General features: G+C 43.7%; 2 protein-coding genes and 1 long non-coding RNA gene across 8 annotated transcripts; 1 reads left to right on the top strand and 2 right to left on the bottom strand.

The window, feature by feature from the left end:
* Positions 1-11,120: 11,120 nt before the first annotated feature.
* On the bottom strand, positions 11,121-81,480 carry PROSER1 (proline and serine rich 1). 5 transcript variants are annotated; one of them, XM_056561975.1, is made up of 16 exons: positions 81,325-81,480; positions 79,779-79,877; positions 75,988-76,186; positions 72,347-72,412; positions 71,179-71,247; positions 68,494-68,588; positions 47,813-47,906; positions 46,478-46,588; positions 44,021-44,101; positions 43,539-43,617; positions 28,027-28,170; positions 27,038-27,127; positions 26,909-26,953; positions 18,679-20,302; positions 13,253-13,379; positions 11,121-11,918 (listed from the first exon to the last, which is right to left on the bottom strand). In XM_056561975.1, the coding sequence occupies exons 3-16, from the start codon at positions 76,030-76,032 to the stop codon at positions 11,799-11,801; spliced, it is 2,790 nt and encodes a 929-aa protein (XP_056417950.1). In that variant the 5' UTR covers positions 76,033-76,186; positions 79,779-79,877; positions 81,325-81,480; the 3' UTR covers positions 11,121-11,798. The 5 variants fall into 5 exon arrangements, with proteins under 5 accessions (XP_056417950.1, XP_056417951.1, XP_056417949.1 ...); XM_056561976.1 differs by having other exon boundaries at positions 81,406-81,465; XM_056561974.1 differs by lacking the exon at positions 81,325-81,480 and adding an exon at positions 80,983-81,120.
* Positions 81,371-126,862, top strand: NHLRC3 (NHL repeat containing 3). Of its 2 annotated transcripts, none has more exons than XM_056561980.1 (8): positions 81,371-81,504; positions 85,086-85,309; positions 91,612-91,764; positions 94,326-94,479; positions 99,524-99,724; positions 118,441-118,532; positions 123,306-123,418; positions 124,059-126,862. In XM_056561980.1, exons 2-8 carry the CDS (start codon positions 85,223-85,225, stop codon positions 124,282-124,284), a joined length of 1,026 nt encoding a protein of 341 aa, XP_056417955.1. In that variant the 5' UTR covers positions 81,371-81,504; positions 85,086-85,222; the 3' UTR covers positions 124,285-126,862. The 2 variants fall into 2 exon arrangements, with proteins under 2 accessions (XP_056417955.1, XP_056417954.1); XM_056561979.1 differs by having other exon boundaries at positions 81,456-81,587.
* A 29,508-nt stretch (positions 126,863-156,370) lies between these two features.
* LOC130358568 (uncharacterized) lies at positions 156,371-167,511 on the bottom strand. The gene is made up of 3 exons (XR_008889570.1): positions 167,377-167,511; positions 157,827-158,003; positions 156,371-157,151 (listed from the first exon to the last, which is right to left on the bottom strand). It is a non-coding gene; the product is annotated as an uncharacterized LOC130358568 (long non-coding RNA).
* Between the last annotated feature and the right edge of the window lie 107,134 nt (positions 167,512-274,645).

The following is a 274,645-nucleotide window of genomic DNA, read 5'->3' on the forward strand; positions in this document are numbered from 1 at the left end:
TTCAATGAAGTTCGGCGCTGGTCCGGCTGGGGTACAGGAGCGCACGGTTTTCCCATCCCCCTAACCAGATCTGGCAGCCGTACGATCCGACCGCAGTGTTAATGCAGCCTTACTGGCATTTCCCTAGACAGAGAGGATGAGAAGGGGGAACAGACTGCATTCAAAGAGTGTGACGGGACATCACAGCTACAAGGGAGACAGCTCAGCTGATCTGGAAAGATCTGTGCAGTATGGCTAATAACAATATATTAGTTTAATTGCTTTATTATACTTTTTGACCGTTGCTTGTCAGGTTTTTTTCTCCTTCCTTTACATTTCAAGTGACAGGTACACTTGGAGGCATTCGAGCTCAAAACATGGACACATCCTTTAACCTCTTCAGGACACAGGGCATATGGATACGCCCTGCATTCCGAGTCCTTAAGGACCAAGGGCGTATCCATACGCCCGTGGGAAATCCGGTCCCCACCGCTAGCCGGTTGGGGACCGGAGCTGGATGCCTGCTGAAATCATTCAGCAGGCACCCTGGCACATCGCCCAGGGGGGGTCCTGAGACCCCCCCCCATGTCGGCGATCGGAGAAAATCGCATGTAAATTCAGACATGCGATTTTCTCCAATTCCGGGCTGATCGGGTCTCTGGTGACCCGATCACCCGGAAAATAGGGCTGATCGGAGCTGTCAGCAACAGCCCCGATCAGCCTAAAGGATAGGAGTGAGGTCGCAAAACTGCGATCTCCTCCTATCCCCTGCCATTACTCAGAACGGAGTTCTGACCAATGGCAGCGCAGGACAGGGGGTTGACATGGCAACCCCCTGTTCTGCCCGCCCCTGGATGTCGAGGGGCTCTGGGAAGAAGATGGAGGCCGTACCTGCAGGAGAAGATGCCTGGGGACCTGGGATCTTCGCTGAAGCCTGCTGGATCTTTGCTCAGGTAGGGAATCAACAGTGGGGGGGGGAATTGAAAGTGAAAGTAAATCGATCTTTACTGTGGCAACCACTAGGGGGGCCAAACTGCAACTCAGAGCATGCCCAGACAGCCAAAGGCTGTCTGGGCATGCTGGGAGTTGTAGTTTTGCAACATCTGGAGGGTCACAGTTTGGAGACCACTGTTACAGTGGTGCCCAAACAGTAGCCCTCCAGATGTTGCCAAACTACAACTCTCAGCATGTCTCGACTGCCCAGGCATGCTGGGAGTTGTAGTTCTGTAACATCTGTCCCTTCAGATTTAGCAATTTTTATGACATTTTTGAAAATTGCTGCTCTACTTTGAAGCCCTCTAATTTTTTCAAAAAGCAAAAGTATGTCCATTTTATGATGCCAACATAAAGTGGGCATATTGTGTTTGTGAAGAAAAATTAAATTTATTTGGAATATCCATTTTCCTTACAATTAGAGAGCTTCAAAGTTAGAAAAATGCAAAATGTTCAAAATTTTCATGAAATTTGGGGATTTTTCACCAAAAAAGGATGCAAGTAACGCCGAAAATTTACCACAAAAATAAAGTAGAATATGTCACGAAAAAACAATCTCAGAATCAGAATATTCGGTAAAAGCGTTTTCGCGTTATTAATTCGTAAAGTGACGGTGGTCAGAATTGCGAAAAAGGGCTCAGTCCTTAAGGTGAAAAAGGGCTGCGTCCTTAAGGGGTTAAGAAAACACCTTATTAGTTATAGGTTGATCTAACAAGATAATGGATGTGTGTGAAAAACTTCTCGGCATGTATAACTTTGACTTCAGCTGTAAAAAATGGAATCATAATAACCAAACGTTCCTATACTTTAAAAGAGTTGTATGTACCGTACTTACATGCAGCTGCTGCTTGAGGTCCTAGCTCTAAGAAGGTGTGAGTGTCCTTCCTTCCTTCTACTTCTTTTCCATCATGTGTACACACCCTCACATGTTGTATGCTGTCACCAACACACATTTGCTTCCGAGCACTGAGAAAAGGGAATTTATTTCTATAGAGACCGGTCTCCATAGTGTCGTACACCAACCTCACAGTGTAGCAACAGGAACATTATTAATCTTACATTCCATTGTCAGGCACAGAAATGAGGTCAATGTCGGTATTGTTAGAAAAAGTCACGGATGTATAATGTACAATTGAGAACAAAACTAGAAATTCCGGTTTTTGCATATATTTCATATGTACACAGGGTAAGAGTATTTGTTGACGGCACCTGGACAACGTAAGCCCCTTCCATTCCAGGGTCAAGCAGCAGTGATTGGGGCTTCTGTTAAAGGGGTTATCCAGGATGGATTTCTTCAGGTTGTGTGTGATATTGTAGCTCAGTTCCATTGATATAAAAGGAGAACTCCAGGATGGAAAAATTGTCCTCCATTCTGCCGGCAGTAAAAAAATAAAGAGGTACATACCTTCCTTTGCTCCCCCGGTGCCTCTGGTAACCCACTCCGGTCTCCGCCGCGATACTCTTCCTGGTTGCCGGTTGTCGGTGAGTCATACTGCACTCAATCACCAGCCGCAGCAAAGTCCCGACTCGGCCGGCGATAGGCTGAGCAGGTATGTATCTCTTTATTTTTTTTTACTGCCATCAGTATGGAGGACAATTTTTCCATCCCGGAGTACTCCTTTAATGGAGCCAAGTTGTAATACCACATGCAACCTGAAAACAGGTGTGGTACTGTTTTTCTAAGCCTAATAACCCCTTTAAATGTTTTTTTTCTCAGTATGTTTAGACTATGGCGGTGAACTACATTACCCCAAACCGCTCCGGCTGAAATGTATCATAAATACCGTATATTGCTAACACTATGCATTGGATATGCTGATAGGGAAAAAAATTAACATCAATATCTATAGATTAGTAAACTTTGGAAAATGGAAACCGAATATTGTTTTTTTTTTTTGCTTCCGGCAACAAACACAAACACTTCTTGTCCTAGAACCTTTATCTGAGATCTGCTGTTTGCGCTCTTTGGTCTTGTTGACTATGTTAGAGGTCATTTTATATCTATAAACTTAACATTGCGAGTCCTTTCATGAATAACCTGTTTACAAATAATATTAAAGGGGTAACTATCCCAAATGGCCATATCATACCCACAGTATAGTGGATAACAAGGTGATTTTTGGGGTCCGATCACTGGGGCACGTTCAGAAGCTAGAGACAGTATGGAGTATTGGCCGCACACACAGCACACTCCACTCAATCTAAAATGCATTTTTTTTCTTTGTCCCCATTATTGGAGGTGTTCCCAGCAGTTGGACCCCCATTGATCAGCATTTTTCCCCCATAATCCTATGGATAGAGGATAACTAATTGAGATGGAAATAGTGATTTAAAGGGGTACTCCGGCGCTAAGACATCTTATCCCCTATCCAAAGCATAGGGGATAAGATGCCGGGGACCCCCGTGATCTTGCACGCAGCACCCTGGTTACAATCAGTCCCCGGAGCATGTCGCTCTGGGTCTGATTACTGGCTGGAGCACTGTGACGTCATAGCCCCGTGTGTCATTACGCTCCGCCCCCTCAATGCAAGCCTATGGGAGGGGGCGTGACATCACATGGGGGCAGGGCTGTGACGTCACAATGCTCCGGCCCCCGTGATCGCCGGTAATCAGACCCAGAGCGAACATACTCCGGGTGCTGCGTGCAAGATCACGGGGACCCCCGTGCACATCTTCCAAACCACATGACTACAACTTCCAGTATGTCCTTACTGTTAGGGCATGCTGGGAGTTATAGTTGTGCGGCACGGGAGATGCGGACGGGTGACAATAAGTGTATTAAAACCTATTTTTTTTCTAGTTTCAGATCCGTGTATCCTGTGGACTACTTCGGATTCGGTGGACTGCGTCGATGACCAGCGTTTTTTCTTCTTTCTGTTTAATGTTAATAAAATGGTTAACGAGGGCTTGTGGGGGAGAGTTATAAAAATTTTTTAAAACGTGTTGATTTTTTAAAATTTACTTTACAGGCTTAGTAGTGGAAGCGGTCTTATAGACTGAGTCCATTACTAAACCGGGCTTAACGGTAGCCTCAAAAACAGCGCTAACCCCCAATTATTACCCCGGTACCCACCACCACAGGGGTGCCGGGAAGAGCCGATACCAACAGGCCCAAAGCGTCAAAAATGGTGCTCCTGGGCCTAACAATGGTCCTCGTCCACCCTGGTAACGTCAGGTTGTTGCTGCTTGGTAGGTATTTGGATGAAAAAAAAAATAAATAGGGGGAACTCTATGAGTGTTTTTTTTTTATATTTAATTATTTATGAAAAAAAAAAAGCATAAGGTTCCCCTTATTTTTATTCTCAGCCAATTACCAACCAAGCAGCAACAACCTGACATTACCAGGGTGGGCAAGGACCATTGTTACTGGCCCTCCCCAGCCTGAATAACAACAGCCTGTTACCACCTAGGCCCAGGAGCGCCATATTTGAGGCTCTGGGCCTGTTGGTACCGGCTCCTCCAGGTGCCCCTGTGGCAGTGGGTACCGGGGTAATAATTAGCGGTTAGCGCTAGCTGTTTTTGTGGCTAGCGCTAAGCCCGGCTTAGTAGTGGACCCAGTCTATAAGACGGCTTCCACTACTAAGCCTGTGAAAAAATCCCTCAAAAGCACATTTTATTAACATTAAAAATAAATAAAACGCTGGTCACTGTACTCCTCCGAATCTAAAGTAATCCACAGGATACACGGATCGGAAATGAGAAGTAAAAAAATGCCTACAGAACTAGCTTACCAAGGAAACGATGATAAATGCCCCTGAATATGTCTACTGTGTACAGCTAGAGTATCCAATGTGTAGACCAACCACGTACTCATTGTCCAACAGAATGAATTTAACCCATCTGTCCCTTTGTTCCCCTGGAGATGAATGATGCCAGTAACTCACAGTCTGACTTCCCTTACTGAAGTAACATGCCGGGTAAGCTGTTTAAATATTATAAGTCTACTACTATGAGAGGAACGATCCGGCACTTGCAGGACAAGGGTCAGGTATTATGAAGAGGAGAGGTGGCGATGAGATCCCGAAGGGACGTGGATATAGTCGGTGCTAGTCTAGTAAAGATACAGATACATGAAGCAAGACAAAGCGAAGACTGCACTCACCATCCAACGTGTCTTTATCCAATCATGTGTAGGCGTTCGGCAGAGGAGGCAGGGGCACAGCGTGCCCCTGCCTCCTCCGCCGAACGCCTACACATGATTGAATAAAGACACGTTGGATGGTGAGTGCAGTCTTCGCTTTGTCTTGCTTCATGTTTAAATATTATAAGACAACCTCTTCCCATATGCCCTATTAAGACATATGGACGTACAGTATAATACATGGTCACATGATGTATGGCTGATCAATGGGAAACATAGCCCTCTCCTGAATGTCCTTCCCAAACCGCCAAGTCTAAACATTTGGGCAGCTTTTAATGTAGCCATCACCGATTTATACTTGTCTACACTTTTTCCAACATCTGATAAGGAAGAAGCCATAAGAATACACAGGGCACGGGATACATGTTTAAAAAGGTTTTCTATTTATTATCCTTGACATGTTAGAAGAACGGTATTATTTATTTTACACAAATCATTTAAAAATAGTTCATTGGCTTCATGATTTCAGACAATTCCCATGCACATTATTACGACTGGTAGATGGTGGTCATCGCGTACAGTATTTACCCATCTGTATGCAGGTATGTACCATAATAACAGCTTGTCCAATGCTTATTCCCGGAACAGAAGATACAGGGAAATCGGGATATCCAGGATTTATTTGGTTACTTCACAGGTCGAAAACATTTAATAAAGTCTTCTCAAGGACAGATCAACATCATCTATATGAATTCATTATATGTACATTCCAACAAGCCCTGATTTACAAAAAGTTTGCCCAAGAATTTTTTTAAATTTTTTTTTAAGTTCATTTCTGTAGAATTGTGCCTCTGTCTTTACGATTCTAACACTAAATTCATATGAAAACCGTATTTTGTATAACCTGATTTTTTTATCCACACAGTAACCTCTATTGAAAGGATTGGAAAACCTTAAATTTGGAATTTAAACAACCGAGGCTATGTTCACAGTTAGTTTTTTTTAAGTGCGTTTTGAGACATAAAACTACAGGTATGTGTCTATTTTATTTTTATTTTTTTTGCTTGGTTTGTGCATGTTTTGGTGAGTTTATTTGTTACATGTTACAAGCAAACACCAGTTTTGCCTAAAACATACACAAACTAATTGAGGAGGTGATCAGCACTACAATTCCTAGAATGCATTGCATCCCCTAAGCTCTTCATCACAAGCCCTCTAACCCTGCCTACTCCCCTCCTAAAGCACCCTTGCCTTCCCTGTCCAGTGCTGTTGCAGAACATTCCAGTACACTTCAGAGTACTGCTCTGCTGTCAGTAAACCGGCAGCATCTGTAGTATTACGTCCCTGACTGCTCCTCTGTCTGTGGCATTGTTTAGCACAAGGTAGGTTATTCTTCCCTAAATGTCCCAATAAAGATATATAAGTATATGACAGGGAGACTATGATGTAGGCTGCAGGGGTTGGTTGATGTGTTGTATTGGGAGAGAGGGAGGAACCAGGAACTGCCACACTGACAATGAAAGGACTACACAACTTCCAGTCAGAGGTATTTCAAGCAAACTCACACTGAAGCCAGGAAAAGTTGTATTAACACTATATTAGTAAGTTATAGGTATTGGGGTGATAGTTGTTTAAATACAGTTTTATTCTGGTATTAGAAAATTGTAAGTCTATGGGGGAGATTTATCAAAACCTGTGTAGAGGAAAAGTTGACCATTTGACCATAGCAACCAATCAGATCGCTTCTTTCATTTTTCACAAGTCTTCCTAAAAATAAAAACAGCAAGCTGATTGGTTGCTATGGGCAACTGGGCAAGTTTTCCTCTGCACAGGTTTTGATAAATCTCCCCCTTTGTGTCCATATATTTCCTAAAACCATTACCTCATTGTAGACTAATGGCTATACAACTACATATACTGCATATCTTAAAGGGGTATTCCGGGCAAAAACATTTTATCTGATCACAAGGGGCCCGCCACTGGGACCCCCCGCGATCTCCCTGCAGCACCCGCATTCTACGCGGGAGCAGAGTCTCCAGTTTCGGAAACCTTTGGGCCGTCACGCCCCCTCCTATAGACATGAATGGAGGGGGCGTGGCAAGACGTTACGTCCCCAGTCCTGGAGGTTTCCGAAACTGGAGACACAGCTCCCACATAGAATGCGGGTGCTGCAGGGAGATCACGGGGATCCCAGCGGCGCCCCCCCCCCCCCCTGATCAGACGTCTTATCCCCTATCTTACCCCTTATCCTTTAAGTACAGGGGGCCATATGCATGGACTTTGTGGCACTCATGTTTCCCTATAGTAATCTGGCACAATGTCATAATGTTTAGTATATACTGTGTCTCTGTAAACTGCACCATGACCTACTGTCTTCCCCTACTGTACAACAAATATAATACTGTATCTTCCATTGTGAAACTCGCGCAAACCAGATTGCAGAATTACACTGGATATTGTAAAAAATGACATGCACTAAAAATGAATAGAAGCAATAGAAGCAAGCATGTCCATGTTTACCCCTTTAGATCAGTGTTTTCCAAACAGGGTGCCTCCAGCTGTTGCAAAACTACAACTTCCAGCATGCCCGGACAGCCGAAGGCTGTCCGGGCATGCTGGAAGTTGTAGTTTTGCAACAGCTGGAGGCACCCTGGTTGGAAAACACTGCTTTAGATATAAAGTAATGCTAAGGTTAAAAGGTATGCACAACACCGGTCACATTCATATGATAGAAGGTAATAGCTAGCAATGCTGTATATGTCCAAGTCTTGATATCAGTGTGGTTTGTGGGTAGTCAGAATTTGGCACACCACACTTCTTACTTGTACCGTGACCGGAACTATGAATTTTCAAGTGTAAATAAAAGGGATTAAAAATTATATGACAAAGACCACCACCCAAATGGATGACAAAAAACACAATACTATGTACAAAAGGAAAGATGATACTTCCGTACACATAGATGGAAGTCCTTATTGCTGTTCCTAATGATAGTAAAAATGTTAATTTCATTAGAAATGTACATGGAAACCAAACTCATAAGTCACCTACCAAGTATACAAAAAAAAACAAACCCCAAGATATGGGAGCTATAAACGAACCAGGTACAATGATGAAGAAAATCATAATAGGAAGGCTCTAAATATATGGAGACCGAGCATGACAATAATTCACCTATACCCTGTTTCCCAACCATGGTGCCTCCACCTGTTGCAAGACTACAACACCCAACATATCGGTTGTTGTAGTTTTGCAACAGCTGGAGGCACCACAGTTGGGAAACACTCCCTAGGTGATAGAGAAAGTAAAACAAAAAGTTAATAGCACTCTAGGGGGAAGATTTATCAAAATATTAGTAGAGGAAAAGTGGTGCAGTTGCTCATAGCAACCAATCATATTGCTTTTTTCATTTTTCACAGGCCTCTTTAAAAATGAAATAAGCGATCTGCTTGGTTGCTATGGGCAACTGCACCCCTGTTCCTCTACTAAGGTTTTGATAAATCTCCCCCTAGGTCTCAAAAAAAGATGGCAAAAAGATTTATCAATACCTAAAGGTGAAGATAAAATATCTGTATGTAACTAGGCATTAAACAGTGCCCTTGTATATGCCAAGTATACATATGTATAACAGAATATAGTTATCTGTGCAAGTAAAAAGCCACTGCATGGCTCCAAAGCCACAGCGCTACCTGGATATGTTCCCTGTAAATGATCCCACCTGATATGCATGGCTGCTGTGGCCTCTGTTGTCTTCTCTGGCTGCTTGATATTCTTTGCCATGCTTCCCTCCTCTTCAGCATGAATACTAGATTTCCCGGCAGCCATTGCTGCTCTCCTTTCACTGCTGTCCAGCCCCTCTCTGAGAGCAGCTCCCACCCCTCTGCTCTGTGAGAAGAGACCTACAGGGTGTGATTGGCTGAGGCCTGTACACACCTTCCAGCTCAGCACTAAAGTGAGCATGACTCATCAGTGCACTGAAGAAACCACATGGTCTGTATCTCTCAGGAGGGTGGCGGCTGCTTTCAGAGAGTGACTTGGACAGAGACACAGTGAATGGCTGGATGACGGCTTTTCCTCACTCCTTTTATGTAAGTGACAACCAAAAGAGGGGAAACGGCTCTATATAGTTAATGATATTTAGACAATTAAATGAGTTCCCCAGAGTAGCCCTTTACAAATCTGTTTAACTTTCTGGCACCAGTTGATTTAAAAAAAAAAAAGAAAAGTTTTCCACCGGAGTACTCCTTTAAAGAATAAGTATCATTAAGAAAAACGTATCCCCTATCCGAAGGATAGGGGACAAGTTTTAGATTGGAGGGGTCTGTGCGCTGGTGAACAGGAGCGCGTCATGACCTCCGCCCGAAGCGGAGGCTGCCAAGCCCCCTCCATAAAGCTCTATATAAAGCACCCCTATGGAGGGGTGCTTTGACCCCCCCAATCTAAAACTTATCCCCTATCCAGAGATTTTCTTCATGATACTTATCCTTTAAGTCATAGGGGTGGTCTCTGGTGGCTCCTTCCTGAACTGGCACTTCTGATTGACATGTCTCTTCCTATATGCAAAAGGGAGAGACTTAGGTCTTCAAAGACCAGTAGTGCACGGAGGAGCCCCCAGAGACCACCCTAATGACCTGGAGCCCTGATCCCACCTGGTGTTATAACTAAGATTCCTACATCATTGTAACAAGGGAGCATGGAAATGATGACCGCTTCCCTTTACCTGTAAATCCCACCAATTATGCCCCATGATTGATAGGTTGTAATATACGGCCTGTAAGATGGCTTCACATACTAATAGTCAACTTCCCTCCTCTGACCAGGTCTTCTTGGTGTAAACAGGATGATGAAGAAGTGTCAGCACAACTGCAGCAGGGGTGGTGCCAAAAACACAAGTCCCAGTACTCACCACGTAGAATGCAATAACTTGTAGTGTTTATTTACATCAGGTTAGGACAGTGTTTCCCAACCAGGGTGCCTCCAGCAGTTGCAAAACTACAACTCCCAGCATGACCGGACAGCCAACGGCTGTCCGGGCATGCTGGGAGTTGTAGTTTTGCAACTGCTGGAGGTACCCTGGTTGGGAAACACTGGGTTAGGATATAGGTACAGTCGGACGCGTTTCGGCACAACAAGCCTGCTTCAGCTGTCTGCCTGCTGAGGAAGGCCTGTTGTGCCAAAACACGTCCTGTCTGTACCTATATCCTAACCTAGTGTGAACAAAACAATACAAAGTTATTGCATCCTACATGGTGAGTCCTGGGACTTTCTTATTCTTGGTGTAGCTAGACCATGTGACTCCATGACTTTTATTTGCTGGAGTCTATGAGTGTGTAAAAGCCTTGTTTTTACTGCAACTTGATAAGAGGGATCATGGAGGTAAAGCCAACATCTATGAAAAGTTGTATGCATGTCGTGTGTCAGACTATTTCAAACTGGCCATAGATGAGAGAGGGTTGCCTGTAGGAGGTCAGTGGTGACTGGCCGGCTACAAGCCCTATCCCCCGATATCTGCCCCAGGACAAGAGTCAAACATGTGGGCTCCCATTTGTCCATATCTGGTGCCCTCTTATTCCTGTTCCTATAAATGCAATTAAATGACAGTTTACAGGGGTACTCCGGGGGAAAACTTTATTTTATTTTTTTTAAATCAACTGGTGCCAGAAAGTTAAACAGATTTGAAAATTACTTATTTTGGAAAAAAATCTTAATCCTTCCAGTACTTATTAGCTGCTGAATACTACAGAGGAAATTCTTTTCTTTTTGGAACACATTGCTCTCTGCTGACATCACGAGCACAGTGCTCTCTGCTGACATCATGACCACAGTGCTCTCTGCTGACATCACTGTCCATTTTAGGAACTGTCCAGAGTAGGAGAAAATCCCCATAGCAAACATATGCTGCTCTGGACAGTTCCAAAAACGGACAGAGAGGTCAGCAGAGAGCACTGTGCTCGTGATGTCAGCAGAAAGCTCTGTGTTCCAAAAAGAAAATAATTTCCTCTGTAGTATTCAGCAGCTAATAAGTACTGGAAGGATTAAAAAAATGTAATAGAAGTAATTTACAAATCTGTTTAACTTTCTGGCACCAGTTGATAAAAAAAAAAAAAAAAAAGTTTTCCACAGGAGTACCCCTTAAAGCAACCCAATGTTGTTTACCTGGTGCACCTGGGATGATTGACAGGTATCTCATGTCTATGGCCAGCTTTAGTGTTATCCAGAAATAAAGACGTTAGCCATAGTGACATAATCTTAGCCTTCTGATGTCTCCTGGCTGTGGACCATTTTCTCACTATCCAAGGCCAGACTGGTAATATGGTGCAAATGTCCCACAGTCCTATGAGGATATCTGTAAACTGATCCCCTAAATCACAATGAACACTAAAATATATACAGATCGGCTTTAAAAACTAGGACTAAAACCTGTAACAATTCTGTGAATTTTTTTTTTTTTTACATTATTATGCGGTAAATTACATGCCCTATTAAAACTCACCAAAAAGGTGTGAGGTATACTACATTTCATGAGCTAAAAGAATATTAAAAAAAAATTACTAAAAAGACATAAAAATAATTTAGACCCATAGGCTAGTATTGTCATGATACTGGTGTCAGTTCATGCCTACCCGTTACGATAAAAACCTTCAGACGCTAGTCTTGTTTAAAAGCTAAGCATAAATCCAGAACCTAAAAGACGGCAACATAGAAGAACCTCGCTGAAGTGTTGTGGGCTAGAAGAGTTTCTCCATTATTGCCAGCCGCGCTGGGGCAATCCTGGTTGAAGCGGAAAGGGCGTACCGGGTCCTGTGGGAAAACCGGCAAAGGCATCTGCCTGCGCGGAGAATCCTTCCAGGGACGCTGAATGTGCCTGATACAAAAGAGAGTTAAAAGGGTTAAAAATGCACTCAACGACATAGCGACTATTCATCGGCAGCAAATGATCCCTGATGGGAAGAATGACACAATATGTAGGTGCAAAAGGCCTAAGTGGCGGACAAAGAGCGGCCAGTCCTAGAAATCTAATACAGGAGATAGTTGGCAAACAAATACTAAAAAAAAGACAAAATACAGTAAGTTATGATTTTTGCAGATTGCGATATAGCAATACGCCCCCCCCCCGGGAAAACTTACTATTATTTGCTCGGGTCAGGTCCCGCGTGTGGCTGCAGGCGGGGCCGGCCAGAGCAGGTAAAAACAAATTCAAATACTAAAAGTCAGTGTTTCCCAGCCAGGGTGCCTCCTGCTGTTGCAAAACTACAACTCCCAGCATGCCCGGACAGCCAAAGGCTGTCCGGGCATGCTGGGAGTTGCAGTTTTGCAACAGCTGGAGGCACCCTGGTAGAGAAACACTGTGCTAAGAGGCGCAGGGAGAAACATAAAAAAAACCTTATGCTCACCTACTCCCGGTCCCTGCAGATGCCGCTCGTCTAAGTGCGGTCCGGTGTCTCCTCTCTTCTCCGTACAAGCAGAAGGACCTTTCCCTTTTTCAGCCAATCACTGGCCGCAGCGGTGTCACGTGTCAAGCCAGTGATTGGCTGATGGGGGAAAGGTCTTTTTCAACTGCAAACAAACTATGTTTGTTACATGGGGGGGGGGGGGGGGTTGGAGAAAGTGAAGGGCAGGGGTGAGATGTAACCATGGGGGGGGGGGGGTAGAATGTGGCAGGGGGGGATGTGACATACTGGGGGGTGGGGGAGTGACATGGAGGAGAATGTGATGGGGGGTGCGAGAATAAGGGGTGGGGGGAGAATCTGACTTGGGGGGGCTGGGTAAAAATTAAATGGGGGAGATGTGAAATGGGTGGTGGACATGAAATGGGAGGAGAAATGTGAAATGAGGGAGATTGGACATGAAATAGGAGGGATTTCACCATTTGTTTATTATATCGCATCACATATCGAAATCACAATATTTAGGCCCATAATCGCAATTGCGCAGTTTTCCCATATCGTGCAGCCCTAACATTATATATACATATACACACACACACACATACTTCATACCCAAAAAGCTACACAAATAGTGATACTCGGAATAGCTATTTGCATATTATGTAAAGGTTTTACACTGTTAAATATTATTTGCTTTAGGTTTTATGTCCTTTGTCTCACTGGGTATTCGAGACCAGAGCAGTTTTATCTGGGTACCAGAACTACATGAATATCCCCATTGAGCCTTTAAGGAATATACTCAGGTTCTTGCCTGTAATAGAGCCGATTGTGTCGCGGCGGCTGCTGCTGCGCTCTGCTGGAGCCCTTGCAATGACTGAGAAGGATTCTGTGGGAATCCAGGAAGACCAGAGAGAGAAAGAAGAGGAAAAGCTGAAGGCCTGTGGGAAAAGAACAAACACATTCGTTACAAGTTACCAAACAAAAACTATGAAACAGTTCGATTGGGAAGGGAAACAAGAGGCTAAAAAACACTTATAGAGGCAAAGTGTATGCCAAAAACCAACATGTCCAACCTGCCATCGGGGTAACGTCAGGAGACCTCCTTCCCCTTAAATGGGTACTCTCATTAAAACAAATTTTTGCTGTTGCACTCCTTATGGTAAATAAAACATACTTTATTTTTTATTTTTTTATTAAATTTCTATGTTTTATTTGTGCTTAAAAAAGCTCAAGAGCACATTTCCCCCCATCTCATACACAGACTTAGGACCGAGGTCCAAACACAGAAAGTGCAGCCTGGAGTGCTGAGGGGGGGGGGGGGATGTCCAACCAACAGCATATGGCAGTTAATTGTGAGAGAAGCTATGATTGGATGAGGCTGGACACACACCCCTCAGCACTCCAGGCTGCACTTCCTGTGTGTGGGCTTTGGTCCTAAGTCTGTGCATAAGATGGGGGAAAATGTGCTCTTGAGCTTTTTTTAAGCACAAATAAAACCTAGAAAACTTCATTTTTTTTAAACAAAGTATATTAGAAATATTTTTTTTTTACCATAAGGAGTGCAATAGCAAAAAATGTATTTTAATGAGAGTTACCATTTAAATAATAGGGTAGTCACAAATGTGTATTGGAAACATTTTTAAGTGTAAATCTTGCTGTTGCGGCAGTAGTGACCAATATGTGTTGCACCAATGTATAAAATGACATGGCGGTGACCGTAGAATGGAGAATAACAGTTACTTTCTGTCTTACTACATGGCAATATTGCATATTTCCACAGTTCTGAGTTTTATCAGTTTATGACAGTGTTTCCCATCCAGGGGGCCTCCAGTTTTTGCAAAACTACAACTCCCAGCATGCCTGGACAGCTTTTGACTGTCCAGGCATGCTGAGAGTAGTAATTTTGCAACAGCTGGATGCCCCCTGGTTGGGAAACACTGGTTAGGAAAGCATTAAGAAAAATAACATAAGTACAGTACAAAATTTCAGTTTGGAAATTGCCGAGTGGAATCTGCCTGCAGCAGCCTCCCATTGGTTACACTGTGCAGTTCAAACTACACAAAATATGCGGTGGAACTGGATTCCAAAAAAAAAAAAAAGAATGAACAGAATTCTGTGCAGAACTGCATTGCTGTCAATAGAAATGGCACAGGCCCATGGGATCAAAGCCTCCAACTGATATAGGTGCAGTCGGCTGCACTCGTAATGTCTGCCGGGAAAATTCCAGCTACATATTCTTAGTGTGAACAAACTCTTAAACCACTTAACCTCTCGTGGACCACTACCCTAAAGGCAAAGGTGAAAAAGGTAAGTATGTTTGTTATGACAGGATTTTGCCATGTTATTTTTATATACAAATATTCATTTCATGTGTACAATGCAGAATCTGGTTGGATGACATGTTATGGGAATCTGCACTGAACTAAATTAATAATAGGAAACTTAAAGCTGAAAATGTTAGCCTCCTAAGAATAGTCTGAGTGTTATGGTGGAGGAGGATGAGGAAAAGGCCAATCTGCTAAATGGTGGAGGAGGATGAGGAAAAGGCCAATCTGCTAAATCCAATGTCAGAGGGTATGGGAAGGGATAATGTAAATTTTCCAGCAAATCTCAGTGGTTTATCCAAACAAGAAGTACGGTGCCGGCTTAGTAACCTTAACATCTTAGGGACTCAGCCCATTTTTACCTTAAAGGACTTAATTCTGACCACTGTAACTTTATGCGTTAATAACTCTGGGATGCTTTTACCCTTTATTCTGCATTTAACATAGTGGCAGATTTTTGTCGTTACTTGCATCCTTTCTTGGTGAAAAATCCCCAAATTTTAAGAAAATTTAGAAAATGTTTCTAACTTTGAAACTCTCTGCTTGTAAGGAAAATGGACATTCCAAATAAATTATATATTGATTCACATGGGGTAATAGGAGAAAATGGACCCCAAAATTTGTGGATGTAAAGTGCTCTGTTGGCACATAAGTTTCAGAACAGAAGGAGCGCCATTGGGCTTTTGGGGAGAGAATTTTGCTGAAATAGTTTTTGGGGGGGCATGTCTCATTTAGGAAGTCCTCATGGTGCCAGAAGTGCAAAAAAACCAAAAAACACATGGCATACTATTTGGGAAACTACACCGCTCAAGGAACGTAACGAGGGGTACAGTGAGCCCTAACACCCCACAGGTGATTGACAAATCTTCGCTAATATTGGACGTGAAAATGCTGGTATTTCCCCAAATGTTTCATTTTCACAAGGGGTAATAGGAGGAAAAAGTCCCCAAAATTTGTAACACCATTTCTTTTGAGTAAGGAAATACCCCATATGTGGATGTAAAGAGCTCTGCGGGCAAACTACAATGCTCAGAATAGAAGAAGCGCCATTGGGCTTTTGGAGAGAGAATTTGGTTTGAATTGAAGTTGGGGGCCACGTGCGTTTACAAAGCGCTCCTTCTCTTCTGAGCCATGTAGTGCACCGCAGAGCGCTTAACATCCACATATGGGGTATTTCCTTACACAGAAGAAACGGTGTTACCAATTTTGGGGGTCTTTTCCTCCTATTACCCCTTATGAAAATGAAAAATTTGGGGCAACACCAGCATTTTTGTGAAAAAAATAAAAAATTTCATTTTCACATCCAACTTTAATGAAAATTCGTCACTTATACCCCTTGTTACATTCCTTGAGGGTTGTAGTTTCCAAAATGGGGTCACATGTGGGTGTTTTCTTTTTGCGTTTGTCAGAACCGCTGTAACTATCAGCCACCCCTGTGCAAATCACCAATTTAGGCCTCAAATGTACATGGTGCGCTCTCATTCCTGAGCCTGGTTGTGCGTCCGCAGAGCATTTTACGCCCACATATGGGGTATTTCCGTACTCAGGAGAAATTGCTCCTTGTCTTTTTTCCTTTTACCTCTTGTGAAAATGAAAAGTATGGGACAACACCAGCATGTTAGTTTAAAAATGTTTATTTTTTTTACACTAACATACCGGTGTATACCTCAACTTTTCCATTTCATAAGGGGTATAAGGAAAAAAAGTCCCCCAAAATTTGTAACGCAATTTCTCCCGAGTACGGAAATACCCCATATATGGGGCACTAAACTGTTGACTTGAAACATGACAGGGCTCCAAAGTAAGAGAGCGCGATCCGCATTTGGGGCATAAATGAGATATTTGCATGGGGGCGGAGCCGAATGCAGGCATTACACTTGCCTCCTCCACCAAAATACCCTACGGCAGTGTTGCCCAAACAGGGTGCCTCCAGCTGTGGCAAACCTGTCCGGCAATGCTGGGAGTTGCTGTTTTGCAACAGTTGGAGGCTACATTTTGGAAACACTGCCATACAAGACATTTTTTATTTTTTTGTGTAGTGTAGTGTTTTTAGGGTACATTGACATAGGCGGGTTCACAGCGAGTTTCCTGCTGGGAGTTTGAGCTGCGATGGAAATTTGCCTTAGCTTAAACTTGCAGGGGAAAACTTACTATAAACCCGCCAGTGTGAATGTACCCTGTTGCAAATCTACAGCTCGCAGCATGGACTGACAGACCGTGCATGCTGCAAGTTTTAGTTTTGCCACAGCTGGAAGCACGCTGGTGAGGAAAAACCAAGTTAGGTAACAGACAAACTCAGTACTTCCCCACCAGTGTGCCTCTAGCTGTTGCAAAACACTGAGTTAGGTTCTGTTACCTAACTCTGTGTTTCCTCACTAGTGTGCCTCCAGCTGTTGCAAAACGACATTTCCCAGCATGCACTGACAGAACGTGCATGCTGGGAGTTGTAGTTATGCAACGGATGGAGGCACACGACTACAACTCCCTGCGTGCCAAGACAGCAGTTTGCTGTTCGTACATGCTGGGAGTTATAGTTATGCAACATCTGGGGGGCCACAGTTTAGAGACTACTGCACAGTGATCTCCAAACTGTGGCTCTCCAGATGTTGCAAAACTACAAATCCCAGCATGCCCAGACAGTAAATGGCTGTGTGGGCATGCTGGGAGTCGTAGTTTTGCAAGATCTGAAGGGCCACAGTTTAGAGATTCTAGAGGGCGATGTCACGGGATGCCTGCTGAATGGTATGTCCTTAAGGACCAGGGATGCAGGGCGTACCTGTACGCCCTGCGTCCCAAAGAGGTTAAGACACATAAATCACCGGGCCCAGAAGGCAACCATCCCAGGGTTTTGCAGGAATTAAGTACCTTTATTCCTTATATTTAAAGATTCTATAATGACAGGAAGTGTTCCACAGGACTGGCACTTGGCTAATGTGGTACCAATATATAAAAAGGGGTCAAAAAGAGATCCCGGGAACTATAGGCCTGTAAGTTTAATATCTGTGGTGGGTAAGAATTTTGAGGGTTTTCTGAGAGATGCTATTCTGTAATATCTTAATGAAAATAACCTTCTAACACAGCACCAACATGGGTTTATGCGGGATCGGTCAGAGGCGGGCGACAAAGATTATTAAAGGTATGGGGGGATTATAGGCCCAAGACAGGTTATCAGGTTTGGGGTTATTTAGTTTAGAGAAAAGACGTCTTAGGGGGATCTGATTACAATGTACAAATATATGAATGGACAGTAAAGAGATCTTTCTAGTGATCTTTTTATACCTAGGCCTGTAGCCATGACAAGGGGGCATCCTACGTCTAGAGCAGTGGTATTCAACCTACGGACCTCCAGATGTTGCAAAACTACAACTCCCAGCATGCCCGGACAGCCAACGGCTGTCCGGGCATGCTGGGAGTTGTAGTTTTGCAACATCTGGAGGTCCGCAGGTTGAAGACAACTGGTCTAGAGGAAAGAAGGTTTCACCATCATAACAGACAGAGATTCTTTACTGTAAGAGCAGTGAGACTACGGAACTCTCTGCCACATGATTGTAGTGATGTCTAACTCGATAAACAAGTTCAAGGGGGCCTGGATATTTTTTGGGGAAAATATAATATTACAGGTTATGGATACTAGATTTATAGGGATAGAACGTTGATCCAGGGATTTATTCTGATCACCATATTGGGGTTGGGAAGGAATTTTTCCTCTGTCATGGGGCAATTGTCATCAGCCTCATGGGGGTTTTTGCCTTCCTTTGGCTCAACACAGTAGGGTTCTAGCTTAGACTCGATGGACTTGTCTTTTTTTCAACATTACAAACTATGTAACTATGTATGCATTTTAGTATTGACATGAATCAAGTGAAACAAAGAATAAGAGGAAACAATCTGATAACATGGCAGTATTACTCACCCGGCTTGTGCCACAAGAGCAGAATTGAAGTTGGAACTAAAAGCAGAGGCGAATCCTGGTAGAACAGAGGCTGGAGATGGAGCAGAGGCAGCTGCGGGCACTGAAGGAACTCCTGACAATGAACATGGAGGCTGCAGTCCAGGGAAGGATGGAAGAGCAGATATGGAGGAGTTGACTGATGGTGTACTAGAAACTGGAAATCCAGGAAAAGATGGATTGGATGAGACCAAGGATGGTTGTGGCACAGGAAACAGTGAAGGGACTGCAGTGGATAGGTTCAATGGAAACTGCGAAACCGCCGCTGCAGCGGATGCTGAGAGGCCGGGGAACACAGCCGATGTTAAAGGTGGAGTTGCACTAGCAATTGCGCCGGCAGACGTTAGCATTGGAACAGATGGAGTAAGAACTGGGCTACCTGCAAATGGAGATCCATTGGATAATGATGGGAAACCTGGAAATACTGCAGAAGTGCCCAAAGCTAATGAAGACAGGTTGGGGCTGCCTAAATTTCCATTGATTGAGGAAAGCGCTGACAATCCTGGGTTCATTGAATTGGACAAGCCTGGGAAACCATGGCCTAGAACTGGGGGTAACCCTAGAGAACCAAGAGAAGGTGTTGCTGAACGTGATGGACCCTTGAACGCAGAAGGTGATGGACTAGCTGGTTCAGTTTTAGTCATGATATTGGTTGCGGATGGTGAAGATGAAAGATTTTGTTCTGACATTGAGCTGGGTGCATTCTGGGCTTGTGGAACTATGGATGAACAACTAAGAGGAGACGGAGTGGCCAACATAGGTTGTCCTGGTATTGATGCAGAAGTAGAAGTAGGATTTGAAAGTGAAGAGGAGCCTGAAAATATGGACATTCCTGGAGTGGCGGTTCTCTGAGGTGTTGGGGTCGAACATGGAGGAGTAAAAGACTTGTTCACTGCGGAGACCGAATCTGTATTTGGAAGACTTGAAAATGGCAACAGTCCTGGTGCAGGCAGCGAAGGCGAATTCATCAACCCTGCTGGATCATTTGAAGCTAAAAATCCCTTTAAAACAGACAGCAAAGGATTGCCTAATTGTCCAGCAACTCCAGCAATATCAGACAGAGTTGGGCTAGCCATGCCCGGAAAAGCAGGATTTAGCGGCAATGGGAGACCAGCGAATATAGATGGCATCATAGCATTGCTTACAGTGGTTGTAGAAGACGTAGCAGAAAATGGAAGTCCTGCAAGTGGAAAGGATGACATTGTATCACTGGGCCCAGGATTAGCACAGGATGTGGAGGAAGTCGATTGGGTTGGAATGGCAGTAGGAAGACTGGGGAATAGTGAGGGACTTGATGTTGTAGGAGAGCTTACTGTTTGCCCAGGGGCACTAGAGGACATCTGAGCACTTTTAATCACTGTCGGTGTGGGTGTAGATGGTTTAGGAGATGGCATTGAAGGAGCTTGCACTGGAAATGCTGCTAGAGGAGAAGACATGTTCATTCCCGGAAGTGGAGTTGTAGGAGTGGACGGAGGGTTTAATGCTTTAGCGGGAGAAGCAGAAGGGGCCGGTGTTGCAGCAGGTGTTGGGGGAGCAGAGGAATTGCTTCCATGTGGAGAAGCAAGAGGGTTCGCTGGAGCAGCAGCAGCTACAAAAAGATAAAAAAAATTATTTTAGTTAAAAAAAAAATAAAAAAAGACAAATAGTCTTCCATGCAAAATGCAAATACAACACAACCCTAGCAAAACAGTGTCACGAATGACCACCAAGGGTCCCATTGGGGATTGTATGCGAACCAGTCGATCAGTTGAGTTAAAAAGGCCAGTCTCCTCATTCTCAGGCATGAATGTGATGGCCAAATTAGACTTTTGGCCCCATATGCCTAAAATTATTGTATATAAACACACACACACACACACACACCGCATTTACCACACAGTTTTTTTTATCTAAAATATGGAGCTAAATCTCTACCTGTGTGTTATACAGCGATTTTTGTTGACATAACACAATCTGGTCATGTATGCTGGTCCGCGAGGAGTACTGGTAGTCCTCATTTTAACCCCTTGGGGACTCAGGGTTTTTCTGTTTTTGCACTTTCGTTTTTTCCTCATCACCTTTTAAAAATCATAACCCTTTCAATTTTCCACCTACAAACCCAAATGATGGCTTATTTTTTGCGCCACCAACTCTACTTTGTAATTATATCAGTCATTTTACCCAAAAATCTACGCCAAAACAAAAAAAATAAAAAAAATCATTGTGCAGCGATTTTTTGGGTAAAAATGACACCTTATCTTTATTCTGTAGGTCCATTCGATTAAAATGATACCCTACTTATATAGGTTTGATTTTGTTTTACTTCTGAAAAAATCATAACTACCGTATATACTTGAGTATAAGCCGACCCGAGTATAAGCCGAGACCCCTAATTTCAACCCAAAATCCCAGGAAAAGTTATTGACTCGAGTATAAGCCTAGGGTGGGAAATACATCATCCCCCCCTGTCATCATCCAGACCCGTCATTAACATCATCATCACCGCCTGTCATCATCCCCTTGTCATCATCCCACACATCCCCCCCTTCATCATCCCCTTGTCATCATCCTCACCCCCCTTCATCATCCCCTTGTCATCATCCCCACCCCCCTTCATCATCCCCTTGTAATCATCCCACACACCCCCCTTCATCATCCCACACACCCCCCTTCATCATCCCCTTGTCATCATCCCCACCCCACCCCCCCCTTCATCATCCTCTTGTCATCATCCCACACCCCCCTTCATCATCCTCTTCTCATCATCCGCCCTCAGTGGTCTTCAACCTGCGGACCTCCAGAGGTTTCAAAACTACAACTCCCAGCAAGCCCGGGCAGCCATCGGCTGTCCGGGCTTGCTGGGAGTTGTAGTTTTGAAACCTCCGGAGGTCCGCAGGTTGAAGACCACTGCGGCCTTCAACATCATCCAGCCCCCTCTCACCCCCCTTTAGTTCTGTACAGTACTCACCTCCGCTCGCCGCTGGTCCGGTGCTGCAGGACTGTCCGGTGGGGAGGTCGTCCGGTGGGATAGTGGTTCCGGGCTGCTATCTTCACCGGGGGCGCCTCTTCTCCGCGCTTCGGGCCCAGAATAGAGGCATTGCCTTGACAATGACGCAGAAGTACGTTGGCAATGAACGTACTTCTGCGTCGTTGTCAAGGCAACGTGACTATTCTGGGGCCGGGCCCGAAGCGCTTAGAAGAGGCCTCCCCGGTGAAGATAGCAGCCCGGAACCACTATCCCACCGGACCACCTCCTCACCGGACAGTCCTGCAGGACCGGACCAGCGCCTAGCGGAGGTGAGTACTGTACAGAACTAAAGGGGGGTGAGAGGGGGCTGGATGATGTCGAAGGCCGCGGTGGTCTTCAACCTGCGGACCTCCGGAAGTTTCAAAACTACAACTCCCAGCAAGCCCGGACAGCTGATGGCTGCCCGGGCTTGCTGGGAGTTGTAGTTTTGAAACCTCTGGAGGTCCGCAGGTTGAAGACCACTGCGGGTGGGGGAGTTCACTCGAGTATAAGCCGAGGGGGGTGTTTTCAGCACGAAAAATCGTGCTGAAAAACTCGGCTTATACTCGAGTATATACGGTACATGCAGGAAAATTTATACGTTTAAAATTTGAGGGCACATTTTTTGCGCCGTGATCTGAAGTTTTTATCGGTAACCTTTTTGTTTTGATCGGACTTTTTGATTGCTTTTTATTAAATTTTTCATGGCATAAAAAAGTGACCAAGAATATATTTTGGATTTTGGAATTATTTTCGGCGTACGCCATTGACCGTGCCGTTTAATTAACAATATATTTTCTAGTTTGGACATTTACGCACATGGCGATACAACATATGTTTATATTTATTTTTATTTACATGTTTTTTTTTGTTTTAATGGGAAAAGGGAGTGATTTGAACTTTTATTAGGGAAGGGGTCAAATCACATTTATTAACTCTTTTTTACACCTTTTTTTTTTTTTTTTGCAATGTTATAGCCCCCATAGGAGACTATAACATGTAGTACATTGATTTCCAGCACTGTTTAATGCAAAGCCATAGCATAGCACTGATCAGTGTTATCGGCGGTTGATTGCTCAAGTCTGGATCTCAGGCTTGGAGCAATCAATCGACGATTGGACATGCCGGAGGCAGGTACCAGACCCTCCACCCGCGTCCCAGCTGATCGGGATATGCTTTTTTCTACAGTTTAGATGCGGCTATCAACTTTGAACGCTGCGTCTAAAGGGTTAATAGGGAGCATCACCACGATCAGTGACGCGCCATATTAGCCCCGTGTACTGGCAACCGTTAGACGCTGGGACCGACCAGATATGATGCGGGGTCACCACGTTATATCGCAGGAGCGGGACTCAGGACTTACAGGTATGCCCTGAGTCCCCGAGAGGTTAAAGAGAATGTGTCACCATTTTATTTTCACAACACGTACACAACTGCTATATAGCAGGCACAAGGGCATAGGAAAGTTAAGACTGAGAGTGTCTCATAGAAAAGCATTGACTGCACATGTGCAAAGTACCGGCTGGTGAAATGAAAGGGGAAGCCAGAGCCATTTTCTTGAAGTCCCTGAGGAACAATGACCTATCAATGGAGCAGAGAGGTGGATGGGGGAGGGGCAGCACACAGTCACACACATTACACAGTCCTGCCCTGGTCTCCTCTCAGATCACTCTGCAGACATCAGACAGAGATTATACAAAATTTAGAGCTGCAGTCCCTTCCGTCCTCCTTCACCCTTCTCACCTCTGTGACCTGCCTATCAGTCCTGACGCTCAATGTGTAGACCTCTTCACTGATTGCCACACACAGCATTCCAAGGCTCCTGATCTGCTTAGTACTGAAACATGTCTGGCCATTAAGGAGCCTGGGAAAGCTGTGTGTGGCAGTCAGACCCTATAATGACTCAAGGCCCTGTAATGATAACAGAGTCTGACTGTCACGCACAGCTTTTCCAAGCTCCTGAATGGCCAGAAATGTGTCAGTACTAAGCAGATCACATGCCATTCAGGAGCCACTGAAAGCTGTGTGAGACAGTCAGGCTCCATTATCATTACAGGGCATAACTGTAACACACAGCTTTACCGGGTTCCTTAATTATTATAAACGTTTCAGTACAAAGCATATCACGTGCCCTTCAGTTGCCTGGGAAAGCAGTGTGTGAGAGCTACGTTCAGTACAAAGTCTGCATGTGTCTCTGTACTGAGCGTGCGTGTGTCACTGACCATGTCTGTCCCTTAATGGGTCACTGCAGACTGACAGCAGGGGGAGATGTTTACACTAGACTGTGAACCATAGAATAGATGTCATCCGCAGCAGATTCTTTCTATATATACATAATATATAATTATACCATTAATCTGTAGCAGCTGTACTTTACCACTGTTAAGTCACCAACAAGATGGCACGGCAAAGTGGAATTTCTCCCCCTTCTCTTGCACAGACACAAGAGGAAGGAAGGTGTGAGGTCACCAGCAGGGAGAGGGGTGGGTCAAATTTGAAGCAGCCAAGTTTAAAGTTACTTTTTCTTCACATTCTCATTTTAGCTCCCTCTACTTGTCAACAGTGCGATATAGGAAAACTTTAATAATTACTTTTCATAAATATTTAACCCCTTAAGGACTCAGCGATTTTCCGTTTTTGCATTTTCGTTTTTCCCTCCTTACCTTTAAAAAATCATGCACCTAAAAATCCATATGCTGGCTTATTTTTTGCGCCACCAATTCTACTTTGTAATTACATCAGTAATTTTACCCAAAAATCTATGGCGAAACGGAAAAAAAAAATCATTGTGAGACAAAATTGAAAAAGAACGCCATTTTGTAATTTTGGGGGCTTCCGTTTCTACGTTGTACATTTTTCAGTAAAAATGACACCTTCTCTTTATTCTGTAGGTCCAAATGATACCCTACTTATATAGGTTTGATTTTGTCGCACTTCTGGAAAAAATCATAACTACATGCAGGAAAATTTATATGTTTAAAATTGTCCTCTTCTGACCCCTATAACTTTTTTATTTTTCAGCGTATGGGGCGGTATGAGGGCTCATTTTTTGCGCCATGATCTGAAGTAGCGGTACCATTTTTACATTGATCGGACGTTTTGATCGCTTTTTATTCATTTTTTCATGATATAAAAAGTGACCAAAAATGCACTATTTTGGACTTTGAAATTTTTTTGCGCGCATGCCATTGACCGAGCGGTTTAATTAACAATATATTTTTATAATTCGGAAATTTCCGCACGCAGCGATACCACATGTTTATTTTCACTGTTTTTATTTTGTTTTTTTTTTATGGGAAAAGGGGGGTGATTCAAACTTTTAATAGGGAAGGGGTTAAAAGGAACCAACCCGTCACTAAGTTTTACCCTATACAACGAGTGGCAACGCATAATAGAGGTTAATATCATGTGTCCTACCATGCCTGGATGTCTGCTGGTACGTCTCTAAATGTGGAGAAAACTTTTATAACTGTCACACGCAGTATGTAAATGAGGCTCAGTGGGGCGTGCGGCTGCTAAAGTAGTCATGGATACCGGAGCAGTAATCACGCCTATATAGGCTCAAATAATACCTATCTAGGTATGATTCAGCAGCTCAGTCAGGGTCTGATGTCATTTCTCAGAGGTAGGCTGTCAATCATGTCTAAATAGGAGTGATTAGAGCCTGAATGAGCGTGAGTACAGCGTGGGGAGCCGTGACTTCTTCAGCAGGCCGCATGCCTGGTGACTACTTCAGCATGCCTGGTGACTACTTGAGCATGCCTGGTGACTACTTAAGCCTCATTTACATACTGCGTGTGACAGTTATCAAAGTTGTTTTTGCCACATTTACAGACGTGCCAGCAGACATCCAAACATGGTAGTACACATGATATTAACCTCTATTACGTGTTGCCACTCGTTATATATGGTAAAACTTAATGACGGATTCCCTTTAAATGATCTTTATTCACTTTTTTTTTTTCACTTTTTTGCAGTGTTATAGCTCCCATAGGGGGCTATAACACTGCACACACTGATCTTGTACATCTCAGGCACTGAGCAGTCATTCGGCGATCAGACAGCGAGGAGGCAGGTAGGGACCCTCCTGCTGTACTGTAAGCTGTTCGGGATGCTGCAATTTCACCGCGGCTATCCCGAACAGCTCCCTGAGCTAACCGACATGCTTTCACTTTAGACGCGGCGTTCAACTTTGAACGCCGCGTCTAAAGGGTAATAGCACGCGGCAGCGCGATCAATGCCGCGCGCTATTAGCCACGGGTCCCGGCCGACAACGGATAGGGGATAAGATGTCTAGGGGCGGAGTACCCCTTTAAGGACTCAAGTTCCTTACATGACAGTGCGCTCAGTCTATCACCGGCCGAGGAAGGAAATTGCTGCGGCCGGCGATACGCTGACTGCACTGTGACGTTTCGAGCCTGAGAAGCACGGAGCCGAGCAGCAGTGGAGGAACGATACCGGAGCGGAGCAATGGGGGAACAAAGGATGGTGAATTACAGTTTATTTTCTTTTTGCAGCCTGGGCACAGGGGGACATAATCTCTGATAATCCTTTAACCTTTCTCATAGCTAAGATGTTCCATGCCCCTTGCTAGTTTAGCTGCGCGTCTCTGCACCCTTTCCAGACCCATAACATCCCTTTTATGAACCGGTGCCCAAACAGCATATTCAAGGTGAGGCCGTACCAACACTTTGTAAAATGCTAGTTTTATGTCCCTGTCATGCGAGTCCATGCCTCCTTTGATACATGATAATATCCTGCTGCCTTAGAAGCAGCTGCCTGACATTGCATGCTGTTTGGTAGTCTATGATCTACAAGTACACCCAGATCCTTCTCTACCAGTGACTCTCCCAGTATTACTACACCAATTATATATGATGCATGGAGTTTTTTTTTTTACCCAGATGTAGAACTTTACATTTATCCATGATGGGTCCATGTGTTTTTCTTAGGCAAGATTATTATTTAATCTGCGTTATATTTGTGTAAAGTTGAAATAGGTCCCTCTCTTGCAGCGCCAGGAAATTGATCTCTAATTTTTATTTATTATAATCCCCTTCACTTTCTTCTCTTTGGTTCAAGAATTTCAATAAGAAAAAATTCCATAAAACTTGTCAACCCTGAAATAAAGGAAGCATCATAACCAGCCAAGCATTTATCACTTGCCCTGAAGATCACCATACTTGCCCTGAAGATCACCATACTTGCCTTGACTGGGTGTAGATTTTCCTTGAGCAGCAGGATCTTCAATTCCTAGTTAAAAAAAATAAAGCATATTTGGTTTCATATGTTCCACAAGTAAGTGATAGGGTGATACATATATGCTGCAGATCTTACCTAAGGCTAGTGCGGGTGGATTAGTAGAATAAGCAGGAGGTAAACTTCCAGGAGGTAAGTTTGGAATGAGACTACCATTGACGTATGCACCTGAAGAGTTAAAAGCAGACAAAAATACATTAAAAAGCAACCAAGTGTTTTTCTCCAATATATGCGACGCCGGGTTTATGCTGTCAGATGCGCCCCCAATCACATGGCATGCAGATTCGGGTGCTCTCCGGATCCATGCAAAGGTACTTTGTTAAGGCTGCAATAGGTAACTGTGCTGTGATCATAGAGAATATACCCCTGACAAAGATAAGAATGGAGTAATCCTTCCAAACACTTATATATGTGATGATGGTGGCAATAATGGAGATCCAATAAGACGCATTTTCTTGATGAAGGTCAAATTATTTTTGAAAAAGAAGAAGTGAGAAAAAAAATTAGAAAAAGAAAGAAAAAAAAATACAAAACTATTATAACGAAAATGAGCCTCACGTGGGCGAAGACCGTCGAGTATGATTTTGCTTTGTGTCACATTGTAAAACATGTAATGTATGCCAATAAATAAAACCTAACATTTACTTGTCTCTAATATCACAATGGAGCTGATCAGGTATATGATGTGACTGGTGAACTGAATGCCCATAAGAGAAAACATCAGTAGTCAGGAACTACCATACAGTCACAATAGACCTTCATATTGTAGAACTGTTCAAAATGTTACCACTGCAATGTATCTAAAACAATGAAACAAGGCTACCAAACACCTATAGTAGCACTAATGAAAACAAGTGAAACAATAAAAACTAGAGCAAAAAATAAATAAATGAATTAAAAATCAATCAATCCTGGCTCGCCAATCTGTTAAGTAAACCCCTAGACCCTTCAAAAATAAAAAAATAATTCTACCTTCCTTGTACATGAAGTGATGCACGTGACGCAAGTCAGCATGTGGCGCTGCGCAAAAAATGATCATTTGCAGAAAACAGAATAAAGTTAGTTACTGTTATTCTCGTTTGTCTTAGACCAATCGCGACAACTGGTACTAAGGCTTGTTGACCCTCCCCCTTCAGATAAAGTTTGACCTTCTCCAGAGGTATTTAAGTTTGACTGCTCCTTCTTTACCGCCACTGTCTTCCCATAGCAATCTAAAAAATAGAAAAGCATGAAAAACAAAACAGAGCCCTGATAAAATGTACAATGCTCTGCATTCCATACAGTAAAACTGTACTTCTTTATTTACAATTTTGTTCCATACAGCTTTGCATCAAGTTGCTCACAATGGACTGATGGAGAATTGCCTTCCCCCTGCCTCGTTGCCCTGGCATGAGACATAGAAGGAGCATGCAGAGGGAGGTCGCTACAATGTCTAAAACATGCAGTTTAGGTTTTATTGTGAGGCGCAAAAAAAAAAAATGCTAATATAATGACTGAGAAGTTAAAGGGAATCGTGATCACTTATGTCGATCAACCTTGTGCCATCATGGTGGTACCCGGTGGCTTCTCCTGACTCCACCAGCCATTGATGGATCTCTTCTTGTTGGGTAAAGGGAGATCTATCAACAGGGACTGGAGGACAAAGAGAAGCCACCAGGGACTACACTGATGGAAGTTATGCAAACGTAGAAAAGAAAAAAACAAAACAGGAGAGGACAGTGCCTCGCGTAATTCCGAGGGACTATTCCCAAAAGCTAACCCCGGTTGTCAGTTGCACTCACCTAGGGGTAAGTCTTTATCAAAGCATATCACCCCTCCATATGGGGTCAGATGAAGGATCTCTGGCTGCAGCCTGCAGGATCTGGCCGAATACTCCGTGTGAGGTCGGCACGGTTCAGAGTAGAGGGTGCAGAAGAAAATTGTGATCTGCGGTGGCGCTGCCTTTTAGAGATCAAATAGGCTCCAATCGGGTAAAATACAATCACATTTATTTGGTGAATAAATATGAGATGACATGCAAGAAGCGTTTCGGGGCAAGTTCCCCCTTTTTCAATTGCAGAGATAATGTCTAAACACATACATTAAAATGTTATTTAAATAGAAAAAAAAAAAAAAGGAATTTGGTGGGGGGGGGGGGGGGGATTTCCTGGAAGACGGCATGACATAGGTGCCGCTCCTCTCCACTCTTGATGCATCTCCTCTCCCTCCCCTCCCTACTGCCGTAACAATGCCCTGTGCCGTGGTGAAACTGCCCCATCCCGGGGTCTAATCCTTTTGATGATGCTGCTGCTTAACCTGGGTCTACTGCTCGCTTCCTAGCCGCTGGATTTCACTTGGTGATTTTGCAGGCCGCGTTCGAGGGTTGGAGATCGGGCTGCTTGTGTTGGGGCGGCCCCCCCCTCTTTGTCTGTCTGATAATGGTACGTGCCGGAGAGGTTTCAGTTTGGCCAATGGAGCCGGGGGGCGGGACGCGCTCGTCCATGTGACCGGCATCCGGCCGTGTCTGCCTGTACTGCTGGGGACACACCACGGGAGTTCTGAGAAGACGGGTGAACCGACCCCGTAACATTCCTGCAATCCTCTGCTCCAAGATCAATGTGCCGGGGGACGCTAGATGTGTAGAGACGTCTGGAGAGAGCCCCAGCTGGATTTGGGGTTCTTGTCCGCCCTCGAGTGGAGAAGTCCCGGTGCTGCACGTGTCTTGTGAATGGGTGAGGTGAGGAACATCCTGAATTATATTAACCCTGTGTAGTACCGGGTCCCCTGTTCTCCTTTGGAAGAATACGGACTATATGGATTATACCAGTCTAATCTCACTGGGAATTAAGTTACTTATTTGTGGTGCCCTAGGGGGACTCTATAAAGGCGTACTTTATGTATTGATTTAGGTTACACTGTTATTTCTTACAGGTCCTATCTACCTGCTGTAATGCGTGCCAGCACTCTGTGGCAGAAATAAAATCGGGCACTGACTGTTTGCATTTAAATAGGACCGGCCCGGACATTTATCAATTTAAGGTGCCCATCTTATGTAGTTTGAGCTATTTGTAATGAATACAAATGTGCTATGAGAGAGGAAGGTACACTGTGGACAACAAACTAAAATTCTCTCTTTTACGTCTCTAAAAGGATATGTTGCCATAAATCTGTCTCATTCTGACTATACTTGAGCTACCAGGGGTACTGTGTAGTGAGTGTATAGACGGTACACCTGTATTAATGCCGCCCAAAGCAATAGTTCGAAAATCAGGGGGTGGAGCTAATCCAGGAGGATCACTCCTGACTGTATCCCCTACCTTGGCTCGCATTGATAAAATGTGGAAGTCGCCGGTAACCACCACTAGACGGCAAGCCCAGAAACAGCATCTGACGGTTAACAGCAACACATCTGGATCAAGATTAGCTGTACTAGAGAATGAGGAGGAGAGGGAGGAGGGGTCCACCCCACAGGTACTGAATGATATCCTTGCAACAGTCCAAAAAAGTAACCAAGTAATTAAAGATTTGCAAACCCAAATTGGGTCACTGTCACCTGATGTCTCCCTTATACGAGATGACTTTAGGAAAATGAAAGAAAGTTACCAGTATTGAATCCGGACTTCCCGGAATAATTCACTGTCTGAAAAACCTCCAAACTACAGTTACTACACAGGGATCCCAAATTAACTCTATAAAACAAAAAAAAAAAAACTTATCGACATAGAAGACCAGTCACGAAGATCAAATATTCGTATGATAGGTCTCCCGGAAGGGACTGAACAGGATGATGTACTGAACATTTGTTACAGATGGATCTTGGACACGTATGATGAACAGGAAAGGAGTGAGGTCTGGTGGAGAATTTACCAGATCATGTAGTTTGGAGGGCGAGGGGTGGGAACCTGGAGAGTTTTTTTTTTCCCCCCATAGGCTATGATTGATATCTATATATGGAACGTCAGGGGTCTGGGAGACAATGGTAAAAAGAGTTGCAGTATTTAATCAGATAGACATCTCCCCGTTATAGTCTGCCTCCTCGAAACGCATCTCACTGAAGACACCGTATATGTGGTAAGGAAAAAATGGGCTGCTCAGTCTTACCATTCAGTATATTCCTCTTATTCCTCAGGAGTATCGGTATTCATACACAAAAATTTCCCCTTTATGTAAAGAGAGAAACTATTCGATCAGAGGGGGAGAGATGTATACCTATATGGGAATATAGAGGGGAAAGATCTAGTGTTGGCCTTTATACACTGCTCAAAAAAATAAAGGGAACACTAAGATAACACATCATAGATCTGAATGAACTAATCGTATGAAATACTTTCGTCTTTACATAGTTGAATGTGCTGACAGCAAAATCACACAAAAATTATCAATGGAAATCCAATGTATCCTCTCATGGAGGTCTGGATATGGAGTCACACTCAAAATCAAAGTGGAAAACCACACTACAGGCTGATCCAACTTTGATGTAATGTCCTTAAAACAAGTCAAAATGAGGCTCAGTAGTGTGTGTGGTCTCTACATGCCCGTATGACCTCCCTACAATGCCTGGGCATGCTCCTGATGAGGTGGTGGATGGTCTTCTGAGTGATGTCCTCCCAGAGCTGGACTAAAGCATCCGCCAACTCCTGGACAGTCTGTGGTGCAACGTGACATTGGTGGATGGAGCAAAACATGATGTCCCAGATGTGCTCAATCGGATTCAGGTCTGGGGAATGGGCGGCCAGTCGATAGAATCAATGTCTTCCTCTTGCAGGAACTGCTGACACACTCCATCCACATGAGGTCTAGCAGTGTCTTGCCTTAGGAGGAACCCAGGGCCAACCGAACCAGCATATGGTCTCACAAGGAGTCTGAGGATCTCATACCGGTACCTAATGGCAGTCAGGCTACCTCTGGCAAGCCCATGGAGGGCTGTGCGGCCCCCCAAAGAAATGCCACACCATTCCTGACCCACCGGCAAACCGGTCATGCTGCAGGATGTTGCAGCCAGCAGAACGTTCTCCATGGCGTCTCCAGACTCTGTCACATGTGCTCAGTGTGAACCTGCTTTCATCTGTTAAGAGCACATGGCGCCAGTGGCGAATTTGCCAATCTTTGTGTTCTCTGGCAAATGCCAAACGTCCTGCACGGTGTTGGGCTGTAAGCACAACCCCCACCTGTGGACGTCGGGCCCTCATACCACCCTCATGGAGTCTGTTTCTGATTGTTTGAGTGGATATGTGCACATTTGTGGCCTGCTTGAGGTAATTTTGCAGGGCTCACAGCAAACCTTGCCACAGCTCGCATTGATGTGCCATCCTGGTCAAGCTGTACTACCTGAGCCACTTGTGTGGGTTTTAGACTCCGTTTCATGCTACCACTAGAGTGAAACCACCGCCAGTATTCAAAAGTGACCAAAACATCAGCCAGGAAGCATAGGAACTGAGAAGTGGTCTATGGTCACCACCTGCAGAACCACTCCTTTATTGGGGGTGTCTTGCTAATTGCCTATAATTTCCACCTTTTGTCTGTTCCATTTGTACAACAGCATGTGAAATTGATTGTCAATCAGTGTTGCTTCCTGAGTGGACAGTGTGATTTCACAGAAGTGTGATGGACTTGGAATTACATTGTGTTGTTTAAGTGTTCCCTTTATTTTTTTGAGCAGTGTATATAACCCCCTCCTTTTAACTTTGAGATTTTGACTTCCCTCTGCAAATGTCATGTTAGTTGTTTCTGGTGATTTCAATAATGTTATTAATCCTCTGCTAGATAGATCTAACCCGCCTGTAAATTCTATAAGGGATACTGAACTGTCCAAATTTGTCCAGGAGTTGATTGGATAGATATATGGAGATATCTGTATGATCAGAAAATAACAAACATTCTCCTGCTACAGTGCCTCTTATAGGGTGGCATCAAGTTTTGTCATTTATTAAGGATATGATATATGAATCTCGGTCAGTGTCGGATCATACCCCCTCTAGATTGAGAGTTAATTTTGGGAAATCAAATATTATACCTCGGCCGATGAGGGTTAATCCTTATTGGTTTTGAGTATTATTTTAGGGAGGAAATACTTCCTTTCTGGCAAAAACAATAGGGGCTCTATAAATATCCATATGGTCTGGAAAGCCCTAAAAGCCTTTATGAGGGGTATTATAGATAAGGAGATAAGGGAGGGGGGGGGAGGGAAGGCTATTTAGAGAATCGGAGGAAAAATAAATGTCAAGCCAGGAACAATTACCTATGACAATATGAAAACATTGCAGGATGAACTAGCCATCTTTCTCACTGAGAAGGCTCAAAAGTCAATGTTTTTTTTATGGCCAGAGAAACTACATGGATTCAGGCAAAACTTCTAAATTTCTGGCCAACATTCTTAAAGGGGAGGAGTGTAGGCGGAACATTCTGGGTATCAGAAGGAGTGGTAAATATTACACTGATCCACAGAAATTGAGGCACAATTTGTTGAATTTTTTCAGGGTATATATAAAACCCAGGGTAATAGAGCTATAGGTAAAATGGCCGAATTCTTGACCCCTCAGAATTTAACGAAACAAAATTAAATTCAAAAACAGAAGTTTGATGAATCAATCTCGCTTGAGGATGTGAAGTGGGTCATTGATAATACTGTTAATAATTCTACTCCGGGGCTGGATGGGCCCCTGTTTGAATTTTATAGAAGGTTCAGCAATGTCTTGACTCCCATGTTATGGGAGGTGTTTACTGAATCGGTTCGGACGGGATCCCTTCTGCCCTCTATGATGGAGGCCCATGTGGTTCTAATTAAGAAAAAGGATAAAGATGTCCCTTGTATTGAGTCCTATAGGCCAATATCCCTTATGAATAGTGATGTAAAGCTCTTCATCAGGATTTTGGCGAGGAGACTAAAAGGGGTTATCGGAGATTTGATATTGGGGGATCAAACGGGATTTATTCCTGGAAGATCACTTTTGGATAATATAAGTCGCACCTTTGCTAATATTCAGGTCGGGGCTGGGGGTCCATTCCATCCTGTCTTTAGACGCCACTAAGGCGTTTGACAGGGTGGAATGGAACTTCCTTTGGGAGACCCTTGCGGCCATTGGTTTCGGGTCCAACTTTCTTTCTTTTGTTAAACTATTATATAACAGCCCCTATGCCAGGATTAGAGTTGGGGGCCGAATTTCAGGATCTTTTGAGATGACTAGGAGGACCCATCAGGGGTGCCCCCTATCACCCCTCCTTTTCACGCAATATCTTGAACCACTGGCTGTTCTGATTAGATCTGGGCAGGAATTTAATGGGTTGGTCACCGTGGGGACGCAGATCGTACTGCATTATATGCAGATGATATATTGTTGTTTTTGAAAGACTCGGAGGATAATATACCAAAAGTAGTCAACGAAATTGGAAATTTAGGGCTAATGTCTGGTCTCGAAATATACTGGGCAAAAATCTTCATTAATGCCTCTGGGCTCCCAGGGGAATCAAACCCAAGTACTTGTAGATACAATACAGGACGATAAGTCCTTTACATACCTGGGGATAAATATTTCAAAAGACCCTAAGGATTTTGAGAAATTTAACTTAATTAAAGGAGTAGTCCAGTGGTGAACGACATGCCCCGAAAGCCCGCGGGAAGGGGGCATGTCGACCTCCGCACGAAGCGGCGGCAGACACGCCCCCTCAATACAACTCTATGGCAGAGCCGAAGCGCTGCCTTCGGCAATCTCCGGCTCTGCCATAGAGATGTATTGAGGGGGCGTGTCGCCCGCCACTTCGTGCGGAGGTCGACCCCCGCTATCTGGCCGGAGAGCCTGGCCCCCGTACAGAGAGATCGCAGGGGGCCCCAGCGGTCGGACCCCCCGCGATCTCAAACTTATCCCCTATCCTTAGGATAGGGGATACGTTTTTCACCACTGGACTACCCCTTTAAGAAAATAAATAGTAAATGTGAGATTTGGAGTAAACTACCATTGTCTAGAATGGATAGAATTTCTGTAATTAAAATAATAATATTGCCACAAGTATTATTTGTTAAAAATTCCTCTCCTATCTGGATAAAGTTTGGATGGTTTAATAAAATAGAAAGGCTTTTAAGTAGATTTATTTGGGGTCGCCAATAGGTTAGGTTAAAATATTAGTTTTTTCACTAGATGAAAAGGATGGGGGTTTGTCACTCCCTGACTTCAAGCTATATTTTTTGGCACGGCAGATTGAATTGATGAGGCAGGGTAAAGATTCCCACATAATTATGCACTCAAGGCCACCATCAGGGGGTTACAACCAGTACCCCAGTAAGGGGCCCAGACCCCAGGGTGCCTGAATGAGCCCAAACTTTTTCTTGTGTGCAAACTAGTGAGTGACTTACTAACCGCTGGGGGTGGGGTGGGGGGTGTCACTGACTGACTGACTGACTGACTGTACAGGCAGTGAGTAAGTCACCGCAGAGAGGGGACCCACCGCTATCATCAAGTTCTCCTGGGGGAAGGCCAACTAGGGGGAAGGGGGCCCAGGCCTTCACCTGTGTAAGGGGCCCCAAAATCTCTGATGGAAGCCCTGTATCCACTGTTTGAATATCGCACCAGGGGAGGGTTTCAAATTAAAAAAAAAATTTAAAAAAATTATATATCGGGTCAGTTCGAAAAAATTAAAAAAGAATGCACATTGTTTCACATATTTTAAATTACTTCATAAAACATGGGATATGGTTAAATCTATTTGTGGAAGTAAAAATAGTCTTCCCTTCACTCCTATGTGGTGTAATATTAGTCTGGGGGAATTCTTTACAATACAAAATAGTTTTTGGAAGGAACGGGGTGTGGAGAATATCTCACAATTAAACCAGAGGAATTTTGGTCTCACCAACTCCCAGTAATTTGTACATTCAATTAAAATGAGCAGATATATAATTATTAATAAACCAGTAGGTAAAAAAAAAAATCGGTAGTTTTCACTGAGGGATCAAAATGGCAAAAATAGAAAAGAGGTTTCTAGGCAGAAGTGGGAAAGGGATCTGGGTCACATTCCCCTGGAAGATTGGGACCATATGATGATGAATATTAAGAGAGTATTGTTTAATTCCAACATGAGACAAACTCAATTTAATATCATCCACAAACTTTACTATTCCCCTATGCAACTTGAGAAGATAGGTTATAGGGATCATGTTGTATGCCCACGGTGCCTTTGTGAGATGGCAGACTTAAAGGGGTTCTCCACCATAAGGTGATTTTTGTACATACCTGTCAGACAGTAATGGACATGTTTAGGAAAGATCTGCGCTTGTCTTGGGGCTAAATGGCTATGTTGTGAGATTACCATAACACTGTGGCTAGCTGTTTATGAACTGGTAGTTCCTGTTTGACTTTTCTTTTTTTGACAAATCCTACAATTCCATTTTCCTCCCTCCCACACAACAGCCACCCCACCCATTGAAACATAAATGAGCTGCATCCATTCAAAGACCTGTGGTTTTCAATCAGGGCGCCTGCAGCTGTTGCAGATTGATCTCTCTCCCACCAAGCGATCCCTCCACCCATTGAAGTAGACAGGCTCCCTGTCATCAGCTGACTAGTGAGTCAGGTCTCGGCCACATTGCAACCTGGGAAAAATCCGAGACAACAGTCATTTTGTATGCTCGTAAAAATAAATATTGGAGCGAAAATCACAGAAGAATTGTGAGAAACCCATCACACACAGGTACAGACACTATATTATGAACTATACTAACTGTACAGCCCCTGTAGCATAGTCAAATAAAAAAAATTCCTGGAATACCCCGTTAAAACATATGATATGGTAATGTCAGGTAATAGGTAAATTTGGGGATTTTTTTTTTTTTTTGTATTTACAGAATCTTGAGTACCTTCCCACTTCCTTCCAACTCTCCTTTCAGCAAGTGGTACTAGGTGGTAAGATCAATGACGTAAATGGACCGGCGTTACTCAAGTTTTTTTTTTATCTCAGCTAAAAGGGTCATCCTTAGAGTTTGGAGTATATTTGAGCTCATAGTGCAAATAAAAGGGAGAAATCCATGAAGAAATTTTGGGAAATATGGGGGATGTGGTAGTAGACAAGGGAAGGAATGAGAAAAGAAAGGAAAGGTAAAAGGAAATGTATTAATTTATTATTATTTTTTTTTCTCTTCTCTCTCCAGGGGGGTTCTCTCTTTTATAGAAAATTGTTGATATTGTCCTAGATAAATGGAGAATAGTAAATTGGATGTTTATTCTCTGGAGTAATTTTGATATTCATATTTCTGTATGTTCAATTTTTTTAAATGAAAATGTATTAGAAAAAAAAATGCAAAAAAAAGGGCACTAAAACCTCGGGTCAAGGGTCAGCCCGAAGGGTGGGGGGGTTGGGCGTGACAAGGAGGTTATTAGTATGAGTTATTAGTACTAGTTACTCAGTAAAAACATATCTGATTCTCAATATACATAGTAGACATACATAATATTAAAACAACACATAAACTGTTTCATAGTTCAGGATATATAGGTAAACAGTGGTTTTAAACTGTAGATGTAGTGTGTTATGATCGTTACTAGAGCGCCACCGCAGATCACAATTTTCTTCTGCACCCTCTACTCTGATGGAAGTGATGACAGGTTCCCATGAGCTATAATATGCATCCCTAATAAGATCAAGTACTTTTCTTACAATCTGAGCTTGGTTGGTCCTTCCACAAAGACAGTTCCCTTGGTTTTCCACCTTTGTGCCGATGATGGTACCATCTTCCCCACATAGAAACCTGCAGTGATAATTTGTCCCTCTTCCAAATGCTGATGGCATGGCAGCCATCACAAAGTAATGTACTTTGCCTCACCCTCTGAATAACTAAATATTCACCTTCTAGATATTACATAATTCTTTAGAGTGGGCAGCAAGTCATGACACCACTATGTGCAGGTCTCCTATCTGGTCGAGCCAGATGAACCCCTGCATTATGGGATGCAAAGAACAGATTTAGAAGTTTGGGGAAATCAAGTCGAAAATTTTTGGTCAGCAGTCTTTGTCCATTTTATTCTACTTGTCCAAACTTGAATGAAGACAAGAGAAAAAGTCCAGTGGTCCAGAAATCCAGTTTTTTTTTTTTGCATTATTTAGAATTAATTAAAAGCAGGGAATACACACATCTCAATCAAGAAGGATATAGCTTGACGCATTTGGGGTGTTTCCACCTTAAAGGAGATGTCCGGCGCAGACTTTTTCTATTCTGTCCTGCCCGTGCTGCAATAAAAGACAAAACAAACTTTCACTTACCTCCATATGTTCTCCCGGAGCTCCGCAACAGCTGATCGGTTGGACGACCGATCAGCTGTTGCAGAACTCCGGGAGAACACATTGAGTTAAGTGAAAGTTTGTTTTGTCTCTTTTTGCAGCCCAGGCAGGACGGAATAGAAAAAGTCTGCGCCGGACATCTCCTTTAAAGGGGTACTACACTGGGCAGTGTACCGGCAGCATTCGGAACATTTAGTTCCGAACACTGTGTGGGTCAGCCAGGCCCCCTAGTGCCGTCAGACCACGTTCCCTCAATGCAAGTCTATGGGAGGTGCGTGGCGTCCGCCACACCCCCGCCCATAGACTTGCATTAAGGGGGCGCGGCACGAGGAGTCCTGGCCGGCCCCGCAGAGCTCGCACACTGTTTGGAACTAAATGTTCTGAATGCAGCCAGAACACTGCCCAGTGGAGTACCCCTTTAACTGCATCCTATATGCACAGGGTATGCCAGAAATGTTTCAGATGCATAGCCTACTGTGGGGTCTCCATGGTACTTAGGAAAATAGTTTAAGTATAGATAATCTCACAGAAATAGGTGGAGGGCCATACATATACACAGCCACATTTCCATTTGTTCCCTGTCTAAAGACACAGGTGTCGGTGTCCATGTATAGAGCCAAGGTCCCATCGCAAATCTTGTGATTTCAATGTTTCCTTATGGGGTGAAATCAAACGTGATTTTACTGCCCCAAGCTTTCTAAGAATATCATTATACAGTGAATAGGAAGTTCCATACACATGCTAACTGATAGTGCATCCTGGATCATATTATGATGTCGACAACATCTCTGCTAGCCTACAATCCTAATCCTCAGCAAGATTGCAAACGGTTTGCACAGATACTGTTTAATCCAACGTTGGACAAATTCAAGTTACCAAAACAAAGGCCCAACTTTCTGGGTTGTTTTCTGTTAAGGTTTATAGGAAGTTCTAATCATTGTCATATTGACCCATATAGAGACAACTATGCAGGTTTCAAAAAACGAATTCCACTAAAGCTGTAATCCAGTGGTTAAAAACATAATAAACTACCTAAAATAAAATAAAATCTAGAAGAAAAGACTGAATAGGGCCTGTCAAATTATTGGTGTGTGGTCCAAACTGAACAGCTGCTCTACAATAGGCCTCACTTAGGGGTACATAGGGGCATACAGGCAGGACAGGTGACAGCTATAGGGCCCTTGGAGTGTCGGGGCCAAGCACTAGTTAGCCCTGATTCCTTTGCTTCCAGGTAGTGAGAACATGTGCAGGATCGTTCTCTCCAGAAGCACACCATTGGTAGCAGGCAACAGGATAGAATTTGGGCTCATTTTAATCTTTACGATGGGATACCCCCTTATCTAAATACTAAGCCAATACTTATTACACCAAGAAATGTCTCAAACTATAGTACTAACCTTTTAAAACCAAGACATATCTACCCATGGAGAAGGTCAATATTTAACTAGTAAAAAAAAAAAGCATAGCACACACATAGCACCTTCAAATTACAACTATTTTACTATTACCTAGATAGTATATTTACCCTCCTAGTAAAGATGGTGACTGCTGCCTAACAGATGTTGGGGTTCTTACATCTCCACTTCTTCTCCTGACAATAACCTGTCTAGCTCAACCACAGAAATAACAAGGCACTGCATCCCTTAAGCTTTGCAAAATAATCTCATACAGCCTTATACTTATACTGCCTTAAAACCATGTACAATGCATCAAAAAGTCTTCAGACCCTTTCACTTTTTCCACATTTCTCTTAATCATCTTTGAGATATTTCTACACCACAAGTAAATTGTGGTAAATTCAGTTAATTGGACATGATTTGAAAAAAACAAGCCATGAGGAGAGAAAGAACTGCCTGTAGAGCTCAGAGACAGAATTGTGTGGAGCTACAGATCGGGAGAAAGACACGAGAAAAATTCTGCTGCACTGAAAGCTCCCAAGAGCACAGTGGCCTCCATAATTCTTAAATGGAAGAAGTTTTGGAAGAACCAGGACCCTTCCTATAGTTGGCCACCTCACCACACTAAGTAAACAGGGGAGAAGGACCTTGGTAAGAGAGGTGACCAAGAACCCAATGGTTACTCTAGATGAGCTCCAAAGATACTGGGGGAGATTTATCAAAACCTGTCCAGAGGAAAAGTTGCTGAGTTGCCCATAGCAACCAATCAGATCGCTTCTTTCATTTTTGAAAAGCTCTGTGAAAAATGAAATAAGAAATCTGATTGGTTGCTATGGGCAACTGGACAACTTTTCCTCTACACTTGTTGTGATAAATCTCCCCCACTGTGTGCAGATGGGGGAAACTTTAGAAGGTCGACCATCACTGCAGCCTCCACAATCTGGGCTTAATGGCAGAGTGGCCAGAAAGAAGCCTCCTCAGTAAAAGACACATGAAAGCCACTTGGAATTTATGCACCAAAAGGACTCTAATACTGTGAGAAACAAGATTATGTGGTCTGATGAAACCAAGATTGTTTTTGGCCTTAAAAGGGGTACGCCGCCCCTAGACATGTTATCCCCTATCCAAAGATCACAGGGGTCCCGCCGCTGGGACCCCTGCAATCTCTGTGCAGCACCCGGCATTAGTTTAGAACGCTGGGTGTGGGAGTAGTGACATCACAGCCATGCCCCCTCGTGACATCACGCCACACCCCCTCAATGCAAGTCTATGGGAGGGGGAGTGGTGACCGAGATATTCTTAATGAAAATCTGATCCAGAGCGCTCTGGACCTCAGACTGGCCAGTGATTCACCTTCCAACAAGACAATGACCCTAAGCACACAGCCAATGTCACAGGATTGGCCTAGAGACATCTCTGTGAATGTCTATGATTTATGAGGATCTGCAGAGAAGAATGACAGAAAATCCTGAAATCCAGGTGTACAAACCTTGTGACCTCCTCTCCATTAAGAATGGAGGCTGTAATCTCCACCAAAGCGGCCGTAAAAAGTACGAATACTTATATCACTGCAAGACTTTAGTTTTTCCTTTTCAATAAATTAGCCAAATATGTTCCCATTCTGTTTTCACTTTGTTATTATGGGGTTTTGAGTGCAGACATGTGGAAAAACTAGATTTTTTTTTTCTTTTAGCACAAGGCCTTTACATAACAAAATGTAAAAAAAAAAATGTAAAGGGTCTGAAAACTTTCCAAAAGCATTGCAAATAATACAACAGAAAAAGAACACATGGTAAAAGGCCCCCCCCCCCCCCCACACACACACACACTGGCACTATTTACCCAGGATTCATGGATATATCCACTTGGAGAACACTGCATTGTATGAGCTCTGTTTGCATGATACATGATATAGTTGAAGACCAATATGAGATAAAAAATAAATAAATGATAACTACTCAATATTGAATGGAAATTTTAAAGGGGGTTTGCATCGGACGGCCTGTTCACCCACATTAAACCCAATACAAGGGGTTATAGTGCGGGTAAGCTGGATTACAACGCGGTATTACTTACCCGGATGCAAAATACTTATTGTATTAGCCAGGATTGCTCATCTGGAAATGGCCAGCTTTGCGTAATGAAGGCAGGACTCTGTATACCCAGCGCCCCTGCCTCCCTCTCCTCTGCAGCGATAGGCCCGTCCACCTTGAGCTCATATGGACGAAGGGGTCCCATAAATATTCAATAAGGTGAACCCGCTTTCAGTTTCCCTTTCAGTCCAACTATAGACTTTTGTCGATAGTATAGAAACGATTGTCCAGTTGCCGCTCCAGTACTGGGAGTCTACAATTACTAAAATTGTATTTTAAAGATAACCCTTTGGGTTACTGGAGTGGCAGCTGGACAATTGTTTATTTTGGGGTCTCCAAGGGTCCTGTGCAAACCACCAGACGGCAGAGGAGAGTTTGGGTGCATGTGAGATAGCGCTACACACCCTCTTCTTTTGTTTTTTAGACTCTTTTCCCCTCTCTGTTCTGCATTACAGATTTAAATATTCAGGTAGACAGACAGACTGGTTACTAAGGACAAGCTTCCTGACAGCAAGACTGGAAACACAGGGTTGTTAGACAGTGTATCCCTAGCAACCGGGATGTAAGACATCACTACGGAAAAGGTAAAATGAACAAAAAAGAGCTTCACTACTGACAAGGTAGAAGGAAAACGAGAATAGGTAGCAAAAGCAGAAGAATGTTTATATGTCAAAATGCCAACGAAATACATGAAAAAGCAGCAAGATGGAAAGTTTTGCAAAGAAAAGCAAGAATAATCTTTAGGTACTTCTCCAGCACTGGGCTACAAGCCCCCCAAAGAATAGGGTCGTGAATGCTGGCTTTAAAAAGGAGCATTGCTCCCCTGTCACTCAGTGCAGATTCTGCTTAAATTTAACATGTGGAAAAGAAATAAGAGCTCGCGGAATAAGGCTGGGTCCCTGCTGCACCTGGCTCACGCCCCCTCCCATAGACTTGCATTGAGGGGGCATGGCTGCGACATCGTAAGTGGGGTGTGGCCGTGACATCACAAGCCTCCGTCCACATCGCCAGTCATCCGTCACGGAGCGAAGTTCGCACCGTGCACTGAATGTCTGGGGTGCCGCAGTCGTGATTGCGGGGGTTCCCAGTGGGGGGACCCCTGCGATCATCAGACATCTTATCCCCTATCCTTTGGATGGGGAGGAGTACCCCTTTAAACCCAGCCTTCGGGTAAAGCTACAAATGGAAGTTAAATTTCAGGCAAAGAATATAAGTGAATATCCATGTAAGAAAGAAATTCCATCTTTCACACCTAACAGGTCATACTTACCTGAGGACTACAGAGCCTGGAACACTTAGCTGAGAACATAAGGATTGGGGGGGACATTGTGACAACTCCCCACTTGTCATAACTACTACAGAAACCTGACTGGTGAGTGGCTATATACCTGCGGTTCTTGCTCTAGCAGACCCAGCCTGTCCATGAATTGTCTCAACACTAAGACCCCGACCGATCAAAAAACCTTTGACATGTCTCCAGGACGTCAAAATCTACAAAAGCTGACGTCAAAGTGACCGTGCCTATTTAGGTTACAAAATGACAGAAGTAAGGAGAGTATACAGCAAGAGGTGCAATGGATGCACGAGCGGAGCAGACGCTGGATGATGGAAAAAGTGACAAGAGGAGAAGAGGAAGGCAATGAGTCAAAGGCCTAAGCAACAAGCTTAGAGATATTGTTATTGATCAGGATAGGTAACAGATTGCAATCATTAACAGATCAATAGAGGTGAATGCTGTAGACACAGTATTACTGCCAGCAGAGTAATAGTCATTGCACCCAGATTCATTTTTAGCACTCCGGTCTGAATTTTATACAGAACTATAGAAAACAGCTGTCCTTCTCTTACTTGGTGCGATAGTTGGGTGAGGACGACACGGTGGAATTGGGTATGGTACTGGTCTGTGAGGATTATATGTAGAGGGTGGCTGTGGGGAAAGAAAAAAAACAACAACATCAAAAAAAGTTTGTGGCATAAGACTTGAAAAATATAGTTATCTGTAAGGGTGGGTTCACACCATGTTTTAGCTATACGAGGACCGGATCCGGCTGGGGAAGTGAAAACCGGGCGCTCTCGTATCCCAGCCCCCTTCTCATTCATTTGAATGAGCCGACCGGAGTCAAACAGTGATTCTGGTCGGCTCATTTTTGCCCCTATCCGGTTTTCCGACCGGACTGAAAACCATGGTAGGCTGTCAAGGAGAAGGGGTCCGGGAGCACCCAGTTTTCACTCCCCTAAGCCGGATCCGGTCTCCGTATAGAGGTGGTATGCAAAACGTGGTGTGAATGAACCCTAACACAGATCGAAAAGGAACGTGTCCTAATACATACCGGCTTACATGGCCCAAGAATTCTGGCAGCAATGCCCTTGCCCTCATTCGTCTCTTCTCCTTCTTTCTTTATTGGGGTTCCCTTAAAAAAAAATAATGTTTTAAACATTAATCATTAAGTTTTTGTTTCAAATTTTGTTGGCAATGATGACCAAAGGGTACTCCAGCATTTGAACACTTATCCCCTAACCAAAGGCTAGAAGATGAGTGTCTGATCACAAGAAAGGGGGGAGTGAGGCGTGGCTGGCTGGTGATCTCCACTATGGCGCCCTAATGTCCCTGTACACGGAGCGGTGATGTTCATAGACACTAGCACGGATAATGGACGTGGCATGACTATCCTGTTTTGGCGTACAATTGTGCTGGTCCACAAATACTGGATCGCCCTGTGGTAAATGCAATCTGGAAATTGTACCCAGCTGTTTGTCGTTGTGTAAAAGGTATATAGTAAATATCAGTATTTTTTATATTAAAATGCGTACCACATGGTCTCCAGGGGGTGTTATGCTGCAGTGGATGGGTGGATAGGATTATTTTAGTGAATCCCACCCACTATGCTATCCACCCACCACAGCATAGGCATGCTCCCTAGAGACCACAGGGGATATTCATTAATGCAGTGTTTCCCAAGCAGGGTTCCTCCAGCTGTGGCAAAACTACAACTCCCAGCATGCCCGGACAGCCTTTGGCTGTCCGGGCATGCTGGAAGTTGTAGTTTAGCCACAGCTGGAGGCACCCTGCTTGGGAAACACTGCATTAAGACCTGTGCTGAGGAAAAGTTGACCTGTTGCCCATAGCGACCAATCAGATGGCTTCTTTTATTTTTCAGAGGCCTTTTCAAAAATGAAAGAAGCGATCTGATTGGTTGCTACGGGCAACTGGTTGACTTTTCCACTGCACAGGTTTTGATGAATCTCCCTTCATGTGACTTATGCCATAATGGGGGAGATTTATCACAACCTGTCCAGAGGAAAAATTGACCAGTTGCCCATAGCAATCAGATTGCTTCATTTTTTAAAAGCCCTTAAAAAATGAAAGAAGCGATGTGATTGGTTGCTATGGGCAACTCAGCAGCTTTTCCTCTGGACAGGATTTGATAAATCTCCCCCGTTGTCTTCTGGCTGTAAATCTTAAACACTACACTAAAAGCATGATGTGGTATACCACAAAGGTGTGAAATGGGAAAGGTGGTTTATAACTTGGAAACAAATTGTAGAAAATTAAATGGGCACTGTCATGAAAACAAAAAATTGATATGTTGTAGTGCTTAAGTAGAGTACTACAGAGTTGCGGGCTGCACGGCGGGGAGCGGTATGTGCTCCGGTGTTCACCTATGCAGTATGCCTCCAGTTGTTTCCCCACTACAACTCCCAGCATGCCCTGACAGCAAATAGATGTCAGGACAAGCTGGGAGTTGCAGTGGGGAAACAGCTGGAGGCACCCTGTATAGGTGAACTAAGGGCGGAAGTTTCGGCCCCAGCAGGCATCAGTGACGTGGTGCCTGCTGGGGAAGTCTGCCTGGTAGTGAGCACACTGCCAGGCAGACAAAAAAGCATTTTTAATATGTAAAAAAAAAAAAAAAATTAAAGGCAGGGAGGGGGTTAGGGATAGATGGGTAATAGGCAGGGACAAAAAAAAAAAAAAAAAAGTGATGTGGGAGCTACCCTTTAAATGTTGTGTTAGACCATGTGGCTACATTAGTGGGAAATGCAGTAATGTGAAGTGGATATGGCAACATGGTGTCACTTAGAAATTCCTCCAGCCGCAGGGCATAAAGGGCTTTCATTAGCAATTCTGACCTGAAATAACTTTCTTTGTTGTTATAGGGAACAAACTTAAAGGGGTTATCCAGGAAAAATATGAGATATATATATATATATATATATATCTTAACTGGTGCCAGAAAGTTAACAGATTTGTAAATTACTTCTATTTAAAAAATCTTAATCCTTTCAGTACTTATGAGCTGCTGAAGTTGAGTTGTTCTTTATCCTGGAATACCACTTTAACATCTTCTGTATCACTTGATGGCTTTGAGCTGAATATTGGCAACCTATAAGGCCATGTTCTCAAACCAAACCAAACCAAACAAACAAAAAAAAAAAGAAAACACTGGGGGAGATTTATCAAAACCAGTTCAGAGAAAAAGTTGCCGAGTTGCCCATAGCAACCAATCAGATCGCTTCTTTCATTTTTGAAAAGGCATCTGATTGGTTGCTATGGGCAACTCAGCAACTTTTCCTCTGAACAGGTTTTGATAAATCTCCCGCTTTGTAATTAGTATCGTATTTTGTATTTCCAATACTTTTTCGGTTGCTATGGCAGTAGAAAAGGACGTAAATAGAATACATTATTTTTTTTAACGGTTCGTGAACAAGGCCTTAGAAATAAAGAGTTGTTGCTATAGTTGGAATTTCAGGGACAGTTCCACAGAAATATGTAGTCATAGTATACTTACAGGAAATATTCCATGACTGCGACTTGGTCTCCCCTTAGGGTAGGGATTTCCAGGGATCATCCCGCATGAAGAAATCATAGCATTGGGGGCTTTGCAGCCTCTCTTTGTAGCCTAAATGAAAAAAGCAGAACTAGTTAAGAGAAAAGGTGGAAAATCTGATGTTCACATATTGCATGAGACACCCATTAATCAGTGTTTCCTAGTGTGGCCACCAAGCTGTTCCAAAACTACAACTCCCAGCATTCCCAGACAACCCTTTTTCCCTACAGCACCCCCTAGAGCAGGGGTTCTCAACCAGGGGTACGCGTATCCCTAGGGGTATGCCAATGGTTATGCGGGGGCACAACAATTCACTGACAAATACTGGCCGTGCATTGGCCAGTATTCATCAGCGCAGAGCGAGGATTGGACGCCGCAGACGCCACGGCAGCTCACTATATTGTACCGCGGCCGGAGCTACGACCACTTGAGCTGCAGTGGCTGCCTGGCCTGACGTGTGACGTCCCTGACCTTGCGCGGAGGTGCCGGCACAGCGCAGAAGGACATCACCCGTCAGTGTGGCCCTTCGACTCCCGCCGAACGGGAGTCGTAACACCGCAGTATGGGAGGGTGTTATTGTATGTAAATCATATATTGGCACAAGGGGATTAAGTATTGCATTAGAAAGGTAAGCACACCATACTTTTATGACTTATTTTGTCCTCGGGGGCACCCACGGACATACTTTCACCCTTTGGGGGTAAAAAAGGTTGAGAACCACTGCCCTAGAGACAAAAATGCATTGTATTCCAGGATTTGCTTGTGAGGTGAGACTGGAGAATTTACAAAGGATTATGAGATGTCTTTCATGATTGCAAAATAACCTATTCCACCCTCCATTCTCCAATGTTTCAGTATTTTTTACAAGGCTTTCCGATCTCTATACATGCATGTATGTCAAATGTTGGGACGGGGCTAAAAGGGTAATCCAGTTATTTAAAATCTATAGCCTATCCTTAGAACAGGTCCCCAACATGGACACTGTCACATAATGGCTGTGCACAGTATTCTAGCAGTTTTCCCCCATTCCCAAGTTATACAGTGAATCTCTTTAATTACATTGTATAACGTACATCTTAAGCTGCAGAGCTCCCTCTACTGGTGGCTGCCAGAAGCTAGAATGTAAACTCTGTGGTCAGTTCACAGTAAGCGCTCTCTTTACATGTAATAATTTTGGATTTTATTTTGCAACCAAAAAGGTATTTAGCTCCTATTTTTAAGGCTCAGAAGTCAAATGTGCTAAAGTGATTTCATTTTTTTATTTTATTTTTGCCTGGAGCCCTGTGTCACACATACCTGTTCCAGGATTCGTCTGCAGCGTTTCTTTTCGGATAAGTTTATTTTAAACAGTTCTTCAATTGGCTTATAATTTGATGCATCTTGAATATTCCTGCAAAGAAAAAAAAAAAGTATAATATATATATATATATATATATATATATATATATATATATGTATATCCAATGATTCCACAGCACACCAAAACAATTATTTCAAAAGTAAACAGTGATTTTATTCCATATCCAGTGTTACAAATACGCTACGTTTCAGCAGCTTCTCGCCGCCATTTTCAAGCTGAAAAGTAGTAGTTCTGCTCTTCTGGAATATTATATATATGTGTATATATTGTATTCCCCAACCTCCTCCAGTTAAAAAAAAAAAAACTACAATCTCCAGCATACCCTGATAGCTGAAGGCTGTCAGGACATGCTGGGAGTTGTAGTTTTGCTACACCTGGAGAGCTAATGATCAGGTAACACTCTCCATACACAAGCCACTGTGCTGACTCTTTGCAGTCCGTCGGTGGTCTTTGGTTGCTGTATTATTTGCATGTTTATTAATCACTTTACAGTAGAAAAAGGGTGTAATCTGCCTCTTTGTATTAGTTTTTCCCAACCAGGGTGCCTACAGCTGTTGAAAAACTACAACTCCCAGCATGCCCGGACAGCCAAAGGCTGTCCGGGCATACTGGGAGTTGTAGTTTTGCAACAGCCGTAGGCACCCTGGTTGGGAAACACTGTTGTAAGTAATGCTCACCTAAGGAAATACAGTATTCCAGGCCTCTTAGTTACCTTCTAAACCACATGCGGTATTGCCTGTATCAGTGTTGTGTAGAGATGAGCGAACTTACAGTAAACTCAATTCGTCACGAACTTCTCGGCTCGGCAGTTGATGGCTTTTCCTGCATAAATTAGTTCAGCTTTCAGGTGCTCCCGTGGGCTGGAAAAGGTGGATACAGTCCTAGGAGACTCTTTCCTAGGACTGTATCCACCTTTTCCAGCCCACCGAAGCACCTGAAAGCTGAACTAATTTATGCAGGAAAAGTCATCAACTGCCGAGCCGAGAAGTTCGTGACGAATCGAATTTACTGTAAGTTCGCTCATCTCTAGTGTTGTGTCTACTGTATATGAAGTGTAAAACACCACAGGATTCCGGAATGAATGTAAAATAATCTGAATAAGCAGAGATCCCACAGCGGCAGAGAGATGACGTCAGGAGAAACCGATACTGTCTCTAGAGAAGAAGTCACAGGAGCCCAGAAATCTCACATGATCACTTATCACTTGTGCATGTAGAGAAGTCAGGAAGAAAGCCAAAATTACTGCTTTTATACAAAATGCCCTACTAGAACTTTCAGAGCCAGTTAGGACTGATATACACTGTCTACTGTTCTTGATCTTTTAAGTCCACATGATACTAACATTTTCTGCTATGAGCAAGTGCCGGATTATCAAGTTTTGTGGGCTATAACATTCCGTATTAAAAGAAGAAACCAAGCACACAGCCATGTATTTTGTAAATAAATTATATACCGTATTTATCGGGGTATAACACGCACCGGCCTATAACACGCACCCTCATTTTACCAAGGATATTTGGGTAAAAAAAGGTGCGTGTGTGTGCGCGCATGTGTATACCCCGATACGCTGTTTCTGACCCCGCAGAAGCCCCCAGGAAAGGCAGAGGGCGAGAGGCCGTCGCTGCCCGCTTCTCTCCCCCTGCCTTTCCATTGCTATGCGCTGCGAGACGCAATGACGTCACTCGTCATTGCGTCGCACAGCGCATACAATGACGCAGGAGACGCACACCGGAGGCCAGAAGCAGCGCAGACCCGACCCCGGCAATAGGTATTATTATACAACTGGGGATGGGGGAGGCAACGGGGCAGTGGCGCCGGCAATGGGTGCCGCTGCCCCTTCTCTCCCCCTGGCTATCGGCGCTGCTGCCCCATTGCCAGCGCCGCTTCTCTCCCCCTGGCTATCGGCGCCGGCAATGGGGCAGTGGCACCGATAGCCAGGGGGAGAGAAGGGGCAGCGGCGCCGATAGAAGGGGGGGAGAAGCGGCGGCAGCAGGGCTCTAGACCCCAGGACAGGCAGGGGCAGAGAAGCCGGCAGCGGTGGCGGTCTCTCGACCTGCAAAGCCGCTGCAGTTCATTGATTTAAAGTGCCCACTTTAAATCATTGAATTGCAGCGGCTTATCAGCGTATAACACGCAGGTAGACTTTGGGCTAAAAAATTTTGCCTAAAAAGTGCGTGTTATATGCCGATAAATACAGTAATATATATATATATATATATATATATATATATACACACACACACACACACACACACAGATAGATATCATGGGACGTTCCCTTTTAAAGAAATTTGGATGTTCATATATTTTTATGTGGTGTGTGATACTATACAAGGAAACTAAAAGATGTGAGAGCCAAGCTTGGTAGCCGAAAGAAAATCAGGTAGAACTACTTAGGTTGTGTGTTTTTCCAACCAGGATTTGACGAAAACCCTCAAAACCTTGTCAGGTAGAAACATAGAAACATAGAATGTGTCGGCAGATAAGAACCATTTGGCCCATCTAGTCTGCCCAATAATCTGAATCCTATCAATAGTCCCTGGCCCTATCTTATGAAGGATATCCTTATACCTATCTCTATCTGATATGAGGGATAGCCTTATGCCTATCTCTATCTTATATGGATAGCCTTATACCTATCTCTATCTTATATGAAGGATAGCCTTATACCTATCTCTATCTTATATGAAGGATATCCTTATACCTATCTCTATCTGATATGAAGGATAGCCTTATACCTATCTCTATCTTATATGAAGGATAGCCTTATACCTGTCTCTATCTTATATGAAGGATATCCTTATACCTATCTCTATCTTATATGAAGGATAGCCTTATACCTATCTCTATCTTATATGAAGGATATCCTTATACCTATCTCTATCTGATATGAAGGATAGCCTTATACCTATCTCTATCTGATATGAAGGATAGCCTTATGCTTATCCCATGCATGTTTAAACTCCTTCACTGTATTTGCAGCGACCACTTCTGCAGGAAGGCTATTCCATGCATCCACTACTCTCTCAGTAAAGTAATACTTCCTGATATTACTGCATAAACCTTTCCCCTCTAATTTAAAACTATGTCCTCTTGTTGTAGTTTTTCTTCTTTTAAATATGCTCTCCTCCTTTATCCTGTTGATTCCCTTTATGTATTTAAAAGTCTCTATCATATCCCCTCTGTCTCTTCTTTCTTCCAAGCTATACATGTTAAGGTCCTTTAACCTTTCCTGGTAAGTTTTATCCTGCAATCCATGTACTAGTTTAGTATCTTCTTTGAACTCTCTCTAGAGTATCTATATCCTTCTGGAGATACGGCCTCCAGCACTGCGCACAATACTCCAAGTGAGGTCTCACCAGTGTTCTGTACAGCGGCATGAGCACTTCTCTCTTTCTACTGCTTATACCTCTCCCTATACATCCAAGCATTCTGCTAGCGTTTCCTGCTGCTCTATTACATTGTCTTCCTACCTTTAAGTCTTCTGAAATAATTACTCCTAAATCCCTCTCCTCAGATACTGAGGTCAGGGCTGTGTCAAATAATCTATAAAGGTATTCCAAAAAACACTTACAGTAGATATGTCAAAAGGGTCAACCAGTTAAGATACTTTACAAAACACTTAACACATCTAAGTCACCATCTATACCAGTGCTTTCCAACCAGGGTGCCTCCAGCTGTTGTAGAACTACAACTCCCAGCATGCCCGGACAGCCTTTGGCTGTCCGGGCATGCTGGGAGTTGTAGTTTTGCAACAGGTGGAGGCATCATCCTTGGAAAACACTGATCCATACTAAATTATTCGTTTTTTTTTTAATTAATCCTAAATAGAGCTGGGATTTCCAGGGAATAACCGCAGTAATGAACATGGAAATATAAAGGTTACTTTTCCTTGCAGACCAACGTATATTGTATAGAAAGTGTTTTAATCCTACAAAGCCAACGCCAAAAATAGCTCTATGCTACCTACATAAATACACACTCCTACAGAAACATGGTAGACTAAAATCACGTAAACACACATATTCTTTATTGAAAATCACCCATGAAGACCGACGATGAATAAAATCACATAAAAGCACAGAACAAACACAGCAAGAAAAATCCCCACAGTTAAGTGGCAAAATACTCTTGGATGGGGAAAGGAAAATTTTGCCCTGTGTACATTCTGTATGACCCACAGGTATTGGTGTGCAACTCTGGAGGGACTTTTTTATGCTTCAATATGGGGTGGGATCCTTTTATTTCTAGTGTTAGGCTGGGTTCACACTACGTTTTTGCCATACTGTTTTCAATCCGTTTTTCTAAAGAAAACCGTATGGCAAAAAAACGGATGGAACAGTATGGAAAAAAGTAAACCGTATGCGTTTTTAAACAGTATACTGTTTTTAAAAGTGCATACAGTTCCGTCAGTTTTTATTTTAAAAAAACCCATACGTTTTTGAAAATTTTGTCCATTTTTAATGGGAGGGGTCTTGGGTGGGGACTTTAGGATGCAAATGCGCATGTGCAAAGTAAAAACGTATGCGTTTTTCCCGTATGGAACCGTATACATGTGCGTTTCCAATTGACGTCCATGTTTAAAAAAAACGTATGCGGTTGCAGTACGTTTTTTAAACCGGAGTCAAAACCGTGGTTGACCACAATTTTGTCTCCGGTTTAAAAACCGTACTGCAACCGCATACGTTTTTTTTTAACATGGACGTCAATGGGAAACGCACATGTATACGGTTCCATACGGGAAAAACGTATACGTTTTTACTTTGCACATGCGCATTTGAATCCTAAAGTCCCCACCCAAGACCCCTCCCATTAAAAATGGACAAAATTTTCTAAAACGTATGGGTTTTTTTAAAATAAAAACTGACGGAACTGTATGCACTTTTAAAAACAGTATACTGTTTAAAACCGCATACGGTTTACTTTTTTCCATACTGTTCCATCCGTTTTTTTTCCATACTGTTTTCTTTAGAAAAACGGATTGAAAACAGTATGGCAAAAACGTAGTGTGAACCCAGCCTTATACAACCACATATGCATGTATAGTTTGGATGCATTCCCATTTGGGAGTTTATAGGGTAAGTGCAATATATCAGGTGGTACGACAATTACATTGTGTTGTTAGGTTTACCTTAGCACTATAGCACCTTTAATATTGCGGAGATTTTTGCACTTTACAGATATCCCTTGACATTTTTATTGAGGTTTTACTAGATATATTTCCTTTGCCACTTACCTATGGGGATTTTTCTTGCTGTGTTTGTTCTGTGGTTTTATGTGATTTTATTCATGGTCTGTCTTTATGTGTGATTTTCGATAAAGAATGTGTGTGTTTATATGATTTATAAAATTGTATAAGATTGTATAGAAAGTGGTATGCACAAAATAATCTAAAGATGTGCATCGCAGAAAGCTGGAATGTGTAGTAATAATGACTTCTCTGCTTGTGGTTATCGTTACATCAGAGGCTGATAGTCATACGGGAGCACATACAGCGATCTCTATGGACCAAGTGTGAAAACAACAGAACACCTAGTGGCCTCTGTTTGTTGTCGCTGTCCCTTTGATAATAGTCATCTGACTTTTAAAGATGCAGGAATGTTCAGATTATTCTTATAATAATCCCTTTGGTGACAGGGTTTGTCCCTCATCCGTCATTACTATCGCCAAGAGTATTATATGGATGAGTTAATTCAAGTGTGAATAATAAAAAGATCACCGAGGCAGTGGTCAAATACTATACTGGATGGGATATCAGACCAACATGGCAAAAGAACACTGATGGTATATACTAGGGGTAAATCAATGTTGCAGGTCCTACATCTGCCACACCTAGACCTGTAGAGTAGTATAGAGAATGTGTCCTGTGTGGTGTAGTATAGAGGATCTGTCCTGTGTGGTGTAGTATAGAGGATCTGTCCTGTGTGGTGTAGTATAGAGGATCTCTCCTGTGTGGTGTAGTATAGAGGATCTGTCCTGTGTGGTGTAGTATAGATGATCTGTCCTGTGTGGTGTAGTATAGAGGATGTGTCCTGTGTGGTGTAGTATAGAGAATCTCTCCTGTGTGGTGTAGTATAGAGGATGTGTCCTGTGTGGTGTAGTATAGAGGATCTCTCCTGTGTGGTGTAGTATAGAGGATGTGTCCTGTGTGGTGTAGTATAGAGGATCTGTCCTGTGTGGTGTAGTATAGAGGATCTGTCCTGTGTGGTGTAGTATAGAGGATCTGTCCTGTGTGGTGTAGTATAGAGGATCTCTCCTGTGTGGTGTAGTATAGAGGATCTGTCCTGTGTGGTGTAGTATAGATGATCTGTCCTGTGTGGTGTAGTATAGAGGATGTGTCCTGTGTGGTGTAGTATAGAGAATCTCTCCTGTGTGGTGTAGTATAGAGGATGTGTCCTGTGTGGTGTAGTATAGAGGATCTCTCCTGTGTGGTGTAGTATAGAGGATGTGTCCTGTGTGGTGTAGTATAGAGGATCTGTCCTGTGTGGTGTAGTATAGAGGATGTGTCCTGTGTGGTGTAGTATAGAGAATCTCTCCTGTGTGGTGTAGTATAGAGGATGTGTCCTGTGTGGTGTAGTATAGAGGATCTCTCCTGTGTGGTGTAGTATAGAGGATGTGTCCTGTGTGGTGTAGTATAGAGGATCTGTCCTGTGTGGTGTAGTATAGAGGATCTGTCCTGTGTGGTGTAGTATAGAGGATCTGTCCTGTGTGGTGTAGTATAGAGGATCTCTCCTGTGTGGTGCAGTATAGAGGATCTCTCCTGTGTGGTGCAGTATAGAGGATCTGTCCTGTGTGGTGTAGTATAGAGGATCTCTCCTGTGTGGTGTAGTATAGGGGATCTCTCCTGTGTGGTGTAGTATAGAGGATCTCTCCTGTGTGGTGTAGTATAGAGGATCTCTCCTGTGTGGTGTAGTATAGAGGATGTGTACTGTGTGGTGTAGTATAGAGGATGTGTCCTGTGTGGTGTAGTATAGAGGATGTGTCCTGTGTGGTGTAGTATAGAGGATGTGTCCTGTGTGGTGTAGTATAGAGGATGTGTCCTGTGTGGTGTAGTATAGAGAATCTCTCCTGTGTGGTGTAGTATAGAGGATCTGTCCTGTGTGGTGTAGTATAGAGAATCTCTCCTGTGTGGTGTAGTATAGAGGATCTGTCCTGTGTGGTGTAGTATAGAGGATCTCTCCTGTCTGGTGTAGTATAGAGGATGTGTCCTGTGTGGTGTAGTATAGAGGATCTCTCCTGTGTGGTGTAGTATAGAGGATCTCTCCTGTGTGGTGTAGTATAGAGGATGTGTCCTGTGTGGTGTAGTATAGAGGATCTGTCCTGTGTGGTGTAGTATAGAGGATCTCTCCTGTGTGGTGTAGTATAGAGGATCTGTCCTGTGTGGTGTAGTATAGAGGATGTGTCCTGTGTGGTGTAGTATAGAGGATCTGTCCTGTGTGGTGTAGTATAGAGGATGTGTCCTGTGTGGTGTAGTATAGAGGATCTGTCCTGTGTGGTGTAGTATAGAGGATCTGTCCTGTGTGGTGTAGTATAGAGGATGTGTCCTGTGTGGTGTAGTATAGAGGGATCTCTCCTGTGTGGTGTAGTATAGAGGATCTGTCCTGTGTGGTGTAGTATAGAGGATCTGTCCTGTGTGGTGTAGTATAGAGGATGTGTCCTGTGTGGTGTAGTATAGAGGATCTGTCCTGTGTGGTGTAGTATAGAGGATCTCTCCTGTGTGGTGTAGTATAGAGGATGTGTCCTGTGTGGTGTAGTATAGAGGATCTGTCCTGTGTGGTGTAGTATAGAGGATCTCTCCTGTGTGGTGTAGTATAGAGGATGTGTCCTGTGTGGTGTAGTATAGAGGATCTCTCCTGTCTGGTGTAGTATAGAGGATGTGTCCCGTGTGGTGTAGTATAGAGGATGTGTCCCGTGTGGTGTAGTATAGAGGATGTGTCCCGTGTGGTGTAGTATAGAGGATGTGTCCCGTGTGGTGTAGTATAGAGGATGTGTCCCGTGTGGTGTAGTATAGAGGATGTGTCCTGTGTGGTGTAGTATAGAGGATGTGTCCTGTGTGGTGTAGTATAGAGGATGTGTCCTGTGTGGTGTAGTATAGAGGTTGTGTCCTGTGTGGTGTAGTATAGAGGATCTGTCCTGTGTGGTGTAGTATAGAGAATGTGTCCTGTGTGGTGTAGTATAGAGGATCTCTCCTGTGTGGTGTAGTATAGAGGATCTGTCCTGTGTGGTGTAGTATAGAGGATGTGTCCTGTGTGGTGCAGTATAGAGGATCTCTCCTGTGTGGTGCAGTATAGAGGATGTGTCCTGTGTGGTGTAGTATAGAGGGTCTCTCCTGTGTGGTGTAGTATAGAGGGTCTCTCCTGTGTGGTGTAGTATAGAGGGTCTCTCCTGTGTGGTGTAGTATAGAGGATCTCTCCTGTGTGGTGTAGTATAGAGGATCTCTCCTGTGTGGTGTAGTATAGAGGATCTCTCCTGTGTGGTGTAGTATAGAGGATCTCTCCTGTGTGGTGTAGTATAGAGGATCTCTCCTGTGTGGTGTAGTATAGAGGATGTGTCCTGTGTGGTGTAGTATAGAGGGTCTCTCCTGTGTGGTGTAGTATAGAGGATCTGTCCTGTGTGGTGTAGTATAGAGGATCTGTCCTGTGTGGTGTAGTATAGAGGATCTGTCCTGTGTGGTGTAGTATAGAGGATCTGTCCTGTGTGGTGTAGTATAGAGGATCTGTCCTGTGTGGTGTAGTATAGAGGATCTCTCCTGTGTGGTGTAGTATAGAGGATGTGTCCTGTGTGGTGTAGTATAGAGGATGTGTCCTGTGTGGTGTAGTATAGAGGATGTGTCCTGTGTGGTGTAGTATAGAGGATGTGTCCTGTGTGGTGTAGTATAGAGGATGTGTCCTGTGTGGTGTAGTATAGAGGATCTCTCCTGTGTGGTGTAGTATAGAGGATCTGTCCCGTGTGGTGTAGTATAAAGGATCTGTCCCGTGTGGTGTAGTATAGAGGATCTGTCCCGTGTGGTGTAGTATAGAGGATCTCTCCTGTGTGGTGTAGTATAGAGGATCTGTCCTGTGTGGTGTAGTATAGAGGATCTCTCCTGTGTGGTGTAGTATAGAGGGATCTCTCCTGTGTGGTGTAGTATAGAGGATGTGTCCTGTGTGGTGTAGTATAGAGGATCTCTCCTGTGTGGTGTAGTATAGAGGATCTCTCCTGTGTGGTGTAGTATAGAGGACGTGTCCTGTGTGGTGTAGTATAGAGGATCTCTCCTGTGTGGTGTAGTATAGAGGATCTGTCCTGTGTGGTGTAGTATAGAGGATGTGTCCTGTGTGGTGTAGTATAGAGGACGTGTCCTGTGTGGTGTAGTATAGAGGGATCTCTCCTGTGTGGTGTAGTATAGAGGATCTCTCCTGTGTGGTGTAGTATAGAGGATCTGTCCTGTGTGGTGTAGTATAGAGGATCTGTCCTGTGTGGTGTAGTATAGAGGATCTGTCCTGTGTGGTGTAGTATAGAGGATGTGTCCTGTGTAGTGTAGTATAGAGGATCTCTCCTGTGTGGTGTAGTATAGAGGATCTCTCCTGTGTGGTATAGTATAGAGGATCTGTCCTGTGTGGTGTAGTATAGAGGATCTGTCCTGTGTGGTGTAGTATAGAGGATCTGTCCTGTGTGGTGTAGTATAGAGGATCTCTCCTGTGTGGTGTAGTATAGAGGATCTCTCCTGTGTGGTGTAGTATAGAGGATCTCTCCTGTGTGGTGTAGTATAGAGGATCTCTCCTGTGTGGTGTAGTATAGAGGATGTGTCCTGTGTAGTGTAGTATAGAGGATCTCTCCTGTGTGGTGTAGTATAGAGGATCTGTCCTGTGTGGTGTAGTATAGAGGATCTCTCCTGTGTGGTGTAGTATAGAGGATCTGTCCTGTGTGGTGTAGTATAGAGGATCTGTCCTGTGTGGTGTAGTATAGAGGATGTGTCCCGTGTGGTGTAGTATAGAGGATCTGTCCCGTGTGGTGTAGTATAGAGGATCTCTCCTGTGTGGTGTAGTATAGAGGATCTGTCCTGTGTGGTGTAGTATAGAGGATCTGTCCTGTGTGGTGTAGTATAGAGGATCTGTCCTGTGTGGTGTAGTATAGAGGATCTCTCCTGTGTGGTGTAGTATAGAGGATGTGTCCTGTGTGGTGTAGTATAGAGGATCTCTCCCATGTGGTGTAGTATAGAGGATCTGTCCTGTGTGGTGTAGTATAGAGGATGTGTCCTGTGTGGTGTAGTATAGAGGATCTCTCCTGTGTGGTGTAGTATAGAGGATCTCTCCTGTGTGGTGTAGTATAGAGGATGTGTCCTGTGTGGTGTAGTATAGAGGATGTGTCCTGTGTGGTGTAGTATAGAGGATCTCTCCTGTGTGGTGTAGTATAGAGGATCTCTCCTGTGTGGTGTAGTATAGAGGATGTGTCCTGTGTGGTGTAGTATAGAGGATCTGTCCTGTGTGGTGTAGTATAGAGGATCTCTCCTGTGTGGTGTAGTATAGAGGATGTGTCCTGTGTGGTGTAGTATAGAGGATCTCTCCTGTCTGGTGTAGTATAGAGGATGTGTCCCGTGTGGTGTAGTATAGAGGATGTGTCCCGTGTGGTGTAGTATAGAGGATGTGTCCCGTGTGGTGTAGTATAGAGGATGTGTCCCGTGTGGTGTAGTATAGAGGATGTGTCCCGTGTGGTGTAGTATAGAGGATGTGTCCTGTGTGGTGTAGTATAGAGGATGTGTCCTGTGTGGTGTAGTATAGAGGATGTGTCCTGTGTGGTGTAGTATAGAGGTTGTGTCCTGTGTGGTGTAGTATAGAGGATCTGTCCTGTGTGGTGTAGTATAGAGAATGTGTCCTGTGTGGTGTAGTATAGAGGATCTCTCCTGTGTGGTGTAGTATAGAGGATCTGTCCTGTGTGGTGTAGTATAGAGGATGTGTCCTGTGTGGTGCAGTATAGAGGATCTCTCCTGTGTGGTGCAGTATAGAGGATGTGTCCTGTGTGGTGTAGTATAGAGGGTCTCTCCTGTGTGGTGTAGTATAGAGGGTCTCTCCTGTGTGGTGTAGTATAGAGGGTCTCTCCTGTGTGGTGTAGTATAGAGGATCTCTCCTGTGTGGTGTAGTATAGAGGATCTCTCCTGTGTGGTGTAGTATAGAGGATCTCTCCTGTGTGGTGTAGTATAGAGGATCTCTCCTGTGTGGTGTAGTATAGAGGATCTCTCCTGTGTGGTGTAGTATAGAGGATGTGTCCTGTGTGGTGTAGTATAGAGGGTCTCTCCTGTGTGGTGTAGTATAGAGGATCTGTCCTGTGTGGTGTAGTATAGAGGATCTGTCCTGTGTGGTGTAGTATAGAGGATCTCTCCTGTGTGGTGTAGTATAGAGGATGTGTCCCGTGTGGTGTAGTATAGAGGATCTCTCCCATGTGGTGTAGTATAGAGGATCTGTCCTGTGTGGTGTAGTATAGAGGATGTGTCCTGTGTGGTGTAGTATAGAGGATCTCTCCTGTGTGGTGTAGTATAGAGGATCTGTCCTGTGTGGTGTAGTATAGAGGATGTGTCCTGTGTGGTGTAGTATAGAGGATCTCTCCTGTGTGGTGTAGTATAGAGGATCTCTCCTGTGTGGTGTAGTATAGAGGATCTCTCCTGTGTGGTGTAGTATAGAGGATCTCTCCTGTGTGGTGTAGTATAGAGGATGTGTCCCGTGTGGTGTAGTATAGAGGATCTCTCCCATGTGGTGTAGTATAGAGGATCTGTCCTGTGTGGTGTAGTATAGAGGATGTGTCCTGTGTGGTGTAGTATAGAGGATCTCTCCTGTGTGGTGTAGTATAGAGGATCTGTCCTGTGTGGTGTAGTATAGAGGATGTGTCCTGTGTGGTGTAGTATAGAGGATCTGTCCTGTGTGGTGTAGTATAGAGGATCTGTCCTGTGTGGTGTAGTATAGAGGATCTCTCCTGTGTGGTGTAGTATAGAGGATGTGTCCCGTGTGGTGTAGTATAGAGGATCTCTCCCGTGTGGTGTAGTATAGAGGATCTGTCCTGTGTGGTGTAGTATAAAGGATCTGTCCTGTGTGGTGTAGTATAGAGGATCTGTCCTGTGTGGTGTAGTATAGAGGATGTGTCCTGTGTGGTGTAGTATAAAGGATCTGTCCTGTGTGGTGTAGTATAGAGGATCTGTCCTGTGTGGTGTAGTATAGAGGATCTGTCCTGTGTGGTGTAGTATAGAGGATGTCTCCTGTGTGGTGTAGTATAGAGGATCTCTCCTGTGTGGTGTAGTATAGAGGATCTCTCCTGTGTGGTGTAGTATAGAGGATCTCTCCTGTGTGGTGTAGTATAGAGGATCTCTCCTGTGTGGTGTAGTATAGAGGATCTCTCCTGTGTGGTGTAGTATAGAGGATCTCTCCTGTGTGGTGTAGTATAGAGGATGTGTCCCGTGTGGTGTAGTATAGAGGATCTCTCCCATGTGGTGTAGTATAGAGGATGTGTCCTGTGTGGTGTAGTATAGAGGATCTCTCCTGTGTGGTGTAGTATAGAGGATCTCTCCTGTGTGGTGTAGTATAGAGGATCTCTCCTGTGTGGTGTAGTATAGAGGATCTCTCCTGTGTGGTGTAGTATAGAGGATCTCTCCTGTGTGGTGTAGTATAGAGGATGTGTCCCGTGTGGTGTAGTATAGAGGATCTCTCCCGTGTGGTGTAGTATAGAGGATCTGTCCTGTGTGGTGTAGTATAAAGGATCTGTCCTGTGTGGTGTAGTATAGAGGATCTGTCCTGTGTGGTGTAGTATAGAGGATGTGTCCTGTGTAGTGTAGTATAAAGGATCTGTCCTGTGTGGTGTAGTATAGAGGATCTCTCCTGTGTGGTGTAGTATAGAGGATCTCTCCTGTGTGGTGTAGTATAGAGGATCTCTCCTGTGTGGTTTATAGATTATCTGTCCTGTGTGGTGTAGTATAGAGGATCTCTCCTGTGTGGTGTAGTATAGAGGATCTCTCCTGTGTGGTGTAGTATAGAGGATCTGTCCTGTGTGGTGTAGTATAGAGGATCTGTCCTGTGGGGTGTAGTATAGAGGATCTCTCCTGTGTGGTGTAGTATAGAGGATCTCTCCTGTGTGGTGTAGTATAGAGGATCTGTCCTGTGTGGTGTAGTATAGAGGATCTGTCCTGTGTGGTGTAGTATAGAGGATGTGTCCTGTGTGGTGTAGTATAGAGGATCTCTCCTGTGTGGTGCAGTATAGAGGATCTCTCCTGTGTGGTGTAGTATAGAGGACGTGTCCTGTGTGGTGTAGTATAGAGGGATCTCTCCTGTGTGGTGTAGTATAGAGGATGTGTCCTGTGTGGTGTAGTATAGAGGATCTCTCCTGTGTGGTGTAGTATAGAGGATCTCTCCTGTGTGGTGTAGTATGGAGGATGTGTCCCGTGTGGTGTAGTATAGAGGATCTGTCCTTTGTGGTGTAGTATAGAGGATCTGTCCTGTGTGGTGTAGTATAAAGGATCTGTCCTGTGTGGTGTAGTATAGAGGATGTGTCCTGTGTGGTGTAGTATAAAGGATCTGTCCTGTGTGGTGTAGTATAGAGGATCTGTCCTGTGTGGTGTAGTATAGAGGATGTGTCCTGTGTGGTGTAGTATAAAGGATCTGTCCTGTGTGGTGTAGTATAGAGGATCTCTCCTGTGTGGTGTAGTATAGAGGATGTGTCCTGTGTGGTGTAGTATAGAGGATGTGTCCTGTGTGGTGTAGTATAGAGGATGTGTCCTGTGTGGTGTAGTATAGAGGATCTGTCCTGTGTGGTGTAGTATAGAGGATGTGTCCTGTGTGGTGTAGTATAGAGGATCTCTCCTGTGTGGTGTAGTATGGAGGATGTGTCCCGTGTGGTGTAGTATAGAGGATCTGTCCTGTGTGGTGTAGTATAAAGGATCTGTCCTGTGTGGTGTAGTATAGAGGATCTCTCCTGTGTGGTGTAGTATAGAGGATGTGTCCTGTGTGGTGTAGTATAGAGGATGTGTCCTGTGTGGTGTAGTATAGAGGATCTGTCCTGTGTGGTGTAGTATAGAGGATCTGTCCTGTGTGGTGTAGTATAGATGATCTGTCCTGTGTGGTGTAGTATAGAGGATCTGTCCTGTGTGGTGTAGTATAGAGGATCTGTCCTGTGTGGTGTAGTATAGAGGATGTGTCCTGTGTGGTGTAGTATAGAGGATCTGTCCTGTGTGGTGTAGTATAGAGGATCTGTCCTGTGTGGTGTAGTATAGAGGATCTGTCCTGTGTGGTGTAGTATAGAGGATCTGTCCTGTGTGGTGTAGTATAGAGGATCTGTCCTGTGTGGTGTAGTATAGAGGATCTGTCCTGTGTGGTGTAGTATAGAGGATCTCTCCTGTGTGGTGTAGTATAGAGGATGTGTCCTGTGTGGTGTAGTATAGAGGATCTCTCCTGTGTGGTGTAGTATAGAGGATCTCTCCTGTGTGGTGTAGTATAGAGGATGTGTCCTGTGTGGTGTAGTATAGAGGATCTGTCCTGTGTGGTGTAGTATAGAGGATGTGTCCTGTGTGGTGTAGTATAGAGGATCTGTCCTGTGTGGTGTAGTATAGAGGATCTGTCCTGTGTGGTGTAGTATAGAGGATGTGTCCTGTGTGGTGTAGTATAGAGGGATCTCTCCTGTGTGGTGTAGTATAGAGGATCTGTCCTGTGTGGTGTAGTATAGAGGATCTGTCCTGTGTGGTGTAGTATAGAGGATCTGTCCTGTGTGGTGTAGTATAGAGGATCTCTCCTGTGTGGTGTAGTATAGAGGATGTGTCCTGTGTGGTGTAGTATAGAGGATCTCTCCTGTGTGGTGTAGTATAGAGGATCTGTCCTGTGTGGTGTAGTATAGAGGATCTGTCCTGTGTGGTGTAGTATAGAGGATCTGTCCTGTGTGGTGTAGTATAGAGGATCTGTCCTGTGTGGTGTAGTATAGAGGATGTGTCCTGTGTGGTGTAGTATAGAGGATGTGTCCTGTGTGGTGTAGTATAGAGGATCTGTCCTGTGTGGTGTAGTATAGAGGATCTGTCCTGTGTGGTGTAGTATAGAGGATCTGTCCTGTGTGGTGTAGTATAGAGGATCTGTCCTGTGTGGTGTAGTATAGAGGATCTGTCCTGTGTGGTGTAGTATAGAGGATCTGTCCTGTGTGGTGTAGTATAGAGGATCTCTCCTGTGTGGTGTAGTATAGAGGATGTGTCCTGTGTGGTGTAGTATAGAGGATCTCTCCTGTGTGGTGTAGTATAGAGGATCTGTCCTGTGTGGTGTAGTATAGAGGATGTGTCCTGTGTGGTGTAGTATAGAGGATGTGTCCTGTGTGGTGTAGTATAGAGGATCTGTCCTGTGTGGTGTAGTATAGAGGATCTGTCCTGTGTGGTGTAGTATAGAGGATCTGTCCTGTGTGGTGTAGTATAGAGGATCTGTCCTGTGTGGTGTAGTATAGAGGATCTGTCCTGTGTGGTGTAGTATAGAGGATCTGTCCTGTGTGGTGTAGTATAGAGGATCTGTCCTGTGTGGTGTAGTATAGAGGATCTGTCCTGTGTGGTGTAGTATAGAGGATCTCTCCTGTGTGGTTTATAGATTATCTGTCCTGTGTGGTGTAGTATAGAGGATCTGTCCTGTGTGGTGTAGTATAGAGGATCTGTCCTGTGTGGTGTAGTATAGAGGATCTGTCCTGTGTGGTGTAGTATAGAGGATCTGTCCTGTGTGGTGTAGTATAGAGGATCTGTCCTGTGTGGTGTAGTATAGAGGATCTGTCCTGTGTGGTGTAGTATAGAGGATGTGTCCTGTGTGGTGTAGTATAGAGGATCTGTCCTGTGTGGTGTAGTATAGAGGATCTGTCCTGTGTGGTGTAGTATAGAGGATCTGTCCTGTGTGGTGTAGTATAGAGGATCTGTCCTGTGTGGTGTAGTATAGAGGATCTGTCCTGTGTGGTGTAGTATAGAGGATCTGTCCTGTGTGGTGTAGTATAGAGGATCTGTCCTGTGTGGTGTAGTATAGAGGATCTCTCCTGTGTGGTGTAGTATAGAGGATGTGTCCTGTGTGGTGTAGTATAGAGGATCTCTCCTGTGTGGTGTAGTATAGAGGATCTGTCCTGTGTGGTGTAGTATAGAGGATGTGTCCTGTGTGGTGTAGTATAGAGGATCTGTCCTGTGTGGTGTAGTATAGAGGATCTGTCCTGTGTGGTGTAGTATAGAGGATCTGTCCTGTGTGGTGTAGTATAGAGGATCTGTCCTGTGTGGTGTAGTATAGAGGATGTGTCCTGTGTGGTGTAGTATAGAGGGATCTCTCCTGTGTGGTGTAGTATAGAGGATCTGTCCTGTGTGGTGTAGTATAGAGGATCTGTCCTGTGTGGTGTAGTATAGAGGATCTCTCCTGTGTGGTGTAGTATAGAGGATCTCTCCTGTGTGGTGTAGTATAGAGGATGTGTCCTGTGTGGTGTAGTATAGAGGATCTCTCCTGTGTGGTGTAGTATAGAGGATCTGTCCTGTGTGGTGTAGTATAGAGGATCTGTCCTGTGTGGTGTAGTATAGAGGATCTGTCCTGTGTGGTGTAGTATAGAGGATCTGTCCTGTGTGGTGTAGTATAGAGGATGTGTCCTGTGTGGTGTAGTATAGAGGATCTGTCCTGTGTGGTGTAGTATAGAGGATGTGTCCTGTGTGGTGTAGTATAGAGGATCTGTCCTGTGTGGTGTAGTATAGAGGATCTGTCCTGTGTGGTGTAGTATAGAGGATCTGTCCTGTGTGGTGTAGTATAGAGGATCTGTCCTGTGTGGTGTAGTATAGAGGATCTGTCCTGTGTGGTGTAGTATAGAGGATCTGTCCTGTGTGGTGTAGTATAGAGGATCTCTCCTGTGTGGTGTAGTATAGAGGATGTGTCCTGTGTGGTGTAGTATAGAGGATCTCTCCTGTGTGGTGTAGTATAGAGGATCTGTCCTGTGTGGTGTAGTATAGAGGATGTGTCCTGTGTGGTGTAGTATAGAGGATCTGTCCTGTGTGGTGTAGTATAGAGGATGTGTCCTGTGTGGTGTAGTATAGAGGATCTGTCCTGTGTGGTGTAGTATAGAGGATCTGTCCTGTGTGGTGTAGTATAGAGGATCTGTCCTGTGTGGTGTAGTATAGAGGATCTGTCCTGTGTGGTGTAGTATAGAGGATCTGTCCTGTGTGGTGTAGTATAGAGGATCTGTCCTGTGTGGTGTAGTATAGAGGATGTGTCCTGTGTGGTGTAGTATAGAGGATCTCTCCTGTGTGGTGTAGTATAGAGGATCTGTCCTGTGTGGTGTAGTATAGAGGATGTGTCCTGTGTGGTGTAGTATAGAGGATCTGTCCTGTGTGGTGTAGTATAGAGGATGTGTCCTGTGTGGTGTAGTATAGAGGATGTGTCCTGTGTGGTGTAGTATAGAGGATCTGTCCTGTGTGGTGTAGTATAGAGGATCTGTCCTGTGTGGTGTAGTATAGAGGATCTGTCCTGTGTGGTGTAGTATAGAGGATCTGTCCTGTGTGGTGTAGTATAGAGGATCTCTCCTGTGTGGTGTAGTATAGAGGATGTGTCCTGTGTGGTGTAGTATAGAGGATCTGTCCTGTGTGGTGTAGTATAGAGGATCTGTCCTGTGTGGTGTAGTATAGAGGATCTGTCCTGTGTGGTGTAGTATAGAGGATCTGTCCTGTGTGGTGTAGTATAGAGGATCTGTCCTGTGTGGTGTAGTATAGAGGATCTGTCCTGTGTGGTGTAGTATAGAGGATCTCTCCTGTGTGGTTTATAGATTATCTGTCCTGTGTGGTGTAGTATAGAGGATCTGTCCTGTGTGGTGTAGTATAGAGGATCTGTCCTGTGTGGTGTAGTATAGAGGATCTGTCCTGTGTGGTGTAGTATAGAGGATCTGTCCTGTGTGGTGTAGTATAGAGGATCTGTCCTGTGTGGTGTAGTATAGAGGATCTGTCCTGTGTGGTGTAGTATAGAGGATGTGTCCTGTGTGGTGTAGTATAGAGGATCTGTCCTGTGTGGTGTAGTATAGAGGATCTGTCCTGTGTGGTGTAGTATAGAGGATCTGTCCTGTGTGGTGTAGTATAGAGGATCTGTCCTGTGTGGTGTAGTATAGAGGATCTGTCCTGTGTGGTGTAGTATAGAGGATCTGTCCTGTGTGGTGTAGTATAGAGGATCTCTCCTGTGTGGTGTAGTATAGAGGATGTGTCCTGTGTGGTGTAGTATAGAGGATCTCTCCTGTGTGGTGTAGTATAGAGGATCTGTCCTGTGTGGTGTAGTATAGAGGATGTGTCCTGTGTGGTGTAGTATAGAGGATCTGTCCTGTGTGGTGTAGTATAGAGGATCTGTCCTGTGTGGTGTAGTATAGAGGATCTCTCCTGTGTGGTGTAGTATAGAGGATCTGTCCTGTGTGGTGTAGTATAGAGGATCTGTCCTGTGTGGTGTAGTATAGAGGATGTGTCCTGTGTGGTGTAGTATAGAGGATCTGTCCTGTGTGGTGTAGTATAGAGGATCTGTCCTGTGTGGTGTAGTATAGAGGATGTGTCCTGTGTGGTGTAGTATAGAGGGATCTCTCCTGTGTGGTGTAGTATAGAGGATCTGTCCTGTGTGGTGTAGTATAGAGGATCTGTCCTGTGTGGTGTAGTATAGAGGATCTGTCCTGTGTGGTGTAGTATAGAGGATCTGTCCTGTGTGGTGTAGTATAGAGGATCTGTCCTGTGTGGTGTAGTATAGAGGATCTGTCCTGTGTGGTGTAGTATAGAGGATCTCTCCTGTGTGGTGTAGTATAGAGGATGTGTCCTGTGTGGTGTAGTATAGAGGATCTCTCCTGTGTGGTGTAGTATAGAGGATCTGTCCTGTGTGGTGTAGTATAGAGGATCTGTCCTGTGTGGTGTAGTATAGAGGATCTGTCCTGTGTGGTGTAGTATAGAGGATCTGTCCTGTGTGGTGTAGTATAGAGGATCTGTCCTGTGTGGTGTAGTATAGAGGATCTGTCCTGTGTGGTGTAGTATAGAGGATCTGTCCTGTGTGGTGTAGTATAGAGGATCTGTCCTGTGTGGTGTAGTATAGAGGATCTGTCCTGTGTGGTGTAGTATAGAGGATCTGTCCTGTGTGGTGTAGTATAGAGGATCTGTCCTGTGTGGTGTAGTATAGAGGATCTGTCCTGTGTGGTGTAGTATAGAGGATCTGTCCTGTGTGGTGTAGTATAGAGGATCTCTCCTGTGTGGTGTAGTATAGAGGATGTGTCCTGTGTGGTGTAGTATAGAGGATCTCTCCTGTGTGGTGTAGTATAGAGGATCTGTCCTGTGTGGTGTAGTATAGAGGATGTGTCCTGTGTGGTGTAGTATAGAGGATCTGTCCTGTGTGGTGTAGTATAGAGGATGTGTCCTGTGTGGTGTAGTATAGAGGATCTGTCCTGTGTGGTGTAGTATAGAGGATCTGTCCTGTGTGGTGTAGTATAGAGGATCTGTCCTGTGTGGTGTAGTATAGAGGATCTGTCCTGTGTGGTGTAGTATAGAGGATCTGTCCTGTGTGGTGTAGTATAGAGGATCTCTCCTGTGTGGTGTAGTATAGAGGATGTGTCCTGTGTGGTGTAGTATAGAGGATCTCTCCTGTGTGGTGTAGTATAGAGGATCTGTCCTGTGTGGTGTAGTATAGAGGATGTGTCCTGTGTGGTGTAGTATAGAGGATCTGTCCTGTGTGGTGTAGTATAGAGGATCTGTCCTGTGTGGTGTAGTATAGAGGATCTGTCCTGTGTGGTGTAGTATAGAGGATCTGTCCTGTGTGGTGTAGTATAGAGGATCTGTCCTGTGTGGTGTAGTATAGAGGATCTCTCCTGTGTGGTGTAGTATAGAGGATGTGTCCTGTGTGGTGTAGTATAGAGGATCTGTCCTGTGTGGTGTAGTATAGAGGATCTGTCCTGTGTGGTGTAGTATAGAGGATCTGTCCTGTGTGGTGTAGTATAGAGGATCTGTCCTGTGTGGTGTAGTATAGAGGATCTGTCCTGTGTGGTGTAGTATAGAGGATCTGTCCTGTGTGGTGTAGTATAGAGGATCTGTCCTGTGTGGTGTAGTATAGAGGATGTGTCCTGTGTGGTGTAGTATAGAGGATCTGTCCTGTGTGGTGTAGTATAGAGGATCTGTCCTGTGTGGTGTAGTATAGAGGATCTGTCCTGTGTGGTGTAGTATAGAGGATGTGTCCTGTGTGGTGTAGTATAGAGGATGTGTCCTGTGTGGTGTAGTATAGAGGATCTGTCCTGTGTGGTGTAGTATAAAGGATCTGTCCTGTGTGGTGTAGTATGGAGGGATCTCTCCCATGTGGTGTAGTATAGAGGATCTGTCCTGTGTGGTGTAGTATAGAGGATGTGTCCTGTGTGGTGTAGTATAAAGGATCTCTCCTGTGTGGTGTAGTATAGAGGATCTGTCCTGTGTGGTGTAGTATAGAGGATCTGTCCTGTGTGGTGTAGTATAGAGGATGTGTCCTGTGTGGTGTAGTATAGAGGATCTGTCCTGTGTGGTGTAGTATGGAGGGATCTCTCCCGTGTGGTGTAGTATAGAGGATCTGTCCTGTGTGGTGTAGTATAGAGGATCTCTCCCATGTGGTGTAGTACAGAGGTTGTGTCCTGACTATATGGGATGATTACTTACACCGCCAGCAGCTCCAGGGCGCTCAGTCTGTCTTTGCTGAAGGTGAAGCACTTCAGTATATTCACTACCTTTGTAGCGGGGATGGCGACCATTTTCTGGCAAGGAAACAAACAATATTAGAATTCCTCTTCCCATCATTGAATTTTTGTAAAATAGTTTGGTTGTTTTAAAACAGCGTTTCCCAACCAGCGTGTCTCCAGCTGTTGCTAAACTACAGCCTGTGGCTGTCTGGGCATGCTGGGAGTTGTAGTTTTGCAACAGCTGGGGGCACCCTGGTTGGGAAACACTGCAGTAGGGTCTGCAGATAGGTCCCCGAGTCAGATGGGTCCCAGACCCCCTTCGAGGATCAACATTTTATCCCCTATCCAGTGGATAGGGCAGTGTTTCCCAACCAGGGTGCCTCCAGCTGTTGCAAAACTAACTCCCAACATGCCCGGACAGCCTTTGGTTGGGAACTTGGCGCTCTTTGCAGGAGATAGCCTTTAACCCCTTAAGGACACGCCGTAAATTCCCGCACGGTGCCATACATATACATTGTGGCTATGAAGCGAGCGCAGGAGCTGCGTTCACTTAATGCACGGCGGGTCCTGGCGGCTGTCAGCAGCAAAGGTGAAAAACTTTTATTTTTTTTAAGCTAAAAGATGGTGGCGCAAAAAATGAGCCCTCACACATCCCCATATATGGAAAAATTAGGAGGTTAGAGGTGGTCAAAATAGGGCAGTTTAAAAGTACTGATTTTGTAAAAAAAATAAAAATAAATTAAAAAAAAATTGTAAAAGAGGTACAATAATAGAACAGTATGTCATCATGGGTATCATTTTAATCGTATTGGCCAACAAAATAAAGAAAACATGTCATTTGTACCGTAAAGTGTACAGCATAAAAACGAAAATTTCCGTACACAAAAAAATTATTTTGGGGCTTACCATACATTTTAGGTTAAAAATTAGTGATGTCATTACAAAGTACAAAGGGTCGCGGAAAAAAATATAAAAATAAAAACAAGCCTCATATTGGTCTGTGGATGGAAATATAAAAAAAAGAGTTATGGATTTTAGAAGGCGAGGAGGAAATAACGAAAACGCAAAACGCTGTGTCCTTAAAGGGGTACTCCACTGGAAAACATTTTTTATTTTTAAATCAACTGGTGCCAGAAAGTTAAAGTGGTACTCCGCCCCCAGACATCTTATCCCCTATCCAAAGGATAGGGGATAAGATGTCAGATGGCCGCGGTCCCGCTGCTGGGGACCCCGGGGATCGCTGCTGCAGCACCCCGCTATCATTACTGTGCAGAGCGAGTTCACTCTGTGCGTAATGAAGGGCGATACAGGGGCCGGAGCATCGTTATGTCATGGCTCCGCCCCTCCTGACATCACGGCCCGCCCCTGTCAATACAAGCCTATGGGAGGGGGCATGGCAGTCGTCACACCCCCTGCCATAGACTTGCATTAAGGGGACGGGCCGTGATGTCATGAGGGGCGGAGCCATGACGTCACGCTGCTCCGGCCCCTGTATCGCCCGTCATTACGCACAGAGCGAACTCGCTCTGTGCAGTAATGATAGCGGGGTGCTGCAGCAGCGATCCCCGGGGTCCCCAGCAGCGGGACCGCGGCGATCTAACATCTGATCCCCTATCCTTTGGATAGGGGATAAGATGCCAGGGGTGGAGTACCCCTTTAAACAGATTTGTAATGTACTCCTATTTAAAAATCTTAATCCATTCAGTACTTATCAGTTGCTATATGCTCCACAGGAAGTTCTTTTCCTTTTTGAATTTCCTTTCTGTCTGACACCTCTGTCCATGTCAGGAACTGTTCAGAGCAGGAGCAAATCCCCATAGTAAACCTCTCCTGCTCTGGACAGTTCATAACATGGAGAGAGAGGTGTCAGCAGAGAGCACTGTGGTCAGACAGAAAGGAAATTCAAAATGAAAAAAGAACTTCCTGTGGAGCATACAGCTGCTGCTAAGTACTGGAAGGGTTAAGATTTTTAAATAGAAGTCGTTTACAAATCTGTTTAAACTTTCTGGCACCAGTTGATTTAAATTTTTTTTATATATATATGTTTTCCAGTGGAGTACTCCTTTAAGGTCAAAATGGGCTGTGTCAGTCAGACTGATTGAGCGCTGAGCCAGGAGAGAAGTGTGCTGCTGCCATGGGCTTCCCCCAGCTGTATCTAATGATCCGTGGGGGTCTCAGCACTGACATAACGACTGATCAACACTTTTGACATGTCCCTGCAACACATCAAAAGTTTTTTATAATGATTAGAGATGAGCGAACTTACAGTAAATTCGATTCGTCACGAACTTCTCGGCTCGGCAGTTGATGGCTTTATCCTGCATAAATTAGTTCAGCTTTCCGGTGCTCCGGTGGGCTGGAAAAGGTGGATACAGTCCTAGGAGACTCTTTCCTAGGACTGTATCCACCTTTTCCAGCCCACCGGAGTACCGGAAAGCTGAACTAATTTATGCAGGAAAAGACATCAACTGCCGAGCCGAGAAGTTTGTGACGAATAGAATTTACTGTAAGTTCGCTCATCTCTAATAATGATAGTAACGCTTGCAATCATTTTAGGTTTCTTGACAGGTAAATTATTGACTTTTATATTGATTTTACACAGTTTATTTGCAAAATATATGAATTGATGTATATAATAGAATTCGCATGCACTGTATATACTTACATTCTGCATCGCCTTCACTGCCTTCAGCTGAGGAACTGACCACGAGAAGTATCTTAGTAATTCAACTACCTACAAGAGGGAGACTCGGTTACACATTACCCTGAAAAGCAGTAACTCTAATATACAGTACATCACATAACACACAGAGAAAATAGTGGTCTCGGCACCGGCCACCTGCTGCTGTTCAGAACAAGGCACTTTCCCGAAGGTCTAGCGAAGTGGTCTTCAACCTGCGGACCTCAAGATGTTGCAAAACTACAACTCCCAGCATGCCCGGACAGCCGTTGGCTGTCCGGGCATGCTGGGAGTTGTAGTTTTGCAACATCTGGAGGTCCGCAGGTTGAAGACCACTGGTCTAGCGTATTCCCTAGAAGTCACACCGGCAGAGACCACCGCCACCCGCTTCTCTCCCCCTGCCTGTCCTGGGGTCCTCCTGAGCCCAACCACCACCGCCTCTGTCCCCCGCCTATCCTCTGGCCAGAGACCGCCGCCACCCGCTTCTCTTCCCCCTGCCTGTCCTGGGGTCCTCCTGAGCCCAACCACCACCGCCTCTGCCCCCTCCCCCCCTGCCTATCCTCTGGCCAGAGACCGCCGCCACCCGCTTCTCTCCCCCTGCCTGTCCTGAGTCCAACTACCGCCGCTGTCCCATTGCCTCTCCCATCCCCGGTTTTATAATTACCTGTTCCCGGGGTCCACGCTACTTCTGGCTCCGGCGGAGTCCTGAGCTGTCACTGTGCGCACTTACGGTGATGTTGCGTTGAGGACGTTACTCGTCATTGCGCAGTGCACAGCAATAGCGCAGGACGCAGCAGGAGCCAGAAGTAGCGCAGACCCTGGGAACAGGTAATTATAAAACTGGGGATGGGGGAGGCAACGGGGCAGCAGCGGCGGCAGTTTCTGGCCGGTGGTGGGGGGGGGGGGGGGGGGGGGGGTGGGGGTGGTTAGGGGCATTATCGGCAAGGTAATTGTCGATACAGATAACGTCCAAAATCGTGAATATCGGCCGATAATATCGGCCAAACCTATAATCGGTCGATCCCTAACTACAACTCTCAATATTTGCAAGAAGCAGCCATTCCCTCAGTAGTGCTCAATCTAACAAACCTTTTTTTTTATATAAAAATCCACATATTTAATGAGGTGTTCCTTTAAGAGGATGTTACCGCACCTGTTCACATGAAAAATATCCATGTACGTGTTCCAAGGCCTTGACTTTATAATCCGTAACAACAGCCTGGGGACAGGAAAGAAAACAAAGAGACTGTTAGAAGAGATCTGGACAATGAAGGAGATTTATCAAAATCTGTCCAGAGGAAGAGTTGCTGAGTTGCCCATAGCAACCAATCAGATCACTTCTTTCATTTCTCAGAGGCCTTGTTAAAAATGAAAGAAGTGATCTGATTGGTTGCTATGGTTAACTTAGCAACTTTTCCTCTGGACAGGTTTTGATAAATCTCCCCCAATATCCTGTCATACCCGATGGATTCAATAACACATCGTACAGTTAAAGTGTCCCTGTCACTTATAAAATACAATAAATAAATAATCCTAGAGCAGTGTTTCCCAACCAGTGTGCCTCCGGGGTGAAGGGCACAGCCAAACTGTGTTTAATGATCTGTGGAAGGCTCAGCACTGAGACCCTGACCTATCAAAACTTTTGAAATGTCTTAAGGACATGTCAATATTTTTTAAGTATCAGTGCCCGTTTAACCCCTTAAAGGGGTACTCCGCTGCTCAGCTTTTGGAACAGCCGTCACTCCCCCTCCCATAGACTTGCATTGAGGGGGCAAGACATGACGTCAGGAGGGGGCGGGGCTATGATATCAAAAGCTTCCGGCGCCGGCTCCAGCGTTCGGAACAGTTTGTTCCCAACACTGAGCAGCGGAGTACCCCTTTAAGGACCACAGGTTTTCTTCATTTTTGCACTTTCGTTTTTTACTCCTCAACTTCTAAAAATCATAACGCTTCCAATTTACCACCTACAGACCCATTTCAGGGCTTGATTTTTGCGCCACCAATTTTACTTTGTAATTACATCAATCATTTTACTACAATCTACGGCGAAAGCAGAAAAAAAAAATACTTGTGGGGGAAAAAAAATAAAAAATAATGGCATTTTGTAACTTTTGGGGGTTTCCGATTCTACACAGAGCACTTTTTGGTAAAAAATGACACCTTATCTTTATTCTGTAGGTCCATACAGTTGAAAGGATACCCAATTTATATAGGTTTTATTTCGTTTTACTTCTGTTAAATTATAATATTATGCATGAAAATTTGTAGGTTTAAAAATGTCCTCTTCTGACCACTATAACTTTTTCCCCCTATATTTTCCATATACAGGGATGTATGAGGGCTCATTTTTTGCGCCGTTATCTGAAGTTTTTATCAGTACCATTTGTTTTTATATGTTATTTTAGGGTACCAAAAATATGTGATTCTGGACTTTTTTTGGTATTTTTTGTATATATGCAATTGACCGTGCGGTTTAATTAACATTATATACATTTGCACATGCAGCGATACTACATGTTTATTTTGTTAATTATTTTTTTTTTTTTTTTACACACTTTATTAGTCCCTTTAGGAGGAATCATTAGATTCCTCATACAGATCAATGTAGTTCCATAAAACCACATTTATATGTGTGCTCTGTGCTCTATTGATAAAGTCTGGTCCAGCCAGGCTCTATCAATGCGGGAGCCACAGAAGGAGAGGTAAGCGGGAGCCACAGAAGGAGAGGTAAGCGGGAGCCACAGAAGGAGAGGTAAGCCCTCCTGCTACCTCAGCAGTGGATCGTGCCCCCCCCCCCACACACACACACACACACAATGGCGCTGCAGGGGGGCGATACACCCCACTAGATTACCAGGGACTGTTTAAATGTCCCTTTAGATGCCGCTGCCTGCTATTAATGGCAGCCTTAGGTACAGGAATCAGCTGAGGGCCACCCCGGTATGGCGCGGACTCGAGTCAGGAGCCTGTGCCATACACTGTTAACAGCACAGCACATGTATACAGGTCCTTGGTCGTTAACATGTCATCTAAGACTGGTTACAAAAAAAATATAGCCATAAACAAACTTATATACATGAGCATGCATGTATCGGCAAAAAGGAAGTGAGCTGCTGACAGGTGGATTTTCTTCATTGAAAATTCTGCATTCGTGGGAGTCAGGAGGCCACCATACACATTAGACTATGTTCACACAACCCTTGTGCTCCGATGGGGTCCGTTGAGAGTTGATCAGAGAAAAAAAATAAAAAATAGGACATGCACTAATTTTACCTATGTTCAACTCTTGTTCTTCCAACAGACTGAGCGGAAGAGCTCGCCGGCAGTGTGAACAAATACTAAGGTGGTCGGCTGGCCCCATTGAAATTGGGGGGTTTGGCCAACATTGTTTAAAGGGGTATTCCAAGGAAAATTTTTTATTTTTTTTTAATATATATTATATATCTCAACTGGCTTCATAAAGTTAACAGGTTTGTAAATTACTTCAATTAAAAAAATCTTAATCCTTCCGTAGTTATCAGCTGTTAGGAGTTGTTTTCTGTCTGACAACAGGGCTTCTCTGCTTGTCCCAGGAACTGTCCGAAGCATTAGAGGTTTGCTAAGGGGATTTGCTCCTCCTCTGGACAGTTCCTGAGACAGACAGAGGTGTCAGCAGAGAGCACTGTAGTCAGACAGATAACAACTACTCAACTTCAGCATCAACATTTTTAAATAGAAGTAATTTACAAATCTGTTTAACTTTCTGGAGCCAGTTGATATTAAAAAACATTGTTTTTTTTCTGGAATACCCCTTTAATGTTTATGGCCGCTTGACCTTTGCGCATAATTAAATGGTGATCAGGATCTAAAGATTATCCAAGACGTATAAAGTTAAGCGCCTATTGTCTGTCACAGACTGCAGGGTGCTTGCATGATAGCAGAGCAAAGCAAAATGACAGACGCCTCACAAGACTGATGTGAGAAGACTTTTTACATATTGTCAAGTGGGCAAACATCTCCACACCCCCAACTTTAATCTCACAATAGGTCAATGATCCCTGGTGTCTACCCAAGTAAGGCCGGGTTCACACCACGTTTTTGCAATACAGTTCCCGTATACATTTTCAATTTGAAAACCGTACGGAACCATATTGAAAACCGTATGCATTGACTCTCCACCAAAAGCCGTATGCCAGAAGATGCATCCGGTTGTGTCCGTTTTTTGCATCCTGTACGGTCTTGTCAGTTTTTTTCCTGTTCCCAAAACCGCAGCCTACCACAGTTTTTGGTCCGGGTGAAAAACCGTATTGAAAACATATACTTTTTTATTTTTACTTGGGAGACAATGGGAACCGTACAGTGAAACTTTATTCATAATGGTGTGAAAAGTTAAAAGCGTATACTTTTTTTTTCTTAAAAAACCGATGCAACCGGACATCATTTTTCAATTAAAAATTTGTACACACGTTTTGATACAGTTTCGTCAGGTTTTAAGAGATTCATATTTTTTTTTTTTTTAAATTAAAAACCTGATCCGGGCACTGTATTGCAAAAACATGGTGTGGACCCAGCCTGAATCTATCATGGTGATGATCCTGACTAGACTGGTTCATGTATCGCAGGGACAACCATTATAAGTAAAATGAGAAGCCAGGGGCAGCTCCTGTCTGCTAGGACATCATCACTGGGGCGCGTGAAGTTACCTAACTGCATCCTTCAATGTCTCCAGAGCTGCACGCGCACAGCACATTATAACACTGAAGCACAATATGGAGGATTTATAATACAGTGCCACCTGATCAACAATTACTATACCTTCCTAACTTCATCAAGCACCATCTCGAATGACTTCTTATCCATGGTTGTGCTTTATTCCTTCCAACAGGTTACAGTGCAAAAATCTAAAAGTTGAGTGTGTTTTATTCTTCTTGGGTTCCTGGGCTTCCAGGTATTACAGATCACACCTCAGTGTTAGAAGTGTGGGGAGCCCATGATCGCTGCGAGATGTCTTCACCTGCAAGAAGCGGGTTTAGAAAATGGTTCAATACAATGAAGAAGCCAAACAAATAATACAAATAAAAAGGAATATATTAGAAGACAGAGGAAAATACATTGATATGTCTGTGCGATCAGGTCAGCGGCTCACACCATCACCGGGAAGAGAAGACGACGCCATATAAATCCTTACCACTCTGATCACGAGAGAAGCCGACAGAATCCTAAGGACATGTTCACATGACGGATTGCTAAATTGCAGAATCCACAGCAGAAATTTCTGCCGCAGAATTTGCATCTTTTATGACGCAGAATTGGACCAGGACAAGCGACTTGTATAAATAAAAGGCAAAGAAATATCCAGCGCGGCAGCTCGAATTAGGGATCAACCGATTATCGGTTTGGCCGATATTATCGGCCGATATTCACAATTTTGGACATTATCGGTATCGGCAATTACCTTGTCCCGCCCAGAGACCACCACCGCCCCTTTGCCTCCCCCATCCCCAGTTTTATAATCACCTGTTCCCGGGGCTCGGGGTCCGCGCTACTTCTGGCTCCTGCGGCGTGCTGCCCAATGACGAGTGATGTCCGCAGCGCGACGTCATCGTCAGAGCGCACAGTGACAGCTCAAAACGTCTCCGGAGCCAGAAGTAGCACGGACCCCGGGAACAGGTAATTATAAAACCGGGGATGGGGGAGGCAATGGGGCAGAGGCGGTGGTGGTTGGACTAGGGAGGACCCCAGGACAGGCAGGGGGAGAGAAGCGGGTGGCGTCGGCGGTCTCTGGCCCCGCAAAAGCCGCTGCAGTTCATTGATTTAAAACGCCCGCTTTATATCATTGATCTGCAGCGGCTTCTGCGGGGCCGGGTGGGAGGGGGGAGAATAGCCAATAACTTATACCGGAATATCGGTATAAGTTATCGGCTATCGGCCTGAAAGGACACAGATTATCGGCATTAAAAAAAATAAAAAAAATTAAAAAAAATAAAAAATACGATATTGGTCGATCCCTAGAATGCAGGAGTATTTATTTCAGTTCAGCAACACACATGGACCAGGACAGCAGTGACGCGTTTCGATCGTCTAAGAGATCGAAACGCGTCACTGCTGTCCTGATCCAGGTGCGTCGCTGCACTGAAATAAATACTCCTGCATTCGAGCTACCGCGCTGGATATTTCTTCACCTTTTATCTTATCTTCAGCACTGTCCTAGCACAGGCACAGGCAACCTTCGGCACTGCTGATGTTTTGGACTACATTTCCCATCATGCTTTTGCAGCATTTTGGCTGTAAGAGCATCGTGGGAGATGTAGTCCAAAACTTATGAAGTGCTGAAGGTTGCCTATGCCTGTCCTAGCTGATCCGTGACGCGGAAAGCGTATCAAGGGGGTGAACTGGATTAACTTGGTGGTTGTTTGACTTGTATAAATGTATTACATTTTAAATGGCAAGAATCACTCTTTGTCTACTGATTGCTTTAGGCTGGAACAGGATTATTATTCTCAAATATACGTATATTTTTTTAATGTAAAAATCTTACCTTTCTTCCTGTAAACTTTTTGAGTCCCAACCTAACAATGCTATTTACTAATGGGGTTTTTCTAACCTCAAGTGATGAAATATTGCTAGAAAATGTGACTATGCCAGTGTTTCCCCAACCAGTGTGCCTCCAGCTGTGGCAAAACTACAACTCCCAGCATGCCCGGACAGCCAAAGGCTGTCCGGGCATGCTGGGAGTTGTAGTTTTGCTACAGCTGGAGGCACACTGGTTGGGGAAACACTGGACTATGAATATGTTACTACGATCAGAAGGGATCAGATCACTGGAATCCCCAACGATGGCAACAACGAAAAAGGCTGCAGCACTCAACACCGTGGCCCCTCAACAACTGTGTCAAAACTCCCGCTGGGCCTGGCAATTGCAACGCAGCTCCTTTCAAGTGTATTGGACTGGCTGCAGTTTTCTTGTACAGCCGAGTGGTTGGGAGCAAAACAGTGAAGGGGGAACAGTGTTGAATCAATGCTTCAGCTCCTTCTTTCTCAATACTCATGAGGGTTTAAATGGGCGCTGTCAGAATCAAACACTTTGTATATATTGTACATCTTGGCAAAACATTAACCTTTCTAATATACTTCATAAAAAAAATGTAATCTCCTTTTTATAGAAATCATAACTTGTAAAATGACCACTAGGGGTCCCCATACCATCCAGAACATAATCCTGTCCGGCTGCAGCATCATCTTTGTCCCAGCTGAAGAACAGGCCGGGACAGAGTCGAGTAAGTGAGGGGGAACCCAATGAAGGACAGTAATGGTGTAATGTTGGGCAGCAAAAGAATACAAAGGATGTATACCAGTCCTCTAGGGATAGCAGAAAAGAAGTCAAGAGGAAATTGGGAAAGGAAAAAAAGACAAAAAAGGGGAAGGAAAGTAGTAGAAGGAGGAGGACAAAGAGAGAAGGGAAAAAAATGATGTAAAGGATATGATGAAGAAAATATAAGTGTTAAAAGAAAATTAATAAAATATAAAGAAATAACAAAAATGTGTAAATGTTGGATGTCAGTCTATGCGCACAGCAACCCACCCACACATAGACCAAATGGACATACGCGTGGACCAGCAGGTATGCGCACAGAGCGACCATCTGCAGATGAAATGTATAAAATAATAAATGATACCAGGACCGTACCAGCACAGACCCCTACAGTCACGGAGCATACCACTCTGAGGGAGACTTACTGCTTTCACCACCGTAACATCTGGAAACAAGGTATCAAAACTTTTCTATACTATTAATCCCACAGTGCACTGTAGGACATTTTCACCAGCGGTACCTTTCTTTGATAAATTCGTGAAAAGTTGGCAGCCACTTCTCTTAATTGAACTGCATTGAACTTTGTTGAAATTGGAGCCGGCAACTACATCTCTTGCCACTATTGATACAATTGAACTCTGTTGCTACTGACCTCTGAAACAGATCTTAGTGCTTATTTATTTTTTGACAGCTTAATTTTTATTATTATTATGATGGATTAAATATCTCTTAATTATATCAGCCATTTTTTAATCATTTTTCTTGGTATACCTGGAGCAAGGGCCCTGCCCGGGTATACTTTACTATTGTCTAATAAATGTCATTTATATTTTTACTGTTCATTCTCAGGTTTTTTATATATATCATTTATTACTTTATACATTTCATCTGCAGATGGTCGCTCTGTGCGCATACCTGCTGGTCCACGCGTATGTCCATTTGGTCTATGTGTGGGTGGGTTGCTGTGCGCATAGACTGACATATCCAACATTTACACATTTTTGTTATTTCTTTATATTTTATTAATTTTCTATTAACACATATTTTCTTCATCATATCCTTTACATCATTTCTTTCCCTTCTCTCTTTGTCCTCCTCCTTCTACTACTTTCCTTCCCCTTTTTTCCTTTCCCATTATCCTCTTGCCTTCTTTTCTGCTATCCCTAGAGGACTGGTATACATCCTTTGTCTTCTTTTGCTGCCCAATTGTCGAAGTCTTATGGGATTTAGATTTCCCAGTTAACCTTGGGATTGAGCGGCACTACTCTTCTATTTCTCAATGGTGGAATGTTACCTGTCAGAGTCATCGGTCAACAGCTGAGCGAATGGAGAGAACTCTTCATGAATGCCTGCCTTGTGTCCTAATGGCCGACTTCATACTCCACACCAGATCCTATATAATGATAAATACGAACATGGGAATGGGTGCATTTATATGAACCGATGCCAGAAAGTTAAACAGTCACCAGGGCCAGATCATCATTGGCGCTCATGGAGCACCTGCTCCGAGCCCGCATGGGCCCCCCGTCACACTCGGGACATCCCTGTGTCCCGAAAAATCTTTTCAGGACACAAGGATGTCCCAGCGGTTACCTCTCTGCAGCGGCCTCCGCGTTAACTTTAAAAACGCCGGGAGTTTGCGCACGCAGGGACGTCACTGACATTCCGTGCGTGCGCCCATAGAAGAAATGAGGAACGGAGCAGCGAAGAGGACGTGCGCGCATGGTAAGTGACAAGTGGCACGTCATCTTCAGTGTTGGTAAGTGACAAGTGGCACGTCATCTTCAGTGTTCCGACCACAGCTCCCGGGACCTACTGCTATGGCCTATAGGCCATAGCAGTAAATCGTGACCCCGGTCCCCGGGCCGGAGGAGTGGTGGTCGGAACACTGAAGTGGGGCAGTAAACAGGCATACAGCCTCCAGTCATACACTGTATATGGCTGAAGGCTGTATGTCTGTAGGGGAACCATACTGCACCTAATGTGGGGGAACTGTACTGCACCTAATGTGGGGGAACCATACTGCACCTAATGTGGGGGAACCATACTGCACCTAATGTGGGGGAACCATACTGCACCTAATGTGGGGGAACCATACTGCACCTAATGTGGGGGAACTGTACTGCACCTAATGTGGGGGAACTGTACTGCCAACCTAATGTGGGGGAACTGTACTGCCAACCTAATGTGGGGGAACTGTCCGGGGGGGGGGGGGGGGGTTGCAACATAATAAAGTGCTCTATCTTCCATGAAGCCTTAATCTGGCCCTGACAGTCACAGTCACAATTTGGGGGAACAGGGCACGAATAGCGAGCCTGGTGCTGGTGGTGAGTCTAACATCACCATTGCATTCAGATCAGCACAATGATCACGTGCATTTCTTGCTGTCAGTGAATGGAAACCTGCTGACACCCAGTGTATGAAGTGATCACAATTGTATCCAGTCTATGGCTGCTGCAGGACCAGATCGTGCAGGGTCAATGGCCACTACTACCTACCGCCTGTGTACTGAATGCAGGTCGGGCATCTCCGGAGATCTCGGTAATGCGGACAAGTCTATAGCCCGACATGGGCCGCGTCATCCGATCCGTATGCGATCAGTGCACGATGTTATGTCTATTCTGATCGCCGCGATCGTACAATGGGATCACAAGCAGCAGGATATACAGAACACAGCTTCCGGAACACACAGACAACACAAAGGGGGCCCGCCAGGGGGGGCTGTGAGACACGAACACTACGATTCCCCCACGTCCAACGGGCGGAGGTTTATCATGTTATCTATAAAGTGAACGGTGACCGGTAATACCGTAGGAAGAACAGAAACGGATCTGAATCACGCTGCAGGGAGTTCATAGAAACCACGTTATTGTCGTAAGTAGCGACAACCCTCAGGGACCCCCCAGTGCAGGCAGCACTACCGTCGCAATGTGATGACGTTAATGGAGAGCTGAAGTCACATGACAGCAGAGGAAGCGGGGCTGCTGATTAACCCGTGCAATCCCGGACAGATGCGTAAGGTGAGCCATACTGAAGGCAGCTCCCGAGTGTTACCATAGTCACGTGGTGTGTGTCAGGACGAGCAGCTGTTGTAGAACTACAGGTACCAGGAAGCCTCTGACTGATGTGGGTGTGATGTTCTGCATGTGTCCATATTGGCAGATATAGGAAGGTGAATGTGTCTGTATTTTTCAGCAGTGACCTGCTTTATGGCAATATGGACATCCATATGCTGCAAAACACAACTCCCAGCATGCCCGGACAGCCAACGGCTGTCCGGGCATGCTGGGAGTTGTAGTTTTGCAACATCTGGAAATCCTAAAAAATCCAAATTTTTTTGCACGTATTCCGGCGTATTGTATAGATTGACAGCATTTGATGTAGTCATGCCAAAAAAATACACCACATTTCTAAATGGGCACTGTCAGAAACCCTTTATATGTTGTACGTCTTGGCAAAAACATTAACCTTTCTAATATACGTTATAAATAAATGCGATCTCCCTTATTATAGAAATCGTGCCCAATAAAAAAATAAATAAATAAAACAAAGCCCACTAGGGGTCCCCGTACCATCCAGAACATAATCCTGTCCGACTGCAGCATCATCTTTGTCCCAGCTGAAGCGCAGGCTGAGACAAGATACAGAAGGTGAGTACGGGCCTAGCACTCCTCTGTGCTCACTCCTGTCCTATCAGACTGCAGCGTGAAAACAGATTGGAGGGGATTGGATGAAGAGACACAGCACAGCAGTCTCAGGGAGGAAATAAATGCATGGTGAGTGAGGGTGGGCTCAATGCTTGCCTCAGACACGCCCCTTCTGAGCAGTGGATGTCAGAATGAGTGAGCAGCAGAAGAGAGGGATTTCTGAGCCTAATACGGAAGCTAGACACATGTAAAGCATCTGCATGACCTTGTGAGTAACATATATAAGCCTTATTTTTTTTTTCTGTGATAAGACCTGCATCGATTTAATTTATAAGAAGCCCATAGCTGGGGCCAGCATCCAGACTGCCTGACGTTTTTCATATATTCCCCCAAAAGTGTTGCTTAAGTGGCAGCTCGATAGCTGAAAACTTTTTGTAGCGCTACAAAATGTCGCAGTGTAGTCCTGGCCTTTAGTATAGTTCAGGATATGGACCAAATGTTTTTGGATCTGTCAGACTATACCAGTGTTTCCTAACCAGGGTGCCTCCAGCTGTTGCAAAACTACAACTCCCAGCATGTCTGGACAGCCAGCGGCTGTCCGGGCATGCTGGGACTTGTAGTTTTGCAACAGCTGGAGGCACTCTGGTGGGAAAACACTGGACTATACACTATCATCTGGAAGTATGTCCAGTCCAGCTTTTCTGACTTTATATAGGTGGCCGTGTTTACTATACTTGACCTCATGCATCTCAATGGTCTTAAAGGGGTATTCCAGGAAAAAACTTTTTTTTTATATATCAGCTGGCTCCAGAAAGTTAAACAGATTTGTAAATTACTTCTATTAAAAAAATCTTAATCCTTTCAGTACTTATGAGCTTCTGAAGTTAAGGTTGTTCTTTTCTGTTTAAATCCTCTCTGATGACACGTGTCTCGGGAAACGCCCGGTTTAGAAGCAAATCCCCATAGCAAACCTCTTCTACTCTGTGCAGTTCCCGAGACAGGTGTCATCAGAGAGCACTTAGACAGAAAAGAACAACCTTAACTTCAGAAGCTCATAAGTACTGAAAGGATTAAGAATTTTTAATAGAAGTAATTTACAAATCTGTTTAACTTTCTGGAGCCAGTTGATATATAAAAAAAAGTTTTTTTTTCCTGGAATACCCCTTTAACGACGCAGGACGTATATTTACGTCCTGCGCCGGCTCCCGCGATATGAAGCGGGATTGCGCCGCGATCCCGCATCATATCGCGTCGGTCCCGGCGCTCATCAACGGCGGTGACCCGCGGCTAATACCACACATCGCCGATCGCGGCGATGTGCGGTATTAACCCTTTAGAAGCGGCGGTCAAAGCTGACCGCCGCTGTGAAAGTGAAAGTGACCCGGCTGCTCAGTCGGGCTGTTCGGGACCGCCGCGGTGAAATCGCGGCGTCCCGAACAGCTGATCGGACACCCGGGAGGGCCCTTACCTGCCTCCTTGGTGTCCGATCGGCGAATGACTGCTCCGTGCCTGAGATCCAGGCAGGAGCAGTCAAGCGCCGATAACACTGATCACAGGTGTGTTAATACACGCCTGTGATCTGTGTAAAAGATCAGTGTGTGCAGTGTTATAGGTCCCTATGGGAGCTATAACACTGCAAAAAAAATGTAAAAAAAAAGTGTTAATAAAGGTCATTTAACCCCTTCCCTAATAAAAGTTTGAATCACCCCCCTTTTCCCATAAAAAAAATAAAACAGTGTAAATAAAAATAAACATATGTGGTATCGTCGCGTGCGTAAATGTCCGAACTATAAAAATATATCATTAATTAAACCGCACGGTCAATGGCGTACGCGCAAAAAAATTACAAAGTCAAAAAAGCGTATTTTGGTCACTTTTTATACCATTAAAAAATGAATAAAAAGTGATCAAAAAGTCTGATCAAAACAAAAATCATACCGATAAAAACTTCAGATCACGGCGCAAAAAATGAGCCCTCATACCGCCCTGTACATGGAAAAATAAAAAAGTTATAGGGGTCAGAAGATGACATTTTTAAACGTATAAATTTTCCTGCATGTAGTTATGATTTTTTCCAGAAGTGCGACAAAATCAAACCTATATAAGTAGGGTATCATTTTAACCGTATGGACCTACAGAATAATGATAAGGTGTCATTTTTACTGAAATATGCACTGCGTAGAAACGGAAGCCCCCAAAAGTTACAAAATGGCATTTTTTCTTCGATTTTGTCGCACAATGATTTTTTTTCCGTTTCGCCGTGGATTTTTGGGTAAAATGACTAATGTCACTGCAAAGTAGAATTGGTGACGCAAAAATTAAGCCATAATATGGATTTTTAGGTGGAAAATTGAAAGGGTTATGATTTTTAAAAGGTAAGGAGGAAAAAAGTCCTTAAGGGGTTAATGTCCAGTGCTGAATTCTGATTGAATTCTGATTTAAATGGGCACTGCCACTTTAAAAAAAAAAAACTTTTGACATGTTGTGGAGATGTATCAGAAATTTTGATTGATTGGGGTTTGTCTGTTCAAACAGCGACCGATCGCTAAATAGAGCCAGTAGAAGACCGTACTAATCGCGTTCTCACCCGGCTCCGTGTCACATGACTAAGACAAGCTTACAATGTAAGTCTATGGGATTGTTTCAGTAGCTCAGCAGTCAGGGTCTCAACACTAAGAACCTGACCCAACAAAAGTTTTGACATGTCTCTAGGACAGTGTTTCCCAATGAGTGTGCCTCCAGCTGTTGCAAAACTACAACACCCAGCATGTCCAGACAGCCGTTGGCAGTTTGGGCATGTTGGGATTTGTAGTTTTGCAACAGCTGGAGGCAGACTGGTTGGGAAACACTGTTCTAGGACAGGTACACTTTAACAAGCCTGCGTTACTTGTTGATCATCAATGTGTGATATGCCTGGCTTGAAATGTAAATGTATTTTCTCTATTTGTTCACAGGAGGAATCATTTGGTTTGTAGATGACAGTATAATTCCGTCCGGCATCATGTATGGGAGGAGCGTCTGATGTGATCACCCGGGCTCTGCAGTGAGGAAGTGTCCGTGTCATGTCACTATAGTCACACGACTCAGAACCATGAAGTTGAAATCCAGCATCTGCCTATCTGCCACCCTGGTGAGCCTGGCACTGTATGCCTTACTGCGCTCTGATGGGAAACATCAGGTGAGTTACTCGGATACATGGATCTCATTGTAGATGCTGCCTACTGGGGTCTAATGAGAACACTAAAGGGGTCCTATAGAAATAGGCAGAGGGTGCACCTCTCTAAATCCTGCCTGGGGGCCTTATAGAATTGCGCCCACAGTCGATGCAGAGAGGCAGAATTGGGGCAGGGGGCATGTAGACAAAGTTGCACCCATCTCAAGTGTTGCTGATGTTATTCACATTTATTTATTTACTTATTTTTTGAGATTTTCCACATTACAGTCACACTCTCACCCCAGACTAAAATGGCTGATAACATGAAGCAGTAAATCATAGTTAAATGCATATGGCCCAGCAGTCGGACCCCCCGCGATTTGTAACTTATCCCCTATCCTTTGGATAGGGGATACGTTATATTTCACTGCACTACTCCACTTAAAAAGTGTTTCTTTTTTTGTTTTTTAAATATGCCCAGGCTGCCTGCTTAAACAAAAAAAAAACTGTACTTACTTTTTCTTGCTCCACTGCAGTCTCCATTATTCCAGTGCCTGATGTCTGTCTCACTGAGTTTCATGCTGCTGTGGTCAACACATCACATTGCTGCTCGACCAATCACTGTCTAAAGCGTAACACCGCTGCGGCCAGTGATTGGCTGGGTGACAGTGTCTCATGCCAATCGCAGCACCTGGTCTCCGCTAACTTTAACTACCTGGTACTGGGGTTGTAGTGAGACATTGCCACCCAGCCAATCACTGGCCGCAGCGGTGTTACGCCTTAGACAGTGATTGGCTGATCAGCAATGTTACATATTGACCACAGCACCAGAAAGGACAAGGCGCTGGACAGTAGACGCTGCGATAACTGTGGGGTAGGGGGAAGGTAAGTACATTTTATTATTTTTTGTTTTAAGCAGGAAGCCTCTGGGCATATTTAACAAAAAAATCACATGAAATTGTTGACCTCCAAACACTCAATGGCAGATGTTGGAGGAGAGAATGGTCAGGCGTGTTGTGGTGGATCTTTGGTGCCTGCCAGCTGCCACTACACCACTCACCGATCAGAATGCATGCACACTTCCCCGGGTCAAGCATGCACGTGTATAGGGGGATTGGAAAATATGGCTATTGGCTAAATAATGTTTGGCTTACTACCTAAAATGTGTGACCAGCTTCTGGTGTAGTGTGTACTGTCTAGTCTAGTATTTTACTGCAGCAGCAAGGTATGCAGCGGAATGAGAACTTGTCTATTTATGGCAAAGTTATATATGAGCAGCCGGACTGGTTACCTATTTTATTTGGAGGGGAACTTGCTGACTCTTTTCCTTCACAGGATATCAGGGGATAGAAGGGTCATGCATGCTGAATTTCACTACTTCTGAAGAGAAAGATGCTGCAACCATTGAAAACACATGCATTGAAAACACATGCACACTTGGCGGAAATGAACGGGCACGTGTATAGGGATGAAGAAGAGGTGTTCAGTCAACAACTATTTATGGTGTTCGGCAACTTTAAAGGGGTTGTCCTGGCCTCTTTAAGGGGGTATTCCGGGATTTTTTTTATTTGACTATTCTACAGGGGCTGTAAAGTTAGTGTAGTTCATAATATAGTGTCTGTACCTTTGTGTGACGGTTGGTCTCGTATTCTCATGTGATCTTTCCTCCGGATGATCATTTTTAACAGTATACAAAATGACTCCTGTCTCAGTGTCTCGGCCGCACTGCATCCTGGGAATACCATTTCCTAGGCAGGTGATGACAGGGAGCCTGTTCTGCTTCAATGGGTGGAGTGACCACAGGGAATTTGCAACAGCTGGAGGCACCCTGGTTAGAAAGCACTGGTCTTTTGCATGGAATTCAGCTTGTGGTTTAATGGGTGGGGTGGCTTATGTGTGGGAAGGAGAAAAGTGAAATTATTGGATTTTTAGTAAAAGAGAAAACTCCAACAGGAAATACCCAGTTTACAAAAAGAAAGTTACAGTGTTCTGGTAATCTCACAACATAGCCATTTAACCCAAAGACAAGCGCAGATCCTTCCTAAGCATGTCCATTACTGTCTGCCAGGTACATACTAAAATCACTTTATGGTGGAGAACCCCTTTAATGTTATGACCATTCTCACCCTCTGGCCCTTCACTTTTGTCGTCAACATGTCAACATGGCAGTCAGATCACATATCCCAGCGATACAGCCCGCCCCTATCAAGTGTTTGGAATAAAATTGAAAGTGGAGGGCCAGGGAGTAGGAATTGTCATTACATTCAGAGCCCTGGGCAAATGTCTGCTATCAGCTGTTGTAGACCGGGCTACATGAGGATCGAGGGTTTTTTATGGTGCTTTTCTACCTCTACAGCTACAAAACCACAATACGGAAACTGATATTTGCTGTTCGGGCTGTGTGCACCATGTATATACATGATACTGAGTTATGACTGTGAAATGTTTATTATTCATTAACAATAGCAAACATTACTCTGGGTATAATTAATTATCCGTATTGAGCAACAACTAGGATAGTCTCCGGCAGAGCTGGTTTCTCAGGTGTACATCATGCTAAGGGCGAAATGGTAACATTGAGGGTGTAATGTCATGTACAGTATCCTGGACATATTTTATGCTGCAGATTTCATTGTAAACTAAATGACTGAACACGGCTGTAAATCCTGTGCATCTAATATGCACAGGATACTGTACGTATGAATGCACCCTTAAAGGGGTACAACATTTTTTTTTTTTTTTTTTTTTTTTTTTTAAATCAGCTGGTGCCAGAAAGTAAAACATATTTGTAAATTACTTATATAAAAAAAATCTTTATCCTTTCATTCCAGTACTTATTAGCAGCTGTATGCTACAGAGGAAATTCTTTTCTTTTTGAATTTCTTTTTTGTCTTGTCCACAGTGCTCTCTGCTGACACCTAATGCCCGCATCAGGAACCGTCCAGAGCAGGAGAAAATCCTCATAGCAAACCTATGCTGCTCTGGACAGTTCCTGACACGGACAGATGTGTCAGCAGAGAGCACTGTGGACAACATAAAAAAGAAACTCAAAAGAATTTCCTCTGCAGCATACAGCTGCTAATAAGTACTGGAAGGATAAAGATTTTTTAATAGAAGTAATTTACAAATATGTTTTTTACTTTCTGGCGCCAGTTGATTTAAAAAAAAAAAAAAAAAAAAAAAAAAGGTTTCCACCGGAGTACCCCTTTAATGTGGATTATCCCTACTGATCAGAGTGCCCCTCTGGGACCACTAGAAATTATCTGTGATCTTACATAACTGGTGCTAAACTGTCTTAAAGGAGTACTCCGCTGGAAAACATTTTTGTTTTAATTAACTGGTGCCAGAAAGTTAAACAGATTTGTAAATTACTATTAAAAACTCTTAATCTTTCCAGTACTGATCAGATGCTCCACAACAAGTTCTTTTCTTTTTGAATTTCTTTCCAGTCTGACCACAGTGCTCTCTGCTGACACCTCTGTCTGTCTCAGGAACTGTCTGGAGCAGGAGAGGTTTGTTATGGGGATTTGCTTCTACTCTGGACAGTTCCTGACATGGACAAAGGGGGCAGCAGAGAGCACTGTGGCCAGACAGAAAGGAAATTAAAAAAGAAAAGAACTTCCTGTGGATCATACAGCAGCTGATAAGTACTGGAAGGATTAAGAGTTTTTAATAGAAGTAATTTACAAGACTGTTTAACTTTCTGGCACCAGTTGATTTAAAAAAAAATGTTTTCCAGTGGAGTACCCCTTAAAACAAAAAGTAGCATTTCTGACATTTTTTACTAGAAAAAAAACTTTAAAGGGGTATTCTGGTGCTCCAAAATGTTCAGAACGCTCAGAGCCGGAGCCTGTGATCGTGTCTTCACGTCACACGCCCTTTGTAATGTTATGCCACGCCTCCTCCATTCATGTCTATGGGAGGGGGTATGCCTGCCGACACGCCCCCTCCCATAGACATGAATGGAGATGGCGTGATGTCACGACCACTGCCGCAGGAACTCTGCATTTGTTTAGAATGCCAGGTGCTGCGGGAGATCAGGGGATAGGATGTCTAGCAGCGGAGTACCCCTTTAAGGATACATTCACACATGCAGATTTTCTGATGCAGATTTTGCTACGCTTGGGGATGGCGGCATACTGGTTCCTTATGGCATCCTGCCGCACTTTTGCCCACAGATGTTGTGGAGATCATGTACCAGTACTGGTAGGTTGCTGAAGCTGGTGTCCCTCTGGTTCCATAAATGCACAATTGGAGATAAATCAGGTGACCTGGCAGACCAAGGAAGTGTTACAATCTGGTGGAGACATTCCTGGGAAACCCTCGCCATGAGTCCAGATTTCTCATTTACAAGACCACTGCAACCGAAGAGGACAGCTGCTGGATATCAATAGCAGGACATGTATTGGGTGCTGGAAATGGTCCAGTATAGACAGCGGTGTGTAATATGGGGCCACCTGTATCTGGATGATGGATAAGGAACCACTGGTGATCTTTCTGGGACATCCCGAGTATGTCCACCATGTTTGCATGCCATCACATAACCACTGCTCCTAACAGCTTGGTGAGAACAGCCGAGATGGTGCGCAATTTGTCTTTGAGTGTCTTGTAGAGGCATATCTAGCAGTCAACGATCCCTCATCAAGAAGTACACTACCAAAAAGTTACCTCTGAGAGTTTTTTTTTTATAGGGCAGCAGGGGAAGAAGCTCTTTTTCGCCCACTTGTGACAAGACCCAGTGTCTACTCCGACCTCACCTGTAATCCTTTACATAACTGTTTGCTTAGTTTTGCAACAATCCGACATGGAAGCATTATATTTTTATTTGTGAGTATACGTTATGGTACCCCGCCTTCAGAACTCTGTATAAGAGGGGAGCTGTGCATTTGCCTACTATGTCCTTACAGATGTGCTCTTGCCTATATAAGATCGAACACAAAACGGATTGAAAACATATTCAGTGTTATCAGCCATTCTCCATTGCTTGCTTCCTTCCATTGCCCAGTTGTGTAGTATTGTAATGAAGCCATATATATATATATATATATATAATGTGTGTGTAGATATTAAACAGATAGCACTCACCAATCTTCATAGGCATATATATATCTTTATTTCTTCATATCATGAGACCAAAATAAGGTGCAGTATACAGCTTGAAAAAGCTGTATCCTGCACCTTATTTTGGTCTCACGATATGAAGAAATAAAGATATATATATGCCTATGAAGATTGATGAGTACTATCTGTTTATTATCTACATATATTAATTTGTGTGGAAGCGATTTGTGCAATATTGGAGTTAGTACCACCTACCTTTCATCTCAGGCCCTCCAGCTGGATTTCTTATCCTTCAAGCATAGTGGAAGCCATGTTAGACTAATTCAGTGCAGTGCAAGACGGACTTTACCTTTTAATTGCATATACCATATTTTTCGCCCTATAGGACGCACCGGCGTATAAGACGCACCCAATTTATAGGTGCAAAAGCAAAAAAAAATAACGAATTTTAACCTAATAGTGGTCTTCAATCTGCGGACCTCCAGATGTTGCAAAACTACAACTCCCAGCATGCCCGTACAGCCAACGGCTGTCCGGGCATGCTGGGAGTTGTAGTTTTGCAACATCTGGAGGTCCGCAGATTGAAGACCACTGCATAGGAGGTAATACTCACGTGTCCCCGCCGCTCCGGACCCGTCACCGCTGCCCTGGATATCGCTCCATCCCTGTCGCCGTGTCCCCGTCGCTCCGGAACGTCTCTGCTGCCGGCCGGGTATCCTCGCTTTCCGTCGCCATCACGTCGTTACGCACGCCGTCGCACGCACGCGACAACGTGATGATGAGGAAGGAGAGCGCCGGCCATACAGGGGATCCCTGAACGGAGAAGACACCGAGGAGGCAGGTAAGGTCCCTCCCGGTGTCCTGTAAGCACTAACCCGGCTATTCAATCGGGCTGTTCGGTCCCGAACAGCCTGACGGAACATCCGGGTTAGTGTCACTTTCCCTTCAGACGTGGCGGTCAGCTTTGATCGCCGCGTCTAAAGGGTTAATACAGGGCATCACCGCGATTGGTGATGTCCTGTATTAGCCGCGGGTCCCGGCCGTTGATGGCCGCAGGGACTGCCGCGATAGGGGTGTATTCGCCGTATAAGACGCACCGACTTTTTCCCCCCAGTTTTGGGGAAGAAAAAGTGCGTCTTATACGGCGAAAAATACGGTATATATATATATATAATGTGTGTGTGTGTGTGTGTGCATACGTCTTGTCCTGCATATGATACTTGTCCTTAAAAGTATATGAACGTACCAGTATTTTACTTTTCTAGGTCCGAGTTAAATCAGTCTTTGACTTTCTAAGACCGGCGTCACAACAACTCTACAAACTGGATGCAGGCTGGCCGAGAAACCCAGAACATATTACCGGCGTGCCCTTCGATGTCACGGTGGATCATCTGAACTCATTGGTTTATGTAGCGCAGGTATTCCTTATGTTCTGTTATTCATTGCATTTTTATTCAATCTGTCTGTCATATGTTCTTTACTACAATAGGGTTTATTGGCTGTCCGGGCATGCTGGGAGTTGTACTTTTGCAACAACTGGAGTCACTCTGCAGGGGTGTGGAAATAAAAAATACTTGTCCAAGGGACTAAAACGGAGCACAATCTAATTGTCCCTCATGACCATCCACTGGTCCTGGTACATAAAAATAATTTCAACCAAATGAGTCTGTAAATAATGTCTGTATTAATAGACACTTAATAGGCAGAGTCACCCCATTAGGTGGATAGGGCCCCTGATAAGTTAGGCGGCCCAATTAATTAGGTAGTGCCCATTCAGGAAGGTATGTCCCTTTATCAGGTAGGTAGGCAGGTAGGGCTCCCCTAGTAAGTAAATAATGCCCCATATAGAAGTGTGTTTGTTATCTGCTAGTACTCCCTGGATTACTCGAGGGGGGTTGTATCTCTCTCAGTTGTATGATGGGCCGGTGTTGAAGTCCTTTGCTCAGCTACAGGAGGAATTTAATTTACCTCATTCTTATTTCTACCGCTATCTACAGCTGCGACATGCCCTCGCAACGCAGTCTGGGTCGGGGGGCTGCGATATTGGCTCATCGGCTGTTGTACAAAATCTGTTTACTGAACCTTCTACCAAGGGTGTGATTTCCGTATTATATAGGGGACTCCTCTCCTTCTACCATGAAGCCTATCCGCTGACAGTTAAAGTGGGAGACTGAGGTGGGTCCCATATCTGATGAGCAATGGGCACAAATTGTTTCTATGACCCCACGGCTGGCCGTTTCTGAGGCCCATAGGGTGTCCCACATTTTTCTATTACATAGAGTGTATCGCACTCCTGCATTCCTTCATAAAATTGGACTGCGGCCGGACTCCTGTTGTCCTCGTTGTTCCATGCCGGATGCTCATCTGATTCATATGTTTTGGGATTGTGCACATCTCACTCTATTCTGGTGGGAGGTGGGGCAGCTGATTAGACGGGTGTATGGTTGCCCATTTACTTTATCTATTCTAACGTGTCTCTTGGGACTACAGGACGGGTTGGAAGAGGATAGTGGCTTGTATGTCGGCATTAATAGGATCCTTTATCAAGCTCGTAAACTGATAGCTCAGTATTGGCTGAGACCCTTACCGCCCACTATAGTAGAACTGATTGCTGAGCTGAATCACATCATTAGACTGGAGAAGGGAGTGTATACAAAAAGAAAAGCATTACATAAATCCGAATCCATCTGGGGCCCCTGGCTGGATAGCCCCGGGGTACCGTCCCCATACTTATGTAGATCTTATATGGAAGTGCTTCTGGGGGGTGATGGGGGCCCTGTCCATTAATAATGTCTGTGTCTTTTTGGCCAGCTCTCCTTATCTCTTTGGCTAATGTACTATATGTGCAGGTCTGTTTGTGTCCTCCGAGTCTGTCTCCTTATGTAACCACTTTGTTCATGTCTCTGTGCCTGTTGTACGCCATAAGTTATATTTCTACTGTATGATGTGTCTTATCCTCTCTCCGGACCACCATGTGCTCCCTATTTATGGCTACTGAAGAGAGGACACTGGGTTGGGGGGGGGGGGGGAATTTCTTTATTTTTGGGTGGTTGGGTGGAGGGGGGGGGGGTTAGGGGACTGTTGGATTGTTTTCTATGTCTGTATTATAAAAACTTGTTCAATAAAAATTTTCTGATTTAAATAAAAGAAAAAATGCCCCAGATATATATGCCCCCCCCCCCCAGTTATATATGCCCCCCCCCCCCCAGAGCCCCAGATAGATGTCCCCCATCAGGTAGGGCTCCCCAGTAGGTGGTCAGGCCCCCAGATAGATGTGACCCCCATCAGGTAGGGCTCCTCAGTAGGTACACAGTCCCCCATATAGTTATAACCCCCATCAAGTAGGGCTCCCCAGTAGGTACACAGGCCCCCAATAGATATGACCCCCATCAGGTAGGGCTCCTCAGTAGGTACACAGTCCCCCAGATAGATATGACCCCCATCAGGTAGGGCTCCCCAGTAGGTACAGTCCCCCAATTGTTATGACCCCAATCAAGTAGGGCTCCCCAGTAGGTAGATAGGCCCCAGATAGATATAACCCCATCAGGTAGGACTCCTATTAAATAATTGTACCCCCTAATTAGATAGGTTAGCCCCTGGAGGTAGGCAGGTCCTCCCTTATGTAGTAAGTAGCCAAGGGACGTCAGCGTCCCAGTGTCCTGCTCGGCACGTGCAATGACCTCACTCATCGCGCACCCCCCCTCCAGGAAGGCTCGCTATAGGCTGCAGCATACAACTGCGTTAGGCGAAACAGGGCTAAATGCAAGAATCACCTGCCCGGCCCCCGGAACTGCATGTCCCAGGCGTGGGGCGATACAATTCCCACATCCCTGCCCTCTGGTTGGGAAACCCTGTCCTATGTATATGTTTATTATGATAATTGTGAGCCCCAATAAGGCTCTAGGACGTATGACGCCTTTGTAAACTGAACCTAATTGTTTTGTTACCCATAATAAAATAATGATTTGTGTTTCCCTAGAGAGGAGATAATGTGTCCAAGGTGCTGGTGTTCACAGAGGAAGGATACTTCAAAACAGCCTGGAAGACCAACACACTGGAGATGCCTCATGGGATATTTGCAGTAATCGATGAAGAACAAGTGAAGGCCATTTGGATCACGGATGTGGGGCAAGGTAACTGCAGCGGACATGTAGGATGTCACATTCACTATACACAGGCTGCCAGTTACATGATAGCGTGTAGTGCACCATGATGACCTACAACCTATAAGTGACGCCTATACTATTCCATCAGGAGGGCTGCCCAGCATCTTATATGTGTGCCCTGCGCTCCGCTAGCATCACAAGGCCAGATCACATCACAAAAAAATATATACCCATAAGGAATTAGTTCATATTTTGGCTAAAATACCCAAGCTCACAGCCCATGTCTAGGGTCCTCAGTTTCTTGCGAATCCCTACACCATTGTTTCCCAACCAGGGTGCCTCCAGCTGTTGCAAAACTACAACTCCCAGCATGCCCGGACAGCCGTTGGCTGTCCGGGCATGCTGGGAGTTGTAGTTTTGCAACAGCCGGAGTCACCCTGGTTGGGAAACACTTCCCTACAATAACATTACAGTTACAAATGCATGAAGGTTTTTAGTTTTTTTGGTCTGAAATACACACAACCTCTTAAAACAAAAGTAGTTTAAAGGGGTACTTTTTTTTTAAATCAACTGGTGCCAGAAAGTTAAACAGATTTGTAAATTACTTCTATTAAAAAAATCTTAATCCTTCCAGTACTTATTAGCTGCTGAATACTACAGAGGAAATACTTTTCTTTTTGAAACACAGAGCTCTCTGCTGACATCACGAGCACAATGCTCTCTGCTGACATCTCTGTCCATTTTAGGAACTGTCCAGAACATATGTTTGCTATGGGGATTTCCTTTTACCCTGGACAGTTCCTAAAATGGAAAGAGATGTCAGCAGAGAGCACTGTGCTCATGATGTCAGCAGAGAGCTCTGTGTTTCAAACAGAAAAGAATTTCCGCTGTATTATTCAGCAGCTAATAAGTACAGGAAGGATTAAGATTTTTTAATAGAAGTAATTTACAAATCTGTTTAACTTTCTGGCACCAGTTGATTTAAAAAAAAATTTCACCGGAGTACCCCTTTAACCCCTTAAGGACCGGGGGTTTTTCCGTTTTTGCATTTTCGTTTTTTGCTCCTTGCCTTTAAAAAATCATAACTCTTTCAATTTTGCACCTAAAAATCCATATGATGGCTTATTTTTTGCGCCACCAATTCTACTTTGTAATGACGTTAGTCATTTTGCCCAAAAATCTACGGTGAAACGGGAAAAAAAAATCATTGTGCGACAAAATTGAAAAAAAAACGCCGTTTTGTAACTTTTGGGGGCTTCCGTTTCTACGTAGTACATTTTTCGTTAAAAATGACACCTTATCTTTATTCTGTTTGTCCATACGATTAAAATGATACCCTACTTCTATAGGTTTGATTTTGTCGGACTTCTGGAAAAAATCATAACTTCATGCAGGAAAATTAATACGTTTAAAATTGTCATCTTCTGACCCCTATAACTTTTTTATTTTTCCGTGTATGGGGCGGTATGAGGGCTCATTTTTTGCGCCGTGATCTGAAGTTTCTAACGGTACCATTTTTGCATTGGACTTATTGATCGCTTTTTATTCATTTTTGAATGATATAAAAAGTGACCAAAAATGCACTATTTTGGACTTTGGAATTTTTTTGCGCGCACGCCATTGACCGAGCGGTTTAATGGATGATATATTTTTAGAATTCGGACATTTCCACACGTGGCGATACCATATATGTTTATTTTTATTTACACTGTGTTTTTTTTTTTATTGGAAAAGGGGGGTGATTCAAACTTTTAATAGGGAAGGGGTTAAATGATCTTTATTCACTTTTTTTTTCCACTTTTTTTTGCAGTGTTATAGGTCCCATAGGGACCTATAACACTGCACACACTGATCTTCTATGCTGATCACTGGTTTCTCATAAGAAACCAGTGATCAACGATTCTGCCGCATGACTGCTCATGCCTGGATCTCAGGCACTGAGCAGTCATTTGGCAATCGGACAGCGAGGAGGCAGGTAGGAGCCCTCCCGCTGTCCTGTCAGCTGTTCGGGATGCCCGACTGAGCTAGCCGGCCACTTTCACTTTTAGCCGCGCGGCTCAGCCTATTAGAGGCGGGTCCCGGCTTCACTATGACGCCGGGCCCTTAAGGGGTTAAAGGGGTATTCCGAAGATATAAAACATTTTTTTCAAACCAACTAGTGGCAACTTTCTGGCATGAGTTGATTTGATTTAAAAAAAATATTCTTCAAAATACCCATTTTAAAGGACATCTGCAGTGATATAAGGCTGGGTTCACACTACGTTTTCCCCCATACGGGAGCGCATACGGCAGGGGGGAGCTAAAAGCTCGCGCTCCCGTATGTCACCGTATGCGCTCCCGTATGTCATTCATTTCAATGAGCCGACCGGAGTGAAACGTTCGGTCCGGTCGGCTCATTTTTGCGCCGTATGCGCTTTTACATCCGGACCTAAAACTGTGGTCAACCACGGTTTTAGGTCCGGTTGTAAAAGCGCATACGGCGCAAAAATGAGCCGACCGGACCGAACGTTTCACTCCGGTCGGCTCATTGAAATGAGTGACATACGGGAGCGCATACGGTGACATACGTAGCTCCCTCCTGCCGTATGCGCTCCCGTATGGGACAAAACGTAGTGTGAACCCAGCCTAACACAGTGTTATAAGATAAGTGTTTGATCGCGGGGTGGGGGGGTGGGTCCCGGTGGGTCCCAGGGTCCCAGCATTCACAGCTCTCCCGTGCAGGAGGCATGCCGGCCGCAGCACGATGCCAAGGCCAACACACCTCCTCCATGTATCTCTATGGGAGAGGCGGAGATGCAGCGTTAGTGCCTCCCACCTCTCCCATAGAGCTGTATGGGGAGGGAGGCGTACCACTGGACAGCACGGCAATGCTGGCCCCCCCCCCATGATCAAACACTTATCCCCTATCACTGCAGGTGTCCTTTAAAGGGTTACTCCACTGGAAAATATATATATATTTTAAATAAACTGATGCCAGAAAGTTAAACAGATTTGTAAATTACTTTTTATATAAAAATCATAATCATTCCAGTACTTATCAGCTGCTGTATGCTCCACAGGAAGTTCTTTTCTTTTTGAATTTCCTTTCTTTCTGTCTGACCACAGTGCTCTCTGCTGACACCTCTGTCCTTGTCAGGAACTGTCCAGAGCAAGAGAGGTTTGCTATTGGGATTTGCTCCTACTCTGGACAGTTCCTAGAATGGACAGAGGTGTCAGTAGAGAGCACTGTGGTCAGACAGAAAGGAAATTAAAAAAGAAAAGAACTTCCTGTGGAGCATACAGCAGCTGGTAAGTACTGGAAGGATTCAGATTTTTAAATAGAAGTAATTTACAAATCTGTTTTAACTTTCTGGCACCCGTTGTAAAATGTTTTCCAGCGGAGTACCCCTTTAAGATATGCAGATTTAATACATGCCGCCTATATCAATGTCTACTTTGTATATACTTTATCTGCACATATTCACCAAATCTATGCAGGCCAAAAAGCTCTGCGATTCAAATGTAAGGAAACAAATACCGTAATACACAACAAATGTGACAGAAGAGAACAAGCATCTCCTCTGTGACTTGTGTGAGAACATTAACAGAAATTTGGGGTCACTGGAGGTTTTATAAGGGAGAGGTGATAGTATCATGCTGGGTTTTTCTTCCCAATGTCACGCCCTGCCCCCTCAATGCAAGTCTAAGGGAGGGGGTGTGACGGCTGTCATGACCCCTCCCATAAACTTGCATTGAGGGGGCGGGGCGTGACATCATGATACGCGGGTCTATGATGTCACAAGCTCCCGGTGCCGGCTCTAGCGTTTGGAACAGTTTGTTCCATACGCTGAGCAGCGGAGTTCCCCTTTAAAGCTAAGATTATGAACTTTAATGTAATTTCTAGATCTAAGCAGTAGTCCTATGTAATCCTGGCATTGAAAAGGTTAAAGGCTCCATCTCATCTGGGACATCTTTAACATATACACAGGATAAAATAAGTTACATAGTTAATACGGTTAAAATAAAATGTTATATCTTTGCTTGAGAGATCATATATATATTCCAGAAAGTTAAACATATTTGTAAATTACTTCTATTAAAACATCTTAATCCTTTTTAGTACCTATGAGCTGCTGAAGTTGAGTTGTTCTTATCTGTCTAAGTCCTCTCTGATGACACGTGTCTCGGGAACTGTCCAGAGTAGAAGCCAATCCCCATAGCAAACCTCTTCTACTCTGTGCAGTTCCCGAGACAAGCAGAGATGTCAGCAGAGAGCACTGTTGCCAGACAGAAAAGAACAACTCAACTTTAGCAGCTGATAATTATTGGAAGGATTAAGATTTTTTAATAGAAGTAATTTACAAATCTGTTTTTCTTTCTGGAGCCAGTTGATATAAAAATTTTTTTTTTCCTGGAATACCCCTTCAAGGTCCTTCACTATGCCTATCCACCCTGCCATGTTAAAAAAAAAGAAAAAAAAAAAAAAGACCTATGTCTATCAGGTTCAATCAAAGTGGTGAAGGAAAAGGGTTTGGGTGGATGAAGGTGGGGGGGAGATTAATGATATTCTATATTTCTGCATATGCATTATTATCTTGTTTACGGAATGTATCCAATCCTGTTTTGACGCCTTCAATCTTTCCTGCTGTCACCAGTTCCTGAGGTAGACTGTTCCATAAATTCACAGTTCTTATGGTAAAGAAAGCTCACAGATGTGGCGCTCATATCTGGGTCCAGCACTGATTTTGAGATGCAGTCAGAGGTAGCCAGAGGTAGCCGGCAAGCCAAAAACAGCGAGCCAGCTGTTCTACGCAATTTGTCATTCCAATTGACGTTAACTGCGGTTGCATAAACAACGTAGTACCGTGAGTTAGGCTGTTTCCGAAACTCCCAGGTTGCGAAACAGACTCGTGGTGCTACATTATTTATAGAACTCCAGTTTAGCTGTTTAAGGCTTCCCAACCACCTCTGATGGCAGCAAGCAGGCCGGAGGAGATCACCGGACCCTCCAACTTGTGACTTGGACTCTACAAATAAGGATACTACCCCGGACATTTTATTGGTATCTTATCTTGTAATTACTTTCCTGCAGGACCTTATGGACACGCAGTAAAACAGTACTCACCATCTGGATCTCTAATTAAAATCCTGGGGACACCAGGTATAGCCGGGTCACGTCTGAGCCCCCTCCAATTCGATCAGCCTGCAGACATTTTTATTAAAGGGGAAGATGAAGTATATATTGTGGATGGAGACGGAGGGCTGAACAACAGGCTTCTCAAGCTGACTGATGGTATGTACTTAGATTCTCCTTTTAAAATGTCCCCTTAAAGGGGTATTCCAGGAAAAAACTTTTTTATATATATCAACTGGCTCCAGAAAGTTAAACAGATTTGTAAATGACTTCTATTAAAAAAATCTTAATCCTTCCAGTAATTATCAGAAGTTGAGTTGTTCTTTTCTGTCTGGCAACAGTGCTCTCTGCTGACATCTCTGCTTGTCCCAGGAACTGCACAGAGTAGAAGAGGTTTGCTATGGGGATTTGCTTCTACTCTGGACAGTTCCCGAGACAGGTGTCATCAGAGAGCACTTAGACAGAAAAGAACAACTCAACTTCAGCAGCTCATAAGTACTGAAAGGATTAAGATTTTTTTAATAGAAGTAATTTACAAATCTGTTGAACTTTCTGGAGCCAGTTGATCTATGAAATTTTTTTTCCTGGATAACCGCTTTTAAGACAACCCTTCCTCAAAACTAAGCAACCATGGCAGTCGGCAGATTTTCATGGTTCTGGCTGCTGCAAACCCAGTAATCCGCCGGTACCACCTTGAAAATCTGCAGGGTTCATGAGCTATAGTAATGCCAGGTCATCTTGTGTCCCCCGTGTGATGGAATAGTGCAGTCCTTAAATCAGTGTTTCCCAACCGTGGTGCCTCCAGCTGTTGCAAAACTACAACTCCCAGCATGCCTGGACAGCCGAACAGTGTTTCCCAACCAGGGTGCCTCCAGCTGTTGCAAAACTACAACTCCCAGCATGCCTGGACAGCCTTCGGCTGTCCAGGCATGCTGAGAGTTGTAGTTTTGCAACAGCTGGAGGCACCCTGGTAGGAAAACACTGCCTTACATGATAAGTTAGCAGTGCTAGGCAGCATTATTTTACCATTCAGATCAACAGTTCATTGTTATAATATACAGATCCCGTAAGGTGTGACAACACTTGATGGCTGGGGGTCTTGGTTCACATATACAAGGGGACAATGGAATTTTTTTTTTTTTATTAAAGTGGAAAACATTTTTTAAAATCAACTGGTGCCAGAAAGTTAAACAGATTTGTAAATTACTTCTATTTTAAAAAAAATCTCAATCCCTCCATTACCCACCAGCAGCTGCATAATACAGAGGAAGCTCACTTCTCCCTCTATTTATTCTCCGTCCGTCCACGGCGCCCCCCGCCGACGCCTTCGCCCATGCCAGGAACCGTCCAGAGGAGGAACAATTCCCCATAGCAAACCTTACCCGCTCTGGACAGTTCCCGATATGGACAGAGGCGTCAGCAGAGAGCACCGTGGCCAGGGACAATGGCATTTTTAGCTGCCCCTTTGGCCTTACATTGATGTGAAATGAGCCAAAAAAAAGCATATGCTAGCCAATGAGATACAATAACATCATGGTCCCGTGCTAGAATGAGCCAGTATATGCTGCATCCAAAGACAACATGTGATAAGCATGCTCAAGCTATAAAGAAATATATATATATATATATTCATGTTCAAGCAGTCCAAAATCACAGCACCAGACAGGTCAAGGATCTTCAAAGAAACTGGGTAGTCTTCTAGAGCAACGTTTCGGCAGTAGTAGCCTTTGTCAAGCACTTGACAATGCTTGGCAAAGGCTACTACTGCCGAAACGTTGCTCTTGATGTGGGGTTAATAAAGACTACCCAGTTTCTTTGATGATTCTTGAACTGTCTGGTGCTGTGATTTTGGACTGCTTGTACAAATATCCTGGGCTGGCTGCCTGGGCAATCACGGGCGCAGAGGTCGAACCCCGGTGCTGTCCCACCACCTTCTTCTATATATTCATGTAGCTATTTATATTCAGATTTGCTTGGCAGTCCTCCAAGCTTACGTCCATGCACCCTCCCCAATTGAAGCAGCCGTGAACAGACTTCAGAACTGGTGCTTCAGGTAAAGCTTATGAGGCAGATGCCAAATGCCCTAGGTGGAAAATTGCTGCCCGACTCCAAGCATGGCAATCTGGCAATCAGAATAGGTTTCCACACATGTTCTTTCTGACATTTATTTGGAAAACCGCCACTGCAGTTTTTGAGCTCTAGCCATAGGTGGATCCAGTAGGAAGGAGAAGCAGAAGTCCTTCCATTATATTTCCCATTCCTTTAGAATAAATACACTTCTGGCTTTGGTTAGAAAACTGCAGTGGCAGACCTAGATACCTAGCCTAACACCTACCACAGGACAGTAGTACACATAAAATTGCCATCTACACCTACCGCAAACGGACAGTGGGTAATGCTGTTTTACGTGCTGACTCCTATCCACACAGTGAAGGGAGTTCCGATGGGAGAATTAATCAGGACCAAACAGAGCTGCTCCATGATTCTCCTTTATGATCAGCTGTAAATATATCTAATGTTTCCAGACATTTTAGAACTACATATGCAGGTCACATCTCGCGTCTCGATTCTGTAGTATAGAAAGGGTTAATAGACTGGCATTGTGTACCTCTAAAAAGACACACTAACTGGATTTAAATACTTGGCAGCCAACAGGTTTAACACCTTTAGGATGCAGGGCGTACTGTCATGTCCTGCAACCAAGCACAGAAGCTGGTAATGCTGATGACTTGATCATACATATGTTCAACTGCGGCATCTAAAAGTTATGGGGGGCTGATCAGGACCTATATATACACATATACATAACTATAAAAGCAGTGACCCCGGGGAGGATAGGTCACTGCCCTCTGTTTTCGTTCATCACTTCCGGGTCAGCGCCAGCACTCGTGTATATAACAGTGAGAAAAGGGTAGTACCTAACTGTCCAGTATTTAAGGATTTTAATTGTATCCAGCAATTAGATGAATCAGTGGTCTTATATGATAAGCATATAGCAACATATAGTTAAGTTTAAGTATAAGAATCATATACTCACTCATGCGTTGGGCCACTGATTGGTTACGGCTTAGTTTAATATAAGATATAGTAATAAATTATGACTAATAAGGGATAACAATCAATCATAATAGCAGTAAGAAATACCACTATACCCCAATATGGACGCTAGAGGTCTATAGTTATACTGTATCATCACTGACCTATGGCGGTACTAACACCAGTGTCTTGACCATACTTTGACGGTATGTCTTACATCTGTTTGCAGGAACAATTTTGTGATCCCATGGTTTAGTAGTCTAGGCCTCATGACCTTTCACCACCTCTATGAATTATTTGCATGAGCACTGGAAGTAGATTCCGCCATGGGTATTTATTGTATACTATAACCTAAAAAAAGATATATATACTTAAGCGCTGGGCCATTGGACAGGGAGAGTACAGCTCTTCTGAAATGTAAGATACAATAACAGATTGGGAAAATGTGATTGATTAAAGGCTCTAGCTTATTTACAATGATATACCCAGATTGGCCTTAGAAGTACAAAATAATAACATCATCACCATTGACCGGCAGGGGAAAATTAGTGGGTTGATCATATATTGCAGGTCAATGCTATACAGCTGTATGCACTACATCTTATATCTCATCTGTAGGAATAATTGAAACATTGGCCCCCATTGAGATATGAGCCTATACATTATGATCAATTACTAATCTTAAATAATAAGAGTGTTAGTACTGGAACAATATCCTGACATAGACCCTTATTGATGACATTGCTATACAGCTGGTTCTTCATAGATTGTTCCCCATAGGTGTCCCGTTTTCTAGTTGAATTCACCTACCTTATGTTACGCCGAGCGCTCCGGGTTCCCGCTCCTCCCCGGAGCGCTCGCTTCACCTCCTCCGCTGCAGCGCCCCGGTCACGTCCTCTGACCCGGGGCGCTGCGATCCTGCTGCTAGCCGGGATGCGATTCGCGATGCGGGTAGCGCCCGCTCGCGATGCGCACCCCGGCTCTCCTACCTGACTCGCTCCCCGTCTGTTCTGTCCCGGCGCGCGCGGCCCCGCTCCCTAGGGCGCGCGCGCGCCGGGTCTCTGCGATTTAAAGGGCCACTGCGCCGCTGATTGGCGCAGTGGTTCCAATTAGAGTTATCACCTGTGCACTCCCTATATTACCTCACTTCCCTTGCACTCCCTTGCCGGATCTTGTTGCCTTAGTGCCAGTGAAAGCGTTCCTTGTGTGTCCCTTGCCAGTGTTTCCAGACCTTCTGCCGTTGCCCCTGACTACGATCCTTGCTGCCTGCCCCGACCTTCTGCTACGTCCGACCTTGCTTCTGCCTACTCCCTTGTACCGCGCCTATCTTCAGCAGCCAGAGAGGTGAGCCGTTGCTAGTGGATACGACCTGGTCACTACCGCCGCAGCAAGACCATCCCGCTTTGCGGCGGGCTCTGGTGAAAACCAGTAGTGGCTTAGAACCGGTCCACTAGCACGGTCCACGCCAATCCCTCTCTGGCACAGAGGGTCCACTACCTGCCAGCCGGCATCGTGACAGTAGATCCGGCCATGGATCCCGCTGAAGTTCCTCTGCCAGTTGTCGCTGACCTCACCACGGTGGTCGCCCAGCAGTCACAACAGATTGCGCAACAAGGCCAACAGCTGTCTCAACTGACCGTTATGCTACAACAGTTGCTACCACAGCTTCAGCAGTCATCTCCTCCGCCAGCTCCTGCACCTCCTCCGCAGCGAGTGGCCGCTCCTGGGATACGCTTATCCTTGCCGGATAAGTTTGATGGGGACTCTAAGTTTTGCCGTGGCTTCCTTTCCCAATGTTCCCTGCATCTGGAGATGATGTCGGACCTGTTTCCCACTGAAAGGTCTAAGGTGGCTTTCGTAGTCAGTCTTCTGTCCGGAAAAGCCCTGTCATGGGCCACACCGCTCTGGGACCGCAATGACCCCGTCACTGCCTCAGTACACTCCTTCTTCTCGGAAATCCGAAGTGTCTTTGAGGAACCTGCCCGAGCCTCTTCTGCTGAGACTGCCCTGTTGAACCTGGTCCAGGGTAATTCTTCCGTTGGCGAGTATGCCGTACAATTCCGTACACTTGCTTCAGAATTGTCCTGGAATAATGAGGCCCTCTGCGCGACCTTCAAAAAAGGCCTATCCAGCAACATTAAAGATGTTCTGGCCGCACGAGAAATTCCTGCTAATCTACATGAACTTATTCACCTAGCCACTCGCATTGACATGCGTTTTTCTGAAAGGCGTCAGGAACTCCGCCAAGATATGGACTCTGTTCGCACGAGGCGTTTCGTCTCCTCGGCTCCTCTCTCCTCTGGTCCCCTGCAATCTGTTCCTGTGCCTCCCGCCGTGGAGGCTATGCAGGTCGACCGGTCTCGCCTGACACCTCAAGAGAGGACACGACGCCGTATGGAGAACCTCTGCCTGTACTGTGCTAGTACCGAACACTTCCTGAGGGATTGTCCTATCCGTCCTCCCCGCCTGGAAAGACGTACGCTGACTCCGCACAAAGGTGAGACAGTCCTTGATGTCTACTCTGCTTCTCCACGTCTTACTGTGCCGGTGCGGATGTCTGCTTCTGCCTTCTCCTTCTCTACAGTGGCCTTCTTGGACTCTGGTTCTGCAGGAAATTTTATTTTGGCCTCTCTCGTCAACAGGTTCAACATCCCAGTGACCAGTCTCGCCAGACCCCTCTACATCAATTGTGTAAATAATGAAAGATTGGACTGTACCATACGTTTCCGCACGGAGCCCCTTCTTATGAGCATCGGATCTCATCATGAGAGGATTGAACTTTTGGTCCTCCCCAATTGCACCTCGGAGATTCTCCTTGGACTTCCCTGGCTTCAACTTCATTCTCCAACCCTGGATTGGTCCACTGGGGAGATCAAGAGTTGGGGGTCCTCTTGTTCTAAGAACTGTCTAAAACCGGTTCCCAGTAACCCTTGCCGTAACTCTGTGGTTCCTCCAGTAACCGGTCTCCCCAAGGCCTATATGGACTTCGCGGATGTGTTCTGCAAAAAACAAGCTGAGACTCTACCTCCTCACAGGCCTTATGATTGCCCTATCGACCTCCTCCCGGGTACTACTCCACCCCGGGGCAGAATTTATCCTCTCTCTGCCCCAGAGACTCTTGCCATGTCCGAATACGTCCAGGAGAATCTAAAAAGGGGCTTTATCCGTAAATCCTCCTCTCCTGCCGGAGCCGGATTTTTCTTTGTCTCCAAAAAAGATGGCTCCCTACGTCCTTGCATTGACTACCGCGGTCTTAATAAAATCACGGTTAAGAACCGCTACCCCTTACCCCTCATCTCTGAACTCTTTGATCGCCTCCAAGGTGCCCACATCTTCACTAAATTGGACTTAAGAGGCGCCTATAACCTCATCCGCATCAGAGAGGGGGACGAGTGGAAAACGGCATTTAACACCAGAGATGGACACTTTGAGTATCTGGTCATGCCCTTTGGACTGTGCAATGCCCCTGCCGTCTTCCAAGACTTTGTCAATGAAATTTTTCGTGATCTATTATACTCCTGTGTTGTGGTATATCTGGACGATATCCTAATTTTTTCTGCCAATCTAGAGGAACACCGCCGGCATGTCCGTATGGTTCTTCAGAGACTTCGTGACAACCAACTCTATGCCAAAATTGAGAAATGTCTGTTTGAATGCCAATCTCTTCCTTTTCTAGGATATTTGGTCTCTGGCCAGGGACTACAGATGGATCCAGACAAACTCTCTGCCGTCTTAAATTGGCCACGCCCCTCCGGACTCCGTGCTATCCAACGCTTTTTGGGGTTCGCCAATTATTACAGGCAATTTATTCCACATTTTTCTACCATTGTGGCTCCTATCGTGGCTTTAACCAAGAAAAATGCTGATCCCAAGTCCTGGCCTCCTCAAGCAGAAGACTCCTTTAAACAACTCAAGTCTGCCTTTTCTTCGGCTCCCGTGCTCTCCAGACCTGACCCTTCCAAACCCTTCCTATTGGAGGTTGATGCCTCCTCAGTAGGAGCTGGAGCCGTTCTTCTACAAAAAAATCCTTCCGGGCATGCTGTCACTTGTGGTTTTTTCTCTAGGACCTTCTCTCCAGCGGAGAGGAACTACTCCATCGGGGATCGAGAGCTTCTAGCCATTAAATTAGCACTTGAGGAATGGAGGCATCTGCTGGAGGGATCAAGATTTCCTGTTATTATCTACACCGACCACAAGAACCTCTCCTACCTCCAGTCTGCCCAACGGCTGAATCCTCGCCAGGCCCGGTGGTCTCTGTTCTTTGCCCGATTTAATTTTGAGATTCACTTTCGTCCTGCCGATAAGAACATTAGAGCCGATGCTCTCTCTCGTTCCTCGGATGCCTCAGAAGTTGATCTCCCTCCGCAACACATCATTCCACCCGACTGCCTGATCTCCACTTCTCCTGCCTCCATCAGACAGACTCCTCCAGGAAAGACCTTTGTTTCCCCACGCCAACGCCTCGGAATCCTCAAATGGGGTCACTCCTCCCATCTCGCAGGTCATGCGGGCATCAAGAAATCTGTGCAACTCATCTCCCGCTTCTATTGGTGGCCGACTCTGGAGACGGATGTTGGGGACTTTGTGCGAGCCTGCACTATCTGTGCCCGGGATAAGACTCCTCGCCAGAAGCCCGCTGGGTTTCTTCATCCTCTGCCTGTCCCCGAACAGCCTTGGTCTCTGATTGGTATGGATTTTATTACTGATTTACCCCCTTCCCGTGGCAACACCGTTATTTGGGTGGTCGTTGATCGATTCTCCAAAATGGCACATTTCATTCCTCTTCCTGGTCTTCCTTCTGCGCCTCAGTTGGCTAAACAATTTTTTGTACACATTTTTCGTCTTCACGGGTTGCCTACGCAGATTGTCTCGGATAGAGGGGTCCAATTCGTGTCTAAATTCTGGAGAGCTCTCTGTAAACAACTCAAGATTAAATTAAATTTTTCCTCTGCATATCATCCCCAGTCCAATGGACAAGTAGAAAGAATTAACCAGATCCTGGGTGATTATTTGCGACATTTTGTTTCCTCCCGCCAGGATGACTGGGCAGATCTCCTTCCATGGGCCGAATTCTCGTATAACTTCAGGGTCTCTGAATCTTCCTCCAAATCCCCATTTTTCGTGGTGTACGGCCGTCACCCTCTTCCCCCCCTCCCTACCCCCTTGCCCTCTGGTCTGCCCGCTGTGGATGAAATTTCTCGTGACCTTTCCATTATATGGAGAGAGACCCAAAATTCTCTCTTACAGGCTTCTTCACGCATGAAGAGGTTCGCGGATAAGAAAAGAAGAGCTCCCCCCGTTTTTTCCCCTGGAGACAAGGTATGGCTCTCCGCTAAATATGTCCGCTTCCGTGTCCCTAGCTACAAGTTGGGACCACGCTATCTTGGTCCTTTCAAAATTCTGTGTCAAATTAATCCTGTCTCTTATAAACTTCTTCTTCCTCCTTCTCTTCGTATCCCTAATGCCTTTCACGTCTCTCTTCTCAAACCACTCATCCTCAACCGTTTTTCTCCCAAATCTGTTCCTCCCACTCCTGTTTCCGGCTCCTCGGACGTCTTCTCGGTCAAGGAGATTTTGGCTGCCAAAAAGGTCAGAGGAAAAAATTTTTTTTTAGTAGACTGGGAGGGTTGTGGTCCTGAAGAGAGATCCTGGGAACCTGAGGACAACATCCTTGACAAAAGTCTGCTCCTCAGGTTCTCAGGCTCCAAGAAGAGGGGGAGACCCAAGGGGGGGGGTACTGTTACGCCGAGCGCTCCGGGTTCCCGCTCCTCCCCGGAGCGCTCGCTTCACCTCCTCCGCTGCAGCGCCCCGGTCACGTCCTCTGACCCGGGGCGCTGCGATCCTGCTGCTAGCCGGGATGCGATTCGCGATGCGGGTAGCGCCCGCTCGCGATGCGCACCCCGGCTCTCCTACCTGACTCGCTCCCCGTCTGTTCTGTCCCGGCGCGCGCGGCCCCGCTCCCTAGGGCGCGCGCGCGCCGGGTCTCTGCGATTTAAAGGGCCACTGCGCCGCTGATTGGCGCAGTGGTTCCAATTAGAGTTATCACCTGTGCACTCCCTATATTACCTCACTTCCCTTGCACTCCCTTGCCGGATCTTGTTGCCTTAGTGCCAGTGAAAGCGTTCCTTGTGTGTCCCTTGCCAGTGTTTCCAGACCTTCTGCCGTTGCCCCTGACTACGATCCTTGCTGCCTGCCCCGACCTTCTGCTACGTCCGACCTTGCTTCTGCCTACTCCCTTGTACCGCGCCTATCTTCAGCAGCCAGAGAGGTGAGCCGTTGCTAGTGGATACGACCTGGTCACTACCGCCGCAGCAAGACCATCCCGCTTTGCGGCGGGCTCTGGTGAAAACCAGTAGTGGCTTAGAACCGGTCCACTAGCACGGTCCACGCCAATCCCTCTCTGGCACAGAGGGTCCACTACCTGCCAGCCGGCATCGTGACACCTTATATGTTTTCCCATTGTGAACAAGCAAGTATAGGCCTTTACAATAGAAATACAGATCGCCGCAGAGACTAAGTGACAGCGCAGGCGCATTGGCATGAACGCTGGGAGAACGTAAAGGATAAGTCCTTACACATGCGCGGTGGAGACTGTGATGGCGGCGTGAGTCTAAGTCCTTGTGCCTGCGCAGTAGTGCTCACCGGACTTATTACTAGACACGGCCGTCATGTGACGTTGGGTCACATGATATGGCAAAATGTAAACACTAGGATGCATTACGTCGCATCGGAAGTGATGCGGCAAGAGACGGGAGAACGCGCCGAGGAAGTGACACCTGTAGGACTTAATTGGTAAGTGTATAAATATGCTGGACAGGCATGGTACGCCGGACCTCACTACTTTGAGAAAGCCCGGTCCACGGGCGAAACGTTAGTTTAGGAGGCATTATTTTAATATCGGCATCCCCAGCGGCATAATAAATATCGGCATTTTCCAGCAGTGTTCCGCTGTGACTGAGAGGCACGGCGGCGCTGCCAGCAGCGGTACACTGATAAACTGCTGGTTGGTTTAAATGATAAGCAAATTTGCACTTAAGTGCACGCATTTGGGCTGGCCGGATTTTTAATCCATAACCCCCCCCCCCCATTTCCTCACTGTACATACCACAAGCACTTTAAGTTCTTCGTTTACATAAAGAATGAATAAAAGCTAAGTTTTAATAAGACTGTAGGCAGTCTCTAGTTTAGGGCAGTCCGGAGGGGCCTGTCCCTAAAATTGTGATTTATATATTATTTGCCCTGAGACTCCTAGGGGACTAATTTGGTGTTGTTAGCACTCGTGTCCAGCACCTTCTCCTTGTGGCCCCGTGGTATAGGTAAGAGCGCAGTCTGCCTGCACTAGTATTTTCGATTTCTGCTAAGCTCCAGCACAGGAGGATCACAGCGCTTGCAATAGCTAACTCCCCCGTTCATCTGTCGCACAGATGCAGGTCAGCGGTCACGTCATCTTGTAGCTGGAGGGGGGTGTTGAACTCAGGGCGGCGATGTCTGCACAGAGGGTCTGGCGTGGATTCCTTGTCATTGATTAGCTGGCAGGTAGTTGTTCCGGTGACATGAATTTTTCTATATCAAGTATGCCCAGAATCGTATACCCCTTAGAGATGTACTCGCTATTTCTACTGGTGATGTCAATGTGTTATGCATTTCTTTAGTTTATTTCTACACTGGTCTGGAACTATATTGATCCTGTGTGTGTCTTGCATTGCGCCCGGAGCTGTGCTCCTTATTCTGCTGGTGAGGTCACTGTGTACATACATTACATTACTTATCCTGTACTGGCCCAGAGTTATATCCTGTATTATTCTCCAGAGCTGTACTCACTATTCTGCTGGTGGGGTCACTGTGTACATACATTACATTACTTATCCTGTACTGATCTTGAGTCATATTCTGTTTTGTGCTCCAGAGCTGCAATCGCTATTCTGCTGGTAAGATCACTTTTGTATTTACATTACTCACTTATTCTGTTCGGTATCATACTCTAGAGCTGTTCGCACCATTCTGCTAGAGCTGAGGAAAGGGGGAGTAAGTCTTAGATGATTTTAGGGCTTTTATTTTGTTGACCCTGGGTTGTGTTTAGCTACCTCAACCCCTTAAGGACTCAGCCCATTTTGGCCTTAAGGACTCAGACAATTTAATTTTTACGTTTTCATTTTTTCCTCCTCGCCTTCTAAAAATCATAACTCTTTTATATTTTCATCCACAGACTAGTATGAGGGCTTGTTTTTTGCGTGACCAGTTGTCCTTTGTAATGACATCACTCATTATATCATAAAATGTATGGCGCAACCAAAAAACACTATTTTTGTGGGGAAATTAAAACGAAAAACGCAATTTTGCTAATTTTGGAAGGTTTCGTTTTCACGCCGTACAATTTATGGTAAAAATGACATGTGTTCTTTATTCTGAGGGTCAATACGATTAAAATGATACCCATTATTATATACTTTTATATTATTGTTGCGCTTAAAAAAAATCACAAACTTTTTAACCAAATTAGTACGTTTATAATCCCTTTATTTTGATGACCTTTAACTTTTTTATTTTTCCGTATAAGCGGCGGTATGGGGGCTCATTTTTTGCGCCATGATCTGTACTTTTTTTTGATACCACATTTGCATATAAAAAACTTTTAATACATTTTTTATAATTTTTTTTAATAAAATGTATTAAAAAAGTAGGAATTTTGGACTTTTTTTTTTTTCGTTCACGCCGTTCACCGTACGGGATCATTAACATTTTATTTTAATAGTTCGGACATTTACGCATGCGGCGATACCAAATATGTCTATATAAAAAAATTTTTACGCTTTTTGGGGGTAAAATAGGAAAAAACGGACGTTTTACTTTTTTATTGGGGGAGGGGATTTTTCACTTTTTTTTTACTTTTACATTTTTTTACATTTTTTTTTACACTTGAATAGTCCCCATAGGGGACTATTCATAGCAATACCATGATTGCTAATACTGATCTGTTCTATGTATAGGACATAGAACAGATCAGTATTATCGGTCATCTTCTGCTCTGGTCTGCTCGATCACAGACCAGAGCAGGAGACGCCGGGAGCCGGACGGAGGAAGGAGAGGGGACCTCTGTCCGGCATTATAAATGATCGGATCCCCGCAGCAGCGCTGCGGGTGATTCGATCGTTCATTTAAATCGCGCACTGCCGCAGATGCCGGGATCTGTATTGATCCCGGCACCTGAGGGGTTAATGGTGGACGCCCGCGAGATCGCGGGCGTCGGCCATTGCCGGCGGGTCCCTGGCTGCGATCAGCAGCCGGGATCAGCCGCGCATGACACGGGCATCGCTCCGATGCCCGCGGTTATGCACAGGACGTAAATGTACGTCCTGGTGCGTTAAGTACCACCTCACCAGGACGTACATTTACGTCCTGCGTCCTTGAGGGGTTAAGGTTATGTCTTGCAGGAAGGGATCACAGTGGTTTTCATTTTCGCTATTCCATGCTTTGTTTCATATTATAGGGTAGTTCTTGCTATCCAATTGTTATCAAGCGCTTGAATTCAATTATCAGCATTCTCCGTGCTCAAGGTACCATACCTTTCTTAGTTCATCCCTATTTTATCATAATTACATCATGTGTATGTCACTTACAATTGGCCCTGACTCCAGTTGTCAGGTCTCGTGTATTTTACTTTTCTCATTTCTTCATTCTTAGTTGGTCGGGTGTGCCGTTGTTCATAAGTATCGTTGTTTCGTTCACAGGCTCGGTTGCCTATTTTCTTGTTCCTTCTCTTGCCAGGTTGTTGGGTGGGGGGGCTCTTGTTAATTTCCTTTTCTTGTGATGCTAGCTGCGCTGTTTGTTTCTTCTTGTACGTCTTTCTTAGAGGTGAATTGCAGTGTCAGTCCTCGAGGCCTCTTGTGTAGGATTATCATGGGTTGGGGTTTATTAAAAAAAAAAAAAAAAAAAAAAGAAGGGGAATGCCAGCAGATAGGGAGGGAGAGAGTCGGCTGTGTTTTCTGATGGCATTTAATTGTTGTTCTAGGGTGATGTTGATAGGGATGACCCTTATGTTTCTGATGACTGATCAATATATTAATACTAATATGCCATTGCTGATGGAAAAATATATTTGTTACCTACCCCTTAACCTATAAACCAGCTTGCAATCTGCTCGTGACTACAATGGAGGCTTTGTCATGACTCTGGCACGGACCAGATAAGAAGTGAAAGACAAAATATCTGACGGACAGAGAACTCTGGAATATCCCTGTAGAGGAACTTCTCCCAAGAAATTAAATGACACTAGATATGCTAATATATACGGATGCAATAATCAATCAACCAATCAAAATGTAACATGCTGATTTTGACGTAATAACTAAACCTCCTTCTTTGTCAAATGTAAAAACTAAATGTACTAAAATGGATTAAACAGAACTCCTTTGGGGAAGCTGCGAGTATGCTGAGAAAGAGTTTATACCAACAGGCCTGTTTGGTGTATAATTCTTGTGTCGACACTTAGCAGTATATAACAGCACAGTCAATCACATTTGAGAGCCTCTCCTCGAGCCTTCCTTGACAATGTCTCTCATTTCTGAAAGTGTGGAAGGGGCAGCGGTTCCCCCTTCGCCTGCCAGATCATCTTCTCAGGGGAGAGTCCAGTCGCTTAGGGCATGGACCGTTCCAAAAATTACAGCTGAACTGTATCGTCGGGGCATCCCTTTTCCTGCCACGGCCAGGAAAGCAGAACTATTCAGGATTCTATGTTCCCATGGAACTCCAGGCGCTCAAGACCAGCCAGATCGAGAATCTGTCTCGCTCATTCAGATTCACACTATACTGAATTTGTTGTCAACATCTATGCAGGATATGCAAGATAGGCTAGTTGCTCTAGAGTCTCGTGCTAGTCCTGCGGTCCCAGTAGTCTCCCCTGACTCGGTTGTTCCTCCTGTGCCAGGTGTCTCCTCTGAGGCTGTTGTCTCTTCAGGGTCTGTCACCACCCCTGTGCCTGTCGCTACCCCAGTGCCTGTTGTCTCCTCTTGGCCCATTGTTTCCTCCGGGCCAGTCATTGCTACAGTATCAGCTGTCACACCCTCACCTGTGTTATCCTCTCCAGGTACGTCCTCTCCCACCGTAACCCTTATTCCCACTCATTTCATCCCTGAGGCCATCGGGAAAGATATCCTCGCCGGGATGTTAATTTAGCGTCTCTCCTAGTGGCCTCACAGGATGTTCTTGATAACAAGACCTTCGCATGCGGTGAAATGTCAGTCTTATTGAAGGCTAGGGATCCTCGTCTTAACAGAAAGCTGAGCATCCCAACATTTGTACTGGCCTTCGGGCTCTATTGAGACGTAGTCTGTTCTGTTATTCCCAGTAGAAGAGTCGAATTTGATCAATATTTACATAAATTAGTGGATTTGGTATACAAATACGGGGGTTCCTCTTTTTATGACTATCATCGTTCCTTTTTGGCTAAAGCAGCAGCCACCCTCTCCCAATTCCAGCAGGTCACGAACTTGGCAAATCTCGATACCGAACTATTCTGTAGGCACTTTGCCGGCCTCAGAGCACCTCTTTGTGCAGTTTGCCAGTCCCCAACCCATGCCACAAATTGGTGTCCTAATGCCGTAGCTGGCACCTCAGCTGCATAGAGTTGAGTTGTGCCCAAGTCGCAACCAGCCCCAACCATTGACAAGCTTGGTAGGCCAGTCCATTTTTTGGGAAATGCTCAAATTTGTAACCACCTTAACCCTTCATCATGCCATTTCAGTCAGTGTTGGTTGTTGCATATTTGCAGTATTTGTCATAGAGCCCACCCCAGGAGTCAGTGTCCCAAAAAGAAAGATCCTGAGGCATGACTAGACGGGGTTAATACGGAAGTTCTCCGTGAATACTTGAGTGGTCTTCCTGCACCAGATTTGGTTGAATTCTTGTGTGAAGGTTTCACAAGGGGTTTTAACACTGGTCTGATCACCTTACCTCATGATACTTTTGAGTGCAGGAATCTCCAGTCCGCGGCTGGTAACCCTGACATTGTGACAGAATTGTTACAGAAGGAAGTATCTAAAGGTTTTGTGATTGGCCCTTTCTCTAGGGCCCTCTTTAACCAGTGGAGGATGAGCCCTATTGGTGTGGCATGTGGAAAGTCGTCTAATAAATGTAGATTTATATACGACTTGTCCGCACCCCATTCTTCTTCAGTCCTTAGCCTTAAAGGAAAACTGTCAGCTTTGATCCTTACCATGCCCGGATCCGCCGCACCATTCGACCTTAATCTTCTATTTTCGCTATATGCAAATGAGGTGCAGGCCGGGCTAACTGGCACTCTGACGTCAGTGCCACCTGCCGCAGCACCGCCCAGCTCATCAATATTCCTCCCCTCTTTCTTCAATACAGAGCGGGGAGAAGAGGGCGAGGCCAGTTAGCCCGGCCGTTGCAAGTTAGCACCTCATTTGCATATAGCGAAAATAGAAGATTAAGGCCGAACGGCGCAGCAGATCTGGGCACAGTAAGGATCAAAACTGATCAGTGTCCCCCGCACTACCAGTCAGTACCGCTGGTTAGTGCGGGGGAAGAAAGCTAACAGTTTTCCTTTAACTCACTAATACCGTCAGAAGAATTTACCTTGAAATATAGGTCAAGGCAGGGCTTTGGTTTCTAGACTACTGGCCCTTCTACCAGCAGCTCCTGATTCGGATTCTCCTGTGGTGCTTGACCAGGCAGCTACAGCCGATTTGGTTTTGTGGGACCAGTACCTGGCTGGGTGGAATGGGGTCTCCATGTTTATTCCTAGAGCTAACCAGTTTTCACCTGTTGTCACTGACATTGCAGCATCAGCAGGTTATGCAGCTATTTTTGCCCCTCATTGGTTAACAGGTACTTGGCCTCCTAAACTGTTAGCAGTGCCTGAGTTTTCAACCACCTCGGCCTTATTTGAGATTATACCTATCGTGGCAGCAGCTTAGACCTGGGGTAATCTTTGGCAAGGGCAGACTGGTTTTTTCATACTGACAACATGACCACTCGCAACATAATTTGTAAGGGCAGGTCAAAATCATTACTCATCATGTCTTTTCTCCGCAGGCTCACTCACACCGCTCTGTTGCTTAAATTTCACTTAGGCTGGGTTCACATCACGTTTTTGCCATACTGTTTTCAATCCGTTTTTCTAAAGAAAACCGTATGGCAAAAAAACGGATGGAACAGTATGGAAAAAAGTAAACCGTATGCGTTTTTAAACAGTATACTGTTTTTAAAAGTGCATACAGTTCCGTCAGTTTTTATAGAAAAAAAAACCATACTTTTTGAAAATTTTGTACATTTTTAATGGGAGGGGTCTTGGGTGGGGACTTTAGGACTCAAATGCGCATGTGCAAAGTAAAAACGTATAAGTTTTTCCCGTATGGAACCGTATACATGTGCGTTTCCCATTGACATCCATGTTAAAAAAAACTTAAGCGGTTGCAGTATGGTTTTTAAACTGGAGTCAAAACCGTGGTTGACCACGATTTTGTCTCCGGTTTAAAAACCGTACTGCAACCGCATACGTTTTTTTTTTTTTCATGGAAGTCAATGGGAAACGCACATGTATACACTTCCATACGGGAAAAATTAATACGTTTTTACTTTGCACATGCGCATTTTGAGTCCTAAAGTCCCCACCCAAGACCCCTCCCATTAAAAATGTACAAAATTTTCAAAAACGTATGGGTTTTTTTTTCTATAAAAACTGACGGAACTGTATGCACTTTTAAAAACAGTATACTGTTTAAAAACGCATACGGTTTACTTTTTTCCATACTGTTCCATCCATTTTTTTGCCATACGGTTTTCTTTAGAAAAACGGATTGAAAACAGTATGGCAAAAACGTGATGTGAACCCAGCCTTAGAATGTGTACATATTGAAGGGAAAAAGAATGTTGCCGCTGACGCACTCTCTCCTTTGAATTTCCAGTAATGCCGGAGGCAGACAGGCTGGCCACGCTTGCACCTCTTTTCAACTCTCTGATGTTGGATTAAGCAGCCATTTTTCAGGAGCCCTAGCTTTAATAAATAACTCGCTAGCAAACAACACCGCCAGATCGTACAAACTAGCGTGGAAAGCTTTTCTCTAGTTCCAACAATCATACCCGTCTCCCTGCCCTCTAGACATCCAGTATATCCTAGCCTTTGTCTCCTTTTGCCACTCATCTGTAAAACTATCCCACAGTACTATCCGTTTGTATTTAGGAGGAATAAAACACTACCGTTCCCTTACTCACCCTAGTCTCCCTTACATTTTTAGTTCTCACTCGGTGAAAGCAGCCCTTAAGGGCATCCTAAAAACTGAGAAACCTAGGTCCCCCACGAGAGTTTGTGTCCGCAGCCAACAGCCAGCAATTCAGTCAACTTGTAGACTGTAACCCCTTTGGTTTTCCCACCAGTGTTGTGATTAAAGCAGCCATCTACATGGGTTATTACACACCGAGCCTTCTAGGGATTTCGGAAAACATGTCCGAACTTTGGCATGTAGCATAGGCATGGACCCGGCTTCCATCCCCCAAGTTGAGATGGCAAGAGCTTTAAGTCATTTGGCTAATGTTTAATATTTTGTTCTGTATTCCTATCTGACTGGTGTTTTGCCCCCTTCTTTATTATAGGTTACCCTAGTCGGCCGGCCGGGCACGCCTCAGGCTTGGTTTCACCTTAGGTTGGTTGGGCAAGGCAACCAGATTTGCCAGAAAGTTAAACAGATTTGTAAATTACTTCTATTAAAAAATCCCAATCCTTCCAGTACTTATCAGCAGCTATATAATACACAAGAAGTTCTTTTCTTTTTGAATTTCCTTTCTGTCTGACCACAGTGCTCTCTGCTGACACCTCTGTCCATGACAGGAACTGTCCAGAGCAGGTGCAAATCCCCATAGAAAACCTCTTTTGCTCTGGACATTTCCTGACCTAAACAGAGGTGGTCAGGCAGAAAGGAAATTCAAAAAGAAAACAACTTCCTGTGTATTATGCAGCAGCTGATAAGTACTGGAAGGATTGGGATTTTTTAATAGAAGTAATTTACAAATCTGTTTAACTTTCTGGCACCAGATGATTTAAAACAAAATGTTTTACAGTGGAGTACCCCTTTAAGATGTTATTAAAGGACATGTTTGGTGCTCACTTTTCTTATTGTATCCGTTCCGGGCTGCAAAAAAAAAAAGAAAATAAGCTTTCTCTTGCCTGCATACGCTTCCTCGGTGCTCCGGTACAGGCGTTCGATCCCCGGGCTGTATTCTTCTTACTTCCTGTTAGCCCGTCACGTCACATGGAGCTTCAGCCTATCACTGGCCGAGGCAGGACATCGCTGCGGCCGGTGATAGGTTGATGCTCCGTGTGACGTGCCGGGCTAACAGGAAGTAAGAAGAATACAGCCCAGGGACCGAACACCGGTACTGAAGCATCGGGGGAGCCTAGGCAGGTAAGAGAAAATTAGTTTTCTTTTATTTTTCAGCCCGGAACGGGTAAAATAAGAAAAGTGAGCACCGGACATCTCCTTTAATAAAGTAAGTGGAATTTTATGGCCTCTGTTCACTGCAGCTGATGTTGTGACTTGAGTTCTGTGCCCCTGCCGGGTGATCTGTCCACCCTTCTGTTTATGCCATGCTATTGAGTATTTTTCTGTGAGATATGTCTGGATATCATCTCCCGGAAAATCCTCAAATATTTTACCCGCAGAAGATGTTCTAGGCCCTTAGTCTCCAAGATCCGTTTTTGACCCTTGACCTTTTTCATGGTAGCCAATGACTGGTAAAGAACCTGCTAACTAAAATTCCGAATGACCAACAATGTCCATTTCCCTTTTTCATTACTTCTTATGCTGCTTATGATTTTGTTGTAGATTACAGCTTGCAGTGGACATTGGGAGGTAACGGAACAAGACCCGGTCAGTTTTACATTCCTCACAGTGTGGCGGTGGATGACGTGGGCCGTGTATGTCTTTTATCTCCTCTGTTTTATATTTTATATATCAATGGAATATTGTATTCTAAAATTATAATGTATTTATCATTATAACGTATTTATAAGATATATTAATAGAATATGTTATGTTTAATATGGTATCTCCCTCCGTCTGGAGAAGAAAAGGTTTAGTCTAAAGGGGCGGCACGCCTTCTTTACCGTGAGGACTGTGAGTTTATGGAACAGTCTACCTCAGGAACTGGTCACAGCAGGAACAATTAACAGCTTTAAAACAGGGTTAGATACATTCCTGAAACAAAATAACATTAATGCTTATGCAGAATTATAAAACTACATCCCTTTCCCTTATCACGCCTGAAGAAAGGATTATTAATATCCAGAAACTCGTTGTGTGAATAGAATAAAAGAAATTAAGACTTCTACCAGTATCCTTGAACCTTTTCTGCAACAGCGCGATCTCAGCTTCCGATTTCCTCCTCCTTCACTATCCCTTTCCCTTATCCCCTTACACCCTTCCCTTCAACTCCCTGGTTGGACTTGATGGACATATGTATTTTTCAACCATACTAACTATGTAACTATCTAAAGCTTTGCTCGAAGTGGGAGGTGCCATTTAGTGACTTTTTTTATTTAATTTATTTTTTTATTAAATATTGTTACATTCATACATTAGTATTATACAATCACAATAAGTATATTAGACAGCACAATACACATTTTATTCTCTCTTTTCTCCCCGCCCCGCCACCCCCGCTCTGCCCGGCATTAAATAAAAAAAAATAATAATATTAATACAGATTGGCCCTTATTTACTAAGAGTGTTGTGTAGGTTTCTTTGTGGGTTTTAATTCCCTACAATTTATTTTCCACGGTATTTACTAAGGTTTCCCTACATTTTCCACTTTCCCTACATTTTGCTTTTTTTTACACATTCTCTGATCTGTGGAGTTTTCCTCGGCTGAAATCCATAAAATTTTCTGTGGAAACCTTAGTAAATATGTTGGGATTTTGTGAAAACACGCCCCCTTTTCCCGACAGCCACGCCCCTTTTTTGGGTTATCTTAGCAAAATGGAGAGTTTTTTTTTATTTATTTTTTTATTCAGAATTTTTTATTCAGAATTTTCGGCTGCAATGCACCAGAATCTGCCGCACAACCCGACAAAACATGTCGGGTTGACAATAGTAAATTAGGGCCATTATATCAGTTGATTCCATCACAGAAAGCTGCTAAACAATAGTCGGCATGGGGCCACCACACAACTTTTTTGGCTTTTTACGACTAACAAAGTCCATTGGGGCCAGAGCACTGTATAGGGCAGTGTTTCCCAACCAGAGTGCCTCCAGCTGTTGCAAAACTACAATACCCAGCCTGCCCGGACAGCCGAAGGCTGTCCGGGCATGCTGGGAGTTGTAGTTTTGCAACAGCTGGAGGCACCCTGGTTGGAAAACACTGGTATAGGGAAGTGTTTGCAGCACCCTGCACTTCATAATGGGATTATGGCCGCCGCTCCCTCATACTAGAGTGTGGATTTTTTGAATGGCTTGAAAAGATGCCTATTGTTTACTTCACTACTGCAAGGGATTTGCCTCAATATATTTGTTCAGTTCTCCTTATATTTGGATAAGTTGACAGGAATCTAAACCCCACATCAGGGACTTAGGGGGAGAATTATTAAAACCTGTCCAGAGGAAAAGTTCCTGAGTTGCCCATAGCAACCAATCAGATTGCTTCTTTCATTTTTGAAAAGGCCTGTGAAAAATGAAAGAAGTGATCTGATTGGTTGCTATGGGCAACTCAGAAACTTTTCCTCTGGACAGGTTTTGATAAATCTCCCCCTTAGGGTACATTCACACCACGTTTTTGCAATACAGTTCCCGTATACGTTTTCAATGTGAAAACTGTACGGAACGGTATTGAAAACCGTATGCATTGACTCTCCATTGAAAACCGTATGCATTGACTCTCCATTGAAAACCGTATGCATTGACTCTCCATTGAAAACCGTATGCCAAAACATGCATCAGGTTGTGTCCGTTTTGCATCCCGTAAGGCTTCGTCCGTTTTTTTTTCCCCTACCCAAAACCGTAGTCTACCACGGTTTTTGGTCCGGGTGAAAAACTGTATTACACCGTATACTTTTTTTTTAAACATGGGAGTCGATGGGGACCGTACAAAACCGTATGTGCGTACGGTTCTATCCGGTTTCCACCATACGGTTTTTGACTTTGCGCAGTTTTTTTTTCTTGGAATTTCAATCAAACAAGTGAAACTTTATTCAAAATGGAGTGAAAAGTTATAAATATATACGTTTTTTTTTCTTATAAAACGGATGCAACCGGACATCATTTTTCAAACCATATACGGTTTTTAACTGTATACGGGTTGAAATTTATCCACACGTTTTGATACAGTGTAGTCAGGTTTTGAGGAATCCTTTTTTCATCAAAAACCTGATACGGGAACTGTATTGCAAAAACGTGGTGTGAATGCAGCCTTAGGGTGGGTTCACACTACGTTTTCTCCCATACGGGAGCGCATACGGCAGGGGGGAGCTAAAACCTTGCGCTCCCGTATGCCTTCGTATGCGCTCCCGTGTGACATTCATTTCAATGAGCCGGCCGGAGTGAAACGTTCGGTCCGGTCGGCTCATTTTTGCGCCGTATGCGCTTTTACGACCGTCCCTCAAACCGTGGTTGACCACAGTTTTAGTTCCGGGGGAAAAGCGCATACGGCGCAAAAATGAGCCGACCGGACCGAACGTTTCACTCCGGCCGGCTCATTGAAATGAATGTCACACGGGAGCGCATACGAAGGCATACGGGAGCGCGAGGTTTTAGCTCCCCCCTGCCGTATGCGCTCCCGTATGGGACAAAACGTAGTGTGAACCCACCCTTAGACTGCCATATGAAATGACTGAAATATGTTTTAGCGTGAAGACCTACAGCATATGCAAATGGCCACTAGATGTCACATGTTACACATGAACAAAGAACAATTACAATATAAAGGCATAGAAACTTGTAAAATGCATTTTTACACCATACATACATTTTATTAATAATAACTCTTTATTTATATAGCGCATACAGTGGAAACCTTTTTTTTTTTTTTTTTTTTTTATCAACTGGTGCCAGAAAGTTAAACAGATTTGTAAATTACTTCTATTTAAAAAAATCTTAATCCTTCCAGTACTTATTAGCTGCTGAATACTACAGAGGAAATTCTTTTCTTTTTGGAACACAGAGCTCTCTGCTTACATCATGACCACAGTGCTCTCTGCTGACATCTCTGTCCATTTTAAGAACTGTCCAGAGTAGGAGAAAATCCCCAAAGCAAACATATGCTGCTCTGGACAGTTCCTAAAATGGACAGAGATGTCAGCAGAGAGCACTGTGGTCATGATGTCAGCAGAGAGCTCTATGTTCCAAAAAGAAAATAATTTCCTATGTAGTATTCAGCAGCTAATACGTACTGGAAGGATTAAGATTTTTAGAGATAATTTACAAATCTGTTTAACTTTCTGGCACTAGTTGATAAAAAAAAAAAATAATAATTTCCACCGGAGTACCCCTTTTAAAGACATGACAAGATTAGATAGTAAGCTTCCTTCATGGTGCACACCTGAACTTTGTTTTTTTTTAAGGAACCCCTGATACATGGGTTAAAGGGGTACTCCGGTGGCAAACTTTTTTTTTTTTTTTTTTTTTAATGAACTGATGCCAGAAAGTTAAACAGATTTGTAAATTACTTCTATTATAAAATCTTTATCCTTCCAGTACTTATTAGCAGCTGTATGCTACAGAGGAAATTCTTTTCTTTTTGAATTTCTTTTTTGTCTTGTCCACAGTGCTCTCTGCTGACACCTCTGTCCACGTCAGGAACTGTCCAGAGCAGCATAGGTTTGCAATGGGGATTTTCTCCTGCTCTGGACAGTTCTTGATATGGGCATCAGGTGTCAGCAGAGAGCACTGTGGACAAGACAAAAAAGAAAAGAATTTCCTCTGTAGCATACAGCTGCTAAAAAGTACTGGAAGGGTAAAGATTTTTTTAATAGAAGTAATTTACAAATCTGTTTAATTTTCTGGCACAAGTAGATTTAAAAAAAATGTTTTCCACCAGAGTACCCCCTTTAATAGATGAGTTGTGAGAGGGTATGTTCACACGCTGCAGATGTTGCACAAGTTAGGGATGGCACAGATCTGCCGCGTGTGAACTTAAAGGGGTACTCCAGTGGAAAACTGGTGCCAGAAAGTTAAACATATTTGTAAATTAATTCTATTTAAAAATCTTAATCCTTCCTGTACTTATCAGCTGCTGTATGCTTCAGAGGAAGTTTTATTTCTGTAGTTCTTTTCTGTCTGACCAGAGTGCTCTCTGCTGACACCTCTGTCCATGTCAGGAACTGTCCAGAGCAGGAGGAAATCCCCATAGCAAACCTACCTTGCTCTGGACAGTTCCTGACATGGACAGAGGTGTCAGCAGAGAGCACTGTGGTAAAACTAAAAAGAACTCTTGAAAGAAATACAACTTCCTCTGGAGCATACAGCAGCTGATAAGTACTGGAAGGATTAAGATTTTTAAACAGAAATTATTTACAAATCTATTCAACTTTCTGGCACCAGTTGATTTAAAAAAATGTACCCCTTTAACCTAAAACTTTCTTATCAGTATTAGCTAAGACTGTAGATCTTTTGGTTTTCATTTTCATCTAGTGCTCTGATGATTCCATAGAGTTGTACAGCTTTCTCCGCTCACATGACTTCAGCTCATTCATTTGTAGGTCTGGGTGGCAGATCGTGGAAATAAGAGGATACAAGTCTTCGATACCATCACCGGAGAATGGATTGGATCCTGGGACACCTGTTTCTCTGAAGATGGTCCTTACTCTGTCAGGTATACTTACAATATATGCAAAGTTCATTACACTGCTAATGCCAGAGAGGAGCTCCTTACTTGTAACATAATGGATGTTACAATAGATAGGTGTTTCCCAGCCAGGGTGCCTCCAGCTGTTGCAAAACTACTACTCCCAGCATGCCTGGACAGCTGTCGATATTTTTAAGTAGTCCTAAAATCTTGCAGTTTCCATTCTGGCCACTAGGTGTAAAGCTAAGCTGACCCTTTCTGTTCTGTACAGATTACTTCCCAGCACTATTCCCTTATCACAGACAGGACTACAGTGAAAGGTGTCACCAGTATATAGATAACAGAAGTACACACAATAGCTGTTGCTCACAGATCAGCCTCCTCCTCTCTGACCTCTTCAAAGGTTACCAAGCACACTCAGAAACCCCCCTTATTCATAAAAATGGGCCAGCTAGTCTATTGTTTCTATGCCCATCGGTCTTGCCATAAAGAATAGCTCTAAACTCATTTGACTAGTAACTCTCAAGATTCTAAGTGGTCTAATATGGTATTAGGGATGGATGGCAGCTCATACTCTGCAGCTCATACTCTGCTCCGCCATCTGGGGACATGTGCCGCTGCAGTTCTCCACTATCAATCTAAACTAATCATTATTCTTGTCTCCTAGGTTTACATCAGACAAGAAGTATGTTGTGGTGGTCCAGCTGAATATAAGCAGACTGCTGTTCTTGGCTGTACCTCCAGTTGGAGAAATCGGAGACTGCAATGTTGTCAGCACCATCCAGATGGCTGACGGGGTCCGACCTCATCTTGTAGATGTCAGCATCAAAACCGGTTCCATATATGTTGCAGAACTTGGTGCGGAGCAAGTCCAAAAATATGTGCCCCTTTAACCCCTTAACGACAATGGACGTAAATGTACATCATGGTGCTGTGGTACTTAAAGCACCATGACGTACATTTACGCTCCGCCATGACCGCAAGCACCGGATCGGTGTTCGTGTCATGAGCGGCAGGTTCCGGCTGCCGGTAATGGCGAACATCCGCGTTCGCGCGGATGTCCGCCATTAACCCCTCAGATGCCATGATAAATACAGATCACGGCATCTGCGATAGTGCAGGACTTTAAAATGGATGATCGGATAGCCCGGAGCGCTGCCGCAGGAATCCGATCATCCATAAAGGCGGACGGAGGTCCCTTCACCTGCCTCCGTCCGTCTCCAGGGGTTGTTCTTTCCTGTCTCACCACTGTGCTCTCTGCTGACACCTCTGCCTGTCTTAGGAACTGTCCAGAGTAGGAACAAATCCCCATAGCAAACCTCTCCTGCTCTGGACAGTTCCTGAGACCGACAGAGGTGTCAGCAGAGAGCACTGTGGTCACACAGAAAAGAACAACTCAACTTCAGCAGCTGATAAGTACTGGAAGGATTAAGATTTTTTTTAATAGAAGCAATTTACAAATCTGTTTAACTTTCTGGAGCCAGTTGATATAAAAAAAATGTTTTTTTTACTGGAATACCCATTACGTTGGACACGCAGCCTGATCTGACAGTATCATGGTTTTGAACTGTAAGAGTTGAGCCGTGAATCGCTGTCATTGTTCAAAAATGAGAAGGGATTTCTATATAAAATTTGATATACACAAAACTGTATATCCTTCTTCTCAGCATCTAATACTGCATTGTTTCCCAACCAGTGTGCCTCCAGCTGTTGCAAAGCTACAACTCTCAGCTGGGAATTGTAGTTTTGCAACAGCTGGAGGCACACTGGTTGGGAAACACTGTCCTACTGTATAATGTGATGCTAATAGATTAGACAGCTTTTTCATGGTGACCGCTTCCCTTTTAACTATAGATGTGAATTAATGTATGTAAATGTACTTGTGTTGTGTCTGTGTTAAGTTTCCATTTTCCCTCATATTGAGGGAATGTCCTGGGTTTTAAAGCTCTGAGGATTTTCATTGCATTGTGCCATAAAATTGCTTTAATTAAATTTACCGGCCTACTTTCCAAGCCCAAAACTGTCTGATCGTCCAGGATCATCAGGGTAAAATCCACAGTGGATTTTGATACCACTGATTTTAATGGGTCATCGGAAAATCCGCAATAATGGCAGATTTGTGGATTTTCCACGGACCCATGAAAGTCAATGATATCAAAATCTGCAGCGGTTTTATATGTGAACGTATCCTTTCTGTGCGGAATTCTGAAAGACTGTAGTTCTGCTGTAGTTTAATGCTTATTGCTTTAAATTGGATTTGGCAGTCCCATTGGCAGACAGCATAATTTCCATGGCGGGCATTCCGCCGCTGAAATTCCCTTTTTGTCATTCCGCAAAAATATAACACCAGTCTTATATTTTGCGGAATTCCGTGGCAGAATCCCGTTGAAGTCGAAGGGGCTTTCAATTTTGGCTGAGTTGGCTGTCACGCCCCCTCCATAGGCTTGCATTGAGGGGGTGGAGCATGACGTCACACGCGGGCGGAGTCGTGACGTCACTATGCTTCGTCCCCGTGATCGCCAGTAATCAGACCCAGAGCGAGCACGCTCCGGGGGCCGATTCTAACGGGGTGCGGCGTGGAAGATCATGGGGGTCCCCAGCCCCATTATACAGATAAGATGTCTTAGTGCCGGAGTACCCCTTTAAGCAGGACTTTGCTGAACGGAATCTGTGCAGATTTGCCGTGTGAACATAACCTTAGGGTTCCAAATAAAAAAAAAACCTGCTTTGAATAGGGGAGAAGGTAGTAAGTTTATCTATCCTGAAAAAAGGATCGGGCAGCTGATTTCTCTTTCCCCTGAGACCCGTTGTTGGGGACTACCAGTCTTGCTCATATCAGTGGGTTTACCTTATGATAAAGGAATAGAAAACCAGAGCTAATTTCTTCTAAAAACAGCACCACACTTGTCCTCAGGTTGTATGTGATATTACAACTTGGCTCCAATCATTTCAATGCAACTAAGCTGCAATACCACACACAACCTGAGGACAGGTGTGATGCTGTTTTTATTTTAAACCAACTCTGTTTTTCTAATCCCGGATAACCCCTTTATTCTTAGGAATTGTTCATACTAAAAATATGCATGGAATACAAAATAATATTTTAGTATAAACTATTTAGTATTGTGCGCTAAATAATCCTTCCCCACGGGCACGCAGTGGATCATGCTGTGTATTGTAAATTATAAAAAACAAAATCTTGAATAATATGACTCCCTAGGTGCCATATTCTTCTCTAAAGCCAAAAGAAAATGCAAGTGTGAATAAAGCCTAAAACATATATATAATTATTTTTCCTTTACTCTGTCAGATCCTGTTGAGTCATTTTGAGGGATTGTTCCATGTTGTTCATTCTGTCGTTTAAAATTGCTATGATGTTTCTGTTCTTAGTGAATACTCAAGTATTATTGTTTGTATTTTGAAAATATTGTTCAAATCGGAAGTTTACGAAATAATAAAATGTGAAATTTGTCTGTCCGTGTCAGTCTGGAGGGAAGGGCTTTTTCAGGGACATACTTTGATGACAGACAGTTCATATGAATGTGAATGGTAGGTGTACAGTAGGTGTACAGTGGCTGGGAAAGCTGGCAGTGCTTGTATGGTACCAAAAAGTAGACTTTTACTGGTTATCAACATATGGAATAGCACAGTCTGCTATCTTATGCCATACTTTACTGTGGTATACTGACCAAAGACATTCTATTGGCCTCCATCAGGTTAATGGATCCCCATATACGTGGTTAAAGGGGCATTCTGACATCAGGTTAAAAAAAAAAAAAAACACACCAAAAATCTATTTGTTTTGGGGGTTTTAGTCCTCTACTTCCTGGTTGAGCAGTTGCCCAGAACTACAATTCCCAGAATGCACTGCTTTCCCTTAAAGGGGTAGTCCAGTGGTGAAAAACTTATCCCCTATCATAAGGATAGGGGATAAGTTTGAGATCGCGGGGGGTCCGACCGCTGGGGCCCCCTGCGATCTCTCTGTACGGGGGCCAGGCTCTCCGGCCAGATAGCGGGTGTCCACCCCCGCACGAAGTGGCGGCCGACACGCCCCCTCAATACATCTCAATGGCAGAGCCGGAGATTGCCGAAGGCAGCGCTTCGGCTCTGCCATAGAGTTGTATTGAGGGGACGTGTCGGCCGCCGCTTCGTGCTGAGGTCGACACGCCCCCTTCCCGTGTGCTGTCGGGGCTCCGTACAGGAGATCGCAGGGGGCCCCAGCGGTCGGACCCCCCGCGATCTGCAACTTATCCCCTATCCTTAGGATAGGGGATAAGTTGTTCACCACTGGGTCACCACTGGAGTACCCCTTTAAGTCTTCATTACAGCACTCCTATTCTGCCTCCTCCCAAAGCACTCCTGCCGGTTCCTAGCCCAGAGATGTGGCAGAGCATATCATTTCACAGCAGACTATCACATATTCACTGAGGTTTTACAAGCTGTATTCATTCCCTGTCTACTCCTCTGCCTTTGGCATTGTACAGCACAAGGCAGAATGCTGTCAACACACCTCATTCATATATACAGTGGATATATAAAGTCTACACACCCTTTTAAAATGTCAGATTCTTGCGATGTTAAAGAGTGAGACAAAGATAAATCGTGTCAGAACTTTTTCCACCTTTTAATGTGACCTATGACGTGAACAATTCAACTGCAAAATAAACTGAAATTTTTGAGCGGGAAAGAAACAAAAATGATAACACTGTAACTTGGTTGCATAAGTGTGCACACCCCCTTGTAACTGGGGATGTGGCTGTGTTCAGAATTAGTTAATCACATTTAAACTCATGTTAAAGGAGTACTATACTTGGGGATATGAAAACTTATCCCCTATCCTAAGGATAGAGGTTAAGTTGCAGATTGTGGGGGGTCAGACCACTGGGACCCCCGCGATCTCCTGTACTGGGCCCTTGGCTCCTTAGGATAGGGGATAAGTTTTCTTATCCCAGAGTACTCCTTTAAATAGAAGTCAATACACACCTGCCATCGTTTAAAGTGACTAAATAATCACAAATAAATTCAGCTGTTGTAGTTGGAGTTTCTCGACATTTGCTTAGTTGCATCAGAGGAATCTCATTGTTGAAAGATATCAGTCTGAAGAAGGGTACAAAAAAATTCTAAAGCATCAGATATACCGTGGATGACAGTCATCAGCAAGTGGAAAAAATATGGCACATGGAGGCGTCGTAGAGGCCTACTGCAACATTAACCCCTTAAGAACAAGGACAATTTTCACTGTAGGACCAGAGCGTTTTTTGCACATCTGACCACTTTCACTTTAAGCATTAATAACTCTGGGATGCTTTTACCTTTCATTCTGATTCCGAGATTGTTTTTTCGTGACATATTCTACTTTATGTTATTGGTAAAATGTTATCGATACTTGCATCATTTCTTGGTGAAAAATTCCAAAATTTGATGAAAAAATTGAAAATTTAGCATTTTTATAACTTTGAAGCTCTCTGCTTGTAAGGAAAATAAACATTCTAAATAAATAATATTTTGATTCACATATACAATATGTCTACTTAATGTTTCCATCATAAAGTTGACATGTTTTTACTTTTGGAAGACATCAGAGGGCTTCAAAGTTCAGCAACAATTTTCAAATTTTTCACTAAAATTTTCAAAATCGGAATTTTTCATGGACCAGTTCAGGTTTGAAGTGGATTTGAAGGGCCTTCATATTAGAAAAAAACCATAAATGACCCCATTATAAAAACTGCACCCCTCAAAGTATTCAAAATGACATTCAGTAAGTGTGTTAACCCTTTAGGTGTTTCACAGGAATAGCAGCAAAGTGAAGGAGAAAATTCTAAATCTTCATTTTTTACACTCGCATGTTCTTGTAGACCCAGTTTTTGAATTTTTACAAGAGGGGTAAAAGGAAAAAAAATCCTCTCAAAATGTGTAACCCAATTTCTCTCGAGTAAGAAAATACCTCATCTGTGTATGTCATGAGTACGGCGGGCGCAGTAGAGGGCTCAGAAGGGAGGGAGCGACAATGGGATTTTGGAGAGTGAGTTTTTCTGAAATGGTTTTTGGGGGGCATGTCACATTTAGGAAGCCCCTATGGTGCCAGAACAGCAAAAAAAACACATGGCATACTATTTTGGAAACTACACCCCTCAAGGAATGTAACGAGGGGTACAGGGAGCCTTAACAGCTCACAGGTATTTCACGACTTTTTGTTAAAGTCGGATGTGTAAATGAAAAAAACTATTTTTTTCACAAAAATGCAGTTTTTCCCCAAAATTTTACATTTTTACAAGGGGTAATAGGAGAAAATTACCCCCAAAATGTGTAACCCCATTTCTTCTGAGTATGGAAATACCCCATGTGTGGACATCAAGTGCTCTGCTGGCGAACTACAATGCTCAGAAGAGAAGGAGCCCCATTAAGCTTTTGGAAAGAGAATTTGTTTGGAATGGAAGTCAGGGGCCATGTGCGTTTACAAAGCCCCCCGTGGTGCCAGAACAGTGGACCCCCCCACATGTGACCCCATTTTGGAAACTACACCCCTCACAGAATTTAATAAGGGGTGCAGTGAGCATTTACACCCCACTGGCGTTTGACAGATCTTTGGAACAGTGGGCTGTGCAAATGAAAAATTACAATTTTCATTTCCACGGACCACTGTTCCAAAAATCTGTCAGACCCCTGTGGGGTGTAAATGCTCACTGTACCCCTTATTACATTACATGAGGGGTGTAGTTTCCAAAATGGGGTCATATATGGGTATTTTTTTTTTTTTGCGTTTATGTCAGAACCGCTGTAAAATTAGTCACCCCTGTTTAAATCACCAATTTAGGCCTCAAATGTACATGGTGCGCTCTCACTCCTGAGCCTTGTGCATCCGCAGAGCATTTTACGCCCACATATGGGGTATTTCCGTACTCAGGAGAAATTGCGTTACAAATTTTGGGGGTCTTTTTTTTCCCTTTTATCTCTTGTGAAAATAAAAAGTAAAGGACAACACCAGCATGTTAGTGTAAAAAAAAATAAAAAATTTACACTAACAGGCTGGTGTAGACCCCAACTTTTCTTTTTCATAAGGGGTAAAAGGAGAAAAAGCCCCCCAAAACTTGTAGTGCAATTTCTCCCGAGTACGGAAATACCCCATATGTTGCCCTAAACTGTTTCCTTGAAATACGACAGGGCTCCGAAGTGAGAAAGCGCCATGCGCATTTGAGGACTAAATTAGGGATTGCATAGGGGTGGACATAGGGGTATTCTACGCCAGTGATTCCCAAACAGGGTGCCTCCAGCTGTTGCTAAACTCCCAGCATGCCTGGACAGTCAGTGGCTGTCCGGAAATGCAGGGAGTTGTTGTTTTGCAACAGCTGGAGGCTCCGTTTTGGAAACACTGCCGTACAATACGTTTTTCATTTTTATTGGGGGGGGGGGGGGGGGAGTATAAGGGGGTGTATATGTAGTGTTTTACCCTTTATTATGTGGTAGTGTAGTGTAGTGTTTTTAGGGTACATTCGCACTGGTGGTGGTTTACAGTGAGCTTACCGCTAGGAGTATGCGCTGCGGCAAAAAATTTGCCGCAGCTCATACTTGAAGCAGGAAACTTGCTGTAAACCTGCCTGTGTGAATGTACCCTGTACATTCACGTGGGGGGGGGGGGGGGGGGGGCAAACCTCCAGCTGTTTCAAAACTGCAACTCCCAGCATGCACTGACAGACCGTGCATGCTGGGAGTTGTACTTTTGCAACAGCTGGAGGCACACTGGTTGGAAAACCTTCAGTTAGGTTCTGTTACCTAACTTAGTATTTACCAACCAGTGTGCCTCCAGCTGTTGCAAAACTACAACTCCCAGCATGTACTGATCGTCGAAGGGCATGCTGAGAGATGTAGTTATGCAACAGCTGGAGGTACACAACTACAACTCCCAGCATGCCGAGACAGCTGTTTGCTGTTAGGGCATGCAGGGATTTGCAGTTTTGCAACATCTGGAGGGCTACAATTTAGAGATCTCCAAACTGGGGCCCTCCAGCTGTTGCAAAACTACAAATTCCTGCATGCCCTAACAGCTGTCTGGGCATGCTGGGAGTTGTAGCTTTGCAACATCTGGATGGTTACAGTTTAGAGACCACTGTATAGTGGTCTCAAACTGTACCCTCCAGATGTTGCTAGGCAACTTACCGGCTTCCGTCGGATCCAGGGAGCCAGCCGCATGACATCGCCGGACTCCGATCTCCTCCACCGATGGTCGCCCGCAGCCTCGCCCGTGGGGTAAGTGGACGTCGGCGCCGGTCCTATGTCGGTTCCCCGTCCTGCCCCGCCTATTGTGGGTGGGCAGAACGGGGAAACCGAAAGTAAAGCCCCCCGCCCCCGATCTGCTATTGGTGGTCGCGTCTAGACCACCAATAGCAGGGATAGGAGGGGTGGCACCCCTGCCACCTCACTCCTATGCCTTCAGGGGGATCGTGGGTGTCATGGACAACCGCGATCCCCGTTATATTCCGGGTCACCGCGTCACCATAGACCCGTATGACCCGGAATAGCCGCAAATCACAAGTGTGAATTCACTTGCGATTTGCAGCGATCGCCGGCATGGGGGGGGGTCTGATGACCCCCCTGGGCATTTCCGCGGGGTGCCTGCTGATAGATATCAGCAGTCACCCCCGACCGGTCCCCGCCCAGCAGGGACCGAAATTCCCACGGGCGTACAGGTACGCCCTTGGTCCTTAACCCTATTAACCGGCAGCTTTCGCTTTTAGCGAAAGTGAAAGCTGCCGGTTAACTCAGTGGGCTGTTCAGGATAGCCGCGGCGAAATCGCGGCATCCCGAACAGCTTACAGGACAGCAAGTTAAAAGTTTGAATCACCCCCCTTTTCCCATTAAAAAAAAAACACAGTGTAAATAAAAATAAACATATATGGTATCACCGCGTGCGGAAATGTCTGAATTATAAAAATATATCATTAATTAAACCGCTCGGTCAATGGCGTATGCGCAAAAAAATTCCAAAGTCCAAAATAGTGCATTTTTGGTCACTTCTTATATCATTTAAAAATGAATAAAAAGCGATCAATAAGTCCTATCAATGCAAAAATGGTACCGTTAAAAACATCAGATCACGGCGCAAAAAATGAGCCCTCATATCGCCCCATACATGGAAAAATAAAAAAGTTATAGGGGTCAGAAGATGACAATTTTAAACATTAATTTTCCTGCATGTAGCTATGATTTTTTTCAGAAGTACGACAAAATCAAACCTATATAAGTAGGGTATCATTTTAATCGTATGGACCTACAGAATAAAGATAAGGTGTAATTTTTTACCGAAAAATGTAATACGTAGAAACGGAAGCCCCCAAAAGTTACAAAACGGCGTGTTTTTTTTTCAATTTTGTCGCACAATGATTTTTTTTTCCGTTTCACCGTAGATTTTTGGGCAAAATGACTGACGTCATTACAAAGTAGAATTGGTGGTTCAAAAAATAAGCAATCATATGGATTTTTAGGTGCAAAATTGAAAGAGTTATGATTTTTTAAAGGCAAGGAGCAAAAAACGAAAATGCAAAAACAGAAAAAACCCCGGTCCTTAAGGGGTTAAGTACCAGGGAGCAAAGGCGTACCTGTACGCCCTTGGTCCTTAAGGGGTTAAAGTGTAGCTGTCGTCAACAAAAATTTTATATTATGTAGATAATACCATTATATGTATATTTATAATATACATTTAGTTAAAAAATGTGTATATTTTAGGGTGAAAAAATGCTGTCCCTGCAGCTATTGCCTGTGTGTCTCTGTGAGGAGACCAAATACAGTGAGTAAGAGCAGGACAAGCAGGGCTCTGCAGGCTCCTGGCTTGTCAGTCATCCTGATGAATGAGCTGGGGGCATGTCATAGAGCCTCAGTGCACAGATCCCTGCTTGTCCTCAATGTACAGAGCCCTGCTTGTCTACCCACACTTCCTGTACTTTGTCACCTTATAGAGCTACAAATGCAATAGTTGTAGGGACAAAAATATACACATTTCTTTACCAATGTATATTACAAATATACATATAATGGTATTATCTACATTACAGTATATAAAAAGTTTTTGTTGACGAAAAGTACACTTTAAAGGAACTGCAGGAATTTCTGGCAAGTACTGGCTATGTGCTACATGTGACAACAATCTGCTTTATTCTTCATATGAATGGGCTTTGGGGAGATTAGCAAGATGAAAGCCTTTTCATACTAAGAAAAAATTCAAAGCTAGGCAGAAGTTTGTAAAAACAAACATCCAATCCCTCAAAAGCACAGCGGAAAATGTGTTATGGTCAATTGAAACCAAGGTGGAACTTTTTGGCCGTAATTCCAAAAGGTATGTTTGGCGTAAAAACAACACAGCACTCAAAGAACACCATACCCACATTGAACACTGGTGGTGGCAGCATCATGCATTAGGGCTGTTTTTAATTTCAGCTGGAAACGAAGTCAGGGTGGAGGGAATTAAGAACAATTCCAAATACCAGGCAATTTTGGGTCAAAACCTGGCATCTGTGAGAAAGCTGAAGTTCATCTTTTAGCATGACAATGGCTCTAAGCACACATCCAAATCCACAAAAGTATGGCTTCACCAGAAGATTATTTTTTTAGAAGCCAGAGCCCAGACCTTCTAAATCCTCTCTGATGACACCTGTCTCGGGAAATACCCAGTTTAGAAGAGGTTTGCTATGGGGATTTGCTTCTAAAATGGGCGTTTCCCGAGACAGGTGTCATCAGAGAGGATTTAGACAGAAAAGAACAACCTTAACTTCAGAAGCTCATAAGTACTGAAAGGATTAAGATTTTTTAATAGAAGTAATTTACACATCTGTTTAACTTTATGGAGCCAGTTGATATATAAAAAAAAAGGTTTTTTTCTTGGAATTCCCCTTTAAGGGTGTGCACACTTATGCAACCAGGTTCCATCCTCAAAGTTTTCAATTTGTTTTGCAATTGAATTGTTCACGATATAGGTCACATTGAAGGTGGAAAAAGTTCTGACATGATTTATCTTTGTCTCATTCTTAAACATCACAAGAATCTGGTATTTTAAAAGATGTGTATGTGGTGTGAGCTCTAGGGGCTATTTAGAGGGAGATGAGATCACTTAGGACAGAACTAGAGGCCCCCCGCTGAGACAACACCACACTGACAATGAAAGAACTACAAAACTTCCTTCAGGGGAGAATTACACTGAAACCAGTATAATTTGTGATAACACTATATTAGTAAGGTATATATCTTGGGGTGATAGTCCTATATACATTTTCTGATACTGAAATACCCCATTAACATGCACCTTTCCTGTCTTATACATTAAGCAGAAATTACAAACGTGGTTTGAGCACCGTCAAATCAGAACTAGATTTACATTTAACAAATTTACAAATCTGTTTAACTTTCTGGCACCAGTTAATTAAAAACATTTTTTATATATGTGTGTGTGTTAACTAAAATAAATTGTAGCCAAAAGTACAGTAATACCATACAGATTTTGATCAGTGCCTAAACAACTTTCTTCCTGTGTAAACAAACAGTAAATCACCCGAGGAATGTACTTTTATTGCATATTTAGGTTTTATCTATTTTTCGGTTTCATTTTATATGTCTGTCACACAAGGGGGCACCAAAGATACATCACATCGCATTCTCCAGAATAGAAGTAGTGAAAAAATACTGTGAATCCAGACACATTTATGTGAATTGTTCCTTTGATTTTCTTGATGTTATTGTCTTTGTGTCAGTTATTATATATCAAGGTGAAGTTTACAGACAGAGAACATGAATAATTTGGCAATATCCATATATTCTTTCCTGGCCTTATAGGGGCTCTCTGTGGGATATAAATAATGTGAATTGAAGAGAACACACGATGCACAGGAAGACTGTAAGAAATAAGACCTGTCTGGAGCTACATGGGACTGTGCGGTATCTTTACATTCGGCTTATACAGAAGAGCCGCCCAACAATTTCTCACTTTGGGTGCGTTCACACGGCCGTCTGTCCCCGTTTTTTTTATCCCCGTTTCGGTTCCGTTCTTGCAGGCTGTAAACGGATTAAAAACGGTTTAAAAAATAATCCCATTCATGTCAATGGGATTTTTTTTACAATCCATTTACATCCATTTGTACCCGTCTGCACTCATTTCCGTTTTTTTGACGGCAGAAAAAAACATCACATGCAGTATTTTTTCTTCCGTCAAAAAAACGGATGCAGTAAATTTAACTTTGAAGGCTATGGAAAACTGATGAGACTTTAATGACATCCGTTTGCACGCATTTGCATCCGTTTTTACTTCTGAACATGCTCAGAACAAAAAAAATATGTTTTCATTATTAACTGAACAATAATAGATACAAATGGATAACATCCGTTTGTATCGATCACTGAGATCCCCCCCAATGACAGATTTGCACACCCCCTTTGGAGGTTCCACATTGATGAGCGGATCAGCTGTTGCAGAGAGGAGGCAGACAGTAAGATAAGTATTTCTTCTGGTCACACATTATATTAGTGTCTCCCAACAAGAGTGCCTCCAGCTGTTGCAAAACTACAACTCCCAGCATGCCCAGATGTGATGTAGTTTTGCAACAGCTGGAGGCACCCTGGTTGGGAAACACTGCATTATATGTATGATCCCCTTAGTGGCTGAACCTCAATGGATTATCCAATCTACATGCCAAACTATGCATCAAAGTTGGGGGGGGGGGGGTTGGGGGGTTAGGGGGGGGATGGTCTCGGCAATGGAGCACCCTTATTAGCAAAATCCTATAGCCACTGCAGAGAGGGGCTCTCACTCTGTAGGACTTGTTGCAACGATATATTGTATGATCACCCTTTAACGTCAAATGGCATCAAGTAATAAAAAATGTGACAGCACGTTCACCTTCAGAACCCTGTGAACCAGTTCTCTATCAATGGGCGTTTACTTAGGTACCGCAATGGTGTTCGTTTCTTTGTTATAATACAAGATGGCAGGATTACTGAATTAGTCAAGGGGCAGAAAATTATATCTATCTATCTATATATAATCCAGGATGCAAAAAAGTACGGCAGCACACCCAGTAGTAAAGTGCAAAAAATTGGGATTTATTGACCCATATCAGATGCGACGTTTCGACGGCATCCCGCCATCTTTTTCAAGCATGATACACAGGTTACAACATCCACATTATTTCAGGTGTGTAATTAACAAAATCAAATGTAAATAATATCATAAAAGTGATCAAACATACAATCATAAAATTTGGGTGTATACAAAATATAAAGTGCATGAATTACAAACCAATACAGTCATAGCATAAATATACATTTAACAAAATCTACAGAAAATAAATGTATATCGGTTTCCCTAAACCGGAATCCACAGGTGCGCCTTATCGGCAGTGAATTAAAAACAAATTAAAAGCATGAAATCTACCTTGAGACAGATCCACATACTCCTGTGTGCCCATAGACGCCATGTCGGCGTTCCTCACTTCTGCATCGATATCCAGCAGTCACGTGATCATCACCTGATCACGCGAGTCACATGGGCTTCTCCGGCTCCAGCCAGCCGGTTCGGCGCATGCGCATATACTGCTGCATATCGTGCAGAATATTGGTGAATAATCATAAAAAGTTCTGTAGGTGATAATTTCAAAGATCGAAAATCTAGCTACAATGTATAGAGCTCTCGCTAATGTCAGTATGTAAATTACTAGGGGTCTATGCGCGTTCTCCAACACTCGTGGAGAATGCATAAAATCCGCAGCACAATGTGAATAAGGACATAACTACATAAACTAGTGAAAATTTGTAAAAAATTGGTAAAAAATGATTTATCAGTGATAACGATGATGAATTAGTGTTATAATAAAACAAATGTGGATGAGTTTCCGACGCGTCCCACCGGACAACCGGAAGAACGCATCGAAAATGCATCCACATATGGATGTATACACCCAAATTTTATGATTGTATGTTTGATCACTTTTATGATATTGTTTACATTTGATTGTTTGTTAATTACACACCTGATATAATGTGGATGTTGTAACCTGTGTATCATGCTTGAAAAAGATGGCGGGATGCCGTTGAAACGTCGCATCTGATATGGGTCAATAAATCCCAATTTTTTGCACTTTACTACTGGGTGTGCTGCTGTACTTTTTTGCATCTTGGATTATTTGAGCCGTCTGCGATTGGGACTGCTATCCTTGCTTGCACCCCAAGATTTTGCCAGAATACGTGGTTGTGCTGCCTACTCTCTACATTGATATCTATATATAATGATATCAAACATAAAGTCTACAGCCTCATACAGTCATGGCCGTAAATGTTAGCACCCCTGAAATTTTTCTAGAAAATGAAGTATTTCTCACAGAAAAGGATTGCAGTAACACATGTTTTGCTATACACATGTTTATTCCCTTTGTGTGTTTTGGAACTAAACCAAAATAGGGAGGAAAAAAAGCAAATTGGACATAATGTCACACCAAACTCCAAAAATGGTCTGGACAAAATTATTGGCACCCTTAACTTAATATTTGGTTGCACACCCTTTGGAAAAAATAACTGAAATCACTCACTTCCTATAACCATCAATAAGCTTCTTACACCTCTTAGCCGGAATGTTGGACCACTCTTCCTTTGCAAACTGCTCCAGGTGTCTCTTATTGGAAGGCGCTTTATCCCAACAGCAATTTTAAGATCTCTTCACAGGTGTTCAATGGGATTTAGATCTGGACTCATTGCCGGCCACTTCAGCACCCTCCAGCGCTTTGTTGCCTTCCATTTCTGGGTGCTTTTTGATGTATGTTTGGGGTCATTGTCCTGCTGGAAGACCCAAGATCTCGGACGCAAACCCAACTTTCTGACACTGGGCTGTACAGTGCAACCCCAAATCCATTGGTAATCCTCAGACTTCATGATGCCTTGTACACATTCAAGGCACCCAGTGCCAGAGGCACCAAAACGACCCCAAAACATCATTGACCCTCCACCATATTTCACTGTAGGTACTTTGTTCTTTTCTTTGTAGGCCTCATTCTGTTTTTGTAAACAGTAGAATGATGTGCTTTACCAAAAGCTCTATATTGGTCTCATCTGTCAACAAGACGTTATCCCAGAAGGATTTTGGCTTACTCAAGTTCATTTTAGCAAAATTTAGTCTTGCTTTTTTATGTCTGTGTCAGCAGTGGGGTCCTCCTGGGTCTCCTGCCATAGCGTTTCATTTCATTTAAATGTCGACAGATAGTTCGCGCTGACACTGATGCTCCCTGAGCCTGCAGGACAGCTTGAATATCTTTGGAACTTGTTTGGGGCTGCTTATCCACCATCTGGACTATCCTGCATTGACACCTTTGATCAATTTCTCTCTTCCGTCCACACCAAGGGAGATTATCTAGAGTGCTATGGGTTGCAAACTTCTTGATAATGTTGCGGACCGTGGACTTGAGATTGTTGATATATTTCCACAATTTTGGTTCTGAAGTCCTCAGACAGTTCTCTTCTCTTCTTTCTGTTGTCCATGCATAGTGTGGCAAACACAGACACACAATGCAAAGGCTAAGTGAACATCTCTCCTTTTTATCTGTTTTCAGGTGTGATTTTTATATTGCCCACACCTGTTACTTGCCCCGGGTGAGTTTAAAGGAGCATCACATGCTTGAAACAATCTTATTTTTCCACAAATTTGAAAGGGTGCCAATAATTTTGTATAGACCATTTTTGGAGTTTGGTGGGACATTATGTCCAATTTGCTTTTTTTTTTTCCTTTTTTTGGTTTAGTTCCAATACACACAAAGGGAATAAACATGTGTTTAGCAAAACGTGTTACTGCAATCCTTTTCTGTGAGAAATGCTTAATTTTCTAGAAAAATTTCAGGGGTGCCAACATTTACAGCCATGACTGTATGTAATATGGCTGCCATATACCTGCAATTTCATACATTCAATTCAACAGTGCCTATAGTGCACATAGCCATACAGATGTAATGTGTTATGGACTTCTATCACCCTTTATCAAAGCAGAAAAATAAGTTATTGCTGCATCAGATATATAGAGCTCATTCCTCAATAAGCCTGTACTGCAAGTCCTTGTGGAAGCTACCAGACACTGCTAACTTAACAGATGCACCAAGAAAACCTTTAACTTGATTTGTACTTAAATGTGCACTATCACAATCAAAAAGTTTTTACATGTAGTACATCTTGGCAAAACATTTACATTTGTAATATACTTCATAAAAAATTTTATCTCCTTTTTATAAAAAAAATATATGGTTTTCGAAAAGACCACTAGGGGTCCCCATACCATCCATAGTATAATCCTGTATGGCTGCAGTATCATCTTTGTCCAAGCTGAAGCACAGGCTACAGAGCAGCCTGCAGTGATTGGATGAAGAGACACAGCACAGCAGACTCAGGGAGGAAGTAAATGCATGATGAGTGAGAGCGGGCTCAGTGCTTGCCTTGGATACACCCCTTCCTGAGGAGTGGATGTCAGAATGAGTTAGCAGCAGAACAGAGGGATTTGTGAGCTTAATACAGAAGCTTGACACATAAAAAACACATGTAAATCATCTGTATGACCTAGAGTAACATATATGAAGAAAAACGGTCACCTGTCCTCCCACACTATAACCCGATACACTGGGTTATAGTGCTGGTGAACAGGAGACCGATGCAAGGTCTCGGACGGCTATACCTACCTGCAGTCCAGAGCCCCGATCCCCCGAAGGTCCCCCTCTTCCAGCGCTGACTTGTGCTTTGAGGCAGGCCCACCGGCTGGATTAAAACATTCATAAACGCTAGTCACGTGAGCGCTCATACCTACTGAGGGGGACCTTCAGGGGATCGGGGCTCCGGACTGCAGGTAGGTATAGCAGTCCAAGACCCTGCATCGGTTTCCTGTTCACCTGCACTATAACCCGGTGTATTGGGTTATAGTGCGGGTGAACGGGTGACCGTTTTTCTATAAGCATTATTCTTCTCTGAGATATGACAGGTACACTTTAAATGGATCTTTAACAGAACCATAAACTAGAAAAGCGAATACAACAAAAGCGCTTCCCACCACAGACCTTCCAGAGGTATAATTTAACAAATAAAGGGGTTGTTCAGCTAAAAAAAGAAAAAAAAAAAAAACACTGCTTATTTCTGGCAAAAACAGCACCACTCCTGTCCACAGGTTGTGTCTAGTATTGCAGCTCGGCTCCATTGAAGTGAATTGGACTGAGCTGCAGTACTACACACAACCTGCGGACAGGAGTGGAGCTATTTTTGCTAAAAAAAAAACCAAAACAGGATAACCTCTTTAAAGGGGTTCTTCGGTGCTTAGACATCTTATCCCCTATCCAAAGGATAGGGGATAAGATGCCTGATCGCGGGAGTCCCGCCGCTGGGGACCCCCAGGATCTTGTACGCGGCACCCCGTATGTAATCAGTCCCCGGAGCGTGTTTGCTCCGGGTCTGATTACCGATGACCACAGGGCTGACGGTGTGTGACATCACAACTCCATCCCCGTGTGACGTCACGCTCCGCCCCTCAATGCAAGCCTACGGGAGGGGGCGTGATAGCTGTCACGCCCCCTCCCATAGGCTTGCATTGAGGGGTGAAGCGTGAAGTCACACGGGGGCGGAGGCGTGACATCACACGCCGACGTCCCTGCGGTCTGGATATGTTTTAGTAAATATCTCTGAATAGTCTCTTGTTTACCGCCCTGGGTTATATCCAGTCCTCTTTGTCATACTGAGGCACAGTGGCTGAATTAGCTCATTCGGTAATAGGACTCTTTCTGGTAGCTCTGGCTTTTGCCCCAAGGACAAACTTTATCATGGCATAGATTAGTGTTTCCCAACCAGGGTGCCTCCAGCTGTTGCAAAACTACAGCTCCCATCATGCCTCGATAGCCAAAGGTCATGATGGAATGATGGGAGTTCTAGACAAAGGTAGTTAATAGCCAAAGGTATAAATTGTTATGAATTGCCATCAAAGTTGCTGTAACTCTAATGTCCATATGATTGTAGAGCCCTGTCTTCTGTTTGGGTCCTTCAGTTTGTCCATGACTTGTGGTTTTCTGTCTGCTTTGTTATAACCTTCAGGGAAAATGCAAGGTGATCGCAGCCCAATTTCATTTACATTCAGAATAACTAGAAATAACAACTAGAGCTGTGTTCTCACAGCTTTCGTGTTCTGCCAGACTTGACACTTATACTTCTTCTTTATATGGCTTTGAAGTGCAACATTGAACTGTGAATCTCGGATATTTAATTAACTTAAAAACAAGATAATAAATTAAGATCAGAGTAAGCATTTGGCAGAGGTTCTCTATGGACAGTATAGTGAACTGCAGACAAGATGTGCTCGGCGTATAATAAAACTGCTGTCAGACCTGAACTGAGCAGTGGCCTGGTACTCCGCTTGTTGTGCGGTTGTGGAATGTACAGCCCCCAAAAAAAGAAAGCACCAGTCACAAAGAAATACCCCAAATATATACATTTTATTGATAACATACAGATAAAAAGTCAAAATAGCATTGTCATGATTGAAATTCACGTAGGGCAGGGAAGAGTGAGCCCTAAGCTGACCCTGAACCTCTTTCCCTGCCTACTTTCATAGCCCCCCTAAATCGGTGGCTCTACAACTGGGCGACAGTTCATACGCTAACTAAAGTGCAGGGGCGCCATGATCAAAACAATAAACAGGAACTGTACATAGTCAGGGGATACAAGTCGGCAGGAATGCAAAGTAGTATACAGATATCAGGGAATCATAGCAGCAGGTATATAGTGTACAGTGGACGGCAGATATGATAATATGAACAAGACAGGATAACTAGAAAAATGAAATGGTGAGAACAGACCAGGAATACAGGGCTGCACAGTTTAAACTAAAGTAAGACACTATATAGATCAAGAATACATAAGAACCAATCCACACTAGACAAAATACAAAAACAAACAAAGATCCACTGGTCTGAACACGGAGGAACTGGATTAACTACAAAACCCAAACTCCAAACAAGGAGGGAATACAAAATCCAAATAGATTCCAAGTTAGGGGCACACAACTATGAGGGACAGGATCTTACCTAGGAGGAATACGCAAAATACAAACAAATCTACACACAGGTAAAGATTCAGGATTAACAGAAACAGGTGTGAACACTAACCAAGATACAGGACTGTATACAGGACAAGACTAACGTCCACATAACATATACAAGCAGGACAGGCTAAAAATTACCAAGTACACACAGAATAACAAAGAACAGGACAAGCTGAAGTAAACTAATAAGCCATGGCTATACAAAGTATATATGTGCACAGACAAGAGTGCAAAATTAATTCAAACCAGCAGCACAGCCTCAAAGGCTGGAGGCCTAGAACTAAAACCCACTAGCTGCTGATTGGACAAGAACCTCGAAATATCTCAGTACAGACATTCCGGAGACTGCAGACACCGTAGATAGCTATGCATTCCATGTGGAGTCTGCAGAAAGAATGAACAGGTTAATTCTTTCTGGGGATACAGAATCCAGAATTTCTGTGCTGGAAACATCTGGCACGGAAATTTCGCCATGTGCACAGCACAGCAGAATCTTGTTGAATTCAACGGGACTCTACTGCAGCAGAATTTGCATGCAGAATTCCAAGCGTAATTCCGCACGAAAATTCCAAGTTGTGAACATGGCCTAACTCTTACCTGACCAGGGAGCAATATGCACATACAGCTCAGGTGCGCTTATTACAAGCATAGCAAGAGGATGAGGCCCTACAGCTAGACCAAACAGAAAAGTAGGTGGCGGTGTCAAGGTTGGCTTCTGGTTAGGCCTTAAAATGTGAGTGACTGCCGCTGTATACTGTTGAGTGTCGACACAAGAAATAAGCACCAGACAAAATGTTGGTATATATCTCCTTCTCAGCATACTGGCTAAGGAGCTGTCCCAAGGAGTTATGTTTATTATACGGAAGTACATTGTTTTTTACAGTTGACAAAAAGGGGAGGTTAGTTATCACGTCAAAATCATCATGTTATATTTTGATTGGTTATTTGAGTATTGCGTCTGTATATATTAGCATTTTAAGTATTCATTTGTTTCTTAACCATAGGTCACTTATGTTGCCATTTCCCTATTCTACCAGAAAATTCTTGATGTATCAGTCCTTCTGCACAGTCTATATTTCTTCAGATGTTTTGTCTCTAACTTCCAACTTCTTCTTTATGTTGCATCTATTGGCCTCCTCCCAGGGTCTTCATCTTAGTTATAAGCAAATAGCAAGCTGATATATAGGTTAAGGGTAACAAACATATTTTTGCAGCATTAGCAATGGCATATAAGTATTAATATATTGATCAACAATCAGAATCATTATAATCAATTTCAACAATTCCCCCTAAAGTTATTTGTTACCCAACATCTTTCCCTATAATATATTCTGTCCAAGGTTCAGGTGGAAAAAGGTGTATGGGATGCTTCACTGGTTTGAGACGAGTGGCTCCTTATGAACCCCCCCCCCCCTTTGTAATCAGACTGATCCTTCACCTGGGACTCATATATTAGCCCTACTCTACTGGTTCTACTAATAAGCACCAACACTACTACATGTCAGTGAATGCAATCTACATTTAACCCAATGGCACAACAATGGTTTAAAAGCAGTACTTTTAAACTGACAAAAACAGTACAGTATGTTCTACGTGGCCTGACAAGTAGTTAAGGCAAAATTGTGCAAAACAGAAAGGTGACTTAACAGTATCTGTAAGCCAAAGAGATAAGGTATACTGAGGAGAAAGAAAAAAATAAAACAAACACAAGAAATAATTAAGAAAATAAACTAGGAAATGGCGCTCTTAACAGAGAAAAACAGAGTGAGATAGAGACAGAAAGAGAGTGAGAGAGAGAGAAAAAGAGAGGGAGAGAGAGAGAAAGCGAGAGAGAGAAAAATGACAAAAGTTACCAGCCCTCTGGATTTAAAATACCCCCGAACTTGAAGAATGTATCTCTTTTGATTGTTCCCGTATGAACAGGAGTTCAGTGCTGCAGCTGGGTACGTGGGCTGCTATCCCCCCCCCCCCTGTTCCCCTGTTCCATATCCTTGGAAATAACACAAGCAGGTTTACATACTCCAGAATTTCCATTAATCCGGCAATATTTTACATAATGTATTACTGCAAATATTGATTACCTTTTATCCCATGAAATAATCTATTTTGTAACTCATGAAACCATTATTTATTAAAAAAGGATATATATCAAGAACATGGTATAGGAACCCTCTTGCAGTGCGAGGCGTGTATCCATGTTGATTTTCCTTCCAGCTTAACTGATGTGGGTGTAATATGCCTACTCAGAACAGCTCATGGTAAACAGTACATTCAACTTTTCCTTGTCTCTTCCATAGCTTCTCTCAGTTTGCTTTTTAGTATACCATTATATCTTTCTACAAACTCTACTGACTGGGGGTCATACCCATTCCTTCTATTAGGTGTTTAGAAAGGATCTTTCCCCATATCAAGTGGTTACATTTTGTTTAAACAAAATATAAAAAATAAGAGGATAATTTGACCTCGTAACAACTAACACCATATTGTTTATAGCTAATGTCTGACTATGAAGGGCATTGTAGTTAGGACCTTAAGAGATACCCCAAACAAAGCTGATATGGTGTTTGAGAAACATTTTGTTGTTGTAAAGAAATGTTTATGAGAATAGAGGTTAAAGTGTGCAGTATCGCAGGTCTATTAAAATGGCTGCTGTTATGTTAACTTAAGAACATGCCATGTTAGGCAAGAGAAAGTGGAATATTTATGAACGATAGAATAAACTATGTGCAACTCTAAAACTTTATTAAATGTTAGAATCACATGTGTTATGGGTGATACAGTGTACAGCTGATTATATACAGAGTGTGAATATAAAATTTGTTTGTGTAATGCACCATTTCATATCCAATTGAATAACATTTATCATTTTGGTATTTAGGGTTAAGTTTTGAATGCATCTGCTTAAACATGGCTGCCAGGATCAAAATGGAGACTCATGTCCCTCCACTTCATTCTGATCCAATCAGAATGCATGACATATCCCCCCCCCCCTTCATTTCCGTGAGTGAACAGGAAGTTGACTCAACTGTAATGAAGAAAAGGTAAAGTGCTCCCCATTATCATATATTGGAGAACATATCTTACATTTAAAATAAATTGACCACAAATTGTGTGTACTTTTATGACACGTACCCAATGTGCAAATATAGTTATGCAACTTCACTTTCAGTGCATTAATGTGGATATTAGTTGTAGACCATTAGTGAATATGTGTGCTAATGATAGCAACAATTATTTAGATGATCACAGTAGAGAAAACATCTTGATTATTGATTTTTAAGAAACTGTCTCTGGAACATTTTTTGGTGGTATTTAATAAGCTCATTATAGTATGATTTAGCTCTATTTAATTTTAAGGAAGCTTCTACTTTTCACTTCAGTTATAATTCTAATTATTATCATTCTTATTATTATTATTATTATTAAGAAGTACATTTGACCTTGATTTGGTACACTCTGCTCTGTGATGCTGATAAGACGTTCACAGTGTGCTGAAAAAGAAAATGTTTACATGAAGCTGCAAAGATGTGACAGGCAGTTTCTCCCTTGCTATGCCCCCCCTTGCTCTTAAGGGGGCTCTTAGGTGTTAAAGTATACAGCTCTGCCACTTGTTTACACTATCGGGCAGGTCTCAGGTACCTGCTTGAGAGTTCTTAAAAGGGGTGAACCTATTTTGAACTTGGTTCTGAAACATAGACAAAATTAGAAACATCTCCCCCTTCTGAGGATAAGCATATCTTCTACACGCAACTTTGAATCATGCACAAAAATTAGAAACTTTGCAAAAACATGTGGTTACACTAGCATTGGACAACAAGTTAGAAAAAAACAACTTAAAGATTATCTTGCTATTGGAGATTTTTTACTTTGTCAGGAATTATTTAGAAAGAATATATATATATATATAGATGCAAATCATAAAATGTTGCGGTATCTTGTAATACCTTTTTTATTGGACTAACAGCATTTTGTAGAAACAAGCTTTCGGGATTCCTCCCTTTATCAAGTCCAAAGGAGTGGACTAATACGGCTACTCAAATTTACTATATATATATATATATATATATATATATATATATATATATATGTAAATATATATGTGAAAATGTTCCTCTACTATCCTATCCTGCCTCACACTCTCATATTCATTGTATCTATGGTTCCGGAACCAGTACAGTCAGACAAGGACATACTTATATTGTCCCACCTTAGGCAGTTAGATGAAGTCTACTCATAGTCTCTGAAACATGATGATTATGGAGTGTGTTGTCAGGTACCTTTGTTATTTTACCTAGTCATAACAGATGTAAATAATGATGTCTGCAGAAACCCTCTTTTTGCATTGTTGAATCCTGAGGCCACCCAATGTACAGACATTACTACACACATAGCTCCCTTCTGCTTAGTGTATGGGGCCATATATGTTACCATGGAGTACAAGACTGCTGGCACACACAGTTTCTTACCAACTCTCCAGATGCCGTCTTTGCCCTGTACTAACTCTTTCTTCTTCCATTGGTCTCTCTCAGCATGCATTACCGGTTCCTGTAAGAGACCTAACCAGACAGATCCACACTCCCCATCCACCTGTACACTATGTGCCATAACTGTGGGAGGACAGGAGCAATGCAGCCTTGGCAGCCTCCTTCACCATTCAGTCCCCTTGGCTTCTGAGGTTGTTTCCTTCACGTGGGTCTGATCTTTATGATGGCCACCTTCTCTGGCAGCTCTAGGACTTTGAACACTTTAATTACAAACTACAGATTGATTTTCCCAAGGATTCAAGAAAACCTTTACTCCAATAGGCCCATACTAGTGGGCGGCAATAAAAGTGTACCCATACTCATTGCGTCATACCTTCAGATATTTTACACCTTTTACCTTTTACATACCTTCAACTCTACTTTATGAACCACCAGCTCAGATCGAGTGGTTTATTGTAGTAGAACTTCATTTTGCATGTGGTCACCATATATGCTGTCTTATGTATTACATCTTTGCATCACTTGGAACAAGCTTACATTTACAACTCAGCATCAACCATGGATTCTCTGATATTTTATCATGGCTCTTGACTTCTTATCCTCATAAGGTCAAAACAATGTAATCATATTCTGAAAGTTGCAAAGCTGCCAAAGGGGGGGGGGGGGGGGGGGGGGTGGACTATATATTTTTTTCCTGCATCTTTAGATTGCACTAAATTATCATTATAAAGTTAGCCACTCAAAATTGATATTATTCAAGTAAATGCAATGTAGAATGTATAGGTATATCACATTATGTATGCAGGTACTATAAACAGACAGAGAAAAAATATATATATAATATTCAGCTCACCACTATGGAGTCCAATGACTGAAGATCCAGTGAAGGTAGGAGAGCAAGGCAGGCAAACAGCTGGCCGTGCCCCGGAAAACAAATGAAAATGAGGGCAAAAAAGCGGGGGCCTCCAGCTGCTCCAAAAGTCAAATTAGTAGAAAAGTTAATAAAACTAAACTTTTAATCCATTCTTTAAAAATCAAGGATATCCATGTTGAATAAAATGATGATGTGCAAGTAACCGACGCGTTTCGAGCCGAATCTGGCTCTTAGTCATGGCATTCAGTCTGTCGTAAACACACTCAGCTTTAAACAGTAAATATATATACATTTACTTCAAGTTTAATGTGATTTTGTGTTTCAGGAGTGGACGCTGTCATTCTCCCTATAGGCCCCACCTTTCTCCTCCCACTCCTCTATGGCACTGGTCACCGCCCCTTTGAGTCTGGCTTTTTGTTCTCCCTCAGGTTTGGTCAGTCTTCAACAATGCTTGAATGTCTAGTATCTGACTGGATTTCTGTGTTACTTTACATCAAGAGACATTCAAGACACATGTAACATGTAACAATACTGATGTACAACACACAGGGCCCACATTCTCACCAAAAATGTAAAAGAAAAAAAGTATACAGAGCTCTTTAAAACATATTTTTTTGGGGGGTAAAATCAGCTTCAATTCGCATTGTTTATAATCCAATAAACCATTAGCTGATTTTAACTATGTAGGTAATATTTATCAATTTAATAGTGATCACTTTTTTTTATATCTTATTTTATTTTTCTTGGCCAAACTTCTTTGCTTTTTACTCCAGTAATATAATCAGACAATTAACCTTTTAAGGACCCATGAGGTACCGGTATGTCATGAGTCTGCTCCCGTTCTATAACACGGGGATACGGCATGGCCCCATGTCATAGTGGGTTGGGCCCAGCACCTAGCAACATCCAGGACCCATGGCAAATAGCGTGCGGCACTGATCACGGTGCCGCACACTATAAACCCTTTAGACGTGAAGTTCAAAGTTGATTGCCGCGACTAAAGTAAAACTAAACTAGCTCAGGGGGCTGTTCGGGATCACCGCGGTGAAATCACGGCATCCCAAACAGCTGTAGGACACAAGGAGGGTCCCCTTATCTGCCTCCTGTGTCCAATCGCTGAATGACTGCTCAGTGCCTGAGATCCAGGCATGAGCAGTCAAGTGGCAGAATCATCCTATTTCCTATGAGAAACCATTGATCAATGTAAAAGATCAGTGTGTGCAGTGTTATAGCCCCCTATGGGAGCTATAACATTGCAAAAAAAAAAACTGGGGAAAAAAAAGTTAATAAAGATAATTTAACCCCTTCCCTCATAAAAGTTTGAATCACCCCTCCTTTTCCCATAAAAAAAAACCAGCGTAAATAAAAATAAAATTAAACATATGTGGTATCGCAGCATGCGGAAATGTCCGAATTATAAAAATATATCATTAATTTAACCGCACGGTCAATGGCGTACACGCTAAAAAAGTCCAAAATAGCGTATATTTGGTCACTTTTTATATCATGAAAAAATTAATTAAAATAAGTCCAATCAACACAAAAATGGTACTAATAAACACTTGGTACTAATAAAAACTTCAGATCATGCCGCAAAAAATTAGCCCTCATACCGCCCCATATGTGGAAAAATAAAAAAGTTATAGGGGTCAGAAGATGACAATTTTAAATGTATAAATATTCCTGCATGTAGTTATGATTTTTTTCTGAAGTACGACAAAATCAAACCTACATAAGGCTGCTTTCACACTTCATTTTTACATTACGGGTGCCGGATTCCGCCTAGGAGAGGGGCAAACCGGGCTCTCCCGTACCCCAGCCGAACCAGGGGTATGGGAGAGCCCGGTTTGCCTATCTCCCAGCTGGATCCAGCACCCATAATGTAAAAACGAAGTGTGAGTGCAGCCTAAGTAGGGTATCATTTTAATTGTATGGACCTACAGAATAAAGATAAGGTGTCATTTTTACTGAAAAATGTACTGTGTAGAAACGGAAGCACATATGGAATATTTCCGTACTCGGGAGAATTTGCACTACAAATTTTGTGGGTCTTTTTCTCCTTTTACCCCTTATGAAAATGAAAAGTTGGGGGCTACACCAGCCTGTTAGTGTAAAAAAATTAAACATTTTACACTAACATGCTGGTGTTGCCCCATATTTTTTATTTTCACAAGCGGGAAAAGGAAAAAAAAGACCCTCAAAATTTGTAACGCAATTTCTCCTGAGTATGGAAATACCCCATATGCTCTACGTGCGCACAACACGACTCAGAAATGAGAGCGCACTATGTACATTTGAGGCCTAAATTGGTGATTTGCACAGGGGTGGCTTCAGCGGTTCTGACATAAACGCAAAAAAATAAAAACCCACATGTGACCCCATTTTGGAAACTATACCCTTCACGGAATGTAAAATGGGGTATAGTGAGCCTTAACACCCCACAGATGTTTGACAAATTTTCGTTAAAGTTAGATGGGAAAATGAAAAATAATTTTTTTTTCACAAAATTTTTCATTTTTACAAGGGAAAATAGGAAAAAAAGCCCCCCAAAATTTGTAACCCCATTTTTTCTGAGTAGAAACATACCCCATATGTGGATGTAAAGTGCTCTGCTGGTGAACTACAATGCTCAGAACAGAAGGAGCGCCATTGGGCTTTTGAAGAGAAAATTTGTCCGGAATTGAAGGCTGCTTTCTCCCCAAATTTTACATTTTTACAAGGGGTAATAGAAGAAAATATCCCCAAAAATCTGTAACCCCATTTCTTCTGAGTATGGAAATACCCCATGTGTGGACGTCAAGTGCTCTGCTGGCGCACTACAACGCTCAGAAGAGGAGGAGCCCCATTGAGCTTTTGGAAAGAGAATTTGTTTGGAATGGAAGTCAGGGGCCATGTGCCTTTACAAAGCCCCTATAGTGCCAGAACAATGGACCCCCCCCCCCCCCACATGTGACCCCCATTTTGGAAACTACACCCCTCACGTAATGTAATAAGGGGTACAGTGAGCATTTACACCCCACAGGTGTCTGGCAGATTTTTGGAACAGTGGTCTGTGAAAATGAAAAATGTAATTTTTCATTTGCACAGCCCACTGTTCCAAAGCTCTGTCAAATGCCAGTGGGGTATAGATGCTCACTGCACCCATTATTAAGTTCTGTGAGGGTGTAGTTTCCAAAATAGTATGCCATGTGTTTTCTTTTTTACTGTTCTGGGATCCCGGACCAAACTCACCAACTTCCTCAACACAATGCACACAGCCATTTGTCCACTCAAACTACCATATCCAAAGCCACCAAGGAACATTCTTTAGGAGATCATGAGACAATTAATCCTACTCAACAACTTAGTTTACAACACAGACAAAGTTTTTAAACTTCTATACACTTCCCATCTTTGCACACACATACATCCTTCCCTTGGCACAACTCAGTCACCCATTTCTTCAGAGATAAAACATTAGGGCTCAATTAACTGACACATTTAAATACAGTTCTACCTTTTTATCTAACTCTGGCTTTTAAATAATGATTACTTTTTTTTTTGGAGTAGTGAGGATTGTGTAATTACCCTATTAACAAGATATCTCAAAGGATCGGCCGTACAAAAATTGGTACTCAGCACAAACAAAAAGGGTGCATATAGGTACAACCAAAATTTGTCTACTGATACTACTCAAAGTTATCTTCTGGTACAAAAAGATACTGACTGATACACCATAAAAAATACCAGAGTCAATTTTTAGTTCAGGTACAACACAAAAGATGCAGTACAATATAAAAGATATCGGGGATACAAAAAGATACTGGACTGTAAAAAATATCAGATAACTCTGATACAGCACAAAAGCTACCAGCAGTACGATAAACACAAAAGATATCCTCTGATACAGAAAGATACTGGACTGGTACAATACAAATGATATCAGATAACTCTTATACAACACGAAAGCTACCAGCAGTATGATAAACACAAAGAATACTTTACTGATACAATACAAGAGATATCAGAATTAGCTTTAACTCTGATACAGCTCAAAAGCTATCAAAAGTACAGAATCACAAAAGATATCAGGGATACAAACCACACAAAAGATACCAGAGATCCAAAATATAAAATCTACGGCAAAAACCAAAATCAAAAACCAAAATCAAAAATCAAGGAAAAAATTACATTTTACTGGTTCTCTCACAACTTCTCCCCATTTGCTTAACTGTGGACTTAGATTTAAGCAGCAGCAGTCAGTCACCTGCGACTAAAACTCCTCCGTGAAATTGAGACCACACAGCGGGAGATTCCCTGTCGCTAAGGGCTAGTCCTAGAGGGTCGACAAAAGCCATCTCCCAGGCTCCCACAAAACTGCCCAAAGGACACAGATAAGCTACAGATTCATAAAGAAATCAGCAGACTTACTGTGTTCTTGTGGAACTGATCAGTCTCCTAGTTTTGGACAGTTCTGGGTTGCCCTGGACGGCCGGGGGTGTCGGTCCACCAGACCTGGCTCTTCCCTTGAGTGTGGTTGAGGGATCAGATCCCACTTATGACACCAAATGTCAAGGTTGGCTTTTGGTTAGGCCTTAAAATGTGAGTGACTGCCGCTGTATACTGCTGTTTTCAACACAAGAAATAAGCACCAGACAAAATGTTGGTATATATCTCCTTCTCAGCATACTGGCTAAGGAGCTGTCCAGAGGAGTTCTGTTTATTATACAGAAGTACATTGTTTTTTACAGTTGACAAAAAGGGGAGGTTAGTTATCACGTCAAAATCACCATGTTATATTTTGATTGGTTATTTGAGTATTGCATCTGTATATATTAGCATTTTAAGCATTCATTTGTTTCTTAACGATAAGTATATATATATATATATATATATATATATATATATATATATATATATATTTATTTATTTTTGTTCTTAATCTTTTTTTTATTTTACTTCACAAAAGGCAATACAACATAAAACACAACCCCTAGATACAGGAAAACATCAAAACAAATAAAGAAAAAGAAGGGGAAATAATTCATAAACCAATTCATTCATTCATACCTGTAGGGTTCCCTGTTTATTGTGGGTCAGGAGCTAAGTAGTTATACTTTATGTGCTGCAGCAACGTAACTTATTTTAACCTGTTCAGGACGCAGGGCATATCTATACGCCCTGCATCTCGAGTCCTTAAGGACTGAGGGCGTATGGATACGCCCGTGGGAATTCCGGTCCCCGCCACTAGCCGGTTGGGGACCGGATCGGGATGCCTGTTGAAATCATTCAGAAGACACCCCGGCACATCGCCCAGAAGGGTCCTGAGACCCCCCCATGTCGGCGATCGGAGAAAATCGCATGTCAATTCAGACATGCGATTTTCTCCAATTCCGAGCTGATCGGGTCTCTGGTGACCCGATCACCCGGAAAATAAGGATGATCGGAATTGTCAGTGACAGCCCCGATCAGCCTAAGGGATAGGAGTGAGGTCGCAGTGCTGCGATCTCCTCCTATCCCCTGCCATTAGTCAGAGTTCTGACCAATGGCAGCGCAGGACAGGGGGTTGCCAAGGAAACCCCCCGTTCTGCCCACCCCTGGATGTCGGGCAGAACGGGGGGGGGGGGGGGGGGAGAAGATGGAAGCCTTTACCTGAGGACCAGATGCGTGGGGCCCGGCGATCATCGCAGACAGCCAGCGGAGATCACAGCTAAGGTAGGTGATCGACAGTGGGGGGGGGGAGAAGTGAGAGTAATGTGATCTTTATTGTGGCAACCACTAGGAAGGCCTGACTGTAACTCCCAGCATGCCCAGACAGCCAAAGGCTGTCTGGGCATGCTGGGAGTTGTAGTTTTGCAACATCTGGAGGGTCACAGTTTGGTGACCACTGTTACAGTGGTGCCCAAATGGTAGCCCTCCAGATGTTGCCAAACTACAACTCTCAGCATGCCTGGACTGCTCAGGCATGCTGGGAGTTGTAGTTCTGTAACATCTGTCCCTTCAGATTTAGCAATTTTTATGAATTTTTTGAAAATTGCTGCTCTACTTTGAAGCCCTCTAATTTTTTCAAAAAGTAAAAATATGTCCATTTTATGATGCCAACATAAAGTGGACATATTGTATTTGTGAATAAAAATAATATTTATTGTGAATATCCATTTTCCTTACAAGTAGAGAGCTTCAAAGTTAGAAAAATGCAAAATTTTCTACATTTTCATGACATTTTGGGATTTTTCACCAGAAAAGGATGCAAGTAACGTCGAAAATTTACCACCAAAATAAAGTAGAATATGTCACGAAAAAACAATCTCAGAATCAGAATATTCGGTAAAAGCGTTTTCGCGTTATTAATTCGTAAATCGACGGTGGTCAGAATTGCGAAAAAGGGCTCAGTCCTTAAGGTGAAAAAAGGGCTGCGTCCTTAAGGGGTTAATAAAGTAAGTATTAATATATTGATCAACAATCAGAATCATAATAATCAATTTCAACAGCAGTAAGAGCAGATATATCATGGATATGTACAGGAAAGTAGGTCACAACTTATACAAGGGAAAATATCCATGTTAACAGTCACAATAAAGATATACCATACAGAAATGCTGGATAAATAGTAACTAGACGACAGGACACAGATAAAGTGACTAGTATGATATATATATATATATATATATATATATATATATATATATATATATATACGGCTTGCAAATGTGGACATACAAACTCGAAAAAGCAGAGAAAAGGAACACATCTGCCATGTACACTGCCTGAAACCAAAACCACCCATGGTGCCCTAACGTATGTTTCTCAATTAGGCTTCGTCAGGGGTCTGTAATATGTATCCAAATCACTAAATCTTGCTTGGGTATTGCAAGTTCAACTTGTCCATTGTGTCACATTGTCTCCAAACTTCTAAACAGACATGAACACTACGCAGTTAGGGGGAAACATGCATGGATACAGTTTAAGACTAAAACTAATTATATTTTGCCACTCAAGGTCTAGTAATGTATATGGTATATATGGTACATAACCATCGGCCTGGTTATACAACGATTTTATCGAGGTGGTAATTATGTGTAAAAATAAAACTGATTATGTTAAATAAGTTTATCTATAAACATCTAGATATTACACAGGGCCCTTGATATAAAAAATAAGAAAAATACCAATATATTCAGAAATATTCAAGAATAAATAACAATAACAATAAAACATCAAATCTATATAATACATATTATACAGTGACCCCTCGACCAACGATGGCCCCGCCAGACGATCATTTCAACATACGATGGCCTCTCAGAGGCCATCGCATGTTGAAGGCAGCATCAACATACGATGCTTTTGTATGTCGGGGCCATCGCATAAACGGCTATCTGGCAGCACAGACTGCTTCAGCTGCCACCGGATAGCCGTTTACGGTGCCCCGTGTGGTCCGCTGACGATCACTTACCTGTCCTCGGGGCTCCGGCGTGTCATCTTCGGGATCCCCTGCATCGTCGGCGCTCTCCATCGTCGTCATCGTGTCGCTGCGCACACTGTCCCGTCATCCAATAGGAGCGGCGTGCGTATCGACGTGATGGTGGCAACGGAGAGCGAGGATGCCGGGGAAGCAGAGGCCTTGCTGGAGCGTCGGGGTCACCTCGAGGACGTGGCGACAGCGATGGACGGTGATGGTCTGGAGCGGCGGGGACAGGTGAGTACATCTTCCTCTAACAGTGGTCTACAACCTGCGGACCTCCAGATGTTGCAAAACTACAACACCCAGCATGCCCGGACAGCCAACGGCTGTCCGGGCATGCTGGGTGTTGTAGTTTTGCAACATCTGAAGGTCCGCAGGTTGTAGACCACTGTCATATACCTTACATTGCACGGATCCCTCAACATGCGATGGTTTCAACAAACGATGGTCCATTTGGAACGGATTACCATCGTATGTTGAGGGACCACTGTATATATAACATAATAAATGTTATAAAAACGTAATAAATGTTTAGTCCGATCAATGAGATAAGCAGTTTAAAAAAAATGCTAAGTTTTTTGTCCTGTAAGATATCAGGGGAAAAATTATCCTGCAAAAAAGTCCTGCAAAGAAACAATCTAATAGCACTATTTTAAATGTATGTGTCTTATGTATTATTTTGTGATTCCATAAAGATTTACTACTTTCTACTATAATTGGGTGTGCATCAGTATTTGGTGTTTTCTGTCCATCTATATCAGTGTTTTCCAACCAGTGTGCCTCCAGCTGTTGCAAAACTACAACTCCCAGCATGCCCAGACAGCCTTTGGCACCTTCCTGTTTTCAGAGGAGTCCAGAACATGGTGAGAAGAGGGGACTGAGCCCTTGCCGAAACAACAGTAATGATGGGAGTCCAGATTATATTTTTTAGCTTAGCATGAGCATTTTTAACAATAAAAATTAATCACTGACCTCTTTAATATTATGAATGGGACGTGTGTGTGAATATATATATATATATATATATATATATATATATATATATAATCTACATCATAAGAGAGCATTTAAAAGAATAGGTTGTTCCCTTTATGACAGTAAGGCCACCAGCCATGATGGAGTTAAGCATCTATACAACTAAATTCATCTAAGACACGAATATGCTAAATTTTCCTTTTTTTTTTGGCAGAACGCAGCCGCCAATTGCAGACAAAGCTTGAATCTATTGAAAAGTGTCCATTTGGTCCAATTCCATAGTGAGAACTGCTGTTTCAGCCCAGTTGCAGCCTAAGCTACCGCATGTCTAAGTTCCCTCAAGCATATTTATGTCTAAACAGATTATCTTCGGTGCATGATGAAAACCTGTCGTCCGCAGTTCATTTCCAAAGGATTTGCTTCATAATGACACTAAACATTTGACAAGGGTCCAACTTCAAACAAAATCCTCCACCATATAAATCACTAGGATGATGAGCATTCGGGTTGGTGGGGGTGCTTAGCAGGGACAATAATCCCTGCCGGGATGTGGGTTTTAGGGTATCTATTAGATCCTGTAATGGTGCTCTAACACAGGGCATTTTGAAGCCACAACCAGATCAGATGATGATGAATTAGTTAAAATAAAGAACAGATGCCGCTTCTGCTCATTTTTATTTCGTAGCCCATTCTTACACGCACCACTAGCTGCTAAGTCTAGCGCTGCGTTGATGATGATCGCAGACCGGTCCTGGAGTTCCCACAGTGACTTGTCCACGTACATCCCGCAATTATGGGTAAATCCTCAGCATTAGCCGTGGCCGGTGCTGATTCCTGATAAGTACTGGATGAACTTGCTGCTGGTTGTCTAGGGAAGACATTTTTTTTTTTTCTAAAACCTGTTCAGGGAGGGGGTTAAAACATTACTTTAAAGGGGTACTCCGGTGAAAACCTTTTTTCTTTTAAATCAACTGGTGGCAGAAAGTTAAACATATTTGTAAATTACTTCTATTAAAAAATCTTAATCATTCCTGTACTTATTAGCTGCTGAATACTACAGAGGAAATTCTTTTCTTTTTGGAATGCTCTCTGATGACATCACGAGCACAGTTCTCTCTGCTGACGTTATTATAATAATAATAACGCTTTATTGTTGTCCTTAGTGGGATTTGAACCCAAGTCCCCAGCACTGTAAGGCAGCAGTGCTAACCACTGATCCACCATGCTGCCCTTAGCATACATCTGCTATGCATGGTTGCTAAAATGGACAGAGATGTCAGCAGAGAGCACTGTGCTCGTGATGTCATCAGTGGAATTTCCTCAGTAGCATTCAGCAGCTTATAAGTACTGGAAGGATTAAGATTTTTTAATAGAAGTAATTTACAAATATGTTTAACTTTCTGCCACCAGTTGATTTAAAAGAAAAAAGGTTTTCACCGGGGTACCCCTTTAATTAAAAACAACTTCTGACAGGAGACCCGGGGCGATTAACAACTTTTGACACATCTGATCAACATGTCAAACGTTTTAAATAACAGTAACACTTTAAATTAAAAAAAAGAACATTCTCTTACCTTCTGTGGCCCCTGTCATTGCCAATATAACAGAGCTCTTTTTCCCACTGTCCAGCGCTTCCGAGTTTGGTGACCTGGCGTCCCACTCATCCAATCAGCAGCGGCAGCGTTGTCTCACCTGAGTGACATCATGGTCCCAATCCCGGAAGTACCAGTCACTGGGGAACAGAACATCTGCTGTGGAAATTATGAAGAATACCATTGATATCAATAGGGCTCTGCTGCAGAAACGGACTTGGAATTCTGCACGGAAATCCCATTGTGTGAACATATCCGTAGGCTAGGTTTCCACTTGGTTTTTTTTCTGGCAGTTTTTGGAATACTACCACTGCAGTTTTTGAGCCAAACCCAGAAGTGTATTCAAAAGGAATAGGACATATAAAGGAAGGACTTATACTTCTCCTCCCTTATGGATCCACTTCTGACTTTGACTCAAAAACTGCAGAGGCTGTATTCCAAAAACTGCCAGAAAAAAAACCAAGTGGAAACTTAGCCTTAGAGTGACCTTATTTGAATGAAATCCACACCAGGAGTGGTTTAACCTCTTCAGGACATAGGGCGTATGGATACGCCCTGCATCCCGAGTCCTTAAGGACCGAGGGCGTATCCATACGCCCGTGGGAATTCCGGCCCCCACCGCTAGCCGGTTGGGGACCGGAGCCGGATGCCTGCTGAAATCGTTCAGCAGGCATCCCGGCATATCGCCCAGGGGGGTCATTATGCCCCCCCATGTCGGCGATCGCCGCAGATCGCTGGACAATTCAGTCCAGCGATCTGCGGCGATTCCGGGTCAATCGGGTCTCCGGTGACCCGGAATTACTGGCTGTTCGGGGCCGTCTCTGACGGCCCCGAACAGCAAGAGCCTGCAGGGGTGAGGTGGCACTGGTGCCACCTCACGATCGCCCTGATTCGTCGGCCGGATTACCGGCCGACCAATCAGGGCGCCTGCTGCGGGTGTCACTCCCGCACCCGCTCCGCCCCTCTTCCGGAGGGCGTGAGCGGGTGCGGGAAGACGACCCCCGGTGCTGGGGACCCCGATCCCCGGCGCCCCTGTTGGGATCGGGGCCCCAGGAGCAGCTGCGGCGGCGAGGGACAGTCCAGCGATGAAGCAACAGCAGGAGGTGAGTTACAGCCTCCTGCTGTTGCTTAGCAACAGCTCCCAGCATGCAAAAAGGGCATGCTGGGAGCTGTAGTTATGCAACAGCAGGAGGCAGACCACCACAACTCCCAGCATTCCCTTATGGGCATGCTGGGACTTATGGTTTTGCAACAGCTGGAGGCACATTATTTCTATGGAAAAGTGTACCTTCAGCTGTTGTCTAACTACAACTCCCAGCTTGCACAAACAGCTAAAGTGCATGCTGGGAGTTGTAGTGGTGCATCTGCTGGTTGCATAACTACAACTCCCAGCATGCCCGTTGGCTGTCGGTGACTGCTGAGAGTTGTAGTTTTGCAACAGCTGAAGGCACACTGGTTGTGAAACTCAAGAGTTTTTTTTTACCTAACTCAGTGTTTCACGACCGGTGTGCCTGCAGCTGTTGCAAACTACAACTCTCAGCAGTCACCTTACACCATGCACCGTACATGCTGGGAGTTGTAGTTTTGCAACAGCTGGAGGCACACTGGTTGTGAAACACTGAGTTAGGTCACAAACTCAGTGATACATAACCAGTGTACCTACAGTTGTTGCAAAACTACAACTCTCAGCAGTCACCGACAGCCAACGGGCATGCTGGGAGTTGTAGTTATGCAACAGCTGGATGTCCCCCCCCCCCCCCCCAATGTGAATGTACAGGGTACACTCACATGGGCGGAGGATTACAGTAAGTATCTGGCTGCAAATTTGAGCTGCCGCAAACTTTCTGCTGCAGCTCAAATTGCCAGCGAGAAACTACTGTCAACCCCCGCCCGTGCGACTGTACCCTAAAAACACTACACTAACAAAAAATAAAATAAAAAGTAAAAAACACTACATATACACATACCCCTACACAGCCCCCCTCCCCTCCCCAATAAAAATGAAAAACGTCTGGTACGCCACTGTTTCCAGAACGGAGCCTCCAGCTGTTGCAAAACAACTCCCAGTATTGTCGGACAGCCGTTGACTGTCCAGGCATGCTGGGAGTTTTGCAACAGCTGGAGGCACCCTGTTTGGGAATCACTGGCGTAGAATACCCCTATGTCCACCCCTATGCAATCCCTAATTTAGGCCTCAAATGCGCATGGCGCTCTCACTTTGGAGCCCTGTCGTATTTCAAGGCAACAGTTTAGGGTCACATATGGGGTATCGCCGTACTCGGGAGAAATTGTGTTACAAATTTTGGGGGGTATTTTCTGCTTTTACCCTTTTTAAAAATGTAAAATTTTGGGGAAAACAAGCATTTTAGGTAAAAAAAAAAAAAAAATTTTTACATATGCAAAAGTCGTGAAACACCTGTGGGGTATAAAGGTTCACCTAACCCCTTGTTACGTTCCCCGAGGGGTCTAGTTTCCAAAATGGTATGCCATGTGGGGTTTTTTTTGCTATCCTGGCACCATAGGGGCTTCCTAAATGCGGCATGCCCCCAGAGCAAAATTCGCTTTCAAAAAGCCAAATGTGACTCCTTCTCTTCTGAGACCTGTAGTGCGCCAGCAGAGCACTTTTCACCCCCATATGGGGTGTTTTCTGAATCGGGAGAAATTGGGCTTCAAATTTTTAGGGGTATTTTCTGCTATTACCCTTTTTAAAAATAAAAATTTTTTGGGAAAACAAGCATTTTAGGTAAAATTTTTATTTTTTTTTTACATTTGCAAAAGTCGTGAAACACCTGTGGGGTATTAAGGTTCACTTTATCCCATGTTACATTCCCCGAGGGGTCTAGTTTCCAAAATGGTATGCCATGTGGGTTTTTTTTTGCTGTTCTGGCACCATAAGGGCTTCCTAAAGGTAACATGCCCCCCAAAAACCATTTCAGAAAAACGTACTCTCCAAAATCCCCTTGTCGCTCCTTCCCTTCTGAGCCCTCTACTGCGCCCGCCGAACATTTTACATAGACATATGAGGTATGTGCTTACTCGAGAGAAATTGGGCTACAAATACAAGTAAAAATTTTGTCCTTTTACCCCTTGTAAAAATTCTAAAATTGGGTCTACAAGAACATGTGAGTGTAAAAAATGAAGATTGTGAATTTTCTCCTTCACTTTGCTGCTATTCGTGTGAAACACCTAAAGGGTTAAAACACTTACTGAATGTCATTTTGAATACTTTGGGGGGTGTAGTTTTTATAATGGGGTCATTTATGGGGTATTTCTAATATGAAGACCCTTCAAATCCACTTCAAACCTGAACTGGTCCCTGAAAAATACTGAGTTTGAAAATTTTGTGAAAAATCGGAAAATTGCTGCTGACCGTTGAAGCCCTCTGGTGTCTTCCAAAAGTAAAAACACGTCAATTTTATGATGCAAACATAAAGTAGACATATTGTATATGTGAACCAAAAAAAAATGTATTCGTAATATCCATTTTCCTTACAAGCAGAAAGCTTCAAAGTTAGAAAAATGCTAAATTTTCAAATTTTTCATCAAATTTACGGATTTTTCACCAAGAAAGGATGCAAGTATCGACAAAAATTTACCACTATGTTAAAGTAGAATATGTCACGAAAAAACAATCTCGGAATCAGAATGATAACTAAAAGCATTCCAGAGTTATTAATGATTAAAGTGACAGTGGTCAGATGTGCAAAAAACGCTCCGGTCCTTAAGGCCAAAATGGGCTCCGTCCTGAAGGGGTTAAAAAAAAAAAAAAAAAATAAGTAGCATCTGTCCTTTCTATTTTCCAAGTCAAAACCAGGTTTTGGCTTCAAAACTGAACAGCAACTGCAGCGTGTATGAGCACCCTAAGGCTAGGTTTCCATTTGTTTGTTTTTTTGGCAGTTTTTGGAAAACTCCCACTGCAATTTTAGAGCCAAAGCCAAAGTGTATTCATAAGGAATAGAACATATAAAGGAAGGACTTACACTTCTCCGCCCTTATGGATCCACTTCTGACTTTGGCTCAAGAACTGCAGTTTTCCAAAAACTGCCAGAAAAAAACCAAGTAGAAACTTAGCCTAAAAAGGGCTCTATCATTGCAACATATTTCCTCTAATAGCCTTTAACAAGAGAGTCATCTGTTCAAGATCATTCCCCTTTTAGGTCATGTTGAGTAGGAGGATTTGCACTATTGAGTATATACTCTATAGGCCACAATCAAAATTTGGATAAAGGGTGGCCCTCACCTCTATGTAAATGAATGAAAGCCCATTTTACTGGGGACCATGATATAAGAATAAGCATTGGTTCCCCCGATGATAAACCAGTCAACACTCCCATACACAGCTTATCACCGCTGCAGAATGTAATGTTACCAAGGGTGTATGTACCATAGAGACAGAACATATGGCTGCTATGGGGCCCTTGGAGAGAGGGGGCCCAGTACCAGTCAGAATTCCTCTCTTCAGTTGTTTGCATTGTAAGAAAATGAATGGAGGGGAGAATTGACCAATGGATCTTGGAAAGAAAGGGGAAATAAACTCTGTCCTGGGGGGCAACATAAGTCCCCATTATAGAAGGCCCGTGTCAATATTTGGCATGGGGCCCCCTTTCTTCTATGTAAGCCACTGTTTGTCACTATGGATGAAACGTCACAGGGGATCGTAGCTTTTGGTCACATTACATCATCATATGACATCACGTAATTGTGTAGTAATCTATGCATACAAAGTAAAGTGTTGTATATAAAGCATACTACAAAAGCCTGTATCCGTATGTGTTTCATAATGTGCACTGCTCAGCACCTACAGAAACACATAAGACTGTGGCTATGTTCACACGGCGGAATTTCCATGCAGAATTCTGATAAAGAATTCCGCTAGAAATTCTGCCGATATATAAAGCCCATTGGGGGAGATTTATCAAAACGATGCCCATAGCAACCAATCAGATCGCTTCTTTCATTTTTAAAGAGACCTCTGAAAAATAAAAGAAGCAATCCGATTGGTTGCTTTAAATCTGTCTTTAAATTTTAAATTCAAAATTTGTGCGGAATTTCCAAAATTCCGCCATGAGATCATAGCTTAATAATGCAGAAGATGGGGACTTTAGTACACAAAACAAAGTGAAGTATTTAAAGGGGTTATCCAGGAAGAAAAACATTTTTTTTTTTGATCAACTGGTTCCAGAAAGTTAAACAGGTTTGTAAATTACTTCTATTAAAAAATCTTAATCCTTTCAGTACTTATGAGCTTCTGAAGTTAAGGTTGTTCTTTTCTGTCTAAGTGCTCTCTGATGACACCTGTCTCGGGAACCGCCCAGTTTAGAAGAGGTTTGCTATGGGGATTTGCTTCTAAACTGGGCAGTTCCCGAGACACGTGTCATCAGAGAGCACTTCAGAAGCTCATAAGTACTGAAAGGATTAAGATTTTTTAATAGAAGTAATTTACAAATCTGTTTAACCCCTTAAGGACACATGACGTACTGGAACGTCATGTGTCCACTCCCGATCTATAACGCGGGGCCACGGCGTGGCCCCGCGTCATAGCGGGTCGGGCCCGGCCTCTAACAACGGCCGGGACCCGTGGCTAATAGCGCGCGGCATTGATCGCTGTGCCGCGCGCTATTAACCCTTTAGACGCGGCGTTCAAAGTTGAACGCCGCGTCTAAAGTGAAACCGAAAGCATGCCGGCTAGCTCAGTCGGGCTGTTCGGGATAGCCGCGGCTAATCGCGGCATCCCGAACAGCTTACAGGACAGCGGGAGGGCCCCTACCTGCCTCCTCGCTGTCCGATCACCGAATGACTGCTCAGTGCCTGAGATCCAGGCATGAGCAGTCATGCGGCAGAATCATCGATCACTGGTTTCTTATGAGAAACCAGTGATCAATGTAAAAGATCAGTGTGTGCAGTGTTATAGGTCCCTATGGGACCTATAACACTGCAAAAAAAAAGTGCAAAAAAAAAGTGAATAAACATCATTTAACCCCTTCCCTATTAAAAGTTTGAATCACCCCCCTTTTCCCATAAAAGAAAAAACACAGTGTAAATAAAAATAAAAATAAACATAAATGGTATCGCCGCGTGCGGAAATGTCCGAATTATAAAAATATATCGTTAATTAAACCGCACGGTCAATGGCGTGCGCGCAAAAAAATTCCAAAGTCCAAAATAGTGCATTTTTGGTCACTTTTTATATCATGAAAAAATGAATAAAAAGCGATCAATAAGTCCTATCAATGCAAAAATGGTACCGTTAAAAACTTCAGATCACGGCGCAAAAAATGAGCCCTCATACCGCCCCATACACGGAAAAATAAAAAAGTTATAGGGGTCAGAAGATGACAATTTTAAACGTATTAATTTTCCTGCATGTAGTTATGATTTTTTCCAGAAGTCCGACAAAATCAAACCTATATAAGTAGGGTATCATTTTAATCGTATGGACCTACAGAATACATATCAGGTGTCATTTTTACCGAAAAATGTACTACGTAGAAACGGAAGCCCCCAAAAGTTACAAAACAGCGTTTTTTTTTAAATTTTGTCGCACAATGATTTTTTTTCCCGCTTCACCATAGATTTTTGGGCAAAATGACTGACGTCATTACAAAGTAGAATTGGTGGCGCAAAAAATAAGCCATCATATGGATTTTTAGGTGTAAATTTGAAAGAGTTATGATTTTTTAAAGGCAAGGAGCAAAAAACGAAAATGCAAAAACGGAAAAACCTCCGGTCCTTAAGGGGTTAAAGGGGTACTCCTGAGAAAAACTTTTTTTTTTTTTAAATCAACTGGTGCCAGAAAGTTAAACAGATTTGTAAATTACTTCTATTAAAAAAATCTTAATCCTTCCTGTACTTATTAGCTGCTGAATAGTACAGTTGAAATTCTTTTCCGTTTGAAACACAGAGCTGTCTGCTGACATCATGAGCACAGTGCTCTCTGCTAACATCTCTGTCCATTTTAGGTACTGTCCAGAATAAAAGGAAATCCCCATAGCAAACATATGCTGTTTTGGGCAATTCCTAAAATGGACAGAGATGTCAGCAGAGAGCACTGTGCTCATGATGTCAGCAGACAGCTCTGGGTTTCAAAAAGAAAAGAATTTCTGCTGTAGTATTCAGCAGCTAATAAGTACAGGAAGGATTAAGATTTTTTAATAGAAGTAATTTACAAATCTGTTTAACTTTCTGGCACCAGTTGATTTAAAAAAAAAAAAAAAAAAAAAAGTTTTACACCGGAGTACCCCTTTAACTTTCTGGAGCCAGTTGATATATATATAAAAAGTTTTCTTCCTGGATAACCCCTTTATAGTTTACTACAAAATGTTGAATCAGTATGCAAGCTATCTGCTGTGTGATGGGTATGTGCCCGTCTTCTATAGTAACACAAGGAAATAGTAGTTCAGAAGATGGGGGTTGTAGTATTATACAAAGTGTGGTGTATATAAAGTATGCAACTAAAGGCTGCATCAGTAACAGGTTATCTGCTGTGTAATGGGTGTGTACACAGCTTCTACAACAGCACAAAGGGCTAGTAGGCAGATGATGGGGGTTGTAGTAGTAATAGACAAAACAAAGTATTTAAAGTATACTATTAAAGGGCTGCATCAGTATGTGAGATGGTTATGTTCACTGCCCGGCTTCTACAAGAGCATAAAAGATAGTGGTGCAGAAGATGGGAGTTGTAGTAGTACACAAAACAATGTGTAGTATATAAGGCATGCTGCAAAAGGTAGATGATGAGGGTTGTAGTTGTATACAAAGTGTGGTATATAAGGCATAATACAAAAGACTGCATCAGTATGCAAGTTATTCCCTGTGTGATGGGTACAGGCACTGCTCAGCATCTAAAGCAGCAGTAAGGACTAGCAGAGCAGATGATGAGGGTTGTAGTTGTATACAAAGTGTGGTATATAAGGCATAATACAAAAGACTGCATCAGTATGCAAGTTATTCCCTGTGTGATGGGTACAGGCACTGCTCAGCATCTAAAGCAGCAGTAAGGACTAGCAGAGCAGATGATGAGGGTTGTAGTTGTATACAAAGTGTGGTATATAAGGCATAATACAAAAGGCTGCATCAGTATGCAAGTTATTCCCTGTGTGATGGGTACAGGCACTGCTCAGCATCTAAAGCAGCAGTAAGGACTAGCAGAGCAGATGATGGGGGTTGTAGTTGATGGACGTAAGCCTATCCTTACTATAATGGACTTTGTGGCATCACTGAAGCAACTTGACAGGGTGTCAGGTTATACAGGATGAAGCTTATAAAACACACTGCACATCCCATTCACACACAATATATTGAGCAGCGTTTCCCAATCAGGGTGCCTCCAGCTGTTGCAAAACTACAACCCCCAGCATGCCCGGACAGCCGAAGGCTGTCCGGGCATGCTGGGAGTTGTAGTTTTGCAACAGCTGGAGGCACCCTGGTTAAAAAAAAAAAAAAAAAAAAAGACTGCTAGTTCTGCACACATGTCCAGGATGTGGTCGCCTCTGCCGAGACTGCTACCTGACACCGCGCAGACTATTGGGATTTGTAGTTCTAAAAGTAAAAGCTGGGTCTGTTTAGAGATAGCCTAAGAACCACGTGTTGAACTCCATCTCCCAGCGTGCACCGCGCTTTTCCTCTTCCTACTAAGTCCTATGGAGGGTAATTCAGAAAGTTCCCGCTTGTGATGTAGTGACGGAAAAATGAGCGGGAGGTAAGTGGGGGCGCTAGTGAGCGTTTATGGCTCCTGAACTGTAATATTGTGCAACGTGTGTGTGTGTGTATATATATATCTATATCTCCAAAAGAGCGCACAGACTGCATGCTGGGAGTTGTAGTGGAACAGAAGCTTGACTACAATAGTTACATAGAATCAGTGTGGTGCAGGACTACATCTCCCAGCGTGCCCGGGCAGCCAATTGCTTCTCCAAGGCTGTCCAGACATGCTGGGGGGAGATTTAGCAAAACCTGTACAAAGGAAAAATTGCCCAGTTGCCCATAGCAACCAATCGGCTTCTTTCATTTTGCAGAGGCCTTGTTAAAAATGAAAGAAGCGATCTGATTGGTTGCTATGGGCAACAGGTTTTCATAAAGCTGGGGGTTGTAGTTTTGCAGCAGTATTTGTTTTTTGAACTAGTGCACAACAGTCGTGTAAATCCCATTGACTTTTATGGGACTTGTATAACAGCGTGGCCCCTCAACCTATTTCAGTAACGCGCGGTATTTCGGATATGTTAGAAATGTTGGGGTTTGGGTACCACACTACTGGGTTCACATGTAATATATGATGGCACGTTATACGGTCGTTGCCTAAAAGGGATTATACCAAATTAGAAAAACATAGCTGCTTTCTCTCCAAAAACAGCGCCACACCTGTCTTCAGGTTCTGTGTGGTATTACAATTCATCACCATTTACTTCAATGCATCTAAACTGACCCCTTTAATGTAGCCCCATAATCCCCTACTCCTTACTGTGCTATGTCCTAACATGCCTTATATTGTGGGGGGTAAAAAGAAGCAAGAAAAATGACTTTCTAAGTCCATTACCAGTGTTCTGTAGGTGGGGCCAGTTGGTTCCGATCGGTGCTGATCCGACATGCCTCTCCCAGACGTCACTGAGCTATGATTGACACATAGGGCTATCCGGCCAGCAGCTGCCCTGTGTGTGCCGCCCTACGCCAGGATGGAAACTGTTCTCGCCGTCAGGGGTCAAATGCTACTTTTTTAGTTTCTTTTTCAGCCACCACAATATAAAAGTAAGGACCCTTTCACACAATAAATTCATCCGTTTTAAAGACCCGTTATAATGTTCCGTTCTGAAAACCCTTAAAGGGGTACTCCGCCCCTAGACATCTTATCCCCTATCCAAAGGATAGGGGATGAGATGTCAGATCGCGGGGGTCCCGCTGCTGGGGACCCCGGGGATCGCTGCTGCGGCACCCCGCCATCATTACTGCACAGAGCGAGTTCGCTCTGTGCGTAATGACGGGCAATACAGGGGCCGGAGCATCGTTACAACACGGCTCCGCCCCTTGTGACGTCACGGCCCGCCCCCGTCAATACAAGTCTATGGGAGGGGGCGTGGCGGTCGTCACACCCCCTGCCATAGACTTGCATTAAGGGGACGGGCCGTGATGTCATGAGGGGCGGAGCCATGACGTCACGCTGCTCCGGCCCCTGTATCGCCCCTCATTACGCACAGAGCGAACTCGCTCTGTGCAGTAATGATGGCGGGGTGCCGCAGCAGGGATCCCCGGGGTCCCCAGCAGCGGGACCGCGGCGATCTAACATCTTATCCCCTATCCTTTGGATAGGGGATAAGATGCCAGGGGCGGAGTACCCCTTTAAAACGTACCGGTCAGATCCAACAACATTTTTTTTTTTAATATATCACTCAGTATCTAATACTGACCATGTACATCTACTTTTTATGTGTCTAGCACCTTATTTTTTTTTTTTATTACACTTTTAATTTAGCTCACTAGTCTGAATTCCTCTCAAAGGGAGGGGTCGTGGCCTCACTGTGCAGGTCTCCCCCCTCCCTCAGTATGCTGTCTGCTCACATCTACCCTAGCATTAGCAAAACTACAACTCCCAGCTTGTCCTCACTGACAGTAGCGGGACACAAGCTGACAGTGGGAGGATTTTTCCTCTAGCTGAGAGCCCTGCGCTCACAGCTGTCAATCAAGGAAGTGTGTCCATGACATAGGTGATGATGCATGGACACAGCAGGATTAGTAGGTCTCCAAGCAGGCAGGGGGGGACAGTTGGTTGAATGGCTTTTTCAGTATGAAATACAGAAAATTTTCAAATGAAAGCAATAGCAAAACCTGTTACATGCTTTACAACATATCAAAAGTGTTTGTATCTGACAGTGCCCATTTAAAATCGTCCATTACAAAATCTCATACGGCCGTTTACAAAATCCATTATAGTCTATGGGATTTTTACATTATCCGTTGTAACCCGTCATAGCCCATTATTAATAATGGACGTTATTTTGTGATGGGAGAAAGTAACGGGGGAAATAGTGCATGTGCTATTTCTTCCATTCTTTCTCTTGTCACAAAATAACGTCCATTATTAACCCCTTAATGACCAAGGATGTATATTTACGTCGTTGGCCGGCTCCCGCGATATAACGTGGGGTCACGTGGTGACCCCGTGTCACGTGGTGACCCCGTGTCATATCGGGTCGGTCTGAAGCTGGGACTCGGGGCTAATAGCGTGCGGCAGCGATTGCGGTGCCGCGCACTATTAACACCTTTAGATGCGGCGTTCAAAGTTGAACGCCGCATCTAAAACGAAAGTGAACGCTTCCCGGCTGCTCAGTGGAGCTGATCGGGACCACCGCAGTGAAAATGCGGTGTCCCAATCAGCTGGGACACGAGCAGAGGTCCTCTTACCTGCCTCCGGCACGTCCCTTCGGCGATTGATTGCTCCAAGCCTGAGATGCAGGCTTGAGCAATCGACTTCCGATAACACTGATCAATGCAAAGCTATGGCTTTGCAGTGAACAGTGTAAAAGATCAGTGTGTGCCGTGTTATAAGTCCCTATGGGAGCTATAACACTGCAAAAAAAAAAAAAAAGTTAATGAATGTCATTTAACCCTTTCCCTAATAAAAGTCCAAATCACCCCCCCCCATTTCCCATTAAAAAAAACTAAACATGTAAATAAAAATAAATATAAACATATGTGGTATCGCCGCGTGCGTAAATGTCCAAACTATAAAAATATATCATTAATTAAACCACGCGGTCAATGGTGTACGCGGAAAAAAATTCCAAAGTCCAAAATAACATATTTTTGGTCACTTTTTATATAAAGCGATCAAAAAGTCCAATCAATACAAAGATGGTACTGATAAAAGCTTCAGATCACGGCGCAAAAAATGAGTCCTCATACCGTCCCATACGCTGTAAAATAAAAAAGTTATAGGGGTCAGAAGATGACAATTTTAAACGTATACATTTTCCTGCATGTAGTTATGATTTTTTCCAGAAGTGCGACAAAATCAAACCTATATAAGTAGGGTATCATTTTAATCGTATGGACCTACAGAATAACGATAAGGTGTCATATTTACTGAAAAATGTACTACGTAGAAACGGAAGCCTCCAAAAGTTACAAAATGGCGTTTTTTCTTCAATTTCATTACACAATGATTTTTTGGGTAAAATGACTGAGGTCACTGCAAAGTAGAATTGGTGCCGCATAAAATAAGCCAGGATATGTTTTTTTAGGTGCAAAATTTAAAGAGTTATGATTTTTAAAAGGTAAGGAGGAAAAAACGAAAGTGCAAAAACTGAAATAACCATGGTCCTTAAGGGGTTAATAACGGGCTATGACGGGTTAAAACGGATAATGTAAAAATCCCATAGACTATAATGGGGTTTTGTAACGGACGATTTTAAGGGTTTTCATAACGGAACATTAAATGGATGAATTTTATAGTGTGAAAGGAGCCTAAAGGTATGTTAGGACATAGCACAGTAAGGCTACTATCACACTACACTATAGGCTGCGTTACAAACGGACATTAAAGGCTCTTTTTTAGTTTTTTTTTTTTTTTTTTTGTTTCACTTTGACCGCCCTTAAACGGGTGGTCCAGAAAAAACATTTTTTTATGTATATCAACTGGCTCCAGAAAGTTAAACAGATTTGTATATGACTTCTATAAAAAAAAATCTTAATCCTTTCAGTACTTATGAGCTGCTGAAGTTGAGTTGTTCTTTTCTGTCTAAGTGCTCTATGATGACACCTGTTTCGGGAACTGTCCAGAGTAGAAGTAAATCCCCATAGAAAACCTCTTCTACTCTGTGCAGTTCCTGAGACAAGCAGAGATGTCAGCAGAGAGCACTGTTATAAGACAGAAAAGAACAACTCAACTTCAGCAGCTGATAATTATTGGAAGGATTAAGATTTTTTAATAGAAGTAATTTACAAATCTGTTTAACTTTTTGGAGCTTTTTCCTGGAATACCCCTTTAACGTCCGTTATTGTAACAGAGCCTAACGTTAGTCATAATGGGCACAGAGGATCCCATTCACTTGAATGGGATTCTCGGACATCCGTTATTCCGCCAGAAGATAGCGGGAGAAAAAGAGGTTGCATGCACAAATTTCTCCCACTATCTTCTAATGGCCATCACAGTGCTGGGCACAAACGGCAGTGTGAAAGGAGCCTAAGGAGTATGTGCTTATGGGGGCTACATTACAGGGGTCAGTTTAGGTGACAGAGTTTAGGTGACAGATTAGGTGACAGACGCTTTAACTGGAATGCCACACACAACCTGTGGACGAGGGTATTGCTGTTTCTGGAAAAAAGCTGCTTTGTTTTTTGAAATCCTGGAGAACCCCTTTAAGCATCAGGCTCTATTGACATCTTGGGGGGATATTTCTTAAGCCGCACCAGTGGTGCAGATGCCCAAATGCTGGTAAGGTCACATGTAGCGAGCTCCCAGCTGTCTGTGCATCTGCCACGAGCCGGCACAGCGTCTACCCAGCCACAGCAGGGAGCCCGCTACATGTGACTTTACCCTTATGCAGAAAAATGAGTGACTGGAGCATGTACACCACCCGTACCGAGGGATGAAGGGGCTTGGCTTGCATGGAGGGGGGATGCCAAGGGTGCCCCCTCCTCATCAGGCATGGTGCAGGTATTTTTGCCACCCTAGGCAAAAGCTAATTTTGCCACCCATAGGCTCCACCCTTTGACATGCCCCATCTTTCTACTGGGGTGACACACTATAACAAACCTCCTCCTCATGTAATCTCCTTACTACTGGGGTGACACACTGTAGCAAACCCTCTCCTCATGTAATCATCTTACTACTAGGGTGACACTATAACAAACCTCCTCCTCATTTAATTACCTTACTACTGGGGTGACACACTGTAACAAACCTCCTCCTCATGTAATCTCCTTACTACTGCGGTGACACACTGTAACAAACCTCCTCCTCATGTAATCTCCTTACTACTGCGGTGACACACTGTAACAAACCTCCTCCTCATGTAATCTCCTTACTACTGCGGTGACACACTGTAACAAACCACATCCTTATGTAATCTCCTTACTACTGCGGTGACACACTGTAACAAACCACATCCTTATGTAATCTCTTTACTACTGGGGTGACACATTGTAACAAACCTCCTCCTCATGTAATTACCTTACTACTGGGGTGACACACTGTAACAAACCTCCTCCTCATGTAATCACCTTACTACTGGGGTGACACGCTGTAACAAACCCCCTCCTCATGTAATCTTACTACTGGGGTGACACACTGTAACAAACCACATCCTTATGTAATCTCCTTACTACTGCGGTGACACACTGTAACAAACCACATCCTTATGTAATCTCTTTACTACTGGGGTGACACATTGTAACAAACCTCCTCCTCATGTAATCACCTTACTACTGGGGTGACACACTGTAACAAACCTCCTCCTCATGTAATCTTGTTACTACTGGGGTGACACACTGTAACAAACCTCCTCCTCATGTAATCTTGTTACTACTGGGGTGACACATTGTAACCAATCCCCTCCTCATGTAATCACCTTACTACTGGGGTGACACGCTGTAACAAACCCCCTCCTCATGTAATCTCCCTACTACTGGGGTGACAGGGTTTTGCTGGCTGGGCGGGTGCTCCAGATGCTGGCTAACTTTATTGCTGCGGGCAGAGTGGCGCCTCCATCAAGAGTGCGCTCCTATTTTGCCTATAGGCAGAGCCGGCCCTGCTCCTCATGCAACTTTTGGGCCAATCTACGACCCTGAAAGTCACAGAAATACATTCAAAATACTAGCTAGCTTATATTTCTGCGAGGGGCGCGAAGGCAGCCACAGCATCACTGTATTTCCTAAAAGGCAAGTTGTGTAGTGCTGTGTATGCCGCCATGCTGTACCTCTCTAGACCTCTGATTGTATACAGAGCTTTTTAAAGGGGTACTCCGGTGGAAAACTTTTTTCTTTTTTTTAAATCCACTGATACCAAAAAGTTAAACAGATTTGTAAATTAGAGATAAATGGAAATGTGTGTGCAGCTCACAACCTTGTATCCGAGGTTAAATTGTGGTTGACAAATCGGTCCCAACCGACTGAGTAAAATGAATTTAGAAACAAAATTTCAACCACCCCTCAAGGATACCACCCTACTGGGTGCACAGTGAAAAAATGGTTTGATGACAGTTTGTTTGGACAATGCAAAAAATATTTATTAAAATACAATTATAAAATTATTCATTTAAAAAACATTTGAACAGAGAAATATTGAATATATTGGATTACCATAGGGCCCTAATGGTATATATTCATAGTAATATATGAGGTAAATAATGGCCGACTCTCCGGATTGTACTGTTAAACCGGCAATTTGTATATCTACAAAATTTGCCTACTGAGGAAGGGGTCTAGTTGCAGTACCCTGAAACGCGTCTAGACTTAAGACTTTGTCTGAACAGAGCACTACAAAGACGCACTGCCCATTCAGAAGCCGACTTAATCTAAACCAGCCGCCTACAGACCTGCTGCTCCAGCCGGGATTTCTATCCATCTGACGCACTCACCTGCTTCTGATTCTACCTTACATGCCTGACATGCTGCCACCACCGCGAGCATTTCCACCGGAGTAAGCCCACGAGGGTCCGACATCACAACAGCTGCACGCCGCAGCTACGGAGCCATCTGCTATATCACCGCTCCCAAACCAAGCCGAAATCAACGCTCTGCTTGTGAAGTAGAACTGCTACTCCCATGATTTTCGGCCGGTCGCAGTACGGGACCAGCGGACACGGTGAACACTATTCATCTCCATAGAGACTACAGGCATTTTTAGTCCAATCCACACAAAGGACTTTACAACCAGATATACAAATTGCTGGTTTAACAGTACAATCCGGAGAGTCGGCCATTATTTACATCTGCAGTGCCTCATATATTACTATGAATATATACCATTAGGGCCCTATGGTAATCAAATATATTCGATATTGCTCTGTTCAAATGTTTTTTAAATGAATAGTTTTATAATTGTATTTTAATAAATATTTTTTGCATTGTCCAAACAAACTGTCTTCAAACCATTTTTTCCACTGTGCACCCAGTAGGGTGGTATCCTTGAGGGGTGGCTGAAATTTTGTTTCTAGATTTGTAAATTACTTCTAATAAAAAAAAATCTTAATCCTTCCAGTACTTATTAGCTGCTGAATTCTTTAGAGGAAATTCTTTTCTTTTTGGATTTCTTTTCCGTCTGTCCACAGTGCTCTCTGCTGACACATCTGTACATTTTAGGAAATGTCCAGAGCTGGATATGTTTGCTCTGGGGATTTTCTCCTACTCTGGACAGTTCCTGACAAGGACAGAGGTGTCAGCAGAGAGCACTGTGGTCAGACAGAAAAGAAATCCAAAAAGAAAACAATTTCCTCTGTAGCATACAGTGGCTAATAAGAACTGGAAGGATTAAGATTTTTTTTTAATAGAAGTCATTTACAAATCTGTTTAACTTTCTGGCACCAGTTAATTTTTTTTTTTTTTTTTAAGTTTTTCACCGGAGTACCCCTTTAATGTTGATACGCAATACCTTTCCATTCTATGGAGGTATTTTCCCAATAAAGCATTTCTTCATAGCCCTGTTATATGGCACTCTATGGAGTCTACAGCTCTTAAAGGGGTATTCCAGGCAAAAACTTTTTTTTATATATCAACTGGCTCCGGAAAGTTAAACAGATTTGTAAATTACTTCTATTAAAAAATCTTAATCCTTCCAATAGTTATTAGCTTCTGAAGTTGAGTTGCTGTTTTCTGTCTAACTGCTCTCTGATGACTCACGTCCCGGGAGCTGTCCAGCTCCTATGGGGATATTCTCCCATCATGCACAGCTCCCGTGACGTGACATCATCATTGAGCAGTTAGACAGAAAACTTCAGAAGCTAATAACTATTGGAAGGATTAAGATTTTTTAATAGAAGTAATTTACAAATCTGTTTAACTTTCCGGAGCCAGTTGATATATATATATATATATATAAAAAAGTTTTTGCCTGGAATACCCCTTTAATGTAATTCATTTCTTGGCAGGAAAAAGAATTTGCTGAAAACTCCATCCAAAGTGGAGCAGGAAGAGATGACGGCGGAGGGTCTGCAGCTCCAGGTAATCCCCCAGCAGTGTCTGGAAGGAGGACAGAAAACTGCTGGGAGCTTCATTGTGGGGTATTGAGGAGATCCGTGTTGTCTCCTTGAAGACGATGACTATTATGTGTTATGACTCTATCATGCATAATGTTTTAGGGAGTAGGGTTTTTATCTTCAAATTGTGGACTTCCAGTTGTTGCAAAACTACAACTCCCAGCATGCCCGGACAGCCGTTGGCTGTCCGGGCATGCTGGGAGTTGTAGTTTTGCAACAGCTGGAGGTCAACTGTTTGAAGACCAATGGAGTAAGGAATAGACTAGGTAGCCATTACTTAACCCCTTAAAGGGGTACTCCGGTGCTTAGACATCTTATCCCCTATCCAAAGGATAGGGGATAAGATGCCTGATCGCGGGGGTCCTGCCGCTGGGAACCCCCGTGATCTTGCACACAGCACCCCGTTAAAATCAGTCCCCGGAGCGTGTTCGCTCCGGGTCTGATTACTGTCGATCACGGGGCCGGAGTATTGTGACGTCATGGCTCCGCCCCCGTGTGACGTCACGCTCCGTCCCCTCCCACAGGCTTGCATTGCGTGACGTCACACTGGGGTGGAGCCGTGACGTCACGATACTCTGGCCCCGTGATCGACAGTAATCAGACCCGGACCGAACGTGCTCCGGGGACTGATTTTAACGGGGTGCCGCGTGCAAGATCACGGGGATCCCCAGCGGCGGGACCCACGCGATCAGGCATCTTATCCCCTATCCTTTGGATAGGGGATAAGATGTCTAAGCGCCGGAGTACCCCTTTAAGGACTCAGCCCATTTGACAATTTTTTTTTTCCGTTTTTGTTTTTTCCTCCTCGCCTTCTAAAAATCATAGCTCTTTTATATTTTCATCCACAGACTAGTATGAGGGCTTGTTTTTTGCGCGATCAGTTGTCCTTTGTAATGACATCACTCAATTTTACCATAAAATGTATGGTGCAACCCAAAAATTACTATTTGTGTGGGGAAATTGATAAGAAAACCACAATTTTGCAAGTTTTTGAAGGTTTCGTTTTCATGCTGTACAATTTACGGTAAAACAGACCTGTTTTTCTTAATTCTGTGGGTCAATACAGTTAAAATGATACCCATGATAACATACTTTACTATTACTGTTGCGCTTAAAAAAAATTGCAAACTTTTTAACCAAATGAGTGCGTTTAAAATCCCCCTATTTTGCTGACCTATAACTTTTTCATTTTTCCGTATAAGCGGCGGTATGAGGGCTAATTTTTTGCGCCGTGATCTGTACTTTTATTTTTATACCACATTTGCATATATAAATCTTTTAATACATTTTTTTTATCAATTTTATGTGGAATAAAATGTTATCACAAAAAAGAGCAGCAATTTTGGACTTTTTTTTTTTACGTTCACCGTACGGGATAATTAACATTATATTTTAATAGTTCGGATATTTACGCACGCGGGGATACCAAAAAAATTTATTTAGTTCATTTAGTTCATTCGATTGCTAATACTGTTCAGTGCCATGCATAGGACATAGCACTGATCAGTATTATCGGTCATCTTCTGCTCTGGTCTGCTTGATCTCAGACCAGAGCAGAAGACCCATGGAAGGCAGCAGCCGAGACCTGCCGCACATGACTCGAGCATCGCTCCGATGCTCGCGGTTATGTATAGGACGTAAATGTACATCATGGTGCGTTAAGTACCACCGCACCAGGGCGTACATTTACGTCCTGCGTCGTTAAGGGGTTAAAGGGGTATTCCAAGAAAACTGTTTTATATATATCAACTGGCTCCAGAAAGTTAAACAGATTTGTAAATTACTTCTATTAAAAAATCTTAATCCTTCCAATAATTATCAGCTGCTGAAGTTGAGTTGTTTTCTGTCTGACAACAGTGCTCTCTACTGACATCTTTGCTTGTCTCGGGAACTGCAAAGAGTAGAAAAGGTTTGCTATGGGGATTTGCTTCTACTCTGGATAGTTCTGGAGACAGGTGTCATCAGAGAGCACTTAGACAGAAAAGAACAACTCAACTTCAGCAGCTCATAAGTACTGAAAGGATTACGATTTTTTAATAGAAGTAATTTACAAATCTGTTTAACTTTCTGGAGCCAGTTGATACATAAAAATAAGTTTTTTCCTGGAATACCCCTTTAATAAATTGGCATGAAAGCTTATGCTACAGATGCATCCAGATACAAAGCACTGCATGAACATGGGCATAAAGTCCTTTATTTGTTATTTTAATTGGAAAAACTGATGAATAAGAATGTATTTAGGACATGACGGTTTTTGTTTATTCCTTATTTTATCCATTTTATCAGCAAGAGCTGGAGACTCTGAGGCAGGTGCATTCGTCTATCAGCGCCTTGTGTGAAATGACGCTCACGTTACAGAAGGTAAATCGTCTTCTTCAGCAGTCTTAGGCTGTGTTCACATGTCGAATGTCTGATGGGAAAATTTCAGGGAGGACATTCGGCAGACCGCCGAGATGGGGAGGAAATGCACCGTCACTATAGACGGCAATGCATTTTTTTAAAGCAGAATCTACAGAAAGAATTGACATGTCGATTCTTTCTGCGGAGGCAGAAATCTGTAATTTGAAATTCTGCTCTGTGCACGGTGCAGCAAAATCCCATAGAAGACAAGGGGGACAAAAAGGGGCAGAATTTTTCTGTTGGATTCTGCTTGGTAATTCGGCCGTGTTAACATAGCCGAATTACAGCCTCTGCAGACAGAATTGACAATTCTTCTGCGGAATCTGCTCGACGCATAGAGACAACGCATTTCCAAACAGTCCTAGTAACAGTTCATAAGAGTCCATCAAGTTCAACCTATAACCCTAATAAGTCCCTATTGAGTTGAGTTGAACCGTGTAGTGCCGGCATGTTCTGCCAAAGGCTGTCTGGGCATGCTGGAAGTTGTAGTTTTGCAACAGCTGGAGGCATGCTTGTTAGGAAACACTGCTGTAAGCTGACCTTGAACAAGCAGGCATTTTTGCAGCTTGCAGAACAGGCCCTCATCTATCAAGCACGCTGTAACTTAGGGTCAGTGGCCCCCAACCTTTGGCTCTCCAGCTGTTTGCAGGCATGCTGGGAGTTGTAGTCTCACCACAGGTTGGCATCCACTGTTCTAAGGGCATGTTCACTCATAGCATTTTATTGTGTTTTGGCCTCTGCTGTATATAGAATTCAGTACTACAATTATAGGGCATGCTTGCAATGGACTTATCCTTCTGCTTTCCATTGAGTATGTTTATAGAACTATATTTTTTTAGGGATTGTGTTGTCTACAGACTCCAGCATACATAGATTAAGGACCCATGGACCCCTAAATGGCTAATAACAATGAGTGATATTTTGTAATCAAGAATTATTTTCCCTAGAAAACCACTAGGGGGTGCATGATCTCTTTACTTTTCAACCAATTACCACAGAAAACCCTAAATCCTCAATACATTAATGGGGTACTCCATGGGAAAACATCTTATCCCCTATTCTTTGGATAGGGGATAAGATCAGGGGGACCCCCGCGATCTCCGCTGCGGAACCAAGTCATCACCACAGCCGTCACATCCCCTCTCATAGACATGAATGGAGGGGGCGTCCGTGTTCCGGATGCCGCCACTGCCGGTTCGGAGGTTGTGGGGATCCCCAGCAGCAGGACCCCCGTGATCAGACATCTTATCCCCTATCATTTGGATAGGGGATAAGATGTTTTCCGGCAGAGTACCCCTTTAAATATAACATAAACTTGTACCATGTATAAAAGTATATCCTTTTTTTAACATTGCAGACCCTGGAATCTGTTGCTAAAAACAGTTCTGACCTAAAAGGTAAGTATGCTCTTTTAATTCAGTTTACAATTAGATGCATCAGGAAAAAAGTTCAATTGATTTAACTCCATTATCTTTTTGTTTTTTAAACAGAAGTCGAAAAATTACATATTGACTCTGTAAAATAAGCTCTGCTTGAGGTGTCCCAGGCCACCCTGGGTCAGATGCCTTTTTGTGTCATGACAGCCAAACTCCTTCTTCAATGGCAATGCTAATCTGGTCCCGGCTTTTTAACCCTTTCATCATCACTACAGTCAAGATTGACTGTGGCATTATGAAAGGGGTCTCCCCTCTGATCTGGTCATCAGCTTTCCCCGTGACATGGTATTAGGACTGCAACACAAGGAAGACACAAGTGTGGGAAGGGTCTCATAAGAGTTAAATATACAAAAACAGCTCTGCCAAAGAGACAGAGTAATGTTATATGGGTTTAAAACTCCTTATAGTGAAAACCATCCTGGGAGGAACCTGTTTGGTTCTTATTTAAAGGGGTACTCCGCCCCTGACATCTTATCCCCTATCCAAAGGATAGGGGATAAGATGTTAGATCTCCGCGGTCCCACTGCTGGGGACCCCGGGGAACGCTGCTGCGGCACCCCGCTGTCATTACTGCACAAAGCGAGTTCGCTCTGTGCGTAATGACGGGCGATACAGGGGCTGGAGCAGCGTGATGTCATGGCTCCGCCCTTCATAGACTTGTATTGACGGGGGTGGGCCGTAACGTTACGAGGGGCGGAGCCGTGACGTAACGATGCTCCGGCCCCTGTATTGCCAGTCATTATGTGCAGAGCGATCTCGCTCTGCGCAGTAATGATAGCGGGGTGCTGCAGCAGCGATCCCCGGGGTCCCCAGCAGCGGGACCCCCGCGATCTGACATCTTATCCCCTATCCTTCGGATAAAGGGGGTACTCCGGTGGAAAACTTTTTTTTTTTTATGAACTGGTGCCAGAAAGTTAAACAGATTTGTATATTACTTCTATTAAAAAATCTTAATCCTTCCAGTACTTATTAGCTGCTGAATACTACAGAAGAAATTATTTTCTTTTTGGAACACAGAGCTCGCTGACATCACGAGCACAGTGCTCTCTGCCGACATCTTTGTCCATATTAGGAACTGTCCAGAGCAGCATATGTTTGCTATGGGGATTTTCTCCTACTCTGGACAGTTCCTAAAATGGACAGAGATGTCAGCAGAGAGCACTGTGCTCATGATGTCAGCAGACAGCTCTGTGTTCCAAAAAGAAAAGAATTTCTTCTGTAGTATTCAGCAGCTAATAAGTACTGGAAGGATTAAGATTTTTTAATAGAAGTCATTTACAAATCTGTTTAACTTTCTGGCACCAGTTGATTTAAAAAAGAAAAAAAAAAAGTTTTCCACCGTAGTACCCCTTTAAAACATGTTAGCCCCTCCTAACATGTTTTTTTTTTTATCACAGAAGTTACGTTTTCAGAGGCTATGGGGGAGATTTATCAAAACCTGTGCAAAGGAAAAGTTGCCCATAGCAACCAATCAGATCGCTTCTTTCATTTTGCAGAGGCCTTGTTAATAATGAAAGAAGCGATCTCATTGGTTGCTATGGGCAACTGGACAACTTTTCCTTTGCACAGGTTTTGATAAATCTCCCCCTATGACCTGGTTACATAGGTGACCACATCCTGGACATTTTTACATAACTTTACTGACTCTCTGTAGAAGTGTTTCCCAACCAGGGGAGCCTCCAGCTGTTGCAAAACTACAACTCCCAGCATGCCCGGACAGCCTTTGGCTGTCCAGGCATGCTGGGAGTTGTAGTTTTGCAACAGCTGGAGGCACACTGGTTGGGAAACACTACTGTAAAGTCTAACATTCTGGCACTATATCAGAATAAACAGTCACACCTTACAAGCAGCAGAAATGTTAGTATTTCCATTGATAAGATAGAGCTTGGTGATAATCCGTTCTGCGCTCTGACATCTGCTGCATGAACAGTCCGATCATTGTAGGAATAATGGGAGAATACAGGAGGCACATGTTTTTAAAGCCCTTATCTGCGCGGCTATTGTCTACTTCATGGTCACTGATCCAAGCTTTTTTGTATTTTCAGATTTAAATGAAGGCTGGAAGATATTTTTTGGACAAAGATGAATAATGGCTCTAAGCAATTTATACTGCTATACACGTCATTGAAAATGTATTCCTTCACATCTGTAAATAATATATGTGTAGAACCATTAGTTTAATGATTATACAGAGATAAGCAGGGCTACTGTCGTCTTAGGCTTCTCCTGGGCCCAACCACTAGAAGACTGACCTGTTGTGCTTGCTCTTAATAAAAAGAAAGAGGTTCTTCATCAGCTGCAGTGCTTATTCTACAATTCTGTATCCTTGTTGCTACAGAACACACTGCAGATTCTGCAGACCTTTTTTTTTTTGTGATAAGAATGAGGGCCTTTTATATCATCAAAAAGAGGTTCTGCAGCAGCTTAGGTGTGTAGTTTAAGAAATAATGGGTAGAATTTAGGGCTGCAGGATATATCGCAATCGAATCGCGATAATTGCAGATTGCGATTTTGCCTGTCTCAAAATGAAGTAGTTACTACTCGCGCCGGAGAGGCCGGGGCACGCAGCACTGGAGCTGACTTTCATGTAAACCACGGCAGCCGATCCTGGTTCCGGTCCCAGAGATGGCTGTATGCTCAGCCTCCGTGTGGCGCGGCCCCTCCGGCGTGAGTCTCACTGTCTCTCCTCCCAGCAGTGCCTAGCACTGGGAGGAGGTGCCTTAACCCCACCACGGCTGCCCGCCATTGAGCTGAACTCGCTTCATGCTGGCTAATGCCGGTCATCACTGATCCGGGTGATGTCCAGCATTAAAGGAGAACTCCGGAATATAAAAATTGTCTCCCATAGTGCCGGCAGTAAAAAAATAAAGATGTACATACCTTCCTCCGCTCCCCCGGGGCCTCCAGTAACCGGCTCCGGCCTCCGCCGTGATCCTCTTCCTGGTTGCCGGTGGTCGGAGAGTCATACTGTGCTAAACCAATCACCAGCCGCAGTGAAGTCCGACTCGGCCGTCGATAGGCTAGTGGCAGTATGATATTTTCGGCCCCGGCCACAGGTACCGGTGTAGTGAAGAATTTTGTGTCCTGAAGTATTTTCACACTGCCGCTCAGCCTATCGCCGGCCGAGTCGGACTTCGCTGCGGCTGGTGATTGGCTGAGCGCAGTATGATTCATCCGACCACTGGCAACCAGGAAGTGGTTTGGATAGGGGATAAAATATTTTTGCCCGGAATACCCCTTTAAATTAATAACGAACATTTGTCACAGCATGATATAGCCATGATATATATGTTGATCCTCGGGTAGGGGCAGCAGGCACTGACTATACAATTGGTCCCTTCATACAGCACTGATCCAGGACACCCACTCTTCACAACAGACTGCTTTTCTGTAATAGCCAGTTGTGAAACACAATATACATTACATAAATACAATGAGTGCTGCCATTTTAAATATAATAATGCTGGGCATGCTCCGAAGAGCTTCTTTAGTGCCCTCCCAGTCAGAGTACACACAGAGAAATAATTCAGGGGACACAACTATCAAGATTGCCGTGGCTCCTGTATTGCATACAGGACTGAGCAGGACCATCCGTCCCCTAGTACACCATGGACAGTCCGTGCTGCTGTTTACAAGTGAAATCTGTCATACAAGTTATTAATGATTTTTCGGAACAATCCTACATTATAATCATTATCAATATAATTCAAGGTACGCTTTAGGTACTCAATACCGTCAATAGCGTTTTTCAGCTGCTTTTCTCCAACATCGAGACAAAAATCAATAGCCAGTCTGATCCCAATACGTGTATCCACTCGTAGCAAAAATATGTTACAGACATCATCCTATCTACAGATTTAGTTTATAACCCACAGTTATGTTTCATTGCTTTTAAAGGGACCTGTCACCAGTTTCATGCTGCTTGAACTAGGGCTGGGCAGTATACCGGTTCATACCGAATACCGAAATTTTTGTGCTGCACGATATGAATTTTAACCTTACCTGCCTCCTCGGTGTCTGCTCCGTGCCGGGATCCCCTGCATGGCCGGCACTCTCCTTCATCGTCATCACGTCGTCGCGCACGCCGTCCCCTCATCCAATAGGAGCGGTGTGAGTAGCGACGTCCGCAGGTTGAAGATCACTGTCCTATACTTTACATTGTATTTGGTTCAGAATCTTTATTTTCTAGATTTTTATGCTTTAAAATTGGGTGCGTCTTATATGCTGAAGCGTCGTATATGTCGAAAAATACGGTAGTCCCATAAGCGGATCTACAAAAAAAGAAAAAAAAAAAAAAAAACAGTCTCCTCCCAGGATGCAAACAAGCCAATGATGCTCATTGCACAGGCAAGCTACAGGCAAAAGCTTATAGCCGGCCACTTATTTCTGGGGGCTAAACATCATTCTTTCTGACACCAGCACAATCTGCGGGGCTGCAAAATTGTAAAAGCTCCTGAATGGAGTAGAATAGGCAATGATCTACTATTATGTGATGTCCCAGTACGGGATATCATCCTACAGTCCTATCTGCTTGAGTCCCTCTACGTCCTTAGGGCTCACCTGTAGTGTTCTCCCATAATATAATTTGTTGTACATTGAATGTGAAAGACCTTTGATATGGTCACATGGTTATTAGTCACATGATAATGGTTGTCACATGTTAAAGTCACGTTTTGTTACCCAGAGAGCACCAGATGACCCACAGCTAGCCTATGGTCACCTTGCTCAGCCCCCCTTTATAAGAGGGGGAGGTACTACAATCCCTGTCTTAGATCCTGAGGTCCAGTCCAGATGTCTCAGACCCATCTGGAGGCCTCAAGCCTAAATTACAGCCACAAGTCAGTAAGTCAAGTCATCTCTGTCTGCTGTAATTATCTTCAGTCAAGTCTATTATAGTCAGCGTGGCTGTGCTAAAGTCTGTCAAAGTCAAATCAAGTCCCAGTAAGCTGCGAGGTCCCCTGTGTTACTGGTCATCTCTCTGGGATCCTGGCCTTGCTGTAAAGACTGTACCATCTGTCTACCTCAGTAAAGCTACGTTAACCCCTAACCTGGCCTTGGACTATTATTTGCCCTGCCTAAACTAGTACTAACAGGATTTCCTTCAGGTGGTTACATAGGCAAACCATGCCCTGGCGTCACGAACACTTAGGAGTTAACACCATCTGGGCAACACCATCTGCCCCTTACACCTCGCATCACCCCCCGACTCCGCCACAATTACTTTTATGTTGTCCTACTATAAATGAGTACATTTTTATATAAAATGTGCTGTGTGACAACTTGTTTAGTCATCTGTTGCACCTGTACGTTATCTGGATGCACCAGGCTGAAGAATTGGTCTCCTTTCTGGACTGCTCTGTGGCTTTATGGAGACTTGTACACGCTCCTTAATATCCAATTAACATGAACTTGACTGGGCAGCCTAGAGAAGCTCTCATCTCCGTAATGAATAATTAAAGTAGTAAATCCTGAATAATCAGAGCGTCTGTTTATATTATGCTACGGGCTCCGCAAAATAAAGTGAAGGTCAAATACTATAAGCTTTATAGCACTCTGGAGCGTGGTGAGACTGTGGGTGTCACTTCACTTTAAGGGTACGTTCACACGTACGCAGATTTTATGCCCAGGATTTTCTGCTGCAGATTTCAATGTAAACTAAATGACTGAGCATCGTTTTTAATCTGTAGTTACAAATCGTACGCATCAAATCTGCGCAGGATCCTGTATGTGTGAACATACCCTAAAGCAGTGTTTCCCAACCAAGGTGCCTCCAGCTGTTGCAAAACTACAACTCCCTGCATGCTGGGAGTTGTAGTTTTGCAACAGCTGGAGGCACCCTGGTTGGGAAACACTGCTTTAAAGGATCCCTCACATAGTATGGTTTTAGTAAAATAAAGGATATTAAAGGGGTATTCCTGGATTTTTTTTATTTGACTATGCTAAAGGGGCTGTAAAGTTAGTGTAGTCCATAATATAGTGTGTGTACCTGTGTGTGACGGTTTTCTCACAATTCTGTGGTTTTCACCCCAATATTTATGTTTACCAGCATACAAAGTGACTGTTGTCTCGGATTTTTCCCAGCTTGCAATGCAGCCGAGACCTGACTCACTAGTCAGCTGATGACAGGGAGCCTGTCTGCTTCAATGGGTGGAGAGAGCAATTTACAAGTAATGCAACAGCTGGAGGCACCCTGATTCAAAACCACAGGTCTGCAGCTCATTTATGTTTCAATGGGTGGGGTGGCTGATGTGTGGGAGGGAGGAAAATGGAATTGTGGGAGTTGTAGTCAAAAAGAGAAAAGTCAAACAGGAAATACTAGTTCACAAAAAGCTAGCCACAGTGTTATGGTAATCTCACAACATAGCCATTTAGCCCCAAGACAAGCGCAGATCCTTCCTAAGCATGTCCATTACTGTCTACTAAAATCACCTTATGGTGGAGAACCCCTTTAATGGATCTGGCATCTATTGAAGGTGGAGGACAATGTGAGTTCCGGATGCAGGACTTTGGCTTTGTTCCAGACAACAGGGACACCACATGCCCCTGCAATAGTTCGTGTCTGTTCTGGATGAATGGGGCCAGAGACCGAATACACAGTGACTGGTGTTGGCTCACATGTTGTTCTCTACCTACAATAGACGCTGTATAAATTAATATGATTTTATTAGAACCATAGTACATTAGAGATCTTTTAAAACATTATGAGGAACCCACTCAGTTATTTTTGCACTGATGTATATCTCAGCATCTGATGTCTTTAAATGAGTGAACGAACAGCTACAATCTGCTATTATTCCACATTCACATTATGCACCTAGTTAGTGCTGAACAGAGGCGTTACTATAAGGGGTGCCTGAGGGGCCCATGAGGGCCCCTTTTTCCTATAGAAGTATACCAGTACTATAAATTGAGCATTATTGCTGGGGGCCCTTTAACAGTTTTTGCTTTGGGGCCCAGCAACTTCAAGTTATGCCACTGGTGCTGCGTAAACTATGGTGTCCATGGAGCTTTCTGATTATATCTCCACTGAGGACCTCACTATCATAGGTAACAGAAATGTGTTGGGACTAAAGAGTCTTGGTGTATATTGGTGTTGAGTTACCCTGAATGTTAATAGAATATGAGATTGGTACATCTTTGTATATAGTTTTCTATATAGTGTATGTCCAGTAGTTGTAATGGTAACTTCATAAAGGTTACATCTGCAGTGTACCGGCACTCACTCCCCCCCCCCAGACATGGGCTATTTCACCCCCCCCAGAGATGGGCTATTTCACCCCCCAGAGATGGGCCATTTCACCCCCCAGAGATGGGCCATTTCACCCCCCAGAGAAGGGCTATATCACCCCCCCCCCAGAGATGGGCTATTTTACCCCCCCAGAGATGGGCTATTTTACCCCCCCAGAGATGGGCTATTTTACCCCCCCAGAGATGGGCTATTTTACCCCCCCAGAGATGGGCTATTTCCCCCCCAGAGATGGGCTATATATGGGCCGGTAAAATATGCTGCGGATCCGTTAAAGGGTACCTCTCATCAAAAAAACTTTTGATATATTATAGATTAATGTATGCAGAATAATTTCACAATTGCATGTTATTAAAAATATGCTTCTTTCTATTTAATTTTCCACTTTGAAGAAATGACCACTAGGGGTCTCCCTACCAGTCCTGGCAGCTAGCATTTCAGACTCATGCTGGAGTCCTAAACACTACGAGCTGCCAGTCTGCTTTGTTCACAAAGGAGAACATTCAGAGCTGCCAGCCTGCTTTGTTCACAGCCTGTTTGGCTGTGAACAAAGCAGGCTGGCAGCTCTGAGTGTTTAGGACTCCAGCATGAGTCAGAAATGCTTGCTGACAGGACTGATCGGGAAAAATACAATAGAAAGAAGCATATTTTTCATTTACATGCTATTGGAAAGTTATTCAACATTCATTAATCTAAAATATATCAAAAGTTTATTTGAGGAGAGGTACCCTTTAAGTGTGACCCTACCGTTAAATAGATTGGAGCAGAAGTGTCTTCTGGGTTACTCCTCTTCAGCTTCTCCCTGCGTGGCCGGGTGTGACTGACAGGTCTACAGCAATTTGCATATAAAGAGACACTTGTCATTTAAACCTAGATGGACAGGGAGTCTGTAACTTCAACCTTGGGCACACATAAGTCTGTTGACAGAAAAGTAGGGTATTTTTAGGTTTTTAGGCAAAGGTGCCTAACATTTATTTCAGTTAAATAGTTTATCTTACATTTTACCTGCCTCCATTTTGTGCACCTACACAGAAAAAATATATAGTAACAATAGAAAATGAATTCTTTTCTTAGATATAGACAAATGTACATTTCAATGTAACGCAGGCAAGAATCCACACAAAATGCAAAACATAAAATGTGTCCTTGGGTAGAGATCAATAAGAGCATACATATTATATCAAAGCAACATAACTGAGTACATGCGGCATGGGTGCGAGATCTCTCCCCAGAAAGCCACTGATCCTCCAATATACCAGTGAAAGAATACCAGATGGCCTCCAATGGCCTCCAGACTTCTCTCCCTTAAAGCACATCTAGGACATCATTGGTCGGCAATTGCAAAGGCATGTAAGTGTACGTATTTCTGCACTTGCCACTCACACTTGATACTGAATAAAACAAGATGTTTAGAATATTTTTTCATCAATTGCATATCATTAACATATCTAATTAACCTGTGATTTCCACAACTCCACAATTTTTTCTTGCTTGGTGTTGTAATTTCAATGTTGAAGTGTGTAGATAACCTTTAATTATTACCTAACTCTTTAATGATATTGGACATAAATGTACTGGTGCCCTGGTACTCAATGCACCAGGTCATACGTTTACATCCTGAGGGGCATTTGTACTATGAAGCAAGCGCAGGACCCTTCGAATGCCATGATCAGTGCTAATCACGACATCTTAAACAGTTGCAGTGCTTGTAATCACTTATCAGACCACCCTCAGCATGATCAAGGGGGGCTGATGAGTGAAAAATGCGTCCGGAGCTCTGCTTACCTGCTCCGTACCACTGCAGGGATCTTCTGTGGATGGAAAAATAAAACACATGGAGACAATGCTCTAGTCCACTTACCACCAGAAAGCCGCAGCCCGGAGAGATACAGAACGGCTTTGGTAATTATGAAAAACAGAAAATCCAGCTCAGCAAATTGTAGTTGCTTTAAATCTGGGGACTTTATTCCCAACACAGAGAATAAAGTCCAAAAATTGAAAGCAACTGTTTGCCGAGTTGGATCTTCTTAAAAATAACAGTTATAGCTCTTAGAAAAAGCAAAAAAAATTAATTGGCTGTGTCCTCAATGCCATAGTGGGCTGTGTCCTTAAATGGGCACTGTCAGATCCCAAAACTTTTTATATGTTGTTACTGATGAAAAGTAAAGACCTTTTGTAATAAGGTTGTTTAATTTTTTTAAAATAATATTTAATAAAGAAAACAACTTCTGAAAATCCCACCACTAGGGGTCCCCATACCTACTAACACTAACTAATCAGTCCTCCAGTAGCATCAGGCTTGTCCATGAGTCTGCTGTAATTTTCCCAAAAATCACAAAAAAATGCACTTTGAATAAGAAAATGCATCAGAACTGCATGTAATGTACACTAATACTAACTCACTTATACTGGAAGTCTCATCAGTGTAAGCTGCTGTCTGCTGGAGTCTAGCCAGATGATACCATTAGAAGTGCAGTGATCAAACACTGCCTACTCTATGCAAAACCAGAGGAATAATAGGAAATGTAGGCAGCAATGTAGAAAGTCATTTCAGTGATGGTATTGGAATCAGTATGCCAAAAACCCCATGCTTGCCACATCAGCTAAAACAGGTAAGCACAAGGCATACACAGGGACCTCTACATTATTCTCTAATAATAGTTATAGTCTATGCTGCACAATATAAGCAAAAAGAAAAAGAAAAAAAATCCTTGAGTGCTGCCTCAAAGCATCTACCATGGATTTCTTTACAGGTTCTTATGTAAGATCATTCATTCCCAGAATCACCCACTGCTGGGACCTCCATCTGGTGTTGGCATTTTCTGCCAGGTAAGAATAACATAATGTAGACGCACAGATGGCAAATACACAAGAAGCAATATGTTTCCTGCTCCGGAACGTGCGGGAATCATTTCTTACATTACTAAGTCAGACTTGGCTAGATGGATATATTATTAATTATTTATTACTACAAAAAAGACCTTGTTATTCCACTTTTAAGGTAATTTCAGGTTTTATTGGACTTGTGTGTATATAACACCCAGGGCCCTCTTGCACTTAGTAAATGGCATAGCTCCAATCATTCAGTTTATTGCTATGCATTGGTAATTACTGTCAATTGTAACAAACAGACATAGTATGGCTGCTTGGAGAATAACACAAATTATATTATGAATTCTTAAGTTGTCATTGGGATTTGGGTTTATTTTTCCAAGGAGACATTTGTTGACTTTCTTTTATTGTTGTATATTCTTACCAATTCCCAAGATTCTCATTATAAAGAAAGTCAATCCTTCTCTGGGGCCGACCAACGTTCTCTTATTCCATCGTGCATAGCAACGGGTTTACTTTGAGGTCTCTACTTAACAATACTGTACTGAGTCATTGATGCATATGAAGATATTTATATTGTTTTAAAGGAGAACAACAGAATCTAAAGGACATTTCGGGCACTGAGAATGAGCCATCAGTCTTATTAAAGGGGTACTCCGGTGGAAAACATCCGGTGGATAGAAATCCCGGCTGGAGCAGTAGGTCTGTAGACGGATGGTTAAATTAAGTCGGCTTCTGAATAGGCAGTGCGTCTTTGTAGTGCTCTGTTCAGACAAAGTCTTAAGCCTAGACAGGTTTCAGGGTACTGCAACTAGACCCCTTCCTCAGTAGGCAAAACTTTCTATCTTCTACAATAACCCTGCTGCCAGCTCACCGGGAAGGGCCACAGCTGTCACCTACTGTCTCCTTGCAGGCTGAAAGCCCTTTTGGGCAGGGCCTTTCTCCCTCTGTATCAATCTGCCATTTACTCTGTATCACCTTCATTGTGTATGTGGTATGCGTTTTAACCCTTATCATATGTACAGCACCCTGGGAGAAAGGGCACTATAAAAAGAAAAAGGCGTATATGGTATATGAAAGCTTATTGCCTAAACACATTCGCTGTATCCTTGTTATGAAAATAAAGCACAGTATTCAAAATAACATGAGTGCCAGGAGTTTCTCTATTATCAATTTAATTAGGCCAGATTACCCCTTGAGGCTAGGATTCCACTTGGTTTTTTTTCTGGCAGTTTTTGGAATACAGCCACTGCAGTTTTTGAGCCAAAGTCAGAAGTGGATCCATAAGGGAGAAGAAGTATAAGTCCTTCCTTTATATGTCCTATTCCTTTTGAATACACTTCTGGCTTTGGCTCAAAAACTGCAGTGGCAGTATTCCAAAAACTGCCAGAAAAAAACAAGTGGAAACTTAGCCTAAAGGGAATCAGTTACATTGAAAATGCAGCCCCCATGTTATAAAGCAGGAGGAACAGAACAGATTGAAATAGATTTTTATAATAAAAAATATTATCTTTTCCTGGGCTTAAAGGTCCAGTGGGTGGTCCTGCTCAGTGACAGACAGCTATCTCCTTACACAGAAATGCTGTCAGTCACGTTATAGTACCACCCACTGGACTCATAAGCCCAGAATGATCAGAGGTTTAAATAAATGCATCACTAGTTATACTGAACTATATATCAATCTGCTCAGTTCCTCCAGCTCTATAACATGACGCCTGCAGATTGAATGTCGGTTTCAACATGACAGGTTCTTTTTTTAAGACGCTGTAAACAGCCTATCACGTTCAGTGGAACAGATCCAACCTCCTACATTAGGGCAGCTGCCTCGTAAACGTATGAAAACACCATTAATCACTAACACATTTTTCCCTTGGAAAGTGAAGGATCATATTCCTGGTTTGGTGGAAACTTTTGAGACTTCTGTCAAGAGCTCGAGAGAACATTCTTCTTTTCTCCGTTTTTTTCTTCTGGGTACATTTGTTTAGTATTTTCACTGAGAATCAATGGGAGGTTCAGTATCTCATGGCTGCAGCAACATATTATTTTAGGGTCAGAGACATAGAACTGATTAGCTGCACTTTTCTGAAAGGCGTCCAAGAATCTGTCTTGATCTCCAGCCAGCGTTCCTGAAATACAAGGAAGGCTCATAAAAGTATCACAGCTCCTCATTATTAAAAAGGATGATCTTTGGGCAAGCAAGTTCATTTGAAAGGCTCGCCGCCTGACTTCTCAGACATATTCCCATACCTATTTACCCAAGGTCACCAGAAATGAGAGGACTTGGAGCTCCATTGTTGAGTCAATGAAAATATAAAACGTGAGAAGTGGAGTTATTATCGCCGTGACCCATAAAATGTTCTCAGCTGCACCCTATGTGAGAAATGAACAACATCATTTTTTGTCAGTTAACAAGAAACACTATCTTCTAGTTATTAACCTGTCTTCCTTGATGTTTTTGTCTAATGTTTAATGAGGAACATGTACCTATTTGTAAAATATGTGTTAAAAACTGATAAAGTGAGAAATCTTTCTAAATAAAATTCATTTAGATATGCCAAACACTTACCCCTCTTTCATAGCCTGTTGTTTGGGGACTGGTCGTTGAGACATAAGCCACCCAAATATTTTTATGGTTAGATTAAGTATACTAAAGTCAGAGACTAAACATATACATACAGTGGGGCAAAAAAGTATTTAGTCAGCCACCAATTGTGCAAGTTCTCCCACTTAAAAAGAGGAGAGGCCTGTAATTTCCATCATAGGTATATCTCAACTATGAGAGACATAATGAGAAAAAAAACCCATAAAATCACAGCCTGATTTTTAAAGATTTGTTTTTATTCGCAAATTATGGTGGAAAATAAGTATTTGGTCAATAACAAACGTTCAGCTCAATACTTTGTTATATACCCTTTGTTGGCAATAACAGAGGTCAAACATTTTCTGGAAGACTTCACAAGGTTTTCACACACTGTTGATGGTATTTTGGCCCATTCCTCCATGCAGATCTCCTCTAGAGCAGTGATGTTTTTGGGCTGTCGCTGGGCAACACGGATTTTCAACTCCCTCCAAAGGTTTTTAATGGGGTTGAGATCTGGAGACTGGCTAGGCCACTCCAGGACCTTGAAATGCTTCTTACAAAGCCACTCCTTCCTTGCCCGGGTGGTGTGTTTGGGATCATCTTCAATGCCCTTGCTGATGGAAGGAGGTTTTCACTCAAAATATCTTGATACATGTCCCCATTCATTCTTTCCTTTACTCAGATCAGTCGTCCTGGTCCCTTAGCAGAAAAACAGCCCCAAAGCATGATGTTTCCACCCCCATGCTTCACAGTAGATATGGCATTCTTTGGATGCAACTCAACATTCTTTCTCCTCCAAACACGACGAGTTAAGTTTTTACCAAAAAGTTTTACTTTGGTTTCATCTGACCATATGACATTCTCCCAATACTCTTGTGGATCATCCAAATGCTCTCTAGCAAACTTCAGATGATTTGAATGATTTGAGTCCCTGGTGGCGTTGTGTATTACTGATGGTAGCCTTTGTTACTTTGGTCCCAGCTCTCTGCAGGTCATTCACTAGGTCCCCCCCGTGAGGTTCTGGGATTTTTGCTCACCGTTCTTGTGATCATTTTGACACCACGGGAGGAGGTCTTGCATGGAGCCCCAGATTGAGGCAAATGATTAGTGGTCTTGTATGTCTTCAATTTTCTAATTGCTCCCACAGTAGATTTCTTCACACCAAGCTGCTTGCCTATTGTAGATTCATTCTTCCCAGCCTGGTGCCGGTCTACAATTTAGTTTCTGGTGTCCTTCGACAGCTCTTTAGTCTTGGCCATAGTTGAGTTTGGAGTGTGACTGTTTGAGGTTGTGGACAGGTGTCATTTATACTGATAACAAGTTCAACAAGTGGAGGACAGAGGAGAAATCTTGCTTGTTTGTAGGTGACCAAATACTTATTTTCAACCATAATTTGCAAATACATTATTTTTAAATCAAACAATGTGATTTTATGGATTTTTTTTCTCATTATGTTTTTCATAGTTGAGGTATACCTATGATGAAAATTACAGGCCTCTCTTTTTAAGTGGGAGAACTTCCACAATTAGTGGCTGACTAAATACTTTTTTGCCCCACTGTATTGCTGATCGTCCACCGATCAGGAGAGCCAGCTCGGTTCCATGTCACATGATCAAGAGAAACTCCCAATGTAAGTTTATGGAGCATGTCTTGATACAATAACCCAAAGCAGATAGGAGTGCACGCCATGCGGTCTTCTCCAGACTCCTTCTCCTGATCGGTGAAGGTCTGAATACTCAGTACCCCACCATTCAAAACCTTTAACATGTCTCTAGGACATATTAAAAGTTTTTTTTTTAAGTAACCGTTACACATTTAGGGCAGGGTCACACAGAGTGCATCCGCAGCATATTTCACACTGCGGATGTGCTACCGGTAGTCACAAAGGGACTGCAGAGTGAGCTCCCAGCTCTGGCCTGGTAGCTCTGTGTGTCCGCCCGTGACTGTCAGCGCCGGTACAAGCATGCAAACAGAGCTACTTGGCCTCAGCCGGGAGCTCACTCTGCAGTCCCTCTATGACTGCCGATGGCACATCCACAGCAGGAAATACACTGCAGATACCCCTTGTGTGACTCTGCCCTAAGAGAAGCTTTAGTGAAAACTGTGATTTCCACTTATTATATGCATCTTATTGTGCAAGTTCACGTTTATAACCTAGAATGGTATAAAGATTGCTCTATGTTGCTTTGCTGGAAGGCTACACACATCATTCATTTCACTAGCAAGAGGAGACCTGAATTACTCCAACTCTTTACTTCCTCCATGGTGAGATCATCTGCAGAAGCAGATAGCTGGATATGCAGAGAATATTGATCCCTGTAGTTTTGCAACAGCTGGAGGCACACTGTTTGGAAATCACCATAATAGAGGTTAGTCCCATGTATGTGACCCTCTTCTATTATGTATAGCACAGTGGGGACCAGTTACTGTTATGCTTATTGTAATATTCCTTGTTATTCTAATATATATTGGCATATGGACGTGTATGTGTTTGTGATCCAGCCTTATCAGCACAGAACATCCTCTGAACGGTGTCCGATCAAGGCAGAACCATACAGAAGTGTATTATCTGAGTCCGGGATTATGACATTTATCTTGGCCCTAAATCCTGTAATTTATATATTATTAATAGTTGTAACACTGATGTTAGTAATAAATGCTAACAACATTAATCACTCGATCGATGTAATGTTGATTTACTTTACTAATTTCTAAAGATTAACTCCATGTAAGTCACACAACCTGGTTTCAGTAATCCTACAAAAGTGAATTGTGAAAGGGCAGTTTTGCATTGCAAATATTTCCAGATGATGTCTCAGCATCTGCTTATACGAGGAGGGGTAATTTATCCCGTACGCTTCATTTTAATGGTATAATTATACTTTGTAACAAAAAGACTGAAATATGTTTACTGGTGCACGGCCGAACCAGCTAAACCATTGTGAACTGAAGGATCAGCGATGCAGCAAAACCTAAGTGGATAAAGTGTTTACGTGGTAGAACATTTAATATATTTCCCCTTCTATCTATCTATCTATCTAGGGGCAGGGCAGATGGTATTAACCCCTTGTATTCGTGACGGCAGAGTGTGGTTTAGCCTATAACCACCCAAAGGTTTACCGCTGGATCCTGTACTAGGCACGGGGGCAATAAAGACTCCGATGCGAAGTTACGGACAACAGTAGCTTTACTGAGGGTAGATAGTTGGTAAAGTCTATACAGTTCATATAGGGCCCAGCAGCACGTCCAGAGTATTCAATCAGTAGCGGGTGCAGGTATAGGATTGTGGTAAATCAATCTAGAGTAATATTTCTTGGATAAAAACACCAAACAAGTACCGTATATCTTTGCAATGGTGATTTATTCCATAGCGTATAGAAGAAAAAATATGTGTATTTTTTTCTTCTATATACTATGGAATAAATCACAGTTGGTTGATAATGGCTGTGTGAGACAGCCGAAACGTATCTGCTTGTACACAGGATGAATAAAGACCGCATCTGATTCACCTGATTCAGTGCTGCTGGATTCCTTTTTACTTTCTCTCTCTCTCTCTCTCTTTACTGTATCTATCTATATTATCTATCTATTAAGATTATCTATTCATATTATTCATCCATCCAAATTATTCTTCCATCCATCCAGATAATGCATCCATCCATTGATTCAGATTGTCCTTCTATCCATCCAGATTATCCTTCCATCCATATTATCCATCCATCCAGATTATCCTTCCATCCATCCATCCATCTAGATTATCCTTCCATCCATCCAGATTATCAATCCAACCAGATTATCCTTCTATCCATCCATCCAGATTATCTTCCAACCATCCATCCCTCCATTCATCCAGATTATTCTTTCATCCATCCATATTATCCTTCCATTCATCCATCCAGATTATCCTTTCATCCATCCAGATTATCCTTCTATCCATCTATATTATCCTTCGTTCCAGCCAGATCATCCATCCAGATTACCCTTCTATCCATCCATCCAGATTTTCCTTTCATCCTTCCAACCATCCATACCTCCATCCAGATTATCATTCCATTTATCCAGATTATCCTTCCATCCATCCAGATTATCCTTCCATGCATCCAGGATATCCTTCCATCTATCCAGATTATCCATCCAGATTATCCTTCCATCTATCCATTCACATTATTCTTTCATCCTTCCAACCATCCATCCAGGTTATCTTTCCATCCATCCAGATTATACTTCCATCCATCCAGATTATCCGTCCATCCATCCAGATTATACTTCCATCCATCCAGATTATCCGTCCATCCATCCAGAATATCCGTCCATCCATCCAGATTATTCTTCCATGCATCCAGGATATCCTTCCATCTATCCAGATTATCCATCCAGATTATCCTTCCATCTATCCATTCACATTATTCTTTCATCCTTCCAACCATCCAGGTTATCTTTCCATCCATCCAAATTATCCTTCCATCCATCCAGATTATCCGTCCATCCATCAAGATTATCCTTCCATCCAGATTATCCATCCAGAATATGCTTTCATCCTTCCAACCATCCACCCATATTATCCTTCCATCCATCCAACACTGGTGTAAGCCATTAATATCTAGGTAAAAATGCAAAAGTATTATGGTAGTGATACCTTTTATAATATGTTTGTCTTTTTTGACAAGTATTATTATCACATGGTTTGCAAGCTAAAATTTCTGTAATGTATGATCACCATCCAAACCAGCTGTGGCAACTACAACCAGGCCTCACAGTGGGCTCACAGGCCCCCAAACACATCAAGCCCTTCAGGGTCTGACATATACAACATCCTGATGCAGGCTCTTTAAACAACTAAAGCCACAATTAATATATCCCCTATCCAGAGGACCAGTGGGACCCCCAGTGATCTCTGGAACTGGACCCAGGAATACATGCTGCGTACGGCACACACTCCATTCCTCTCTATGGAAGAAAGACCCGAGTACAGCTCTTGGGCATCATCAGTGCTCTCATAGAAATGAATGGAGCATGTGCCGTTTACCGGTATATGACACGGGCTCCTCACTGAAGGAGCCAGTGTCCTGGTCCACAGATCACGGGGGTTCCAACGGTTGGACCCCCTTTGATCAGCTACTCATCCCCTATCCTGTGGATAGGTCATATGTTAAAGGGGTATTCCAGAATTTTTTTTTATTTGACTATGCTACAGGGGCTGTAAAGTTAGTGTAGTTCTTAATATAGTGTCTGTACCTGTGTGTGACGGTTTTCTCACAATTCTTCTGTGATTTTCACCCCAATATTTATTTTTTACCAGCATACAAAATGACTGTTGTCAGGTTGCAATGCGGCCGAGACCTGACTCACTAGTCAGCTGATGACAGGGAGCCTGTCTGCTTCAATGGGTGGAGGGATCAATCGGCAACTAATGCAACAGCTGTAGGCATCCTGATTGAAATTTTGAATGGATACAGCTCATTTATGTTTCAATGGGTGGGGTGGCTGATGTGTGGGAAGGAGGAATATGGAATTATGGGATTTGTAGGCAAAAAATAAAACTCAAACAGGAAATACCTCACAACATAGCCATTTAGCCCCAAGACAAGTGCAGATCCTTCCTAAGCATGTCCATTACTGTCTGCCAGGTACGTACTAAAATCACCCCTTTAATTGTGGCCGGAGTTCTCCCTTAGGACCTGTGTGCATAGGCCTGGGGATAAGAGAAGCTGGGACTGCAGATAGGTAAGTCGATGCTTGTTTTTGTTTTGTTTAGGTTTTTTGGTGGTGGGGGTGTTTGATCTGAGATGGGATTTAGAAGTCTCATTTAAAAGTATCTTCACTCTGCCCCTGATCACAACATTAAAGGGGTACTCTGGTGGAAAACATTTTTTTTTTTTAAATCAAAATTAAACAGATTTGTAAATTAAAAAAAAACAAGAGATAAATCGGCACAGCTTACTTCTGATCCTCTGGATTACTATAGCTCTGTAGCTGATAATGAAGTGAGAACTGGTGGTGCTCAGACTAACTGAGGAGTAAATGGAGCACTGGCCAGTTGAAGCACTATGTAGTGCGAAACAGCGTTGTCGCCTCTCTGTGGTACCCCCCCCCTGTGTGTCCATCATCCCCGTCTTCTCCCTGGGCAACTCTGTTGTGAGTATGTGCAATAAAGAACTCTGCTGAACCGAAGATTGGTGAGTTGCCGACTGTCTTCTTTCTCTACTAGCAAGTTTAATAGATTTGTAAATTACTTCTATTAAAAAATCTTAATCCTTCCAGTACTTATCAGCTGCAGTGTAATACTTTTATTTTTGAATTTATTTTCTGTCTGTCCATAGTGTTCTCTGCTGAGACCTCTGTCCATGTCAGGAACTGTCCAGAGCAGGTGAGGTTTGCTATTGGAAATTGGGGGAGATTCATCAAAATCTGTCCAGAGGAAAAGTTGCCCAGTTGCCCATAGCAACCAATCAGATCGTTTCTTTCATTCTTAACAAGGCCTCTGCAAAATGAAAGAAGCAATCTGACTGGTTGCTATGGGCAACTGGGCAACTCTTACTTTGCACAGGTTTTGAAAAATCTGCCCCCATTGTTCTTGCTCTGGACAGTTCCTGACATGGTCAGAGGTGTCAGCAGAGAGCACTGTGGTCAGACAAAATTCCAAAAGAAATGAACTTCCTCTGTATTATACAGCAGCTGATAAGTACTGGAAGGATTAAGATTTTTAATAGAAGTAAATTACAAATCTGTTTAACTTTCTGGCACCAGTTGATTTAAAAAAAATGTTTTTCCACCAGAGTACCCCTTTAACTGCACATTTACACATTAAAATAATTGGCAAGCAGTGACTAAAGTTTAGTTTTATTGTGTGAAAATTGTGATGTGTGAAGCCACCCTAAGGCTGAAATTCCACTTGTTTTTTTTTTGGGAGGGGAACGCCAAGAAAAACGCCAATTCTGTCGCATGGCGTTTTTTCGGCCAAAAAACACTTTGGCCAGATGTTAGCTATAAATCAATGAGAAATCGCAAAATTCTTTTTCCACTTTGCATTTTTAAGTTTTGCTTTTTTTAATCCTTTTTTTAATCCGTTTTTTTCACTCTTTTTCAGCTCCTTGGTGGTTTTGCAAAATCGCAGCATGTTGAGCCTATGGCGTTTAGCCCCTGAAATCATGGCCTTTTTCTCCCATAGAAATCTGTGGAAGTAAAAAAAACGCCAAAAAAAACGCCAAGAAAAGCCATGTGGGTTTTAACTTTGGCGTTTTTGCAGGCGTTTTTTATTCTTTTTTATATTCAAAAAAAGTGATGGAGATACCTTTTTTAATAAAATTTTGCAGGGTACCATTAAGAAAAATCATAAAAAAGATACAGTAGTGATGCAAAAAATTGTATTTAACAAAATTAATCTTTTATATAATGACATTTTTACTAATTTTTAAACAGGGATCAATTTATGTGTGCGGGCAGGGCACTAAAAATGTAGCCTACAATAATAAAAATGTAGTGTGTTTGTTTTTCACTTTTTTTTCTTTATTTTTCTCATTTTTAAGGTAGTACTACTACTCCCAGAATGGAACACACTGTTCCCTGATGGGAGTAGTAGTACCTGTACTAATTGACAGATCGCCCTGGGTCTTTTGCGATCCTCCTGTATAATGTATAGATGCGGCCGGCCGCTCTTCTATGGTCCCCTGCACTGCCATATACACCTATTCATATTTCCCACAGAGAGCTGTGATTGGCCAGATGGTTCCAGCCAATCACAACTCTCTGTGGGAAATACGAGTAGGTGTATATATTCGTCAGTGCAGGGGACCATAGAAGAGCGACCACCCACATCTATACATTATACAGGAGGATCTAATGCTCCCAACATGGCACACACTCTGGTCAATGCTGGGAGCTGTAGTACCTGCATTAATAAACAGAGCGCAACAGGTGTCAGAAGTTACACTCGCTACGATCTTTCTATTAATGCAGGTACTACAGCTCCCAGCATGGAGCAGAGTATGCACCATGTTGGGAGTAGTAGTACCTGCAGTTAAGGACAGATCACAGCGGATGTCACTCCTGACACCCGCTGTGATCGTCCTATCTATTGCAGAGATGTGGAGTGCTCTATACAGCGCTCACATCTCTGCACTGTACTCCGGCCAGTGATGTGAATAGAACATCACTCGTTCATATTTCCCTCTGAGAGCTGTCATTGGCTGCAACCATCCGGCCAATCCCCACTCTGGGCGGAAAATATGAATGAGTGATGTTCTATTCATATCACTGGCCGGACTACAGAGCAGAGATGCAAGCGCTGTATAGAGCCGCTCCACATCTCTGCTATACTATGGACGATTGCATCGGGTGTCAGGAGTGATACCTGGGGCGATATGTCTATTAGTACCGGAACTACTACTCCCATAATGGAACAGTCTGTTCCATGCTGGGAGTAGTAGTAGTACTAACTAAAAATGTAAAAAATAGAGAAAAAAAGGGAAACACACACACAAACTTTATTAAAAATGTATTACAATTGCGTTTTGCGTTATATATATATATATATATATATATATATATATATATATATTTTTTTTTTTTTTTATTTATTTATATTTTTTTTTTGGTACCCAACAAAGGGTCCAAAGATGCAATTTCCACTCAAATACGAAAATGCCAGAAAAAAACATCAGACGCAGGGAATTGCACTGGAGTTTTTTGTGGCGTTTATTTCTGTGAAAAAAATGCAGGAAAAGAAACCAATTGGAATCCTAGCCTAAGAGAGAAGTTACATTGTTCAGAGAGTAATAATTGTGTATTTTATTTGTTCGCTAAACGTTGCATTGCAGTGAAGAATCATGCAATTTTCTTGCCACATATATAATAAATATCTAAACTTCAATGACTATTTCTGATGTAAGAATATACCTCCAAAACTGTGTTACTTACAAAAAAAGAGACATAAAAATATTTCAAAGGTTTCCCCTCGAGCTACACTATAGCTTGTTCTTGATTAAATACAAGATACAGCACAGTCTTTATACGCATGAGATCTCACATGTACATTTCTCATCTATAACTATTTATAGTTTATCTAGGAGGCGGTGTGTATATTCTTGAGTGAAGAAGAACACCTGCAGAGACAATTGTGTCATTTTCATTAAAGGTTAATGGTGAAAATGTATTGAATATATTAAGGAATTGCTTAGCTATCATTTCTCTAATATAATAGTAATAATTGGATACTGTATGCTCGATGGAATAATAATACTAGTAACAACATCATGGCCCTCATTTCCTATTCTAAAGCCGACTTGTTTTGTCGGGTTTTTTTGGCGCATCTTTGTCTGCGACATGTCGCAGACATCGTGCGCCAGTCTGCGACAGGATGCAACATGTTTTCCCGACGGACCCGATGTCCCGATTTTTTCCCAAAACCGAAAAGGGGCGTAACCCGACATTTCTGAGCTTATTTATAAAGGTTTCCAACCCGAATTTGTTGAATTGTTGTGGATTTTTTCCCGACAACTCAGAGTTGGAAATCAAAACCAACAAAATCCACGTGCGACAAACAGGATGCGACATAATAATAAATACCAGGGGAAAAAAGCAGTCGGGTAAGAAAGCAACATAGACTTACAACCCGATTTTCTAAGTAAATGAGGGCCCATATCTAAGAATAACAGGATCTCAGGGTATTTAGGATTAAAGGGGTATTCCAGATTTTTTTTTTAAACTATGCTACAGGGGCTGTAAAGTTAGTGCAGTTCACAATATAGTGTCTTTACCTGTGTTTGATGACTTGTCTCACAATTCTTATGTGATTTTGCCCCAATGTTTATTTTTAATAGCATTCAAATTGAGTGTCGTCTCAGGTTTTCCCTGGTTGCAGTGCAGTCCAAGACATTACATCACTAGTCAGGTGTTGAAAAGGAGCCTGTCTGTGTGATGACTGGTTCTGCCAGAATCTGTAGGGTTAATTCTTTCTAGCTCTGTTGTTTTTTTTCTGTTGCTGGGAATATGGCTCTGTGCTCTGGGTGTGGTCCAGATTGCTGAGCCAATTAGAATCTTCCTGCTAGCAGCAAAGGGATTATAAGGAAGTCTTTCTCAGTCATGCCTTTCCTGTGAAAGTTCTTGTGACTGAAACTAGCTACCTTTGTGCTTATATTGTCTTATCTGGTTCTGTTACTTTTTGGCTTGGCTTTTGACAACCCTTTGGCTCTCTCTGTTTATTTCTTCTAATGTACCCTATAAGATTTGTAAGGGTCCATAGGCCCCTCACAAAAGGGGGGGGGGGGTACTGTGATGACTGGTTCTTTCTAGCTCGGTTGTTTATTCTGTTGCTGGGACTACGCCTCTGTGCTCTGGGTGTGGTCCAGCTTGCTGAGACAATTAGCTTCTTCCTGCTAGCAGTTCAGGGATTATATGGAAGTCTTTCTAAGTTATTGTTACGCCGAGCGCTCCGGGTCCCCGTTCCTCCCCGGAGCGCTCGCCTCATCTTCGTTGTTGCAGCGCCCCGGTCAGATCCACTGACCGGGTGCGCTGCGGTCCCGCCTTCAGCCGGGATGCGATTCGCGATGCGGATAGCGCCCGCTCGCGATGCGCACCCCGGTCCCCGTACCTGACTCGCTCTCCCTCGGTCCTGTCCCGGCGCGCGCGGCCCCGCTCCCTAGGGCGCGCGCGCGCCGGGTCTCTGCGATTTAAAGGGCCAGTGCACCAATGATGGTGCCTGGCCCAATCTTCCCAATTAGCTTAATTGGCTCCCACCTGTGCACTTCCCTATATCACCTCACTTCCCCTGCACTCCCTTGCCGGATCTTGTTGCACTTGTGCCTAGTGAAAGCGTTCCCTTGTCTGTTCCTAGTCCGTGTTCCTGACCTCCTGCCGTTGCCCCTGACTACGATCCTTGCCGCCTGCCCCCGACCTTCTGCTACGTCCGACCTTGCTTCTGCCTACTCCCTTGTACCTCGCCTATCTTCAGCATCTTCAGCAGCCAGAGAGGTGAGCCGTTGCTAGTGGATACGACCTGGTCACTACCGCCGCAGCAAGACCATCCCGCTTTGCGGCGGGCTCTGGTGAAAACCTGTAGTGGCTTAGAACCGGTCCACTAGCGCGGTCCTCGCCATCCCTCTCTGGCACAGAGGATCCACTACCTGCCAGCCGGCATCGTGACAGTAGATCCGGCCATGGATCCCGCTGAAGTTCCTCTGCCAGTTGTCGCTGACCTCACCACGGTGGCCGCCCAGCAAGCCCGACAGATCGCCCTTCTAACCCGTCAGCTGTCGGAAATGTCCACCATTTCGCACCAACTTCAGTCGCAACTTCTCCAGCAATCTTCTCCTCCGCCAGCTCCTGCACCTCCTCCGCAGCGAGTGGCCACTCCTAGCCTCCGCCTGTCCTTGCCGGACAAATTTAATGGGGACTCTAAGTATTGCCGTGGCTTTCTTTCGCAATGTTCCCAGCACTTGGAGATGATGTCGGACCAGTTTCCTACTGAAAGGTCTAAGGTGGCTTTCGTGTTCTGCCTTCTGTCTGGAAAAGCCCTGTCATGGGCCGCACCGCTCTGGGACCGCAATGACCCCGTCACTGCCTCTGTACACTCCTTCTTCTCGGAAATTCGAAGTGTCTTTGAGGAACCTGCCCGAGCTTCTTCAGCCGAGATTGCCCTGCTGAACCTGGCCCAGGGTGTTTCTTCCGTTGGCGAGTACGCCATTCAGTTCCGTGCTCTTGCTTACGAGTTGTCCTGGAATAGTGAGGTTCTCTGCGCGACCTTTAAAAAAGGCCTATCCAGCAACATTAAAGATGTTCTGGCCGCACGAGAGACTCCTGCTGACCTACATGAACTCATTCATCTAGCCACTCGCATTGACATGCGTTCTTCCGGATGGCGTCTGGAGCTCCGCCTGGATATGGACTTTGTTCGCACGAAGCGTTTTTTCTCCCCGGCTCCTCTCTCCTCTGGTCCTCTGCAATCTGTTCCTGTGCTTCCCGCCGCGGAGGCTATGCAAGTTGACCGGTCTCGCTTGACACCTCAAGAGAGGACACGACGCCGCATGGAGAATCTTTGCCTGTACTATGCCGGTACCGAACACTTCCTGAAGGATTGTCCTATCCGTCCTCCCCGCCTGGAAAGACGTACGCTGACTCCGCACAAAGGTGACACAGTTCTTGATGTCAACTCTGCTTCTCCACGCCTTACTGTGCCTGTGCGGATATCTGCCTCTACCTTCTCCTTCTCTACTATGCTCTTCTTGGATTCCGGATCTGCAGGAAAATTTTTTTTGGCCTCTCTCATCAACAGGTTCTACGTTCCTGTGACCAGTCTCGCCAGACCCCTCTACATCTATTGTTTTTACAATAAAAGATTGGACTGTCTCGTACGTTTCCACACAGAACCCCTCCTAATTTGCTTCGGACCTCATCACGGAAAAATTGAGTTTTTTTTCCTCAGGTTCTTTGGCCCCAAGAAGAGGGGGAGACCCAAGGGGGGGGGTACTGTTACGCCGAGCGCTCCGGGTCCCCGTTCCTCCCCGGAGCGCTCGCCTCATCTTCGTTGTTGCAGCGCCCCGGTCAGATCCACTGACCGGGTGCGCTGCGGTCCCGCCTTCAGCCGGGATGCGATTCGCGATGCGGATAGCGCCCGCTCGCGATGCGCACCCCGGTCCCCGTACCTGACTCGCTCTCCCTCGGTCCTGTCCCGGCGCGCGCGGCCCCGCTCCCTAGGGCGCGCGCGCGCCGGGTCTCTGCGATTTAAAGGGCCAGTGCACCAATGATGGTGCCTGGCCCAATCTTCCCAATTAGCTTAATTGGCTCCCACCTGTGCACTTCCCTATATCACCTCACTTCCCCTGCACTCCCTTGCCGGATCTTGTTGCACTTGTGCCTAGTGAAAGCGTTCCCTTGTCTGTTCCTAGTCCGTGTTCCTGACCTCCTGCCGTTGCCCCTGACTACGATCCTTGCCGCCTGCCCCCGACCTTCTGCTACGTCCGACCTTGCTTCTGCCTACTCCCTTGTACCTCGCCTATCTTCAGCATCTTCAGCAGCCAGAGAGGTGAGCCGTTGCTAGTGGATACGACCTGGTCACTACCGCCGCAGCAAGACCATCCCGCTTTGCGGCGGGCTCTGGTGAAAACCTGTAGTGGCTTAGAACCGGTCCACTAGCGCGGTCCTCGCCATCCCTCTCTGGCACAGAGGATCCACTACCTGCCAGCCGGCATCGTGACAGTTATGCCTTATCAGTGAAAGTTATTGTGACTTAAACTCGCTATCTCTCTACTTATATTGTCTTTTCTAGTTCTGTTACTTTTTGGCTTGGCTTTCGACTACCCTTTGGCTCTCTGTTATTGTACTTCATTCCCTCCTGGCTTTGACTCGGCTCCCTAACTTTGGTTCAGTGTGTGTGCGTTTAGGTTTATTTCTGTTAGTTTTTGTGTGCCTCCAGCTTTTCCCGACCATTGGCAGTTTTTGTAGTTTATTGTTTTGACCTGAGACTGTCCCCCACTTATTTAGGAAGGGACCGGCACTGTGGTTATGGGCACGCTTCTTAGGGCAGGTATGCAAGTAGTCAGGGACAGAGAGAGTGGGCAAGTTCAGGGTTGCACTCTATCCCTGCTCGATGTGACGGTCTGCTTCAATGGGTAGAGCGAGGTCATTCTCCACAAGGCTGCAGAGAATTGTCTCAGGTGTGCTTCAATGGGGTGGCTGATGTGTGGCTGAAAAGTGACCTCACACTTACAAACAAGGGATAATGGGACTTGTAGTTGGAGGGAGGGAACTTCAACAGGAAATAGCCATTTCACACAAAGAAAGCAGCAGTGTTAAAGTGGACTCACAACACAGCCATTTAGCCCCAAGACAAGCACGGATCCTTTCTAAGCATATCCATTACTGTCTGGCAGGTAAATACTAAAGTCACCTTATGGTGGATAACCCCTTTAACTACTTCCTTAATTTACTCTTTAAAGTGTCTGTTAGGTGGTTCATTGCAGTAAAAGGTATCTCCTCCCAAATATAAAGTATAGTAGCATACTACGGCTACTATCAGCCATTTTTAAGTCTACAGAGGTTTCTTTGTTATTTATCAAAACCTGTGTAGAGGAAAAGTTCCCCAGTTGCCCATAGCAACCAATCACATTACTTCTTTAATTTTTCAGAGGCCTTTTCAAAAATAAAAAAGTGATCTGAATGGTTGCTATGGGCAACTGGTCAACTTTTCCTCGACACAGATTTTAACAAATCTCCCCCAATGTAACAAACAATTGCCTAAATAATTGTGCTATATTCTATATAATATTTAAACAAGTGTGTACAGACCAGCTGTTAAGGTTAGTCTTATGCAGTTGTAATTAATTTATCAACTGACACTTTTTGTGAAAAGGCACAAAAAAAAAGCACAAAACCACCAAAAAGTCTCAAAACTTAACCAGCCCAGACTTATCTTAGCTTTTTGGTGTATGTGAAGAGTAAAATTTCAGAAAATGTGTACCTCCACAAAATTTATCAAATGCTCTGCGACCACTTAATAAATTTGGTGCTCCTACACATTACCAGCACATACAAAAAAAGGTGTAGAACAATTCTTCACTTACACCTACAATGGTAAATGCGCCCAACAGAGGCCAATGGCCGGAGGAAGCACGATCACCGTGCGAAACAGAGCTTGGTCGCCATCCTGTGTCCCCCCACTACCCTCTTCCCATGTAACATATTTGTGAGTATGAAATAAAAATATTTCATTCAGCTGGTTGCGGTGAGTTGCCGGTTATTTCCTGTTCTTTTGAAACGTCTTCTTGCACTATTATTAATCAGAGCACCACCTCCAGCATTCCTAGTCCAACTCTGCCATTTCATCATTGTTCTATACTCAGAAAGGGAAGCAGTGCCATGCTGGCTATCTACGAACTGTGTCTCCTATAGACAGTGGATGGACTGTGCTCCGATCCCACAAATCTATGGGGCCAGGGTCCAGTTCTGAATATCTGGGAACCTCAAAGCTCCCCCGCGATAAAAGTTTTTGTCCCTATCCTTTAGGTAGGGGATACGTTTTAAAGTACTGAGTACCACTTTTATATTTAGAGCCTCTGGTGTCAAGTCATTTTAGGCACCTTCCTGAGGTCAGTCCTGAAACGCCACATCTTTTACTACAAATAGAACTGAGCACACACTGAGAAAGCTTACATAAAATGTCCAGACTATGAGCGCTCTAAGATAAACCTGTCACCAGTACATTCTGATCTGTAAAGGTGGACATTGCTAAGATTCTTACTCCTTTCTACCATCTTTAATGACTTACATGTATCATGTACTCTAAGTTTAGTATTTACTATTAGGATAACACAGTATATTTCATCATAAAAAATATATTTTTTACTTCCCTGTAATTACTTCAGAGACACTTCCATCAATCATACTATGTTATATCTCCATCTTTCATTTGCCTCGTCCCGACCCTCGGTAGATAACACATTGACATCTCCATCTGCCACCATCCCTGTCATTTCCATCCTACATTTCCTCTTCTTGATTAAACAGGCATCAATAAATCTTCATCCCACCCATAATATTAAGAAGCAATTGGAATCCTGCTCTTTCTTGTGTCTCCCTCATAGGAGATTGATTATATATCTCAGCGAGGGACTTTACGGCAGTAGGGCTTCTTCTGCCTGTTTCATGTATTTTTAGGGCCTTAGAAAAAGAGACAATGTGAAAAAACAGCTGGATCTGTGCTTGAATACCTTCAAATGGGTTATCTGAGAATTAAAAAATAAGACTGGCAGCAGCAAATGTGATGCCCACGGGGAGGATGATGGGAGTAGTTCCTCAGGCAGAGTCTATAATGATGTCATGGGTGGCTTGGTGGTTTGCTGACCCTGTCGGTCTCCTGTGAGCATATGCAACTCTTGTAAAGGAGGCTGCTCTTGGCTTGCCCGACCACTTTCAGAAGATCTAAACAGGGCAGAGGTAGCTAGAAATAGCAATTTGATAGGGTTAGACAACTCCTTTAAAGAGGTACTCTGCCCCAAGATATCTTATCCCTTATCCCAAGCATAGGGGATAAGATTTCTGATCACGGGGGGTCCGGCCACTGGTACCCCCGCATTCTCAGGGCCGGCTCCACAGTGTTCTGAACACGGAAGCTTGGAGCCATAGCTGTTATGCCTCCTCTCATAGACAAGAATGGAGATGGCGTGGTGGCTATGGTCGCCCATCATCCGGCACAGAGTGGAGTTTTTTCCGTGCACTGGATGATTGGGGAGGTGACGACCCCCCCTCCCCCCATGATCAGACATCTTATCCCCTATCCTAAAGTATTGGCCACTAATTGTCTCACTTCCCTGCAATTTGCTGTCCATTGCTTGTTGTCAGGGAAAATCTGTCTCTAGTAACAGCTAGATCAAGACAAATTTCAGGAAGTAGTGATGGGGTTTAGCTTGTGTTATATGCAGGGCAGGGAGAGAGCCTTAGAAAGCCTGGCTGAGCGAGTCTGCCTGCTCAAGATGATCCACACTGTCCCTCAAAGGTAAAGCAATGCCTCCCTCTTATCTCACCCATGACCACCCATAAAGATTAAGCAGCTGTATCTTGTGTACTTACTACTGTTTGTACAGTGCTGCAGTTGAATTTCCCCCTTTCCTCTACCTTCTCAGCAGCAACAGTAACAGTTCAGTGCTTAGTGTAACCTTTTCCTTATGGAAATATGATCCTGCTGTTGGTTATTTACTTACTGCTCACATAGCACCTTGCAAACTGTCAGACTTAGTGCTCTGGACAGACACGCTGGCCGTGAGCGCTCCCCTCCTCTGTCCTCCTCTGCCGGCGGGGCTGTGATTCGCATCGAGGGAAGCGCCAGCTCGCGAATCCCAGCCCGTCACTCACCTCTGCTCCCTGTTGTCCCTCCCGACCTCTTGCAGCGCCGGTGCGCATGTCCCCGCCTCCTAGGGCACGCGCATACCGGAGCTCTTAGATTTAAAGGGCTAGTGCGCCCGTAATAATCATCTACACCTGCACCTATCCCATAAGTATCAGCACCTACACTAATCTTTGTTTGCCATTGTGCCTTAGAGAAAGCTATCCTGTGTTTTACCTTGCCTTGTTCCTGACCCCTTTGTTCCGTGACCTGACCTTGTTCCTTGTCACCTGCCTATAGACCTCCTGCTACGTCCCTGACTTCGCACCTGTGCCGCCAGCCCTGACCTTCTGCCATCCTAGACCACGAGTTGCTGTATTCCTCCTGTGCCTCGTACCTCCCCAGCTGCCTGCGTGGTCGGGACGTGCTAGGGATAGGGACCTGGGTGCCGCCTGCCGCAGCAAGACCATCCCGGTTTGCAGCGGGCTCTGGTGAAAACCAGCGGCACCATAAACTCCACTCCCTGGTTTGGCCCACGTCATCTACCACACAGGCCCGGCGGATCCACTACTACCCTGAGTGCTACAGCCAACTGCCGTGAGTTTTACAGTAAGATCCGGCCATGGATCCTGCTGGGGTGCCTCTGCCGGATGTTTCGGATCTTTCTACCGGTATGGCTCAACAGTCTCAGCAGTTGGTTTGTCAGACGCAACAACTGAATCAATTGTCCGCCATGATGCAACAGCTTCTTGCCGCCCAGCAGCAACAACAGCATCAGCAGCCACAACCTGCTCCTGTTTTGCCTTCTGCACCTGCTGTACCTTCCGGATCCAGGCTTCGTTTATCCTTGCCCCCAAAGTATGAAGAAGGAGATCCTAAGTTGTGTAGAGGCTTCGTGACTCTATGCATTTGGAACTTATGGCAGATCAGTTCCTGACGGAGCGAGCTAAAGTGGTGTTCGTGGTCAGTCTATTGTCCAGAAAAGCTTTGGCCTGGGCTACTCCATTCTGGGATCACAATGACCCACTCTCCTTTAATCTGCAGACCTTCCTTGCTGAGTTCCGCAGTATATTTGAAGAACCCGCACGTGCCTCCTCAACTGAGATGGCTCTACTGAACCTCTGCCAAGGGAACTCCTCCATTGGCGACTACGGAGTTCAATACTGCACTTTTGTACCTGTCAAATTGAGATGTAAAGTCTTGAATTGGGGACATTCTTCTTTGCTGGCTAGTCACCCTGTAATACGGAAGACTATTTAACTTATCTCCCAGCATTACTGGTGGCCGCACCTTGAATGCGATGTCAATGATTTTGTCTGTTCCTGTTTTACCTGTGCCCATGATAAAACTCTGCGGCAGAAACCTGCAGGACTCTTACAGCCTTTGCCTATTCCGGAAACTCCCTGGTCTCACATAGCTATCGACTTTATTAACGATCTTCCGATCTTCCACCTTCCTGTAATAATGCGGTCATCTAGGTGGTGGTTGACCGATTTTCCAAGATGGCTCATTTCATTTTGATTCCTGGTCTTCCATCTTCCCCACAGCTGGCAAAGCACTTTTTTCAACACATTTTCTCCTACATGGCCTTCCTAGTCATATTGTCTCAGATTGTGGGGTGCAGTTTGTTTCCAAGTTCTGCTTTCTGTTCCCGTCTTGACATCAATTTGGACTTTTCTTCTGCCTACCACAAATTTTGGAGAGTTACCTTCCTCATTTTGTTTCAGCTTGACAAGACGATTGGGTCGACCTTCTACCATGGGTGGAGTTTTCCTACAATCATAAGGATTCTGTGTCTACAAGGTCTTCTCCATTCTTTGTCGTTTATTGTCTTCATACCCGTTCTCCTCTTCCTATCCCAGTCTCCTTGGGTGTGCCAGCTGTAGAGGAACTTGTTCATGACTTCTCTTCCATTTGGCAACAGACCCAACGGAGATTAGCAGTGGGGAATAGACTGACATGTCCCCGCTGTGCGCTCTGATTGCGCTTGGACCAAGGCAGCAGGGCGGTGGTGGGGAATGACTGAAGCAGTGCATAGGGGTACAGATCAGGTACCGGCGGCAGGGAAATGAGCCCTATAACAGCGCACAGGTGAGACAAGTCCCTCCATTCTCTGCTGCAGCTCTCTGTCAAACATGGATATGAGCAGCATGGAATGGCATGTCCCTGCTGTGCGCTGTGACAATGCTAGAAGATGACCGGGCAGCAGGCAGGGGGGAATCATACATATACATATGGGGGGAATAAAATGAACATACTTAAGGGGGAATGTGATTATACAGTAAGGCACACTGAAGTTTAAAAGCCCAGCTGGGAGCCCTGAATGGCTCATCCGTAAAAATGAAAGTAAAATACATTATACATCGCAGGGGAGCTGAGCATGCTGCCCACCCCCCTGTTTAATAACTTCTAATCGCATCGGGTCTCAGAAGTGAGACCCTGTGAGATCAATCTCCTCAGCCCCTGTACTACAAAACACATCATGGAACAGAGTCTGTTCCATGATGGGGGTAGTAGTGCAAATACTAATGTAGCCTCCCCAGCCACCGGCAGACTTCCGCAGCAGGGGAACTACTACTCCCATCATGTAGTCTCTCAGCACTGCAGGAGTCTGTTGATGTCACCCCTTCTGAACATGCTCAGAAGTAATAACGGATATTATAAACCAGGTGCAAACGGATGACATAAAGGCTCATCCGTTTGCCATAGACATCGAAGTTAAAAATAACGGCCGTTGATTTGCCCGTTTCTTGTGATGGAAGAAAAATTAGTGCATGTGCCGTTTTTTCTTCCATCACAAATTATGTCTGTTATTCATACGGGTCATAACGGATAATCAAAAAATCCCATAGACTTTAATGGGATTTTGTAATGGCCGTTTAACATCCGTTTTTAAGGCTTTTCTAACATAAGTTTATAATGGGTCTTTTAACGAAGCAACTTTATAGTGTGAAAGGGGCCATAGTTGTGAACTGTGAAAGGGTCAAAAAAACAGCAGTGAGATCACTAAAATTGCCTTGTCACCACTCCAAAGGGTTAATCTAACATGTATGGTACACTTTAAGTATGAAAATATCTTCCTGTACTATATGATAATGATGTTTTAAATAGAATTCTTAGAGAAGATGTAAGATTTGTAGCTAAAAAGGTCCATCTGTGCAGAGCCAATGCAATAGACCAGTGTCTCCAGGTGTTGCAAAAATACTATTCCTTGCAGAATTAAGTCCTTCCAACCCAGCACTCACTCCACCCATTGAAGCAAAGACAGGATTCCTCTGATCACCTGACTAGTGATGTAATGTCTCGGGCTGCACTGCAACCTGCAAAAACCTGAGGCAACACTCATTTTATATGTTGTTTAAAAAAAACATTGGGGCAAAGATCAGAAGAATTGCAAGTCCAGCCATCAAACACAGGTACAGACACTATATTATCAATTAGACTAACTTCATCTTAATCCTTCAAATAATTATCAGCTGCTGAAGTTAAAGGACTACTGTAGTGGAACACTTTTATATATTCCCATGCCCGGGCCTCAAAAATAAACAAAATAAACTTATACATACCTTCCTACGAGCCCCCGTTGGTCCGGCACAGGCCTCACGGTCCGACAGTGCTGACGTCATTCCACTTCCTGGTGACAGGGACTCCGCAGAGCCGTCGGCGTATCACCGGCCATAGTGATGTCCCGCCCCGGTCGGTGATAGGCTGAGCCCACTGTCATGTAAGGAGCTCTGGCCCGCTTCTTACATGACAGTGGGCTCAGCCTATCACAGGCTGGGGCGGGACATCGCTATGGCCGGTGATACGCCGACGGCTCTGCGGAGTCCCTGTCACCAGGAAGTGGAATGACGTCAGCACTGTCGGACCGTGAGGCCTGTGCCGGACCAACGGGGGCTCGTAGGAAGGTATGTATAAGTTTATTTTGTTTATTTTTGAGGCCTGGGCACGGGCATATAGAAAAGTGTACCACTACAGTTGTCCTTTAAGTTGTTGTTTTCTGTCTGACAACAGTGCTCTCTGCTGACATCTCTGCTTGTCTCGGGAACTGCAGAACAGAAGTAGAAGAGGTTTGTTATGGGGATTTCTCCAAATGAAGGGTGCCCACTCTTTTATTTTTTTAAAGTTTTTTATATGACGCAACTTTCACCATATTTTGTGTACGGACCATAAATGTACCTAAAGTTTTTCAAAGAAAGAGAAAACCAGTTCAGCGCCATAAGGAGATATCCTCAGGAGACACTATAAGATGCAGGAAGCACAGGAGTAGAAACCGAGCCATTTCCTCTATAATAATGTTGAAGAACAATATACAGTGGTCCCTCAACATACGATGGTAATCCGTTCCAAATGGACCATCGTTTGTTGAAACCATCGTATGTTGAGGGATCCGTGCAATATAAAGTATAGGACAGTGGTCTACAACCTGCAGACCTCCAGATGTTGCAAAACTACAACACCCAGCATGCCCGGACAGCCGTTGTAGGGAGTTGTAGTTTTGCAACATCTGGAGGTCCGCAGGTTGTAGACCACTGGTATTGGAGGTTATACTCACCTGTCCCCGCCGCTCCGGACCATCACAGCTCGTCACCGTCACCGCTTGTCACCGCTGCCCTGGATGTCGCCCTCCATCACTGTCACCGCATCCCCAGGGTGTCCCCGACGCTCCGGCAATGCCTCTGCTTTCCCAGCATCCTTGCTCTCCGTCACCGCCATCACGTCGCTACGCACGCTGCTCCTGTTGGATGACGGGACGGCGTGCGCAGCGATGTGATGAAGAAGGAGAGTGCTGACGATGCAGGGGATCCCGAAGAGGACGGGCCAGAGCCCCGAGGACAGGTAAGTGATCGTCAGCAGACGACACAGGGCACCGTAAACGGCTATCCGGTGGCAGCTGAAGCAGTCTGTGTTGCCGGATAGCCGTTTATGCGATGGCCCTGACATAGAAAAGTAATGCGATGCGATTGCTTCATTGTATGTTGAAATGATCGTATATCGGGGCCATCGTAGGTAGGGGGGGGGGGGGGGGGGTCACTGTATATAGTTCTCCAGCTCCCAATAGAAAATGTACAGAGAATATTATGTACAGGTACATACGGACATGAAGACGTACATGGGTAGATAATGGTCAGCAATACATCTAGACCAAGAAGCCTTTAAAACGATAGATAACTTTCAGGAACTGTATATAAATGTATATGAAAATGTATATGTATTCAATACTTGAGGTAAGTGATGTGCATCAGCCAAAAGCCGGTTTTACAATTTTGTTAGAATCAAGATCAAGGAACAGAAACCCAGAAATGACTCAGTATATGACATTAAATCAGCAAAATTAAGTTAAATTCGCGACTAGATTTATGACTGTCGCTTAGGATACTATTCAATCAAAGTCTTTTGTGAAGGAAAAACTGGAAGCTCCATATGGTGAGTATGTGATGGGATAAGCTTCGAGCAGAAGAGCTTCTTTTTTATATGGTAACAGTAAATTGCACGTTCTAGTGTCCTGAGTGCTCAAGCCATTCATGGCGCCTGCCTATAATTTATGAGAAATGTTCCAGATGAATAAAAATGCCTATACCAGCAATTGTCATCAAATCCCCAAAATCCAAAAAAGAATATTAAAGAAGCACTTAAAGGGGTACTCCGGTGGAAAACTTGAAGTGGTGCCAGAAAGTTAAACTGATTTGTAAATTACTTCTATTAAAAAATCTTCATCCTTCAAGTACATATTAGCAGCTGTATGCTACAGAGGAAATTCTTTGCTTTTTGAATTTCTTTTTTGTCTTGTCCACAGTGCTCTCTGCTGACACCTCTGTCCATGTCAAGAACTGTCCAGCGCAGCATAGGTTTGCTATGAGGATTTTCTCCTGCTCTGGACAGTTCCTGATACGGGCATCAGTTATCAGCAGAGAGCACTGTGGACAAGACAAAAAATAAATTAAAAAAGAAAAGAATTTCCTCTGTATCATACAGCTGCTAAAAAGTACTGGAAGGATAAAGATTTTTTTTTAATAGAAGTAATTTACAAATCTGTTTAACTTTCTGGCACAGTTGATTTAATTTAAAAAAAAAAAAAAAAAAATGTTTTCCACCGGAGTACCCCTTTAAGGATTTAGAAGTTCTTGTATATGCCTTCTGTTTACATGTTGTAGCTTATGTAGCAGGCATGAGATTGGCTCCATGTTGGTTTGCAATTCTACCCTGGAAGTGGTTCTGTAATGCTTCCTATATTTCACATATACTGTCTGAGGGTTAGGTGTTTGATTAGTGTGGCCAGTTTTCCGAGGTGAACTCATTAGACTCCTAAGTGGGTTGAGGTCAGATCACACCATGTAAAGGTTTAATATGTTCACTCATCAAGGGTAGGGTCACACGTGCCATATTTTGCTGTGTATTTGCTGTTGCACTTTTTTTTTTTTACCCAGTGAAGTCAATTGGTAGGGAAATATGCAGCAGAAAATACACAGCAAAATACAGCACATGTGACCCTATCCTCAAAGTGGATTTCTTAGAGAAATATTGTTATAAGGAAAAAGTTTTTGACCTATAATCACAATTGAGTATTTTTTTTTGAGAATTTAAAGTCTTTAGGCTATATTAACATGAACGTAGCCTATCACCATTTTTGTCAAAATATTAGGAAAATTACTTCAAAAACTAAAAAAAAAAGCAATATGTGAACACAGAAGAGATATATAACTACTGTATATCCTGTGCCCATAGAATTAGCAAGCAGTATACAGATCTGGATGGATATCATCCTGTCATTTTTTTTAAAACTGGTTTCCATAGGACCTAACAAGGGGTCCTCTGTGGATAGGGCATACGTTTTCAGGTTAGGAAAAGCTCTTTAAAGAGAATCTGACATCCTCTTCACCCGCACTAAACCCAATATACTGGGTTATAGTGCGGGTGAACGGCTTTACAAAGAGGGGTCAATTACTTAAAACAGTTCAGTATATGCAGAATTCTGGCACAGTAACCTTCCTGCTCCATGGCGCTCCAGCGTGCATTGAAGGCGGGGAGACGACTCACCCAGCTCCCCGCCTCCTCCATATTCTAGGTCCTCTTCGCCTCCTTTATTAATATGCTAATGAATGACATGGGAGAGCCCTCTGCTCTCTGGGTAATACTGAACGGATTTAAGTAAGTGACCCATCTTTGTAAAGCTGTTCACCTGTACTATAATTCAGTATATTGGGTTTAGTGCAGGGGAACAGGATGTCAGATTCTCAGGCTATGATCACATGCCCAGCAAATTTCTCCATGAATATTCCGCATGGACATTCCGCAGCAGTAAAGTCCTATTCCTGATCCCTGATTTCCGAGTCTGCACAAACATTGAACCTATTTAATGTTTATGCAGATTCCCCTCGGAAATGCATTGCTGTCTATGAGACAGCCCATTTCTGAGCGGTCCTAGTGCAAGCATATACTGATGGCACTACGCTGTCTGTGGAATGTCCGCATGTGTGAACAAAACCTAAGGCTGCTTTTATGGAATAGAAATTTTGCTAGACCTTTTCCTTTTGTCAGCAATTGGTATGAAGTGTATATCTTGAAGTGTCTTTAACTCCTTGGGGACGGAGCCCATTATAACCCTAAGGATATGTAAATGAAAAAAACTATTTTTTCACTAAAGTGCAGTTTTTCCCCCAAAATTTACCATTTTTACAAAGAATAATGGGAGAAAATGCCCCCCAAAATTTGTAACCCCATCTCTTCTCAGTATGGAAATACCCCATGTTAGGGCGTAAAATGCTCTGCGGGCGATCTACAATGCTCAGAAGAGAAGGAATCACATTTGGCTTTAGGAAAGCAAATTTTGCTGAAATGGTTTTTGGGGGGCATGAGGCATTTAGGAAGTGCCAGAACAGCACAAAATACCCACAAGGCATGCTATTTTGGAAACTACACCCCTCAAGGAACGTAATAAGGGTACAGTGAGCCTTAACACCCCACAGGTGATTGACAAACTTTCGTTAAAGTGGGACGTGAAAATGAAAAATTTGATTTTTAACACTGAAATGCTGGTGTTACCCAAAACTTTTCATTTTCACAAGGAGTAATAGGAGAAAATGCCCCACAAAATTTGTAACCCCATTTCTCTCGAGTAAGGAAATACCTCATATGTGTATGTAAAGTGATCTGTGGGTGCACTAGAGGGCTCAGAAGGGAAGGAGCAACATTGGGCTTTTGGAGAGCGAATTTTGCTGAAATGGTTTTTGGGGGCATGTCGCATTTAGGAAGCCCCCATGATGCCAGAACAGTAAAAAAGAAAACACATGGCATACTATTTTGGAAACTACACCCTCACAGAACTTAATAATGGGTGCAGTGAGCATCTATACCCCACTGGCATTTGACAGAGCTTTGGAACAGTGGGCTGTGCAAATGAAAAATTACATTTTTCATTTTTACGGACGACTGTTCAAAAAATCTGTCAGACACCTGTGGGGCGTAAATGCTCACTGTACCCCTTGTTACATTCCATGAGGGGTGTAGTTTCCAAAATGGGGTCACATGTGGAGGGGGTCCACTGTTCTGGTACCATGTGGGCTTTGTAAACACACATAGCCTTCAATTGCAGCCTAATTCTCTCTCAAAAAGCCCAATGGCGCTCCTTCTCTTCTGAGCATTGTAGTTCGCCCGCAGAGCACTTTATTTCCACATATGGGGTATTTATATACTCAGAAGAAATGGGGTTACACATTTTGGGGGGCTTTTTTCCTATTATCCCTTGTGAAAATGTAAAATTTGGGGTAATGCCAGCATTTCAGGGAAAAAAAACTAATTTTAAATTTTCATGTCCAACTTTAACGAAAATTTGTCAAAGACCTGAAGGGTGTTAAGGCTCACTATACCCTTATTACGTTCCGTGAGGGGTGTAGTCTCCAAAATGGGGTCACATGTGGGTGTTTATTTTTTTGTGTTCATGTCAGAACCGCTGTAACGATCAGCCACCCCTGTGCAAATCACCAATTTAGGCCTCAAATGTACATGGCGCTCTCTCAATTCTGAGCCATGTAGTTCGTCCGCAGAGCGATTTTCCGCGATCGCCGGCATGGGGGGGGTCTCAGGTGCCCCCTAGGCGTTGCCACGGGATGCCTGCTGATAGATATCAGCAGTCATCCCGGTCCGATCACCACCCGGCGAGCGGCAGTGATCGGAAAAGACGTGAGGGCGTATGCATACGCCCTTCATCCCCAAGGAGTTAAGGTCTATAGCCGACATGAATGAGGGAAGTCATTAAAGGAACCCTTTTGTTCCGAATGCTGGGTGCAGGCTGCGGAGGTTGTGACGTTAAGGCCACCCCCATCGTGACATCATGCCACGCCCCCTCAATGCAAGTCTGTGGAAGGGGGCATGGCAACCAGGGCCAGACTGGCCATTGGGCACACCGGGCATTTGCCTGGTGGGCCAGGCCAACCACCTTCCCTGATGTGACACACTCTGCATCAAGAGTGGGATATACTGTGTGGGACATAAGCACAGAACACTATGTGAAAGATAAGCATGGTAAACTGTGTGGACATAAGCACGGAACACTATGTGGAAGATAAGCGTGGTATACTGTGTAGACATAAGCACAGAACACTATGTGGAAGATAAGCATGGTAAACTGTGTGGACATAAGCACGGAACACTATGTGGAAGATAAGCGTGGTATACTGTGTAGACATAAGCACAGAACACTATGTGGAGGGTAAGCGGGGTATACTGTGTGGGACATAAACATGGAACACTATGTAGAAGGTAAGCGTGGAATAGTGTGTGGATATAAGCACAGAACACTATGTGGAAGATAAGCGTGGTATACTGTGTGGACATAAGCACGGAACACTATGTGGAAGATAAGCGTGGTATACTGTGTAGACATAAGCACAGAACACTATGTGGAGGGTAAGCTGGGTATACTGTGTGGGACATAAACATGGAACACTATGTAGAAGGTAAGCGTGGAATACTGTGTGGATATAAGCACAGAACACTATGTGGAAGATAAGCGAGGTAAACTGTGTGGACATAAGCACGGAACACTATGTGGAAGATAAGCGTGGTATACTGTGTGGGAACATATGGCAGTACGCGGTTTTGCTCATTAACTGCTATTGCAACTGAGTGGAAACACAATCATGGTGCAGTTGTGTAGAATGTAGCCATGACCCAGGATGCTAAGTGATGTCAGTACCTGGATGAAATGAATACGTGTTATCCTGTATGAACTGTATGCGTGATAAATGCAGAGAAACATAGGCGTGTATGGTAACGTAACAGAACGCTGTAAGGAAACGTGTGGCACATTGTGAAACAAAAATGTGGAATACAATGTGGTATCATCAGCAAGGACATCCTATCATACCTGACCTTCAACATGAACAACATATACAGGAGCAGTACCACAGCAGACACACCCCTGCACACATGTAACGGTACCACAGTAGATATATTCCTGTATACAGGGTCCCTCAACATACGATGGTAATTCGTTCCAAACGACCCATCGTTTGTCGAATCCATCGTATGTTGAGGGATTTGTGCAATGTAAAAAGTGCATTTAATACTCACCTGTCCCCGCCACTCCGGACCGCGTCCTCACCGCTCCCGATGCTGTCCCAGGGGCTCCTGATGTTGTCCCGCTGTTCCGGCGTCTTCTTCGGGATCCTCCGGCTTCTTCCGCATCTTCTCCGGTGTCCGGGCATCGCTTTCTGGTGATGTTATTACGTTGCGGCTCCGGGGCGGCGTGCGCAGCGACGTAATAACGACGCCGGAAAGCGAGGCCCGGACCCCGGAGAAGATGTAGAAGAAGCCGGAGGATCGCGAAGTGGACCCGGAGCAGTGGGGATAGGTAAGTGAACCTGTCCGGGATGCTTAAACTGCTATCCGACAGCAGTTTAAGCATTTTGCGCTGTCGGATAGCAGCTAATGCGATGGCCCCGACATATAAAAGCATCGTATGTCGATTTGATCATATGTCGGGGCCATCGCATGACGGGGAGGGGGGGGGGTTACTGTATTGGCACAGATTATGTAAGTTACATAACCAGATAACCTGAACTGCACAACAAGAAATGTTTATCAATCACCTTCCTGAAGAACGTTACCCCTGGCAACCTCGCGCGGCCCCCCCGGGGATGCCCCTCAGTAAATTGCAAGGCGGGGCTCAGCAACTTCTCCTTACACACCACTCCGCAATGTTCATATGACAGCGTGTGCGCCCGTAACTAGTATGCAGTGTACACAAAGCAGGACTTGTGCACAGATGCTGCTCTGCAACACTCACATGCCGCATGTATGCCAGTACCCATGGCGCCGAGTAAACAAAGTGGGCTCATGCACATGTAATACCTAGCTAGCCGCCCGCTGCATGGCTGCCTGGGCTGCCGAGTCCCCGAAGTGAATGTCCATACCTGCTGTAGTGACAAACGTAACCATGGCGCATGCAAGCTGCGCTCTTACCTGACCCCTGTACCTGATGGAGGGGGAATGTAGGAACTGGAAGTGACCACTGACCTAGACAGGAAATCGACCAGAATGACGCCTTGCATGCTGCCGATAGCACCTGTGTGGATGAGGTGGGTATATAAGGACCAGACTCCTCCCACAAATTAGGTTAACTGTTTCAGCTAACCTCCACATATATACATATATAGATAGTATGTAATATTTTTTCCTATTATACCCAACTATAATTAACATTTAGCCCCTCCACGTTGTGGCTCCACCTTTACATAGCCAAACCCATTACAGAAATGGGCTGCTTAGTCTAAAATGCCCAGGTCTATTTTTGGTCCCAGTCCAGCACTGATGGCAACAGCCGTCTGAACAAAATGTTTCAAATGTTGGGTTAGTGGAGTACCCCTTTAAGCAGACACAGTTATGGATTAACCATTTGGTACCCTTTCTGTATACAGACAGTTTTTACACAACAAAACCATTTCTTCAGTTTTATTTGTTTGTCAGGTCTCCTTTGTATGGTTTTCATATTTTTTTCCAGACGTTTGGAGTCAAATATTAGTGACCCAAGCGCACAACACCCTCATACTATTTACCAGTTTAGGATATTTCTCTGTATTACATTACACTGCTGGGTTATATTTCTGCTGGTGGTTTAATAACTGGAAAAATAATTATTTCTCTGCTCTCCTCTTGCTCTTAGCATTCAGCCTAAACACAGATGGAAACAATTACTTCCAAGAATGTTTGTTTTTTATGACTTTTCCCTTGTTTTTCCCATTCTCATATTATCATCATGCGATCTCTTCATCCTCTACTCCTGATCCACACAACTTGCTGCAGAATGAAAAGCTTAAATATAACCCAACATGAAACTTAATTTCCAAAATTATATTTAGCTCATGAACAATTTCATGGTAAGGATAAGCTGAAACGCGCCGTATCCTCATTAAAGCGACAACATTTCATGTCTTTAAATCAAACTTTATCTCATCAAATTTTAACTTAATGAATAATTAAAGTTCTCAAAGTAAGGCTTATTATTTCTTGTAGTGTTGATGTGCAATAACATATGGGACTGGTGTTATTACTATTTTAATTAGTGGGTTCGACCATTTTAGCACTATCAATTGCAAACAGATAAACACAGATAAAGTCATGTAATGACCTAAGACAACATTTTTTTCAATAGTACAGAGTTTTACAGTTGTACAAGGGGTGTCTAAATGATGTTTTTTCCCAAGCTTGGCTGGAACAATGGTGGCAAAGCTTGGGGTTGGCTTAAAGGGGTACTCCGGTGGAAATTTTTTTTTTTTAAATCAACTGGTGCCAGAAAGTTAAACAGATTTGTAAATGACTTCTATTTAAAAACCTAAATCCTTCCAGTACTTATCAGCTGATGTATGTTCCAGAGGAAGTTCTTTTCTTTTTGAATTTCTTTTCTATCTGACCACAGTGCTCTCTGCTAACATCTCTGTCCATGTCAGGAACTGTCCGGAGCAGGAGAGGTTTGCTATGGTGATTTTCTCCTGCTCTGGAAAGTTTCTGACATAGACAGGGGTGTCAGCAGAGAGCACTGTGGTCAGACAGAAAAGAAACTGAAAAAAAGAAAAGAACTTCCTCTGTAGTATACAGCAGCTGATAAGTACTGGAATGATTATGATTTTTAAATAGAAGTAATTTAAAAATCTGCTTAACTTTCTGGCACCAGTTGATTAAAAAAACTTTTTTTTTCCATTGGAGTACCCCTTTAAGGTGCCATGCAGGGTCATAACCATTACTGTTAAAGGGGTTGTGACCACGACCAAGCCCACAAGGCTTCTGTATTCCCACTGCAGTCATATCTATCACCGCTGACCCACCTACCGGCTACGGATTTACATTAGAAGGTTCCACTTACAAGGAGTGAGGCTGCAACCAAGACGGCAGTATACTCCCTCCTGACTCTATCCTTACTTCCTAAGTCTATGTTCACACACGGAATTTCCATGCAGAATTCCGCTGAACAATTCTGCTGGAAAATCCACCGAAAGTTGCTGCCCATTGATTTCAATAGGATTCCGCAGTCCTATGCAGACAGAGGAATTTCCGTGGCAGGAATTCCTCTACAGAAAATCCACTTTCCGAATTCTGCAAAAATATAAGACCATTCTTATATTTTGCAGAATAGCAGAATGACAATAGGGCCTGAATTTCGATGGAATTTTGTGTTCTCAAACACAGAAATTCCGCCGCAATTACGAATTTGTACAGAATTGTGGAAATTCTGCTGTGTGAACATAGCCTCAAATACTAGTCAGACTAACCTAGGACTGTCTGGCCATATTGTGTAGACATAAATAAATCATTTGGCCCTTATATTTTGGGGTACCAATGTGTAGAACTAGGCTTGTTTCACTTTTTGCGGCTACAATGTGGATGAAACTGCGGCAGTATGCAAATCAACGCATTTTTCAAATTACCTTCTGCTAAAAGCTGTTTGAGGCCATGTTCACACAATGTTTATGGCTGGTATTTTCAGTTGTAAAAAATTGGCTGTTTTTTGTTGTAGTATTTAGCATTTTTTTTTTTTTTTAGCTGTTGTGTGTATGAGAAAGTACCGGTTTTATAGGTGCTTTATGGTCCCCAAAAAATTCCATTGTGTAAACATGGCCTGATTGTTAAAGGCCACACAGAATTGTGGGTAAAACTGCTGCTTAAAGGGGTACTCCGCCCCTGGCATCTTATCCCCTATCCAAAGGATAGGGGATAAGATGTCAGATCACCGCGGTCCCGCTGCTGGGGACCCCGGGGATCGCCGCTGCAGCAGCCCGCTATCATTACTGCGCAGAGCGAGTTCACTCTGTGTGTAATGACGGGCGATACAGGGGCCGGAGCAGCGTGACGTCATGGCTCCGCCCCTCATGACATCCCAGCCCGTCCCCTTAATGCAAGTCTATGGCAAGGGGGCCCCCTCCCATAGACTTGTATTGATGGGGGTGGGCCGTGATGTCACGAGGGGCGGAGCCGTGACGTAATGATGCTCCGGCCCCTGTATTGCCCGTCATTATGTGCAGAGCGAACTTGCTCTGCGCAGTAATGATAGCGAGGTGCTGCAGCAGCGATCCCCGGGGTCCCCAGCAGCCGGACCCCGGCGATCTGACATCTTATCCCCTATCCTTTGGATAGGGGATAAGATGTCTAGGGGCGGAGTACCCCTTTATCTACAAAACTGTGTGCAGCCATTATCAATCAGACTGCTTTTCAGTCAGTTTTGAAATCCATACCGACGTTATGACTGCAATGTGTGACCCCAGCTTTATGGCAAAGCAACTAGAAGTCTGAGAGCACCAGGTGTATTACTAAGCACCAACTTCAACTTCAAATATATGGTCTTGTGAAGATAAAATTGGGTACTTTTATCCCCAAAGGATAGGAGATAAGATGTCTGATCGTGGGGGTCCTGCCGCTGGGGACCCCTGCGATCTCGGCTCCGGCACTCCAGACATCTGGTGCACAGAGCAAACTTTGCTCCATGCCGGATGACTGGCGATGTGGGGGCTGAAGCTCGTGAGGTCAAGGCCACGCCCCCTCAATGCAATTCTATGGGAGGAAATGCTGGGAATTGTAGTCTTGCAACAGCTGGAGGCATCCTGGTTGGGAAAAACCATAACATCTCCTCTTGTGCTTATGTGCAACACAACATGTCACGACTAGAGGTCTAGAAGCAGAGACCAGCAGAGCACTGGAAAAACATTGCCATGAGTGCTCTAGGGGATTGTAAAGGTCGGTATAGATTTTTTTTTGTTTTCTTTTTAGTTTTTTTTTTTTTAATGATTATCCAGAATTTTTCCATTGAAAAAAAAAAAATGAAACACTAGGATCTGCATTTCTTTTTCTAAATTGAATGTAATAACATAAAAACCCACAACAAATATGTTCTCTTTGAAGAAGCATTAGCATGTTGTATGTCTGCACCACAGGTCAATACTGTAATCTGCATGGAGAATCTGTAGCACTCCCGCCAGGTGTGAACGTACCCTTACATTATAGGAGCGCAGGAACTGCGAATAGAGAAAACGAAGCAGAGCGTGCAGCCGATACCTTACTGGTGCCCCACTGAGCTCTGATATCAATCAGGAACATGGTTCATTCCAAAGTCAATAAATGAACAGATGTCAATTTACAGCGTGATGTCATGGAACATGTAGACCCAGGAAACATCTGCAGCCATTCTACTAACATAACAAATACACCTAAGGGCAAATGCCATGAGAGGGTCTTTACCTGATCTCTAACAAAACCTAATTTATATATTCACATTTTCATTTCTATATTTAAAACATACACTAATGTAGTTGCATATCGCTATACAAAATGTAGCATTACTAATTCTGCAATAATCTCAGGATTTAAATGGCCACTGCCAGAGTCAAAAACTTTTTATATGTTGTACATTTTGGCAAAACATTAAAGGAAAACGGTTACCCATTCACCCACACTAAACCCAATTCACCGGGATATAGTGCGGGTGAACAGGAGACCGATCCGTGGTCTCTGACTTATATACATACCTTCTGTCTGGTGCCCGATCCCTCTGAAAATCCTCTTCTATCCTCTCTGAATTGTGCGCTGGAGGCGGACCCGCTGGTTGGATTTGAATATTCATGGTCGCTGGTCACATAAGCACATGTGCCTACTGATCGCTCACGTGACCAGCGACTGTGAATATTTTAATCCAGCCGGCAGGCCCGCCTCCAGCACACAATTTAGAGACAACAGAGGAGGATCTTCAGAGGGTCCAGGGGCCGGACTGCGGTACTAGCACTTCCCTGTGCTCACTCCTGTCCTGTCTGTCACACTGAAGGGGAGAGGGGGTTACAGAGCAGCCTGCAGTTATTGGATAATGAGACCCAGCACAGCAGACTCGGGAAGGAAATGAATGTACGGTGAGTAAGGGCGGGCTCAGTGCTTGCCTGGGACACACCCCTTCCTGAACAGTGGGTGTCAGAATGAGTGAGCTGCAGAACAGAGGGATTTGTGAGCCAAATACAGAAGAAAGACACATAAAAAATACTTGTGAAGCATCAGCATGACCTAGAGAGTAACATATATAAGCTTTATATTGTTTCTGTGATATGACACTTAATACATAATAGATGGCCAATCGAGAATGTATCACTTTATTTCTTTAGTATTCATAGGAATACTTTGTCACTTATTTTATATCAGTCAGCTGTAAATGCACCTATTCTCTTTCCTATGCTATAAATCTAGAGATATAACCTAAAAGAAGAATATCTTTGGTTTAAAGTACATTTATATGTATTAGTGTTCTCCAATCTGTGGTTCTCCAGATGGTGCAAAACTACAACTCTCATCATGCCCTGACAGGCTTCATGATCGCGGTTGTAGTTTTGCAACAGCTGAAGAGGAAATAAATTGTGCCCACCCCTTTAACATATTACATTAAAGAGTACCTGTCATGATCTTGTTAAATTTTATAATCTGCCCAGTTCACTGCCCCATCATGATAAACCACCCCCTGCCTTTATTTTTTATAATTTTTTTGTTTTCTACCTTGATATTGCTCTGTATTTTCTGCTCTTTCTCAGCCAGGTTCACAGACTGGGAAGGGGTGTTCCCCAGCAGGCGAGACATCATCTGAAGCCATACAGGGGAGAACTTCCTCCCTCACTCTGCTATAAACAGCCCAGAGGTTCAGTGTGTCAGATGAGCTATGATTGGCTAAGGCTGCACACACACACCTTCTTTAGATTGATAGATTGATAGAATGCTTTTACTTTCCCAAATATCATGACTCAGAATTGACAATGTAGATTGCTGGATGCTCTTGGTATCATTCCCTATACAAACTTTCTATCCTATCATTCATTTTCCCAACAGATAAGAATCCTTCATTGTCACCGTGAACATCCCTGTTATTATAGGGACTGTAAAAGTGCTATGAGCAACCAACAGGATTCTACCTGGTAGCATGATCACCTGGGCTTTTTTTTGTGGTGCCCTCTACTCCAATTCTTCTCAAACCATGATCTGGGCCGCAATGGTGCGGTGTTCCCCAGTTGTTGGTAAGAAGTGGCTGGGGGAGCAGAGAACAGATCAGACAAAAGGGATCAGCACCTTCTTTAAAGGGGTTGTGCGCTGCCCTGCAGTTCGGTGCTCCGCTCACAGCGTCCGGAAGTTCATTACTCCGAACGCTGTTTGCGGGCTTCCGTGTTTGCGGCTGGCGGGCGTGACATCACGCCCAACCCCATTGTGATGTCTCGACCGCCCCCTCGTGACATCACGCCCGCCCCCTCTACCAAAGTCTATGGGAAGGGGGCGTGACAGCGGTCGCGCCCCCTTCCCATAGACTTTCATTGAGGGGGCGGACGAGACGTCACGAGGGGGCGGGCGAGACGTCACGAAGGGGCCGGGCGTGACGTCAAGCCCGGTGGCTGCGAACACGGAAGCCCGCAAACAGCGTTCGGAGTAATGAACTTCCTGACGCTGTGAGCGGAGCTCCGAACTGCAGGGCAGCGCACAACCCCTTTAACACAGGCAGATGTCTCTTAAAGGGAGAAAGAGAGTACAAAAAAGCAAGGGCAGCTCCTCGTTTAATACTGTGTGGATACAGGTGGGTAGTGATGAGGCTCTGTGTGCTGGACTCTCACCTGATGTAACCCTTAAAGTTATGCATCTCACCCCTTAATATGGGGTACTCGGGTAGGATTGCAGCCGGAGCTTGACTGGTATCCAAAGCAAAGGAATCGGTACATCAGCACAAAGAATAAAGAAAAAAGTGCTCCGGTGTGGCGCTATCCAAAGAAGGTCCAAGGCAAGGGCTAGTTCATCAATAAAAGCTTATTTATTGATTAAAATGGTACAACAGAAAGCAAAACGCGTTTTGGGTGTTCTATTACCCTTTTTCAATTGCAAGTAGGTGATACACAAAAGACACACGAGTCATATACAGTGGTCCCTCAACATACGATGGTAATTCGTTCCAAAGGACCCATCGTTTGTCGAATCCATCGTATGTTGAGGGATCCGTGCAATGTAAAGTATAGGAAGCTGTACTCACCTGTCCTCGTCGCTCCGGACCAGGTCCTCACCGCTCCCGATGCTGTCCCAGGGGCTCCCGATGCTGCTCCGGCTTCTTCTTCGCGATCCTCCGGCTTCCTCTGCATCTTCTGCAGGGTCTGGGCCTCGCTTTCTGGTGACGTTATTACGCTGCTGCGCCGGCACGACATGCGTAGTGACGTAATAACGACGCCGGAAAGCGAGGCCCGGACCCCGGAGAAGATGCGCAAGACACCGGAGGATCGCGAAGTGGACCCGGAGCAGCGGGAATAGGTAAGCGAACCTGCCTGGGATGCTTAAACTGCTATCCGACAGCAGCTTAAGCATTTTGCGCTGTCGGATACCAGTTAATGCGATGGCCCCGACATATAAAAGCATCGTATGTCGATGCTGACATCGACATGCGATGGCCTATGAGAGGCCATCGTATGTCGATTTTATCATATGTCGGGGCCATCGTAGGTCGGGGGGTTACTGTATATATACACAAGAAGGGCGCCCTTCTTGTCTATATACAGTGATCCGTCAACTTACAATGGCCTCAACATACAATAGTTTCAACATACAATGGTCTTTTCTGGACCATTGTAACTTGAAACCAGACTCAACATACAATGTACCGACAGTCCAGATCTGTGAAACATGTCAATACCAGGAAGAACTGACCAATCAGAATGGGCAATTTACTGGTAAAACACCTGTATTACTGAAGCGTATGCACTGACTGATGTCTGGTAGCGCTCCCTACAGTACAGGGAGGTATTACTTGTTCTGCACTACACTTTACCTGTACCAGGGTTACCTGCTCCTTTGGACACCAGGTAAGGGCGACTCCATGTTACTTTTTTAGGACATTGCATGTATTCTACCGGACCCTGAAGAAGCTCCTGTCCTCTACATAGACAAGTGTTTACCAAGCAGGGTGCCCCCCAGCTGTTGCAAAACTACAACTCCCATCATGACTGGACAGCCTTTGGCTGTCCGGGCATGCTGGGAGTTGTAGTTTTGCAACAACTGGAGACTCCCTGCTTGGAAAACACTGACATAGACAGTGATTACAGCTCCCAGCAGATCTTTCTTACTTTTATATATAAGGATTTGCTTTATCTATATTAGTTATCTACTTATTTTTCTTTAATCCTCACTTTTTCCTATTTTTGGATGACATTTTGGTGGCTCCAGAACCAATTACCAGGTTTCCATAGAGTTCTGGTCTCAACATACAATGGTTTCAACATACAATGGTCATCCCGGAACCAATTAATATTGTAACTTGAGGTACCACTGTATACATGACTCGTGTGTCTTTTCTCGTGTGTTTCACAGTAAGACTGCTTCATGCCTGTTGCATCATGGGTGATTAAACATGAGATCCCATTCAGTTGGTGTGTCCAGCGCCTCTTAATCCCGTCGCCAAGTTGGAGGAAGTTCTGTTTTACTCCAAAAAGAACCATCCTGTAGGGAACACCACTACAAGGTACATAATACACTAATACCTAATTATAATAGTATACGCCAAAGAAAATAGGCTATTTAAAAGCTCAGGAATACAGATGCAAAGTCATGCAAAATCTTTATTAGAAATGGTACATCAGTAAAAACATACATTAAATAGAACTGGCACAGTAGGATAACAACATGGATGACATGACTTGGGAAAGGTAATCACATACATAAACATCAAAGTAATGGAGAACTCCCTATCGCCAACATGTAAAGTGTAATACCAATAAAGTAGTCAGATAGGGAACACAAATAAATGAACCAGTACCAAGGGATATAGAAACCTTACCCAGGTCAATGCCAGACCCCAGATGTTCTGTTTTGATGGACTGATAAGTAGTAGGGCCCCATACCAGAGATTGTGGAGGGTCCCAGCAGTCAGACACTTATCCCTTATCCTGTGCATAGGGGATAAGTTTTAGTTCCCCAGAGTAGCCCTTTGAAGGACTACTCCGATGGAAAACAATTTTTTTCAAATCAACCGGTGCCAGAAAGTTAAACAGATTTGTAAATGACTTCTATTAGAAAATCTTAATCCTTCCAGTACTTATCAGCTGCTGTATGCTACAGAGGAAGTTGTGTAGTTCTTTCCAGTCTGACCACAGTCCTCCCTGATGTATTAGGTTCCTTGTATTATTATCAGGGGATAAGTTTTTTGATACTGAGAAAAATTGGCCTCTACCTGATGAAAGTTTTTTCTTTCCTCTGGATCAGCATTGCAGGATAATAAGCTGAACTGAATAGACGAGTGTATTTTTTAAACCCTTTAAACTATGTTACTATTAAGCCTCTTAAATGTTAAAGTTAAAGAAATGGAATAGCTTTGCTTTGATGAATATATATTTCTTAGCTGGGTCCAAAAATAACACTATTTTATTTATTTTCTTTTATTTTACTTTGTTGAGATTTATCGAGAAACAATACAAAATATTATCATAAGCAGCTATGTGGGAAGCACACAGCATGTCATCTGTACATGGTATTTATGTGGTTCCAGGTTTAGGATTGTTCCTTTAAGATTTTAAGATAAAGTCATGCAAACTTGTTAACAAAACCCCACTGCATAGTTGTCTTAAAGGGGTACTCCACCACTAGACATCTTATCCCTTATCTAAAGGATAGGGGATAAGATGTCTGATTTGGGGGGTCCCGCTGCTGGGGAGCCCTGCAATCTCCCTACTGCACCCGGACTTCGTTTAGAGAATCGGGTGCAGCATGGGAGGCCCGTGATGTTACAAGTCTCCGCCCCCTTTCACCAGTCATCCAGCATGGAGCGAAGTTTGCCCCGTGCACCGGATGTCTGGGGTGCCGCAGCTGAGATCGCGGGGGTCCCCAGCAGCGGGACTCCCGCAATCAGATATCTTATCCCCTATAGGGGATAAGATGCCTAGGGGCGGAGTACCCCTTTAAATGTGTCTTCAGAAAATTGCCTATTTTTTGCTTGTTTGTTTGTTTATTTATTTGAATTTTTTATATTATAAAATAATCCTGACATTTTGCAATTTTTATTCTGGCCACTAAGCCTGATAAGAAGCTGCCTCTTCCTGCTTTGTAAAGAAAACTTCTCAGCCGTCTACCATACACATTGACCTCCCATACAACTGAATAGGGCCCCCTCCTGTTTATTCCGTCTATGTCCATGGGGCCTGTTATAAAGCATAGTTCTAAATACTGTTACAAAACAACTGAAACTAAATGGCTGTCCACTATAATAATCTACTAAAAATGTAAAAAAAAAAACACTGGGTGATACATTCCTTTTAAAGGAAACAGCACCCGCTCCGGAATGATAATCTGATCTCAAAACAGCACTGAAGTAGGCCAAAGATGACATCTTGAAACCATTTATACAGCAGATTTGTAGGAACCAATTAAAAGGGTAAAGCTGTAAACAATGCCGAATGGAAGGAAATGATCCTCTCTGTTTACTAAATAACCCAAATAATTTACACTTTGTAATAAATACTGAACAAATGTTACTAATTATAAACAAATGAAAGGAAATACCTCGTGTCTCTGCCAGAGCTGCTGATAGACAGGCGGGCACAATACCCCCTGCACCATCCTGTACATGATACCAGATTAATGTGCCTAATAATGAGCAGTTTGGAGAACATACATGAATATTTAATTTTGTTGCTTCAAATATGTCATCTTGACTAAATATTGCTGAACAGCAGATAACAAATAGGCATTCACATTTACTAAAATATCGTCATTTAGAGCTCTATAGTTTTTTTTTGCCCATAGGGGGCACTTTACACTTGAATTCTTGTAGGCAGGGGAGTTTATACCACGTGTAATCAGACATGTCTAGCGGCGGAGTACTCTTTTAATATCTACATTGTTGACCCTTCGTCTTTTTCAAGACTTCTCCCATTCTCCCTGGCATGCTGGATATCAGCTTCTGGGGCACATCCCAACTGATGACAACCCATTATTGGGTGCTGGAATTTATCATGTCGTTTCTGCATTTTTGTGTGTCCATCCGCTTTCTGAGGAATGACCACAGATTCTTAAGAATTGTCAGAGAGCCCACTCACTTGGATGAAGACCAACCCCACACATGAATGGTCATAGGATGATTAACCCCTTAAGGACTCAGCCCATTTTGGCCTTAAGGACTCAGACAATTACATTTTTACGTTTTCATTTTTTCCTCCTCGCCTTCTAAAAATCATAACTCTTTTATATTTTCATCCACAGAATAGTATGAGGGCTTGTTTTTTGCGCGACCAGTTGTCCTTTGTAATAACATAACTCATTATATTATAAAATGTATGGCGCAACCAAAAAACACTATTTTTGTGGGGAAATTAAAAAGAAAAACGCAATTTTGCTAATTTTGGAAGGTTTTGTTTTCACGCCGTACAATTTATGGTAAAAATGACGTGTGTTCTTTATTCTGAGGGTCAATACGATTAAAATGATATCCATGATTATATACTTTTATATTATTGTTGTGCTTAAAAAAAAATCACAAACTTTTTAACCAAATTAGTATGTTTATAATCCCTTTATTTCGATGACCTCTAACTTTTTTATTTTTCCGTATAAGTGGCGGTATGGGGGCTCATTTTTTGCGCCATGATCTGTACTTTTTTTTATACCACATTTGCATATAAAAAACTTTTAATACATTTTTTATAATTTTTTTTTTTTAATAAAATGTATGAAAAAAGTAGCAATTTTGGACTTTTTTTTTTCCGTTCACCGTACGGGGTCATTAACATTTTATTTTAATAGTTCGGACATTTACGCATGCGGCGATACCAAATATGTCTATAAAATTTATTTTTTACGCTTTTTGGGGGTAAAATAGGAAAAAACGGACGTTTTACTTTTTTATTGGGGGAGGGGATTTTTCACTTTTTTTTTTTTACTTTTACTTTTACATTTTTTTACATTTTTTTTTTACACTTGAATAGTCCCCATAGGGGACTATTCATAGCAATACCATGATTGCTAATACTGATCTGTTCTATGTATAGGACATAGAACAGATCAGTGTTATCGGCGATCTTCTGCTCTGGTCTGCTCGATCACAGACCAGAGCAGGAGACGCCGGGAGCTGGACGGAGGAAGGAGAGGGGACCTCCGTGCGGCGTTCTGAATGATCGGATCCCCGCAGCAGCGCTGCGGGCGATCTGATCATTCATTCAAATCGCGCACTGCCGCAGATGCCGGGATCTGTATTGATCCCGGCACCTGAGGGGTTAATGGCGGACGCCCACGAGATCGTGGGCGTCGGCCGTTGCCGGCGGGTCCCTGGCTGCGATCAGCAGCCGGGATCAGCCGCGCATGACACGGGCATCGCTCCGATGCCCGCGGTTATGCACAGGACGTAAATGTACGTCCTGGTGCGTTAAGTACCACCGCACCAGGACGTACATTTACGTCCTGCGTCCTTAAGGGGTTAAAGGGGTACTCCGGTGGAAAACTTTTTTTTTTTTTTTTTTTATCAACTGGTGCCAGAAAGTTTAAATAAATTTGTAAATTACTTCTATTAAAAAATCTTAATCCTTCCAGTACTTATTAGTTGCTGAATGCTACAGAGGAAATTTCTTTTTGGAACACAGAGCTCTCTGCTGACATCATGATCACAGTGCTCTCTGCTGACATCTCTGTCCATTTTAGGAACTGTGCAGAGCACCATATGTTTGCTATGGGGATTTTCTCCTACTCTGGACAGTTCTTAAAATGGACAGAGATGTCAGCAGAGAGCTCTGTGGTCATGATGTCAGCAGAGAGCTCTGGGTTCCAAAATGAAAAGAATTTCCTCTGTAGTATTCAGCAGCTAATAAGTACTGGAAGGATTAAGATTTTTTTTTTTTAATAGAAGTAATTTACAAATCTGTTTAACTTTCTGGCACCAGTTGATAAAAAAAAAAAAATTTCACTGGAGTACCCCTTTAAAGAGGTACTCCACTCCTAGACATCTTATCTCCTATCCAAAGGATAGAGGATAAGATGTCTGATCGCGGGGGTCCTGCGATCTCTGTGCAGCACCCGGCATTGATTTAGAACACTGGGTGTGGGCGGTGGGGGTTGTGACATCACGCCCCCCTCAATGCAAGTCTATGGGAGGGGGCGTGGCAGTCGCCACGCCCCCTCCCATAGACTTGCATTGAGGGGGCGTGACGTGAGGGCGTGGCCGTAACGTCATGATACCCTGCCGCCTGCTTCAAGCATTCAAAACAAAATGTTCCGAACGCTGGGGCAGCGGAGTACCCCTTTATCTGTTGGCATGACTCAGGACACATGGTTGCGTCACCTTTTCTTTTCTGAACAATCATTCTTCCTGATGTTCCAAACCATCTGAATGGGTCTTAATCAGAGGGAATAACTTACCCCAGTCCTCTGCAGTCCAATCCCTGTACTTCCTGCAGAATGCCAGTCTGTCCTTGATGGTTTTTGGAGACAAGTGGCTTCTTTTGCCATGCCCTTCTTGACACCAGGCCAGCCTTCAAAACTGTGCATGCAGATACCTGCTGCCATTTCTTATGAAGATCTGAACTGGTGCTGAACCGGTCCTGTAGCTAACTCTTCTTTAGGAGATGTCCTGGGACTTGCTGGTCTTTTTGGGCACCCTAAAACCTTCTTCATAGCAATTGAACCTCTCTTGATAATGCAAAGCAATGATAAATGTATGTGTTTCCTTGGAGGTGACAGACGACAATTCCAAGCACAATCCGGCCTTTCTGCCTTTAACATTATCAGCTGCTTTGTCCTAGTTATCACTTTCCCTTGAGCTATCAAGAAGATGACTACAATGATGTCAGCAGGTCATTTTGTGGCTGGGCCGAAATTAAAGGGGTTATCCAGGAAAAAAACTTTTTTTTATATGTCAACTGGCTCCAGAAAGTTAAACAGATTTGTAAATGACTTCTATTTTTTTTTTTAATCCTTTCAGTACTTATTAGCTGCTGAAGTTGAGTTGTTCTTTTCTGTCTAAGTGCTCTCTGATGACACGTGTCTCGGGAACTGCCGAGTTTAGAAGCAAATCCCCATAGCAAACCTCTTCTAAACTGGGCGGTTCCCGAGACAAGCAGAGATGTCAGCAGAGAGCACTGTTGTCAGACAGAAAACAGCAACTCAACTTCAGCAGCTGATAATAATTGAAAGGATTAAGATTTTTAAATAGAAGTAATTTACAAATCTGTTAAACTTTCTGGAGCCAGTTGATATATATAAAAAAAAGTGTTTCCTGGAATACCCCTTTAAGTTGAAATGATTTTTTTAAATTTTTTTATTAAAGGGGTACTCCGGTGGCAAATTTTTTTTTTAACTGGTACCAGAAAGTTAAACATATTTGTAAATGACTTCTGTTAAGAAATCTTAATCCTTTCAGTATTTTTTAGCAGCTGTATGGTACAGAGGAAATTCTTTTTTTGGATTTCTTTTTTGTGTTGTCCACAGTGCTCTCTGCTGACACCTGATGCCCGCATCAGGAACTGTTCAGAGCAGGAGAAAATCCCCATAGCAAACCTATGCTACTCTGGACAGTTCCTGACATGGACAGAGGTGTCAGCAGAGAGCACTGTGGACAAGACAAAAAAGAAATTCAAAAAGTAAATAATTTCCTCTGTAGCATACAGCTGCTAAGTGCTAAAAGGATTTATATTTTTTAATAGAAGTAATTTACATATCTGTTTAACTTTCTGGCACCAGTTCATTTAAAAAAAAAAAAAGTTTTCTACCAGAGTACCCCTTTAACCCCTTAAGGACAATGGACGTACTCCTACGCCCCTGTTTCCGAGTCCTTAAGGACCGAGGACGTAGGAGTACGTCCTGTCCATTCCCAGCCCCCCGCCGCTAGCCGGAGGGGAGCCAGTGCCCGATGCCTGCTGAAATCGTTCAGCAGGCATCCCAGCATATCGCCCAGGGGGGTCATTATGCCGCAGATCGCTGAACAATTCAGCCCAGCGATCTGTGGCAGATGTGGAATTACTGGCTGATCGGGGCCGTCTCTGAAGGCCCCGAACAGCCATAGCCAGCAGGGGTGAGGTGGCACTGGTGCACCCTCACGATCGCCCTGATTCGTCAGGGCACCTGCTGCAGGTGTCACTCCTGCAACCTGCTCCGCCCCTCTTCCGGAGCGCGGGTGCGGGAAGAAGACCCCAGGAGCTGGGGACCCCGATCCCCGGTGTCAATGTTGGGATCGGGGCCCCAGGAGCGGCGGCGGCGAGGGACTGACCTGCAGCGTGGATCAGGAGTTGGAGCTGAGTGACAGCCTCCTGCTGTTGCTTAGCAACAGCTCCCAGCATGCAAAAAGGGCATGCTGGGAGCTGTAGTTATGCAAAAGCAGGAGGCAGACCACCACAACTCCCAGCATTCCCTTATGGGCATGCTGGGACTTATAGTTTTGCAACAGCTGGAGGCACATTTTTTCTATGGAAAAGTGTACCTTCAGCTGTTGTATAACTACAACTCCCAGCTTGCACAATCAGCTAAAGTGCATGCTGGGAGTTGTAGTGGTGCATCTGCTGGTTGCATAACTACAACTCCCAGCATGCCCGTTGGCTGTCGGTGACTGCTGAGAGTTGTAGTTTTGCAACAGCTTAAGGCACACTGGTTGTGAAACACTAAGAAGCAAACCAGTGTGTCTCCAGCTGTTGCATAACTACAATCCCCAGCCAAAGTAGTATGCCTCCAGCTGTTGCATAACTACAAGTCCCAGCAAGCCCTTCCGCTGTCCGTACATGCTGGGGGTTGTAGCTTTTGCAACAGCTGAAGGCACACTGGTTGCAAAACACTGAGTTTGTTTCACAAGCAGTGTGCCTCCAGCTGTTTCAAAACTACAACTCCCAGCATGCACTAGACCATACATGCTGGGACTTGTAGTTTTGCAACAGCTAAACAGGGTACACTCACATGGGCGGAGGTTTACAGTAAGTATCCGGCTGAAAGTTTGAGCTGCGGTAAATTTTCTGCCGCAGCTCAAACTGTCAGCGAGAAACTACTGTGAACCCCCCGCCCGTGCGACTGTACCCTAAAAACCCTACATTACACTACACTAACACAAAATAAAATAAAAAGTAAAAAAACACTACATATACACATACCCCTACAAAGCCCCCCTCCCCAATAAAAATGAAAAACGTCTGGTACGCCACTGTTTCAAAAAATGGAGCCTCCAGCTGTTGCAAAACAACTACTCCCAGTATTGCCAAATATCCACTGACTGTCCAGGCATGCTGGGAGTTTTACAACAGCTGGAGGCACCCTGTTTGGGAATCACCGTTGTAGAATACCCCTATGTCCACCCCTATGCAAATCCCTAATTTAGGCCTCAAATGCGCATGGCGCTCTTTTGCTTTGGAGCCCTGTCGTATTTCAAGGCAACAGTTTAGGGTCACATATGGGGTATCGCCGTATTCGGGACAAATTGTGTTACAAATTTTGGGGGGTATTTTCTGCTATTACCCTTTTTAAAAATGTAAAATTTTTGGGAAACCAAGCATTTTAGGTAAAATTTTTTTTTTTTTACATATGCAAAAGTCGTGAATCACCTGTGGGGTATTAAGGTTCACTTTACCCCTTGTTATGTTCCCTGAGGGGTCTAGTTTCCAAAATGGTATGCCATGTGTTTTTATTTTTTTTGCTGTTCTGGCACCATAGGGGCTTCCTAAAGGTGACATGCCCCCCAAAAACCATTTGTCGCTCCTTCCCTTCTGAGCCCTCTACTGCACCCGCCGAACAATTAACATAGACATATGAGGTATGTCCTTACTCGAGAGAAATTGGGTTTCAAATAGAAGTAAAAATGTTCTCCTTTTTACCCCTGGCAAAAATTAAAAAATTGGGTCTACAAGAACATGCGAGTGTAAAAAATGAAGATTGTGAATTTTCTCCTTCACTTTGCTGCTATTCCTGTGAATCACCTAAAGGGTTAAAACGCTGACTGAATGTCATTTTGAATACTTTGTGGGGTGCAGTTTTTATAATGGGGTAATTTGTGGGGTATTTCTAAGATGAAGACCCTTCAAATCCACTTCAAAACTGAACTGGTCCCTGAAAAATTGTGAGTTTGAAAATTTTGTGAAAAATGTCAAAATTGCTGCTGAACTTTGAAGCCCTCTGGTGTCTTCCAAACGTAAAAACTCATAACTTTTATGATGCAAACATAAAGTAGACATATTGTATATGTGATCCAAAAAAAATGTATTTGGAATATCCATTTTCCTTACAAGCAGAGAGCTTCAAAGTTAGAAAAATGCAGAATGATAAGTAAAAGCATTCCAGAGTCATTAATGTTTAACCCCTTAAGGACCGGAGGTTTTTCCGTTTTTGCATTTTCGTTTTTTGCTCCTTGCCTTTAAAAAATCATAACTCTTTCAAATTTACACCTAAAAATCCATATGATGGCTTATTTTTTGCGCCACCAATTCTACTTTGTAATGACGTCAGTCATTTTGCCCAAAAATCTATGGTGAAGCGGGAAAAAAAATCATTGTGCAACAAAATTGAAAAAAAAACGCTGTTTTGTAACTTTTGGGGGCTTCCGTTTCTACGTAGTACATTTTTCGGTAAAAATGAGACCTGATTTGTATTCTGTAGGTCCATACGATTAAAATGATACCCTACTTATATAGGTTTGATTTTGTCGGACTTCTGGAAAAAATCATAACTACATGCAGGAAAATTAATACGTTTAAAATTGTCATCTTCTGACCCCTATAACTTTTTTATTTTTCCGTATATGGGGCGGTATGAGGGCTCATTTTTTGCGCCGTGATCTGAAGTTTTTAACGGTACCATTTTTGCATTGATAGGACTTATTGATCACTTTTTATTCATTTTTAAATGATATAAAAAGTGACCAAAAATGCACTATTTTGGACTTTGGAATTTTTTTGCGCGCACGCCATTGACCGAGCGGTTTAATTAATGATATATTTTTATAATTCGGACATTTCCGCACGCGGTGATACCACATATGTTTATTTTATTTTTATTTACACTGTGTTTTTTTTTTTATTGGAAAAGGGGGGTGATTCAAACTTTTAATAGGGGAGGAGTTAAATGATCTTTATTCACTTTTTTTTTTCACTTTTTTTTTGCAGTGTTATAGGTCCCATAGGGACCTATAACACTGCACACACTGATCTTCTATGTTGATCACTGGTTTCTCATAAGAAACCAGTGATCAACGATTCTGCCGGATGACTGCTCATGCCTGGATCTCAGGCACTGAGCAGTCATTCGGCGATCGGACAGCGAGGAGGCAGGTAGGGGCCCTCCCGCTGTCCTGTCAGCTGTTCGGGATGCCGCGATTAGCCGCGGCTATCCCGAACAGCCCGACTGAGCTAGCCGGGAACTTTCACTTTCACTTTTAGCCGCGCGGCTCAGCTTTGAGCGCGCGGCTAAAGGGTTAATAGCGCGCGGCGCCGCGATCGGCGCTGCGCGCTATTAGAGGCGGGTCCCGGCTTCACTATGACGCCGGGCCCGCCATGATATGACGCGGGGTTACTGTGTAACCCCGCGTTATATCAGGAGAGCAGGACCAAGGGCGTACCTGTACGCCCTTGGTCCTTAAGGGGTTAAACTGACAGTGGTCAGATTTGCAAAAAAACGCTCTGGTTCTTAAGATGTTAAATGGCCTGGTCCTTAAGGGGTTAAGTTACTTTTCATGGCTAGGAATGACTTTCAATAAAATTTGTCACTATTCAAACAGAAGCTGCAATGTTTGTGAAAAGCTTTTGGCTACAACTATATGCTAAGGTTTTAATTCATTAAAGGAACAAATCGTGATGTGAACCCATCATAATACTGAAGAAAAAAAACTAATTACTGTCATGTATTAAGCTGGTCATAGGCATTACATGTTCTTGCCAGGTGTGGTGACCCAGTACAGAATATAGTTTACTGCCCATCCTGTGTGGCAGATGTTGCCTTCAGTGTCCGTCTTGGGCCCACATTACTTTTCTATGTACCTGTTGCTTTAAACCTGTTAGAAACCTGTTGTTAGTAGAGTGTGCAGAAGTAAACAGATGACTTGTCAGCCCAATGGGTATCCTCCAAATCGGCCCCTTCTATAGTGTGGTCGGAGTTCAGAGTTAAGAGTAGCTGAGGTACAGTTTGGAGAAAGTCTGAAGAGAGAGTGTGAGGTGTTCTGAGGAGGCCTCAAGGCTAATCCTGCAACCACGCATCTTCTAAAGCATATCCCTTGCACCCAAGCCAACATCAAAGCCTAATGGTAAGCACTAAAGTCCTGGGGATCCAAGTCTGTCTAAAGCAGTCATACAGGTCAGTCATTCAAGTCACTAAAGTCAGCATGGGTTGCCATACAGTAAGTCAGTCATACATAGCACAATCAAGTCCCACCAAGCCGATAAGCTTCCAAGGTTTACCCTGCACCTCCCTTTGTACCAATCTGAGCTGTAATGGTTTTACCATCTATCCTGCCTCATTAAAGTCAGTTTATCGGTAACCTTGCGTCGGAGTATTCATTGCCCCATGCCTGGCCCAGGAGAAGCTGGCTCAACCTCGGATGGTGTGAAGGCTAACTGTGCCCTGGCATCATGAAAAGGTTAATTTGCACATTACCCTCACCCGACACCACACAGGTAGGCCTCCTCTAAAAGGAAACAATTTTTCTCTGGAGCCACCTAAGGCTGGGTCCACACTACGTTTTGTCCCATACGGGAGCGCATACGGCAGGAGGGAGCTAAAACCTCGCGCTCCCGTATGTGACCGTATGCGCTCCCGTATGTCATTCACTTCAATGAGCCGACCGGAGTGAAACGTTCGGTCCGGTCGGCTCATTTTTGCGCCGTATGCGCTTTTACAACCGGACCTAAAACCGTGGTTGACCACGGTTTTAGGTCCGGTTGTAAAAGCGCATACGGCGCAAAAATGAGCCGACCGGACCGAACGTTTCACTCCGGTCGGCTCATTGAAGTGAATGACATACGGGAGCGCATACGGTCACATACGGGAGCGCGAGGTTTTAGCTCCCTCCTGCCGTATGCGCTCCCGTATGGGACAAAACGTAGTGTGGACCCAGCCTTACTGAGGTAGCCCCTTTAAGATTCTGGTAATTATTATCCAAGCCAGAATCTCTTCCAGAAGGAAGAATTACCCATCTGTTGTTTGGAGGTTCTTGCCCCTTGTCCTGGCTAATTAGCAGTGAAGGCTTTGTCATTTTTAATTTTTAAAGGGGCTGGGCATTAACATGCAGGGATGCACTTCACAATAGGTGGCACCAGAGAGAAAGCTTTCTTCCTTCTAGAGTAGAACTATTTCACACATTTTATTTCCTAGAGAAACATTGCATGACCTATAAGACTCTACATGCTTTTTGGTGTTCACCTGAAGAAGAAATGTACCCCTTCTTGCCAGATACTCTGATGTCTTCTCATTAAAGTATTATAGTCACACTGCTTTATAATTTTAATTACCGGTACAATTCCCTGTTACCTCCATAGCAGCTTCTTACCCCTTTACCTTTATAGGCAGCTGTCTTACATATAATGATATAAATGAATGTGTTATGTACAGTACTGTAGATGTAGATTCCATACAGTGTAATGTACATACATTGGAACCTGAAATTGTCACTTGTTGTTTTTGCATTGGAATTTGGAAGCGTCCAGTTACACATCTGCCTCTTATTCATGGCTGGATATAGAGGATCATCTTGCTCATTTTGATCTTTTTTCTATTATTGTTTTCTAATGTTAAATTTTTTTTCAGGAAAAGAAATTCCGCTTCCTACATCTAGGAATGATGGTATTATATTTCCATTATTCCATACAGCAGAACATACAATGTATCACAACGTTTCTAAAGGGCAATAGTTATTTTTAGAAGTACAGTTTATATCTCCTTCCACCCTCCTGTGAAGTAATGACTGAAGCTGTTGTCTACGTTCATCAGTCACAGTATTAGAGCCTTGTTTATCCCATTCATGTAGCATAGTAATAGGCAGCACAGCGGTGGGCACTGACAGGTCATGGGAAATATGTGGAATTTATTTCATTTTCAGACCGATAACAAGAGAACTGTGTCAGGCAGAGCAGGATAGGAAAATTGTAGAATACATAAAATATAATATTGAAAACAAACAAACAAACAAACAAACTGTTTAAGGGTAAATACAAACCAGAAGTGACAACATGTAAGATGGCATGAATGGAGATGTCTCCCTTCTAAGACTATATCTTTTGAAAAAGGAGATTAATATATAATTTTATGGGGAAAGTTCCAGGATAACTTAGTCATGTGGGCGGTCCTAATCAGTGATTGACAGCTCTCTAAATATCTGCACTCATACATAGGTATTGTTACGTTATGCACTCCGGCCGCACATGCTGGCCGTGAGCGCATGGTCCCCTTAACTTCTGCTGCCGGCGGGGATGGGACTCGCATCGTGGGACGTGCCCGCATGCGAGCCCCAGTCTGTCACTCTCCGGGTGTTTCTCTTGCCTCTGCCTCTCTGCTCCGGCACACATGTCCCCGTCCTCTAGGGCACGTGCGCCGGAGCTTTAAGATTTCAAGGGCCAGTTTATAAATTCCTCCACACTCCTCAGTTCCCTGCCGGATCTTTGTTGCCTTGAGCCTTTGAGAAAGAATTCCTGTTATTGCCTTGCCGTGTATCTGATTGTCAGGCCCAAGGCCTGATTATTAAAATCCTATATGTGTATTATAATTATAACTGTGTGATGTATTATCCAAGCCATGGGTGAGGGGTCATTCAGACTGTGGGCTTGTGTATTGCATTTTATTGGGGGTCTGGCTGTTTGTTTACATCTCCTTTGAAGTCAAAGGCTTTTTTGAAGTCATGCACTCTGGTCCCATCATATAATCAACCAGATAAGAGGGCCAGGGACAGAGATGCCCCCCTGGTGGGATCAGAGGGGAGGGGGGAATGGAGTCTCCATCCAAAAAGGCAGATATATAATATTTAACAATGCTAGACTCAGGGTGTTCGATGCTGTGCAACAAGCTGACAAGACCATCCTAAGAACAGCTGGACTCTCACTGACATGGACTGCTATATCATCATGCTGTAAGGACTTCATTTTTGCTTTCTGAACTTGCCTTGCCAAACTCTTATATATTTTTGTACCTGAATGTCATTTGTTTCTGTATTTTTATATAGTCAGCACTGTGATACCTTTTATCAGATTAAATGTTTAATCAATCATCTCTGGTCTTTGATCTCTAAATATATGAGCTCACCTTTCTGAAGGCAGCTCTAGTGGAAACACGTTTATCTAAGGGTTAATTTGGTGACTTGCTGGGACTAGTAGTGGATACCCAGAGGTCTGGCGGCTTTAACCCTTGCACCATCACACTCTCTCTAATGTCTTGGCTGGACCGATAGGGTGTGATTGTGACACTGATCCTTTGCTCTTGTGACTTGACCTTGCTCCTCTGCCGCCTGCCTACTGAACTCCTGCTTTGCTTTGACTATGCTACTGTGCCGCCTGCCCTTCTCCTATCCTGACTACGAGCTGCCTTATCCCTCCTGAGCCGCCTGTGTGGTCCAGCCATGCCAGGGGTAGCAACCTGGGTGCCGCCTGCAGCAGCAAGTCCATCCTGCTTTGCGGCGGGCTCTGGTGAAAACCAGCGGCACCTTAGACTCCACTCCCTGGTACAGTCCGATTCATCTGCCACACAGGTCCACCGGATCCACATCCACCGGGGTTCCTGTCTTCAGAAACGTGAGTGTTACAGGTATCTGACATTCACCAATTAGGACCGCCCACATGACTACTTTGCTAAGAATGAGCAGAGATTCACATGAATACATGACTGCAAGTAATACTGTAACATTTCTCTTAACACTACATATATATATACATGCAAATTTGCCCAGCTCCTCCTGATATATAATGCTGCCTGCAGTTCGGACTGCATTTTCAACGTACTTAGTTTTCTTTTTACAGCCATTTTCCACTTGAGAGGCTGCTCAGTAAATATTGGTATGTATTTTGACACATGAATGTTTCTTTTACAGGTGCTGCAAAGGGTTTTTTTTTTCACTTGGAAGTGCTGCCTGAAACACATCAGACTACCTATGGTCAAGTGCATACGTAGCATAGTGGCAGACCACGTGGCACTTATATGGCTTCTATGGGGCCCTTGGAGAGAGAAGAGGCCCCCTCCTGGTTGGTCCCATTTGTGACGGAATAGAGGGTAACCAGGCTCCCTAAATGAAGTACAAGCCCACTTTTTTTCCCTGATCTGTGTTTTGGGGAGCTGTCATGTGTGCATATTTGCCATATTAGTTTTGGCTATGACTGTTATGAATAAATAGGAATGGTAGTTTGTAGATTTTATTAGCCACGCTTTTAAGTAAGCAGAACATTTGGTAGGCACAGCCTGCCTTTTGTTTTATTAGTCTGGATACCATGATACTGTATCCTGTATATATTTATGTATATCAGTGTATTCATGACAAGATATTACTTTGTTATACTATAAACTATTTATTATGTCATTTACATGTCTTTTGAATTTAAACTGTACACACTACCTGTAAAAACTACCGTATATACTCGAGTATAAGCCGACCCGAATATAAGCCGAGGCCCCTAATTTCACCCCAAAAACCCAGGAAAAGTTATTGACTCGACTATAAGCCTGGGGTGGGAAATACAGCATCCCCCCCATGTCATCATCCCCCCCTATCATCATCCAGACCCCCGTCATTAACACCCCCGTCATCACCCCCCCTTCATCATCACCGCCTGTCATCATCCAGACCCCCGTCATTAACACCCCCGTCATCATTATCCTGTCATCCTCACCCTGTCATCCTCACCCTGTTATCATCACCCTGTCATCATCCCCCTTGTCATCATCCCCCTCCATCATCACCGCCTGTTAATCCCTTCACAGTGGTCTTCAACCTGCGGAGGTGAAAACCTCCGCAGCCGATGGCTATCCGGGCATGCTGGGAGATGTAGTTTTGCAACATCTGGAGGTCCGCAGGTTGAAGACCACTGAGAAGGGATTGACAGGCGGAGAGTTCACTCGAGTATAAGCTGAGGGGGGCGTTTTCAGCACGAAAATTCGTGCTGAAAAACTCGGCTTATACTCGAGTATACACGGTACCAGTTGTGACTAACTATTATGAATTGATGGAAAGATTTTGTTTTTAGACGTCTTGTTTATTTTTTAGCATATATAGCCATCCAGAATATATTTGTGAATAGAAAGGGTTAACTGATGATGTTAGCTGATTGGATAGCTGTAACACATGGTTCTTATATCAAGGGGTTATACAGGATAACATCACCACCTGAGAACAGGTTTGGTGCTTTGTTTTTCTAATCCTGCATAACCCCTTTAAGTATGGCTGTTTGCTTATAACCTTGGAACAACAATGGACGCCATGTGCACCTGAAACGCGTCACTATTTTTCTCTGCATGCTCATTTGTATTCTGCACAACTAATAAATAAATATGGAAATTAAGTGCACACCTCTGAGCCGGACAAGTTTATATTGCTGCCAGTGTTGGCCCACACCTATCCGTGAGTGCAGCGAGAATCCGCATGAGCTGAAGTTTCTATATTCTTCCTTAAAAAAAAAAAAACTATCGCACCTAAAAAAGTTATAACAATTGAATAGTTTCTGGTTAGAAAACACAGGTCTATGCTTTTTTTTCTTCTCAAACTGTCTGTGTTGCCTTTACTTGTTCTTTACCTGTGAAGTCTGATTGTCATTGCCATAGATGTTTCCACCTCCAGGGCTCACTTACTTGGCTCACTTACATGTTTCCTTCTGTAGTCTTCTTTCCTCAAATGGAATTAGATTAAAGCTACATGAAAGCCAGGGCACCTAAAAAGTCACAGCTACTTTTATTTATTTTTGTTTGTTGCGACTTAAAGTTTTCTTTCTTAGATTGATTTTTTTTTAGTAAAAATAACCCCACATACTTACCGTATTTATGGGTGTATAACACCTTTTAAGCTAAAGTATTAACCTAAAACCCTACCTGCATGTTATATGCCAATAAATCCTACTTTGGTCCCGCCAGCTACTGCTGGTCACTGTCTAAGTGGCCGCAGTCGGACTGTACAGACTGTAGATCTTGAAAAAGCGGCCGGCGCCACGGCCACTTTAAATCAGTTACGAGCAACGGCTGCCAGTACTTCCTTCCCCTTTCATCCCCTGCTTGCATTTAGTTTTTTTTTTCCCTTACATGACCGGCAGGCTCAGGTTTCGGCGGCGTCTAGGGCTTCGCTGCGTCAAGGATGTCACCCGTCAGTGTGCAGTCAGCCCCAGACGCAGCCTAAACCTGAGCCTGCCGGAGCGAGCAGGCCAGGTAATGGAAAAAAACTAACAAAAAACAAGCAGTGAGGGGAAAGATGTGTGAGGTGATCAGTGAGGGGAAAGATGTGTGTGTGTGTGTGGGGGAGGGGGGATCAGTAAGGGGAAAGATGTGGGGGGGGATCAGTGAGGGGAAAGATGGGGGGATCAGTGAGGGTAAAGATGTGTGTGTGGGGGCATCAGTGAGGGGAAAGATGTGTGAGGTGATCAGTGAGGGGAAAGATGTGTGTGTGTGTGTGTGGGGGGGGGGATCAGTTAGGGGAAATATGTGGGGGGGGATCAGTGAGGGGAAAGATGGGGGAGATCAGTGAGGGTAAAGATGTGTGTGGGGGGATCAGTGAGGGGAAAGATGTGTGGGGGGATCAGTCAGGGGAACGATTTGTGGGGTGGATCAGTTAGGGGAAAGATGTGTGGGGAGGTTCAGTTAGGGGAAAGATGTGTGGGGGATCAGTGAGGGGAAACGTGTGGGGGGATCAGAGGGGGGGGGAATTATGTAGCATAGAGGCTGATAAAGGGAGAGGCTAAGTTCAGAGCTTTCAAATAATTTATTAAAAATTTTGTTTTTTTTAACTAAAATTTCCTTATTTAAATGAGGGTGCGTGTTATACGCCAGTGCATGTTATACGCTAATAAATACAGTTACATTTCTAGTTATGGCTCTGGAAATCTATCTTCTTTGGGTAGTGTATATACTATATACATCTGCATGACCCGAAAGCCAATGGAAGAATGAAGGAACATTTGCCCAGATTTATCTAACTGTGTGAGAGGAAAAGTGGAGGGATTTCCCCACAGCAACCAATCACAGCTCAGCTTTCACTTTACCAGAGCTCGTTAGCTGAGCTGTGATTGGTTGCTGAGGGGGAATCCCTCCACTTTTTCTCTCACACAGTTGATAAATCTGGGCAATTGTTTGGTCTGATGAGTCTCAATTCCAGTTGCAACATCCAGGTGGCAGGGGCAAAATTTGGCATAAAGAACAAAAAGGAAAGAATCCATCCCACCTTGTATCAATGGTACAGGCTGGTGGTGGTGTTATGGTGTGTGTGGGGGCATTTCAACCCGGTACTAGCAAGATGTATGTAATAAAGTGGCCAGTGAGTATATACGGTAACATTCAATTCTTTACTTGCGTACCATGTCTTAACTAAAACTCCTTTTGTTAAAGGAACAAAAAAAAAAAAAAATGACAGACTAAGAATCCAATCTGCGGCAGCTTTATCTGACATCTAGAACTGAAATCAGTCACAAATGTGATGCATATGATAATCCGTCTCCTCTTTTATGTGCCGTGTTGAGATTCCCCCCAGATGTTATGTAGCTTTGTTCTTTCTTTTTGTATAGCCGCCTTTCTGAAGATAACTGATCCATCAAGCAGCAAATCTGCTATCTAATGATGTTACAGAGCTGTGGGCTTACGTCTGACTTCTGTGCTCAGATCAAATGGCAGGGGAGAAATCTCCTGACTTTTTCATTACAGACAGTCAGCATGACGTTACTGTCTCGCTGTTCTGGTAATCCAGGACTTTCTTACACTGCACATCAGAATTTAAATTTGATGGAGAGACAACTGCAAGTCATACACAAGAACATCTGACTCATGTCCGGGCTTTGATCTGTTGTTGTCTGATCAGTTGTGGCAAAAAAACTAATAAAAGGGTTTTTAAATAGCAAAACAGCATGTAAATTCATGTTTCCAAAATAAATTAGATTACATTAAAAAATAAATAGTGGTGCAGTAGTTCTAACTTCAAATTTAGCATTTATGCTGCTGTGGGTTTTACATCTTAAAGTCAAGGGTTTAAAAAAGGAAAAAAAACAAACAAAAAAAACCATGTAAATAATGAAATGTTTGAATGGGAATTAGTAAATTCTTGTAGATTAGCATTGCACATATGGACATTAAAGGGGTACTCCAAAGTATAATGGATAAGATGTCTGATCACAGAAGTCCCGGCACTGGGTGCAGCAGCTGAGGCTTGTGACATCACGATCACGCCCTGCTCATGATGTCACTGCCACACCCCCTCGATGCAAGTCTAAGGGAGGGGGCGTGGCGGCCACCACGCCCCCTCCCATAGACTCGCATTGAAGGGGCATGGCAGTGACATCATGAGCAGGGCGTGACCGTGACTGCACGAGTCTCCACCCTGCATCGCAAGTCATCCGGCATGGAGCAAAGTTCGCTCCGTGCATCGGATATCTGGTGTGTCGCAGCCGAGATCAGACATCTTATTCCCTATCCTAAGGTAAAATATGAGGCTTTAGGCACTTGATCAATACTACAGAGCTGTAGAGGAGACTGGGCAAGACAAATGTAAGTTAATAAGTCTGGGGTCTAAGTTAATTAAAGAGTACCTGTCATCAACTAAACTTTCCCCTCCCCATCTGTCCCTTACTGCCTATCCCTGTGTTTATTGAGGTTTAAAACGCTGTGGAAATACCTTTTTTATCCCTCTTCATTAGCTCAGGAGCACTGTCTTTCTGAGGGGTGGAAGGAGGCAGGTCCCGGCAGGCATGATGTCACATGAAGCCTGGCCGGGACTCTGCTTCTGCCAGTCTTCCTGTATGCTGCTCTACCTCTGCAGCAGTGTTTCCCAACCAGGGTACCTCCAGCTGTTGCAAAACTACAACTCCCAGCATGCCCAGACAGCCAATAGCTCTGCAGTGTGCATACAGACTAAGTACAGGGGAGGGACGGCAGCCTCTGTCTCTCTCTCTCCTGTGTCTCTCTGCACAAAAAGTCAATGCTGAGATCCAGGGGCGTTGGGAGCAATTACAGAGGCAGTAATTAAGATGAATGTCTGGGGGGGGGGACACAGAGCAGAGAGTGCAGTGAGATAATACAATGTATAAGATAACGTGTGGTGAGGGGCAGGGAGAACACAGAGCAGGGGGGAGGGGGAGGTGACTGGCCTCTGTTATATGAGAGGCATGTGCAGGCTTGTAGCTCAAGGTGCTGCTCCAGGCTGGGTGCGAGTCCTGAGCGGAGAGTACTGAACTTCCTGTGGAAGGACCAGAGCCCTTTCAGCATTAGTCCTAAAAGCTGTACACTTACTATGAAAAGCATAGGAAGCTGCCTGCAGACCAGGCATAGAAGAGAGACCCCTAGTGGCCAAAAGTATAAAATGAAAAAACTGGTATAAATATTAATATTTTTTAATGAAGATATATTACAATATGTCTTCATTAATGATTATGAACAACATATTAAAAGTTTTTGTTGATGACAGGTACTCTTTAAGGGATCAAGTCTGGGGTCTTCAATTATTTAGGAGTCTGGTCCAGGGTCTCACTTTATATATGGTCTTTTGCCTGTGTTTTTTTTCTTGAGTCTCAATTTCTGTGGTCTGGTCTGTATTCTGGTCTGGCTTGGGATCTGAATTTAGGGGTCTAAGGTTTGAATGTAGGAGTCTGGTTGGGAATCTGAATTATTGTTGCTTATGAAATTTGGATGGGATCCAGAAATTTGGGGGCAAATTAGTATAGGCAATAAAAGAAGAAAAGGTCCAAGATCATTTTTGCAAATAAGGGTCAGAAAATTGGGCCAGGGGTTAGTGCTAGAGATGAGTGAATTTTTGAAAAATTCGATTCAGCCGATTTGCCGAATTTTCTAAAAAAAATTTGGTTTGGTCCAAATTTATTTGCAGCGAATATGTATTAAAAAAGGCTATTTCTGGCCTACAGAGAGCCTCAATAGGGTTGTATAACACTTTGCCGTGCTATAATACGCATAAGGTGTGTGCTGGGTTAGTGAAATAATACTGTTATTCAGTATGACATGCAGATTAGAGGTGTCACTATTAGAATCACTGTCGCAGAGTGGCACAATCACAGAGTCTGGAGGTGGCATCAGTATGAGGAGACAATATAGTGGCTGAATGACACAGCGTGGAGGTGGCGGCAACATGAGGAGACCATATAGTAGCTGAATGACACAGCCTGGAGTTGGCGGCAGCATGAGGAGACCATATAGTGGCTGAATGATGCAGCCTGGAGTTGGCAGCAGCATGAGGAGACCATTTAGTGGCTGAATGACACAGCCTGGAGTTGGCGGCAGCATGAGGAGACCATTTAGTGGCTGAATGACTCAGCCTGGAGGTGGCAACAGCCTGACGAGACCATAGGGCCTCACAATTGAAAAGATTAAAGATATTTTTTAACATTTAAATTGAAGATTTCAAATAGATGAGCTTCAAAAGTTTTATTTAATATTCCAGCAGAATGAGGAGACCACATGGCGGTACAGTGACACAGCCTGGAGGCGGCGGAAGCATGAGGAGACCATATAGTGGCTGAATTACACAGCCTGTTGTTTGCGGCAGCATGGGGAGACCATAAAGTGGCTGAATGACACAACCTGAAGTTGGCAGCGGCATGAGGAGACCATATAGTGGCTGAATGACACAGCCTGGAGTTGGCGGCAGCAAGAACAGACCATATAGTGGCTGAATGACACAGCCTGGAGTTGGTGGCAGCATGAGGAGACCATATAGTGGCCGATTGACATAGCCTAGAGTTGACGTCAGCATGAGGAGACCATATAGTGCCTGAATGACACAGTGTGGAGGTGGTGGCAGCATACGGAGATCATATAGTGGTTGAATGACACAGCCTGGAGGTGGCAGAAGCATGAGGAAAACATATGGTGGCAGAATGAGACAGCGTGGAGGTGGCAGCAGCATGAGACCATATAGTTGCAGAATGGGACAGCCTGGAGGTGGCAGCAGCATGAGGAGAACATATGGTGACAGAATGAGACAGCCGGGAGCTGGCATCATCATGAGGAGGACATATGGTGGAAGTATGAGACAGCCTGGAGGTGGCATCAGCAGCATCAAGAGTCCTGAAAGTGACCCGGTGACATAGTGAGGCGGTGGGTGGCAATACCAGTACCCAGTGACGATGGTGGGTGAAAAAAGGAGAACTTGGCAACAGAGGTGTTATCAGGTGAATAGCAGGATCAAAACAGTAGCTGAGGCACATAGGCAGAAGAAATCGGTCTCTTTTGTAAAAGTGTCAGTGTGCACAAGTAAGTATTGAGGATATGCATTACGTAAAACTTAACTTTTAATAATATTCTTAGGATAAAATATATGTACTCAACATTTTTTTGAAGTCAAACAAAAGGAAAGGTGTGCAAAAAACACCATGTACCACCTACTAGTGTTGCTCGCGAATATTCGCAATGCGAATTTTATTCGCAAATATTCGCGAATATAGCACTATATATTCGTAATTACGAACATTCGTTTTTTTGTTTTTTTCTTCACAGTACACATCACAGTGGTCACCCCTCTCTGCTTCCAGCTTGTGTGGTGTAAAGAAGGCTCTAATACTACTGTGTGAGACTGGCGTGCAAATTTTCGCATATGCGAAAATGTGCATATGCTAATTTTCGCATATGCAAATTTTCGCTTATGCAAATTTTTGTATATGCAAACTTTCGCATACGTGAATTTTCGCATATGCGAAAATAAAACGAGAATATTACGAATATGCGAATTTAGCGAATATATGACGAATATTCATCCATATATTCGCGAATATTCTCGAATTCGAATATGGCCTATGCCGCTCAACACTACCACCTACACCAAGTATTGATGTGATGCAAAGATGTGGTGTCCCAGTACAGGTACATTGTGTCAAGGTATTGTAGGCCCTGTCAGATCGAGACCTCCAGTGTCCTGGGGGCTCCCCTGCAGGGACTCAACCATTTCTAATGTGTATTTGTACTGTTATAACTTAGCAATTCGTTATTAGGTGTCTGTAGCTTTAAGTATGTTACCTAGCAACCTCATGCTTAGTCAGGGTATGTGAGCGTGGAGGACTGAGGGCTAGACTAAACTTTTGTGTAAGGTGTTATAATATGTTCTTACTTGTATGTAACTTTATTGTAAATCCTAAAGGGGATACAGACAACTCTATGATCCACAGCTGCCTGGCCAATGAGCTTTAGTTTAGCCTTCCCTTATAAGGGGTGGCATTTCCTGTGTAGAGGAGTTCAGGAGAGTAGAGGTGTGGAGGAGTAAAGGAGTTGAGTTGAGTTGAGTTCAGAGTGCAGAGTGAAGAATCCGCAGAGGAGTGAGAGAAAAGATGAGAGAGAGATAAGAAAAGCATGAAGTAACCCCAACTAATAGCAAGCCTTTACTTTAGCCTTGATCAGAGAATTCCTAAAGGACAATTCATTATCTCCTGGCGAAAAGCCACAAATCTACCGACACTTCAGTAAGTGACTTTAATCTCAAGCCTAATATAGCGCAGACCTAAAACTCCTAGTCCGGCCGTAAGAGCCAAGCATATATGCAATATCAAGTCCAGGCACTGCAAACTGTGTGGTTCTCTAGAGACTGTCTGTTAAACCTTTGGGAGACTTTGGTTGAGCGCTGTGGAGATTGTACCACCTATCTTCAAGTTAGTAAAGCCTCCGTTAAACTGCAACCTGGTGTGGAGTCAATTCTTTCTTTGCTAGCCTGTGGGGAGACGGAGTTCCCCGGACCTGTAGTACCCCGGGAGATACCAAGACTACAGTGGCGTCACGTGACATTAAGGGTTAATACCATCCGACCCTGGGTTCATAACCCCCCCCCCCCAAGAACCAAGTAGCTAACCCCAGCGTAGTGGCGGTCGCGGGTTTCCCTCGTGGTTACCACAAAGACGTCTAAAAGGTGAAAGGGTACAATGTATGGTTCATTGTAACTGGTGGGGTAAAAAACTTCCCCTGTAAGGCCCTACTCTCGCACTATTAATTCCCTTCTTGGCAAGTGTTACTTGCCCTAAAAAAGGGCGGCCCCACACAGGAACCTCTCCCTATTTCCACCTGCAAACACTGCCATTTCCCAGGGTGTTTAGGTGGAAAGAGGGAGAGGTTCCTATGTGGGGCCACCCTTTTTAATACGAGTAACAATTTCCTCGAAAAGGTGGAAGGAAACAACGTATTGTCCATTGTAGCAGGTGGGGGTAAAAAATTCTTGGCAAGTGTTACTCGACCCTTTTCCAACTCTGCTAGTTGCGGCCACAAATCAAGTTTGGCTGCCCAAAAGTCCAGCGGATCTTCAAGGTGTGTTGGCATGGTCATGTCAAGGTATGCCACCACCTGCTGGTTCAGGTCCTGCTCCAGGTCTACCTGCTGCTGATGAGTTGCTTCACTATGCGGGTGAAGAAAGCTACTCATCAATGACTGTAGACTCAGGCTGCTGCTGATGGAGCTGGTACTGCTCCTGCCACCCCACCCCTCCCCAGCAGCCATGGCAGTGGAATGTGAGCGTAGAGGGCCCCTCGAGTCAGACCTGCGAGATGATGGTGAAGATAGACATCAGCCAACTGACTAAGTAGGATGTCTCTGTAGTAGGTCAGTTTGTCCTCCCTCTCAGTGGGTGTAAAAAAAGACCCCCATTTTGTGCCGGTAGCGAGGGTCCAATAAGGTGGAGTCACTACGCAAGCAAGTGAGCATGCATCGTGCCATTTGTGCAAGTGACTCAAAGGGACTCCATCTTCACTGCATACTGCCACGGTGTGTCTGGGTTCTAAGTCTCACCTTCCTCATAACCCTCTAGCTGCTCATGCTCCTCCTCTCCTGTCAGATGAATAGAAAAACCTTGCGAAACATCTTGCAAAACCTAAACTGTGCTCAACTGTGCCCCTCCCCTCCTCCAGTTCAGCCCCCACAGGGCTCATGTGGCCGTGAGATGTAGGCGCCACCTCTCCAGTGCCCTGACCAACCATTGTCTCCAACACGATACGTGTTGTAGTAAATTAAGCAGTGGAATGACGTTGTTCATCCCATTATCCTGGCAACTGACTAATAATGTGGCTTCCTCAAAGTGCCTGAGCAAACGGCAGGTGTCACATATGAGCTGCCACTGGTTGACATTGAAGTTACACAGGGGAGTCCCCCTATCCGCTTGGATCATCAAGAAATCGATGATTGCTTTTCTCTGTTCGTATAGTCGGTCCAACATATGGAGGGTGGAATGTGTGGAAACGTTGCAAATCAGACTATGTTGGGGGATACCGTTATGACGCTGCAGATCAAGGAAGGTGTGCTTTGCAGTGTACGAGTGGCTGAAGTGCATGAAAAGTTTCCTTCCCATTGTTAGGATGTCTTGCAGATGGGGGGAAACACTTCAGGAACCGCTTGACAACCAGATTGAACACGTGTGCCATGCAGGGCGCATGTCTCAGGCTTCCTTGTCGCAGCGCAGACAAGATGTTCTTCCCGTTGTTGGTTACATGGTTCCCATTTCCAGTTTTCGAGGAGTAAGCCATGATTCGATTTCTTGATGAATGACTTTTAGCAGTTCCTCCCTTGTGTTACTCCGTTCGCCAAGGCAAACCATGTGAAGAACAGCGTGACACCGCCATGCCCTGCACACATGGTATGCTGGAGGGGCACTGAGACTTGTCCGTGCAGTGGAGGATGAGGAGGCGGAGTCGCACACTGTCACAGGACCAACGACCTGAAAGCGTGGAGGCAGAAGCGGCGTGACCTGTCCAAATTGCTGTTGTGGCTGTGCAGGAACCACATTCACCCAGTGGGCCGTAAAGAACATGTATTGTCCCTGACTGAAGTTACAGCTCCACACGTTGGCGCTGTAATGCAAATTGGTACACACTGACAGGCTCAAGGACTGGCCCACCTTCTGTTCCGCAAAATTGTGCAGGGCTGGTACTGCCTTCTTTGCAAAGAAATGATGGCTTGGGAATCTTCACCTTGGCTTGCTACTAGCCATCAGTTCTCTGAAAGGTGCAGAGTCCACCATTTGAAAATGGAGGGACTGCCGCACCAGCAACTTGGTCAGGAGCACATTCAGCTTCTGCGACGTTGGATGAGTGGGCGCATACTGTTGTCTCTTAGACACCACATCGGAGTCTCGGTTCTCCCTTTATGTTGATGCTGCATATGTTGACGCAGGGCCGTGGTGCCAACATTGGGACCCTGTCCACGCTTCACCTTCTGCCGACACATCTTGCATATGGCCAGGTTAACATTCTCCGGATGCTTGAAGAAAAACTGCCACACCCCCAAGTAGCTGATTTTCCCACACACAGTCCGCACAGTTTGACTGGTACTGCCGCAGGCTCCAGGATTCCACTACCTCCCGGGAATGTAGGCTGCCGCTTAGCAGGTGGTCTACCCCGGGCATGTTTGGCTCCAGACTTTTCACTTCGTCCACTATGCTGACTGTCAACCATGCTACCACCTTGCTGGCTCAGCTGTTGCCTCACGGGCAACCTACAGTCCTCTTCTGATGATGATGAAGCCCCTTCTGCACCGGACTCCCAAGTACGATCGGCTTTATCATCATCGATTTGTGTCTGCAAGTCACTGATGTGTTCCACAACAGTGTCTGCTTCAGGAGCCTGAATGCTCGCAACACCACCTCCCACGCCACTCTCCTCATCACTACTTGCCGCCCAGCAGAAGAAGCGGCGAAAGTCTCCTCCACTTCTTGGCTGGGCAGTAGCTGCTGACTGTCCTCTATTAGATCGTCCTCCTTAAATAGTGGAGCTGAACCAACAGCATAAGATACTTCTGTGGCGGAGGGAACAGCATAGGACAGAGGCAATGGACAGGAACTGCTCCTGGGCCATTCCAACTGAGGGTAGTGTCTGAGGAACCCACCGACTGTTGACTGGGGGTGTCAGATGTCACTTGTGATGAAGTGGATGACCGTGTTAATCAATCAATGACAACAGATGGGTTGCTGGTCGTGACCCGACGGCTAGCTGATACCGGGTATTCAGGCCTCTCACTGCGACACCTGCGGCCACTCCCCCCTAGTCTGCTGCGACCTCTGCCTGATGAATTTAGGCCTCTGCCACTCCTCTGTGAATGTCATGGCACTTCTCTGCCTGACATACTTTAAGCAGTATTTGTCTACAACACCAGCAGGTGTTTACTTTTGGCTAGCCTTTCACAGTATCTAGGCCCTTAAGACTTTAACAGGAACAAAATGGTACACCACATAGATGTATGTATGTGGTATGCACATATGAGGGGAAGATAATCCGGTCCAGTAGGTTTAAAACAGTATTTTTCTACAACACCAGCAGGTGTGTACTTTTGGCTAGCCTTTCACAGTATCTAGGCCCTTAAGACTTTAACAGGAACAAAATGGTTCACCACTTAGATGTACGTATGGGGTATGCACTTATGAGGGGAGGACAATGCGCTCCAGTACGCTTAAAACAGTATTTGTCTACAACACCAGTAGGTGTGTACTTTTGGCTAGCCTTTCACAGTATCTAGGCCCTTAAGACTTTAACAGGAACAAAATGGTTCACCACTTAGATGTACGTATGGGGTATGCACTTATGAGGGGAGGACAATGCGCTCCAGTACGCTTAAAACAGCATTTGTCTACAACACCAGTAGGTGTGTACTTTTGGCTATCCTTTCACAGCATCTAGGCCCTTAAGACTTTAACAGGAACAAAATGGTACACCACTTAGATGTACATATGTGGTATGCATATATGAGGGGAAGATAATCCGGTCCAGTGCGTTTAAAACATTATTTGTCTACAACACCAGCAGGTGTGTACTATTGGCTGGCCTTTCACAGAATCTAAGCCCATAAGACTTTAACAGGAACAAAATTGTACACCACTTAGATGTACATATGTGGTATGCACTTATGAGGGGAGGACAATGCGCTCCAGTATGCTTAAAACAGTATTTGTCTACAACACCAGCAGGTGTGTAAACTTTTGGCTGGCCTTTCACAGTATTTAGGCCCTTAAGACTTTAACAGGAAGAAAATGGTACACCACTTAGATGTATGCTCAGGTTACAATTAATAGAGGACAATATGCTTTTAGTGCTCTGCTCACCCTAACTGGCTGGCCACTATTAGCTTTTCAGTTGTTTCACACACCAGTGCTGCAGCACACGGTCGCTGTGTACTACACCCAAAATTGCACTCTCTCTCTCAGTCTCACTCCCTTCCCTATCAGTGCTTCTAGGCTGGATTTGGGCTTGAGGTGAATCACTGTTGTAAAAATGCTTTTCTGTGCAACACACACTGCTGTCTGTCCCTCTCTCTCTGTGTAATAGAATGCTGATGTTATTGGCCGCAAGATGGCTGCCGATTATATAGGGCTGTGACATCAAAGGGGTGGCTGGCTGCTGATGGGCTGCATGCTGCGTGGAATTCAGGGTCATGCCGCCGACCCTTGTTCCTGCCTTCACAGGATTTCTTGCCCCATGTCCTCACATGTGGATCCGCCATTTTATATGCCCGGCCCCTGAAGCCTGGACTGCACTAAATGGAGTTTAATGAAGTGGTTCGCGGCGATATTCGCATTCGTTACGAATAGAATTTTTCCTGAAATTTGTAATGAATTCGGATTCGTCAGATTTGATTCGCTCATACCTAGTTAGTGCATGAAATCATTTGCCTTGGCTCCTGATCCTGGGGCTTGAGACAACACAGCAGAAAGAGCAGGGGAAGCAGAGGGCCATGATATCCTGTTGCATGGTTATGCTATGACCCTGCCAGCTGAGCAGAAGCATTACAGTGACCTGTGCCCGCTTGCACCTGACATTGTTTCCTCATGAAAAAAAACAAAAGGCCTTCAGATGGACAGATTAACTGGAATACGATGAGAAGCATAAAATTCTCTGATTATTCTTGGAACATAAATATTCCCCTATTGGTCCAAAATCTCTCCAGGCAGTTAAATATTGCAGGACCCCACAGGATAAGAAGCAGGAGTCCCTTCTCGGTCAGAATACTTATATTATTGACATATGGAGAACTGGATGAATGTATAATGAATACAGCAACTTGGAGGTGACTTTGATTTTGATGTTGTATAGTCCAGGTATCTTAGTGCTAGTTTCTAGTGTTGAGCGGCATAGGCCATATTCGAATTCGCGACTATTCGTCATATATTCGCGAATATTCGCATATTCGTAATATTCCCGTTTTATTTTCGCATATGCGAAAATCCGTGTATGCGAAAATTACCATATGCGAAAATTAGCATATACAAAAATCAGCATAAGCGAAAATTCGCATATGTAAATTTTCGCATATGCGAAAATTCACACACCAGTCTCACACAGTAGTATTAGAGCCTTCTTTACACCACACAAGCTGGAAGCAGAGAGGGGTGATCACTGTGATGTGTACTGTGAAAGAAAAAAAAAAACGAATATTCGTAATTACGAATATATAGCGCTATATTCGCGAATATTTGCGAATTCGCGAATATGCGATATTCGCGAATAAAATTCGCATTGCGAATATTCGCGAGCAACACTACTAGTTTCTTGGGCACAGAGGGGAAATTAAGGTTGAAAGTCAATAGCCATTGTCTTTTTCGATCTTTGAATGTTTCTGAGACTGTTATAAGAAATACTGGAGATTGGCAATGTTATAATAAAAATGTAAACTTATCCTAAAGAGCTGAGAGGTGCAGAGATCTTTGTGGTAAGCCAGCAACTATTGTGGGATGGAAGCGATTATTAGAGAAGAATGGAGTTTTGATTAATGCTAAAATAAGTTATTGTAAGAAAATTCTGCCAATGACAAAAACAAAGCAACTTGTCAGGGTAAAAGAAATAAAAACTTTGCCAATCTTGCTCCAGGGTTTGTTCTGTTTGTGTTTAATTAATTTGTAGATGAAATGTGGTGTACAAGGAGAAATCTAGAGCTTGGCAGTAGGCTTTAAAGAATCAGGCTGTGAACTGAAATCCACCATCCAAGATAATTTTGTCAGATACAAGGACATGTAACTTTACAACTCTCCTGATAAATATCTCAGTCATTAGAAGAGCTGATGAGATTCTGTTTAAAGGAATAAAATGGATCCATTCTTAGCATCCAATGGTAATGCCCCAATGGGTGTGGACCCGTTAAGCTACATACCGGTTTGGCTTTGGGACAAACTTGGGAGTCTAAGTATTCCCCTGGTTTTCACCCTTTATCCTACTTCAGTAGGTGGAAGCTGGACTCCAGATGCAGGGGAAACATCAGGTCGATACTGCAGGAGTGGTCCCGGTATGTAGCAGCTGGCTAAGCAGGCCAGAATACCCCAGTGCAAAGCACCAGGGATACAAATAGGTGGGGCGAGCTGAGCAACAAATTCAGATAAAGCAGAGCTGTCTAGGTGTATAGAGCTGGTGCTGTTAGAACAGCAGAGCCGAGGAGCTTAGATGCAGCCAGATGAAATAGGGTTGATCAGCAGACAGAGGCGTGGTCGACAATCCAGGTCATGCACTGGAGAAGCAGACAGGTACAGAAGGATCAGGCTTTAGTCAGAGTCAAGTAACAGGCTATGGTCAAGGTGTCTGCCAGGGATAAGCGGAGGACAGGAATCAGGGACATGCATGGATCCTTAAAAAGACAGTCTGTGCTTGCATGTTGCCCCTACGGGGTGCGCCACAAACTGTTGCCGCCTGCAACAGTACAGAGGAGAATGTTCAGAGACTGCAGCGGGGAGGAGAAGCCGATCACTGATGATGATCTTAATTGTCTATTTCAGTGGTGAAATTGTGAGGAAACACCGTTAAGAAGGATTATCAGATGGTGAAAGGTAGCATGGAAGTTCATCAACTGTAATTCTGAAACATCAGCATAAGAGACTGGCTATATACCAAATAAGTATCAGACTTACCGTTATTTGCCCCTGGATTGTACATTTTAAAGGAGTACTCTACTGGAAAATGTTTGTTTTTAAATCAACTGATGCCAGAAAGCTAAACAGATTTGTAAATTACTTCTATTTAAAAAATCTTAATCCTTCCAGTACTTATCAGCTGCTGTATGCGCTACAGGAAGGTCTTTTCTTTTTGAATTTCCTTTCTGTCTGACCACAGTGCTCTCTGCTGACACCTCTGTCCATTTTAGGAACTGTCCAGAGGAGGAACAAATCCCCATAGCAAAGCTATCCTTTTCCGGTCAGTTCCTAAAATGGACAGAGGTGTCAGCAGAGAGCACTGTGGTCAGACAGAAAAGAAATTCAAAAAGAAAAGGACTTCCTGTGGAGCATATAGCAGCTGATAAGTACTGGAAGGATTAAGATTTTTAAATAGATGTAATTTACAAATCTGTTATACACAATGATTGGTGTATGATTACTGGTTTGGATGCAGAGCAGTGAATGTGTTATAAATATTGTGTATAAATAATGTCTTAGTATGACACACAAATTTTATGCCTCCACTAAATGCTTAGACACTGTGTAATGGTCATTGCTCCATGCCTGAAGGGTGGGTTAAATGGAGCGATATAGAGAGTGTAAAGAACTGGATTCTAAAACCGAACAAAACAATAATGTGAAACTTCTTTCAAATGGGTGTAGAAAAATCATCATCAAGCATAGGATGTCCATTTTACCTGAAAGACATATGGTAAGGGGCGCTGCTCTCGTGGTGCAACCCACATAGAGTAAATAAATGGATATATTAGTCAGTCATAAATATGCTCTCCTTTTCTCATGTTTGACACAACACTGTTACAAATCTGCATTTTTTGTCTACCTCAGATCGATGGAGACCAATGCTTAAAGGGTACCTCTCATCAAAAAAACTTTTGATATATTATAGATTGATGTATGCAGAATAACTTCACAATTGCATGTTATTAAAAAATATGCTTCTTTCTATTTAATTTTCCACTTTGAAGAAATGACCACTAGGGGTCTCCCTACCAGTCCTGGCAGCAAGCATTTCAGACTCATGCTGGAGTCCTAAACACCACGAGCTGCCAGTCTGCTTTGTTCACAAAGGAGAACACTCAGATCTGCCAGCCTGCTTTGTTCACAGCCTGTTTGGCTGTGAACAAAGCAGGCTGGCAGCTCTGAGTGTTTAGGACTCCAGCATGAGTCAGAAATGCTTGCTGACAGGACTGTTCGGGAAAAATACAATAGAAAGAAACATATTTTTCATTAACATATTATTGGAAAGTTATTCAACATTCATTAATCTAAAATATATCAAAAGTTTATTTGATGAGAGGTACCCTTTAATCTATGACATAAGTCGCTCCTATTGTTCACCATGAGGGTGGCAGCTTGGTGTCATGGAAGGTATTAGGCTTTTTGTTTGCTAACACTGAGTATTATTCTCATTGCTCAGTTATTTCTATTCCATAATCTCCAAGGAAATGTCAGATTTCACCCTTCACTGGAGCAGAGGAATGTTTATCCCAGGAGCCCACTTCATTCTAGGCATTAAAGAAAACCCTTTGGCATTAGTTTTGGTAGCCTTTATACATTTGCACATTTGTGTACTTGCAGCTACCGGATATTCAATGGTTATGATTTTTCTTTATTTTATTAAAATCTGTGCATTTATTAACATCTTTGCATTTAGATACAGTATGGGCTCAAATACATTGTACAAGTTGTATGGCGTCATTGTGTCCACCTTACTGTACCGCTATATGCCTCTGAATTTCATAGGAACGCACACCTATTTCTGGAATCTAGAATAAAATATAAATTGCCAATTTCTTTTAGCCCATTCCTGCCCTATGATGTATAGTTGCGTCATGGGCAGCAATTGGTTTACACAAAATTACGTATATTTACATATTTTTACACAAACCATCTTTGAATCGAGTGCAGGGGCTACGCTCTCGCATCAGGGGCGGTGAGACATAGCTGCTATAAGCAGCCAGGACTCACCTCTAATGCCCCAAGCAGCAGGGATTGTTCTGTTGCCCGGCATTAGCCCTTTAGATCCTGCGATCAAAGTTGATCCCGAGTTGGATCAAATGGTAGCTACCTGCCTCTGTGTCATTCCGATAGCCTCAGCAGCCTCTATGAGTGGGGAGCCAATAACACCGATCAATACTTTGTCTATGGCACAGCATTGGACAGTGTATGCAATAAAAATTTGGGAAAAAGAAAATTATGATAAATATAAGTACCGTATTTTTCGCCCTATAGGACGCACCGGCATATAAGACGCACCCAATTTTAAAGGTGCAAAATCTAGAAATAAAAGATTCTGCACCCAACAGTGATCTTCAACCTGCGGTCCTCCAGATGTTGCAAAACTACAACTCCCAGCATGCCCGGACAGCCGTTGGCTGGATAGGAGGTAGTACTCACCTGTCCCCGCCGCTCCGGACCCGTCACCGCTCGTCACCGCTGCCCTGAATGTCGCTCCATCGCCCTGGATGTCGCTCTGTCGCCGCGTCCCCGTGGTGTCCCCGACGCTCCGGACTTCTTCTTCCCCGGGATCCACGCTCTCCGTCATCACGTCGCCGTCATCATGCCGCTACGCACGCCGCTCCTATTGGATGACGGCGTGCACGACGACGTGATGACGTCGAAGGAGAGGGCAGGGGATCCCGGCACGGAGCAGACACCGAGGAGGCAGGTAAGGTCCCTCCCGGTGTCCTGTAAGCTGTTCGGGATGTCCCGAACAGCCCGACTGAGCAGCCGGGTTAGTGTTATTTTCGCTTCAGACGCGGCGGTCAGCTTTGATCGCCGCGTCTGAAGGGTTAATACAGGGCATCACCGCGATCGGTGATGTCCTGTATTAGCGGAGGGTCCCGGCCATTGATGGCTGCAGGTATTCGCCGTATAAGACGCACCAACTTTTCCCCCCCAGTTTTGGGGAAGAAAAAGTGCATCTTATACGGCGAACAATACGGTAACCTTCCCCCCCCCCCCATAAAAGTTTACATCACCCCTCTTTTCCAGCCAATGGCTGTCCGGGCATGCCGGGAGTTGTAGTTTTGCAACAGCCTGAGGCACCCGGGTTGGAAAAACAATCTTAGGCTATGCTCACACAGCAGAAAATGTGCGGAAAACACTGGCAGATATTCTCCACATTTGCATGTTCCGCCAGTTCCAGGCCCGCTTGGAAATGTGCCATCTCAATTGACGGCAATGCATTTCTGTGCAGAATCTGCAGAAACAATAAACATGGTCATTATTTCTACAGATGCTAGAATCGTCCTTGTCCCTATCTTATATGAAGGATAGCCTTATGCCTACACTATGCATGCTTAACCTCCTTCACTGTATTTGTAGCGACCACTTCTGCAGGAAGGCTATTCCATGCATCCACTACTCTCTCAGTAAAATAATACTTCCTGATATTACTGCATAAACCTTTGCCCCTCTAATATAAAACTATGTCCTCCTTTTCTTTTAAATCTCCTCTCCTCCTTTACTGTGTTGAATCTCTTTATATATTTAAAAGTTGCTATCATATCCCCTCTGTCTCTTCTTTCTTCTGTACATAATAAGGTTTTATCCTGAAATCCATGTACTAGTTTAGTATCTTCTCTGGACTCTCACCAAAATATCTATATCCTTCTGGAGATAAGACCTCCAGTACTGCGCACAATACTCCAAGTGAGGTCTCACCAGTGTTCTGTAAGTGCTCATGCCTTCCCTCTCTACTGTTAATCTATCTCCCTATACACCCATGAGCACTTCCCTCTCTACTGCTAAGGCCTCTCCCTATACACCCATGAGGGAGGTAGCGACCATTTGGATCAACTCATGCTGTGGCCGACACGGGAGAGCTGCAGCAGAGCCTTGAGAGCAGGAGATTGCAGGGGTCCCAACGGTCGGACCCCCCACGAACAAACGCTTATCTCCTATCCTGTGGATAGGGGATAAGTGTTATATTACTGCAGATGTCCTTTAAGTAGTTTAACCTACAACGTGTTTATTATTGAGACTTTTATCTACAATGAGACCATATTACACACACACACATATATATATGCTTTTTTTCTTTTTTTCTTTCTTTTTTTTTTTTAATAGCTGCAAGTTTGGACTTCTTTTTGAGTCACTTTTCTATGAGAAGTAATAGGTTACTATTTTTCCACTATTCTGATTTATATCTTTGGCAGCAGCAATGTGGCTTTGAAACATTTCCATTTATGGGTAAAGTAAAGCCTGAAACTATCCAGAAGACCAGAGCTGAGAAGGAAACTGTTTCACTTTCTGTCTAAAATATTTCCATCTACGATTACATATTGTGGGAAAGAGTTGAAAAAAGTAACAAGAACTTTCTATTATGAAATACATCAGATAAATGTGTTGGTACAAAATATTTGCCATTCCCAGACCTCATAAACAGCCAGTGTCCTTCTTAAAGCATGGAACATTCCCTTAGGAATTCCATGGGAAATAACTTCCTCATTGGCTTATGGCTGGAATTGCTGGAGAGCCTAAGGCTAGGTTCACACTATGGAATTTCCGCCTGCAATTCTGCTTAGAAATTGTAGGCAGAAATTCCGCTTACTAAAATGTAGAGTGTAGTGAATGGGTTTCGGTTCACAAATTCACATTTCGGAATTTGTGAAGCGGAATTTGTGAAAGGATAATCCGCTTGAAAATTTCCGCCTGGAGAATGGCGTTGCTCATTCTTCAGACGGAAATACTCGCAGAACACATTGCAGTTTATTGGAGACTGCAGAGTCCACGCTGGCCGCACTCAGAATCTCTGGGCAGAAATTTTCCGTCTGGAGATTCCGCAGTGTGAACCTAGCCCAAGACTGGGTTCACACTACGGAATCTCTGGGCAGAATTTCTGCCGGAGATTTAGCTGGCGGCACTAAGACCGCATGGACTGCATTGCCGTCCCCATAGATGGCAATGCATTTCTGAGTAGATCTCCCAAAAGATCCACCCAGAAATGCATTGCCGTCTAGGGGGACGGCAATGCAGTCCATGCGGTCTCAGTGCCACTGGCTTAATCTCCAGCAGAAATTCTGCCCAGAGATTCCGTAGTGTAAACCTAGCCTAAGGGTCTATTCACATGGCAAAATTTCCGCTAGCAGAATTCTGCCCCAAATTAAAGCCAATAGACTGCTATGGGATTCCGCGCTCCCATTCACACTTCTGAATTTCCACTTGTCTATGGGCTTTAATTTAAGGTGAAATTCCGCAAGCGGAAATTCTGCTGTGTGAAGAGACCCTTAGGCTGGGATCACACTGTGGAATTTCTGGGCAGAATTTCTGCCAGAGATCAAGCCGGCATCACTAGGACCACGCGGACTGCATTCCCATCCCCATATTTGTCAATGCATTTCTGAGCAGATCTCCCAAAAGATCCACCCAGAAATGCATTGCCGTCTATGGGCACGGCAATGCAGTCCGCGTGGTCCTAGTGCTGCTGGCTCAATCTCCGGCAGAAATTCTGTTCAGAAATTCCACAGTGTGAACCCAGCCTTAGACTGACTGAAGTACATTGCATTCTAATATGGGATATCTAAGTGGTGAATGAATTACAAGGACTACCTTGCTGTACCTCAAATGTGTGAGGAACTGCTGAGTGTATTAAAGAAATGATCTCTCAGATATTATCAGATATTAATTTGCTACTTATATTACATCTACATTGGTAACTAAACGGAGGTTAGAGGAAAAGAGTCATAACTTGTGAAAGAACACTGGTGACATAATGTGAGAGTGATGGGGCTTGGTATAGCATTGCGGACTTAAAACTATGGAGGGATAGTCAAAGGTTTTAGTGCTTTTTTATGTAATTTGCAACAGATTTAACAAAAAAGTGGAGTGCCACCTTTTTTTTGTAGCAAGAAAGAAAAGGTAACACGTAGCGACTCACCACTTCTGTAGATTCTTGTTTAATAGTGCTGGTGAACATACAGCTAGCACAAAAACAACAGGAACGGGTGTGCAGGGAGGGTTAGACGTGGCGGGGGGAGCTCGAGACAATGGATCCTATTTCGCGTCCAGTGACGCTTCTTCCGGTCCTAGTGAGCCCAGGTGAGTCCATTTCTTATGCATCCTGCCCCTCTCGGGGGTGGAGCTAATGGATGCGAACAGACAATGTGAACATAAACATATACGTGAATGTAACACCTATAATGTGATCACCCAGTTAAAAAATATACATCAACCAGACCTGTCACAGGTAAGGGGACAGATCATGTCGATCATTCAGACCCAATGCGCCTAAAGCGTTGAGTCGGCTGATCCAATCAATTTCTTTTCTCATGAGAATTTTATTGCGATCTATCCCCTGTCCCTGTATTAATACCCTTTCTATGCCTGCAAACTTAATTGTATTAAGGTCATTTTTATGGACGTCTCTCATGCGTAGAATGAATTTGGGGGCTCCTTTTCCAGTTTTTAAACTATATAGATGTTCTCTGATTCGTTGATTCAGTTGTCTTTTAGTTTTTCCTATATAGTAAAAGCCGCAGGTACACATGAGGCAATAAACCACATGTGTACTGCGGCATGAAATAAACTGTTGTACGGTAATGTGGACTCCTCCTAGTGAAAATTCTTGTTGTCCTAGATTGTATTTACAGAAGCTACAATTTTTACATAGGAAATTACCATTGGGGGCTGTTTTATGGAGCCATGTTGTGGCATCCTGTTTATTTTGCCTAGCGGACAATTTTTTGATGTATCCTCCTATTGTGATATTACGTTTATAGGTTACTATAGGATGATTTTTAGCTATTTTTTCTAGGTCGGGATCAGCTTCGAGTATATACCAGGTTTTTTTAATGGCTTGGCTGATAAGACTATTCATGGGTGAGTTATGGAATGTGAAGACAAACCGCTGCGTCTTATTTTTTTGCTTTTTTTTCCTCCTAATTTCCTGTCTATTCTTACTCTCTACCTTTTCATAAGCCCTCTCTATGGTTTTTTCCGGATAGTTGCGTTCGATTAACCTTTGTTTTAACTCTTTTGCTTGTAATTGGTATCCTGTATCTTCTGAATTAATTCTTTTAAGTCGCATAAACTGACTGTATGGGATGCTGTTATGGACATGTTTGGGGTGAGAACTGTTATAATGTAGTAATGAATTCTGCATAATATCTTTCCGATATCCTGTGGTTTTCATTCGGTTGTCTTCTATCCAAATTTTAACATCTAGGAAATCTAATGATTTGCCTCCAAACTGATATGTGAAATACATATTTTGTTGATTTTGTTCGTTCATATATTTAACAAAATCTTGGAAGATTATTTCATCTCCGTCCCATATTATGAAGATATCATCCACGTAGCGGAGATATTTTTTAATTCTAGAAATATATGGATTGGACGTGGAAAATATCATTTTATTTTCTAATATAGCCAAATAAATGTTAGCGTACGTGCAAGATACCGGGGTACCCATTGCGGTACCCCGGTTCTGCACGTACCAAGTGCCGTCTTGCATGAACGTATTCTGAGTCAGAACTAAATCCATACCTTTACAGACGAAGTCTTTGAACAGGTCGGACTTGTCAGAGCCGTTCAAAAAAGTCTGGAGAGCCCATATACCCGCATTGTGTGGTATGCGGGTATATAGGCTCTCCACATCAATAGATGCCAAGCGATAAGTAGATTCGCAGCTGAAATCTTGCAAGATGTCCAACAGCTCATCTGTATTTTTAAGATAGGCTGGGATGCTGGGTAATAGGGGGGACAGAAGCCATTCTAAGTACGACGACAGGGCCTCGGTCGTCGACCCAATCCCCGAGACGATAGGTCGTCCCGGGGGTTGGGTCAACGACTTATGGACCTTGGGGACAATATACCATCGGGCTGGTCGTGGTATCTTGGGGATCAAGCGTTCTGCCATTTTATCACCTATTAGTCCCTGTCGTGTGAAGCTAGTTAAGAAACCCCTAAGTTTGTTCATAATTTTGCCTGTGGGGTTCTCTTTCAATTTGGTGTATACTTCTTGGTCGGATAGCTGTCTAACCACCTCTTTGTCATGTTGGTCTTTGCTCCATATTACTATGGAGCCTCCCTTGTCGGCTTTTGACACCTTTAGATGTGTCTGTTTTGCTAACCATGTAAGTGCCTTTTTCTCTTTGGCAGTAATATTGTGTTGTTTCTCTGGATAGATCAATGCCTTAACATCTTTCATTACGGCCTTTTCAAACAGATCGATTGACCCTCCGGGGGCAACAGGGGGGTTAAATGTGGAGGGATTACCTCCTTTGAAATATTGGGGCTCGTTAGAATCTATAACCTCCTTTTCATGTTGTCCACAGAGGAAGTCAAGGATCTCAGTTTCTTGTTGTGTGAACTCTGATATGGCACTATATTGGAAGCTATTCACATTACATGGGATTTCTCCCTCTTTTAATATTTCTTGATGCGTTTTTATGCTGCTGAAAAATTTGTGAATATTTATTTTTCTCAGTGCCTTATAGAGCTCAATTTCAAAATGATGGAACTTGAAGTCCTCGGTAAGTCCAAAGTTAAGTCCTTTTGACAAAGCAGATAAACAGGAATCCGATAATTCGGTATGTGTAAGGTTAATGACATTTTTATACGATTTTATTTCATCCAGGAAACCGTCTTGCGTTTTTTGTTCTTGTTCCTTTGGAAAGTTCCGCTTCTTGCGTTTTCCTCTCCTGGTCGGTCTCCTAAAGGGAGGGCTGGTGATTTTTGTGGAGGTCTGGAAACATCATTCTTTTTAGTTTCGTCAGATGAGCTGCTCTCCCTCTCTGTTGTTAGGTAGTCTGTCTTGCGTTTGTTTTTATTTTTATTACTAGCCCGTCTATATCGACTATGGGCCGGTTGTGATCTCATCCATGAGAATATCTTCCCTTCCTCAAAATCGCGTTTATCCCGGATATATTTGTCGCGTTTTTGGGCTTTAATTTCTACTTGGAGTGAAGACAATTTTTTTTCCAAATTTTTATTGAATTGGTTAAATTTTTCTTCTGTGGTCCGGGTCCTCATTTCTAACTTGGCTTTACATAGGGCTGTGGTTAGTGTTTCATAGTCTCTATTATTTTTCTCCAACACCAAGCGTTGGATATTCATAGAGTGCTTAAGGTGTTCATCTTCCCATTGTTTGATAAAGACAGGGTCGTCTAAAAATTGCGATGGATTTTTGAACACACGTAGTCCTCTTGGGACCCGACTCGCCTCTATGTATGCTGTGAGTGACTGTATTGTCCAAAAAGTCCTTAGTTCTTTTTCAGCTAGGTTATGGATTTTACTTTCCAAGGCTTTTAAGCTGATGAGTTGTATATCATCACGGGTATTACAGGTCTGGAAAAACTCCCCCGCGTCTGCTCTCCCTGCTGTCAGGTCACACTCCATCTCCACTTCTTCAAACAGTGGGTCCACCTGATTAGTAGGTGTGGAGCCTGTCGGCGTGCTCATGGTATAACAAGGTTCGTACAAAGTCTGTAACAAGTAAGCAGAAAGACCTGGCACAGCTGACTGACGGCTCTCGGTACCGTGGCAAGGTGATGAGACCTATCCGTTCCTGACTGGTGGAGTGTGGTGCTAAACGTGTATAAGAAGCAAGCGTATACGTTTGTAGCAAGAAAGAAAAGGTAACACGTAGCGACTCACCACTTCTGTAGATTCTTGTTTAATAGTGCTGGTGAACATACAGCTAGCACAAAAACAACAGGAACGGGTGTGCAGGGAGGGTTAGACGTGGCGGGGGGAGCTCGAGACAATGGATCCTATTTCGCGTCCAGTGACGCTTCTTCCGGTCCTAGTGAGCCCAGGTGAGTCCATTTCTTATGCATCCTGCCCCTCTCGGGGGTGGAGCTAATGGATGCGAACAGACAATGTGAACATAAACATATACGTGAATGTAACACCTATAATGTGATCACCCAGTTAAAAAATATACATCAACCAGACCTGTCACAGGTAAGGGGACAGATCATGTCGATCATTCAGACCCAATGCGCCTAAAGCGTTGAGTCGGCTGATCCAATCAATTTCTTTTCTCATGAGAATTTTATTGCGATCTATCCCCTGTCCCTGTATTAATACCCTTTCTATGCCTGCAAACTTAATTGTATTAAGGTCATTTTTATGGACGTCTCTCATGCGTAGAATGAATTTGGGGGCTCCTTTTCCAGTTTTAAACTATATAGATGTTCTCTGATTCGTTGATTCAGTTGTCTTTTAGTTTTTCCTATATAGTAAAAGCCGCAGGTACACATGAGGCAATAAACCACATGTGTACTGCGGCATGAAATAAACTGTTGTACGGTAATGTGGACTCCTCCTAGTGAAAATTCTTGTTGTCCTAGATTGTATTTACAGAAGCTACAATTTTTACATAGGAAATTACCATTGGGGGCTGTTTTATGGAGCCATGTTGTGGCATCCTGTTTATTTTGCCTAGCGGACAATTTTTTGATGTATCCTCCTATTGTGATATTACGTTTATAGGTTACTATAGGATGATTTTTAGCTATTTTTTCTAGGTCGGGATCAGCTTCGAGTATATACCAGTTTTTTTTAATGGCTTGGCTGATAAGACTATTCATGGGTGAGTTATGGAATGTGAAGACAAACCGCTGCGTCTTATTTTTTTGCTTTTTTTTCCTCCTAATTTCCTGTCTATTCTTACTCTCTACCTTTTCATAAGCCCTCTCTATGGTTTTTTCCGGATAGTTGCGTTCGATTAACCTTTGTTTTAACTCTTTTGCTTGTAATTGGTATCCTGTATCTTCTGAATTAATTCTTTTAAGTCGCATAAACTGACTGTATGGGATGCTGTTATGGACATGTTTGGGGTGAGAACTGTTATAATGTAGTAATGAATTCTGCATAATATCTTTCCGATATCCTGTGGTTTTCATTCGGTTGTCTTCTATCCAAATTTTAACATCTAGGAAATCTAATGATTTGCCTCCAAACTGATATGTGAAATACATATTTTTTTTGATCAACTGGTGCCAGAAAGTTAAACAGATTTGTAAATGACTTCTATTAAAAAATCTTAATCCTTCCAGTACTTTTTAGGGGCTGTATACTACAGAGGAAATGTTTATCTTTTTGGATCTCTCTTATGCCATGACCACAGTGCTCTCTGCTGACCTCAGCTGTTCATTTTAGGAACTATCCAGAGCAGGAGAAAATCCCCATAGCAGACATATGCTGCTCTGGACAGTTCCTAAAATGGACATCAGAGGTCAGCAGAGAGCACTGTGGTCATGACATAAGAGAGATCCAAAAAGATAAACATTTCCTCTGTAGTATACAGCCCCTAAAAAGTACTAGAAGGATTAAGATTTTTTAATAGAAGTAATTTACAAATCTGTTTAACTTTCCGGCACCGGTTGATTAAAAAAAAAAAAAAAAAAAAAGGTTTCCACGGTAGTACCCCTTTAAATGATTTTGCCCAATTTGTACCTCGTTTAACCCATGCTCATCACAAAAAAAAAAGTTCCTATGTAATCTGTGCTATATAATCAAAGGGAATACTCCACTTTTTAGTGCACAAATGTTTCACAGTTTATACCACTGCTTAAAGGGGTACTCCGCCCCTAGACATCTTATCCCCTATCCAAAGGGTCCTGCCGCTGGGGACCCCCGCGATGTCCCTGCTGCACCTGACCTTCGTTTAGAACGTTGGGTGCAGTGCCGGAGGCTCGTGATGTCGCAGCCATGCCCCCTTAATGCATGTCTATGGGAGGGGGAGTGACGCCAGCCACGCCCCCTCCCATAGACTTTCATTGAGGGGACGGGGCGTGACGTCACAAGGGGGCCGGGCCATGACATCACGATCCTCCGGCCCCTGTATTGTGAGTCATCAGACATGTAGCGAACTTCGCTCCATCCAGCAGATGACATGGGCGGCTGCAGGAGAGATCACGGGGGTTCCAGCGGCAGGACCCCCGCGATCAGACATCTTATCCCCTATACTTTGGATAGGGGATAAGATGTCTAGGGGCGCAGTACCCCTTTAACTTTACTTCAGGAATTTGCAGTACATACGTATGGACACGAATGGAACGTGTATGGAACCGTATACATGTGCGTTTCCCATTGACGTCCATGTTAAAAAAAACTTGACTGATACACAACCTTGTGTCTGAACTTGACTGATGGACAATCCTGTCGGGATCCTGGTAAAGAGGTCTGGACTTGACCTCCTCTCACTCTCCTCTCCTCCACTACACTGATTAGCTCCTCCCCATCTAGACAGACCTGGGGGGAGCAGGGCAGGAGGCCTTGATTGGCCAAAGTACTCATGTGGTTCTCTGTGCTTCCTCCTGCACAGACAAGATTAACTCTTTATAAGACAATACAGATTACAAGACAATAAATAAATGACATTACATTTAAATATATTACAATGCATATAATATATAAACCTGAGCTGTGGGCCGGAGCAGACATGATAAAGTGACATCCACCTGACAGGTCAGGTGGACACGTGTGTTCAGCACTGGGACACCTCACATGTCTCTGATCTAAATCTAAGTCCTATTTTGTCCTGGTCAGGCCTGGACTGAGACCAAAAATAGGCCCGGGCATATTAGACTATGCAGCCCATGTCTTTTGGGTGGGCGTCCCAGCAGTCGAACCCCCACCAAAAGAAAATGGGCTGCATAGTTTAAAACCAACTTGGTTCAAGAGGCAGTCCAACTGTTGCACAATCATGTCTGGGGAGCTTCAGCCATTATGGGACTTGTAATTTTGTAACAGCAGGAGAGCCACAGATTGGGGTATATTGTCACCCATCACCACTGCTGAACTTACAAGTGACTACAGCAGTGATGGGACAGTCAGGAGAATACACAAGGATATCACTGACCTGAGTCATGTCTTCTCTATAGTCTTTCCTTTTCTTCTTCATCTGGTGCAGACGCCATGTCTACTACCAGCTACATTTTCATCTTTAGTCTTACACTCGGACATCATTGGCTCTTCACTTGCAGATCCTTGTTCTTTATATGTAGACAATAATCATTATAACCCTGAAATATACAGCGCCACCCGAATATAACCCTGCCAGACCTCTTGCCCGGCTAAATAATACTGCCACACACTGTTTTGTCTGTATGGCAGAATCCCACCCGTGTACTGCCCTCCCCTAGACCCCTAGGTAGCCCCTCCTCCTTCAGAATCATAAGGGCTTGTCCACATTGTTAACAATAAGCCGGCGGAATGTCTTCTTGCAGCATGCACCACGAAAGTCATCAGCAGTAAGAACACGCAAAAATGCGTCACCTCTTAAGCGGCAATGCAGTTCGGCAGAATTCTACCAGTGAAATGCTTTCTTTACAGCTTATCCACATCCTACATATGTCGTTTATAGCAGACCCCCACTAGCATTGCACTGCAAGATTTTGGTCGCCTCATCCAGTTGATGAGCAGCCACCCTGGAGCGCAGAGGTTCAAGAGGTCCTTGATTCAAATACAAATGCCCGCTAATGCACAATTTTTTCTTGGTGGAGCATTGGGGTCAGACAGAAAAGAACCATAGAACTTCCTCTGTAGTATAAAGCAGCTGATAAGAGTAAAGAGCTTTAAATACAAGTCATTTACTAATCTGTATAAATTTTTGGCACCAGTTAATTAAAAAAAAAAAATTGACACACGAGTATCCCTTTAAGATCCACGAATGTAACTCTTTGATCTTTTTGTGGTTTGACAAAACTTACATCTAAGTTACATTTATAGATTGAACCCACCACCTTCACACTGTAAGGTGGCAAGGCTAACCACTTAGCATTCAGGGATCTTGACATAGCAAGTTGAGAGCTAGCTCCACCTTAGGTTGGAGTCCCCTCCCCCCCTCCCCTTCCTCTGTGCAGTTGCTCTGTGTGCCAAAACAGGCCAAGACCTTGGTTGCCGCATTTGCCTGACAAGCAGCTCCCACGGCCTAGTGGTTAGAGCAGCCGCCTTGTAGCGAAGAGGTTGTGAGTTCGAATCCTGTGAAGACCATGAAGATGGAAGCTGTTAAAAGAGATGGATTGTGAGAACCTCGGATGTCTGGTGGGCTTTTATATGCCTTTGTATTTTTATTTTATTTTATTTTTTTTATATCAAGAAAATGGTCTCCCCCTCTGCAATCCACCACTGCCTCCAGCCCTTCACACCAACTACCACCACTGCCTCCAGCCCTTCACACCAACTACCACCACTCCTTCTCCCCAACTACCACCTTGGACCCCAACTACCACCCATGGATGGACTGAGGCGAGGTGGATGTCAAGGAGAGTGGAATGGAGAGCAATGGATCGGGGGACTGGAGCATGTCGCTGGATGGACTGAGGCGAGGATGATGTCAAGGAGAGCAGTTGTCGAGGTAAGTGGTTAGAGGGCAGGGTTGTTCCACTCCCGCGGAATTCTGTCAGCGGAATAGACATTTGGCCACAGAATAAACATGTTCTGCTGCAGCGATTCTGCAGTGTGCACAGAGCAGCAGAATCCCATTGGAAACAATGGAACTCTGCTGCAAGCGGAATTTCACCGGTGGAATGTCTGCAGTGTGGACGAGCTTTAAGACCCCCCCCCCCCCCCTGACACCTTAGTCCTCCTCCTCCAGACCTCCTAAGTCCTCTTCCAAACTCATCTGCTTGCCTAAACCCCTAAGTCCTCCTTTAGACCCCTTTGTCCCCACTCTCCTCCACACTCCTCTGCCCCCGCTCATTGCCCCTTCTCCTCTGCTATACTGCCCCCTACCCAGTCCCTCTGTTATCCTCCACACGCCTCAGCCACCCCCAAGCCCCTCTGTCATCCTCCACACTGCACAGCCATCCCTCCAACAAGCCCCTCTGTCATCCTCCACACTGCACAGCTGGGGCACAGGAGTACCCCTTTAAATGTTGTAGTATACATAGGCAATCTAGCAAAATGGTGTGCTAGAAACGGTGTGACTATGATGAATTTGAAGTGTGTAGAATTTTTTTCAGGGTTGTTCTATATGTTCTATTGCCGACATTTATCAATGAGTTTACACCTTTTTTTCTCCGTACAAAAGGCGCTATTTTGGCGCACTGTATGTTATTTTGCGCCTTTTGGTGGTAGAATATTTTAGTCATTCCAGATGTTTTGGAGTAGCAGTACACGCTTTCCAATTCAGCGTATGCCGTGGACTGAAATTTATGAACTGCGCCTTTTTGTAAAAAGGCACAAAAAAGGCGCAAAGCCACTGAAAAGTGTCTAAAACTACACCAGCCCAGACCTGGCGTAGCTTTTTGGTGTATGTGAAGAGAGAAATTTCAGAAAATGTGACCTGCACAAAATGTATCAAATGCTCTGTGACCATTTAATACATTTGGTGCTCCTACACATTACCAGCACACACAAAAAGGGTGTAAAAAAATGCTTCACTTACACCTACAATCATAAATGTGGGCCTATATGCTTATAAATGGGCCACACATGTTTGGATTGTAGTCACACCATGTATACTACATTAGACTACATAAAATCAATGAATCAGGCGCAGGTATAATACGAGCTGGCATCAGCATGCCGTCCAGACAGTTAGTAGACGATTTCAGATGCGTTCACATTTATTGCTGTCATCTTACAACCATCACCACATAAATATTACTAAATATACTCGGATAAAACAATTCACACAGCAATACATGGTGACAACCATGATAGCGACTTGGCGAGCACCACATATGTAGACCCTCAAGGTGTGTTCACACATTCAGGTGTCAATTGCAATTATTGAATACAAAAGCAGGAACAGATTATAAATGGAGGACACAAAGAAAATATTATTTTTTAATTAATTTCTAACTTTGTTTAACCCCTTAAGGACGCAGGACGTAAATGTACGTCCTGGTGAGGTGGTACTTA

This window comes from Hyla sarda, chromosome 2 (assembly GCF_029499605.1).
Source record: "Hyla sarda isolate aHylSar1 chromosome 2, aHylSar1.hap1, whole genome shotgun sequence".
Taxonomy (NCBI): Eukaryota; Metazoa; Chordata; class Amphibia; order Anura; family Hylidae; genus Hyla; species Hyla sarda.

What these genes read in the sequence shown, in the direction of transcription:
- PROSER1 (XM_056561975.1), bottom strand. Translation starts at nt 76,032, where the DNA reads ATGGATAAGAAGTCATTCGAGATGGTGCTTGATGAAGTTAGGAAG. An exon ending in TCCACCCGCACTAGCCTTAG is followed by an intron (nt 26,954 to 27,037) that starts GTAAGATCTGCA and finishes TTTTTTAACTAG; the next exon opens with GAATTGAAGATCCTGCTGCT. An exon ending in CACAATCGGCTCTATTACAG is followed by an intron (nt 11,919 to 13,252) that starts GCAAGAACCTGA and finishes CTTTTGTATCAG; the next exon opens with GCACATTCAGCGTCCCTGGA.
- NHLRC3 (XM_056561980.1), top strand. Translation starts at nt 85,223, where the DNA reads ATGAAGTTGAAATCCAGCATCTGCCTATCTGCCACCCTGGTGAGCCTG. An exon ending in GCTTCTCAAGCTGACTGATG is followed by an intron (nt 99,725 to 118,440) that starts GTATGTACTTAG and finishes ATTTTGTTGTAG; the next exon opens with ATTACAGCTTGCAGTGGACA. An exon ending in GATGGTCCTTACTCTGTCAG is followed by an intron (nt 123,419 to 124,058) that starts GTATACTTACAA and finishes CTTGTCTCCTAG; the next exon opens with GTTTACATCAGACAAGAAGT.